The following is a 288,358-nucleotide window of genomic DNA, read 5'->3' on the forward strand; positions in this document are numbered from 1 at the left end:
ATCAGTAGTTATCAATAAGCAGTTTGGTGTACCGATACTGCTCTGCGTCATTTAATCACTTCTCTAAATCTATAGGTTCAATTAATTTTCTTTGTATTTACTTAATATTATTTTATTCAATAGCAAACCAGTCTCTTTGCCTGCTAGAGAGCCATCGATGTTTTCGTTGGTTCTTGGAAGAACTGTACTTCGACCTTATATAACTATCAGAAAGGCAAGATCTGGACTACGAATGAGTCACCTGCTAATTACACCAATGGCTGCTCCTGCCTTGACCAGTCACAGAGTATCACCCTATCTCGGTATGCTGCTCTGCTTGTCGCGTAGTAGGTCAATAAATACTTGTTTTATGAATGAATGTATGAATAAAGGGAAGTTAGTCACGTGTAAGGGTGGGTAGCCTGCAATAAATAAAGTGTAGACTAGGAGGTCTCAAAATACTTTTTGAACTAAGCCCTTAATCTTCACTACTTTGGACTAGAATGGAAATGTCACCAACGCCTTCCCAATTAATTTGCCCTGGCTGTAATGACTGAAACCAGAACTTCCCTTTACACCCATGACCTCTACAGGCATCTCTTTTTCCTCTGCTCAAGAACAGTAACTGCTCACTGCTGTGTCTACCACATGGGCCCCAGAGTAAGGGGTGATAGGTAGGGCTATAGGCTCCCGACTCCCGGCAGTGCCTCTCTCCAACCCCCACGAGGCTGGGACAGCTCCCTCCATCTCAGCAGCTGCTACCAAGCACCCGACCCACTCTCGCCCGCCTCATCCCTCGATCCCCTTCCCTCCCTCTCACAGCACTCCGCTTAAGACTACCCCAGCCTTCCGAGCCCCACCACCAGTTTTCGCACTCCGCCCGGCGCGTGAGGCCCTGGGCGGTGCAGGGGAGCGTTGACGACAGACGTGGGCCGTGACGTCGCCGCGCTCTGACGTCAAGCCGACTGGCGGCGCGGTCGCCCGGGAGACTGGGAAAGCCGTTTCACGCCCGTAGTAGTCGAAGTCGAGGTGAGGGACGATGGTTTTCCTCAGCCTGGGATGGCCCGGTCCTCCAACATGCAGTTCCGGAGTGGAGGCGTGCTCGCACCCGGGGAGAGAGCCAGAAAGCTGAGCCGCGGCGCCCCAGCGAGGGCACGAGGCCCCGGGCCTGTACTCCGCCACCACGCTCCTCTGCGGCCCCTTCTTGTTCTCTGCCAGCCCGCGGGGCCCAGGCGCGGTCCGCCTTCCTCCCAGCCCCGGGGAACGCGCGGCTCTGCTTCCTCACCCTCGCACCCTCCTCCTCCTCTTCTGGCCACGGCAGGTCCAGGGAGAATGGGGTTAGAAAGGGACAGATTTGAAAGCCGTCCCAGCAGTTTTGTCTGGCCTTGCGGTTGGTTTCTGTGTGGAAGATCCCGCCGCTTCAGGGAAGTCTTAGGACGTGAACTCCCGCCTTCACCTGCCCCTGACCTGCTCGTTGTGGGTGATTCACGCCACGGGAATGGTTCTTTACGTAAGGGCTTGAAAGCTGAACGTGAGTTAATGGCCTAACGTGACACTAGTGTGAGAAACGGAATTGGAAACGAACAAGGACGTGTCTGCATTTAAAAAATGTCTTTTCGGTGATCTTTTTAGAGAGGAGGTTCACAAACACCCACGTAGCTGCAGCCACTTCTCACTGCACCTCTTGCCAAAGTGCGGTCCACACACGTGCAATGAGAAAGAATTAAAGGGACTTGTTTGATAACACACGCAAAACTATGTAAGACTAAATTTTAAAAATTACAGATTTTCCCTGTTGCCAAAAGGGAAAGAGACCCTTCTTTTTTTCTTGAGAAACTTAGTATTTGCGAATGCTTCCTCTGTTTATTTAATATGTATGCAAATGTTTTTAAAGACCTAGGAATGCTTTTCTTGAGGACCTGGAAGCCATTTCTTTAAAATGTAAACATCAAGGAAGATAAGGCCCCAATCTCCTTGTCACTTTGGGAGTTTAACCTAGGTGCGTTATTCCTAATTGTAAACACCTGTTTCGTTATGGAGCTGTGCATTACTTAGGAGGAAAGCCGTTAGCTAACACAGGTGGTTACCCCAATTACCAGATGAATTAAAGAGTAAATATAAAAGAATGTATAGAACACTATGTTAAGGCCTCTTACATGAGGACACGTTACCAATTTTCTTGAGAATGTATGTGATGGATTGTGTCTCCTTGGCTGTATAAAAGAGTGGGATTTCCTTCTCTCTTTGTAACCTCATTAGCAGATTAGCCATGATGTGCATCAAAGTCTAGTTGAATGCCTAATTACTAATAAAATTGTTGTCTTTCTGCATTGTGGAGCATTTTCTGGGTTGGCAGGACTTTTTATTTTTAGTTTCCCCCCAATAATCAGAACCTGCCAATTCCTCCCCTTCTTATGCGAAGACCATAAAGTTGGAATAGATTCACAGACAATGAAGGCACTACACAAAAACTGTTCTACTGGTGCTTTGTTTATACTGTCATTTAGATCCGTACTCTCAGATAATTTTATGGGTGAAATTTTAAAAGGGTGTTTAGATGGTAACTTTTTGGAAAATTCTCCCAATAGAGTTGAAGTTACTATTTTATTTTACTGATGGCAAATCCACCATTAAATGACAGAAATGAGAATAATGAGCCTTCTGGGCTCTTGTCACATGATTATGACAATCTGCCAAACATCAGATTATGTTTGGGCTTATGTTGACATGGTTAATGGTACCTCCATTGCAGACTTCAGTTAACTTTATCACACCTGTCATATTATGTTTTATGTGGGAAGACATAAAGCTCATTAGTTTTTGGTTTTAAACAGCAACTCACTGAAATGAGTCTTTGTGCTAACACAGGGAACAAGGAATCTTCTCTTCCACTAGTGGTTGCACCATTTACAAAGATAATGCCACTATAGAACTTTTTGACAACTACAGTTTCCCTGCTACCTTGCTGTGTGGCCGGGGTTGCTCTCACTGATAGAGTACTTTGCTTCTCCAGTCTCTTGTCAGAATCCTGCCCTGATTGAATACAAACAACCTCAGGAAGTCTTCACTAACTCCTGCCTCTCATCTGAAACATAAGATATTTTCCTTTCTTGAACTCTTAGACTGCTTTTGTCTATAACTCATGGTCCTCAGGCCTTCTTCCCTGCTATGGAATTGTGCCTGTATCATCTGACTCAGCTGCCACTGCCCTCGCCCTTCTCCTAACTCCTTAGATATGTATAAACAGCCCTTACTCGTGAGGGAAGGATTTAAAAAAAAAAGAAAAAAAGAACCCAAAGTGCTCCTCCATTTATCCTCTGGTTTTATGAAAGTAGTGACTGACCTTTATATTGAATGGCTTTTATTAGAAAAAGAAAATCTGTTAAAAGTAAAATATCTGCATAAAATTATGTAAATGTCCATCTTAGATAAAATTGGCACTTGGCTTCTTATTTTTTGATCACTCATCTGTTCAGTGTTTGCATATCATATTTAATCTGGTATTTCTAAATGCTCTTTTTCTGTATTTCATCATTTAATCCAGCATTCATGCCACAATTGCTTTTTTCATCTGCTAAACTAAAATACTATATTTTCATACTTTTTCTAGCAGCATTTCAGAAAAATATTTGATTTTTAAAATAGACTGAAATGTGTATTTAAAATTTTAGTCATTATGTATTTGAAAAACAATTAGTAGTAAATCACAACAGAAATTATTAGACTATAAAGTTCTAACAAAAGAGAAAATATTCTTTCTAAGTTAGCAGTCTCTATAGTTCTCTCCTGTTCTATTGGCCCAATAACTAACGGAGAAAACCCTAACTGTACCTTCTAACATTGAGCTGGTGAAATAAGCATCTGTTGAAACAGTTATCACCATTCATCTCCAAATACTCCCAGGAATTTATAAAGCATCTTAATTTGAATGTTCTTTACATTATTTCTGTTCTGACTGTTGCCATCAATGTTCTTAGATTTCCTTTGGCTTCAAAGCTCTCTCACCGTATTTTGGGAAGTTATGGATCATCACATTCCCATGCATGCTTTGCCTGAAGAAATCCAAAAGGTATGATATATTGTGTTGCTACAGCCTAACAGTGGGAACATGTAGCAGTTAGATAATTCTAAAACCTAGAGGAGTGAATTCGTTAATTTTGGTCATAGGATCTGAATGAATTGGTGGAGTGGGAGAGGGAATAATTATTATCATAATGAGCAGAATTGTAGAATTCAATTCAGTATAAAGAATTTTGCTACTATGGAAGAAGACATATGTCTAATTCCAGTACAGTATTTGACCAGGTGGTTGTGGAGCCCTAGTGAAAAGCATGCATCAGAAACGTCCATGTGTGTTTTAATGGGGCTGGATTTCTAAGCCTCTATTACGGTTTGACCAACATTAATTCTCAGTACTTACTGTGTGCCAAGCACTGTTTTAAGCCCCTTTTATGCAGTTGACCCTTCAACAACATGGAACTAAATTGTGTAGGTCCACTTATATGTGGGTTTTTAAAATAAATATATTGGAAAATGTTTTGAAGATTTGGAATGGTTTGAAAAAACTCACAGGCGAACCAAGTAGCCTAGAAATATTGAAAAAATTAAGAAAAAGGCATGTCGTGAATGCATAAAATGTATGTAGACACTAGTCTATTTTATCATTTACTACCATAAAATATGCACAAGTCTATTATAAAAGGGTAAAATTTATCAAAACTTATGCACACAGACACTTAAGAAACTACATGGTGCTATTTGCAGTCAAGAGATGTAAAAAAAATAACGATGAAGTATTAAATTGTAACTACATAAAATTAACTGTAGTATATACTATAGAAATGTAATAATTTTGTAGCCACCTCCTGTTGCTTTTGCAGTGAGCTCAAGCATTGTGATTATCTCCTTAAAACACTGTGTGATAATCATGGCCATGTGAGCAGTTCTTCCCTTCAGGAAAAAGTGATCTTGAAGTTCTTGTGTATTTTTCATCATGTTTAGTGCAATTTCATAAGCTTTGGATAACATCAGAGGACACATTTAGCGTGCCACTACCTGATGCTGTAAGTACTTTCAAGAAGCAGAGAAAAGTCATGACATTACAAAGAAAAAGTTGAATTGCTTGATATATACTGTAGAATGTGGTGTGCAGCTGTGGTTGCCCACTATTTCATTATAAATGAATCCAGTGTAAGGACCATTAGATATGTATATATAAAGGAAATTTATGATGTTGTAGCTACAGCTATGCCAACAGGTGCAAAAACCATGTACTTTTTGCAAAATCTCTTATAATGGAAACACAGTTTTTATGTGGGTGCAGAATTGTTATAAGAAAGGCATACCTGTAGACTCTAATATGATTCAAGAAAAAACAAAGTCATTCCACAGAGTGAGCAGAGAGTGGTGAAAAGTCTAGGAGAGAAAAAAAATCATTATATGGCAACTTAAAAAAAAAGGTGAAAGATCTAAAGCTGGATAATTTAATGCCAGCAAAGGATGGTTTGGTAATTTTTGAAAGAGGTTTGGCATAAAAAAGAAAAAGTCAAGATAACAGGAGAAGCATCTTTTGCCGACCAAGAGGAAGCAGACAAGTTCCCAGATGTCATTAAGAAAATCATTAAGAAGAAAGGGGGTTTTTGGTTTCTTTTTTATTGTTTTGTGTTTGTTTTGTTTTTTTGCAGTAAAGAAAGTTTAATTGATATGAGGCCACTGTGGCATGTGGCAGATGGAGTTATTACTCAAATCAATCTCCGAAAATTTGCAGGCTAGGGATTTTCAAGGATAGTTTGGCAGGCGGTGGGGCTAGGGTATGGGAGCTGCTGATTGATTGGGGATGCAGTCATAGGGGTGTAGAAAATGGTCCATGTGTGAAGACCGACAGTCCAAATGGACATCAGTCATTAGAAATACAAAAGCCTGAAAAAACATCTCAAAAGGCCAATTGTAGGTTCTACAATAGTGATGTTAATTACAGGAATAATTAGGGAAGTTGCAAATCCATTGGAATAATGGCTCCTAGTCATTTACACCTACATATTAGCAGAATGCAGACCCCTCTAATTCTCTTAACCTTTTGGCTTTTATTAGTTTTACAAAGATGGCTTAGTTTAAGGGATATTATTTAAACTATAAAGTTCTCCCAAAGTTAGATTGGCCCACACCCAGGAATTGTGTATTAGTTTGTTCTCATGCTGCTAATACAGACATACCTGAGACTGGGTAATTTATAAAGGACAGAGGTTTAATTGGCTCACAGTTCCACATGGCTGGGGAGGCCTCACAATCATGGCTGAAGAGCAAGGGATGTCTTACATGGTGGCAGGCAACAGAGAACTTGTGCAAGGGCACTCCTCTTTATAAAACCATCAGATCTTGTGAGACTTACTCACTGTCATGAGAAGAGCATGATAAAGGTTCACCCTCATGATTCAATTATCTCCCACTGGGTCCCCCTCACGATGTGGGAATTGTAAGAGCTACAATTCAAGATGAGATTTGGGTGGGGGCACAGCCAAACCATATCAAATGACCAAGGGCAGTTTGGAGGTTAAAGGCAAGACTGAATTTGGTTAGGTCAGAATTTTCTCACTGTTACAATTTTTGCAAAGACAGTTTTAATCCCCCTCCTTTGGGTTTTGTCTACCTTATTTTTAATCTGTGGGTTATGGAAATGGAAAAAGGCTGACAGCCACTGTAACTTCTTCCTGCTCACAGGGGCAGATTTGGAGTGGGAGTTGCCCTCAGGGTAAGAGGAGTGAAACTGTCTTGTAATTGTTGGTATGTATTCATGTGTGCCAGGCTGAGATCCCAAGGTCTGCATGACAAAACATTGGTGCTCTTATCCACAGCTTTCATACAGCACTTAAGTGAACGGGTGGACTATAAGACAAATAATGAGCCTCAACATAAGGAGAGAAAGTCCTCACTTCAGGAATCCCTGTAGAACTGACCTGAAGCCTGAAGGGATACTGGTGAATGACCCCAAGAATCAATCAGATATGGGGTCGTTAGCAGAGACTCAAACACAGTGGATAAGGCTGGAATCTAATAACAGTTGTACTATAGTTTTTTTCTGAAACAATTTTTCTCTCTCCAGTTCCCCATTTCTACCAAACACAAATTATAGTAGGACCAATTTATTTGCAAAATAAGTTCCAGTCCCATTATATTTGGCCTGGTTATTTGCATAAAATGCAGCAAGAATAGTTATTTGCCACATAGGTTCTTTTTCTAGAAATAATTGGCTTTGCTGGAATTTATTTCATAAGGAATCTCAGATTAGACCTTTTAAAAGTCTCTAGCCCAGCCAAGGATTCATCTGTGCCTGCACATACCTGTATGAATTGGGTGAATTTCTCTCTTCTTGAGGTCCCACAATAACTTGGGATTCCTGGGTCTGTCAGAAAATGACATTATTTATTTACTATGGGTTAGGAGCCCTGTAAAGGACAAGGTATGAGACCAGTATTTCCAAGGGTCTGTTATCAGCTCTGTAAGTCAACCTCAGTTACTCAAAGCAGCCTGAAACCATGCCATTTCCAGTCAAAGCCTTGGTAAAATAATCAGTGTCTCCAGTTGTGTCCTGTTGCAAAAAACAAAGCAAAACAAAAAACATTCTTATTGAACTTATGCAAAAAAACTGTATTGCCATATGCTAAGAAGACTCATAATTAGTTTCAAAATTCTGGAGAAATCAGGTAGAGAGAAAGAAATATGCTCCAAAGTTTGCAGATAGAAATATGCTTCATTCAATTGTTAAAAGCTATAAACAGCTCAAAAGGAAAGTTGTTGTGTTTTTGACCCTGAAAAACAAAAAGGATCAGAAACATTTCAAACAAATAGTCATAGAAAGATTATTTCATTATTCTCTTAGTTCAGTCCATACAGTTAATTCCTGTTCTGTTTGATATTCATGAACACTTCAGCTCTTCCTGAGAGTCCTAGAAGTTTTTCCCTTTATATTAATGGCACAATCTTTAAAGATATCAGAAATCTGCATTCAAGAGCACCTGTTAGAGTCCCATAGCTGATTATAAAATCACCTTTTGAAAAGGATCAAAGTAAAAATAATTGTGGATGACAAGAGGCTTAGAACAGCTATGGTTTAAGATTCAATTAACAAGGAAATTTGTTTATTTTTGTGGCATACAATTTAATATAACAATTATTATTACTGATAACGTACACTAAGTCATATTGAAATTATAGGAATCTTGCACAATTCTGGAACACATACCAATAACACTTTTATATAAATACAGCCCAAAGAAAGCCGAATACCAATTCATACTTGACAGTGCTCACTCTATGATGTCAACTTGCCAAATAAGCCAGATGTCTTTTTTGGACTTCAGGGGACCTAATATTGAAAAAATTAATGAAATCCAAAGGACTGAATTTAGAACTTGAAATTTTGATTTTGGAAGGTTTGTCAAATATCAAAGGTTTAGAATACTTACTGTTACAAAATAGTATCATTGGTTATTCATTTAGCAGAAGTGATAACTCAAAAATTCCAAAAGGCAAAAACCTAAACAGCATACCCAATAAAGATAGCGTGTGGCTACCTGAATCTCTCTTTCCCCTTTTCCCCCCACCCTTTTTTTTTTTTTTGCAGTTTACTTAAAAGGCAAAAACCTTTCACTGTGGCTCAGTATTACAAAAAAACTTTGTTCAAAAGTGGAAAACCAAATTTTACCTTTGTATTAATGTACTATTAATGTTAGGCCCAATTTTTTAATAAAACCTTATAAACAAATCTATACAGTCTTAATCAGTTTGACCATAAGGTAAGATTTTCATAAACCCCCCCCCCATAGCTTTTTATAATTTATTAAAGAGCAGATCAGTGTTCTAAGAAAACCATTATTCTGACACAGGGGTCCAGATTCTGGCCTTGTAACAGTGTGCTTTTTATTTTAATGTTTTAATTTATAGAAAAACTAAATAATCTCCTTCAACTTTTGGCTACGTTGCTCACACCCACAGAGCTTCCTTTACAAGACCAATCTTTTATAAATCTTTTACAACTTGCTTAAACCTTCAGTATTGTCATATCTTTTTGGGACAATCCTCAAAAATCTCCAAACTCAACGTGATTACTTTCCTTTGAACAAAAGCCATATTTCCAAGACAAAAACACATTCTACTTCCTTTATATAACTTGTATATACACTTTCTCTAGTAGTCTCAATGTTAATATGTTAACTCTTAGCGACTTTTATTTCTGGTTAGGAACCTGGTAAGTAAGTAATTTTAACCATGTATCAGATTGCAGAGCCTAGGACAAGGACAGAGTTTCAGACAGTGTCTGACTCTTCCTAGCCTAGTCGGAGGACAGGGCTAACTCCATATGTCCCCAGATCTTACCTAAAATCTAATGGCTGAAGAATAGACAAGTCAATTTTCAAAAATATCATAGAAGTAGTTTATAACCTTAAAATGTATAGCAAAGACAGTATTCAGTCTGCCTACCTTAGACCAAATGTCTAAATTTTGAAGATGTTTTTATTTTACCAATAATCTTTAAAACTATACTTAACAAAGATTTCTAAAGTCATCTACACTAAAAGGCATTAAATTTTCTATTTTTCTGACAAAATATTTTATTTTAGGGCTCATTCTTCCCTAAACCAATTAATTAGAGTTCTTTTATATAAACATCCCACACACAACACATATAATTACATGGAAGGAAATGGATCTGGTAGTTGTAAGATTTTTTTGTTTGCCAGTTTTTAAGTTTCTTTTTCCTATTTTAGACTATCAGTTTCTTGATTACCTGTTCCCTGCCCTAAACAACTGTCAGCTAGGCAACTCTAAATTTGCATTTCTAAAGGGACAGCTCCTAGGTGAAACAGGATAGAGAATTTATATTTTAAAAGCTCAGAGCTGAGACATTAAGCCAAAACATTGTATGATAATAGTTTCTAATATACACAGGCAGACACGCTTACCAATGGGGGTTTTCTTAAATATGTAAATTTCTAAATTGGATTTGTGGCTTCAGGATGGAGCCCTACAAGGAACAGGGCCAAGAAAGCGTGCAGCTTCCAGGGCCTGACAGGCAGAGCTGTAAGATAGAACAGATCCCCAAAAATCAAGGGCTCCATTTTTACGCCTAATCCTGGGTCCCCCAAAAGAGAAACGCTATAGGATGAGATAGTGATTTTATGGTGTATTTCATTGCAAGGACATTTTCGCTGAGGCTAGTGGGCAACCCAAAGCCAATCAGCTCAATCTGTAATCAGTCCATTCCCAAATCCATACTTTCCAGGTGCCCAAGAACATGGTTTTCTTATTTGGTGTGCAAAGAACCAAGTATCACCCTGTAGTAACTCAATTGTAAGCATCTGCCATTAGCCATCCCTAAGAGTATATCTCTTACCTAGCTATTACACACCAAGGCTAAAAGTTCTCTCATAAAGCCTCTCTCATAAAGTGATTCCTTCCTTCCTTCCTTCCTTCCTTCCTTCCTTCCTTCTTCCTTCCTTCCTTCCTCCCTTCCTCCCTTCTTTCCTTCCTTCCTTCCTTCCTCCCTCCCTCCCTCCCTGCCACCCTCCCAGTCTTGCTCTGTCTCACTTTTTTTTTTTTTTTTTTTTGAGATGAGTCTCACTCTGTCACCGAGGCTGGAGTGCAGTGGTGCAATCTCGACTCACTGCAACCTTTGCCTCCTGGGTTCAAGCAATTCTTGTGCCTCAGCCTTCCGAGTAGCTGGGATTACAGGCATGTGCCACCATGCCTGGCTGATTTTTGTATTTTTAGTAGAGATGGGCTTTCGTCATGTTCAAGACTGGCCTTGATCTCCTGACCTCTGGTGGCCTCACCCACCTTGGCTTCCCAAAGTGCTGGTTCAGGCCTAAGCCACCAAGCCCAGCCAAAGCAAAGTAATTTCTGATATCCTCAAAAGTTAAAAAGGTCGGATAATGTAATGCAAAACAGAGCAGAGTCATAAATTTTGAGAAGGATTTGTCTACTTACAATTTTGTGGGTTTCATGAGGAAAACAGGTTTTTCCCTAAATAGGGCCTGTGGTACCTCCTCTGTTTCTCCTAAGGAATCCCAGGCTGGCAAAAAGAAGTAAATGGAGAAACAATTCAGCCAACCAAGAAGAAAAAAAAAAGCTTTTTCTCAAAAAAACAAGATCCAAGAAGAGAAAAAGCATAAAGACCTTTAAAATATATGTATAGTGTAAATATCAACTTTTAGTTAAGCCAACTTTTAACCATAGAGCTTCGTTAAAGAAATCCTTTTAAATCTTTTATTACTATACTCTAGCCAGGACAAACAGCCTCTGGCTTTTAAGCTTTTTTCCCCCTCAAAGGTCTTCTCCTAAGTGAAACCAGTAAGTCTTACCTAAGATTATGACTTATCCATGGATGCATGAGGTGTCTCCAAAGAGATAGCAAGCATTTTTACAATATGTAGAATAGCCCCTGAGGTAGCTCAGAGAAAAGAAAATTCAAGACAGGAAATCAGAAGCTGTCCATGGAGAAGAAAAGAATCAATAAATGGCAAAAGTCCCACAAGTATCCAACCAGAAAGGACTCATTCCCAAAGCCAGCAATTGAGCCCAGACTGCTACTATAAAAGGGTAGTCTTAGCTGCTGAGCTACAGCATGGGGCAGCTGCCATTGCTCTTCCAGGAAGGAGTCTGGGGCAGTCATTTTCAAGCTTGTAAAGGATTGTAACTGCTCGAGAGAATTTTCTGAAGCTAGTTATGACATTATTCATCCTTTTTAAAAACTTTAATTGTGGAGAATAAAAGATATCTAAAATTCCTTTTAAAAAAAAATGGTATACTCAGTTTCAGTAGTGACTTAATCTGAGTCTTTTACAAGCCCAGATGTTAATGTTTCAGGATTTTATCATATAAGCAAGAGGTATTCTTAGCGGATAGAGGAGATATCTCCATCATCCCCAAGAATTCACTCTCTCTAATGGGCTTAAGATAACAAAAGATGACAAGAGCCCTGTAGAAATGGGATCTTTTAAGACAAGACTCACTCAAAGGCATGACACATTTGGGATGAAGAATGTGCTGACTCATCTCAGACACCCGGTCCTCTCATACTGACATGAACCGAAAAATTCCTGCCCTTTGGATGGTGGAGACTGAGAGTGTACCTCCACATGGTCACAGAATCAAGCTCCCAAGGACGTAAAACAAGATGAGAGGGGAACCTCGTCCAGTTTTTGTTTCAGGGACCTGCAGCAAAGTTTGTAACCGACCAGCCCACAGGGCCAGCTTGAGCATTGGGCTTATAGGGATCCTAGGCCCTTGTTCTATCCTACGGTGCCACTCTCCATGACAGAAGACACATAAAGATAAAAACTGAGAGGAAAGGAGTGAAACAATATGAATATTCATAGCACAAAGTGCACCAGATTTGCTACAGCCTCAGACTAATCACACAAATCCTTTTTCCCATTAATCAGACTTTACAAAGGAGACAGTGATTTTTACCATCAGTTTGCGCAGAGAGAGGCCAGAAACCTGGCTGAGAAGAAATTCTTAACCTTTTGCCGGCATGCTAGCTTTCCAGGTTTCTTTTCTCTCAGCAGCTTTGGTGATGCTGCTTGCTGTACCATAGCTGTGGGGGCCATGCTGCATTACAAAAGAAAATCGTCTCTTTCTGTTTCATGGAATCATAGTCAAAGACCTCGTTTTGCAAGATGTAGCCAGGCTACATGGGGGAACCAAAATGACATTTTTTATTCCAGGCAGAGGAAAATACACATGACAAAACACAGACACCAGTCACCCCGCTTAGCATCCAAGTATTGACCTGGCAAGGCTTAAACTTGCCTCTCTTGGCCCATGTTGTCTTTGATCCACTCAAAGTGGGGTGGGATGTTCTCCAACCAGGAGTTTCAACAGGTGATCTTTAAGCAACATGGAAGAGTGGATAGTCACCCTGAGTTAGACCTGTTGAACTTTTTTCATGGCTCACAGAATGTGACCAACCAGACAAACTAGTAGAGCCTCCTGGACTTTCATCAGCAATTCTTTCAGGGAATTCTCTCCATATATACAAATACACAAAATGAGATAAAGACAAACAAAAAGGGCTTCCAAACCAGGATTCCTAACCAAAAATTTCCAGGAGTAATTCTTCTGAACTAACCTCTTATTCTCTAACTGGGGAGACATCTCCCCAAACCCAGAGTCTTCCTACTATTTTGGGAGAGCCAGCTAATACCCCCAAAGGAGCCAAACCAAGACCCTTGAAGGAGCAGAACCAAGAACCCCAGTGGAGCCAAAACAACTGGGAGAAGGAAGAAGGTTCTGGCTGTGCTTAGAATACTCAGCAGACCAGTTTAAAGATGTCTTTCTAGGAAGGATGTCTTTCTCCAGTGCAATTAGGCCCAAGCACTATGGGTCAGCAGGGCCTCACTGGGCAAGAACAGCACCAGACATGGCCTTCAGTTCCAGAGAAATAAGCAGCTGCCAGAGCTCACCTCCAATTCCATCATACTGGTGGGGGCTGACAAACTGCAGGCAGGCACCCACAAAGGCAGATCCCAGACAGACCCCCAAACTTATAATAGCCCGATGGGTTCTTCCTCCCACACAGATGAAATCAAGCCACTGAGACCATGGCATTGCAGTAGAGAAAGAGTTTAATGGAAACGAGGATGGCCATGCCACACAGGAGATGGAGTTATTACTCAAATCAATCTCCTAAATAGGTTTTTAACACAAACAAAAGTGCCCTATTCTGGAAAAAAAAATGACACAAAATGCATTAGTAAGGAAAAGTAGTGAGCACCAGGATTTAAGGAAGGAAGGGATAGGCCAACTCTATTGTTTTGTGCAAATGTAGTCAGGTTTATGATCAGGACTGCCCTTATCTATAAAACTGCTAATCTCCAGCCTTGATGGGAAAAGATAAACATCAGGTGTTAGTCTTTTGGTTGTACAACACAAAGGCTTGGACAAGGAGATTGCTTTTTCTAGACTGAGTCCATCAGTGCTTTGTCTCTGAAGTCAGGAAGTACCTCAACAGTAGTCTATGGGAAGGACTGTCAATGCTATGGAAGAGAACCCTGATAGAACATTACCAAAGTCTTGAAAGATTACACCATTGAAGATGCCATCATTGTTATAGGAAAAAGCCGTGAAAGTCATCAAGCCTGGAACAAGAAATTCCTTCTAGAGAAAACTGTCCAGACGTTGTGCATGACTTCAAAGGATTTACAATGGAGCCAATAAAGGAAATTATAAAAGAGATTGTGGATATGGCAAAAAAGGTCAGAGGGTGAAGGGTTTCAAGATACTAATCTTGGAGAAATTCAGGAGCTAATAGACATCACACAAGAGGAATTAGCAGAGGACAACTTGGAGATTATTTTTTTTTCTGAATCAGTGCAGACAATGAGAAAGAAGACATAGTAGAAGCAGTGCCAGAAAACAAATTGATGCTAGATAATATGGCAGAAGGGTTTCAGTTATTCAAGACTGCTTCTCACTTCTTTTACAACATGAACCTTCCTATGATATGGGCGCTGAAATTAAAGCAAACATTGGAAGAAGGATTGGCACTATATAGAAACATTTTTAGAGAAATGAAAAAGCAAAAAAGTTTGACAGAAGTTATGACATATTTCCTCAAAGTTACTCCAAGCGTGCCTGTCTTTTTTGCCTCCCCTTCCGCTTTCTCCACCTGTGTTATCCCTGAGACAGCAACACCAACCCCTCCTCTACCTCTTCCTCCTCAGCTTGCTCAATGTGAACATGAGGATGAAGACATTTTTGATGATCCACTTCCACTTAATGAAGATTAAATATATTTCCTCTTCCTTATGATGATTTTCTTAATAACGTTTTCTTTTCTCTAGCTTACTTTATAAAATATGCATTAATTGAATGTTTATATTATCAGCAAGGCTTCCTGTCAACAGTAGGCTATTAGTAGTTAAGTTTTTGGGGAGTCAGAAGTTGTACATGGATTTTCAACTATGTGGAGGGGAGGTTGGCACCCCTAATGTCCATGTTGTTCAAAGGTCAACTATATATCAACTCATTTAATCTAATTAACACTCAGTTCTTTAGTTTTTATGCTGTTCTCTTCCCTGTTAATTCACATCTGTACTCAGGACAAGGCATTTTCCCCATATTTAGCTTGCAATCCATACATTGTTACTAGTATATTTTTAAAAATCTCTCTTTGGAAAAGATTGACTTAAATTGTGAGTTATAACCTCCAACTTTATCATCAATCTTTCAGGTTTTTCAGTAAATCTACAGTTAACTCTTAATTAATAACGAATCTGTTACATTTTGATTAAAATTTGCAGTCAGCTCTCAGATATGCTTTTGTCCATTGTGCATGTACCTTTGGGCTGCCTGTTAGCATTAATCATGCCATTGATTTAACTTGATGCTTACTGTTGCTGCCTGCCCTTCAGATTTATGTAAACTGTAACCTAGCAGGAACAGGAAGAGAAGTCCATTTACCATAAAAGACCTTTTAAATCATTACATTCAATTATCTTCACCTTTTAAGTTAGGTGTAAAAGAGTAAGCACAGAGAGGGTTCAGCTATGCTTGTACTCACCTGAGAAATGGTGCTTATATATATTTGAAGACATGAAATATCCTTCCTCTTTCCCTGAACTAAGTCCCTTTCTTGTACTAGCCTAGGTGTGGTGGAAAATAAAAGAAAAAAAGTAAAGCAAACAAAATCTACAAGAAACAATAGCTGCACTTCAGACCCTAATCATGTCTCAGGCAGAGGATGTACAATGACATGATAAAAAATAGCTCTACAAAACAGTGTATGATTTAGTGCCATGTAAGATAGTATCTGCTGTGAGAATGAAGAAAGTAGAAAGAGGAATCCCTGCATGATGGGATGGCCAGAAGGGGAGCTTTATGCTGGTGGTGAAACTGGAGTTGCCTCCTGAAGGCCCAGTATTTCCACAGGCAGCGGGTAAGGCATCCTAGGCCAAAGGAACAGAAGCTTTCTGGTGAGAAAAGCTGGCCAAGTTAGAGAATGTTTAACAACTTCAGTGTTTTGAAAACAAAATATGTATTTATTTTGATAAGGTTTTTATGAGAGTTATAGAGGGTTTTCTCTCATGTTTGAGATACTTTACAAGTAAATTGTTTAAAAAATACTAACACCAAGCATTTCATAAATCTGCAGATAGAGTCTAAAGCAAGAATGGCAGGCAGCCATCCAGGCAGTGCAGAGAAGTGGGGACACCAAAGAGGCTCAGCTGCCCAAGGTCTTGGACAAGTGTGCTAGTCATAGACTTGGTCATGTAAAGTGCAGCTTTGCACTTTTTCAGACCTAAGTTAGATGCATTTATACAACAAGTATTTATTATGCCTATTATGTGCCAGTCCCAGTTTGGGGTGCTTGATTTTAAAGTAGCTAGAATATGTAGATACATCCCAAAGCCTATGAAAGTACCGTCTTTTAGAATAAATGTGTTACATAACTTCTTACCTATATTTGATTTATCTAGATTGTCTGTAATTTCACTTAATTTCCTAGTGACTGGGCAGTGTATTTAATCAGCTGCATGTGTTATTCTATACAGAATAATATTAGAGAGATAGATCAGGGGTCCCCAAACCCCTGGCCGCTGACTAGTACCAGTCCATAGCCTGTTAGGAACTGGGCCACACAGCCCGAGGTGAGTGGCAAGCCAGTGAGCATTACCGTCTGAGCTCTGCCTCCTGTCAGATCAGCAGCAGCATTAGATTCTCATAGGAGCAGGAACTGCATATGCAAGGGTTCTAGGTTGTGTACTGCTTATGAGAATCTAACTAATGCCTGATGACCCGAGGTGGAACAATTTCATCCCAAAATCATCCCCATCCCCCCAGTCCATGGAAAAATTGTCTTCCACGAAATCAGTCTCTGGTGCCAAAAAAATTGGGGACTGCTGATTAGATATATAGCTTATAGTGGTAACAGGAGCCATTTAGATTAGAACCATTTCATTTTAATGTGAAGAAACAAAGACTTTTTCTCATAATAGCTTGGAAATGGCTCTATTTCTCTATTGAAGAAAAAAGGACCTGAGATGGGTGGATCAGTGTGCAGTGACAGGTCTTTCAAAGGCTTTTTTTTTTTCTTTCTTGTTCTGTTAACTTTTTGTGTTACTTTTTATGCTGGCTTCTCTTTCTAGAGAAGTCCCTGCTGTTTCCTTTTTTTTCTGTGTGTAGGCAAGGAAGGTTAGTGTAGAAATCAGGGAAGAGAAGGTGAGAGCCTTTCCTATTTATTTCTTTATGTATTTTTGCTATGTGATATGGAAATAGATGGCTGGTAAATTAGAATTTGAAAATGACTATGCCACACTGTACTATTAATGCCAAAAAGAGTAGTAGTAGAAAAAGGAGAGTTGCAAAAAATGTAAAGGTGGTAGGGGAGATGGCTACCAAAGAAAAAGTGTAGAGAAGAACTATGATGATAAAAAGCTACAGTTAGAGAATCCGTTGCCTGATTAGAAGGCTAAGATTGTTAAACCATTTTCCCCTGGTCTCATCTCCTCAGGGAATTTTAGGGAAGAAGGAATAAGATAATCTTTGACTCTCATGTCCAGGTCTTTTTCCTTTTTTATCACGGTTTCTGACTGAGCATAGTATACTTGTCAGACTTCCAACTTCTTAAGTGGCAGAAAATGTAAAATCGGCCCATGGGCTAGTTAGCAAAATCACATTTGGCTCCTTTTTCTACTGCTGCACTCTACAGGTTACTTCTGTATGTATTTAGATCATATCTCTAAATCTGTTCTCTCTCCAGGCTGAGCTGACTCCTACCTGTCCCTGACCTCAGATAACCAGCAGACTTACTAGCATTTTCATCAAGTATTCTGAAAGCAGAATATACTTGAAATTATAGTACTGTTCTGGGTTTAGGATTTTATTGCCACAATTTAAGACTAAAACAATACTTACAGATCAGCAAAGTAATACTGTAATTGTATATCTCTTCCCCTCATGAATGTCAATCCATTTTAGAGACATATGGACTCCTCTTTTTAGAAAAGAGCAATGAATAATTTTCCTTTTGCTGTTTTTGCTAGGGGACATATGTGGAAATCAAAACAACAGCAACAAACTAGTGGAAAAATCAGTTTGCAAAAAGTGAAACAGATCTTTTGTTTTTTTAAAATGGTGACAAAATGAACACTTGTAAGAGGATTTTAGCTTCAGGAAATCTTTATTACCACAGGACACAAAAGTAAAAAAAAGAGACCAGAGTTGTTTATTTTGCAAAACAGAAGTAGAGATACAAGTGCTAGAGAGCGCACTGTTCTTTCAGGGATAACAATCCCTTTCCCCAGCAGTAACGGCTCATTTTGTCCTGTTTCAGTAAAGTAATTTTAGTACTTTGGAACTTTGAAATTTATTCAGAATAACAGTTTTATATTTCCAAGCACAGATTGTCATTGCCAGAAAAAATAAACTTAATTTCCAGGTTATTTTGGGCCACTGTGGCTAGGTTCAGATTTTTTGTTGAGTTGAAGTGGAAGAAAGGGAAAAAGAAAGTGGTCATACAAATGTTAGACCTAGCATCCTGGGAAAGTTGTGATGTGTGTGTGTGTGTGTGTGTGTGGACGTTTATGTGTGATGTGTTTTTAAACAATTGTAGTTTTATTAAAACCTTATGACAAAGGGAATATAAGAAGCTGTATAATTTTTGGAGAGACTATTCACTTATTTTTGTGACCCAAGGTAGTTCATTAGAAAAAGCATTTTCTTCAAAATATTATTATGAATCTTGAAAAATCTGAATTTGCCAATTTGCAGTCAAAAATACTTTTGCCAACTGACCATAGAAGGTCATCGAGTTTACTAAGGTGAGGATTCCCAGTGGAAAAATAGGTATTGGAGGAAATATACTTTGAAAGTATATATAGATAGACATAGGCGTATCATTTATAATTTACATAGGATAAAGCCAACATTTCTGATATTGCTCAATAACATGTCTTTATGGATTAATCTCTGGTATTTTAGTCCCAGATTGATTTTTTTCTATTTTTATTATTTTAAAATTAAACTTCTTATTTTGAGATAATTGTAGATTCACATGCAAGGTAAAAAATAACACCAAGAAATCCCACTTATTCATCATCTAGCTTCCCGCAGTGGTGACATCTGGCAAAACTAAAGTACAGTGTCATAACCAGGATATTGACAATTGATACAGTCAAGATACAGAACGCTTTCATCACAACAAGGATTCCTCATGTTGTCCTTTTATCACCACATTCACCTTAACTTCCCCAGTCTCTTCCCTACTCCCAGTCCATGGCCCTGGCAACCATTGGTCTGGTCTCCAATAATTTTATGTCAGGAATGTTATATAAATGGAATCATGTAGTGTGTAATCTTTTGGGATTAGCTTTTTTCAATCTGTAATTTTCTGAAGTTTCATTAGGTTGTGTGTATCAATAGTTTATTCCTTTTTATTGCTGAGTAGTATTCCATGGTATGAATGTACCAGTTTGTTTAACCATTTACCTACCCATTGAAGGGAATCTAGGTTTTTTTCCAGTTTTCAGCTGCTTTACATATAAAGCTGCTATAAACATTCATGTATGTGAACATACATTTTCATTTTCCTGGGATAAATGGCCAAGAGTTCAATTGCTATGTTATATAGTAACTACAGGTTTTTTTTTTTGTTGTTTTGTTTTTTTTAAGACACTACTAAACTGTTTTCCAGAGTGGGTATACCATTTTACATTTTTTACCTGCAGTATATGAGTGATCCAGTTTCTCTACATCTTTACCAGCATTTGATGTTGTCAGTGATGTGTAGTGAGTGATATCTCACTGTGGTTTTAATTTGCATTTTCCTAATGGCTAATGAAATGATGTTGAATATCTTTTCATGTGCTTATTTGGCATCTGAATATCCTCTTATGTGAAAGGTCTCTTCAAGTCTTTTTGTTCATTTTCTAATTAGACTTTTTTTTTCTGCTGAATTTTGGAAATTCTTTATATAATCTAGGTACTAGTAAGATAGGTGGTTTTCAAATATTTTCTCCTGGTCTGTAGCTTGTCTTTTTATACTCTTTGCAAGGTCTTTTGCAGATCAGAAGTTTTTAAATTTGATGAAATTCAGGTTATCAGATTTTCCATTTATGAATCATGCTTTTGGTATTAAATATGAGGTCTTTTCCAGTTTAGATCCTGAAGATTTTCTCCTATTATTTTCCTAAAAATATTTCTTCTAATTTTTTCTACTTTTATATTTTATATTTTTGTCCCTACTTGTAGAATATGTGAGGTTTAGGCTGAGGTTCCTTTTTAAAAAAAAAAATGTATGGATATCCAATTGTACCAGCACCATTTGTTGAAAAGGCTATCTTTCTTTCATTGAACTGCTTTTGTACCTTTGTCAAAAATCAGTTTGGCATATTTATGGAGGTCATTTTCTGTTCTGTTCCATTGATCTATGTGTCCTTCCTTCTGCCAATATCATACAATCTTGATTACTATAGCAATACAGTGTGTCTTGAAATCAGGTAGTGATTCCCCCCACTTTATTCTTCTTTTTCATCATTATTTTAGCTATTCTAATTCCTTTGGCTTTACATACAAATTTGAGAATAACTCTTTCTATATATAAAATATCTTGCTGAGATTTTGATAGAAATTGGATTATACCGATTTAGGGAGAATTGATATCTTTACTATTTTCAGTCTTCCAAACATAAACATAGTATCTCTCTCCGTTTATTTAGATCTTCAGTATATTTCATCAGCATTTTGTAGTTTTCAGCATACAAATCTTGTACATATTTTGTTATATCTACACCTGAGTAATTTTTTGGAGCAGTTGTAAATATATAGATATATATGTATTGTATTTTCAATTTCGGTGTTCAGGTGCTCACTGGGTATATATAGAAATGCAGTTGATTGTTCTGTTTGTATCTTGAAACATACAACCTTGCTGAACTTACTAGTTCTAGTTTTATTGTCGATTTCTTGGGATTTTCTATGTAGACAATTATGCCATCTCAATTAGGGAGAGTTTTATTTTTTCCTTCTAATATGTATGCCTTTTATTTCCCCTTCTTGCATTGTTGCTCTGGCTAGATATTCTAGCACTATATTGAAGAAGTGCAGTGAGGGTGGATATCCTTGCCATTTTCCCAACCTTAGGGGGAAAAACACTGAGTCTTTTAGTACTAATTATAATAAAGCTGTGGGGTTTTTTTTGTAAGTGCCCTTTACTAAATTGATTTTTAAATTGGTAAATAAGCAGGTTAACTTAATGATGAGGAAGGGTCCTAATGGCTTTATGAAGTAGTCAGGTGGTCTGTTTGACTAATGAGCTTGAAGTATATATTGCGCTATCTCAAAAACTTTCTCCTAATCTGAATGAAATTTACTAAATACTCATTGGTTTGAGTAAAGGCATCTTATTGAATGGAAAACCTCTTAGAAGGATTAATATTTCATACTGCTATCACTCTTATCTACAAAGAATAGTTTATTTCCTCCTTGTCTAAGCACAAAAAGCATCATATGGGTGGGAGAAGGAGGCACAATTGTATGTATGTATGTATGTATGTATGTATGTATGTATTTATTTATTTATTTGAAACAAGGTCTTGCTCTTTTGCCCAGGCTGGAGTGCAGCAGCACCATCTCAGCTCACTGCAGCCTCTGCCTCCTGGGCTCAAGCAACCCTCCCACCTCAGCCTCCAAGTATCTGGGACTGCCGGCACACACCACCACACCTGGCTAATTTTTTAAAAATTTTTTGTAGAAATAAGGTCTCACCATGTTGTCCAGGCTTGTCCTGGGCCCAAGAAATCCACCTACCTTGGCCTCCCAAAGTGCTGGGATTACAGGTGTAAGCTACCATGCTTGGCCAAGAGGCACAATTTTGAAATAGAGAATGCCACAATTGGGCGGCAGGAAGATACTAAGTAGTTTTTCTAGTTGAAGCACAGACAGGAGCTCTGGAAAGGATCTGAAGCCTAATTTAACCTTTTTAAAACATTTACATTATTTTTGTATTAAATAACTATAATTTTAAAAGTATGAACACTGCATTTGAGAAGTTTGTTTCATAGTTTATTTTCAAATGGTTCTACATTTGTTTAATATACTGCATTTGTTAATGTCTCCTCCAAAGTGCATCTTGTAGAACACCAGAACATCCTGTTAATGATAGACCTTTTGTCAAGAATGACAGCATGTCATTATTTTACTTTCAAAACGAGAGGATGATATAATACCAAGTTATAAGAATGAAGCACAAATTATATTTCACAAAAAGCAGATAACTTACTTCATTTGGGAACATAATTACAGTATTTTATATCTTCTCAAGTTTCACAAAAATGCCCTAAGTAATTAGCTCATATAGACACTAATAATTTGAAAGGGTTATTACATTTTTTATAGCAGTTTTGCTTACAGAACATTATTTACAATTTAATAGCATTGAAAAATTTTGTGCAATGTATTTATTTAACATTGCTCACTTAATGATTCAGGTAAAGTCAGAAGACCACTTTTGTGGACCTATAATTTTAAAATCACATTGTCTTGTTTTCTACATCATAATGAATATCATGTTTTCTCTTTCCTTCCTGAACTTCTAGAAAACCTATTCTCTAAAATGTATTGCTTCACATAAAATACATTTCAGCCTTTTCTCCCTTGACTGCTATGATGAAATAACATTCTAATAGCTTTCACAATGTGAAGTTTATAGCATTTCTGTTTTATTCATCAGGCTGCAAATCTACTCCACCCATCAAGAGTTTTCTTTAGAATAAGGATAGGACACTTTGCTAGGAGCAGGGCAAGAACTGCAATTAATAGGCAAGGATTTATGATGAAAGTGACTTACAGTAAGCAACAATTTTCAAATTGAGAAGAAGAAACTAAAATGCAAGATGGGCAAAAATTTTAAGAAAATATCCATCTGTTACTAATTAGTTCAGATTTATTGACATGGATGAATTATATTTCTGAGGGCTGATAGTGTCTTTGAATAGGATTGCGGAGCCACTCTTGGTTATGTTTGAAGACATACAGAGAGTAATAGGATAATGCGCAAATGCCATTTCATGTATACAGTGTCCATAAATTACAACCAATGAACTTAATTTCAATCCCGGACAAGATTTAGAATATATTATGAAAGGGTGATTTGTGAGGATATATTAGACAAAACAATAACCCTTGGGCCAATTTTATGTTCACTGAGAGCAAGCATGTAGGCTTTGCCATTTCATTTTATGTAGGATTACTAGATCCAGGAACCATATTAGGCATAGAATATATGGACTTTATGAAAACATTTGACAAAGTTTGTCATAATATTCCTGAAGACAGTATATAAAATAAATATAGGCTGGTGACAAAGATAATTGGATAATTTAATGATCAGATTAAGAGTTGTACCTGAAATGTGATGAATAATAGAACAGTATCAACCAATGTGATATGACATGCTGTGGAGTTCTGTCCTCAAGTTAGTCAATTCAGCATTTTAAAATCAGAGAGTGAGATACATAAAATGACTTATAAGGATCAACTTTGCAAAAGACATAATGCTTAGAATTTCCTGGATACCAATGGCAATAACTAAGGTAATAATCAAAGGCAATAACTATGTCTAAGACATATATATCTATGTTATTTATTTTTTATTGTTATACTTTAAGTTTTAGGGTATATGTGCATTCAGTTAGGAAAAGAGGAAATCAAATTGTCCCTGTTTGCAGATGACATGATTGTATATCTAGAAAACCCCATCGTCTCAGCCCAAAATCTCCTTAAGCTGATAAGCAAGTTCAGCAAAGTCTCAGGATACAAAATCAATGTGCAAAAATCACAAGCATTCTTATACACCAATAACAGACAAACAGAGACCCAAATCATGAGTGAACTCCCATTCACAGTTGCTTCAAAGAGAATAAAATACCTAGGAATCCAACTTACAAGGGATGTGAAGGACCTCTTCAAGGAGAACTACAAACCACTGCTCAATGAAATAAAAGAGGATACAAACAAAAGGAAGAACATTCCATGCTCATGGGTAGGAAGAATCAATATCGTGAAAATGGCCATACTGCCCAAGGTAATTTATAGATTCAATGTCATCCCCATCAAGCTACCAATGACTTTCTTCACAGAATTGGAAAAAACTACTTTAAAGTTCATATGGAACCAAAAAAGAGCCCACATTGCCAAGTCAATCCTAAGCCAAAAGAACAAAGCTGGAGGCATCACACTACTTGACTTCAAACTATACTACAAGGCTACAGTAACCAAAACAGCATGGTACTGGTACCAAAACAGAGATATAGACCAATTGAACAGAACAGAGCCCTCAGAAATAATGCCACATATCTACAACTATCTGATCTTTGACAAACCTGAGAAAAACAAGCAATGGGGAAAGGATTCCCTATTTAATAAATGGTGCTGGGAAAACTGGCTAGCCATATGTAGAAAGCTGAAACTGGATCCCTTCCTTGCACCTTATACAAAAATTAATTCAAGATGGATTAAAGACTTACATGTTAGACCTAAAACCATAAAAACCCTAGAAGAAAACCTAGGTAATACCATTCAGGACATAGGCATGGGCAAGGACTTCATGTCTAAAACACCAAAAACAATGGCAACAAAAGCCAAAATTGACAAATGGGATCTAATTAAACTAAAGACCTGCACAGCAAAAGAAACCACCATCACAGTGAGCAGGCAACCTACAGAATGGGAGAAAACTTTAGCAACTACTCATCTGACAAAGGGCTAATATCCAGAATCTACAATGAACTCAAACAAATTTACAAGAAAAAAACAACCCCATCAAAAAGTGGGTGAAGGATATGAACAGACACTTCTCAAAAGAAGACATTTATGCAGGCAAAAAACACATGAAAAAATGCTCATCATCACTGGCCATCAGAGAAATGCAAATATCTATGTTATATACGCAAATATATGTGAGTCTAAGATAATATAAGATATATATTTTTATATATTTTATGTATTTGTATATATTTACATTTACATCTGTAGTTCTGTACTTGGCTCTGAAAAGCCAAATGCTCACATAATAGAATGGGAAGTATTGGTTGCAAGGAATATGGAGCTTAAGGGAGAAAAGAGAAAATAGTAGAGGAAGATTGGGCATGAATTCCAAATGGCAAGTAGGGCAGCCACGACTCAAGAGGGACTGAAGTGAGGAACTGGAAGAGTTTGGGGTATAAGACAGTGGCTGGTTCCTTATTTTCTCTCTCTTTCTGGAGCTACAGTGTCCTCATCTCAGCTTCTGTCTCTGTATCTACTCATTTATGTCTCAGAATTTTAGTTATGTTAGTTACTTTGTATCTTGTGCATGATAGTTTCTGTCTTATGGCTGTGCCAAAGGTGACCTAAGTGCCTGAATCTTCAACAATTACAGGCCCAGTTGGCTCATACCAGCTTGGGCTTGGTTCTTCTGGGTCTGATGTCCAATCCTGGTTCACCAGTCAGCCATGGCTAGGGTAGATGGGTGGAGGGAGTCTTAGTCACATTGCCAAACATAGCAGCCAGGGCTGCGGAAAGTGGATTCTCTAAAACGGAAACATAGATAGAAAGGAAATAATTGGTATATTCAGTGTAATGAGACATTGGTTTGCACTGCAGTATTTTAAAAATCAGGGGTTTTATTTAACATAAAGCCAGTTATAGTATATAAAAGCAAAATATAATTGCTAAAATATTAAAAACCAATGAGATCTAAGGTTGCATTAGAATGTATTACAATGATATTAGTAATGAGATACTAGAATGAGAGAAGTTTTAGTCTTCTCTTATGCTGTTTTAGTGAGACCAGCGACACTAAACTATTGCATTTTGGGCACCATGCTTTGAAACACATGTAGAACACTGGAAAAAATTTCGAGAAATCTAGAATGAGGAAGAAATTCAGCTGAAGGAATTGTAAGTGTTGACCCAGAGAAGAGAAGACATGGAGTGTTCCTGATAGCTGTCTTCCAATATTAGAAATACCTTCATGTGAAAGGGGACTGGGGATGTCCCACATGGTTTCTAAGAGGACTGGAACTGGTGCACACTTCAGGGAGGCAGATTTGTGATGAGCCTAAGAAAGGATTTCCTGAGAGACACAACTGGCAGAAGATGGAACAGAATGCTTTAGAAAGTAGTTTCCCGTCATTTGGGATGTTAAAATAAAGAATAGGCAACAACATATTTAGGTTGAAGTAGATTAACGGAATTGAATCCATCTAGAGCTTGAACCAGATTATCTTTATGATTACTTTTATAAATCTATACATTTTATATAGTGGCAATTAGATAGTTGATATAGTCATTAATTTATATCCCACAATACTGTATTATGGTTTTTAATTTAAAATTTTTACTATTAAAGTTTAAAGGAGCCAAATTTTACTTTATAAAAATTGTTATTTTTTTCTTCCAGTTAACATTTGTGTAATGACATTGGTAGGCAGATATGGTGGCATTACTATTAGCTACAGGAACAGTTTCTATAGTTTCAAGGGAGGTTACTTTAAGAGTAAATCTTGGATAATCCAAGAGTTAATTTCAAATGTAGTGCCCTGGAGCAAGCATTTTATGAAGCCATCTCTTATCCTTTATGAATAGGAAAACAAGCAGAGGCTACTGAGAAATATTTATACCTGAAACAGAAAAAAGAACTATCTCCCTTCTGACTTGGCTAAAATTTCATTTTTCACTGGACCTATGCTGGCCAAAAGTCACACAACACTTTATCTGAAGGAAGGAAGAGGATCTATCCAATATACATGTGATAGATAAATATAATACAGATGGTTAAAGGCACAGGTGCTGGTTTTAAATAGACCTGAGTTTTAATCCCAGCTTCTCCACAAATCAGCTGGTTATTTAACTTCAGTAGTCTCAGTTTTTTTTAAAAAAATCTGTAAAATGGGTATAACCGTACCTACTAAGAACTGACTTGGGGAGAAGAGATTAGGTTCAAAGTATTTTTCCTATTTGTAGATTTATGACAGAATGTTAAATTTCTGTAAAAATCATAAAATGCTGAAACTGAACAGAAACAGAATTCATTTGGTGTAATGTCATAATTTTACAGATGAGGAAATTAAGATCTGAAAAAGCCAGGAGAACAGAGCAGTTTGCAATTAAAGAACAGTGATTTCCTCCCACTTCGTGGAAAATTCATCTTAAAACCAGAATTATAAAGATTATAAATTTTTCACTATTTTTGGTTTTATTTTATGGAAAATATTTCAAGAGTAAATCTTTCTTAGAGATACCATGGAGAAACAATTGTTCTGAAAGATCTTTTTCTAATCCCAAGATTTTGTGTCAGACTGAATATGCCAGTTTAAAATTTTTTATACAAGTGTGAGCAATGTTGTAATTATTGCTCCAAGGCATAGTATACTATATATTTACTTCATTCAACCAGCATGGCTACAATATCTTCAGTTGAACTTTTATTTTTCAGAATTAAAAAATATTTAGTAAGTGTATGTTCTGTTTCCTAGATGTTGCCTGAAGAAAAAGTTTGTAAGTACTGTGGAGTCAGCTATCTAATTCTTCATGAATTTAAGGCTATGGAAGAAAAAGTGAAAGCAATGGAAAAAGAGATGAAATTTTATCAAGGAAGTGTAGATCGTGAAAAGAGACTTCAAGAAAAACTGCATTCTCTTCGCCAAGAACTTGAACAGTACAAAATTGATAACAAATCTAAAACAGAAAGGTTGAGTATGTTTTTCTTTTCTATCATTTATTTAGTTGAATGACAGCTACAGGAAATAAATACACTTTGAATGTTTTTCTAAAATTTCTCTACATCAGGTATAGTTTATACTTTAATACATTTGTTTGTTTCTTAATTATATTAATAATTACTAAATATAATTATTATAGTTTGCTTTCTTTTGAGGCATACATTTACTATCTGAAAAATTAGAAACCAATTAATTTAGTAACCACCAGCTGAGACATTCACATTTTTTTCCCAGGTATATATCTTACGTTTTATTATTAGGAAAATTAATCTATCAAAAATCAGATTAATTTTGATGGTTTTTCATACATTTATTTTTAAATGGCTTTGGGATTTTTAGATTTGTAGAATAAGGCTTTCATGTTTTGAAAAAGATGCCAAGACATTCAAATTAGTGTGTGATTTTAAATTATTGGAATTGGAAATAAATTAAAGAATGGGTTTCTAATTTTGTAGAATCTAATCAGCAATCTAGTCTGCCTAAAGACACTTCAGTGAGCCTACACAGGAGAGTTTTTGCTGGTGTTTTATAGTTTTTCCTATGAATGAAAATTTCTTGATTTAAAGTATTGACAGTTAATGTTAAGAGACCTTGAGTTAATGAATTTAATGAATAAATTTAATGAATAACATGTCTATGTAGTGGAAACTTGCTTAAGTCTCTTTGGATTAAATGCTTTTATTAAATTTTATTATAAAATTTTATATAAAAATATATATTTGCATTAAATGCCAGTTGAGCCAGATATTTCTTAGTTTTTTACCAAAAAAAGTTGTTATAGTTTCTTTAATTTCACATCTGAATAATAAAGTATTTTATGATATTTTCATGGAAAAGCTTAAAAATTTGAAGTATTGTTTACAATTTTTAATTTGGAGGGGTTTTACCTGTCAGGGATTCTTTTGTTTGGTGTATTCACACCTTACTTTCTTTAATAAAATGTATTATACATGTAAGACATAAACACATGAAGTAAAAGAAGTATAGAGAATAAATAATAAGGCAAGAAAGTCTTTGTACCCTGCTGATTATACTATTACTGGTACCCTGCTGATTGTACTGATTGTATTCTTACTGGTACCCTGCTGATTGTACTGATTGTATTCTTACTGGAGGTAAAAATCACTTTTTTTTTTTTTTTTTTTGAGACAGAGTCTTGCTCTGTCACCAAGGCTGGAGTGCAGTGTCGTGATCTCAGCTCACTGCAGCCTCTGCCTTCCAGGTTCAAGCGATTTTCCTGCATCAGTCTCCCAAGTAGCTGGGATTACAGGTACACACCACCATGCACGGCTAATTTTTTGATATTTTTAGTAGAGACAGGGTTTCACCATGTTGGCCAGGCTGGTCTCAAACTCCTGACCTCAGGTGATCTGCCCACCTGGGCCTCCCAAAGTGTTGGCATTACAGGCGTGAGCCACTGTGCACAGCCAAAAATCACTTTTAATGATTTGGTGTATGTCTTGCTAGATCCTTTATTGTACCTTTACCTTTATTACAAATGTATTTTCTTTTCTCTTTTCTTTCTTTGTTTCTTTTTTTTTTTTTTTTTTTTTGAGACAGGGTCTTTCTCTGTTGCCCAGGCTGGTGTGAAATGGCACTATCACGGCTCACTGCAGCCTTGACTTTCTAGACTCAAGCTATCCTGTCACCTTAGCCTCCCGAGTAGCTGGGACCACAGGTGCACACCACCATGCCTGGCTAATTTTTGTATTTTGTAGTTTTTTTTTTTTTCTAGCGATGCTGTTTTGCTATGTTGCCCATGTTGGTCTCGAACTCCTGGGCTCAAGTAATCTGCCTGCCTTGGCCTCCCAAAGTGCTGGGATTATAAGCATGAGCCACTGCGCCCAGCCTTATTTTCTTAATATATGTAGTTTATATCTTTATCTTTTAATAGACTAGTTTTAACATTAGCAGTATATCAAACATATTGTTGTGCTGCTGACATTTGCCACTTAACTATATATATTGGAAATTGTTCCATGTTAATGTATGTAGATCTACCTTGTTCTTAACTGCACCAACATTTTTGTTACCAAGAATATGCTATAATTTACTTAATCAATTTTCTTTTCAACATTTATACTATTTCCAATTTTTGTTATTACATGTAGTATTTGTATTTATGTTCTTGTGAACATATGTTGTTACAAAGGATAAATTTCTAGAAGTGAAACTACTGAAAGAAAGCAAATGCCATTTTAAAATTTTGATGGGTATTATACCAAGTAGTCCTTTGAGAAAATAGCATTAACTTACATTTGGCCAATAGTTGATGAAGTGACCACTTTCCTACATTTTGTTAATATTGGGGTTGTCTTAATTTTTTTCAATCTCTTGAGTGAAAAATGTTACCTCATGGTTATTGAATTAGTATTTGTTTTTTGCCAACGAAGCTGAACATTTGTTTGTGTATTAGACATTTATATTGATTACCTATATACATATATTGACCATGTTATTGGGTTATTTGCTTATTTTTGTTTATTTGTAGGCGCTTTTAATATAATATTGGCATTATACTGTGTTTATATATGTTGTTAATATTTTCTCATGGTTGCTTGTCCTTTCACTTCATTGTATTTTTTTGCTGTATGTTTTTAAAATTTTAATAATGTCCTGTGCCAGATTCTGGTTGGTTAAGAGTTTTGTGTCAAGTTCTTTTAGTTGCAAACAATGGAAACTTATCTGACACTAACCTAAACACAAAAGAGAATTTATTGGAAGAGTATGAGGTGATAGCTCATTGGAAGAAAGGAAAAACTCAAGAACCCTGGCCTTGGAAATGGACTAGAAACAGAGCTTGTTCAGGGATCTGGGAAATCTGGGGTAAATTCACTCAACTTTTTTTTCCTTGCATCATTCCCTTCAAGATTCAAATCTCAGAAGAGTCTCACTGGCTTTATTTCTTTTATGTGACCACCCTCCAATTCCACCCCCTTAGCCTGATGAAAGGGGGAGCCTTGATTGATAGTTCTTTGAAGACTTCATACAAAGAAAGCAAAGGTAGTCACTAAAGAGAAGTTAGAGTACTGTTATCAGAAGAAGAGGGAATAGACTCACGCAAGGAGAAACAACAACATGTGTTTAAAACTTATAGTATTAGAATTAGCTTTTTAATCTATTTAGTATTAATTTTGTATATAATTTGAGGTAGATTTCCAGTTTCATGTTTGTTGTTTCTCAGATGTCTGGCTGTTGGCCCAATATCAGTTATTAAATTCTTCATCCTCTCTCCCTTGACTCGAAATGCCACCTATTAATTTTTCTTCTAGCATATTTCTGGATGCTCTGTTTTGTGTTATTGATTTATTGTCTATCATTGAGTCAGGGCCACACTTAACTACTTTAGCTTTATAATATGTTTTTGACATTTTGTATGACAAGTGTTTGGTTTGCCTTTCAGGTTACCCTGGCTTTTTAGTATATTTTCTTTTCTGGACGAACTCTAGAATCAGCTTGTCCAATTCCATAAAACATGCTGTGTTATGATTTAGACTGGGATTGCATTTACTTTCTAGAGCAGTTATATTATCTGGATAATTGACATCTTTATAATCTTAAGGCTTCTTATCCTGGAACATGGATTCCCCATTTATTCAGATGTTCTTTAAATCCTTCAATACAATTTTATAATTTTTAAATACATTGTGTATTAGTTTAATCCTTGGACATATTTTTGTTGCTTTTGGGAAAGATGTCTTTTTATTACATTTTTTTGAATGCTATTTATTTCCATAGTGAGCTTCCTCATTGAATTCTTTTATTAGTTGTTTGAATTTTTTAATTTTCTTGAATATTTGTCATATATGTTTATAACACACACATACATGTAAAACAGTCACATCATATGCAAATAGTGCCTGTCATCTTTTTATTTCCAATAGTTATACCCTTTTCCTCCTTTTTCTTGTCTTATTAAATTAGATTGGACCTGTAGAACAGTGTTGAATAATAAACTTGTAGAATGCATCTTTATATTTATTTCTAATGTAATGCAATCCTGCCTAGGATGTTTCTGTTTTAAAAAGGACATCTGCTATAGGTTTCTTAAAGATACCTTTTATCAATTTAAGGAATTCCTCCTTTTATTTCTAGTTCTTTAAGTTTATTTAAAATCATGTGACTATTGAATTTTAATAAATGCTTTTCTCTCTTCTATTGAGATGATCATATGATTTGTTTTCCTTTAATCTGTTAATATAGTAAATCATACTAATGGATTTTCTAATATGAAGCTAAACTTACATTTTTGATAGAAAGCCATTTTGGTCATGTTATGTATTTCAGGGTTCCCAAAGTCGCATGTATTTGCTTGCCTTCTTCATGATTCTTGCCACTGCTATAAGTACTTTGCACTATTCTATTTTTCTGTGAATTATCCCTTAAATATATGTATTTCTATGCATATAGTAAGTGGAAAAACACTTATCACTTGCCATAAATAGAAGATTTTAAAAATAAGTATATAGCTACAGGTTGAGTAACTTTTATCTTTGGATAAAAGCATTGGATAAAAGTACTTTGGTCCAGAAGTGTTTTGGATTTTGGAATATTTTCAAAATACATACCAGTTGAGCATCTAATCTGAAAATCCAAAATGCGAAATGCACTAATGAGTGTTTCCTTTGAAAATCATGCTGACACTCAAGAAGTTTTGGATTTGAGATAATTTCTTTATTAAAATAAAAGTGTTTTGTTTCTGTAACACTAACAAAATTGCCCATGCTAATGGTGATATGTGAAATAGTTTATGAAGAGCATTGTTCTTTTGAAATAATGCTGCTAATATTTTACATAGCTATTTGCGTCTGTGTTCACAGGTGAGGTTGGCCTATAGTTTTCTTTTCTTGTGGCATACAGACTAGGTTATACTTATCTTTTCTAATAAATTAAGAAGGCTTTCGGCTTTGGTGTGCACCAGACATCTTGAATAGCACATGAATTTTTTTGTTCTTTGAAGCTTTGGTAGATCTTCATTAAAAATGTATTTTGTAGGGGAGGGTTGGTTGAATTTTGATGACCTATTATGTTTCCTCTGTAATTATTGGTTTACTTATGGATTTTTACCTCTTTTTGAGTCAGTTTTGGAAATGTTTTCCTGGAAAATCAAGCATTTCACTTGGCATTTCAAATTTCTTGATGTTTAGTATTATATAGTATCCTCTTATTTAGAAGCTTTCCTCTGTATCTGTTATGACTCCATTTCTCTTTCCTTGGGTAGCTTTTTTGTGTTTGATTGAGAAAGAGACAAGAAAGAGACAAGAAAGAAAGGGAAGGGCAGAGGGAGAGAGAGCTTTTTTCCTAGGAAAATTTGTCTATTTTGGCCTTTTTAAAGAACCATATTTTTGTTTAAATTAATCAAATATGTTCCTTTTTAAAATTTATATTTATCAGGCCAGGCACAGTGGCTCACACTTGTAATCCCAGCACTTTGGGAGGCCGAGACAGGCAGATCACCTGAGGTCAGGAGTTTGAGACCAGCCTGGCCAACATGGTGAAACCCTGTTCTCTACTAAAAATACAAAAATTAGCTGGGTGTGGTGGAAGACATCTGTAACCCCCGCTACTTGGGAGGCTGAGGTGGGAGAATTGCTTGAACCTGGGAGGTGGAGGCTGCAGTGAGCTGAGAATCATGCCACTACACTCCAGCCTGGGTGGCACAGCGAGACCCTGTCTCAAAAAAAAAAAAAAAATCTGTTTTCTATCCTTTCTTTAATGTTTAATTTTCTTTCTACTTACTTGAGTTGAAATCTTTGGTTAATTTATTTTCAGTCTCTTTTTCTAATAAATAAATTTAAAGCTATTAAGTTTTCCTGTGGCAACAATCTTTGGCAACAACAAACTTTTTGATAATAGTATTTTATTTTCATTTACTTCTAAATAAGATGAAGTTTAGTTTTTATTTCCTTTTTAATCCAAGAAATACTTGAAGGAGTGTTTTTAAATTTCTAAATGGATAGGTTGTTTTTTGGCTATCCTTTTATCTATGTCTATTTTTATTCCAGATTGAAGAGAATATAACCTATTTGGGAGAACGTATTAAGAGTTTAATAAACAATAAGTTTTGGAAATATTCTGTAGTTACTCAAAAGGGTACATAGTCTCCTTTTAATGGATAGAACTTTCTAATAGATCCGTTAAATTACACTGGTTAATTGCAGTATTCAAATTACATATATTTTTACTTAGTTTTGTCAATTTCATTTGAAAAATCATAAGGGAATATTGAAGTCCTTCAAAATGAATATGGATTTGTTAGTTTCTGTCTATGTCAAAATTAAGTTCATGGGGGTATATAAAACCATCTTTTTAGATTTTATATGTTTTGCTGATATAGAATATCCTTCTTGACCTTAAATTTTTCTAACATGGATTTAAAAAATTATAGTTTGTATCTTTACACTTCACAAACGTTTTATACTGACTTTTTAACAAATTAATAAACTTTATTTTTTGGAGCAGTTTTAAGTTCACAGCAAAATTGAGTGGATCAGAAAGTTTTCATATAACACAGTCCCCACACTCACACAGCCTCCTCTTCACACCACAATGATACATTTTTTTATAGTTGATAAAGCTACATTGACACATCATCATCACCCCAAATATACAGTTTACATTACGTTTTACTCTTGGTATTATACATTCTAAGGGGTTTGACAAATGTATAAAGACATTATCCACCATTGCAGAATACAGAATAGTTTCATTCATACAGAATAGTTTCATTCATACAGAACAGTTTCACTACCCTAAAAATACTCTGTGTTCTGCCTATACATCCTCCTTCCCCATTAACACTTAGCAACCACTGATCTATACTGTTGGTGTTTGGCTGGAGTATGGCAAGTACTGCCAAGAATACTTTCTGTCATTCAGTCGCCCTTCCTCTACTCAGCTAGGTGGATTAAATTTTTCTTGGAGCTCTTTTTTATCTATGGCTGTTGGTGGTTCTGGGTTGGAGACTTCGACAGCACCTTGTCTGGGATATATGAGAGTCAATAAGAAAACTCAGGGATTTTATTGCCTTGGTATTTATCAAGTGCAAAGGTCCCTAGGCCATCTGCCTTCTTTCCACTTTTCAGAGTCTTTCTATGCTGCTTATGTTATGTTCGGGGTGTTTCAGTTGTAAGGAGGATTTGGGAACAATGGGACTACTCCATCTTGGTGGAAATCTTGGGTTGGTTTTTTAGTCAAATTAAATATTGTTTTGAGTAACTTAGAATATTTCTAAAGAAGGTAATTGGTTAAATTCTCACAAATATCAGTAGATTACAGAAGTCAGTAGTTACACAATAAAATGCATCTCTAAGTGGCTGTTAAACATTTCCTCTTCAGTTTCTCCTCCGCTTATGCCAAATTGAGACTGTCATATGGAGAGTTAATCCACAGTAATGTAGGCTTGTTTATGAGGGACAGCACTTAAGAGTTTGGTTGGCAATTATCTCATGTTAGGTGAGCCAGATAAGTCAGTTTAGAGCAGTCAGCCCAAGGATAGGGCTACCTAAGGTAGGTACCATAGGTCCAGAGAGCCGGACTGAGTCTACAGTTTGAGACCAAATTAATGCAGAGAGTATGTCTGAATTTACAAATGGAGAGAATTGGAGGAAATAAGTGTACCTGGCTGGAGTCGAGGGTGATGGGGCAAACAAGGCAGCTTTTGTTAGTCATTTTCCTTCCCTGCTAAACCTACCTACCTCCAACCTAGGCTGGCTGGATCAGTTAGGAATACAATCTATAGTAAGTAGCTTAAATGGACAAAGGTTTATTTCTTGAAGGAAGAACAAAGGGTATGGGCAGCTTAGTGATGTCACCAGGAACTCAATCCCTTTCTATCTCTCATTCTGTCTTCCTCAGTAAGTAGGCTTTTAGCCTCATACTGGTCTTATGATTTCATGATGGCTTCTGTATCACCAGATATCATGTTTAATTTCTAGGCAGGAATATGAAGGGGGAAGCAGTCAGGGGAAATGCTTATATTAGGAGATCAAAAACTTTTTCAGAAAGTTTCACCTTATGTGCTATTGGTCATGACTGCAGAGGAGTCTGAGGCATTGGCTGCAGGGTGTTGGCTTGTTGCTCCCTGAAACAATTATCAGGTACTGTTGTAAGGAAGAAAAGGAAACAGAACTATCAGGGCCTGCCTCACTGGGCCATTAGATTTTTCTCCAGAGTATAATGTGTATTCTTAATTTCATTCATTGAGAGGAAGAAAAATAGTATCTTGAGAAAATAAATACATCAACAACTCCCTTTGTAAAAGGTCTTATCTTTTATACATGTCTCATCCAGGCTTCTGCTTTTTGTACTTTTGCAGCACTTTTTGGTGTTTATGGAAGTAGTGTAAGGGGCACTTATGCTAAAAATGATTGGGACAACTTAATTTTGAATAATCAAGATTTGATAGAACGAATAACTGATGCAGAACTGTAGTTCTTATGGGGTGGGGCCTACTTCCTAGGGAACTATTTTCAATCTCTGGGGCCTTTTCAATCCCTCACATCTCTCTTGAGATTCTGATTTGCCCATTTTGGGGCGTGGTAAGAATTCCTACAGTAAAATGAGGACTGTTACTGATGGAAGTCTGCTCGGGCATAGGGAAATGGGAAAGGCAGGGAAAAAACGTTGAGTACCATTGTGGAAAAACATTCATTTTTGGGCCATTGAAAAATGGCTCCAGTAGACACAGGGCCATTAAAAAATAAATCTAGAAGTTCATATCACTTTTTTTGTCTAGATGTGTAGGTATGAATTTATTACATTGATGTTTGTACTATGCATTACTTGAACTTTGAGGAACCTAAACAAGCTTATTTATAACATGTAGATCTAAGATCAGCTAATCTTTTTATTATCTTTTCATTTTTCTCCCACACCAACACTAGATTGTGCTCCAGACCAAAGTCCTTAGGTATAGAACATACTATTTTCTTTTATTTGTTCTCTCCATGAACATGTGCAAACAGTAAATAGAAGTTGACAGGTGTTTTTACTATCAGTATAAATAATGTTTACCTGGGTTTCCTTGTTACTAAAACTGGCAAGTTTATGGAGATTGATACTTATTTAACAATATTGATAGACCTATGTATATGTGTATATCTTTTATTACCAGCATAACTTTGAAAGCCCTTCGTGTATAATTATGATATTGCTGTAGCAACATGGTTACCAAAATAAGGAACATTTTTTTCTGCTTTGTCTTTTTAAGATTCTTTTTCTCCCAAAGCTTTTTAATCCGCAGTTTCAGGCCCAGCCACTTATTATTTTTTCTATTCATCTTTCCACTTTGAATTTCCCTTGCTTAAAATTAGTTACTTATTATTATAACAAATAAAATATGATTTTTATTGGCATAAATATAGTGGGAATTATAAGAATGAATTCGAAGGGAGGCAGTGTATGATGTGGTATAAAGAGTACAGGCTCTGCTAATACCTAATCCTATGACTTTGCCCCTTAATCTTTCTGTGCTTTGGTTTCATCATCTGTGAAATGGACGGAGAAAGAGCTGCTTCACAGGGATGATACACACATTACTCATTGCTTGGTAGGAATTCAGTTACCTTTCACTTCCCTCACCTTCCTTTTTCCTTTTCCTATGTTTGTTAACTAAGGTTAGTAGCATACTGTTTCTCCCTATAAATATTGTCACTTTCATACCTAACTTGGATATCTAAATATTGACTAATTTCACAAAGGAAGTTCTTGAGTCTAGGAAATATCCTAATCTCAGCTCTCCCACAATTAATTCCAGTTTAATTGGTGTTTTAACCAAAGTCTAGCCCAGCTTTGGTTAAGTTCACAGCCGGTGGAGTTCCACTCAGTGGAGTAGAGATTTTATGGAAAGCATAACTGTAGAACTTAATTATTACTTTTATTTATTATATCCCCTTTCTTTGCAGAAAGGATATGCAGTGATTTAAAAGGGCATAATAAAATTAACAACATAGGAGGGAAAAGGGAGGGAGATGTTGGACAAAAAACAAGAATTTGAATATGTCGACCTCAAGGGTCAAAAGTTAAGTTTGGCTTTCCAGCAAATCCTTTTACCTGAGCTCCAGGGATTTTCATACTCATAGCCTTTTTTAGGAGTACGAATAGGACAGGGGTTGGGGAGGTGGGTTTTTTGTTTGCTTATTTAAGCAAGGCTGACTTAACACTGGAAGAAATCCCCAGGAAGTCTAAGCGAGATAATTCAGTAGCGTAATTAGGCTCTGGTGAGAACTTCTACTAGCTATGTATCTGAAGCCAGTCCTAATAGGCAATAGGTGGCCACCCCGTCTAATGCTGGACTCCATGCTGCTCTTCATCAAGGAGGCAGCAAAATTATTTTAAAGAATGCACCTCTGGCTTGTCTTTCAGTTAGCTTTTCTCTTGACCCTCATCCCTCCACCCTTCTCCTTACTGCCTCGCTTACCATAACGCCTGAACAAACAAGTCAGATCATGTTATTTTAGCTTAAGAATAGGTTAATTTTTATTTGTTGCAGGTTTGAATTAATGCACCTTCACAAAAGTGGACAATTTGAATTTTTCTCAGATTCTTTACATATTATTTACATGTTTATAACTGGGAACAGCTTTCAAATTGGAGAAAAATGAATTAACTCATTGACTAAGGTATGATCCACAACTCTTATATCCATTTTACAGATGGCTAAGCAAACACAAAGAGATTAAATAATGATGCTCACACAGCTGGTCAAATTCTTTATCTTTCTCTTTTGTATGATATCACTATTCAGGTTAGTTGAAGAAACCAAACAAATACAGCTATGGTAAGTTATGGTAGAGTGAAGAGACTGTCATTGGAGGCACCTATTTTAAAGGGACAAGGCACACCAGATCTTGAGCCTTGTCTTCTTGGACTGAAGAAACCCAGTTGTACAAAAAGCCATCCAGTGTTAGCAACTCAACCAGGGTTGGTTGAGTTGGCAGAACTGTTAGGGAAGTTGTCCCTAGAAACATTGTGAAGAACTCAACAAGAAATCTTCATGTGTTATTTGCCACATTTTAAACTAAAGTGAAGATGTAGTGAGATGGAAAATTATTTTAATCAACTAAAGTGGCTCCACATTTGAAGTCACTAATTTAGACATCCCATTCTTTGTGTGCTTCTCATTGTCCAACTTGATCAGTTTCATTGCATCCTGAAGTCTACTGATGCCTCTACCTTCTCTCTTTCTTTTTCTGTTATCACTTTCTTCCTTATCCAGCTTAGATGCCATGTTTTTTATGTCAGCCATCCTTTGACAGTATCTTCAAGTCCCATTTACATTATCCTTCCATCGTATCAGCTGGAAAAACTCCTAATGTGGATGACTCCAGTTAACCACACTCTTCATACAAGTACCCTGGCTGCCAGGAATCTGGCAGTGCCTATTATTTCCTCTTTTTAAGGTATTTTCATCTTTTCTTTCTCTACAAACTCCTTCTTTTCCAACAGTATTTCCTCAGGACTCCAAATAAACAACGAAATCTTCACTTAAACTGAGGCATCTTCCAGATACTTTCTTAGCTCCCCCTTTTCATGCCATTCTTACTGAATAAATTACCTGGACTTACTGCTTTCATTTTCTCACATCCATACATCCCTCAGTTCACTGTAATTTGGTTTCATTCATCAACATTTCAAAAAGTTCTAATTCAGATCATCATTTATTTCCATGTTACTGAATCCAAAAAGTATGCTAGTTATTTGTCTTTCTTGACTTCTTAATAGCATTTGACACAGTATTTTACCCCTTCTATCTAAAACACTCTCTTATTTTACTTTCATATCATATTCTCATTTTTTATGTGGCCTTTCATGATACCTATTGCTTCTTATTGTCCTTTTTTGGCCTCTCCACTTCCTCCTGCTATGTAAATACTGGAGACTTCCAGGGACCTGTCCACAGCTCTCTTCCATTTTTATTCTACATTCTCTCTTCAGTTTCCAGTTGCTTTTATTCAGCCCTGAAGCTTTAGTTACCCTCTCTTGAGGTAGGCTTCTGAATCACCACTTGCACTTCTAACTTTTCTTGTGAGCCCCAGACTAATCTCTTCAGCTCTTTTTTTAACATCTTCACCTGGCTGTATCACAAGCTTTAATGTGTCCCAAAGTGAACTGCTTATCCTCCTCCTACTTGTGTTCTGCCTGCTACTCTTGTGTTCCTAACTTTAGCATATGTTACCCCCATCATCACTCTGCAGCATTAAGGTAGTGTTGAGGCTGGGTTTTGAATCAGATTGCCTGGATTTGAATCCTGGCTGCACCAGTTATTAGTAGCTTGGACTTGGGCAAATTACTTAAATGCCCTTTGCCTCAGTTTTCTAGTCTGTAAAATGGGAATACTAATACTACCTTTGTCACAGAGTTACTCTGAGTATTAGATGGGGATGTGTGAGATTTGTATCTTATATAGATTTAATAAAACATATGAATGGCTTATATAATGTAATTATGATTATCATCCATCCTGGGCATTATCTTTGATTCTTCCAGTATCACCTTCCTCTTAAATATTTCTTGAATCTGTCCGTATGTTTATCAATTCATTCAACCACCATGCTAGTCCATCCTTTGTTTGCACATCTACAGTCATCCCCCTATCATCTCCCTGTTGCCCATAATCAATTCATTCTTTATTCTGCAACCTGGTGGTTGTGTCAGAATGCATATTTGATCATTGTATCTGTCATAGGTTCATGTTTTCTTTAGAATAAGGCTCAAAATCTTCTCTGTGGTCTGAGAGTCTGGGTGATCTCTCACCCTTGGTTATCCCTCCAGCCTCACTCTCTTTCAGTCACCTTACACTTTTTTTCCTGTTTTCTAAGAGATTATCTACTTCTTTTTGCTACCTCTTTCTGCTAAGAGATTATATACCTCTTTTCTCAGGGTTTAGCTGAGATGCCAGATCATCAGGAAGGCATTTGCCGACCTCTAATGGGGTTCCCATGAACATCCTTTGTTTTCCCTTTTATAATGCTCCTTGAATACAATTATTTGTTTAATGTTTGCATTCCTGGCTAAGTTCCATGAAAACCAGTCTGATTCTTTGCTTTATCTATTTCTGGCACCTAACAGTGTCTGGCACATAGTAATGCTCTGAAAATATTTGTTGAATTAATTCATTTATGAGCAGATATGAAAAACATATGCTTGCTATGTTTGAGGAATTCTCCTTTGTCTGATATTTGTAGGCAGAAGAGCTTAACTTTCTCTTTAGATGCTGGAAAGGCCAGACACTTACTTTCTAAACCTACCTTGAAATTAAGGATGACTTTCTGTGAAGGTTCTGTTCAATGAGATGTGAGTGAAAATCTGCTGGGGGGTTCTGGGAAATTTTGCACCACTTCTTTCCTTTGTTTCTTCCTTTTTCCTCTTCCTCCCCAAAATGCAGAGGACAGGCTGGAGGCAGATTGGTCTTCTTGCAATGGTGAGATTACTGTGAGGATGAGCATGACATTTTAAGAAAGACAGAAGGATTCTTAGTCGTCGATGATATCTTGGTGTCCTTGTCCCCACCCTGAAATGCCTCTCTCCAGACCTCTTACTATGTGAAAATAATTAACCACTATATCGTTAATATACTATAGTCTGGTTTCTGTTATATGTAGCCAAATGCAATCCCTGATAGGTGCATGTAGTGCTTACATAACTTATTTGGTACCTATTGATATGATGTTTTATGATTGTAAATCAGTGGGCAGATGGCTGGCTGGATGGATGAGTAGGTGGATGGGTGGATGGATAGATGGGTGAGTAGGTAGATGGATGGATGGACAGCAACCAGTAGATTATAAACTACTGGAAAATAGAGACTGTATTTTATATTTTTTGTATTCCCCTTCCCCACACCCAACTCTATGTACCCTGCATACTGTCCTTCATATAGTAAATGCCCAACAAGTGTTTCTTGATGATGATGTTGATTGAAGTTTGAAAAGGATATTTCCTTAAGAAGGGCTCTGAGTTACAGGTTTCATTTGGATTCTAAAAATGAAATCTCCTAAGAGAGCAGCCTCTGGACTTAATTTAAAGAGATACATAAACATTCGGGTCAATATTTGCTGTATCTCTGGTAATTTAGAAAATGAAATACTTTATAAAAGTCAGAATAAAGGATGTATCTTGGCAAATGGTCTTGCCAATGATGTTCAAAACAAAAGAACTATTATTAAATGAAAGGATGTCAAGTAGTATAATTCTCTGCTGAGATAGCTTATTATAAGTAAGATGACTATAAAATTTGTAGTCCAAATTGGAAACTTTTTGAGTAAAAGGAGGTGCTATCAGTAATTATTCTTGAACAATAAACTCAATCTGGAACTGTCCTAGGACTTATGATTAATTTTAAGGAAATAACTCATTTCTATATGTCAAAAAAGTCTACAATTTTGATACAGATTTGAGTTATTAGGTTGGTGCAAAGGTAACTGAGGTTTTTGCCAATAGTATGAAACTCTCTGAGGCCATTCCCTTTTCAGTATTTTGTACATGTTTTTCCCCCTGGCCAAAATGAACTACCTTTTTGATTTTTCTCTTTGTGGTTAAATTATTTTTATACTTGAAGATTCTTCTTTTTTATATTGTTACCTCCGGTTACTCCAGTCCACAATAATCTCTTTTTGATATTGGGTAGCACTTATATTTTTAAACATGCAGCAAATAGGTATATACTGTCTTATTTTGTATTTTGTGTGTGTGTTTGTGTTCTTCAGTCTCAGCTTTTAAATATGTCACTATCTTTCAGAATAGAAACTATATCTTTATCTGCCCTTGTATTACCCATAGGATCTTGCATAATGGTAGGTGCATCGTAGGTGTTAAATAATATGCTGAGTGATTGAGATACGTGAGATAAGTCATGAAGCCAAGATTTTCATACTATATTTCATTTTTATTTTACCACTGTACATAACATAGGAATATTTGTATACCTACTGGAAGGTACTGAGCTTATGTGTTGTTGTATATTGTAAATGATTTCCATGTCAAGAAAGGAGAAATGTGAACAGTGTAGCTCTTGCTGATACCTCTGTTTTCCATTAACAATAATGCATGTATGCGTATAGATAGATGGCTGTCTGCCACGAATTGCATCATTTATACTGGCTTTTAATATGCCTCCCGGGATTTCAGGTCCTGTTCTCAGCAGGCAACCTTACTCACACTGAATTCTCTAATATTTGTACTCAGATAAATGCTTAGAGAGCTGTGAAAGGCATTTCTTCCTTTGCGTCTATGTGGTTTCAGATGGTTGGAAAGTGGTTTATTCAAATATAATTTAAAAGATGAATCATAATAATTTCCTAGAATGTATATTTCATTTTTCTATTAACGGATGTGAATTTTTCTGTATTGAGTTTTGTCACCTATATATGATTACTCCCGGGCTTTGTCACTGTCTGCCCTCAGAAGATGAGGAATGTATCTTACCTACTGCCAGAGAGCAGGCACCCTGTGGAATGCCTGTGCCTGAGCTCACAAAGGGAAGCAAAGAAACAGGTAGAGGAAAAGTGAAAAATTACTAATACTTTCCTTGCACAAATTGGGGGTAGAGTGTGACAAGGAAGCAGGGAAGAAGGGAGAAGAGATGCATAGAATGTGTAATGATCAAGTCACGGTATTTGTGGTATCCATCACCTTGAGTTTTTATAATTTCTATAAATTTATAATTTCTAAGTTGGGAATATTTCAAATTATCTCTTCTAGCTACTTTAAATATATAATACATTGTTATTAACGAGAGTCACCTAACTCTGCTATCAAACATTGAAACTTATACCTTCTATCTAATGTATGTTTGTACCCATTTACCAGCCTCTTTTCACTCCCCCTCCCACCATACACCGTTCTCAGCCTCTAGTATCTATCAATTTTCTCTCTACTTCCATGAGTCAACTTTTTTTGCTACCTTCCGCATATAAGTAAGAACATGCAGCATTTAACTTTCTGTTCCTGGTTTATTTCACTTAACATAATGACCTCCAGTTCCATCCATGTTGCTGCAAATGGCATGATTTCATTCTTTTTTATGTCTGAATAGTATTTCATTGTGTATGTATATCACACATTTTCTTTATCCATTCTTCCATTGATGGACACTTAGGTTGATTCCATATCTTTGCTATTATGAGTAATTCTCCAATAAACATTCAAGTACAAGTATCCCTTTGATACACTGATTTCTTTTCCTTTGGATAAATGCCCTGTAGTGGGATTGCTAGATTGTATGGTAGTACTGTTTTTAGTGTTTTGAGAAATCTCCATACTGTTTTCTATAGTGGCTGTACTGATTTACATTCCTATCAACAATGTATAAGGGCTCCCTTTTCTCTGCATCCTCACCAGCATCTGTTATTATTTTCTCTTTTTAATAAAGTAGCTGTTCTAACTGGGGTAAGATGATATCTCATGGTTTTGATTGGTATTTCCCTGGTGATTAGTAGTGATGAACATTTTTTCATATACCTGTTATCTATTTGTATGTCTTCTTTAGAAAAATGCCTTTGCATGTCCTTTGCCCACTTTTTAATTGAATTATTTGGTATTTTACTGCTAAGGTTTTTTTTCTAATTTCTTGTATATTGTGGATATTACTCCCTTGTCAGACAAATGGATTGCAGGTATTTTCTCCCATTCAGCAGGTTGTCTCTTCATTCTGTTGATTGTTTCCTTTGCTGTGTAGAGGCTTCTTAGTTTAATATAGTCCCATTTGTCTATTTCTGTTTTTGTTTTCTGTGCTTTTGAGGTCTTAGCTATAAAGTCTCTGCCTAGATCAATGTCCTGAATTATTTTACCTATGTTTTCTAATGGTAGTTTTATAGTTTGGGGTCTTACATTTAAGTCTTTAGCCCATCCTGAGTTGATTTCTGTATATGGTGAGAGAGGGGTCCAATTTCATTCTGCTGGATGTGGATATCCAATTTTCCCGGTACCATTTATTGAAGAGGGTGTCCTTTCCTCAGTGTGTGTTCTTGGTGCCTTTGTTGAAAATCCTCTGGCTGGAAATATGTCAGTTTATTTCTGGATTTTCTATGCTGTTCTCTTGGTCTATGTGTCTGTTTTTATGCCAGTTGCATGTTGTTTTAATTACTGTAGCCTTGTAATATATTTTGAAGTCAGATGGTGCGATGCTTCCAACTTTGTTCTTTTTGCTCAGGATTGCTTTGGCTTTTTGGACTCTTTTGGTTCCACGCAAATTTTAAGATTTTTTTCTAACTCTGTGAAAAATGACATTGGTATTTGAAAGGGACTGCATTGAATCTGTAGATTGCTTTGGTCATTGCTATGGTCATTTTAATGATACTAATTTTTCTTATTCATGAGCATACAATGTCTTTTCATTTCTTTTTGTCTTCTTTATTTCATCAGTGTTTTGTTCACCTTGTAAAGATTTTTCACCTCCTTGGTTAAATTTATTTCTAGATGTTTTTTTGGAGCTATTGTAAATGCAATTGGCTTCTTGATTTCTTTTTCAGCTAATCCGTTATTGGTATATAGAAACATTACTGATTTTTGTATGTTAATTTATTTCCTGCAATTTTACTATTTTTATCAGATCTAAGAGTTTTTTTGATAGAGTCTTTAGGTTTTTCTAGATATAAGATTATATCATCAGCAAAGAGGACAATTTGACTTTTTTCCCAATTTGAATGCCTTTTATTCCTTTCTCTTGCCTGATGCTCTGGCTAGGATATACCGTACTGAGTGGAATAGGAATAGTGAAAGTGTGTATCCTTGTCTTATTCCAGTCTTAGGGGAAAGGCTTTCAGCTCTTCCCCATTCAGAATGATGTTAGCTGTGAGTTTGTCATATATGGCCTTTATTATGTTGAGATATGTTCCTTCTATGCCTAGTTGGTTGAGTTTTTATCATGAAGGGACATTGAACTTTATCAAATACTTTTTCTGCATTAATTGAGATAATCATATTTTTATGTCCTTCATTCTTTTGATGTGATATATCACATTTATTGATTTGTGTATGTTGAACTATCCTTGCATCCCTGGGATAAATTCCATTTGATTATGATGTATTTTTTTGATGTGTGGTTGGATTTGGTTTGCTACTATTTTGTTGAGAATTTTTGCATTTATGTTCATCAGGGATATTGGCTCATAATTTCATTTTTAGTTGTGTCCTTGTCTGGCTTTTTTTTTTTTATCAGGGTAATGTTGGTCTCATAGAATGAGGCAAGGAGAATTCCCTCCTCTTCAGTTTTTGAGAATATAGTTTGAGAGTATTGGTATTAGTTCTTCTTTGAAAGTTAGGTATAGTTCAGCAGTGAAACCGTCTGGTCCTGGACTTGTCTTTGTTGGGAGACTTTTTTTTTTACAGATTTAGTCTCATTGCTCATTATTGGTCTGTTCAGATTTTCCATTTCTTCCTAATTCAATTTTGGGAGGTTGTATGTGTTCAGAAATTTTTTCATTCCCTCTAGGTGTTCTAGTTTGTTGGTGTTTATAGTTGTCTTTTGTATTTCTGTGGTATCAGTTGTAACGTCTTCTTTTTCATACCTGATTTTATTTATCTGAGTTTTCTCACACTCTGTTTTGGATTAGTCTAGCAAGTGGTTTGTCAATTTTGTTTATCTTGTCAAAATCAACTTTTCATTTCTTTGATCCTTTTTATTTTATTTTATTTTTGTAGTCTCTATTTTGTTGAGTTCTGCTCCAGTCTTTACTATTTCATTCCTTCTACTTATTTTGGATTTGGTTTGCTCTTGCTTTTCTAGTTCCTTCAGATGTATAGCTAGATTATCGATTTGAAATCTGTCTACTGTTTGATATAGGTGTTTATTGCTAAAAGCTTCCCTCTTAGCACTGCTTTTGCTAAATTCCATAGGTTTTTGGAATGTTGTATTTCAAATTTTGTTTGTTTCAAAGAAGTTTTTTATTTTCTCCTTAATTTTTTCTTTAACCCAAAGTTGTTCAGGAGCGTGTTGTTTAATTTCCATGTATTTGTACAGTTTCCAAAGTTCCCTTTGTTATTGATTTTTAGTTTTATTATATTGTGTTTTGAGATAATACTTGATATAATTTTGATTTTTAAAAATTTATTGAGAATTATTTTGTGTCCTAACATATAGTCTATCCTGGAGAATATTCTATGTGCTGGTAAGTAGAATGTGTATTCTGTAGCTGTTGGAGGAAATGTTCTGTATATGTCTGTTAGGTCCCTTTAGTTTAATGTACAGCTTAAATATAATGTTTTTTTGTGAATTTTCTGTCTCATGATGAAAGTAGGGTGTTGAAGTCCTCAGTAATTAACATATTGGAGTCTGTCTCACCTTTCCAATCTAAAATTTGCTTTATCTACCTGGGTGCTCTGGTGTTGGTTTAGAATTGTTATATGCTGTTGATGAATTGATCCCTTTATCATTATATAATGACCTTTTTTGTGTCTTTTTACTGTTTTTGATTTAAAGTCTGTTTTATCTGATATAAGTATAGCTACTCCTGTTCACTTTTGGTTTCCCTTTGCATGGAATATCTTTTTCCATCTCTTTTCTTTTCATTCTATATGTCTTTACAGGTGAGATGATTTTCTGGTAAGCAGCATATAATTGTGTCATGTTTTTTAATCCATTCAGCCAGTCTATATTTTTTAAAGGGAACATTTACTCTGTTTATATTCAAAGTTATTATTGATATGCAAAGGCATATTCTTGTCATTGATTTCTGGTTGGTTTGTATGTCCTTTGTTCCCCTCTTTCTCCCTTTTTGTTTATCACTGGGGTTTGGTGATATTCTGTAGTAATCTTTGAGTTTGTATCTCTTCTTTGTTTGTGTGTTTGCTCTACCAGTGGTTTTTATATTTTGTGTGTGTTTTCATGGTGGTATTTATTGTCCTTTTAATTCTGGGTGTAGGACTCCCTTAAGCATTTCTTGTAGAACCAATCTAGTGGTGATGAATTCCCTCAGCTTTTGCATGTCTGGCAAAGACTTTATTTCTCCTACATTTATGAAAGATAACATTACTAGATACAGTATCCTTACTATATTAGTTAGGAGATTTTTCTTTCAGCACTTTTAGAATATCATCCCATTCTTTCCTGGCCCATAAAGTTTCTGCTGAGAAATCTGCTATTAGTGTGATGGGGATTCCTTTAAGTGATTAGACACTTTTCTGTTGCTATTTTTAGAATATTCTCTTAGTCTTTGACTTTGACATTTTAACTATAATCTGCTAGGGTGAAGACCTTTTTGAATTTATCTATTTGGAGATCTTTGAGCCTCCTGTATCTGGAAGTCTAAATCTCTTGCTAGACTTGGGAAGTGTTCATCTGTTATTTTGTTAAATAGGTTTTCTAATCCATTCATTTTCTGTTGCCTTCTCTTCTACTTGATCTACTCTATTATTTAAGCTTTCAAATATATTTTGCATTTCATTCAATGAATTCCTCAGTTCCAGAATTTCTGTTTTGTTCTTTTTTACAATATCTTTCTCTTTGGTAAAATTGTAATTTATATCTCAAATTGTTTTTCTGATTTCTTGGTATTGTCTTTCAGTGTTCTCTTTTTTTAAAAAAAGGATATCTATTTTCATTAGAATTATGTTATTGCTAAATGGTCATACATTTGTTTCATATGCTTATCAGTCATTTGCAGTTTGCTTTTTCATATACTACCTCTGACCATTTTTTTGGGGGGAAGCTTTTTAATAAACTAGTAGTTCTCCTTATAAAATAAAGCTATAATTTTTAACATGTGTTGCAGACATTTTTCCTTGGCTTGTTATATGTGATTTTTATAAAAAACTTTTTTTTTTCAATAGTTTTTGGAGCACAAGTGGTCTTTTGTCACATGGATAAGTTCTTTAGCGGTAATTTCTGAGATTTTAGTGTATTCATCACCTGAGCAGTATACACTGTACCCAGTGTGTAGTCTTTTATCCCTCAAGTCCCTCCCACCCTTCCCCCCAAGTTCCCAAAGTTCATTATATTATTCTTATGCCTTTGTATCATCATAGCTTAACTCCCACTTACAAGTGAGAACATACAATATTTGGTTTTCCATTTCTGAATTACTTCATTTAGAATAATGGTCTCCAACCACATCCAGGATGCTACAAATGCCATTATTTTATTCCTTTTTATGGCTGAGTCATATTCCCTGATGTATCTATACCGCATTTCATTTATCCACTTGTTGGTTGATGGGTATTTAGGCTGGTTCTATATTTTTGCAATTGTGAATTGTGCTGTGATAAACATGCATGCACAAATGTCTTTTTCATTTAATGACTTCTTTTCCTCTGGGAAGTCAGTAGTGGGATTGCTAGATCAAATGATAGTTCTATTTTTAGTTTTTTAAGGAATCTCCACACACTGTTTTCCATAGTGGTTATACTAGTTTACATTCTCATCATCTGTGTAAAAGTGATCCTTTTCACTACATCCACACCAACATCTATTATTTTTTGATTTTTTAATTACGGCCATTCTATCAGGAATAATACGGTATCGCATTGTGATTTTGATTTGTGTTTCCCTGATAATTGGTGATGTTGAGCATTTTTTTATGTTTATTGGCTATTTGTATATCTTATTTTGAGAATTGTCTATTCATGTCCTTAGCCCACTTTTTGATGGGGTTATTTGTTTTCTTGATGCTGATTTGTTTGAATTTCTTGTAGATTCTGGATATTAGTCTTTTGTTGGATGCATAGTTTATGAATATTTTCTCCCATTCTGTGGGCGGTCTGTTTACTCTGCTGATTATTTCTTTTGCTGTGCAAAAGCTTTTTAGTTTCATTAAGTCCCATCTATTTATCTTTGTTTTTGGTTGCATTCGCTTTTGGGTTCTTGGTCATGAACTTAACGACTACACCAACATCTAGAAGAGTTCCAATGTTATCTTCTAGAATTTTTATTCTTTCAGGTCTTAGATTTAAGTATTTGATCCATATTGAGTTGATTTTTGTATAAGGTAAGAAATGAGCCTGGTGTGGTGGCTCACGCCTGTAATCCCAGCACTTTGGGAGGCTGAGGTAGGTGGATCATGAGGTCAAGAGATTGAGACCCTCCTGGCTAACACGGTGAAACCCCGTCTCTACTAAAAATACAAAAAATTAGCTGGGCAAGGTGGCGGGCGCCTGTAGTCCTAGCTACTTGGGAGGCTGAGGCAGGAGAATGGCATGAACCCGGGGGGCAGAGCCTGCAGTGAGCCGAGATTGCGCCACTGCACTCCAGCCTGGGTGACAGTGAGACTCCATCTTGAAAAAAAAAAAAAAGAAATGAGGATCCAGTTTTATTCTTCTACATGTGGCTTGCCAGTTATCCTGGCACCATTTGTTGAATAGGGTGTCCTTTCCCTACTTTGGTTTTGTTTTTTATTGTTGAAAATCAGGTGGCTGTAAGTATTTGGCTTTATTTCTGGGTTTTGTCTTCTGTTCCATTGGTCTACATGCCTGTTTTTATACCAGTACCATGCTGTTTTGGTAGCCATAGCCTTGTAGTATAGTTTGAAGTTGGGTAATGTGATGTCTTCACATTTTTTCTTTTTGCCTAGACTGGCTTTGGCTATGCAAGTCTTTTTTTGGTTCCATAAGAATTTTAAGATTGTTTTTTCGAGTTCTGTGAAGGATGATGATGGTACCTTGATAGAAATTGCTTTGAATCTGTGGATTGCTTTTGGCAGTATGGTCATTTTCACAATATTGATTCATCCATGAGCATTGGGTGTGTTTCCATTTGTGTTGTCTGTGATTTCTTTCAGCAGTGTTTTGTAGTTTTCCTTGTAGAGATCTTTCACCTCCTTGGTTAGGTATATTCCTAAGTATTATATTCTTTTGTGGCTGTTGTAAAAGGGATAGAATTCTTTATTTGATTCTCAGCTTAGTCATTGTTGGTATATAGCAGTGCTACTGATTTGTTTACATTGATTTTGTATCCTGAAACTTTACTGAACTCATTTATCAGATCCAGAGCTTTTTGGATGAGTCTTTAGGGTTTTCTAGGTATATGGTCATATCATCAGCATACAGCAACAGTTTGACTTCCCCTTTACCAATTTGGATGCCTTTTATTTATTTTCCTTGTCTGACTGCACTTGCTAGGACTTCCAGTACTATGTTGAATAGAAGTGATGAAAGTAATCATCCTTGCTTTGTTCCAGTTCCCAAGGGTAATGTTTTCAGCTTTTCCCCATTCAGTATAATGTTGGCTGTCGGCTTGTCATAGATAGCTTTTATTACCTTAAGGTATATCCCTTCTATGCTAATTTTGCTGAGAATTTTAGTCATAAAAGGATGCTGGGTTTTGTCAAATGTGTTTTCTGCACCTATTGAGATGATCATGATTTTTTAAAAAATTCTATTTATGTGATCACATGTATTGACTTGTATATGTTAAACCATCCCTGTATCTCTGATATGAAACCCAATTGATCATGGTGTATTATCTCTTTGATATGCGTTGGATTTGATTAGCTATTAAATAGTATTTTTATTGAGTATTTTTGCATCTATGTCCATCAGGGATATTGGTCTATAGTTTTTCTTTTTTTTTTTAATGTTATTCCTAGTTTTGGAATTACGGAGATACTGATTTCATAGAATGATGTAGGGAGGAGTCCCTCTTTATCTTTTGGAATAGTCTTAGTAAGATTGGTATCAGTTCTTTGACTGTCTTAGAGAATTCAGCTGTGAACCCATATAGTCCTGGATGTTTTTTTTTTGTTGGCAACTTTTTTACTACTGTTTTAATCTCACTGTTTGTTATTGGTCTGTTCAGAGTTTCTATTTCTTCCTGATTTAATTTGAGAGGGTTGTCTGTTTCCAGGAATGTATCCATTTCCTGTAGATTTTCTGGATTGTGTGTGTAAAAGTGTTCATAGTAGTCTTGAATAATGTTTTGTATTTCAGTTGTATTGGTTGTAATATCTCCCATTTCATTTCTAATTGGGCTTATTTGGATCTTCTCTCTTCTTTTCTTATTTAATCTCACTAATGGCCTGTCAATTTTATCTTTTTAAAAAACATCTTTTTGTTTCCTTTATTTTTATTTATTTATTTATTTTGAGACAACGTCTCACTCTGTTGCCCCGGCTGGAGTGCAGTGGCACGATCTCAGCTCACTGCAACCTCCGCCTCCTGGATTCAAGTGATTCTCCTGCCTCAGCCTGCTTAGTAGCTGGGATTCTAGGTGTGCACCACCACGCCCGGCTAATTTTTGTATTTTTAGTAGAGATGGGGTTTTGCCATGTTGGTCAGGCTGGTCTTGAACTCCTGACCTTGTGATCTGCCCGCCTCAGCTTCCCAAAGTGTTGGGATTACAGGTGTGAGCCACCACACCGCCCAACTTCATTTATCTTTTTTACTTTTTTTTTGTTTCAATTTCATTTATTTCTGTTCTGATCTTTGTTATTTCTTTTTTTCTGCTGGGTTTGGGTTTGGTTTGTTCCTGTTTCTCTAGTTCCTTGAGGTGTGACCTTAGATTGTTTATTTATCTTCTTTCAGACTTTTTGATATAAGCATTTAATGCTATGAACTTTCCTGTTAACACTGTTTTTGCTGCATCCCAGAGGTTTTGATAAGCTATTTCATTATTATCAATCAGCTCCAAGAGTTTTTAAATTTCCCTCTTGATCTCATTGTTGACCCAAAGAACATTCAAAAGTAGATTACTTAATTTCCATGTATTTGTACAGTTTTAAGCATTCCTTTTCAAGTTAATTTCCAGTTTTATTCCACTTTGGCCTGAGAGGATACTTAATATAATTTTGATTTTCTTAAATTTATTGAGACTTGTTTTGTGACCTATCATATGGTCTATCTTGGAGAATGTTCCATGTGCTGAAGAAAAGAATATATATTCTGCGGTTGTTGGGTAGAATATTCTGTAAATATCTGTTAAGTTTATTTGTTCTAAGATATAGTTTAAGTGTGTTGTTTCTTTGTCGACTTTCTGTCTTGATGATCTGTGATATGGTTTGGCTGTGTCCCCACCCAATCTCATCTTGAATTATAGCTCCCATAATCCCCACTCATAGTGGGAGGAACTCTGTGGGAAATAATTGAATCATGGGGCCAGTTTCCCCCATATTTGTTCTCATGGTAGTGAATAAGTCTCACGAGATCTTATGGTTTTGTAAGAGGAAACCCCTTTCACTTGGCTCTCATTCTGTCTTGTCTGCTGCCATGTAAGATGTGCCTTTTGCCTTTTGCTGTGATTAAAGAGTCCATTAAACCTCTTTTTTTAATATAAATTATACAGTCTCGGGTATGTCTTTATCAGCAGCATGAAAATGGACTAATACAGTAAATTGGTACCGGTAGAGTGGGTCACTGCTGTAAAGATAACTGAAAATGTGGAAGCAACTTTGGAACTGGGTAACAGGCAGAGGTTGGAGCATTAGGAAGGCTCAGAAGAAGACAGGAAAATGTGGGAATGTTTGGAACTTCCTATAGACTTGTTGAATAGCTTTGACCAAAATCCTGATAATGATATGGACAATGAAATCCAGGCTGAGGTGGTCTCAGATGGGGATGAGGGACTTGTTGAGAACTGGAGTAAAGGTTATTCTTGCTAGTCTTAGCAAAGAGACTGGTGGTATTTTGCTCCTGCCCTAGAGATTTGTAGAACTTTGAACCTGAGGGATATGATTTAGAGTATCTGGTGGAAGAAATTTCTAAGCAGCAAAGCATTTGAGAAGTTACTTGGGTGCTGTTAAAATCATTCAGTTTTCAAAGGGAAACAGCATAAAAGTTCAGAAAAAAAGTTCAGCCTGATATATGATAGAAAAGAAAAACCCATTTTCTGAGGAGAAATTCAAGCCAGCTACATAAATTTGTATAAGTAATGAGGAACCAAATGTTAATCACCCAGACAATGGGAAAAATATCTTCAGAGGATGCCAGAGACTTTTGCAGCAGCCCCTTCCATCACAGACCTGGAGGCCTAGGAGGAAAAAATGGTTTTGCGTGCCAGTCTCAGGGGTTCTGTGCTGTGTGCATCCTAGGTACTTGGTGCCCTGTGTCCTAGACACACTAGCCATGGCTAAAAGGGGCCAAGGTACAGCTCGGGTTGTGGCTTCAGAGAGTGCAAGCCCCAAGCCTTGGCAGCTTCCACGTGGTGTTGAGTCTGCGGGTGCACAGAAGTCAAGAATTGAGGTTTGGGAACCTCTGCCTAGATTTCAGAGGATGTATAGAAACACCTGAATGTCTAGGCATAAGTTTGCTGCAGGGGCTGGGCCCTCATGGAGAACCTCTGCTAGGACAGTGAGGAAGAGAAATGTGGGATGAAGCCCCAACACAGAGTCCCCACTGGGGCACTGCCTAGTGGAGCTACGAGAAGAGGACCACTCTCCTCCAGACCTCAGAATTTTAGATCTGACAGCTTGCACTGTGCACTTGAAAAGGCTGCAGATGCTTTTCAGCCCATGAAAGCAGCCAAGAGTGGGGCTGTCCCCTGCAAAGCCACAGGGGCGGAGCTGCCCAAGGCTGTGGAGCCTACCTCTTGCATCAGCATGACCTGGATGTGAGACATGGAGTCAAAGGAGATAATTTTGGAGCTTTAAGATTTGACTGCCCCACTGGATTTCAGACTTGCATGGGGCCTGTAGCCCCTTTATTTTGGCCAATTTTCCCCATTCGGAATGAGTGTATTTACCCAAATGCCTGCACCCCCATTGTATCTGGGAAGTAACTAACTTGCTTTTGATTTTACAGGCTCATAGGCGGAAGGGACTTACCCTGTCTCAGATGAGACTTTGGAATGTGGACTTTTGAGTTAGTGCTGAAATGAGTTAAGACTTTGGGGGACTGTTGAGAAGGCATGATTGGTTTTGAAATGTGAGGACATGAGATTTGGAGGGGTCAGGGGTAGAATGATATGGTTTGGCTGTGTCCCCACCCAAATCTCATCTTGAATTGTAGCTCCCATAATTCCCACTTGTGGGAGGGACTCGGTGGGAGATAATTGACTCATGGGGGTAGTTTCCCCCATACTGTTCTCATGGTAGTGAATAAGTCTCACAAGATCTGATAGTTTTATAAGGGGAAACCGATTTTGCTTGGCTCTCATTCTCTCTTGTCTGCTGCCATGTAAGACGTGCCTTTCACCTTCCACCATGATTGTGAGGCCTCCCCAGCCATGTGGAACTGTAAATCCTAAATCTCTTTTTTTTTATAAATTACCCAGTCTCAGGTATGTCTTTTTCAGCAGCATGAAAACAGACTAATACCACCTTTCCAATGCTGTTAGTGGAGTACTGAAGTCCTCAACTATTAGTGTTGCCATCCATCTCATTTCTTAGGTCTAATAGTAATTGTTTTATGAATTTGGGAGTTCCAGTGTTAGGTACATATATATTTAGGATTGTGATATTTTCTTACTGGACTATTTTTTATCATTACATAATGTCTCTGTCTTTTTAAACTGTTGTTGCTTTAACATCAGTTTTGTCTGATATAAGAATAGCTATTCCTGCTCACTTTTAGTTTCCATTTGCCTTAAATTTATGTCAGTGCTCATGTTTTATGTGAGTCTCTTGAAGACAGCAGATACTTGGTTGGTGGATTTTCATCCATTCTGCTGTTCTGTATCTTTTAGGTGGTGCATTTAGTCCATTTAGATTCAACATTAGTACTGAGATGTGAAGCACTGTTCTATTCATCATGTTAGTTGTTGCGTTAATACCTGTTTTTTTTTCTTCTGTTGTGTTATTGCTTTATAGACCCTGTAAGATTTATCTTTTAAGGAGGTTTGATTTTGGTATATTTCAAGGTTTTGTTTCAAAATTTTGAATTCCTTTTAGCATTTCTTATAGTAATTGGCTTAATAGTGGCAAATTCTCTCAGGATTTGTTTGACTGAAAAAGACTTTCTCTGTCCTTCACTTATGAAGCCTTGTTTTCCTGACACAAAGTTCTTGGCTGACAATTATTTGGCTTCAGGAAGCTAAAGATGGGACCCCAATCCCTTCTGGCTTGTAAGGTTTCTGCTTAGAAGTCTGCTGTTAATCTGATAGGTTTTTCTTTATAGGTTATCTGATGCTTTTGTCTCATAGCTTTTAAGATTATTTCCTTCATCTTGACTTTAGATAGCCTGATGAATATGTGCCTAGGTGATGATCTTTTTGGGATAAATTTCCCAGGTGTTATTTGTGCTTTTTACATTTGGATGTCTAGATCTCTAGCAAGGCTGTGGAAGTTTTCCTCAATTATTTCCTCAAAGAAGTTTTCCGAAGTTTTTGATTTCTCTTCTTCCTCAAGAGCACCAGTTATTCTTAGGTTTGGCCATTTAACATAATCCCAAATTTCTTGGAGACTTTGTTCATTTTTTAAAATTGTTTTCTCTTTGTCTTTGTCAGATTGGGTTAATTCAAAAGCCTTGTCTTTGAGCTCTGAAGTTCTTTCTTCTACTTGTTCTAGTCTATTGTTGAAACTTTACAGGGCATTTTGTATTTCCCTAAGGTGTCTTTCATTTCCAGAAGTTGTGATTGCTTTTTCTTTATGATACCTATTTCTCTGGAGAATTTTTCATCCATATCCTGTATTTTTAAAAAAATTTCTTTATGTTGGTTTTTTACCTTTCTCTAGTATCTCCTTGAGTAGCTTAATAATCATCCTTCTGAATTTTTTATTTGGCAATTCAGAGATTTCTTCCTGGTTTGGATCCATTGCTGGGGAGCTGGTGTGATCTTTTGGGGATGTTATCAAATCCTGTTTTGTCATATTACCAGAATAACTTTTTTATTTCCTTCTTATTTGGGTAGACTGTTTCAGTGGAGAGGTCTGAAACTCAAGGCTTGCTGTTCAGATCCTCCTGTCCCATGGGATGATCCCTTGATGTGGTACTCTCCCCCTTCCCCTAGGGATGGGGCTTCCTGAGAGCTGGACTGCAGTGATTGTTATTGCTCTTCTATGCCTAGCCACCCAGCTGGACTACCACATTTGGGGCTGGTGCTGTCCTGTGATGTGATCCATCTTCTGGTCTCCCAGCCATGGATACTAGCACCTCCTCTGGTAGAGATGGCAGAGAAGTAAAGTAGACCCTATGAGAGTTCTTGATTCTAGATATGTTTAGTGTGCTGGCTTTCTTAAATGCTGGTTATGCTAGCAGTGAAGTTGTCACTTGGATACACTCAGGACCTCTGGATGGTCAGGATGTTGCAGGCAGTGGAATTAGATTGCCTTCCCTTTCCTGGGATCAGGGTTATTCTGTTGTGAGTTTCTTTAATAGCTTAAGTTGTTGGCCTACAGCCAGGCAGTGGTGCTATCAAGAGAGCACCAGCTGTGGTAGTAGTAGGGGGCTGTAAGCTTGCCCTAAGATGGCTAAGTTAAGTATTTTGGTTTCTTGGGTTATGGGTGGAGCCACATAGCTCCCAAGAGTTTCTGTGTTTTGTGTTCAGATACCAGAGCTGTAGGAAAATATCATCAGGTTGGGGCAGTTTTAGGCAGGTCTGGGTTCAGACTCTTCATGGGTGAGGCTTGCTGCAACCACTGTGGGGGAGGGGGGGTTCTCAGGCCAATGATACTATGTTTCAGAGGGGATCTTGGCTGCCTCTGATGCATAATATAGTTTGCCAGGGAAGTGGGGGATAGCCAGTAGTGAGAGACCTCACCCAGCTCCCACACAGTTGGAGAGGCTGTTCTCACTCCTGCTATGCTCCACTCAGACCTTACCCCAGGCCGTGAGCTACCTTGCTGAAAAAGCAAGCATGGCTTTCAAACCTTGCCCCTCCCCGTATGCCCACTCCATCAGTGGTGCCTCCTGGGCTCTCCTGCACTTGCTTGTGTCCATAGCAGCTCCCCCTTGTCCCCTGGACTCTGCTCAAGGAAATTTGTACCCAGTCAGAACCACTACCAATTTCAGTTGGGAGCTTCCCACTCCAATTCTGCTGGCTGCCTTCCCCAAGGGTCCCTGTCAGATACAGTCAGGGATGGCTTCACTGGGCTCAAGCAGGAGACTGGGAGTACATGCAAGGCACTTCCCACTGCTACTTCTGCTTTTATGTTTTGTGGGACTCCCTAAATCCATTTCATCTCTAGGTGAGGTTAAAACCTCCCATGACCTGGATTTTCAGATTCCCCAGTGGGGATGTGTATTTGGAAGTAGGTTTTCTCCCCTTCACACTTTGGCAACTCAGTTTTTCACCTGTTTTGCAGAGTTTGTAGCAGCGTGCTGCTTCCTTCAAAGGATCTATGCAATCAAACAAGAATTCATGTAGTAACGTGAATTTTAATCATATAGTTAATCTAATTTAGAATTATATGTGTCTTCCTGGTATGTTCTTGCAGTAGTTCTTGGAGCAAAAGATCATGGTGTGTCTCCACATGCTGTTTTGTCCATCCGTGTGGGAGCTACACATTAGCTGTGTCTCCTATCTGCCATTTTATGTTATATGTCTGTTTTTCAAATTCTCTTATAGTTCATGGAGCTTCCTTAATATCAATATTTTGAATTCCTTTAGGGATTTTGTAAATTTCTTTTTGATTGGGATCTGTTCCTGGAGAATGATTTTCTTTTGCGGGTGTCACATTTTCTTGCTTTTTTGTGTTTTTTGTTTGTCCTTATTTTTATGTTGATATCTGAGTCTCTGGTGTAACAGTTGCTCCTCCCAATTTTTTGAATTTGCTTTTGGAGATTTTCTTGTCATCTCTCTGCCTTCTTGGTGGGCCCTTGAGATGCACAGTGCAGGTGTGGAGTGAGGCAGTGAGTGTGGCTGTAAAGCCTAAGCTTGGAGCCTGGTAGGCAGAGTGTGGGGCGCACAAGAGCTACAAATTTTACATTAGTAAAAAGTAGAATTGTTTTTTCAGTGTATGTTACTTCATATTTAGAAATGTGTTCATAAATATTATGAACTGTTATGTAGATGTTTTGTGTGGCCAACAGAATGATGCTTTGAATTCTGAACACTGTTTTGAAAAATATTTTAATGATTAATTTATACATTCTGATGTACATATTGATGCAAGTTCCCTGGTAGTTGCTTAGGAGAGAGCAATCAAACAAGAATGCATATAGTAATGTGAATTTTAATCATATAGTTAATCTAATTTAGAATCATTTTTATTAGACGCTCAAAAAATTTAAAACTGAGCATAGTTTTTGTGTTACAGTTCTGGGATTGGGGTAATCTTTCTGCACCTCCCCCAACCATTTGATTAACATTTTATAAAAATTTAAGTTAGCTCACTAATTCATTCTTTTTTCTAGATGGTATATCTTGAGAAATATATTTGAATATTCACCTCTCTATATATCATTTGAATAATTATATGTGTTTTATATCATTGTTACTATTTTGACAAACTCAAGATAGTTGACCATCTATATTTTATCATTAATATGTAGATAAAATCATTATAGAGATAATCTAGTGATATATATCAGAGAATGGAAAGAATATCACCCTTTCGATATGTAATGTCTAATATGTAGCCTCAGTTCATGTAGCTTTTTAGTATCTTTAATGACACTATCCAGTTGAATGTGATTGCGTAAGAGGGCTCAAAGAAGGTAGCAGAGTAGGAGTAGGGAGAGGATTGGGTTAGGGAACAGGCAAAAAAGTAAAGTAAAGCAGTTGGTCAACACTTCGATTTAAAAGGAAATGCACAGTTGATATAAATGGTAATGTTTATGTTCAATCTTAACAGCAAAATATATTTCAGACTCATGCTTACACTGGAAGTAGAACATTGCCAGCTGAAAGAAAGAATGCCAGACCTACAACATTCTGTCACTGAGCCATACATAGGTCTGTGATTTGTTTTCCTTAGTTTTTCTTAATAACTTTGTTTTTGCAAAATAAATATTTTTTTGAAATGAAGTTAATGGATTTATTATGATATTAAGCCGGAAGATTTTGGAGAGGCACAGTGGGAGAAACACATAAAAAGACTGAAAGGGCCTGGTTAGATTTGGGAGCTGCTTCTATGAAGAAAGAGAGAGCTAATTAAGCATGCCATGTTCTCTAGCTCCTTTTATTTTGCTTATGTTTGTTTGTCTTCTCTTTCTCTAACCTTTTGCGTTTAGCCTGTCTTTATTTTTTAAGTTTTCTGTTAAAAGCAGCATTTTCTTTGAATACTTGTCATCATCATCCTTCTATGTCAGACTTTGTCCAGTGTTCTCAGGTTCTTCTCACCAGAATCACATTCCAAACACAAGCCTGTCTTTGTGTCTTTTTTAAAACTCAGTGAAAAGCAAATTAGAATATGAGCTGAAAAACAAAACATACTTTGTTAATGTCTTTGAAAAATTAACTTAAACATAACCTGTTTTGTAGCTCTTATTTTCTAAAAAGGAAAGCTTATTTTCTAGTAAATGCTAAATCATAGATTTCTTTATTAATAATCTTATTTTCTTTGGCCAGATATTGTATTCACTCATATGCTTTTATTTAGGAGAATACATTATCATTTTCTCCATTTCCTATCCTCTTTTAAAGGAAAAAAGTTGGTTACTGAAGTAAAGCTCAGAATTGTCACTGAGTTAGAAGAGAGTTATTTAGTACCTCATTTTACTCTGTAATATTTGCCTGCTGTTATATGCTGTTATGGGAGGGAGGACTGCAACTAAAAAACTTTTTAGGGTTGATAGCGAGAATTATACCAAAAAGTTATGTTTTGCATAATTGTAAGCATGTTTTGTTTGTTGTTGCTGAAAAAAAAAAACCCAGCAGCAACCACCCCTGTTCCTCTTTTTTTCTCTAATGCCTTTCTTTTGCCCAAATCTTAAATCATTTTGGAGGCAGTTAGAAGGAGATGAAAATGATTTGCTGTGGATGCTAGAATATTAAGTGGTCTGGCAAGCATTTGGATTTCTCTCTCAGAAGGAAGGGAGAAACACGCCAACTCTTTACCATGCTGAAATATAGAAACTAACTGGGGTTGATTCTGAAAACATTTTATGCCCATGAAAACAAATGTTTGTAAGAATTACCACCTAACTCTTTTCCTCTGTGAACCCCTGGGTTTTGTAAGAAGAGATTTAGAAAAACATATATTTGGGAATATGTGTAAAGTTAATCTCCTGCTTAACTTTTCTTCATGTCCATAACATTTGTGGTTTTTAGCTGCTACTAACTTCCTTTTCTTGGTAATGTCATTCCCCACTCCTCAATGCCTATGAATCCCTCTTAAGCATCTTTTAAATCAAGGCAGAATTCAAAGTACAGTGTACAAGTAAAAATCTATCTTTTAAAATGATATGCAAAGAAATAATCGAAAGGTAAAAAATCAGAGCAAAGGATAGTCTGACTATGTAACGTATTAGTAGCAAGTAAGTGTCAGGCTGCCTGAGTTCAAATCTCAGCTTGAGCACTTGCTTGTTTTGTCGCCTTGTTTGTTTGGCTTGCTTACATCTCTGCCTCTCCATTTCCTCATCTGTCAAATGATGTTGAGATGGATCTACCTAACAGCAAAATTGTGATGTTTAAATATGGTAGCTTATGTAAATTATTAAGTGCAATGCCTGGCACCTGGGAAATGCTCAATGCTCAATAGAATTTTATTTTTGTTTTGTTTTATTATTGTTATTATTTGTATAAAAGTTTTCTTAACTTTAGGAAAATGTTATTTTGAAAAACATTTTAATATCAATAAAACAGCGTATAAAGTAACATTCTGAACTAACTCATTTATTTAAATGCCAAAATGAAGAGAAATGAAATCTGAGAAGTTATAATCAACTCAATATGTATTGTATAGCTTCACAATTCAGAGTGGTTTCCTAAGAGCAATCTAAATCAGTAAATATCTAAATGATAAAATATTAATTCATTTAAGTACATATAATTGATAAAACCAAGACAACAAATTATTATGTGATTTACTACTTTGTGAATTTGCTTTAGTAAACCCCCAAACCTAATGCTATAATTTTTAATTATTTCTAAATATGAATAATTCATATTATGTATTTTTCTGAAGTTGGTAAACAGAAATTATATTAATATTTCCGATGTAAAAATGCATGCAGACTTCAGCCTAGCCTTTTGTTCCAACTATCAGAAATTCCATGTCATTGTATTTGGAATCAGTAAGTTTAATGTAACATTATATTTACCAGACAACTGAGACCTCTCTGTGTTGGTAATTGAGATCAGTGTGATCAGGTTACCCCAAAGTAATGCTTAAGCAGCATTATTTTGACAGGCCACAAATGAGAAAAGAGGCAGCAACCTTGAATGTGGCCAGTTGTTGTTTTTTTTTCTAAAAGTCATGCGTTTTTTTTTTTTTTTTTTTTGAGACGGAGTCTCACTCTGTCGCCCAGGCTGGAGTGCAGTGGCATGATCTCGGCTCACTGCAACCTCTGCCTCCTGGGTTCAAGTGATTCTCCTGCCTCAGTCTCCTGAGTAGCTGGGATTACAGGTGTGCACCACCATGCCCGGCTAATTTTTTTTTTTTTTTTTGTATTTTTAGTAGAGACGGGGTTTTGCCATGTTGGCCAGGCTGGTCTCAAAACTCCTGACCTCAGGTGATCTGCCTGCCTCGGCCTCCCAAAGTGCTGGGATTACAGGCGTGAGCCACTGTGCAGAGCTGCCATGCTTCTTTTTAACAAAGAGAACTGAAGAATTTATGGGAAACTAGAAAAGCATCTTTGTGTTTGTTTACACTGTTACATTTCAGAAGAATTTAATTTTGGAAAATACAACCCAAAGTTGCTTAAGGGTAAGAAAAAAGCATATGCATTTGCCTTTTGGGGTTATATGATTCCATAGGTAATAAATTATTAGTACTTCAGAATAGGTTCAATACTGTCTAGTTTCTAGGAGTGGAGGAATTGAAGGGCTTATTAATCTTTTTAATCTGGATGAGGGAAGTAAGGACTTAAAGAGTAAGGGAGAAATATAAGCTTATTGTTTTATGATATGCAATGGAAGGTGTCAGTGAGGATTAATCTGAGGGGCAATTTTATTATCTGAGAAAACAGTTCAAATTAATTATAGTTGTCACTTCCCATAACTCAACTGAATCTGGTTCAGTTTCTTGTGACAGGTACATAGCTTACTTGAAGGGACTGGGCCCTGAAGTTATAACTATCCTTTGGCTAGGACAGGTGTTGAGGAAAACAGCTGAAGCCTTAAGTACTATATAGGTATAGACTTCCACCACCATTCCCCCCACAACATACCTCTCAAATCTCCAAGAGATTTGATGCTTCTGGATGAGTAGTTAACAAGAAAAGTTCAAGGTGAGGTAATAATAAATTATCCCAACAGATGGCAGGGTTCATTTTGGGGAATCCACATGTCTGATCACTTAGCCAGGGACAGTTGGAGAAACTGAATTGCAAGACTGTACTCGTGGCATGAAAAGAGAATATTAGAGATCTGGTGTTACCAATAAAAGACAAGATTACAAGAAACCAAGTTATAAGCCTACTATTAAAGCCAGCCCCCCCCCCCCCCACCAAAAAAAAATCAGCAACAAGAATAAATTGATCCAGAGTTGGACAGGGGTTTTTGAATTCAGGCCTGAAGTCAGGATTCATCCCAACAATCAGGGGAGAGGGGATAAGAAGAAGAAAGGCAGGGGGGTAGGAGGTCTCTAAGTGGGGGAATCATATGGCAATAGGTGTGAGATAGAATAAACGCCACCAGACTGAGTGTAGATAATTGATGTTATATATCAATGAGAGCATCTGTAAGTTGAAGAGACAAGATTCTGAAGGAGAGGACTCAATGGGAGGACAGATTGATAGATGGGCTGGGCTCAAGTGATACAAATATTCCTGGATCAAAGTCTCGGGGCAATTTTCTTGGGTAAATTCTGGTAGATTGAGTTTCTTAAAATGAAAACATAATTCTTGCTTTAAATTCTCCAAGGGACCCATAACACTGAGGAAAAAATGCAAATTCCATAACATGGCATACATTATCTCCAGTTTGCCTTTGATTTTTGTCTTTACAGGTGAGCAACTAAGAATTAACCAGAATGTGCCATCTTCTTTTAAGCTACTGTGCTTTGGCTTAATGCCCTTCTGAAATTTCCTGCTTATTATACCCTCCTCTGCCTCACACTGACCATAACTCATTCTTTACCATTCAGCTTCCTTGACTGAGTCCTCCTCTTGTGCGTGCATAAAATTTTGTGCATACCTGTTGTTACAGTACTTACCCTTGGTGGTGGTTGACTGACCAATCAATCTTCTTATTAACTGGAGTTCTTTGATGAATGAATATGTGCATGACTAAGATGAGACTCTGAGAGGAGTGAATTATGGCTAAAATTTAGCACAGTTTGATGGTCAGCTTGTTTGAAGGGCCTCAGGCCTACTCATGATAACTTCCTGTTTGCAATGAAGGAGTCATCCAAAAACTTTCAAAAGATCAACGTTATCTGGCATGTTTCTTAATAGAGCCCTTTGTGGAATACTGGATCCTTGTAAGGTCAGGATATATAGGAAAATCTCTGTTCTTGAGGGGCTCTGGAATTATGCCTTGGCTGTCAAGGGAGGCTTCAGGTTCTGTATTTTGGAGAGTGTATTTTGAAGAAATGTGAAAGAAATAACAGTCTCTATCTTCAAGTTTCTGGTGGAGGAATGGTATTGGGGAGGACTTCTTGGGTGAGATTTTTATTCATGATTCTTGAAGTTCATCGTGTGGGCTATTTAGCAGATATCTGGAGGTCAGATAAGTCAGACTTTAGATTTCACGATGTAAGGAGTTGTGATGTGACGGAACACTGTTAATTATTTGGATGTATCTGTGTATATTAGCCTTATTTATATTTTACAAGAAAAAATAATAGCATTCAGCTACACTAAGATTATAGGAATAGCATCTGATATAGTTTAGATGTTTGTCCCCTGCAAACCTCATGTTGAAATGTAATTCCCAGTGTTGGAGGTGGGGCCTGGTGGGAGATATTTAGGTCATGGGGGTAGATCCCTCATGACTGAATTGATTCTGTCCTCACCACAGTAAGTGAGTTCTTCTGATCTAATTGTTTAAAAGTGTGTGGCATCCCTCCCCCTTGCCTCTGCTCTTGCTGTATGAGATGCCTGCTCCCCCTTTGCTTTCTGCCTTAGTTTCTTGATGCCCTTACCAGAAGTAGATGCTGAAACCATGCTCGTACAGCCTGTAGAACTGTGAACCAATTAAACCTCTTTTCTTTATAAATTACTCAGCCTCAGCAATGCAAAAATGGCATAATATAGCATCTCCAGGTATAGGACTGTCTATCTTCTCCCATAGTCAAAGAAACTATCTAGATCTGGGGCAGAAAATTGGTCTTGGGGTAATGGACATGGCCCAACTACCCCTTCCAAGTTGGGAACAGGATGGGACACATTGGCCTGCTGAAGAGTCTTCCAATTCTAAAGCAGTGGGCCAAGGGTGAACTTAGAGGTTGAAGTGAAGAGTCAGGAGTTGGAAAGCAGTTTGATGGTGAAGAAAGTTTATGGGCAAGTACCAAAAGCAATCACCTGAAACAGTGTGTAGGAGAAGGAAAGTCTTTAATGGAGCAGACTTCATCTTGGTCAGGAGTACCCTCTGAAAGGGACAGCTCCTCTGGACAGATAAAGCCTCTTTGGGACTCACCAGGAAAAGAGTAATGTCTCTTTTTAGATGGGGTACTTGTTATCCATTTGACTTTCCTTCTTTTGCTGATACTTTCTGATACCCTATTGAAGTGAACAACACTTTAAATAAAAGTGATCACATACAATAATTATAAAATTAATACTAAAAAATAAAGCATTGCTCCTCAAGGTGTGTTCCGAGGGATTCCTAAGAAATATTATTGAAAAAGTTATCTGTGATTAAATTTATGTTTGGAAAATATTCTGCATCTATTCTTGGTGACTCATTCTGCATATTAGCATAGTGCTATAGTCTGAATGGTTGTGTCCTTAAATTTTTATGTAGTGATGTTTTTCAAAGAATTAGAAAAAACTATTCTAAAATTCATGTGGAACCACAAAAGAGCCCAAATAGTCAAAACCAATTCTAAGCAAAAAGAGTAAAGCCAAAGGCATCACACTACCCATCTGCAAACTATACTACAAGGCTACAGTAATCAAAACAGCATGCATGGTACTGGTACAGAAACAGATACATAAACCAATAGAACAGGAAAGAGAACCCAGAAATAAAGCCACAAACCTACAACCATCTGATCTTTGACAAAGTTTACTAAAACAAGCAATGGGGAAAGGACTCCCTATTCAATAAATGCTATTGGAATAACTGGCTATACATAAGTGTAAGATTGAAACTGGACCCTTTGCTTTCACCATATACAAAAATTAACTGAAAATGAATTAAAGACTTACATGTAAAACCCAAAACAAAACCCTAGAAGAAAATTGAGGCAATACCATTCAGGACATAGGCATGGGCAAAGATTTCATGATGAAAACACCAAAAGCAATTGCAACAAAATAAAAATTTGATAAATGGAGTCCAGTTAAAGCAAAAGAAACAAAATAAACCAGTGAACTATCATCACAGTGAACCTACAGTCAGCCACAGAATGGGAGAGAATTTTTGCAATCTATTCATCTGACAAAGGTCTAATATCCAGAGTCTACAAGGAACTTAAACAAATTTACAAGAAAAAACAACCCCATTAAAAGTAGGCAAAGGACATGAACAGACGTTTCTCAAAGGAAGACATTCATGCAGCCAACAAACATATGAAAAAAAGCTCAACATCACTGATCATTAGAGAAATGCAAATCAAAACCACAATGAGGCTGGTGCAGTGGCTCACACCTTTAATCCCAGCATTTTGGGAGACCAAGGTGGGTGGATCACCTGAGCTCAGGAGTTCAAGACCAGCCTAAGCAACATGGCAGAAACCCCATCTCTACAAACAATACAAAAATTAGGCATGGTGGCTCATGCCTATAGTCCCAGATGCTTGGGAGGCTGAAGCAGAGGGATCACTTGAGCCCAGGAAGCAGAGGTTGCAATGAGCTGAGATTGCACCACTGCACTCCAGCCTGGACGACAGAGGGAGACCTTGTCTCAAAAAAAAACAAAAACAAAAAACAAATAAACACCACAATGAGATACCATCTCATGCCAGTCAGAATGGCAATTATTATAAAGTCAAGAAACAACAGATGCTGGCAAAATTGCAGAGAAAAAGGAATGCTTTTACACTGGGGTGGGAATGTAAATTAGTTCAACCATTGTGGAAGACAGTGCGCTGATTCCTCAAAGTTCTAGAAGGAGAAATACCATTGACCCAGCAATCCCATTACTGAGTATATATCCAGAGGAATATAAATCATTCTATTATAAAGACACATGCACTCATATGTTCATTGCAGCACTATTCACAATAGCAAAGATACGGAATCAACCCAAATGCTCATCAATGATAGATTGGATAAAGCAAATGTGGTACAGGTACACCGTGGAATACTATGCAACCATAAAAAAGAACAAGATCATGTCCTTTGCAGGGACATAGATGGAGCTGAAGTCATTATCCTCAGCAAACTAATGCAGGACTAGAAAACCAGGCACCACGTGTTCTCACTTGTAAGTGGGAGCTGAACAATGAGAACACATGGGGGGAAACAACACACACTGGGGCCTGTCAGGGGGCATGGTGAGGGGAAAGCATCAGGAAAAATAGCTAATGGATGCCGGGCATAATATCTAGGTGATGGGTTGATCTGTGTAGCAAACCACCATGGCACATGTTTACCTATATAACAAACCTGCACATCCTGCACATGTACCATGGAACTTAAAAGTTGATGGAAAAAATAATAATAAATAAAATGGGCAAAGGACATTAACAGATGGATATCTTCTCAAAAGCAGATATACATGTGGCCAACAAGCATATGAAAAAATGTCCAACATCACTATTCATTAGAGAAATGCAAATCAACACCACAATGAGACACCATCTCACACCGGTCAGATTGGTGATTACTTAAGTCAAGAAATAACAGAGGCTGATGAGGTTGCAAAGGAAAGGGAACGCTTATACACTGCTGTAGAAATGTAAATTGGTTCAGCCACTGTGGACAGTAGTTTGGAGATTTCTTAAAGAACTTAGAACTACCATTCAAGCCAGCAATGCTGTTATATATACCCAAAGGAATATAAATCGTTCTACCATTTATACATACATATGCATGCATATGTCCATTGCAGCACCATTCACAACGGCAAAGACATGGAATCAAGCTAAATGCCCATCAGCAGTGGAATGCATAAAGAAAATGTAGTATGTTATACACCATGGAATACTACACAGCCATAAAAAAGAACAAAATCATGTCCTTTGCAGCAACATGGATGAAGCTGGAGGCCATTATCCTAAGCAAATTAATGTAGGAACAGAAAGCCAAGTACCACATGTTCTCATTTATAAGTGGGAGCTAAACATTGAGTACACATGGACACAAAGAAGGGAACAATAGACACTGGGGCCTACTTGAGGATAGAGGGTGGGAGGAAGGAGAAGATCAAAAAACTACCTATTGGGTACTATGCTTATTACCTGGGTGATGAAATAATTTGCACACCAAACCCTGTGACACACAATTAACCCATATAACAAACTTGTATATGTAACTTAAAAGTTGGAAAGAAAAAATTCATGTGTTGGAATCCTACCCCAAGATGATGGTATTCGGAGATGGGGCCTTTGCGGGGAGATTATGTCGTAGGGCTCCACCTTCATAAATGGTATTAGTGTGTCCATGAAAAGGGTCAAACTCTGTAAGATTTTGAAGAGATTTATTCTGAGTCAAATGTGAGTGCCCATGGCCCGTGACACAGCCCTCAGGAGGTCCTGAGAACATGTGCTCAAGGTGGTTGGGGTGCAGCTTGGTTTTATACATTTTAGGGAGGCATGAGACATCAATCAAATACATTTAAGAAATACACTGGGTTGGTCCAGAAAGGCAGGACAACTCAAAGTGGTGGGGGCGGGGGGAGGCTTCCAGGCTATAAGTAAATTTAAACATTTTCTGGTTGATAATTGGTTGAGTTTGTCTATAGACCTGGGATTGTTAGAAAGGAAATGTCCAGGTTAACATAAAAGATTGTAGAAACTGGGGCCTGGTGTGGTGGCTCACGCCTGTAATCCCAGCACTTTGGGAGGCCAAGGCAGGTGGATCACCTGAGGTCAGGAGTTTGAGACCAGCCTGGCCAACATGGCAAAACCCCATCTTTACTAAAACTACAAAAATTAGCTGGGCGTGGTGGCAGGTGCCTGTAATTCCAGTTACTCGGGAGGCTAAGGCAGGAGAATTGCTTGAGTCTGGGAGGCAGAGGTTACAGTGAGCTGAGATTGTGCCACTGCACTCCAGCCTGGGTGACAAAGCAAGACTCTGTCTCAAAAAAAAAAAAAAAATTGTGGAGACCAGGGTTCCTTTGAAGTCTTATAATGGCTGCCTTTGGAGACAATAGGTGACAAATGTTTACTATTCAGATCTTTAAAAAGTGCTAGACTCTTAGATAATCTCTTTAGGATTAGGAAGACTTGGAAAAAAAAGATCTAGCTATGTTAATAGGGATTCTTTACAGATGCAATTTTCCCCCACAAAGGACAGCTTTGCAGGGCCATTTCAAGTTATGGCAAATAAACATGTTTTGGGGTAAAATATTTTGATTTTTTCCTTCTCTAGTAATGTTATGCCAGAGTCGGGTTGGAAAATAAGTCACAACATATAGGGTTAAATAAAACCCATCTGATGAGAATTTATGGTTTGTAGGGCATGACTCCCCGGAACCCTTAGATAGGAATTTGGGCAAGATAAAAAAAGAAAAAAAAATCAGAGCTTAGTCCTCAAATGCATTTATTAAAGAATTCCCGGAGAGAGCCCTTGCCATGTGAGGTTACAGTGAGAAAAAGACCATCTGTGAACCAGGAAGCAGGCCCTCACCAGACACCGGACCTGCCGGCACCTTGATCTTGGACTTCTCAGTCTCTGGAACTGTGAGAAATTTCTGTTGTTTGTAAACCATCCAATCTATGCTATTTTTGTTACAGCCACCCAGATGGACTAAGGTGCATAATAAAAGCTCTTAGAAGCATTACAGGAAAAAAAAAACCTAAAACTATTATTTCCAGTCTTAGTTTACTGTGAAACCGTTTTTGGAATGCAATGGGGAGCTTACTGTAGAACACACATTGACCACACTAAAATATGGGTTTAAAATGTTAGTAAAGCATTTGCTATGGCAAAGAAACTGCTAAAACAAAACAAACAAACAAACAAAAAAATGGGATGAAATTCTTTTATCCGAAGCAAAAGGAAATTGAGAAGCTTGAGCTAGGATTCCCCAAAAGATTTAAATGAAAAACCATCTATAAAACATGTTGCATAGAGCCTTTCACATAGTTGATGCTGAATCTCTTGTTGCTGCTGTTGCTGTTGCTGTTGCTTTGTTGTTTAATGGGAAAGGAGACAACAAAGAGCTATTCTTGCCAGCTGTGTGAAAGACAGGTTGCTGTCAGTGGGGTAGACATCAGCTAATTTATTCCTCAACTAAGGAACCACTATAATTTTGGAGCAGTCATGGTTTCTTCTTGCTTTCAGGTTTTCATATCTTGGTAATTGTCAGTACAAATTCGAACTTTCCCCTATGGTTTTCACCATTCTCTGTTCCTATCTCTGTCTATATACATATATATGTATATATATGTACATATGTATATATGTATATGTGCGTGTGTGTGTATTTAGGTGTGCAAATAAAAATAGAATTTATTCTAAAGAATTCCTTAAGTAAATGGCAGGCAGTTACCCTTTGCAATTTGCAGAGAAAAATATTTGGGATAGCTAAATGGGCTTTAAAAGGATTATAAAACATCTAAAATCCAGCTAGCAAATTTTTGAATTAGGTAGTGTGGCAAACTCAAATACCTAGGAGGTATCTAGAATAAATGAGTAAAACCGACCGGTGGGGGGAACTATACTAAACCAAAAAAATGCATGCTCATTAAAGATAGCAGCTGCTCCAGGAGACTGGTTTTGTGGGAAGAATGTGGGTCCATTGTTTTTGAATCACTTGACTTTTAGAGAGGTGGGGAATCTAGATTCTTACGTAAAATCTCTCCAAGTTTAAATATTTGTGCTTATAAAAAACAACACTCTGCAAGACAGATAAAACATGTTCAAAGACCAGTTTGTGACTTCTGAATTAGGCAAATATCAGACTGCATGTATTGTAACCTAGGCAAATCTTCATACCAACTCAGTTCTAAGTTCTTTTTATCACAGAACCCTTTACAAAGGAACTAGTGTAGTGATGCTCTTAGCCAGTCTTATAACTAAGGTGATTTTTGTGAATCTCATAACTATCCGCTTAAAATTAGCTTGAGATCACAGTGCTATTATTTGATGATCTAAAAAAAAATCACTTTACATTTCCTAATGGTATTACCAGTAGGCATGAAACTTTCAATGCAAAGATGTAGGACTTGAGTTAGAAAATATTTAGTGAAACACTGATAGTAGAAAAACTGGCCAAAAGTGAAATAAGTTTCCTAATTGTTTGCTAGAGTATTTGGCTTATTATATTTTTATGTGATTTGATCACTTACAGTTGAAGAGAATTTTCCTCAGAGTATGGCAGGCAGTAATTTGAATTTTGAATAAATACTATACTGTTTTTTTTTTTATTTTTTAATGGTGAAGTGAAGAGCATACAATATCTTGTTGAATGATTCGGCATTTATAAATGTATAATTGGGCATTATTAACGAAACTCTTTGAATGATCTTTGTTTTGGAAGTAGCCATAATAACTCACACCTTTTTTTGGTTATTTTAAATTTTTTTGAATTATTAAAATTTTTTAAAGAGATGGGATCTTGCTGTGTTGCCCAGCCTGGTCTTAAACTCCTGGCCTAAAGTGATTGTCCCACTGCAGCCTCCCCATCCCCAGTAGCTGGGATTATAGGTATGATCCACTGTGCCTAGCTTGATTATTAAATATTTTGAGAAGAAAATAAGTCTTTCTAACAAATTTTCTTTTCTTCCCTTCGTTACTGCAGACAACCTCCTTTTTTTTTTTTCCTTACTTCTCTTCTTGTCTGCTTTCAGCAGTACTAGTGATGCAAGCATATTCTCTAATTGGCAAGTTCTTCATACTTTCCAGGACACACAAAGAAGCAGCTGGGTACTTGCCTCTCTTTGTTGCCTCTTTTACCATATTTATCACAATATAACTGTCTTATTTTTTACACTCTTCATACCTAACCATGAGCCACTTAAGAACAGGTGCCATTCCTTTTTTTCTAAGTGCTTAATTATGCCAGTTATGGTATCATGTACATAGTGGGCTTGTAATTCATATTTTTGAGTGAATGATTTTTAGTTTTCCTTTTTCTCTCTAATGCAATTACAATTTTATCAAAAGATGAAAATAATAATCCAGAGGTGTTGCATATTCTCTTTTCCTCGTATTGAACCAGTTGCTTCAAATCTAAAAATGGAAGAATGGAAAATCTCAAATATTAATGATTCGTTTTGTTTTGTTTTGTTTTGTTTTGTTTTGAGACGGAGTCTCACTCTGTCGCCCAGGCTGGAGTGCAGTGACGTGGTCTCAGCTCACTGCAACCTCTGCCTCCTGGGTTCAAGTGATTCTCCTACCTCAGCCTCCCAAATAGCTGGGACTACAGGCGCCCGCCACCACACCCAGCTAATTTTTGTATTTTTAGTAGAGACAGGGTTTCACTATGTTGGCCAGCCTGGTCTTGAACTCCTGACCTTGTGATCCACATGCCTTGGCCTCCTAAAGTGCTGGGATTACAGGTGTGAGTCACCACACCCGGCCTGTGATTCTTTTCTTATAGTTCTCTGCCTTTATTTCCGGAAGCTCACATATAATTTTCTTGAACGTTTTCAAAGAAAAACAAACCAGGGTTTAAAACAACAAATGTAATCTAGTGATATTTTGGGGTGCATTAATAAATGGGTTTTGTATTGTTTCAAGTGCACTCACTCTTTTCATAGTTTCAAACATGAATTTTTTATTGATTTGCTGATCTATTTCCTATTCCTTGAAAAAAAATCTTGTTTTCACTGTGCACATTATGGAATACTTGGAAAATAGAAATAGACGAAGATTACCCTTAATATCACTTCATAAAATAACATATTAATTTTTAGGAATCAGTCTCTTCTTTTAAAATGGGGTCATTATATTGCCCAGTGAATGTCAGAAATTATTTTTTAAAGTATATTTCAGTGAGAAAAATATTTAAAAGCTGAGTTTCACAATCAAAATATGTTATGTTTTCTGTAATAATTTTAATAAAATTTTTAATCTTTTATAGACATTTTATTATTCAGGGTATTTAGCTGAGGGACAAACATATATCTAAAGATCACTGAAGACATCCTGGACATCATGTAAAACTACTAAAATTTGATTTCTAGAAATTGTTATACATTTCATAACCACCAACAGTAAAGAAAGGAGGCAAGGCCAGCTCCTTAAATGGAGTAGCTATGTGTTCCTATAATTGGTGAACAACTCTTTTCCTTCACTTAAGGTGTTATTTCCTGGTAGAAATCAACTTTCACTAATAGCATTCCTCAGAATACAAATCATGTTTCCTGTTAACCTACTGAATACTATCTAGCTTATATTATAAAAGCTTTCATAGAGAAATGCTTGATTTATTTTTATAATATATAGTTTTAAGAACATTTAATTATACAGTTTAATATCCTGATTTTTTAAAAAAGCACCATAATGTAAGCATTTTTCTGTTATTTTATACCTACTATAAACATTATTTTTAATGACAAATATTACATTGAGTAAATAATTTTCTTACTGAACCATTTATAGTACTCTGAGATTTTTTTGCTACTGCAAATTATTGCAGTGATTAGCTTTCTTCAAAACCAAAGCAAACAAAAATGTTTTCTATATTTAGATCTATTTCTTTAGGCTAGATTCCCAGCAGTAGAATTCCTGGGTTAAAGAATTTGAGCATTTTTATGCTGCAAATCGTCTATAAAAATGAATATTCCCACAAATGATGTTAGAAAATGCCTTTCCATTGTAATTTGACAATATTGGTTATACTCACTTTTGATATGTCTTTGTTAATTAGTTAGATTAAAATATTGTTTTAATTTCCATTTCTCTGACTTTTAGTGATTTTTTGTTTTTTACTTAGAATAATTATTTCCCTTAATTCCATATTTATTTTTATTTCCTTATTTAACTGTATACTTCCCATTTTTAAGGATCGGTAGAAGCATCCAGTCTTCAAACCAACCTCTTATAAGTTAATTTTAAGGTTGTTATATGATAGATCCTGGGCCATACACTATTAGTTACGACTCTTGGTTGTGACTAAAATTTACCTTGAACTAGCTTAGGCAAAAAGTGTTTAATGGATGATAGGTTTCAAGGAAAAAATGAACTCTGGGAAGGGCCTATGTAGCTAGACCTTAGGAATAACCTTAACAAAGGATATTACTACCCTTAAGATTTTCCTTTTGTATTTCATCTCTGCTTCTCTAGAAGGTCAACTTTATTCTCTTAAACAGCAAATCAACTTTCTCATAGAAGGAAAAGTGGTTGTCCACAGTTCCTAAGTTTTACTTCTTACATCTACTGCTACCTGAAAGGGATTGCCTATTGTTTTCTCTAGTCCCAAGGAAAGAATCCTACAGAAGAGCTCTGATTGACTCAGTGTTGGGGAGATGTTTTATCCACTTAGCCAGTTGGGTTGTGTAATAGAACATGGAAACTTCTGTGGCAGTCTTATGATTGGTTGAAGCTAGAAGAGGGAGTGGAAAGAAACAGTTCCTTGAATAAAGGGTTAATTCCCCACAGAAAGGTAATCATATTGGGTGGCCAAACAGTGGTTACCCACTGCATGAGAAAGACTATCCAAGGATTTCATATGCTTTTCTATCCTTTAGAATTAATCAATAGAAGAATATTTACCAACGCCTACTGGGCATTGTTACCAGAGCTGGGAGAGAGCAGTAAGGGCAGTAAGAAATATTCTTGCACTAAAGAATAAATAATGTGATTTTATTAAGGATACTTTAAAATGATGATAGCAGTATTTAAGACAATGTTTTATATAAACAACATGATTTTATTAAGAACACTTTAATATGATGGAGATTTTAGTTTTTCTAAAAACTCTCTTATATCCCCTTACCCTCAAGAAAAATACACTAAACTCTTTTGCCTCCTTTTTGTGAAATTATATATAAGCTCTATAATACAGAATCATGTGTTTTTTTTTACTTTTTAAAATATTTTTATTTTTTATTTTTAGAGACAGAGTCTCACACTGTGTCCCTCATATTTATTCCCAGGCTGGAGTACGATGGCATGATCATAGCTCACTGCAGCCTTGAACGCTTGGGCTCAAGCAATACTGCTGTCTCAACCTCTGGAGTAACTGGACTGCAGACACGCCATACTACACCCAGCTAGATATATATATGACAGGATCTATCGTATAGCAAATATATATATATATATATATATATTTGGAGAGAGAGGGTCTCGCTATGTTGCCCAGGCTGGTCCCGAACTCCTGGCCTTAAGCACTCCTCTTCCTTGTCCTCCCAAAGTGCTACGATTATAGGCATGAGCCACTGTGCCCAGCCTATGTATGTGTGTGTGTATTTATTTATTTTTATTAAGTCAGGGTTAAGATTTTTAACTTCTGTTTCTGCCCCAGGAAAACTTAAGAGTACCATATTCAGTCAAAGGAAGATCTATTATTTTAACAGACTATCTAAATATTAAAGAAACAGGAAAATAAATGAAGAATCAAAGACCAAATAGAGCTCAAATTAGATTAATTAAATGAGGTTCATTTAAAAACCTATATTGAGTCAGTGCAGTGCAGGTACTTTTTTCCTGCCTTTTTGGGAGAGGTGGGGAGAGAGAGATAGAGGGGTGAGGGAATAAATATGAATGTATGGTATCAAAGTCAAGCCAATATTTTTAGAAGATAATGTTGTTGGAATATTGAACTCCCTTACCTGTTAGCAAAGGTAAATATTTCTGATCCTTAACTCAATAGGGCAAGCACCCTTAAGAAGGAGTCAAGCTATAAAGGAGTAAATTTGTTATCAATGTACAGATTGTACTAAAAGTACATTGATATTATACAGGATAATGATTCTTCAGTATAAAATTAAGACTATCTTAACAGAAGGATACATTTGAGTAACTAAATTAGAATTCACAGGAAGATATAAATGGGTGTCATGTTAATTTTCTAAATAAAAGCAGTATAATACCACTGAAGAGGAAATTAAGTAATTGTATTCCCAAATAATTTGGTTTTAAACATTGCTACTGTTCTATACACTTCTATAGAACAGTGACATTTCTGGTCTTGTGCATTCTCTTGTTGACATTTTTGAAGTTGCCATAGCTCCTGAGAATGGGTACAGTGATTTAGTTTCTGCCTGAAGGGTTTCACAAAGTGCTTATAAGTTCTCTGCAAAATAAGAGTTCTTTCTGATTGTATTAAATACTAAGTGATTTATCTATCTATAATAGTTGGATCCCCCCATTCCCTGCTTCCTTAAAAGGTAGTTTAATTTTCTGAATGGATTTAGGTAGTGGTTAATTTCAAAGGAGCAGGTATAGAAGCCACTTCTCATAATTGGCAGTCGTATGTCAATTTCTGAACTGTTTCCCAAGAACTCCTGAAGTAATACCTTGTTTTGATTGATTTCTTTGTTGCAGTTCTAATTTTCCCCTTGATATTTGGATACCTTTGCCTGTCCGACCTTAGTAGGATGTAATCCTGAAAATCCCCCACTTCACTTTTTCAGACCCGGAACTTCCACCTGTCATCTTTGATTGCTGCAAAATCAGTTTGAGGGAAAGACTGCGAATAAATTAATCTTTAGAACCAGGAGCTTGACAAAAAAGAGTGCAGATTACAGGTGGTAAAATCCTCGATGATGTGGCCGCTTTCTTGTGTTTTCTAAAGTGTTTCATTATAGAGTGGAGGGAAGTTAAAAGGGAGTTTTAAAAGTATTTCATTTTAGAATATTTTCATTATGTGTAATATTAATTGATAATCCACATGAAAATAATTAAGAAGGGACTATGATATCTTTCTCTAATTTGTTTTACAACTCAGTGATTCTCACATTATCCATTTTAATTATGTTAACTAAGAAAAACTGAGAAATACTGAAGGATAATAAATGTACTTGTTCTCGTGGTTGCATTGGCAAGAGGATTATAATGCAAGTCATCTAACTCCCAGTGCAGGACTCTCTCCACTAGAACATGCTGTTAGTACCCACTATTTTCAGGAACACCCTCTGAGTAGACAACATTATGTCCTTACATCAACATAGTTTCACATTCTGTGCCGAATTGTGACTGTTAGAGAAAACTGTGTGCTAGCACAGTACATACTGTATTGTAGTATTTCATGAATTATTTCATAAAGCTGATGTGTATGGTAAAAGTAAACATTTGTGCTTTTCCAGTAATGTCATTTTTAACCATATCATTTTGATATGAAAGAAGAAAAGTAGACTAGTATAGCCAAGTCAGAGTGAACTAATGTGACCACACATCTCAGAAAGTTTAGTTAGATGGCTTGAGAAGCTATTTGTATGTAACATTCATTTGGATAAATATATACTAAAGAAGTGACCTTGGAAAGTGTTTCAATGTGCATGTTTTTTAAAAGTATAAAAAGAAAACATTGTATAAAAATGGACTGAGAATTATTTTCTGAGTGAATGTTAATAGCTGTAATGGGCTTCTATTAAGGAATGTTTAATACATATGTTTAATCTTATAATTTAGCAGTGTACTATATAAACTTAAATATCTACTATTTTTACATTTTTTCCATTTATAAACCTGAGATATTTTTACAGACATGTAATGAGACTGTCTGGGTTTTTTAAAACAATCTTTTTAGATTTTTAAGTAACACATAGATACATCTTCATTGTAAATAATCTAAATAATGTAGGAAAGAAAACTAAAGTTCCCATGACCAGCCTTCTCAATCCTGATTCTCTCTGTAGAGATCACCCTGCTTTAACATTGATGAAGATCATTTCTATTCTTTTTCTAAAGTTTTAAAGACATATATGTACATATAGAACTATCATGAATATATATGGTTTCATGTCATATTTGTTCATCTGTGAATTACAGCTTGCATTTTTCCCTATTGATAAATCCTGGCATTCTTTCCATGCTACGACATACAAATCTACTTTATTATGTTTTTATTTTTTGTATAGTATTCCATAGAACCATAGGTTATTTAACTGTTCCTCTAATACTGACCATTATTGGCATATACTGACCATGAAGACTGTTTCCTTTTTTGCTATTAAAATAATATTTCATAACTTCCAAAATTTAAAATGTACCCATTCTTTCATACCACAGTTTGTACTAGAGATACATTTGACACTTATAGATTACTCATTGTACGTGCCCAAATCATTCTTTTCAAAAAATAAGTTTAGATTTATATAAAGTTCCAAAAATAGTACAGATAGTTTTCAGATACACAACTTCCTACAATATTAGCACTTTGCATAACTGGGGTACAATTATAAAAACTAAGGAATTAACATTGTTATAATACTGTTAACTAATCTACAGAATTTATTTTGGTTTTATCATATTTTTTCAATAATATCTTTTTTTTCCAGTCCAGAATTCAATCTGGAATTCCACATTGCAGTTAGAGTTCATATCTTCTTATTAGACTTCTTTGATCTGTGACAGTTCCTCAATCTTTCTTTGTCTTTCATGGTCTTGAGGCTTTTAAATACTGGTCATTTATTTTGTAGAATATCCCTCAATTTGGGTTTGTCTGATGTTTACTAATTATTATGATGAGATTATTCATTTTTGGCAAGAATACCACAAAAATGATGTGCCCTTCTCAGTGCATCATATCAGGGTGTGTGTCATGATGTCAGTATCTTATTACTGGTGAAGTTAACCTTAATCACATGGCTAAACTGGTATTTGCTAGGTTCCTTCACTGTATAGTTATTATTTTTCCCTTTGTAATTAATAAATATCTTGTGGTAGATATTTTGAGACTCTCCAAATATTCTGTTTCTTCTCAACCTTTTACCTGTTTTTTCAGTAGTATCAGTAGAGTTTACCTGCAGTGGCTATTATTGTACAGTTTTAATGGTGATTTTCTCATTCACTCGTTCCTTCTACATGTATTAATTGGAAGTTTTCTGTGTAATAAAAGAGCTGTCTTTTATTACTCATTTGTTCATTCAGTTATTTATATCAGTGTGGACTCATTCACTTTAATTTTGTGGGTTATAATCCAATACTATCATTATTTTATTGCTTGATTCTTCTTGTTTTGGACATTAGTAGCTCGCTTAGGTCAACGTGTGCCCTTTTAACCTGCCTCTGTCCTCTGTTGAGCTCTTCTTTACTTTCTGGCATCACAAAATGTTCTAGGCTTACCTTGAAGTTTTCTTGCCTCAGCACTGGAATCAACCAGTTTTCTAAAATGCCCTGATTTCTTTAATTGGAGAATGATATTTAGAAACCAGCATCTGGGGATTGGGTATGTTCATTGTTACTTTGCTTCTGAGCATTCATTGGTTTTGTCATTTATACCCTTCTCTTGGGTCATAACACTAAGAATATTCATTATTTGTTCTTTAATAAATGAATTTAAGGCTATACATTTACATCTTGGTACTTGATATGGTTTGGCTGTGTGTCCCCTCCCAAATCTCATCTTGAATTGTAGCTCCCATAATTCCCACATGTTGTGGGAGGGACCCAGTGGGAGATAACTGAATCATGAATCATGGGGGCGGTTTCGCCCATACTGTTCTTGTGGTATTGAATAAGTCTCATGAGAGCTGATGGTTTTACAAGGGGAAAACCACTTTCACATGGTTCTCATTCTCTCGTTGCCAGCCACCATGTAAGATATCCCTTTGCTCTGCCTTCATCTTCCACTATGATTGTGAGGCCTCCACAGCCATGTGGATCTGTGAGTCAATTAAACCTCTTTCTTTTGTGAATTACGCAGTCTTGAGTATGTCTTTATCAGCAGAGTGAAAATGGACTAATACAGTACTTTTATATGTAGTGCTTCCATTATCCTTTATTTCTAAATAGCTTGTAATTTCCGTTTTTATTTTCTCTTTGGCCCAAGGATTATTAGATGTATGTTTAAATTTTCATTGCAGGTGGTTCATGCCTGCAATCCCAGTACGTTGGGAGGCCAAGGGGGGCTGATCACGAGGTCAGGAGATGGAGATCATCCTGGCTAACACGGTGAAACCCCATCTCTACTAAAAATACAAAAAATTAGCTGGATGTGGTGGCATGTGCCTGCAGTCCCAGCTACTCAGGAGGCTGAGGCAAGAGAATCGTTTGAACCTGGGAGGCCGAGGTTACAGTGAGCCGAGATCGCGCCACTGCACTCCAGCCTGGGAGAGGTGACAGAGTGAAAGTCTGTCTCAAAAAAAAAAAAAAAAAAAAATCTTCAGTATCTTTACCTATTTTTGTGTTATTGTGATCCTTTCCATTTCTGTGAGAAAAGTATGAATACATCCCATTATGATTAGTAATTTGTTTTCATTGGATTTTTTAACAGATTTTTTTAATATATTTTGGAGCTATGTTATTTTTCTTGGTGCATTGGGCTTTTTATAAAGATGAAAATTTCTTTGTTCCACTTAATGCTTTTGCTAGTTTTTAACACTAACATATATATGTTATCATTTTAAAAAGCATTTTTCTGGACTATACTTTTATAGCTCTTTATTTTCTACCTTCCTTTGTCAAGTTTTTAAAGATGTGAATCCTAAAAACAATGTTTGGTTAACTCCTTTCTCTTAGTATGCTAAGAGAAGTAAGAGAAGTCCTTGCCAAGGTATTAAGTGGGGATGAAAAAAGAGGATTCCTTAAAAATCTATTCTTTTCCCAATTAGGCAGAGGTTTTATTGTTATTACTATTTTAGATTCAGGGGGTACATGTGCAGGCTTGTTACATGGGTGTATTGCGTGATGCTAAGCTTTGGGGTATGAATAATTCTGTCATCCAGGTAGTGAGCATAGTACCTAATAGTTTGTCAGGCCATACTGCTCTCCTTCCCTCCTTTCTCTAGCAGTCTCCAGTGGCTATTGTCCCATGCATATTTAATCTTTAGCTCTCACTTGTAAGTGAGAACATGTGATATTTGATTTTCAGTTCTTGTATTAATTTGCTTAGGATAATGGTTTCCACAACAGTAGACACTGTGGGAGATAATTGAATCATGGAGGGATTACTAGGGATTGGGCTGAAAAACTAACTGTTGGGTACTGTGGTCAGCACCTGAGTAATGGGATCATTTGTACCCAAAACCTCAGCATCACCCATATGTCCAGGTGACAAACCTGCACATATATGCCTTGCATCTAAAATAAAAGTTGGGAGGGAAAATGATAATGGACTCCAGCTGCATCCATGTTGCTGCAAAGGACATGACTTCATTCTTTCTTATGGCTACATAGTATTCCATATATTCCATAGTGTATGTGTACCACATTTCTTTATCTGGGCCATCACTGATGAACACCTAGGTTGATTCTGTGTCTTTGCTATTGTGAATTAGTGCTGTGATGAACATGTCTTTTTAGTAAAACAATTTATTTTCCTTTGGGTATATACCCACTAGTGTGGTTGCTGGGTTGAATACTAGTTCTGTTCTAAGTTATTTGAGAAATCTCCAAACTGCTTTCCACAGTGGCTGAACTAATTTACATTACCACCAACAATGTATAAGCATCCCCTTTCCTCTGCAGCCCAGCCAGCATCTGTTATTTTTTGACTTTTTAATAATAGCCATTCTGATTGCTGTGAATTGGTATCTTATTGTGGTTTTGATTTACATTCCTCTAATGACTAGAGATGTTAAACATTTTTTCATATGTTTGTTGGCTGCTTGTACGTCTTCTTTTGAGAAATATTTTTTATGTCCTTTGTCCACTTTCTAATGCAGTTATTTGTATTTTTCTTGTTGAATTGTTTAAATTCCTTATAGATTCTGGATATTTGACTTGTTGGATGCATAGTTTGCGAACGTTTTCTCCCATTCTCTATGCTGTCTGTTTACTCTGTTGATAGTTTCTTTTGCTGTGCAGAAGCTCTTTAGTTTAGTTAGGTCCCATTTGTCAATATTTGTTTTTCTTTCAGTTACTTTGAAGAGTTAGCTGTAAATTCTTTGGAAAAACTGATGTTGAGAAGGCTATTTCCTAGGGTTTTTTTCTAGGATTTTTATAGTTTGAGGTCTTACATTTAAATCTTTAATCCATCTTGAGTTAATTTTTGTATATGGTGAGAGGTAGGGGTCCAGTTTCTTTCTTCTGCATATGGCTAGCCAGTTATCTCAGCACTATTTGTTAAGTAGGGAGTTCTTTCCCAATTGCTTGTTTTTGTCGACTTTGTCAAAGATCAGATGATTGTAGGTGTGAGGCTTTATTTCTGGGTTCTCTATTCTGTTCCATTGGTCTATGTGTCTGTTTTCATACCAATACTATGCTGTTTTAGTTACTGTAGCCTTATGGTATAGTTTGAAGTCAGATAATGTGACGCCTTTGGCTTTGTTCTTTTTGCTAGTATTGCTTGGGCTATTAGGGCCTTTTTTTATTCCATGTAAATTTTAGGATTTTTTTCTTTTTCATTTTTTGATACATTGATATATTTTGTTAAATTGCTTTTCTGAAATGTACCAATTTATACTCAGTATTTTCTCAGGAGCCTAGAGTATAATCATTGTAATTTCTTTCAAAAATTTTTTTTATTTCAATAGCTTTTGGGATACAAGTGGCTTTGGGTTACATAAATAAATTGTATAATAATGAAGTCTGAGATTTTAGTATACCTATCACCTGAGTAGTATACATTGTACCCAATATGTAGTGTTTTATCCTGTGCCCCTCTCCCAGCTTCCTCCTTCTGAGTCTCCAGTGGTTTTCTAGCCACTGGGATAATATTCCAGGAAGGAGTGTAGCTGCCTCTGCTGCACAGTAGAGTTCGCATAAGGAGTGGGGAGTAGCAGGTGGCAGTATGTCTCACCCAGCTCCCATGCACTGGGCAAGGCAGGTTTCTCACTTGCAGTATTCACTTACAGTAGCTAGTTAAATTCCAGGCAGCCTATGCTCAGAACTCAAAACTGTCCCAGTCCCTCCCTATCTGCTGTCAAAGTCCAGGCACCCAGCTCCTGTGCCTGTGGCTACTGCACACTTCCCACTCCTGCGTTCTGGCCAAGGGAGTTCATCCCCACTTGAGGATTGTATTGTGAATTTCAGTTGGTAGCTTCTTTCAACCTGCCACCACTGTTTGAATTAATTGGCAGACTTTCACAAGGTTCCCTTTTTATATAGAATCAGGCATGGCTTCCCTTGGTCCATACTAGAGACTGGGAATGTGCACAAGGCTCTTCATTGTGCTACTCTTACTTTTATATGTCCCACCACTCACTATATCAGTTCCAGTGCTGTGTAGGGTTAAGGGTACACAGGTTCCCTGGTATGAGTTTATATCCTGGAGGCAGACTCCCCTACCTCACACTCTGAGGACTTAGAGTTTTTCACCTGGCTCATAGTGTAGGCTGCAGCCTACTGCTTCTTTCAAAGGGCCTGTGATTTCCTTCCATTTTCCTGTTAAGGTCCTGCATTGCTTCTTGGAAAAAAGTTCACAGTGTGACTCTCTACTCACTATTTTGACTTTGCAAGTGGAAGAGGCATTCTAACACTGCTTCCAGTTTGCCATCTTGGAAAATAAAATAGAATAGTTTTTTTTCTATTTCTGTGAAAAATGACATTGATAGTTTGATAGGGATAGCACTGAATCTATAAGTTTCTTTTTGCAGTATGGCTATTTTAACAATATTGACTTTTTTCAATCCATGAGCATGGAATATTTTTTCATTTATTTGTGTCATGTCTGATTTCTTTCAGCAGTGTGTTGTAGTTCTTGCAGAGATCTTTCACCTCCTTGATTAGATGTATTCCTAGGTATTTCCTTTTTCTGTGGCTATTGTAAATGGGATTGTGTTCTTAATTTGGCTTTCCACTAGAATATTATTACTGTGTAGAAATGCTACTAATTTTTAATTTTTTAAAGGTGTATTTAGCCTTCTAGATCTTCTTTCCCACCTGACCTGCTCAAAACATATAATTAACTTTCCCTGACAGAATTCTGGATGTTGTATCTCTGATCTCAGTGGTACTAGCTGTAGCTAAGGATAGAGAGTGGTAAAAGGGAGGTGGTGAAATGAAAATAAAGAAATTAAGTAAAAGTTGACTTTTGGAATAATGGCATCATATCCCCTGAAATGGCACAAATGCTTTCCCTTAATTCCCAGAACTTCGTCAAGAGATTGGGAGAATGTCTGGTAAAGAGGAAATATCCAGAGATTTTATCAAAATAACTATTTGCTCACCTGATCATCCCAGAATAAATCTTGTCATTTAACAATTTCTGCACACACACAGAAGCTTATAGGCAGCATTTCAGTCCTTTGTTTTTAATTTTTTAGGAGAAAATGATAAAATAAATACTCATTTACACGGATTTTAAAATTATCAAGATTTTATTAGGTTTATTTTATAATTTCTTTTCTTTACTGAAGTATTTTAAGGCAAATCCTAGTCTCCTAGTCTATGTGCTATTTTATCTTTATTTACTTCACTGCGATGCGACTTTTTAAAAACATGATCACAATATTATCATTCCAAAATTAGCAACAGTTCCTTGGTATTCTCTAATTCCCAGTCCATAATTAAATTTTCTCAATTCTTTAAAAAAAATTTTTACTGTCATTTAAAAAAATATTTTAAGTTCTGGGATACATGTGCAGAACGTGCAGGTTTGTTACATAAGTATACACATGCCATGGTGGTTTGCTGCACCCATCAACCCATCATCTACATTAGGTATTTCTCCTAATGCTATCCCTCCTCTAGTTCCCCCACCCCCAACAGGCCCTGGTGTGTGATGTTCCCCTCCCCGTTTCCATATATTCTCGTTATTTGTCTCCCACTTATGAGTGAGAACATGAGGTGTTTGGTTTTCTGTTCCTGTGTTAGTTTGCTGAGAATGATAGTTTCCAGCTTCATCCATGTCCCTGCAAAGGACATGAACTCATCCTTTTTTGTGGCTGCATAGTATTCCATGGTGTATATGTGCCACATTTTCTTTATCCAGTCTATCACTGATGGGCATTTGGGTTGGTTCCAAGTCTTTGCTATTGTGAACAGTGCTGCAAAGCCATTGTCAATTTGTTTTAATTGAGTTTCATACAAGGTCCATATGTCATATTTAGTTATTAAATTTCTTGCTTCTCTTTTATCTATAAAGGCCTGCCTCTCTTCCTTTTTTCCCTTTGTCTTAATTAGCTTGTTGTAGAAACCAGTCCAGTTGTGCTGCTAGTGCCTCATTTTTTTAAATTACACTTTTATTTTAGGTTTGGGGTACATGTACAGGTTTGTTATATAGGTAAACTTGTGTATGGGGGTTTGTTGTACAGATTACTTCGTCACCTAAGTACTAGGCCTAGTATCCAACAGATATTTTTTCTTATCTTTCCCCCTTCCACCCTCCACTCTCAAGTAGGCCCCAGTGTCTATTGTTCCCCTCTTTGTGTCTATCCATCCTCATCATTTAGCTCCCACTTATAAGTGAGAACATGTGGTATTTGCTTTTCTATTGCTGTGTTAGCTTGCTAAGGATAATGGCCTCCAAGCCCATCCATGTTCCTGCAAAGGACATGATCTCATTCTTTTTTTTATGGCTGTATCCAATCTGTCATTAATGGGCATTTAGGTTGATTTTGTGTCTTTGATATTGTAAGTAGTGCTGCAGTGAACATACACATGCAAATGTCTTTATGGTAGAATAATTTATATTTGTTTGGGTTTATACTCAGTAATGGGATTGCTGGGTTGAATGGTAGGTCTGTTTTTAGGTCTTTGAGGAATTGCTACACTGCTTTACAATATGGTTGAACTAATTTACACTCCTACCAAGAGTGTATAAGCATTTCCTTTTCTACATAACCTTGCCAGCATCTGTTATTTTTTTTTTTGACTTTTTAATGATAGCCATTCTGACTGGTGTGAGATGATATCTCATTGGTGTTTTGATTTGGTTGGTTTCTCTAATGATCAATGATACTGAGGTTTTTTTCATATGCTTATTGGCCACATGTATGTCTTCTTTTGAGAAGTGTCTGTTCATGTCTTTTGCCCACTTTTTAACGGGGTTGTTTGTTTTTTTTTTTCTTGTAAATTTGAGTTCCTTATACATGCTGCATATCAGACCTTTTTTAGATGTGTAGTTTGTAAATTTTGTCTTCCATTCTGTAGGTTGTCTGTTTACTCTGTTGATAGTTTCTTTTGGTGTGCAGAAGCTTTTAAGTTTACTTAGATCAAATTTGTCAATTTTGGCTCTTGTTGTGATTGCTTTTGATATCATTGTCAAGAAATCTTTACCTATTCCTATGTCCAGAATGGTATTGCCTAGGTTGTCTTCCAGGTTTTTTATAGTTTTGGGTTTTACATTTAAGTCTTTAATCCGTCTTGAGTTAATTTTTGTATACGGCGTATGGAAGGGGTTTAGTTTCAGTCTTCTGCATGTGGCTAGCCAGTTACCCTAGCACCATTTATTGAATAGGGAGTCTTTTCCCCATTGCTTGTTTTTGTCAGGTTTGTCAAAGATCAGATGGTTTAGGTGTGTGTTCTAATTTCCGAGCTCTCTCTTCTGTTTCATTGATCTATCTGTCTGTTTTTTGTGCCAGTACTATGCTGTTTTGCTTACTGTAGCCCCGTAGTATAGTTTGAAGTTGGATAGTGTGATGCTTTTGGCTTTGTTCCTTTTGCTTAGAATTGCTTTGTCTATTTGGGCTCTTTTTTTGTTCCGTATGTATTTTAAAATAGTTTTTTTCTAGTTCTGTGAAGAATATCATTGTTAGACAGGAATAGTATTGAATCTCTAAATTGCTTTGGGTGGTATGGACATTTTAATGATACTGATTCTTCCTATCCATGAGCATGTGATGTTTTTCCATTTGTTCATGTCAGCTCTGCTTTCTTTGACCAGTTTTTTATAATTCTCATTGTAGAGATTTTTTACCTCCCTGGTTAACTGTTTTCCTGTACTCTTCGTTTTGTGGTGATTATGAATGAGATTGCATTCCTGATTGGCTCTTGGCTTGGCTGTCGTTGGTGTATAGGAATAGTAGTGATTTTTGTATGTTGATTTTGTATCCTGAAACTTTGCTAAAGCTGTTTATCAGCTGAAGGAGCTTTTGGGCTGAGACTATGGAGTTTTCCAGATATAGAATCATGTCATCTGCAAACAGGGATAGTTTGACTTCCTCTCTTCCTATTTGGATGTGCTTCATTTCTTTCTCTTGCCTGATTACACTGGTCAGAACTTTCAATAATATGTTGAATAAGAGTAATGAGAGAGGGCATCCTTGTCTTGTTCTTGTTTTCAAGAGGAATGCTTCCAGCCTTTGCCTATTCAGCATGATGTTGGTTGTGAGAGTACTTCATTCTTGATTATGAACAGACAACAAAGGATAATCAGCCTTCTGAGCAGAGCCTCAAACATGAAAGTCAAAAAGCAAAACAAAGTGTCTCAAAGAGAAACAGAAGCAATGCAGCAAACTGAAGAAAACTTCAAAAACACACTAGAATTGATATCCTCAAAGAAATACAAATTGTGTTCATGGGACAAGAAAAGGGGCAATTAAAAAAGGCCTTTTGGAGAATAAGAAAGAAATTGTGGTAGTTAGAATGTGATAGCAGAAGTTAAAACTTTAATAGGATGGAAGATAATGAAAGAACAGAAAGTTAAAAGTGGTAAAATTGTAGAGAAAGGATAAGAAAGCTAAGAGATCTGTTCAGGAAATTCCACATCTAAAATAATAGAAAGATGTTTCAGACAGAAACAGAAAATTGACAGGAAAGCATCATTCTCCCTAGGGTAAATTTCTGAAAACTAAAGAAATCAGTTTCTAAAGCAGGTACTCACCAAGTGCCCAACAGAGAATGACAAAAGATTAACATGATGATACATTGTGATCAAATTGAAGAATCCCAAGTGAAAAGTAAAAAACTTTCTTTCAGAAAAAGCTTCTGAAGCAGGGGGGAAGGGTGGGGGGCCCACCATATATCACACAAAGAAATAGAAATGGGAATGTCATTGGATTTCTCAGCAGCATCACTGGAAATTAGGAAACAATGGAATGGTGTCCTAATTTTCTGCTGAATATTTTTCAAATATATGATTTTGTATTCAGCCAAACTGTTCCATCTGAGATAAAATAACATGTTCAGACATCCAGAGTCTCAAATTTACTGCCAATGCACAGGACATTTCTGGACGATTTGCTCCTAGGAGTAAACCAAGAAGGAATAAAACTTTGGAACCAGGGTATAGGAGAATTGACATGAAAGAGAGATGAGGACAGTTCCTGAAGTGATGAAGGGAAGTCTTATGATGACAGCTGTGTAGTCAAACCAGAGCATAAACCAGACTGCAGCAGGGGAATGGAAAGCTCCAGGAAGGCTACCTACTGGTAAAGAAATGATTTGGAAAGATTATCTGCTGTGTCTGAAGGTGTCGGGAGAAGAATTACCTCTCCGTCAAAGATGGAAGAAGAATAAATGATCGTATCCAGAAAACTACGGAAGAAGAAAAGGAGACAATTTTTAATTCCAGAGACAACAAAAAGTTATACAAGAAAGAAATATAATCATGGCATTATATGTTGCTTACAAGTGAATAACAATGTAAATACTAAATATAATTTAATAAAAAGTGCTGATTTAACTATATTGGGAGGATTAAGAGAAGAGTACGTAGATATGTATAGGAGGGTCAATTCTTATTAGCTACCTACCCCAACATCCATTTTGCCTTCTAAGTAAAAGAATATATCTTGGGGCTAATCTTTAAAGGACGACACCTTCCATCTTCATGTGCAGCTAAGTATGGCCATGTATCTAAGTTCAGTAGAAGTATTCAGTGGTACTTTAAGGAAATTGACTTAAAACGGATGGAGTAGGCTGTTATTCTCCTGTTCCTGGCCTGGAATGGGAATGTAATGATTGAAGCTTTCACCACCATCATGGACTATGAGAATAAAGTACAGATACCAAAGATGGTAGACCAGAGAGTTGGAAGGATATGAGGCCCTATATGATATTAGCACTGAACTGATTACCAATGCATTTGTTTTATGTGGGATTATATATATATTTATGCCATCATATTCAGGTGGCAGTTATATGTAGCATAACTAGATCTTAACTGGTATGTATCACTAAATAATATATAAAATTAAATATTAGGAAATATCAGTGTAAACATGTTACTTAATAATATGGAGGTAAATATTAGGAGAAACAGGAAAAAAACATTAAAAGTAGTTGCCTTTGGCAGAGGGAATTGGGGTAGAGGCACATGGTTACTATTTTTTTTATAACCCTTTTAGTCATTGTTACAGTTTGGATGTGGTTCGTCTTCACCAAAACTCACGATGAAATTTGAGCCTCAAGGCAGCATTGTTGGGAGGTACGGCCTCATCGGAGGTGTTTGGGTCATAGGGGTAGATTCCTCATGAATAGATTAATCCCCTCCCTTGTGAGTGAATGGAGTTTTTGCTCTGGCAAGAATGGATTAGTTCCCAAGATAGCAGGTTGTTAAAATACAGAGAGAGAGGTGCATGGCCACCGGCTTTCAGCCCATTGTCCTTATTCTTTGGCTTGCAAATCGAGAGTACCCGCCAAATCACTTGACTTTCCTTTTCTCAGAGTTGTAGCTCTCCAGAGATGTCCCCAGATGCTCCACATTAAAGATACATCCTTTCATTGCTTTTCCCCCCAGCAATTATGAAGTGTTTACGGGAGAGCTAATTCACATTGTCATGGCTGGAAATATTCTCTGATGCTGAACTCCCCTAATCTATAGATTGAATTGGTTTAAGGTCTACTTTGTATTACGAGCATTGTTGTTCCTACTGATGGTGACTCTGTTCTTGATTCAGGTGGACAGCTACTATGCTGCCATTAAAAACCAACTAGGTGGGAGCTTATTCCTCTGCTGAATTGTGCGGTGACTGGTCTCACCCAAGACTTTCATGTGAGAAGAAGCACCTTCTTTTTATCAGGAAATTTCTAGTATTTCCTGTTATTCACAGCTGAATGTAATGCCTCAGTTCATTTTCAATTGTTTGATTATATGTGATAAAAAATGTGTTTTCTTGGCAACCAATATTTCTGTACATTTATATTAGAAATAGATTAATAACTGTTTATAGCAACTGCATGCTAACAAATCTTATTGTCTTTTTAATTAATTAAGCTAAACATCCCATTGCCATGATGTGTTAGATCAAGTTTATAATGTTACCATGTTATTCTTTGGACGTTGTGAGTTAGTGTTACCATGCGGATAAAATGTCAGGCATCTTTTTCCTCATGTAAATTTTACTTTTCATGTTTATATACTTACAGTTTCAATTTTGATCCGAAGTTTTCATTCATTCATTATGCCAAAAGTTAACTCATGTTCTTCCAAGTGACTTCTTACCGAAAGCCACACACAAAAAAAGAGTTTGGCTTCCTTGATTTTTTTCTCTCTTGCTTCCTCTCTCATCATATGATCCCTTTGCACATGCCCCCTTCCACTCTCTGCCATAAGTGGAAGCAACATGAGGCCCTCGCCAGATGCAGCTATCCAATCTTGAATTTTCCAGTCACCAGAATCATGAGCAAAGTAAACCTTTCTTTCTTTATAAATTACCCAGCCTCAAGTATTCTTTTATAGCAACACAAAATGGACTAAGGCAGTAATATTTGACATTTTAAATTTGAACATGTATTACTTTAAATGAAATTAAATTAATATTTCTAGTTGTGATTAATATTTATGTTCATTGTAAACAGTTGAACAATACAAAAGAATATGGATAAAAAGTTCTGCCTCTCTTCAATATTCTTTACTTTTTCCCCCTGCCCATAAATTCCACTCTCCTCCCCAGGATTTGGTGCCCAAGATTTGGTCTCTCCATATTTTTTCTGTAGATTCATAAAGCATATATAAGAGACATAGTTTCTTCTTCTACTCCTTTTTATTAAAAGTAAGTATATTTAAATGTTAACTTGAAAATTGTACATATGAGAGAATACTTAAGGATTTTTTTTATATTTTTAGAATTTACGATGTAGGCATGCAGTTAAAAAGTCAACAAAATGAATTTCAGAAAGTAAAGAAACAACTGAGTCATTTGCAAGATGGGCTAAAAATTAAATATAGACAATCATACATCTTCAGGTAAGATTAAAGAACTGAAAATTATAAAGATTGAAAATATATGCTTAATACTAACTTTGTAAATAGCCAAACACATTTTAGTAATATGGTTTCTATATCTAGTGTGATTGAGAAAAGTGAAACAGCATTACGTTTTCTTTTTTCTTTTTTAAACCATTATCTCAATGAATAGTGTTGCTGATTAAATTTAAATTAGGCATTTACCTTGTTCTATTAGTGCTTTGTTACTGTTCTTATTTTGTGATGGCATTTAGAATGAAAGCACGGTAACTAATTTCCCTCTTCACCAATATTTCTTGGTGTATTTGATCCTCTGAGTGATAGTCCAGTGACAAGAAAAGTAATAGAATAAGAAAACTTCCTAAATAATATTAACATACTCCTTAAATTCAGAAATATCTAGCGTAAAGCATGTTAATTCTGCTTTTATATAATCTTTGGAGGGTTTATAATACCTAAAGATAAAATCCAGCATTCTAAAGAAACTAGGAAGTACATTTTCTTTCCTAAAATTTGAATTGAATACATTGAGAATGTTTATGAGAAAGAATAATTCCTTTTTGAATTGAATAACTTTTAGCGCTTAGAAAAGGGAAGGCAATAAGTTAATTCAACATGGCAAATGACACAGGTTCTGGATGACTAAAAAAGTATGCTGGGTGAGTGTTTTGAATGATAAGTTTTTGTTTTTTATCTAAGAATTATTACCAGGAATATTCTGAATAAATTTCTGTGGGCTAATAATTTTTAATTCATTTTCTGATAATATCCTGTTGAACATCTACCTTTTACAAATGCCTTGCACATAACTGATGCTCAATACATAATTTTTGAATGAATCCATGAATGAAATCCACTCACAAAACAAGTGACCATTTTTATCATCAGAAATCCCCTTGATCTTTTCCTAGAAATCTGATGTTGAACCAACAGGATAATGCCATCCAGGTGACCCCAACTTTTGTATTTTAGTCAGGACTATCAGTATTCATTTTTGGCTTCTGTAATGGCTTTGGCCAATATCTGCCGCAGAAGGCTCATCTGATTTATCCACCAAAGCCTTCATGGATGGTAAGATTGACCTTTAAAGGCTGGACTGGGACTAGACCAAATAATTATTGCTGCTTCAGGATATTATGGGACTGATACACTTGATCCTAATTATTTTCATTTTTGCATGTTATCTTCAGTATTTCAAATTTTTGAAGAAACATAGACATACAAATGGAAGTGTTATTTTTATTCTGTATTCTAATTTTGTCATCATTTTGAGTTATACTTTTAACAGCTTATTTTGTTCACATGTTTCCATAGATCTGTGATTTTTGCTCATTTTTAGCTAAAAGATCACAAATTAGGAGTCTGGGATCTGATTTATGTAAAAATAGTACATACTAAAAACAATTTTGGAAGTAACTAGTCAACTAGACACTTAGTACAAATTACAGTTTATAATAGATGAATAGAAATAATTATTGTTTTTATACTCTCACTGGTAGATATAATGCATTCCATAGAAAAAGGTATACTGTTAAAAATAAAATCAAACCAAATTTCTAGAATTCAGTGACTTTTGTTGCGTTACTAAAAGCTGATTTTAAGCTAGATTATTGATTATTTTTAAAATATTAGGCCATAAAACTTAGTTGCTCTTGATAAAGAAAAGGAGCTTATAATCTTCTGTCTTGAAGAGGTAAAGGATTCATTGGCCAAAACGTGGGATGAAAAAAAAAAAAGAGTTAAGGGAAAGAAACATGAGCTTTTTATTCATATATAGTCATCTTTATTTATGGAGCCTAAAAGGAACTTTCAGTAGATCAGTGAACTATGTTTTGGGGTCCGTTGCTGTTTTTAATTTCTTCTCTCATTTGTTTAATTACAACTGGGCTTAATCACTAGCCTCCAGCAAAGTATTCTTTCATGTTCTGTGTTTTCCCTGACATCATTTCCAGCCTGTGTCTTGCAAGGGCTAAGCATATTAGTTGGCACATTGGTTGGCTCAGCACATCTGCTACTCAGAATAAAGTGTCTTTTGAAAATGCAAATTAATTGTAGAAGGCCTATAAAATAGATATTAAAAACCTGAATGAAATATAGATATATTTCACCTCACAAAGTTGTGTTTAAGTTCAATATTCCAAATCAGACCATATTTGACATATTCTAGCAGTATTTACTTTCAGAGGATTACTATTGTGAATCTTTTATAAATTATTTGAAATAAAGAGTACTTAGCCTTTAATTTTTCTTATTTGTAAAGCTAGACCTTGTCATCTCTAAAATTTTCAATGTCAACTCCAAAAATTTCTCTTGCAGCTCTCTCTCAGTTTCACTTCACTTCTTCAGTTTAATTAAGGATGCTAATATTTTTTCTTAATTTCCCAACCATATTTTGGCTTTACTTTGTTTTCTATCCTTGATCCCATAGTTTATTACCCCATATCTTTTTAAAAACATCCTCATTGAGATATAATTTGCATACTACAAAATTCACCTATCTTAAGGAGACAATTTAATTATTTTTAATAAACCTACAGAGTTGTGCCACCAAATATTAGCTGTTAGATTGGCAACCACATCCAATATTAGAACACTTGACTAATTCCAGAAAAGACCCTCCAGACCCTCATGCCATCTTCAGTCAATCTCTGTGCTCACCTTCAGCTCACCAGGCAACTAACATTTCTCTTTCTATAGATTTATACTTTTCTGGACATTTCAGATATATGGAATCATACAATATGTTGTCTTTACATCTGGCTTTTACTAATTATCTTTTTGAGGTTCATTCATTTTGTGGCACTTATCCATACTTTTGTTCCTTTTTATTGCGGAACAGTATTCCACTGTATGGATATACCACATTTTATTTATCCATTTACCAGTTGATGGATATTTGGATTGTTTCCACTTGTTGGTGCTTATGAATAATGCTGCTGTAAACATTCATATACAAGTCTTTGTGTGGACATATGTTTTCAATTCTTTGGAGTAGATACCTAAGTGTGGAATCACTAGGTCATATGATTAATGTATATTTAATTATTTTTTTTTTTTTGAGATGGAGTTCCGCTCTATCGCCCAGGCTGGAGTGCAGTGGCATGATCTTGGCTCACTGCAACCTCCGCCTTCCGGGTTCACGCCATTCTCCTGCCTCAGCCTCCCAAGTAGCTGGGACTACAGATGCCTGCTGCCATGGCTGGCTAATTTTTTGTATTTTTAGTAGAGATGGGATTTCACCGTGTTAGCCAGGATGGTCTCAATCTCTTGACCTCATGATCTGCCTACCTCAGCCTCCCAAAGTGCTGGGATTACAGGCATGAGCTACCGCACCCTGCCAATCAATATTCAATTTTTTAACTGCCAACCTGTTTTCCAAAGGGGCTGCACATTTTACGTTCCCACACCATGAATGAGGATTCTAGTTTCTCCATGTTTTTGTCAACACTTACTATTGTCTGCCTGTTTTGTTGTAGTCATTCTAGTGGGTGTAAAATAGTATCTCATTGTAGCTTTGATTTGTGTTTCCCAAGTTACTAATAATGTTGAGCGTCTTTTCATTTGTTTGTTAATCATTTGTGTATCTTACTAGTGAAACATCTCAAATATTTTGCCAATTTTTAATTGGTTTATTTTCTTATTATGTGATTGTAAGAGTTCTTTCTATATTCTGGGTATAAGGCCTTTTTTTGAAATATGATTTGCAAATATTTTCTCCCTGTGGCTTATCTTTTTATTTTCTTAATAATGTCTTTTGAAAAGCAAAGGTTGTTATTTTTGATGAAATGTAATTTATCTGTTTTGTAGATTGTGCTTTTGCTGGTGTATGTAAGAACTCTGTCTAAGCCTGTCAGGAGGATTTTCTCCTGTATTTTCTTCTAAGAGTTTTATAGTTTTAGCTCTTCTTTAGATCTATGATCTATTTCAGCTAACTTTTGTGTATGATATGAGGTAAGGATCTAAATTCATCCTGTTTCACGTGGATATTCAATTGTTCCAGTGCTGTTTGTTAGAGGCCAATTTTTCCTTATTGAATTGCCTTGGCATCTTTGCCTAAAATAAATTCACCATAAATATAAAGGATTATTTTTGGATTTTCTATTCTGTTCCATTAATCTATATGTCTTATGTCAGTGCCACACTTTCTTAAGTACTATAGTTTTTAATAAATTTTAAAATCAAGAAATATAATTCCTCTAACTTCCTTCTTTGTTTTCAAAATTGTTTTTGCTATTCTGGGCCCTCCATGATGAATTTTAGGATCAGCTTGTGAATTTCTGCAAAGTAACCTGCTGGGATTTTGATAGGTATAATATTGAATCTATAGATCAATTTGAGGAGAATTTCTACCTTAAAATTTTTGTATCTTTCAATTCATGAATGTGATATGTTTTTCCATGGAGATCTTTAGCCCTCTTAGAAATGTTTTGTTTTCTTGAACTTCTTTTATTACAATTTATTTCTAAGTGTTTTATTCTTTTTATGTTGTTATGAATTGGGACTGTTAATTTTATCTTGGGGATAGGTCATTGTTAATACACGGAAATAAAATTGATTTTTGTATATGTATCACGTATCCTGTGACCTTGATGAATTTATTAATTCTAGTATGTGTGTGTGTGTGTGTGTGTCTTCTTTAGAATTTTCTACATATAGGAGTTTGCCAACACTCCAAGTCCTTTTACCTCTACTCATTTAGTTGTATTTACCCTTAAATCCTTTGGTCTTCATACCTACTTCCAGGTTGTTAAACACTAATTCCTTAGTGAGGAATCCTCAATATTTTGCTTAGCCTCCTTGGTGTTATTCATCTCTTAGCAACTGTTTTTCTTGCCTCTTATTTCACAGAGAAGGTTAAGGTTACCAATAGAGGCAAATTTATTGTGAACCAGATGATGCTTAAGTTTCAGAGTCTCTCACTTAGGACTTCCTTCCAAGGTTCTGGGAGGGCTCCTGGTGAAAGTGAGATGAATGGGTTGTAATTTGGTTAAAAATTCTCTTTCTACTCAGGTTTTTCCTCTCTCTCACTTTTTAAAAAAATTAATTATTAATTTTTTGTGATTCTCACTTCTGTTGTCAGTATATCATTGGAGTAGTCACAGGCATTTGGAGGATCTGAGTAAGGGAAAGTTGACTTGGAAGTATACCATTATAATTGCCATTTGGTAAGATATTTTAGAATGCTTTAATGAAACAAGCAAGAAATGACATTAATTTGGATGTATATAATTTTTTAAAATTAATGAAATAAAAGCATTTATAAGCAAATTAGGCAATAGAAATTATTGTGGCCTAAAGAAGCAAATCATAATAACTTTTTTGATTACATCAAAGCAAATTTATTAATAGAAAGATAAATTTTTTAAAGTTCTTGGGTTATTTGATAATCTAATGAAAGGGAGTTAATTATTCTGATACATTGGAGAAAGATTTAAGTTTTCACTGATTTCACAAATATGAATAACATCATTGAATGTAACATACAAATCATAATATACTACTTCAGGGAGACAATCTAAGATAAACTGGCCCATGAGTTTCATTGTTTCAAAGACAATTTAATCACTTTCCAAGAAAACCTGAAATGACAAAATCTTATGTATAAGAAAAGTTTAATAAGAATTTCCCCAAATTCGACAATGCTAAGAATTTGTGTGGCATTACTGATTACCAAATTACTAATTACTAATTACCAAAGGCCTCCCAGATAAAATGGACCCTATTCAGCCTTTTTCTGCAGACTTAAACACTGATCACAACGTTTTTCTTAAAATTTCCATATCCCCTGGCTTTTCTGACATTATTCTTTTGGCTTGTCTTCTTACTCACTGATGAGTTCCCCCTAGTCTCCTTTGAGGGATTCTTTTTAGTTTCAGTCCCTTAAATGTTCGTGTTGTCCAATGTGTTATCCCTAGCACTTCTCACTTTTCCATTTCTCCAACTGAGGAGGAATCTATTTTATTTACTCTTTCATTCAATATTTGTTGAGCACATATTATGCAGTAGGCACTGTGCTAGATGCTAGAGAGACTGTGATGAGCAAGATAGATATAACCTCTGCCTTATAGATCTTAGTCTACTCAGGGATGTAAATATTGACAAAATAATTATACTCTCATGGCTTCAGTCATCACCTTTTTGCTGCTCTCAAATCTGTGTCTGTATTTTATTTGATTATTAAGATAATTAAAACCAGAATAAAATCACTGAGATGACAAAAATGTGATTTCTTTGAGCTGTCGGATTTTATGAAGCAAATGCACTGGATCAGTCACTTTGAATTGTTTTATTATTACCCCAGATTTTTCACTACCTATATAACCATGGTGTGCAGGACAAACGCTGTATAAGACTTTAAGATTCTCATTTAGGATCTAAGACTAAATTTCTCTGACCTAATTTTCTTCACTAAATGTTTACGGTTGAATAAAAAAAGATTGATAGAACAGATGTATATGAAGGTAGTTAGCTATCTTTCTTTGTAGTTAAAATAATGGCAAAATGGAAATGAGTTATAGTGACCATACACTTCAGTCTATCTGAGATATTCCTAGTTTGTGTTTTGTCTCAGCATGATATGAATACCACCTTCTTTTGGTTTCAAAATTGTCTCCAATTAGACAGTAGATGATATGGTCACTCTAAAACTATTTTTGAAGAAATGTTTGTTATGCTTACTATTTTTTAAAATCCTATTTTTTTTTACTTTGCAGTCAAAGATTGTCAGAGTACAAATATTTCTGGAATAAGACTCTTTCATTACTTACTTTTACTAAAAGGGAGCTAACCAGTATTAAAAATGAAGTATATGATAATTACCAAAACTGGACTTCATTGAAAGGAGAAGTTTTTCTACAAATTAAATCTATAAGTGAAACAGCCTTGGCAGGTTTGTTACATATATTTAGAATATAATTGTCCCTTTTTGGTAAATGGTACATCATAAGTAATAAAATAATGATATTTCATTTTATTTGATGGGAATTAGGATTAACTTTGTTATCACTTGTTAGAGTAGATGACCATTAAGATCTATTTCAACTCTGAAATTTAATTATTATAGGTTTATCTAAGATAATCTATGATACATCTATCTTGAACTGTGGCCAGAAGTCTGTTCATTACTGTTAAAAGTACTAATCTATGTTTTTAAAACTCCTCTTCTCTTAATGACTGAGTAGCTCATATTAGGTCAGCCTTCTTATAGATAACAACTTTAATTCTAGAAAAATAGCTACCCAAAGACAATAAAGAGTGACCCAAAGCAAACACATAATGGAGGGAGTATCAAAAATTAAAAGAAGGCATACTAAGTGAAAGATGCCAATTTGAAAGGGCTACATACTATATTATTCCAACTATACGACATTCCGGAAAAGACAAAACTATGGAACAGTAAAACGATCAGTGGTTGCCATGAGTTCCAGGCAGAGGATAAATGAGAAGAGCAAAGAAGATTTTTAGGGAGGTGAAACTAATATGTACAATACTACAATAGTGGAGACATGTCATTATACATTTGTCAAAGTTCATAGAATGTACAACATGAAGAATGAACCCTAATGTAAACTATAAATTTTGGGTAGTAATAATAATGTTGATTCATCAATTGTAACAAGTACTACTCTCCTGCAGGGGTCCATAGTGGGGGAGGTTTTGCATGTGTGGAGAGAGGGGGATATGGGAATTATCTGTACTTTCTGCTCAATTTTCCTGTGAACCTAAAACTGTTCTAAAAAATAGTCCATTAAAGGTTTTTTTTAATGTTGAAAAATGCATGGCAGTGAGTGAATTTTTTTCTTTTTAAGGATATTGGACTGAGAGCAGGGTACAGTTTGCTCCATGCAAAGAAGCTAAAAATCTGGTAGAAAACTGTAGACTAGAGGATAGAGATCAAGGCAACCTCAGCCTCTGAGAAGTAAGGGGATATGCCAGAGGAGTGAAAGCCAGAGAAAGAGAGCTCAAATTTTGCATATAAACTCTTTCCAAATCTCAGGCTTATCCCTGAAATACATGTGCTCAATGAAGATGCTAAATAGTCCATCTAAAACTAAAGTAATTGATATTTTAGCTGTCACCTACCCTATGGGAAACAGATTTAACACTTTAAGTTTAACCAGATTAAGTTCTTGTTAAAACAATACAAGAAAAAAATAAATACTCTTTGGCAGAACATAATAAGAATCCAGAGTCTCTATAACATAACACCCACAATGTTCAGTGTACGATCCAAAATTACTCATATCCAAAAGAATAGAAACCGGTTGACTCAGATGATGTAATTAGTTAACCAGGATTTCAAATTAGCTATCATAACAATGCTCAAGGATATAAAGGAGAATATGCTAGTAATGAATAAAAAGAAAATCTGAGTAAGCAACTATTAAAAAATGAGAAATTCAAGAATTGAAAAATATGGTGTCTGAAATAAAATTTCACTGGATGGGCTTTTTTTTTTAAGTCAAGAACTTATTTTATCTTATTTTAAAATAAACATTGAAGATCCCCCATTTCTCACCACCCTACCAAACTTTTGAATGTGGAATGTTCAACAGCCTATCCATTTTGGTAGGTTACAAAACCAGCAAAAACTCCAGTTGTCTAATGATGAATGTTTGAGAATAGTTTTGTTTTTAAATAGCTGAGCACCTACTGGAAAAATTGCTGGGCTAAATGCTGAAAATAAAATTTAATTTCTGCACAGAAAATACCATTAACTTAGTAGCCTTTGCTTAAAGGTGGGATTAATTCTCCATGAAGTCAGAATGAGACAATAAGCAGCATTAAGTTCATAGGCACACAGAACTAGTGCTCAAACTGCTAACACAAATTCCAACGGGATGCCGCAAATGAACACTCAGCAAGTGAATTAATCTGATTCACAGGATTATGTTTAATCACCGAAAACACACTGGCCAGTGTACCATAATATGTTACCAAAAGAGTTATTATCTATTTGTTCTCCCTTTCAGAACACGTATTGTAAAAGGACTGTTTTCATCCCATAAAGACAGGACTACAATTGTCAGCTTTCTATTACCTGGATATGGAAGGAAACTATTTTTACTCTGCATGTTCTGTCCTAAGCGTCATCTTGAGCCTTGCACATGATACTCAGATTCCTCACCCTTGCTTAGGAGTAAAACAATGTACTTTACAGGGTGATAATAATTTCCATAGTTATTTGAAGTGGCTTGAAAAAGGCAAGATTGACTTTTTTGACATTGGATAAAATCTACAAATCAGCCCTCGAGTTATTCAATGATAACTGACAAACTAAAATATTTCCCTAGAAAGGAAGATGAAAGGAGTGAAGTGTGGTTTGGCAGAACAACTGCATTTCACAGCTTTTCCAGTTAAATTGGAGCACTGAACGTTCAGATGCATACCAAATTATGCATGGGTCCTAATCACACATATAAGGCTGGATGGACTTTTATAGCACATTGCATTTACAGAAAAAAGAATCAGTGAATTTTAAGATAAATCAATAGAAATTATTCAATTTGAAGAAGAAAGATAAACATTGAAAAAAAAAATGAATGGAGCCCCAGCATCCTCAGGAAAGAATAAAATGCACCATAAGTGACAAATATGAGTAAATATAAAAGACTCCTTTTCCTTTAAAATTTTTTTAAAAACTCACATGCTTGTTTAAAGCAAGCGTTATTATTTTGTGGGGCTTATAAAGTATGTCAATGTAACATGACAACTAGAGTCTAAAGGATGGAGAGGTGGATAAATGGATTCATTTTGTTGCACTATATTTGTATTTTATGTGACATGGTAGAATATTTTATTTAAACCAATAAATTAAGTATGTATATTATAATTTCTAGAGCAACTGCTAAAAAATTAAATACAGAAACATGTAGCTAAAAAGCTAATACATAATTTAAAAGATAACTCTTTAAAAAGTGTTCAAACAATCCAAAAGATGGCATTTTAAACATCATCTAAGATTTATACAGTAATCAAATCAGTATAGTGCTGGCATATGGATCAACAAAGATGAATAGAACAAGATAGCCTGGTAAATGACCCTACTTATATAATCAATTGACTTCTGACAAAAGCACCAAAACAATCCAATGGGAAAAAGAAAGTCTTTCAACAAATTGTGCTGGAACAACTGAATACCTATGTAGAAAAATATACCTCAACTTCTGCCTCACACCATACATGAGAATTAATTTAGGATAAATCATAAACCTAAATGCAAAGGATAAAATTATAAAACTACTAGAAGAAACATAGCAAAATATCTTTATGACTTGATGATAAATGAAGATTTCATGGATAGGACATAGAAGTAAGAACTATAAAAGAATGAAAATTGGTGGATTAGACTTTATCAAAATTAAAACATCTGTTCATCAGAAGCTATCAGTATGAAAATGAATAGTTAAATCACAGAGAAAATATTTACAAAATGTGTGACAAAGAACTGTTGTCCCAGTTACATAAAGAATGCCTACAAGTCAATAATAAAAGTATTCAATCAAAAATGACCAAAAGATCTGAACAGACACTTTACACAGGAAGATACATAAATGGCCAATAAAGATATAAAAATGTTCTCAACATTATTAGCTTGTCTGATTGACTAAAATGAAACAGTCTGATGGCAGCAGATGTTACTGAGGAAGTAGAATACTGGAATCCTTTTACAAATTGGTTAGAATGTAAAATGCTACAGCCACTTAGAGAAAATATCTGACAGTTTCTCATTAAACTAAATATACATCTATCCGAAGACCCTGAAATTCCACCCTTTGGTATTTACCCAAGAAACGTGAAAATGTATGTCCACAAGATACTTATATGAGAATATTCAGCAACTTTATTCAAGCTTAATTCAAAATATCCTAAAACTGCAAAAAGCTCAGGAGTACATCAGTAGTAGAATGGGTTCTCTAAAAGAAAACAATTGAACATATTCAGTGGGATATATAATGAACTTCAGATAATGTAGTAGCATGGATAATCCTCAAAAATATTATGCTACTTGAAAATAGCCTGACACAAATAATACATATTATATTATTTCATTTATACGATGTTCTAGAAACAGGCAAAACTAATCTACACTGGGGAAAAATGGTTGCCATGGAGGGTAGGATTGACTGGAAAAGCACAAAGGCACTTTCTTTGATGATAGTAATTCTTTATGTTTTGGTAGGGGTTTGCATTACACAGTGGATGCATTTGCCAAAACTCATCTATCAGTGCACTTGAGATTTGTACAATTCTGTAGGTAAATTTACTCAAAAATAAAAAGAAATATATGCAAATGTTGAACTCTGTCTGTCTGATGAAATGTTTAGGAGAGAAGTGTATTTATGTCTGCAACTTACCTTGATATTCACAGGATGGATTGATGGATGTATAAAGCGTTTGATAGGTATATAGTTACATGACAAAGCAAATATAGTAAAATATTAATTGTAGAATCTAAGTAGTGTGTATATTTGTGTCCAGTATACAATTATTTTAACTTCTCTATGTTTTAAAACTTTCATAGTTAAATATTGGAAAAAAATCACGTTAAACCATGAAACTTTAATTTCACTTACTAACAATTTTGTTAAATAATATGTGCATTCAGAAATGCATTTTTATATGACAATATGCTTTTAAATTTGAAATTTAACTTTAATAATTAAATTTAGGCAAATAGAGGAATATTATAACAAACATGTAAAAAGTATATCTATATTAGGCCGTGTGTGGTGGCTCATGCCTAGCACTATGGGAGACTGAGGCAAGTCAATAGCTTGAGCTCAAGAGTTTGAGACCAGCCTGGGCAACATGGCAAAGCCCTGTCTCTACTAAAAATACAAAAATTAGCCAGGTGTGGTGGTGCGCACCTGTAACTCCAGCTACTTGGGAGGCTGAGGCATGAGAATTGCTTGAACCTGGGAAGTGGAGGTTGCAGTGAATATGTCACTGCACTCCAGCCTGGGCAACAGAGTGAGACTCTGTCTCAAAAAAAAAAAAAAAAAAAGGATATCTATATTATTAAATAGAGCAGGTGGGCGTGGTGGCTCACGCCTGTAATCCCAGCACTTTGGGAGGCCGAGACGGGTGGATCCCGAGGTCAGGAAATCGAGACCATCCTGGCTAACACAATGAAACCCCGTTTCTACTAAAAATACAAAAAATTAGCCAGGCATGGTGGTGGGCACCTGTAGTCCCAGCTGCTTGGGAGGCTGAGGCAGCAGAATGGCATGAACCCGGGAGGCAGAGCTTGCAGTGAGCAGAGATCGCACCACTACACTCCAGCCTGGGTGACAGAGTGAGACTCCGTCTCAAAAAAACAAACAAAAAAAATGGAGCAGACACTGAGAGTGCGCTAGTCACTAGTCATATTCTTTGGACCTTTAGTGTTCTACTGACTTTTAACTTCCAGGATCTGCATATCTGTGCCAGAGGAATCTTGCTTCTGCCACAGTTAATAATACAGATATACTTTACATAATTATATTTCATTTTGTAAATATACTGTATATTATGCATCATTTCCATTATTTAAACATTCATATATGTCTTTTTTTGGATATATGTTTTTGTTATTTTTTGGGTAAATACCTAGGAGTGGAATGGCTGAATTGTGTAGTAGAGTATATTCAACATTTTAAGAAACTACCCAAGACTTTTCCAAAGTGGTTGTTCCTTTCACATTTTTACCAGCAGTGTATGAGACCTCTAGTTGCCGCATATCTTTGCCAACACTTAGTATTGTCAGTCTCTTTAATTTTATTCTTTGTAATGAGGTATTCATATAAAAGATATGAATGTACATGTAAAATAGTCATCTTGGTAATTTTCTCATTTGTGAGTGTCTTATCACATCTTATAGAATATGGGTGCAGCACACCAGCATGACACATGTATACATATGTAACTAACCTGCACATTGTGCACATGTACCCTAAAACTTAAAGTATAATAATAATAATTAAAAAAAGAATATTTACCTCATAATATCAATAATTGTGAATTCAATCATACTAGAATTGGAGAGACATCAACTCTAATGTTTTTGTTTACATTAGTGTTGCATTATTAATATTTTCTGTAATCCATGTTTTCTTTTTCAGGAAACTTTTAAGCCAACTATCCATTTTAGGACTGTTAATTAAACCACATAGCTGGGAACAGTTATATCGGTTATATAGTGCAGTGTATCACAATCTTAGAAAAATAACAAACAAGGAGACACTGACATCTCCTCTGTGTAGAGGAACAACCCTCCTCCCTCAGAAAGCTTTACTCACTTTATTCTCCCTGAATGTGACCTGTGGCCATGACTGTACAATATGTGAAAAGAGGGAGGCCCTTCAGATTCATGCAGGTGAAATTGGCTAAGGGTCTCCCAAACAAGTAGCTGTCCCTTCTTGTAATTGAAAGTCTCAGCTCAAATGTCACCTCCTCAAAAACATCTTTGCTGACTGCCCTAGTTAAAGTTGTCTTCCTTTATAGTCCTTGTCTATCCTGATTTTCTCTTTCAATTTTAATAATATTTACTACTACCAGAAATATTCATTTATTGATTTATGTGTTTACTGCCAGTCTCCTCCTACTGGTTGTAATCTCAGTGAAAACAGGAATTTTGATTGTTTTGCTGAATGCTGTATTACTAGTGTTTTAAGAGAATTGAACCTATCACATAGTAGGTGCTCAGTGAACTTTGTGGAATTGAAATGGAAGTAAAAGTACACCGACATTTTCATAGTCAGATTCCTGATAATATTTATATTAGGTTTTGGAACCTCTGAATATTCTCTAACGTTTCTTAGTAATGCTTACATGTTCTGTAATCTGGAAAGGGAGGAGAGGCTTCATTCATTAGCTACACTTTTTTGAAAACCAAGAGCAAATTTAATGTAGGCTATTATCAGTAGTACAATTCCAAATTGGATTTTAAAAATCACTTTGAAAGTTTTTTATTGAATTTATAAGAGGAAAATATAAACACTTAATTAGTTTTTCCCAAATTCAAAAGGCTTTAAGGATTGTTGGAATCATAAACATAAAACAACCTCAATATAAAAACATAGAAAATCCAGAAAAGGGGCAAAAAAAAGAAAAATTGACATAAATCATCTGTAATATCATGAGACAGAGATAACTGCTGTTAACATTTTGATATAGAGCTTTCTAAACTTTCTTTTCTGTGCATATATATATATACGTACATATACACTTAAAATATATCATGAAAATATAGTCATGCCAATTAACTATGTTGACAGTATTTTATTATAGGTGTGTATCTTACTTAACTAATTTTCTATTCATGAACATGTAGGTTGATCATAGTCTGGCTATTGTAAATAAGGCATCACTGAACATCTTTATACATGCATCTTTATGATTTTATCCTGTTTTTTTTCTTTAACGTAGTTAATTCCTAGAAGTGGAATTGCAGAATCAAAGTATATGCCCATTTTGCTTTTCATTTGCAAGTGTTACATTTTATATTTTATCAAACACGAAGAAATAGGAGTTAGTTTTCAACCCTTGACTTTTATATTTACCATTATTGTATATCACTTTTGCCTCAGAAGCTGAAGGACCTTGTCTAGAAGTTACACAGTGGTGATGACAGAAGCTCAAAGGTGGAAATGCACACATGAGGACAGTATATTCAATTCCCAAGCAAGAGCTTGGTGAACACAACAGATGGGGTGTGTCAAACTGAAGCTATATTATTATAAGAGCTTTTTTCACCTTTTAAAAAACTTTCTTCTTAGTGCTATCAGAGCAATCAAATTTCCTGGGCATGGATGTACAAACGTGCAAATATGTGTAAAACTTGAAAGGTGCTGATGCTTGCCTTTAACAGTTTCTTTGATCAATTTGAACACATTTTAAATTTAACAGCAATCCTAGTAGCTATATAAACATGCCAATTTCGTAGCATAGAATTTTAAGCAAATAACCTATATCTTAAATTTAAGTATAGAAAAAATAAATTGAATGTAATGTTTTTAAAGGATAATTCTAGTAAAAGTTGAGGAACTATCCCACTTACATGAAAAGATGACCAGGAGCCTAAGAAGCATGCAGACCTTCACTTTCCCATAGGTTAGCCACCAACCACATGGGGCTATTGAGCACTAGAAATGTGGATATAGCGTTTTGTTGAAATAACATTTTGGATATGTGGAATGAAATAAAATACACTATTAAAATTAATTTTGTGTGTTTCTTCTTCTATTTTTAATATGGCTGCTGGAAATTTAAAATTACATGTGTGGTTTGCATTATACATATTTCTATTGGATATGACTAGTACGGATAAATAGTGAAATGAACATTTTAACATATAAAATTTGTAAATGTTATAATTTATTTGATATTCACAAAAATGATGAGGATGATGTGAATTATAGCTGAGGAACACTTTACAGTCACTCTTAATACTAACCTGTTAATGTGTATTTCTAGTTGTCTTTATTGTTTAATTCATCTTTTACTTAAATTTATTAAACAAGCATTCTTATACACTAACAACAGACAAACAGAGAGCCAAATCATGAGTGAACTCCCATTCACGATTGCTTCAAAGAGAATAAAATACCTAGGAATCCAACTTACAAGGGATGTGAAGGACCTCTTCAAGGAGAACTACAAACCACTGCTCAAGGAAATAAAAGAGGATACAAACAAATGGAAGAACATTCCATGCTCATGGGTAGGAAGAATCAATATCATGAAAATGGCCATACTGCCCCAGGTAATTTACAGATTCAATGCCATCCCCATCAAGCTACCAATGACTTTCTTCACAGAATTGGAAAAAACTACTTTAAAGTTCATATGGAACCAAAAAAGAGCCTGCATCACCAAGTCAATCCTAAGCCAAAAGAACAAAGCTGGAGGCATCACACTACCTGACTTCAAACTATACTACAAGGCTACAGTAACCAAAACAGCATGGTACTGGTACTGAAACAGAGATATAGACTAATTGAACAGAACAGAGCCCTCAGAAATAACGCTGCATATCTACAACTATCTGATCTTTGACAAACCTGAGAAAAACAAGCAATGGGAAAGGATTCCCTATTTAATAAATGGTGCTGGGAAAACTGGCTAGCCATATGTAGAAAGCTGAAACTGGATCCCTTCCTTACACTTTATACAAAAATTAATTCAAGATGGATTAAAGACTTAAACATTAGACCTAAAACCATAAAAACCCTAGAAGAAAACCTAGGCAATACCATTCAGGACATAGGCATGGGCAAGGACTTCATGTCTAAAACACCAAAAGCAATGGCAACAAAAGCCAAAATTGACAAATGGGATCTAATTAACCTAAAGAGCTTCTGCACAGCAAAAGAAACCACCATCAGAGTGAACAGGCAACCTACAAAATGGGAGAAAATTTTCGCAGCCTTCTCATCTGACTAAGGGCTAATATCCAGAATCTACAATGAACTCAAACAAATTTACAAGAAAAAAACAAACAACCCCATCAAAAAGTGGGCAAAGGATATGAACAGACACTTCTCAAAAGAAGACATTTATGCAGCCAAAAAACACATGAAAAAATGCTCACCGTCACTAGCCATCAGAGAAATGCAAATCAAAACCACAATGAGATACCATCTCACACCAGTTAGAATGGCAATCATTAAAAAGTCAGGAAACAACAGGTGCTGGAGAGGATGTGGAGAAATAGGAACACTTTTACACTGTTGGGACTGTAAACTAGTTCAACCATTGTGGAAGTCAGTGTGGCAATTCCTCAGGGATCTAGAACTAGAAATACCATTTGACCCAGCCATCCCATTACTGGGTATATACCCAAAGGACTATAAATCATGCTGCTATAAAGACACATGCACATGTATGTTTATTGCAGCATTATTCACAATAGCAAAGACTTGGAACCAACCCAGATGTCCAACAATGATAGACTGGATTAAGAAAATGTGGCACATATACACCATGGAATACTATGCAGCCATAAAAAATGATGAGTTCATGTCCTTTGTAGGGACATGGATGAAATTGGAAATCATCATTCTCAGTAAACTATCGCAAGAACAAAAAACCAAACACCGCATATTCTCACTCATAGGTGGGAATTGAACAATGAGAACACATGGACACAGGAAGGGGAACATCACACTCTGGGGACTGTTGTGGGGTGGGGGAAGGGGGGAGGCATAGCATTGGGAGATATACCTAATGCTAGATGATGAGTTAGTGGGTGCAGCGCACCAGCATGGCACATGTATACATATGTAACTAACCTGCACATTGCGCACATGTACCCTAAAACCTAAAGTATAATAACAGTAAATAAATAAATAAATAAATAAATAAGTTTTTAAAAAAGAAGTAATGAGGAGTCAACAAGATAAAAAAAAAGAAATGTAGTCCACATTTTTCACAAAATTTATGAATTTAGGGATAGAATTGATCAGTTATTTTATTCAATTAAAAATGTTTCTTTTGGATATGTGTTTTAACTGCCTATCCTACTATGACATTTAGAAATGTGGGGCTCAAAATGCCTGCCTCTGAAATGAAGGCTGAGATAAACACATATTCAGGATCTTCAACTAGTGGTAAATTAAAAACAATTTAGAAGCTTTGCTCAGCAATGCCTTTACTAATTTATTAGGTATTTATTGAGCTCTTGTTAATCATAAGACATCATGGTAGAAATTATGGGGAAATAGAAATGAATAAGATACTATCTATGGCCTGAAATAACTTATAGTCCAATAGTAGGTCACATGTATGCATGTGATCAGTGCAATACAAATGATGTAAATTGCTGTGAGTTCCAGGAAGATGATCACATCCAGATCAGGTCCAAAAAGATTTCTGCACAGAGGTAACATTTGAGCCATGATAGCTGAATATATGAGGATAGGAGGACCTTCTTCATGGGATGGTGCTGAGACAGGAAAGGTTCAAGGTGGATACAATGACCAGTATAGGTTGACCTTGTGGGGATCTTAATTTCTGAACCCCAAATCGGGACACATGTCTTACAAGTATGGAATTGTATAATGGCAAGGGTAGAATTGAATCTTTGACACCAGGATTGCCATAGGCAAAGGAGTGTTTATTTTGCAAAAGGTAAGTTAATTCATCTCCATTGAGTTTACTTTTTCCTAACTCCATGTTAGCAATGTTATAGCTTCTGTTAGTTTTGAAATCTTAATGTACTTTTCCATGTCTTAGAATATATTTTACAAATAAATTTGTATTGCAGATTTTTACTCTTTAAATGTCAGATAGAAAGTCACATTGACATGAGTAGTTATTTTAGAGTATAGTGTATGCTAACAGAGCCTGCTAACCTAAGCAGTGTCATTTTGGCAAGTGATAAATAGGTGACACCATGTGTGTGGTGCTGTGCAGTGTCATTTTGACTTAAACATAGATATCGTTTTGGTATGTTATAGTTTATTCAGCCTTAAGAAGCCACCTTTTTGGCTACAGAAATACCCAGAAAGACTTTTTAGGTACGTAGGGAAACTGTAACCTTATTTTCTTTAACTCCATTCTTTTAAAAATTTTATGTACTGTGTGTTAGTAGTTTTCCTCACACAAATTGGTGCATAGTCATAAGTTTTTAGCATCATATAGCTATTTTGAGGAAAAAAAATTCCCACATAAAATAATCATTGGACTATATTAGAATCCCACTTATTTGGTTCCTGCAATTTATTTCTCTAGGTTTTCCATTTTGAGCAGAAACTAAACATAGAGAAGGTGCCAGACCGCTTGTGCTTATTCCCCAGGTCTATCACAAAGGCCGCTTTTTCTCCCAGACATGCTTTCTACCCATGGAAATACATTTTGCTTTTCTCTCCTTGTACTACATTCCTGATCCTCCTCATCACGATCCCTTAAAACATGCTCTTCTTCCTGTGCTCTGTTCTAGCTCTCTGCTTTACTTCTCCTGTAACCATTTGCTGGCCAAATTACCTCTACTGCATGTCTATCCTATGTATCTCTGCTTGTGGTCTTCACTGGCCCATATGGTTGCTGTTTCTGCTGTGGTGGCACCAAGAGCAATAAACGATGTCAACCACTTTTGACATCTCGTCACATGTTGAACCTATCACATAGTCCAGGATGGGCTAACCAAAGAAGGGAATTCCAAGTGAAATGTCTGAAAAAGCAGACTGTCCAAATTTTCATCTAAATCACATGCTCATCAATTCAATTAATTGTGGTTGTACAAATTTCATAGCATTTATTTTATCTTTGTTGAGTGTGTGTTCATGTGTTTTAATAATAGTTGAAGGCAATAGTGCAGAAAAGACTGATGAACAGGGAGCTTATTAATTATTCTGAAGGATAATATGCTCCATGCATTTCTCATGAAATTGTATAAAATTAGCGTATTTAAATCTAAGTAGAGCTATAAAGACATTTTTATTAAACAATCTAAATAGAATAATGACATGATTATTATGAATTCTGGTCTTATTGGGGGGGACAGAGTACTATTAAAATCATTAAGATATTATTAACTAATGCTTTCTTCCCATAAATTTATTAGTTTCAGACACTACATCCTTCTGTCCACTCTACTGCTAAAATCTTTCTTCATAATTTGTAGAGAATGTATTCTAGTTAACCCCTTAGAAATGCCACCCAACCAGCTCATGCTATAACATTTAAATTTACTTTTCTGAATCATGTTGCCTAAAAAAAAAATCATTTCAATAAAACCTATAACATTACACAGATCTTATTCGTTTATATAAGTATTTAAAAAGCAGGCTGTATTACCACTTAATACAATTTAAAAGCTAAAAAAATACTGTTAAAAGATTTCATGCATCATGTAGCAATAAAACTTTTTTATCTTTTTCAGACTGACTACTGAATTTAAATTTAACTTTTTAGTTAGATGTCATTATAATCTCAGAAATGTCATCTTACCTTTCAACTATTAATTTTCTAAAAGAAACTAATCAATCTTTAGAGAAATGTTTTATGATTCAATTATTGGCTATTTGTAAACTTTGAATTCTTTTTACAGAAATAGACATACTGAATAAAAGTTTGACAGTGTCCCAGAGAAATAAAGTATGCCTTGAAAAGGAAATGAAAAATCTGAAATTGTTGTCAGATGCAGCCATATTGAGATCTCAGCAGATTCAGACATCTAGACAACAGGAAGTAAACTTGCAAACCAGATGCTATGATTTGCAAAAAGAAGTACTAGGTAAAGAAAAGTCGTTTGCTGTTTTTGGTGACTAGTTATATAACTACAGGAATAAATGTTTACATTTTTACTTATAATTACAACAAAATCTTGTTTTAATTATTTTGAGTTGCAAATATGCCTAATTATTAGTATCACTATGGTGATAACTGTGTCTGTGGTCAATACTTGCTGTCATCATTTCCAGTTTTGCCATTTAGTGTGGAAAGACTTAAGTGGATATATAAAAGACATTTCAACAGCAACGTAAGATTTCAGAAAAATAAAGTGAAATTTACTTTGGTATATCTGTGCTCTTCTATGTTTCCTTGTAAAGGTGAATCTAGAATTGTAGGCAATCCTTCATTTTTCCAAATGAAAAAATTTAAAGTGTTTGAAGCATCTTGGGCAAGGTTTTAAAATTTGTCTCCACCTCAGAGGAATGAGTGTCTTGACAGTAAATGTAAAGAGTTTGTAATTTTCCCTGAAGATAGTAAGGGATCAATAAAATAGATAATCAGAAGAAAGATATCACAAAAGCAGAGTTTTAGAAAAATTAATCCGTTAGTAATGAATAGAGGTATTTCAAACATCAAGACACTGGAGTCAAGTAGCCATTTTGAAAATATCTTTGCCAGTATCCCAATCCCAAGAGTAACCATAAGAAGCTGAAGTAGGGAAGGGAACTCACATTTTTTTAAGTCCTAAGTGTGCTGGACACTTTATGTGAATTATTTCTATCTGTTCTCATAGCGACCATGAAAAGCAGGTATAATTATCCTATCTTACAGGGGAGAGAACCAAGGCCCACAAAGTATCGTGACTGGTGCTATGTTCCTAGTAAATAGCAGAGAGTAAAAGCAAAACTGGTTGGACTTCAATGCTTATGCTTGTCCCACTGTGTCTATTTAGGCTTCTCTGTGGCCCAGTGGGAAGGGTGAGATAGAATCAGGGTTGAGGTGACTACCCAAGACCAGGGAGATGAACATCTGTCTGAGTAAACACGGAAGAGAAGGAAGTCAGAAAGGGCTCTGAACCTCCTGTGTTTGGGAGTCTTTAATGATGGGAGCATACCATAGACTACAGAAATCTGGAGAGAAGCTAGTGTTGGAAGAGAAGATAACAAGTCATCATATTAACTTTATAGCAGTATGCAACAGATAAAAATTTTAAAATCAGATAAAATTTAAAATAATCATATATTTTTATTTTCTTTCCTGAGAACTACCTATTCATAGATTCTGGAAATTTTCTATTACATTATTGGAATTTTTCTCGATAATTTTATAGCAAATTTTATACAGTATAAATATTATATTCTACATTCAATTTTTTTCAAATGAATAATTTATCTATTGACTTTTTACAGTAAATTTTACCATATCGAAGTTTTTCATTTTGGTATAATCAACAATTATCTTTTATTATTTCTGGGTAATCTTATTAAAGTAGTCCCATTCCTAGATAGTACATACAGTATCCTGGGTTTTGTTTCCCAAGTGAGTCATTAATACATATAGAATTTATTTTGATTTTATTTAAAAAATTTAGTCAGCTATTTGAAATTTTTTGTTTTTAATTTTTGTGGGTACATAGTAGGGGTATATATTTATAGGATACATGAGATATTTTGGTACAGGCATACAATGTATAATAATCATGTCAGGGTAAATGAGGTGTCCTGCCTCAAGCATTTGTCCTGTCTTTGTTTTACATACAATTAATTTATACTCTTTTAGTTATTTTTAAATGTACAATATTATCGTTGACTGTGGTTACCCTGTTGTGTTATCAAATACTAGCTTTTATTCATCCTATCTAACTATGTATTTGTACCCATTAACCATCCCCACTTTCCATCCCCCCAACCTTGCCCCATCACCCTTCCCAGACTCTGGTAACCACCATTCTATTCTCTATTGCCAGAAGTTCAACTGTTTTAATTTTTTGTAGTTTCTACAAATAAATATGCAAAATTTGTCTTTCTCTGGCTGGCTTATTTCATTTAACATAATGACCTCCAGTTTCATCTGTATTGTTGCAAATGACTGTATCTCATTCTTTTTATGGCTGAATAGTACTCCATTGTGTATATTTACCCCATTTTCTTTATCTGTTCATTTGTTGATGGACATTTGGGTTACTTCCAAATCTTCGCTATTGTGAATAGTGCTGCAATAAACATGGGAGTGTAGATATCTCTTCAATATACCGATTTCCTTTCTTTCAGTATTATAACTACCAGTGAGATTCCTGGACCATATGGTAGTTCTACGTCTAGTTTTTTTGAGGAACCTCCAAACTGTTCTCCATATTGATTATACTAATTTATATTACCACCAACAGTGTTCAAGGGTTCCCTTTTCTCCATAACTTTGCCAGAATTTCTGTTGCCTGTCATTTGGATAAAAACCATTTTAACTGAGGTGAGATTATATCTCAGTATAGTTTTGATTTGCATTTCTCTGATGATCAGTGATGTTGAACACCTTTCCATATACCTGTTTGCCATTTGTTTGTCTTCTTTTGAGAAATGTCTATTTAGATCTTTTGCCCATTTGTTTAAATCAGGTTATTAAATTTTTTCCTATAGAGTTGTTTGAGCTGCTTGTGTATTCTGGTTATTAATCGCTTGTCAGATGGATAGTTTGCAAATATTTTCTCCCATTCTGTGGGTTGTCTCTTGACTTTGTTGATGGTTTCCTTTGCTGTGCAGGAGGTTTTTAACTTGATGTGATCCCTGCAGAATGTTTTTAACTTGATGTGATCCCATTTGTCCATTTTTGCTTTGGCTGCCTGTGCTTGTAGGGTATTACTCAAGAAACTTTTGCCTAGTCCAACGTCCTGGAGGGTTTCCCTAATGTTTTCTTTTAGTAGTTTCATAGTTTGAGGACTTAGATTTAAATATTTAATCCATTGTGATTTGATTTTTGTATATGGTGAGAGATAGGGATCTAGTTTTATTCATCTGCATGTGGATATCCTGTTTTCCCAGGAGCATTTACTGAAGAGACTGTCCTCCCCCAACCTATGTTCTTGTCACTTTTGTCAAAAATTAGTTCACTGTAGATGCATGAAATTATTTCTATGTTTTCTGTTCTGTTCCATTGGTCTCTGTGTCTGTTTTTATGTCAGTACCCAGTTGTTTTGTTTACTATAGCTCTGTAGTATAATTTGAAGTCAGGTAATGTGATTTCTCCAGTTTTGTTATTTTTGTTGAGAATAGCTTTGACTATTCTGGGTCTTTTGTGATTCCATCTACATTTTAGGATTATTTTTGTTATTTCTGTGAAGAATGACATTGATATTTTGATAGTGATTGCATTGTATCTGTAGATTGCTTTGGGTAGTATGGGAATTTTAATAATATTGATTTTTCCAATCTATGAACTTGGAATATCTTTCCATTTTTTTGGTTTCCTTTTCAATTTCTTTCATCGATGTTTTCATTTTGGAGAACTTTTACTTCTTTGGTTAGGTTTATTCCTAGATATTTTATTTTATTTGTAGCTATTGTAAATAGGATGATTTTCTTGATTTCTTTTTCAGATTGTTCACTGTCATCATATAGAAATGCTACTGATTTTTGTATGTTGATTCTGTATCCTGCAACTTTACTGAATTAGTTTATCAGTTCTAATAGTTTTTATGGAGTCTTTAGGTTTTTCTAAATATAAGATTATATCATCTGCAAACAAGGATAATTTGACTTCTTCCTTTCTAATTTGGATGCCTTTTATTTCCTTATCTTGTCTGATTGCTCTAGCTAGGATTTTCAGCACTGTGTTGAATAATGATGGTGAAAGTGGGCATCCTTATTGTGTTCCAGACTTAGAGGAAAGGATTTTAATTTTTCCCTGTTCAGTATGATATTAAATGTGGACCTCTTATATATGGCTTTTATTATGTTGAGATATGTTCCTTCTATACCCAGTTTTTTTAGGGTTCTTATCACGATGGCATGTTGAATTATATCAAATGTTTTTTCAGAATCAACTGAAATGATCCTATGGTTTTTGTCCTTCATTCTGATAATATAATGTATCACACTGATTTACATATGTTGAACCATCCTTGCTTCCCTTTTATTATTGGCCTGTTCAGGTTTTGGATTTCTTCATTGATCAATCTTGGTAGATTGTATATATCTAGGAATTTATTCATTTCTTCTAGGTTTTCCAATTTATTGGCATATAGTTGCTCATAGTAGCCTCTAGTGATCCTTTGAATTTCTGCAGTATCGGTTATAATGTCTCCTTTTTCATGTCTGATTGTATTTATCTGAGTCTTCTCTTTTTTTTTCTTTATTAGTTGGGTTAAAGGTTTGTTAATTTTGTTTATCTTTTCAAGAGACCAACTTTTCATTTTGTTGATCTTTTGTATTGTTTTCTTCAGTCTCAATTTCATTTATTTTTGCTCTGATCTTTATTTCTTTTCTTCTAATTTTGGACTTGGTTTTCTCTTGCTTTAAGATGCATTGTTATGTTGATTTGAAGCTTTCTACTTTTTTGATGTAAGTGCTTATTGCTATAGACTTTCTTCTTGTACTGCTTTTGCTGGATCCCATAGGTTTTGCTATGTTGTGTTTACATTTTAATTTGTTTCAAGAAATTTTAAAATTTACTTCCTTATTTCTTCATTGACCCACTGGCTATTCAGGAACATATTGTTTAATTTTTCACTTTTGTATGGTTTCTAAAATACCTCTTGTTCCTGTCTAGTTTTATTCCATTTTGGTCAGAGAAGATACTTGATATTGTTTCAATTGTTTTGAATGTTTTAAGACTTTTTTTGAGGCGTTACATGGTCTATCCTTGAAAATGATTCATGTGCTGAGAAGAATGTGTGTTCTGTAGCCATTGGATGAAATGTTTGTTAAAATTCTATTAGGTCCATTTGTTCTATACTTCAGATTAACTCTGATGTTTCTTTGCTGAGTTTCTATCTGGGAGACCTGTGCAGTGCTGAAAGTGGGGTGTTGAAGTCTCCAGCTATTGTTGTATTAGAGTCTATCTCCCTTTTTAGCTCTAGTAATATTTGCTTTATATATGTGGGTACTCCAGTCTTGGGTGCATACATATTTACAATTATTACATCCTTGTGCTGAATCAACCCCTTTTTCATTATGTAACGACTTCTTTGTCTCTTCTTATAGTTTTTGTTTTGAAATCTATTTTGTATGGTATAAATATAGTTTTTTGTGCAGTTTTTTTTGTTTGTGTCCATTTGCATGGAATTTTTTTCCATCCCTTTACTTTCAGTTTATTGTGTCTTTATAGGCAAGTGTGTTTCTTGTAGACAACAAATCATGGGGTCTTATTTTTTAATTCATTTAGTTATTCTGTCTTTCAATTGAGGGTTTAGTCTGTTTACATTCAATGTTATTATTGATAAGTAAGGACTTACTCCTGCCACTTTATTTGTTTTCTCGTCTTCTCTCTTTACCTTCCTTCCTTTATCTCTTCCTTTTGGTGAAGGTGATTTCCTCAGGTGGTATGTTAATTTCTTGCTTTTTATTTTTTGTGTATCTGTTGTATGTTTTTTGGTTTGAGGTTTACCATGAAGCTTGCAAATAATATCTTATAACCCATTCTGTCTTCTGCTTGATCAATTCTGCTGTTAGTAGACTCTGATGAATTCTTTAGTATGTCAAATGCATTTTTAACTAAAGAATTTCTACTTGATTCTCTTTAGTTATTTCAGTCTCTTTGTTAAATTTTATCTGATAGAATCCTGAATTCGTTCTCTCTTATCTTCGATTTTATTGAGCTGCCTCAAAACAGCTATTTTGAATTATCTGTCTGAAAGGTCATATACCTCTGTCTTTCCAGGATTGATTCCTGGTGCTTTATTTAGTTCATTTGGTGAGGTCATGTTTTCCTGGATGATCTTGATATATGTTGGTGTCTGGGTATTGGAGTTAGGTATTTATTGTAGCCTTCACAGTGTGGCCTTGTTTGTATCCATATTTCTTAGTAAGACTTTCTAGGTATTTGAAGATACTTGGGTGTTATGATCTAAGTCTTTGGTCATTGCAGCCATACCTGCTTTAGAGGGCACCACCTGCCCAGTAATATTGTGGCTCTTGCAGACTTGTAGATATACCACCTTGGTCTTGGGTAAGATCCAATAATTCCTGGGATTGCCTGACAGAGACTCTTGTTCTCTTTCCTTACCTTCCCCCAAACAGAGTGTTTCTGTCTGTGCTAAGCTTCCTGGAGCTGGGAAGGGGGTGATTCGAGTACCCCTGTGGCTACCACCACTGGAATTGTGCTGGGTCAGACCCAAAGCCAGCATAGCACTTCATTTGGGTCTCTCTCAAGGCCTACAGTGACCACTGCCTGGCTACTGCTGATGTTCACTGAAGACCCCAGGGCTCTATAATCAGCAGATGGCTAATTCAGTCAGATTTATGCTCTTCCCTTTAGGGCAGTGAGTTCCCTCTGGCCCTTGGGCAGGTCTGGGATGCTGTACAGGAGCCAGGACCTGGAGTCAGGAAGCTTAGGAATCTACCTGGTGTTCTATCCTACTATAGCTGAGCTGACATCCAAGCCACAAGACTAAGTCCTTTCCACTCTTCCTTCTCCTTTCCTCAAGAAGAGGAATGTCTCCCCATGGCCACCACTGCCCCGGCCACAACAAGTACTGCCTGGCTACCCTCACTGTTCACTCAAGGCCCAAGGGCTCTTCATTCAGCTTGTGGTGAATGCTGCCAGTCCTCAGTCTCTCCCTTCAGGGCCATGGGCTCTTCTCTAGCACAGAGAGGGTCCAGAAATTCTATTCAGGAGCTAAGGCCTGGAATCAGGAACCTCAGAAGCTTGCTTGGTGCTCTACACCACTGTGGCCAAGCTGGTACTCTAGCTAAAAAATAAGGTACCCTTTCTCTTCTCTTCCCTCTCTTTTCCTCAAGCAGGAATGGTCTCTTCCCATAGCCACCAACGCTGGAAATGTGCTGCATCACACCTGAAACTAGCATAGTTCTGAGTCTCACCCAAGGCCTGTGTCAAGTACTGTATGGTTACCACTGTATTGCTACCATGGCTGACTATTCAGTTCTTAGTCAGCAGGTGATGAATTCTGCCAGAAATGGTTCCTTCCCTTCAAGGCACCATGTTCCCTTCTGGCCCAGGGTGTGTTTAGAAATGTTGTCCAGGAGCTAGAGCCTAAAAAGGGGGTCTTGGGATTCTGCCTTGTGCCCTATTCTACTGTGGCTGAGCTAGTATCAAAGTTGCAAGACAAAGTCCTGTTTACTCTCCTCTCTCCTCTCCTCAAGCAGAGTAAAGGAGTCTCTTCCAGAGCTGTGAGCTGCACTGCCTAGGTTTGGGGGAGGGGTGATACAAGAACTCCCTTAGATGCCTCAGCTCACTAGGTCATATGCACCCCAAGTTCACTGGCTGCAAGTCCAGCACAGCACCAGGACTTGCCCAGGAATTGCAGTTCCTGTGTCCCAGACTGCCTTTCCAGTTTACTTAGGACCTCAGAGCACTTTAGCCAGTAGTGGTGGAGCCTGCTGTAACTCAGGTACCTGTCACAGGGATGGACAATTTGCCTCTGGCTAGGGCTGGTCCAAATGCTCCCTCTGTGAACACTGTCTGAATTCTCCCCCTGGTTGCTTTCTGCTATGACAGAGCAGCACTGAGTTACAATGAAAAGTCCCACAGTCACTGCACTCTTCCTCCCCAAAAGACACAGATTCTCTCTGTGCCACAGGTCTGCTGCCAAAGGATGGGGGGAGGGGTGGCACTGGAAATTCAAGACTGTCTTTCCTACCCTCTTCAGGGTATTATGATTGCTGATCTGATTTTGCTTCTTATGAAGGTGCCTTTTGTGTGTGGATAGCTGTTCAATTTTGTTGTTCCTGCAGGGCGGATGATTGCTGGAGGCTTCTCTTTGGCCTTCTTGCTCCCCCTCCCCTCTAGAATTTATCTTTAATATGGTGCAAGATATAGTGGTCCAGATTTACTCTTTTCCAGTTGTATCAGTATTATATATTAAATAATTTTTCCTTTTCTCACTACATAGAACTACTATCTGTTATATGTTAAAATTTTAATATGTACAGATGCTCCTTTACTTACAGTGGGGTTATGTCCCAATAAACCCATCCTAACTTGAAAATATTGTAAGTAAAAAAATGCATTTAATGCTGGCAACACAGCAGACGATCCCACCTTACCATGATTCAACTTACAAATTTTTGACTTTACTGTGGCGTTAAAGCAATATGCATTCAATAGAAACCAGAACCCCATCGTAATTGGTAAGGAGCCTCTCAACTTATGATGGGGTTACATCCTGACAAACTCATCATAAAGTCAAAAAATCATATTGAACCATAAGTCAGGAACTGTCTGTACTAGCAACTATTACTATATTCTGTCTTCTGTTCCACTAATTTATTTGATGCACCATTAATGTTACATTGATTTGAATATGACTTATTAGCATATTCTTTTAGGTGCTAAGCCCTTTCTGTCTCCACCGTTCTTACTTTTTAAATACATATTTGCAGACAGTTAGTCTTTCATTTTAACTTTAATATAATTTTATTTACCTCTAATACACAGGCTCCAAGAATTACCTAGTAAAATTTTTCTCTCTCTACTCATTACATCTTTCCTACGTATTCAAAGGAAGTTATTCTTCCACATAAACTTTAAGATGATTTCATTCACCTCTAATGCCAACAAGGATTCTAATTCGAATTGCATTATATTTATAAACTAAATTTTAGAGAATTAAAAATTTTGGTAATATTGTCTTTTGAATATTGTAAGTCTTTTCATTCAAAAATATGGTATGCTGTTTCATTTTTAATGCTATTATATGTTCTTTAATAAGATGTAATAGTTTTACTTAAATATGTTTCTTTGCCATTCTTGTTAAATTTGTTACTGTCAGTTTTGTCTCTACCATAAATAGACTATTTTTCCTGTTTCGATTTTTGTTGATAGACAAAAGCTATTTATTTTTATATATTTGTTTTATATCCATCCACCTCACAAAATTCTCATATTAATTCTACAGTAGATATTTTTTATTAGTGACTCTTGGGCCTACAACTTCCCAAAAGAGTTCATCTATTTTTTCCCAGTGTTTATATCTGTTATTTTATTTTCTTGTCTTCTTCGTATCTTATTAAATTCATCTGAAGCTCTGACAGTCTGTTAAATAATAATGCTGACAGTGAATGTTCAATCTGTCATTGATGGGCACTTAGGTTGATTCCATGTCTTTACTATTGTGAATAGTGCTGCTATGAACATTTGCATGCATGTGCCTTTGTGGTAGAATGCTTTATATTCCTCTGGGTATATACCCAATTATGGGATTACTGGGTCCAATGGTAGTTCTGCTTTTAGCTCCTTGAGGAATTGCCATATGGCTTTCCACAATGTTGAACTAATTTACACTCCCAGCAACAGTGTATAAGTGTGTCCTTTTCTCTGCAACCTCACCAGCATCTGTTATTTTTTGACTTTTTAATAATAGCCACTCTGACTGGTGTGAGGTGATATCTCACTGGCACTTGATTTGCATTTCTCTAATAATCAGTGAAAGTGAACTTATTTTCCTATTTGGCCACATGTATGTCTTCTTTTGAGAAGTGTCTGTTCATGATCTTTGCCCACTTTTTAATGGGCTTGTTTGGGGTTTTTTCTTGTAAATTTAGGGTCCTTATAGATGCTTGATAATAGACCTTTGTCTGCTGCATAGTTTGCAAATTTTGTCTCCCATTCTGTAAGTTGTCAGTTTACTCTGTCTATAGTTTCTTTTGGTGTGCAGAAGTTCTTAAGTTTAATTAGATCCCATTTGTCAGTTTTTGCCTTTGTTGCAATTGCTCATGGCATCTTTATTATGATATCTTTGCCCATTCCTATGTCCAGAATGGTAATTCCCTAGTTGTCTTCCAGGGTTTTTATAGTTTTGGGTTTTACATTTAAGTCTTTAATACATCTTGAGTTGATTTCTATATATGGTATAAGGAAGGGGTCTAGTTTCAGTATTCTGCATATGGCTAGCCAGTTATCCCAGCACCATTTACTGAATAGGGAGTCTTTTCCCATTGCTTGTTTTTGTCAGCTTTATCAAAGATCAGATTGTTGTAGGTTTGCGTTTTTATTTCTGTGCTCTCTATTCTGGTCCATTGGTCTGTGTGCCTGTTTTCGTACCAGTACCATGCTGTTCTTTTGGCTTCAATATTTACTAGCTGTGTTATTTTGGATACATTACTTTAACTTCTCTGGGCCTTAGTTTCTTTATTTACAGAATGGGTATAATAACAGCCCCTACCTTCTAGGGTTTTCACAAGGATTTTACAAGAATTCTCAAGTAGAGAATTGTATTTTACTTCATATTTCAAAGGAACATTTAATAAGACTTGATCACATACTCAGCATAAAGAAAAGCTGTTTGTTTCAATTTACTCACATTTAGTTAAAAAGTGCTACATCAGTTTTCATAATAGAAACAGGCCTTTATTTCTTTATTTTAATATCTTTGTCAGATTGTGGTTACAGGTCACTGTGGCCTTGTAGAATGAGTTGAGAAATATACTTTAATTTTTGGTACTTTCTAAAACATTGTATAAAATTAAGATTCTCTGTTTCTTGAAAGTTTGATAGAATTTGCTTAGAAAACCATCTGACCATATCTTTGTGGGAAGACACTGCTTCAATTTGTTTAATAGTTACAGAACCTTTTGATTTTGTTGAGTCAATCTTAGTAAAATATATTTTTGTATTAATATGTCCATTTCACCCAAGATTTCAAAGCTGTTGGCATGAGGTTGTTCAGAGCATTTTTTTCTTATTATTTCTTATTCTTTATTTGTAGTTACTGCCCCTTTTTCATTTCTTATATTGTTTTGATTACTACAGCCTGGTAGTATAGTTTGAAGTTGGATAATGTGATGCCTGCAGCTTTGTTCTTTTTGCTTAGGATTTCCTTGGCTATTCTGGCTCTTTTTTGATTCCATATGAATTTTTAAATAATTTTTTCTAGTTTTATGAAAAATGTCATTGATAGTTTTATAGGAATAGCATTGAATCTGTAAATTGCTTTGGGCAGTATGGCCATTTTACTGATACTGATTCTTCCAATCCATGAGCATGGGATGTTCTTCTATTTCTTTTTGTCATCTCTAATTTCTTTGGGCAGTTTGTAATTCTCATTGTAGACACCTTTCATCTTCCTAGTTAGCTGTATTCCTATGTATTTTATTCCTAGGAATTGTGTGTGTGTGTGTGTGTGTGTGTGAATTGTAAATGGGATTGTGTTCCTGATATGGTTTTTGGCTTGGCTGTTGTTGGTGTATAGGAATGCTAGTGATTGTACATTGATTTTGTATCCTGAAACTTTGCTAAAGCTGTTTATCAGCTGAAGGAACTTTTGTGTCAAGACTAAGGAGTTTTCTGGATATAGAAACATCTCATCTGCAAACAGAGATGGTTTGACTTCTTCTTATCCTATTTGAATGCCTTTTATTTCTTTCTCTTGCCTGATTGCTCTGGCTAGGACTTCCAATACTATATCGAGTAGGAGTGGTGAAAGAGGGCATCCTTGTCTTGTTTTGGTTTTCAAGGGAATACGTCCAACATTTGCCCATTCAATATGATGTCGGTTGTGGGTTTGGCATAGACAGCTCTTATTTTGAGGTCTATTCCTTCAATACCTAGTTTATTGAAAGTTTTTCACATAAAGGGAGGTTGAATTTTATCAAAAGCCTTTTCTGTATCTATTGAGATAATCATGCGGTTTTTTTCTTTAGTTCTATTTATGTGATTAATCACATTTATTGATTTGCATATGTTGAACCAACCTTGCATCACAAGGATGAAGGCTACTTTATCACGACGTGTTAGCTTCTTGATGTGCTGCTGAATTTGGTTTGCAAGTATTTTGTTAAGGATTTTTGCATTGATGTTCATCATGGATATTGGCCTGAATTTTTGTGTGTGTGTGTCTCTGCCAGGTCTTGGTATCAGGATGATGCTGACTTCATAAAATGAGTTGGGAAGTTCTTCCTCCTCAATTCTTTGGAATAGTTTCACTATGAATGGTTCCAGTTCTTCTTTGTACATCTGGTAGAATTCAGCTGTGAATCCATCAGCTCCTGGGGTTTTTTTTGGTTGGTAGACTATTTATTACTGATTTAATTTCTGATGTTGTTATTGGTCTGTTCTGGGAATCAATTTTTTCCTGGTTCAGTATTAGGAGGGTGTATGTGTCCAGGAATGTATGCATCTCTTCTAGGTTTTCTAGTTTGTGTGCATAGAGGTGTTTGTAGTAGTTTCTGATGGTTGTTTTTATTTCTATGGGGTTAGTGGTAACGTTTCCTTCTTAATTTCTAATTGTGTTTATTTGGATCTTCTCTCTTCTTTATTAGTCTAGCTAGTGGCCTATCTTATTAACTTTTTCAAAAAACCTACTTCTGGATTCATTGATCTTTTGAATGTTTTTGTGTGTCTTTATTTCCTTCCATTCAGCTCTGATTTTGGTTATTTCTTGTATTTTGCTAGCTTTGGGGTTGATTTGTTCTTTAATAGCTTAGAATTGCGAGATTCTAATGCTTCAAATAATTTTTTACTATTGGGTATAGTATAAGGAGTGAACAAATCAATTTTTCATCTTCGAGTGTATGAAAGTTGTATTCAAATGAATTACTTATACTTGTCACTTGAAATAGTCAAAATGGTATATACGGTTTTGATTTTATGAACTAGAAAAAGTAGGGAATTGATGTGGCAAGCTCTATTTAAAGATACACTCTTGCATTCTTGAGAAAACTGAAATTCTTCTCATATATCCTAGATTTTCCTCTTGACCTGGAATAGCTGCTTACGGGTTGGCCCCAGGAGTTGTAGATTCCTGGAGACTTTTTAGAACTAGAAGCTATTTTTAGCTAAATGGAGGCACATCGAAAACATGTAAGAGTAGTAGCAACAAAAATGCATTTTTGGAATTTATTACACCAGGAGCTGTTTATGCTGACAATATAAATACTTGTGAAATTCTTTAATGTATGAATAATAGATCCTCATGGCAACTGTGAAGTTTTGGAGTTTAGCTTTGATCTTTTTTCCTTCAAAACCACTGTCAAAGCTAAATATTTCAAATATTTATAAGATCAATAAAAAACAAAACTACTAAGATAGTGATTTTCATGTATCAGATTAACAAAACCCAAAAGTATGATAGCAGATTGGGTTGGTGAGGCACTCATACATTTCTGGGTGGACTATAAATTGGTACAATTACTATAGAGACTAGTTTTCAATATTTGTCTGAAATACAAATGAATCCCCCTCCTTTGACCCTGGACTTCCTTTTCCAGGAATTAACATGTAGATATGCCTTCTTATAAATGAAGTAACAGATTTACAAAGTTATTCTTTGAAGCATAGTAATACCAAAAGACTGCAAACAACCTAAAACATCATGATAGGTGACTGGTTAAATAAATTGTGCAGTATTCAAACAGTAGAGTCCATATAGCCATAGAGAGAGAGAAAGAGAGAGACAGAGAAAGTTCCTTGTTTGTTGATGTGTAGAGAGCTCCAAACTATATTGTCAAGCAAAGAAAGGAAGATACATAACATTGCATATGCACTGTGGTATAATTTGTATCCAAAATATGAAGTGAAATATATGTGTATTATTATTTACTTGTACTCTGTATAAATTTTTAAAATCTTTGGAGATATATATACAAGAAACTAACAACAGTATTTATTATTTGGAGGCAATCAGAATTAGGTGAATGAGAGATGAATGAAGGAAGTCTTTTTTAAAAATAAAAAGCTTTATTTTTTACAGCAGTTTGAGATTTACTGAAAAAAATGAAAAGATAATATAGAGCATTCTCATATACCACTCCCCCCAACACACAGTTTCCCCTATGTTTAACATTGTACACTAGTTTAGTACATTTGTTACAATTCATGAATGAATATTGACATATTATTATTTTTTCCCTCAATTTGTATTTTAAGTTCTGGGGTACACATGCAGGATGTGCAGGTTTGTTACACAGGTAAATGTGTGCCATAGTAGTTTGCTTCACAAATCTCATCCTATCACCTAGGTATTAAGCCCAGCATCCCTTAGTTATTCTTCCTGAAGCTCTTCCTCCCTTCACCCCCGCAGTTGACAGGCTCTAGTGTGTGTTGTTTTCCCCATGTGTCCATATGTTCCTATCATTCAGCTCCCACTTACAAGTGAGAACACTTGTTTGTGGTTTTTGGTGTTTGGTTTTCTGTTCCTGCATTAGTTTGCTGAGGATAACAGCTTCCAGATCCATCCATGTCTCTTCAGAGGACATGATCTCATTCCTTTTTATGGCTGCATAGTATTCCATGGTGTATGTGTACTACATTTTCTTTATTTTATCTATCATTGATGGACATTTAGGTGGATTCCATGTCTTTGCTATTGTGAATAGTGCTGCAATGAACATATGCATGCATGTATTTTTATAATAGAATTATTTATATTCCTCTGGGTATATACTCAGTAATGGGATTGCTGGGTCAAATCGTATTTCTGCCTCTAGATCTTTGAGAAATCATGACATTGTCTTCCACAAAGGTTAAACTAATTTCTACTCCCACCAACAGTGTAAAAGCTCCTTTTTCTCACAACCTTGCCAGCATCTGTTGTTTCTTGACTTTTTAATAATCACTATTCTGACTGGTGTGAGATGGTATCTTATTGTGGTTTTAATTTGCATTTCTCTAATGATCATGATGATGAGCTTTTTTTCATGTTTGTTGGCTGCATGTATGTCTTCTTTTGAAAACTGTCTGTTCATGTTCTTTGCCTACTTTTTAATGGGGTTGTTTGTTTTTTCCTTGTACATTTTTTTAAGTTCCTTGTAGACTCTGGATATTACACTTTTGCCAAATGGATAGATTGCAAAAATTTTCTTCCATTCTTTAGGTTGTCTGTTCACCTATTAATAGTTTCTTTTGCTGTGCAGCTCTTTAATTAGATCTCATTTGTCAATTATTGATTTTGTTGCTATTGCTTTTAACATTTTCATCATGAAATCTCTGCCTGTACCTATGTCCTGAATGATATTGCCTAGATTTTCTTCTAGGGTTTTTATAGCTTTGGGTTTTACATTTAAGCCTTTAATCCATCTTGAGTTGATTTTTGTATACAGCGTAAGAAAGGGGTCCAGTTTCAGTTTTCCACACATGGCTAGCCAGTTCTCCCAGCACCATTTATTAAATAGGGAATCCTTTCCCCATTGCTTGCTTTTGTCAAGTTTGTCAAATATCAGAGGTTGTAGGTGTGCTGTCTTATTTCTGAGTTCTTTATTCTTTTCTATTGTTCTGTATGTCTGTTTTTGTACTGGTACCATGTGTTTTGGTTACTATAGCCTTGCAGTATAGCTTGAAGTTGGGTAGCATGATGCCTCCAGCTTTGTTCTTTTTGATTAGGATTGCCTTGGCTAGTCAGGCTCTTTTAAGTTCCATATGAATTTTAAAATAGTTTTTTCTAGTTGTGTGAAGAATGTCAATTGTAGTTTAATGGGAATAGCATTGAATCTATAAATTACTTTGGGCAGTATGGCCATTTAAATAATGTTGATTCTTCCTATCCATGAGCATGGAATGTTTTTCCATTTGTTTGTGTCCTCTCTGATTTCCTTGAGCAGTCATTTGTAGTTCTCCTTGAAAAGGTTTTTCATTTCCCTTGTTAGCTGTATTCTTAGGTTTTTAAAATTGTTTTTTTATAGTAGTTGTGAATGGGAGTTCATTCAGTGTTTGGCTCTTGGCTCACCTGTTGTTGATGTATAGGAATGTTTTTGCATATTTATTTTGTATCCTGAGACTGCTGAAATTGCTTATCACCTTAAGAAGCTTTTGGGCTGAGACAGGTTTCTAGGTGTAGGATCATATTATGTGCAAATAAAGGTAATTTGACTTCTTATTTTCCTATTTGGATATCCTTTATTTCTTTCACTTGCCTGATTGCTCCGGCCAGAACTTTCAATACTATGTTTTATAGGAGTGGTGAGAAAGGGCATCTTTGTTTATGCCAGTTTTCCAGGGAAATGCTTCTAGCTTTTGCACATTCAGTATAATATTGGCTGTGCATTTGTCATATATGGCTCTTATTATTTTGAAGTATGTTCCCTTAACGCATAGTTTATTGAGAGGTTTTAACATAAAGGGATGTTGAATTTTATCAAAGGCCTTTTCACCATTTATTGAGATCACCATGTGGTTTTTGTCTTTAGTTCTGTTTATGTGATGAATCACATTTATTGATTTGCATATGTTTAACCAAGCTTGCATCCTAGGGATGAAGCCAACTTGATTATGGTGGATAAGCTTTTTGATGTGCTGCTGGATTCAGTTTGCCAGTATTTAATGAGGATTTTTGCATCGATGTTCATCAGGGATATACTGGCCTGAAGTTTTCTTTTCTTTCTTTTTTTTTTTTGTTACATCTCTGCCAGGTTTGGCTATTAGGATGATGCTGGTTCTTATGACCAGACAAGTTCAGCACTAGCTTAAAAATAATAAGAAGAAATGTGGGAAAAAGGATGTTCATACTGTAGAATAGTTAAAAAAAAAAAAAAAGTAAGTAGCTTACATTTTCAAAAAGAACAGCATTTGTGAATTTTTTTAGTTAGTCACAATCAGCCAAAACTAACTTTAATTCAAACAGTAAAGTAATTTATTGAAAGGATATTAGATATTCAGAATATCTAAGAGGGTGGAAGAACCAGGCTGAGAAAGTGGTTAGGAACCCAGTAAAGGGAGGCTGCTAGACTCACAGCCAAAATCATTCCACAAGAACTCTCTGGTGAGGATGCAGCTTCTGTGTCCCTAAGACATTGGACACTTACCTCACTTGCTTTCTCCTCTGGTCCTGAACAACAGTTGATCCCTCTACTCCTTCAGTTTCTTGGCATCAGTTGCTCTTGGATCAGATCTTGGGAAAAATATATTTTTAAAAGCCTGGAAATGAAAAGCCATGTTTGGCCACCTAGCCCTAGCATATTTAAACTGTTTTTATAAGGATGTTCTGCTGCTGCGAAAATGGCAGTATATATCTTTAGAACAGTGTAGCAAATCCAGAAGTAGAATCAGATTTTAATGTAGGCATCATTAACAATGGGGGAAAAGCAAAATTATATAATAAGTGCTATAGAGATAACCAAAGGAAATAAACATTACATCAAAATAAGCCTCAAGGCAAACTAGCACACAGTAAAAATACACAGAATGTATCCTAATTATGGAGGGATAAAGCAGCACCTTAAAAATTACAAAGAGTAAGACTGACAGAATATGTCTATTAAAAAGGTAGAATTTTTTAGTTCAAATCTGCCAAACAACCTAAAAACAGCAGACTGACAAAAAAGTATTTGTTTCATATATGATATACAAAGTGTTAAAATCCACACCATGTAAAGGATTTATTCAACTGTGTAAGAGAACTCCAAGACCCCAAGCAAATGGGTGAAAGACAGAAACAGACCATTAACACAGGAAAAACACATAATAAACACAAAATGTTCAATTACTAATAACTAACTAAATAAAATGCTACTTTTTAAATTAGTACAAAGACTTTAATGATAAAGTTTTCCTTCATTTGGTGACATAAATTATTACTGTATTTTTTTCAGCCCACAGAAATGTTTGTAGTTATCACCTTTTTGATAATTTATACTTAGAAAACAATCAGAAGAGGAAAATTATTTTTGTGGAAAGATCACATTTATAATAGTGAATAATTAGAACTAATTTATGCCCAACACTAATGATAGGAGTAATACATTATCCCACGCCAACATTTAGGACATTATGCAGACTTTTTAAATGACAATATGACCACTGGGCATCAACATAAAAACATGCTTATGATTATGTTACAGTGTAAAAAGAATCCACAAAATTATATGTGTAATATAATTACAGTTACATCACAATAGGTGTATTTGTGAACAGAAACCAGAAAGGACCATGGAAATATGAAAATAAATTTTAGGTGATGGAAAGGGGTAATTTTTTTTCTCTTTTAAATTTTTTTCTGATGGTGTTTTAGCAATAAACTTTTTTCAAAAAAAGAAAAAAATCACCCAACACATCTTTCAAGATTTAGCTCACATTCTGCCTCCTACAGTGAAAAAAAAAAACGGACTCCTCAAAACAATACAGTGCTATAATTAGCCACAGTTTTTATACTCATTAAGATTTTACCTTTATTAAGTCCAGTCTATATCCAAAGCAAACGTACAGTGTAGGTCAGTGTTCTCTGTACTTTTCGGATGTTTTCGGTCTTCATATATAAGTTATGGAGTTGTAGATAGAATATAGACTCTTCTAAAAGGCAGTATAATTGCAGAGCAAAGAGCTATTTTTATTTATTTATTTATTTCCTTTCTTTCTTTCTCTGTCTCTCCTTTTACAGACAGGGTCTTGTTCTGTCACCCAGCCTGGAATACATGATCATAGGTCACTGTAACCTCAAACTCCTGGCCTCAAGCATGAGCCACCGTGCCTGACCCCACATAATTTCAAGACTAAATTAGGGTTTCATTTTTGCTGCTGGTGTTGAATAGATTCACACCATGGATAACACCCAAACTGTGATAACAGAGAAAACATTTTTGAAAGGCTGTTACATTTCTCTTGCTTGAAATCATTTAAAATTAATAGTCAGAAGTGGACAGGATTATTAGCCCTATTCTCAACTAGCGATGACAAATACCACTTTACTACGTACCTATCTGTGAAGGGTACCAGGTTGGTTTTTTTGTTTTGTTTTGTTTTGTTTTAACAACCAACAATCTTACTCATTCTCATATCAGGGTCCCCATTTAGAAATTGTCAAAACATTTAGAAACATGTTCACAAGTGTACTTCTTGCTTTATCCACAAATATCTTTCTGGTGAACTGATTATACCAACATATTTTTCTTCCCAATTCATTTGGCAAAAGTATTTACAGTGGTTTAGAAAGACTATAGAACTACAAGTTCAGGAAAGGCAGCAAAGTTTCCATCTCAGATTTTGCAGTGTTTTATTGCAAAGTAATTATAACTTTCTTCTTGTCTCTAGGGTCCATGAGGGACTTTCCTGATTTTCCCACCTCCAGTGCCCCAAGCCTGCCCCTTTGCTCCCTTCCTACCACCTATTTCCTACTTGTTATAACCTGATTTTATCTCTGCCTACTGTCTATTAACCTATTCGCTAGCTTCTAACCACAATAGATGTTCCCATCTATTGACCTTGGGCTGACCATGTCCTGGAACTGATTTCATTTTTTCAGCAAGTATTTATTGGACATCTTCCACACACCAGCCAATGGGCCTTCTCTTCACCTTGACTTCTAGTATGCAGGTGTCCTTCAACTCTTCATGGGTCTTCAGAAGACTTCTCGCCTCCTAGCTTCACACTGGTTTTATATACGGGTACTTTGAACTTTAGTGATTCTCAACAAGGTATTTTTTTTGTCCCCTGTAAATTTTTCTAGTTCCAATTATGTTCCCATTCAAATCGTTTTGTTTGGCTTTACTTTCTCTACCATCTTATGACATTTACTTTCATCATTTCAATGAACTTCAGCCATCTTCTTAATCTGCTTTCTTTTAAGTGCATGCCTAACTTTTGTTATTAGCTGACTTACGTCTGTAAGATTTTGTTATCTTGATAAGCACCATTCATAGCTTTTCCAGCTTATTAAAGTCTTTTCAGATATCATGTTAAGCTTTTGAGAAAAGGAAAAACCAATACATTACAGTGAATATCTTTTCCCCAGATAAATCATCAGGTTAATATAATGGACATAGTATTTTAGATTTTCTTTGGGCACATCAAATAAGGGCAGACTGATACACCACTCATCTCTTCTTTCTTTTGTCCTGTTTTTAAGAAAATAATTGTTTGTTTAAAGAATATATTAGAAATCACTTAAATTCACTTTTTGTTATGAACTTTCTAAATGGCTTATTTTAATTAATAATCATAAGTTCAATTCTAAGCATTTGCATTGTTTATATACTCCTTCCTGTAAGCCATTTTACCAGCTTCTCTGCAGTTGTAGAACTAGCTTTAGGTGCTAAGTATCACAATAAGGCTTCTTTTGTAGTACTAATTGAACATCTTCCTTTCTGTATTCCTGGCCTAATCCTCTGCCCCACCTTCTATCCCACCACTCTGCCTTTTTTTATTCAGAGAATTCAGACTCTATACTGTCCATTTCCCCTGAATATTGCAATCCCTTCATTCATTTCACTTGAATTTCTATACTGTGGCCTTTTATTATCCATGCCTTTAGTTATTCCTTATTCTTTCTTAGGTTATCTCTCCTAATCAATGAGTTAACATTTTATCCTTTTTTTAACTAACATGAAATATATATTTCATACCTGAATTTTTTAACGTCTGCTGAATATTATGTCACTATTGTGCTTCCTTATATTTTAAAAACTGTTCTAATATTTTATAGTCCCATATTTCTTACTTTTGAATTCACTTTTAGAATAAACTTTATCTTTCTTTGTTTCAAACTATGTAAATATCTCTCTGCTGCACCTTTCATCCCCCCACCCATGTTCCCTACCAATGTGGTATTAATTGAAAGCATGCTAAACGAAGAATCAGAACATGATGACCCTCTCACACATTAGGCAGGTGACTCTGACATGCCATTTATCCTTAATGAATATGTGTCCACACCTAGGCAATGAATGGATAGAACTAAGACCTTGAAAGGCCCTTTGGGCTCTGATATGCTATGATTCTGATTCTAACTCTGATGCCATTTTCTTGTTTCCAAAGTTAAATAAATGCTCATATTTTTCACATTTCATTACTTTTTTCCTTGTAAATCACTATTGAAAGGTTTCAGCTTTGATTCAAGTATATGGTTTTTGTTTGTTTGGTTGGTTGGTTTTGTTTTGAGATGGAGTCTCACTCTGTTGCCCAGACTGGAGTGCAGTGGCGCGATCTCGGCTCACTGCAACCTCCACCTCCCGGATTCAAGTGATTCTCGTGCCTCAGCCTCTGGAGTAGCTGGGATTACAGACATGCGCCACCAAGCCTGGCTAATTATTGTATTTTTAGTAGAGACGGGGTTTCACCATGTTGGCCAGGCTGGTCTCAAACTCCTGACCTCAGGTGATCTGCCCTTCTAGGCCTCTCAAAGTGCTGGGATTACAGGTGTGAGCCCCCATGCCTGGCCCAAGCATACAGTTTTTATGATCATTACTTTTCTACATGAAAAACTTTTAACTTTGTTTTCCCCACATTTTTTCCCTTTATTTCTGTCTTGAAATAGAGATGCTCAAAAATTTAAATACATGTGTTAATTCTGGTGCATATAGTTTAATAGTGGTTTAGGAGTAAATAATGGGCTATCAATAGCAACGTAACTCTTAATGCCAAAATTTGATATTTTCATAGAAAAGCCAACATATAAATTAAAAATTTGAAGACCAAATTTTTTGTTTCCTTTTAAAGATTTATTTACCTAAGTTCTGTAATTTTATGTTTAGCTCACACTAATAACTTCCAAAATGCACAATTTATCTCAATTGATATAATCCTCTCAGAGGTCATTGTGACCCACAGTCAGTCTACTTAAATGATTTTCCTTCCACCTGCTAGAATAAAATGTCCTTTACTTTTTGTCAGCAGTCACAAATATTGGAAGACAGAGTTCAAATAAGTCACTTCAGCATTCAGCTTATTTTTAATATCCTTCCTTAAATTTATTTTACCAACTTTCAAATTTATTCCAAGTGAAAAAACTTTTGACTTTTTTATTTTAGTAAGCTGTTCAGTATAGTAAATAACACAAATAATTTAAAAAATGATTTTGCATATAACATTTTAACATCCTAATTGAATTTTTTAAAACAGCTTTATAGAGACGAAATTCACAAATTACAAAATTCACCCACTTTAAGTGTACAATTCAGTGGTTTTTAGGACATTTGCAGAGTTGTGTGACCATCAGCAAAGTCGAATTTTGGGAGATTTCTTTCACACCAAAAAGAAACTTTGTGACCATCAACAGCCGCTCCCCTTACACTCCTGCCCCTTTCCAACAATCCTTAACCTACTTTCTATCTCTATAGAGTTACCTATCCTGGACATTTTATACAAATAGAACCATACAATATGCGGTCTTTTGTGTGTGGCATCTTTCACTTAGGATAATGTTTGTGAGTTTCATCCATGTTGTAGCATGTGTAAGTACTGCATTCCTTAATTAGTAGCTTGTTTAGTAGCTTGTGATTCAAGTCACAAAATGAGTGACGTCGTTCAGTTGGAAAAAATACTGAGCTGGGATCCAAACAGTTTTGCTTTCTGGTACTGTTTAGACCTTTTATAGGCCCTTTGAATAAGTTATTAATTTCTTTGACTCAGTTACTTCATCTGTAAATTGGGAATATGGTAGCTTTTCTTACCTACCTTAATACATTAGAATAGGCAAGATAAAATGTAGGATCATATAAAGAACTATATATTCAAATGTATTTCAAAGTAACTTTCCTGATGTGATAGCAAACCAAATGATTATATTTAGTATACAAGCATTCAAATTTCTTTAAATACTACTTCAATTTCAGAAGAAAACTATACATTTTAATTTCTCTTTGCCCAAAGGTCTATTCACCTCGACTTGTTTATTTTCTAGTCAGCCCTGATTAGCTGTAACAGTAGTCTGCCTGCTCTTAGAAAACGTTACTGAAGAAGGGAGTGCCTATGTTTAATTCAGGAGTCATCCATCTGTATGGCAGATAGAGATCTATGAACACAGATCCACAAGGACCTTACCTGCAAGGTCTGATTTTCAGAGAGCATTCACTGTGGTGACTTGACCAGCCTTTATGATTCCTTTTGAACTGTTGGACTTTAGTTGGAATAATGTGACCTTGGCTTCAAATAAAAGGGGAAAGTGCTGATTTTACAAACACAAAACCAAGGAAGTTTGTAATTATTTTTAGTTGTATTAAATCCAACAGCCCTTAAAAGAGACCAGCTTGATAATGGACCACTGTGGGCTGCTTCTGTGTCCAAAAGTAGATGGACAAAAAGTTTAGCCTGATCTCTAGACAAATTGCAAGCCAGGCAGTACTAACTAAAATTCTAAGAAATCTTTTTTAGAACCTGATCACCATTGAAATGTGAGTCTTATAAAAGGATCTCCTGTGGAAGCCATGTGATCTTTGATCACTGGAGTCATCTAAGATTCTTTGTTTTCTTGCCTTTTCATTTGCTCCCAACATTGAGCTTCCATCTAAAGATTACCACTGTTTTATGTATCATCTCTATTTTATTAATGTTTGAATCATAGAGGAATTTTCTATAATGATCATAGGCATCTACTCCTTATAATGGATGTCATTCATCTGAGACTCCTTTCTCTCCTTTGAGATAGCTGTAATTCTGGTTCATTCTCTAGTCATTTTTCATTTGTGCCATTGCAAACTTCTCTCCTTGTTCTTTACCTCCAACATCATTTTCTTATTCTAAGGCTAGATTTTAGCCCTACCACTTTCTTTGCCTTTTCTTTAACTGTACCATAGGACCTTGGGAATAAATTTTAGACTTCATTTTTTAAATTCTATGGCTTCTGACCTTTGCCTGATTTCCTAAGTTCACCCCTCTCAGATAGTTTGCCCTTGCATTCTTTCTCCCATTATATATACTTGTAGCCTGAGGTGTCTACATCATCCCATCCCAATGTTGTCTCCTCCTGCTCATTCAGATACCAGTTTCCAATTTATTTAGTCATTCAGCAATATTTATTAGGCACCTAAGATGAGCACTAGGCTTGATCAGGCACAACTATGATAGATGTTCTGTCTTCTCTCTCATACACGGCTTCTATACTAAGCATGATTCATCCTCAGGGAAACCTCAGCTAAGCAGTGAATAGAAAGGAGCTTTAATCTGTTCCTTCCCTAACACCTACATGGGCACACTCCTCCCTACACACACAGACACTTTTACACATGGACTCACCCAGGCACAGATATACCGGCTGCTCATAGACATTTACAGCTCATCCACATTTATGGGCTGACAGCATATGAATAATAGTGACACTGTCTAAATGAGGAATTAATGATCTTTCCCCATACTCCCACCCTCTTGCCCAATGTCTCTTACCTCTTGGCAGCATCTCTAACATCTCTCTCCTACTAGCTAATCACTGGTACTATCTTAACATCTTTAAAAAAGTCATTCCTGTGAGTTCAGCTAGATTTCCTACTATAATCTAAATAGCAGCTGACATTCACATACCACTTGCCATATGTCAGCCATAGGTACCCCCTTACTATCACCCTCCTGGGTTAAGCACTTTTATTATCTCCAGTTTACAAACTAAATTACTAAGGCCTAGAGGAATTCAGTCATTTGCCCAGGACTGCACAGCTACTAATCAGCAGAACCGGAACCTGATTCCAGAACTTTACTACCAGATTTCCACTGCCTAGGAGCACCAAAGCATATACATTGTTATCATTAATGTATGCTTCAGAGTGAGCTACTGTATCAGGCCACTTCCAGCCTGGTTGATAGTAAACATAAGCTTTTATGTGGGGAAGGCAGAAGAGGTCTAGAGGAAAGTGGATACCTGATGATGGCTTACAAGAACCATCCATGGCTTACAAGATGAGTTATAAGGTGGGTATGAGTATGTTATATAGTTTAGTATTAGGCTACTTTAATATGATGGTTTTTTGTTTTCCCTTACCAAAATAAGTCATGTTCACTATTGATTAGGAAATTCCAACTTTCAGATAGAATTATAAACATTTGATGTGGATCCTTCTAGACTTTATTGTTTGAATATATATTTGTATAAAATTAGGATAAAAGAGTTTTATTACTCCTAACCTTCCCCCCTCCTATTTTCTTTATTATGAAATCCTTCCATGTCAAAAATATTCATAGTATTCTGTTGTTTGGATTAATCATAATTTATTTGATCTTACCCTATTATTAGATAGTTGTTCTCACTCTTTTTTATTAAAATATTATGATAAACATCCTCATAATTAAATTTTTATATATCTCTGAGGATTGCCTTAGAATTCCTTTAGTCTTAAAACTGTAAAACATGTTTGTGTTGTTTTGTTGCTTTTTACTTTTATATTATGTAATTGTGTGGTAGAATTAATTCTTAAAGTGCAATTAGTTCAGAGTAGTTTCGTAGCATGAAAAGACTCTTTAGAAGACAAGGAGAAAACTCCTTGTCTTTTGCCTCTTTTACTGCCATCCTAGCACAGAGAAAAAGTGTGCAGAAAGAAGAGTCAGTACTCGGTGGCTGAATATACACTCCATCTCCTTCAGTTTTGCACAGAATTAGCCCTGCATACAGGACTCTCTGTAAGCATGATCTCTGACTATGAAATACACTGATTCATTAAAAGAAGTTGATGTTTATGTAGTTATGTAACACTACTGGAAAATGTCCTAAATATTTTTAGATCTAAACTTCTCTTTTATTTATTAACTTACTTTATTATTGAAGACAATTATGGAGTTGAAGAGCAACTCCAAGACACATAATTGTCAGATTCACCAAAGTTGAAATGAAGGAAAAAATGTTAAGGGCAGCCAGAGAGAAAGGTCGGGTTACCCTCAAAGGGAAGCCCATCAGACTAACAGCTGATCTCTCGGCAGAAACTCTACAAGCCAGAAGAGAGTCAGGGCCAATATTCGACATTCTTAAAGAAAAGAATTTTCAACCCAGAATTTCATATCCAGCCACACTAAGCTTCATAAGTGAAGGAGAAATAAAATCTTTTACAGACAAGCAAATGCTGAGAGATTTTGTCAACACCAAGCCTGCCGTAAAAGAGCTCCTGAAGGAAGCACTAAACATGGAAAGGAACAACCGGTACCAGCCACTGCAAAAACATGCCAAATTGTAAAGATCATCGAGGCTAGGAAGAAACTGCATCAACTAATGAGCAAAATAACCAGCTAACATCATAATGACAGGATCAGTTTCACACAAAACAATATTAAGTTTAAATGTAAATGGGCTAAATGCTCCAATTAAAAGACACAGACTGGCAAATTGAATAAAGACTCAAGACCCATCAGTGTGCTGTATTCAGGAAACCCATCTCACGTGCAGAGACACACATAGGCTCAAAATAAAGGGATGGAGGAAGATCTACCAAGCAAATGGAAAACAAAAAAAGGCAGGGGTTGCAATCCTAGTCTCTGATAAAACAAACTTTAAACCAACAAAGATCAAAAGAGACAAAGAAGGCCATTACATAATGGTAAAGGGATCAATTCAACAAGAAGAACTAACTATCCTAAATACATATGCACCCAATACCAGAGCACCCAGATTCATAAAGCAAGTCCTTAGAGATCTAAAAGGAGACTTAGACTCCCCCACAATAATAATGGGAGACTTTAACACCCCACTGTCAACATTAGACAGATCAACGAGACAAAGTTAACAAGGATATCCAGGAATTGAACTCAGCTCTGCACCAAGTGCACCTAATAGACATCTACAGAACTCACCACCCCAAATCAACAGAATATACATTCTTCTCAGTCAGCACTACACCGCACTTATTCCAAAATTGACCACATAGTTGGAATTAAAGCACTCCTCAGCAAATGTAAAAGAACAGAAATTATAACAAACTGCCTCTCAGACCACAGTGCAATCAAACTAGAACTCAGGATTAAGAAACTCACTCAAAACTGCTCAACTACATGGAAACTGAACAACCTACTCCTGAATGACCACTGGGTACATAATGAAATGAAGGCAGAAATAAAGATGTTCTTTGAAACCAATGAGAACAAAGACACAACATACCAGAATCTCTGGGACACATTTAAAGCAGTGTGTAGAGGGAAATTTATAGCACTAAATGCCCACAAGAGAAAGCAAGAAAGATCTAAAATTGGCACCCTAACATCACAATTAAAAGAACTAGAGAAGCAACAGCAGACACATTCAAAAGCTAGCAGAAGGCAAGAAATAGATCAGAGCAGAACTGAAGGAAATAGAGACACAAAAAACCCTTCAAAAAATCAATGAATCCAGGAGCTGGTTTTCTGAAAAGATCAACAAAATTGATAGACCACTAGCAAGACTAATAAAGAAGAAAAGACAGAAGAATCAAATAGACGCAATAAAAAATGGTAAAGGAGATATCACCACCGATCCCACAGAAATACAAACTACCATCAGAGAATACTATAAACACCTCTACGCAAATAAACTAGAAAATCTAGAAGAAATGGATAAATTCCTCAACACATACACCCTCCCAAGACTAAACCAGGAAGAAGTTGAATCTCTGAATAGACCAATAACAGGCTATGAAATTGAGGCAATAATTATTAGCTTACCAACCGAAAAAAGTCCAGGACCAGATGGATTCACAGCCGAATTCTACCAGAGGTACAAGGAGGAGCTGTTACCATTCCTTCTGAAAATATTCCCATCAACAGCAAAAGAGGGAATCCTCCCTAACTCATTTTATGAGGCCAGCATCATCCTGATACCAAAGCCTGGCAGAGACCCAATGAAAAAAGAGAATTTTAGACCAATATCCCTGATGAACATCGATGCAAAAATCCTCAATAAAATACTGGAAAACCAAATCCAGCAGCACATCAAAAAGCTTATCCACCATGATCAAGTGGGCTACATCCCTGGGATGCAAGGCTGGTTCAACATACGCAAATCAATAAACGTAATCCAGCATATAAACAGAACCAATGACAAAAACAGTGTGATTATCTCAATAGATGCAGCAAAGGCCTTTGCCAAAATTAAACAACCTTCATGCTAAAAACTCTCAATAAATTAGGTATTGATGGGACATATCTCAAAATAATAAGAGCTATCTATTACAAACCCACAGCCAATATCATGCTGAATGGGCAAAAACTGGAAGCATTCCCTTTGAAAACTGGCACAAGACAGGAATACCCTCTCTCACCACTCCTATTCAACATAATGTTGGAAGTTCTGGCCAGGGCAATCAGGCAGGAGAGGGAAATAAAGGGTATTCAATCAGGAAAAGAGGAAGTCAAATTGTCCCTGTTTGCAGATGACGTGATTGTGTATCTAGAAAACCCCATCGTCTCAGCCCAAAATCTCCTTAAGCTGATAAGCAAGTTCAGCAAAGTCTCAGGATACAAAATCAATGTGCAAAAATCACAAGCATTCTTATACACCAATAACAGACAAACAGAGAGCCAAATCATAAGTGAACTCCCATTCACAATTGCTTCAAAGAGAATAAAATACCTAGGAATCCAACTTACAAGGGATGTGAAGGACCTCTTCAAGGAGAACTACAAACCACTGCTCAATGAAATAAAAGAGGATACAAATGGAAGAACATTCCATGCTCATGGGTAGGAAGAATCAATATCGTGAAAATGGCCATACTGCCCAAGGTAATTTATAGATTCAATGTCATCCCCATCAAGCTACCAATGACTTTCTTCACAGAATTGGAAAAAACTACTTTAAAGTTCATATGGAATCAAAAAAGAGCCCGCATCGCCAAGTCAATCCTAAGCCAAAAGAACAAAGCTGGAGGCATCATGCTACCTGACTTCAAACTATACTACAAGGCTACAGTAACCAAAACAGCATGGTACTGGTACTGAAACAGAGATATAGACTAATGGAACAGAACAGAGCCCTCAGAAATAATGCCGCATGTCTACAACCATCTGATCTTTGACAAACCTGAGAAAAACAAGCAATAGGGAAAGGATTCCCTATTTAATAAATGGTGCTGGGAAAACTGGCTAGCCGTATGTAGAAAGCTGAAACTGGATCCCTTCCTTACACCTTATGCAAAAATTAATTCAAGATGGATTAAAGACTTAAATGTTGGACCTGAAACCATAAAAACCCTAGAAGAAAACATAGGCAATACAATTCAGGACATAGGCATGGGCAAGGACTTCATGTCTAAAACACCAACAGCAATGGCAACAAAAGGCAAAACTGACAAATTGGTTCTAATTGAACTAAAGAGCTTCTGCACAGCAAAAGAAACTAGCATCAGAGTGAACAGGCAACCTACAGAATGGGAGAAAATCTTTGCAATCTACTCATCTGACAAAAGGCTAATATCCAGAATCTACAATGAACTCAAACAAATTTGCAAGAAAAAAACAAACAACCCCATCAAAAAGTGGGCGAAGGATATGAACAGACACTTCTCAAAAGAAGACATTTATGCAGCCAAAAGACACGTGAAAAAATGTTCATCATCACTGGCCATCAGAGAAACGCAAATCAAAACCACAATGAGATACCATCTCACACCAGTTAGAATGGCAATCATTAAAAAGTCAGGAAACAACAGGTGCTGGGGAGGATGTGGAGAAATAGGAACACTTTTACACTGTTGGTGGGACTGTAAACTAGTTCAACCATTGTGGAAGTCAGTGTGGCAATTCCTCAGGGATCTAGAACTAGAAATACCATTTGACACAGCAATCCCATTACTGGGTATATACTGAAAGGATTATAAATCATGCTGCTATAAAGACACATGCACATGTATGTTTATTGCAGCACTATTCACAATAGCAAAGACTTGGAACCAACCCAAATGTCCAACAATAATAGACTGGATTAAGAAAATATGGCACATATACACCATGGAATACTATGCATCCATAAAAAAGGATGAGTTCATGTCCTTTGTAGGGACATGGATGAAGCTGGAAACCATCATTCTCAGCGAACTATCACAAGGACAAAAAACCAAACACCGCATGTTCTCACTCATAGGTAGGAATTGAACAATGAGAACACACGGACACAGGAAGGGGAACATCACACACAGGGGCCTGTTGTGGGGTGGGAGGAGGGTGAAGGGATAGCATTAGCAGATATACCTAATGTTAAATGACGAGTTAATGGGTGCAGCACACCAACATGGCACATGTATACACATGTAACTAACCTGCATGTTGTGCACATGTACCCTAAAACTTAAAGTATAATAAAAAAAAGTGGAAAAAATAAAACAGATTTTAGTTTAAATGAGTTATTAATTTGTTATTTGAAAGATTAATTTATCATTCACCAAGGCCAAATGAGACACTTGATTGTAATTTATATAAGGACAAATATATCTTAATGATATTTGTACACTGAATCTAAGCAGATAAAATAATATTATATTTTAATAATAAAATAATTTAAATAAACTTAATTTAAATAATTTAAACAGTTAAATAATTTAAAATAGTGAAAAATAAAATAATTTAAAATAGTGAAAAAATAAGACAGGTGTTTAAATGAGTTATTAATTTGTTATTTAAAAGATTAATTTATCATTCACCAAGGCCAAATGAGGCACTTGTTATTTATATAAGGACAAATAAATATATCTTAATGATATTTGTACACTGAATCTAACTGGTATGAAACCTAGCTACAAATAGAGTAGGTGTTTAATAAGTGTCTATTGAAATAAAATAACAAATAAGAAAGTTACGTTTTAATGCCAAGACACATACCAGATAATATCAATGAAAACTGCAGAACTATTTTTTGTTTCATGTACTGTATTTTAATCTTAGGCACTTAATTCTAAACATATTTGCTGGTACTCTTATTTCTAAAGTCTGCGAAGTTTTATTCATTCTTTCAATGATTATTTTTTAATCAACTTCCATGTCTCAAGCACTATGACTATAACAGATAAGGTTCCTGTTCTCATGAAACTTACATTCTAGTAAGTTTAAATTGAAATGATTCAATGAGTGTAAAGCACTTAGGATACAGTACCTGGTACATAGTAAGTATTCCAAATTTATTAGCTATGATGATGATGATGATGGAAGACGCCCATATATAGATGCTATTCGAAGCTATGAAACTAGATGAAATTATCTTGGGAGATAATGCAGCTAGAGAAAAGGGCTAGGGACTGAGCTCCTTGTGCTTCCCAGCATTTAGAGTGAATCTAAGATTAAGAACCTGAGAAGATAGCCAGAATGTTGCCAAGAGAGAGAAAATAACTGGGTCACATGCTGCATAATGTTTGAATTTGATAAGAACAGAGAATTAAATTTTGAAATTGCCAATATAGACCATCATTCATCACCTTGAAAAGAGCTGTTTCTGTGGAGGAGTGAAAAAGAAAGCTCAATTGGAATGGATAGAAAAGAGACTGAGGAAAAGGCAAATCATAAAAGGCGAGTCATGAATGGCCAAGAAGTATAAGGTGAGGTGCTCAGCTCCAATAGGAAGCAGAGAACTCCAAGTTAAACCAAAGACACTACTTTGTATTCTTCATATTGGCAAAAATTAGAAAAATAGCTGTTTCTAATGAATATTAGCTGCTTCTCTTGAATGTTGCAAAGCAGGAGCCTTTATTCAGTGAAGTAGGAATGTAAGCTAGCACCTCCATTTTGGGAACCATTTGGCAGTATTTATGTGTATTCCTATGATCTCATACTTAATACCTAATACTGCCCTGGAGACATACTGCAGACAAACTGTCCTATAAGTACACAACAAGATGGGTAAAAAACTGTCATTGCAGGATTATTTATGGTGACAAGGTTTCAGGTAACCTAGGTTCTATCACTATGGTACTGGATAAGTAAAATGTGGTATGTGCACATGATGAAATATTATATATCAGTCAGAGCAGAGTGAATCATATCTACGTGTAGCTACATGGATGGGTCTCAAAAAACATAATGTTGACTAAAAGGAATAAGAGTCAAAATGAGACTTGTAGTTTAACTTGATTTGTGTAATTTTTAAAACACCTTCAAAATGGATAATTTTTCACATGTAAGATGCAGGTTAGAAGGTATACATTAAATTCACAAGCATAAATGCTCTCTAGAATGGATCATTCCCAAATGAAAATGAACATCTCGGTTTCACCCATATTAAAAACAAAACAAAACTGACAACCCTCCTTGTTACCATATCCACCTCCAGCTGCAATTCAGTTTTTCTGCTCCCTATTCATGGAATCAAATGGGTTGTCTTTAATTGCTGTTTCAAACGTTATCTCCTCCCCACTACACTCCAAAAAGCTTTCTTGCCCTTTTTTGTTTGTTTTCTTTTGTACCTTGGGCACATAGAACAGAGTTGATTAGACTGTGTAGTACAAAACATGCTATCATCCTTGACCCATGCCAGCAACGCCCCCCTCTAATTAATATACCTATAAATTTTTCTAACAGAAAAATAGAATAATACAACATGTGTGTGTACCCATCATCCATAGTTAACAAGTTTTAACATATTGCCATAGTTGCACTATAGATTGTTAAAGAAGAAAAAGACAATTAACACTTCCATTGTTACTCCTCCCCATACAAAGATAGCTACTGGTGACACCAGGTCCAAGTGCAAAAACAGCATGTCCTCAAGGTGAGAAGTGATGAGATTCAGGGCAGAAGTGGAAGAGTAGCCTTCATGCCACCACCCATGATAATAGCTAACGTGTGTGTTACTCCCGGTGTGCCTGCAACTATTCCCCTTCTTTACATACATTAAGTAATTTAATTATCAGAACAGTCCTGTATGATAGTGACTATTTTACAGATAATGAAACTGGAGTTAACAGTTAACAGGAAGCAGAGCCAGGATTTGAAATTAGGCAGTCTGGCACTCTAAAGAGCTCATGCATGACACCTTTAAACTATCCTGTCACAGACAAGTGTTGAGTTCTTGTTTTTCCTTGTCTTCATTTACCTCTACAACAAAAAAGTACAGCCTTCTATTTTACATTAAAAAAAAAAATTTCCCTGATCTCTGGGTACCAGTTCATCTGCCTGCTTGTTCTTCCATTATGCTACTTTAACCTGGAATCATTTTCCTACACATAGCACTTTGAACCAGATTTTTAAATGTTTTGTGTTTTCTTTATCCAGTAAGTTTTAAGCTTGAAATAACTTTATAGGTTTTAGTTACTGTTTTCTCAAACATTCTACTAACTTAATATGCCCTCCAAGTGACTATAAAGTTTTATATCAGCCTATAAAATAGCTAATTATGAATACCTTTTATATTTATAGTTTCTAGAAACCTTTAGGGATAGCAGGATTCTCTTAAATGACTGATTATCCCAAATCTGATGCCTGTGTAATGCTATCCAGCAAACAGCTGGCTTCATATGAAGAGAGGTTAAGAACTCTTTTTGTCTTGTTCATTTAAAATCATTTACTTCTTATTTAATATCTGCAAAGAACACAGTCACATCATAGTAGAATTTGCTGTTGTAAATTTTTGATTGTTGCCATGGGTTCTGCCTTACATCTGCATGGTGTTTAAAGCCAATGCTTCCTTTATTTTTGTAGGCATTTAGGGCCTTGTGCCTCATAATCCAATGTCATGCTGAGTGACAGAAAATTAAAGTCGAATTTCTTTAACTATAGAGAAGGACTGGGCAGAACAATAATACACTTATTTAACAACTCCTTGCCTCAGAAACTGAAGGAGCTGTTTTGTGCAGGTGGTTTAATCTCTCTGCAGCTTATCCTAACGGTGTTTCTTTATTTATTAAGGACAGGAACTGGGCACTCTGCTTCTAAAAACAAAAGGACCAGACTAGTCTACCAGAACCTATAATGAACTGAATGTTTATATTTCATTCAGAACAGCAAAGCTTTGAATTAGCTGCCATTTTTACTATTATTCTAGTAATTCTCAGGTAATTGAGAATTAACTGCATAAAATTACGTATCAAGTACCAGTTCTTTGAAGTTCATTTTAAGATAAGTCTTCCTTTTAATTTATAGCTGCATTTAGAAGTAATAACATAAAATTTATCATATGGGCTCAGACCTATGCTTCATCTAGTTTAGGATCATATCCTGACAAAAGCACCAGGGGCCATTTAATAGTAAGGTGTGATTGTTCTCTCTGATGAAATCTTCTCATAGAATCAGTCACAGTAACACCATAATTTTATTAATATTTTTATTAACTATAATATATATTTAAGCTTTCTAAAACTAAAATCTAAACCACCTTTTGGAGTTAGAAATTCTACCAGTTTACTGCATATTTCATTGTTAAGTAATTCTTTTCATTTGTCTTAAGTATACCTCTTTAAGGATTCTGGGAATATGGTAACAGATTTGTAGCCACACTTACCACACTTTTATGGACAATATCATATTCTCTTGCAGCTTTTATATTTCAAGAGTTTATATTTCAAGTGTGAGAGAGATAAGAACTTCAGGATCAGGCAGACCTGAGTTTGAATTATAGGATCCAACTAGCTGAGTGACCTTTGATAAGTTAATTATTCTAATCCTTAGAGTTTTCTTGGTAGTTGTGACTATACACGAAATTATATGAAATCAATAAAACCTAACAAGTACGGGTCATCTACTCTACACCATTACCTAATAACTTTTTTCAGACCCGGGAAGGCTTATTGCACGGAATACAGATGGAGCCAGGGGACCTCACAGTAAACAAGTGGAGTTCACCCGTTTGGCTGGGAATTCTTCCTCTCTGAAGTTCCCATCCTTCAACTGGAGAGCCTCTCCAGGGCTGAGCATGCCTTCTAGCCCATGATGAAAAATACTCACTCCCTTCTCTGGGCATGCAGCCCTTTGGCGTGCCACTCTCCATGCCACCAGTGATGGCAGCTGCCTTCTCCTGGCACAGAATACAGAGCCTATGGATCCTGCCTGGTGGTGGTACGGTCTGTCCCCTTTATGTACATGAGTTACCTCCAGCAGCCTCTCATTGTTTCCTTGTTGGAGGAAATGGAAAATTCAAATAGTAGCATGCAAGTACCTGTAATTGAATCATATAAGAAGCCTATACCATAGGAAAAAAAATTGAACCTGTGATCAAACCACAGAGGACAGATTATTATCCTGAAGAAATGTCACCCCCCTTAATGAACTCAGTGCCCACCCACAAGCATTGTTGCAAGAGAATCTCCCTTAGGTCATAGTGCAGCCTGGGAAGAGAGCTTTACTGATGGAATCGGTGGATAACTCAAAGGAAGCAGAGGATACACAGATGTGATTATGACATATGCAACAGAGTGTACACTAAAAGTTTCCACTTGAAATCATACAGAAGAACACACACAGGAGATAAACCCTACAAATGTACATGGGATGGATGCATATGGAAGTTTGCTCTGTCTGATAAATAAGACATTTCTGAAAACATACTGGAGTCAAATCTTTTTAGTGCCTGGACTGTAACCACAGCTTCTGTTCTGACCATCTTGCCTTCTACAGGAAATGCCACATGCTAGTCTGAATGTCTTTGTCTCCCACCTCAAGGTGACTCCCTACTCACCTGGCTCTTTCTCTATCCTCCCACCATTATCTATCACACTTTTTACATGTACATTTTAATTTTGATTCAGCTGGTCTGATCCTCTGAATTTATATCATCCAAAACTTCCATGTGGTCAGTAGCAGATACTCTCTAATCCTCCCTCTCCTTACCATGGGTGACCTAAAAAATGAGAACTTTTTTTAGAGATGCTAAGCAAACTATTCTTAGAGATAGATATAGTTAATGTAATAAGAACAAGAAAACATGTAAACTAAGAAACAAAAATTAATGTATGTAAAAGCACTGGATAAACAAAGGTTTATACAAATGTCTGGTAAATGCTAATTAAAACATTTGTTTAGAGTGAATTTATTTTCTAATTTAAGGAACTAACTCTTTGTAAAATAAAGTTAAGAATGCAGATTTAAGGAACTAACTCTTTGTAAAATAAAGTTAAGAATGCAGATTTATATAGTTTTATGCATTTGTATGGATGCATAAAGATTTTGAAGTTTACTATTAAAATATGTCACTGAAACACCTGAACAGATGGAACATAGAAATTTTACAACTCCAGTGTTTTGAACATTTTTTTTCTGGAGAAACCAACCAGTCTATCAGTTTGTTTTCCATTATAACTTATTTTCAAAAAGCGTACCAGCAAGGGCTGTCACTGGGGCTGGGGTTCAGATCACAGTTTCCATGCACAGGACAATGGAAGGACTTAGATAATTCAAGTCATTTGTTCTTTCTGCTGTGGTTTCAGTTCTGCATTCACACACTTGTTAGACAGGGCTGCTTGAATAATCATCCTCAAATACTGCTTACATTCTCCAGTTAAAGACTCTATGGAAGCCAGTTTCCTGCTTTTATTCTCTTGGTTTTGAAAGTCACTAAAATGCCTTTTAGATGCTACCCAGAGTTAACACGTTCTTTACTATGAGCCTGGAACATGATTTGTCTGTTTTAGTTCTAGCAGGAAGACTCAGCCATGCTTCACAGTTCCAGACCACAAAAGTGAGCTCAGGCAATCAAGTGTTTTAGAAACAAGACACATGATCAGAAATTCTTATGTTTGTCAGCTACATACATTTCCTTCGAAAACATTAGTAAAATTTAGCCTATTAGCTGTTTGAAAATCAGCATGGTGGTGGGGGCAGAAAGAGGCCAACAAATTGGGCCTGTCAAAACCCATTAAGTCTGTGGGGTGTTAGGATAGGGAGGGCTGAGTAGTCAATGATAAGTTGCATATGGACATACAGGCAAAGTGGAATAAGCAGCTGCCTTATTCTTCAGGAGCTGACTAGCAACATTAAAAGAATATGGTTTACTCTATGAAAATATCTGGACACTTAAAATGTACTAATCAGATGAAATACATTGTGTCATTTCAGATTTACAATGTCTAGTAGAGGCACTTGGATTAAAACTTCAGAAGGCGGTGACAGAGATGGACAACTATAAAGAAATGCTTATGTAAGATGGAGAATATTAAACAACTTGTAAGATAACAGTGCTCTGTAGATGTGTCACGAAATGGCAAGAATTAGAAAGAAATGACAAGAATTATAAAGACCCTGGTGTGTTCTCTGTGATTCTTTTGGCAGTGATTTACTGGTGTGGGTAATAGTTTACTGCTGCTTTTCTTGCCCACTTTGCTGGCCTAGATTGTATATTGAAGAACTTGTAAATATTTTAAAATACATGGAGGATTTCTTTCTCTCAATAAGAAACTTACCTATCCATACATTAAAGCTTTCCCTGATAGTTCAAATGCAGTAACTTAATGTGAAATAGTCTTTGAACTTTTTTCTTATCTTTGTTTCTTTATTATCTCTCCACAAGAAACAATATTGAACTTGTATCTCAAAATTACTAATTTTAGCTTCAAAGAGAGAGGTGAGTAGCTTTGAAATGCTGAAGTACTTATGCTTGATATAAGTGAGAAAGAAATATTGGAAAACACATGATAAGAAAATGATGTAAAATCAAGAAAACTATTTCTTTTAAAAATTAATTTTAAGCCTGGGCAACACGGAGAAACTTTGTCTCCACAAAAAAATACAAAAATTATCCATGCGTGTTGGCACACACCTGTAGTCCCAGCTACTCGGGAGGCTGAGCTGGGAAGATCACCTAAGCCTGGAAAGTTGAGGCTACAGTGAACCATGATCATGCCACTACACTCCAGCCTGGGTGACAGAGTGAGACCCTGTCTCAAAATGAATAAATAAATAAGTAAAAATTACTTTTATTTCAGAAATTTCAAAAATTATAGCATAAACATAGTATATCTATAATTATAATACTAAAATAGTATGTATATAATCTTTGAAAAGTAAGTAGATTCTTTTACTTTATGATATATGTGGTTTTCAGTTCCTATATTTTAGAAGGATGAACCTCATAAAAACATAAATATTTAGAATGCTTAGCAACCAAATGTTTGTGTTGACCATGAACTACTCCTAAAATCAATGTGTTTAATAAAATACTGAACACAAGAAGGAACAAATTCCAAAAATACCCTATCAAATTAATGTATACTTGGATTATTTGTAACAAAATAGTTTGTTTCTGAAAAGGAAGGAAAATAAAATATTCGTACTTTATAACACTGTGGTTAATAGTACAGTAAGTATAGTAGTTCAGCTGTCTGTGTAGATGGCTGGGGTTGAAGGAATTGGTGGACGGGGGTCCTTAGAAGACCCCCTAGGCCCAGGAAGTAACTTTTTGGGAGATTTTTTTAAATCATGAAAAGAAACAAGGTGATGGTTGCTAGAAAAAAAAAATCTTTGTTGCTGTCCCTCTAATAACGCCAAGGAGGGGTTTGGCCATGTGGATGTCTCTTGTGGAGAGCAGTCTAGTCAGGTCCCAGCTACTGTGTGATGATTGCTTCTTGGAGCTCAAGAAGTGAAGAGGGCACAGTCTAGGCATAAGGAGGTGGTGTTAGCACACAACTAAGCTAAGAGGGAATTTGTGGGCATACCAAGACTTGGCATATAAAGTGGAGTCTTGGAAAGTTAGGAAAGAAGCTTAACATAGAAATGAGCATAGTGAAGAAAAGGAATAAACTTACTGGTAGTGACATGAATTGATATTTTACAGAATAAATTTGCACAGAATTCTTTGTATATTCATGTTCTGCATAATGACATTTTGGTCAGTGACAGACCATGTATACAATGATGGTCCTATAAGATTATAATACCCTATATTTACTGTACCTTTTCTATGGTCAGATATGTTTAGATATGCAAATACTTACCATTGTGTTACAATTACCTACACTATTCAATACATTAGCATTCTGTGTAGGTTTGTAGCCTAGGAACAATAGGCTATATCATATAGCCTACGTGTGTAGTAGGTTATGCCATCTTGGTTTGTGTACACTCAAGGATGTTCGCACAATGACAAAATTGCGTAATGACACATTTCTTGGAATGTATCCCTGTTGTAAAGCAATGAATGACTGTGCATGGAGCCTGCCCATTTAATATTAACACATGCTTTGTGGTATTTTTTGTTTATTATAATTTTAACATAATTTGTGCTGAGAAATGGTGAGAGTCAGGGTAGATTGGAGATGCAGGGAGAAATACACCACTAAAGTCCATCAAACTAATTATCTGTAGGAAGTTACTGTATAATTGCAGAAATGCTGATGATGTTTTATCAGTTTATAAAACTAATGTTTCCTACACATACAAGACCTTCTTAAAAATTAAAAAATGGACATGATGCCCATTTTTAGAAATGTGAATTAGGAAAGATAGAGCCACTTAAATGGTTCCAAGTGCTGGAGACCTTTCTCTATGCTGCCTGTCCCTAGCTGTTCCATCTGTACTCTATCTACTCTCCTTTACTGCTAGGATTAAGTTGAGGAGTGTGGGCATTTAAGATCAAAGCCTGGGACTGCTAAAGCCTCAGGTTGCTCAGAGGTCAGGAGGTGAGGCTAGAGTCAAATTTGTGGCTTCACCATTTTTGTAATGATAAGTTTGAAGTCAAAACAATTCATTCAAAAAATTTGACATATTAATACAATTTGTTAGTAAACTCAAGATTTCCTGTGCACACTCAAATGTCTTTGGACTTCCAGAAGTTGGAATGTGCTAAGAAATCAGGTTTCTTCTTTTAATCCTCTTCTTTCTTTCCTTTTCTTCTTTCCTTTTCTTCTTTTAATCCTCATTCTTTGTGGGGGCTGGGAATAGGAATGTTTGTCACCTATAAGTTAATTCTTTGTGTTGTTTAAAGATTTTTAAATATTTGGATATAAGTTTTGTGAATTTTGACAATAAGAGGAAGAAGCAATTTATAAATGGGTGAGCTTGGGGTTCTTTTTCCAAGATTTTTTTCCCCAAGATTTTTAAGAAAATATTTTCCAAGGTTTAAAAGAACATTGTTATGTATTTAAAAATAGAGATTTTATCAGAATGCTTTGGGATACAAGTAAAAGAGGTAGGATAATGTCAGTTTTAGTTAATAAGAGTCTCAGCAATATCCGCAAGGATCTTGATGTTCTTTCTGTCTCCATCCTGCTGCCCTCAGCACTGGCTTCAACCCAAAGCTAAGTCAGGTCCCTATAATCGCAAGATGGCTGCAGTTCCTCCACCCTAGAGGCCTCATTTGGATATGGTGCCTGCAGGCAGGAAGGGACTGGTTTTCTAGTGTCTTTTTAGAAGTGAGAAAGAAGAATTATCAGATGCCACCAAACAGCATTCTCCTTATATTTCCTTGTCTAGAACCCTTTACATATCCTCTCCTAAGTGAACCACTGGCAAGGGGAACAGGGCTGCTACAATTACCTTAGACCAAGCAAGACTTATCCTTAGAACAAATAATAATTGGGACTCTGATGGCCAGGAAATAAGCTGTAGTGAATGTTCAGAAGGTAACCAGTAGTGTTTGCTAAAGAGGTAGAGCATTAATGATGTTCTGAGAGCTTGATGAAATTTTCTACAAATTTTATTTTTAAGTACTATAATATCTAGATTAATTAAGGGAAGACCTCCCTGAAATAATGAAAAATATGAAGACTATAAAATCTAGTTCTATTGCTTTTAAACATATATGGATATAAAATATACTTTCATTACTTTCATATATATATGAATATATATGTGTGTGTGTGGATGGATAGATAGATAGAGAGATCAATAGATAGATAGATGGAAGAGCTAGAGACAGGTAGCATAGAGAAAGGTCTCCAGCACCTGAAGCCATTTAAGTGGCTCTATCTTTCCTAATTCACATTTCTAAAAATGGGCATTATGCCCATTTTTTAATTTTTAAGAAGATCTTGTATGTATAGGAAACATCAGTTTTATAAACTGATAAAACATCATCAGCATTTCTGCAATTATACAGTAACTTCCAGGATAAAGATAGATAAATAAGCCTTAAAAGAAAGACTGTCATTTATGGTGAGAAATTTCTAGGAATTCCTGAAAGGTAATACATAGAAAGGATAGTAGAAAGGGTCAACTCTAGTGAGGAATAACCCAGGCGAAGAGCAATTGAGTGGTGATGCTGTGGGCATGGGATAGACAGGACCTTCCTCGGAATTAATTAAAACACAGAGAAGGGAGTGAGACACGGTGAATCATTGAAATAGTGGTTGTCACACTCCAATATACATAAGAATCATGGGTAGCTTGCTAAAATTCTATATTAGAGTGTGGCCTCTCCCACAGACTCAGCCTCAGGACCAGATTTCTGGGTTCCTTTTCCACAGATAATCTGGTTCTATATTTATGTCTGGGATGGCTCCAAGCAATCACATTTTTAATGCACTCCCCACATGATACTGATTCAGGTGGTCCAGTGAAACCCACTCTGAGGAATTGCATATGGACCATTTAAGCCAGCTGGCCCCTCATCAATACCCTACAATCAATCATCCCTGTGTGAAGCAGCATTTGCAGAAGCATCTATACTCAGACTAACACAATGAGTATGTGGACTAGAGTCAAACAGCCTGGCAGCTACTGAATCCCAGGAGAGCCCAGGGTACCCACAGCCCAAGACAAACCTCCAGTGCCCCCACCAGGTAGCATAACCTGCCCCTTCATCACACCTCTAAAAACAATCTAGGGCAGAAATAAACAGCAAAGCAGACAAGCAAACAGAGGATCCTAAGTCTGAGGATTCAGCACAACCAAAGATTACTAGGTGTGTGAAGAAACACCTCCCCCCAAGTCCCCCCAAAAAGTGGCTATGAATTCACACAGAAAATCCTTAACACCCTAGAAAATTGTTAAATAGCAAACAGATGACATTAGAATAAGTATAATTGATATCTCCCAAAGTATGTCCAGGATTGTAACCATAAAAGAACAGACGGTTATGGCAGGCTATTAGGAATTAGGGAGATTAGAAATATCAGAAAAACGATCCCATTCATGCTAAAAATGAATACAAATGCACATACACATGCATATGGATTTAAATACATTGAATAAATGATAGGATTACAACAGTTACCTCTATAAATGAAAGTGTGGGCTGTGTGGAAATTCTTATCTCACTCTATTATATATTGCTTGAATGCTTTACACTTTGGATATATTTATTTTCATGTATGTGATAAGAACAAAATTTACTTAAAATGATTTATAATCTGTCACTAAGTATATGTCTAAGTGGTTATGTAAAATATGTTTTCTGGCGGGCGCGGTGCCTCATGCCTGTAATCTCAACACTTTGGGAGGCTGAGGCAGGTGATCACCTGAGGTCAGGAGTTCGAGACCAGCCTGACCAATATGGTGAAACCTCGCCTTTACTAAAAATACAAAAATTAGCCAGGCATGGTGGCAGGCGCCTGTGGTCCCAGCTACTCGGGAGGCTGAGACAGGAGAATTGCTTGAACCCGGGAGACAGAGGTTGCAGTGAGCCAAGATCGCGACACCGCACTCCAGCCTGGGTGACAGAGCGAGGCTTGGTCTCAAAAAAATTTAAAAAAAAAATGTTTTCTAATTTAGGAACCTCTGTAATGTACCTACACTTTAATTCCTTTTTTTTGTCTAACACAGGACTTACATTTTAATTTCATTAACAGTCACCTGCTGCTCATTTAACTGATAATTTGAACAATAGTAAACTTTCGACCATCACAAAGTACTAATTTTTAAAGCTCTTACTTGGCCTTTCAACAGCATCTGACAGTTGACCAATCTGTTCTTGGGACAGTCTCTATTATTGAGATATAAATATCAGCATTCTCCTGATTTTCCTCTCACTTTCCTGTTCACTCATGAAAATTTTTTCCTGGCAAGCAGAAGGTGGCCTGGTGGCATTCCAGTGTCAGTGTATAGATCCATTTTTCACATGGTCCTAACTTGAACAGGCTATGTTTATTTCATTTATTTATTCAATACAAAATGTTTACTGAGAGCCAGGACTATTGTGTGCAGGCACTAGATATTGGAGTAACAAGATTGGCACATTTCCCTAGAGTTACTTTTCAGACAATGCTAAGTGCCGCAAAAATATAAAATAGGCATAATAGAATGTGAGTAGTGGAGAAGGGTGGTATACTTTTGACAGAGTGGTCAGAATGGCATCCCTGAGTAGATGATCTTTAAGTTAAGATATGAATAACAGAAAGGAGCTAGCCATGATTACATCTGGGAGGAAGGAGATCAAGACAAGACCCTACGTTTCTTGGAAATCAGTTTTACAAGTTCAAAAAACATGAAGGCCAGTTGTGGTGACAGAAGAATAGCTCCCCAAAGAGTTTCATGTCCTAATCCCTGGAATCTGTATGTTCCCTTACATGGCAAAAGGGACTTTGAAAATGCAATTAAGAATTTTGAGGCCAGGCGTAGTGGCTCATACCTGTAATCCCAGCATTTTGGGAGACTGAGGCAGGTGGATCCCTTTAGGCCAGGAGTATGACTTGGCCACCATGGTAAAACCCTGTCTCTATTAAAAAATACAAAAATTAGCTGAGTGTGATGGCACACACCTGTAATTCCAGCTACTCAGGAGGCTGAGGCACAAGAATCCCTTGAAACCTGGAGGCAGGGAGGCAGAGGCAGTAGTGAGGCAAGATCGCACCACTGCACTCCAGCCTGGGCAGCAAAGCGAGACTCTGTGTCAAAAAAAAAAAAAAAAAAGAATTTTGAAATGGGGAAATTATCCTGGATTATGTGGGCAGGCCTAATGTAATCACGAGGATCCTTATAAGAGGAAGCAAGAGGGTCAAAGTCACAAAAGCAGATGTGAGGATGAAAACAGAGGTTGCAGTGATGTGATTTGATGATGGAGGAAGGGGCCACAAGACAAGAAATACAGGTGGGCTCTAGAAGCTAGAACAGGTAAGGAAATGAATTCTCCCCTGGAGCCTTCAGAAGGAACATGACCTGGTGACACCTTGATTTTAGGACTTCTGACCTCCAGAACTGTGAAATAATAAATTTGTATTGCTTTAAAACACTAAGCTTGTGGTCATTTGTTACAGCAGCAATAAGAAATTAAATTGACCAGTGTTTCCTGAAGAGTCTCTGAGGAGTTTGGATTTATAAGGAGAGCAATGGGAAGCCTGGGGAGAATTCTAAGAGAGTAATCTAATCTGTTTTTTAAAAGGTCATTCTGGTTGCTCCTTCAAGAATGGACTGGAGTAGGAGTAAAAGCAATATCAGGGAGTCTGGGTGGAAGGCTGTGCATTCATGCAAATGAGAAGTAATTATGGTTTAGCCTAAGACTGTAGCATGGAGATGGAGAGAAATATATGTCAGAGGTCAATCTGATTTACTGATAGAGAAAATGTGACTGGGGAGCAAGAAGACTGGAAGTGAAAGGAAAGAATAAAGACGGGCTTGAGCCTTTTTGCATCAGGGTAGACAGTTGAGAGGCAGCAAAGTGCAGTGACTGAGAGCTCAGACTCCAGATCCAGACTGCTGGGGTTCAAATCCCAGCACTACAACTTAGTAGTTACGTCAGCTTGGGCAAGTTTCTTTTCTCTTTCTCTTTGGTCTCAGTTCCCTAAACCATAAAATGGGAATAAGGGCTTCTTTGAGGAGTGCACAAGATACATACTGTGTTACCTATTACTATCATCATTGTGTTTGTTCCATTTATTGAAATGGGAAATTCTGTGAAAGAAACAGATAAAGGAGTGGAGGAATCAAAAACAATGCTTTTGATTTGTTAGAGTTGAGATGCCTTTGAGACTGCACAGTGGAAATATCAAGGAGTTAGTTTAAGAATGGCTGTTTCATATAAGCAAATGGAGTGGCGTATAGCATCACCTTTCAAAGTGGGGGGAAATAGCTAGCTATTGTATTGTATTGTATTGTATTGTATTGTATTGTATTGGCAGGAGCAGCAGGGATCTTTCTGAAGGTTTACTCATAGCAATTGAAGAGAAAGGATTACCACTATTTGCTAAGAGCAAAAGAAGGAATGCAATGCTTAAAGAGATGTAGGCATTCTTTCTATTCCATCCGATTTATCCATCCTAATGAAGGTGAAGATAACAATTGGGTAATGAAGGAAGGAAGGAACCATGCTGAGGGGACTTCCTAGGACGATAGGTGGCTTTAAAAAAATGCAGCCCAAATTTATTATCTACATAGTAAAATAACCACTAAAAGGAGTTCTTCTGTCCCTGCTTCTAGATTTGGGAAAGTGTACATAACAGTCTGAACATACAGTGAAAGTTGTGGTTGGGCTGCTGAATCTCAAAGGCATTGGTAAAAGAAACATTTTTATTTCAAAGCAAATGTGTAAAACTTGGAAAATACAAGGATATACAAAAAAGTCATGGTTATATTTTGATATATTTTTCTAGTCCATTTTCCTTTTTTAAGTAATTTACATTTTATTTTCTTATCATTATGAATAGTAAAGTCCACAGTTCAATTCCCAGGCAATATAAAAGTGAATGTTTTACATATAAGACACCTGCATGTAATGTGATAACATGGGACTTTGGGGTTTTTTGTTTTTTGAGGTTTTTTGAGCCACTGTGATTTACTAAACTATTTTAATTAGTCTAGTAAATCATCTATTTTAATTAGTCTAGTAGGCCATCACACAATTTAAAACCGTGCAATCATAACAAGGCAATCTTCAAGCAATTAAAAACAACAAATCGTTGAACCAACCTGGGAGATTACTGAGTAATCTGGCCTTTCAAGTAATGTCAAGTGGAAACCCTGTTTTCTCTTTCCATCTGAGGATCATTAAAAAGAAAAAACAAACCTAAACTAAACCAAAAACCACCTGTTCTGACTGAAAGTCAGGATTCAGTCCATGTGACTTAGAGACATACTCTTCAGCTGGTTGGCAGAGGCACTTTCACTCCAATATATGCAGGAGCACCAAGAGGTCTACCTCCATGCCTGCAGCCCATTGTGCAAGCTCTGGAAAGTTACCTGCTTCTCAAAGCGCTGCCGCCAACAGACAAAGGCCTCCACCACCTGCAAGTGCACATTGTGGAGATGGTTGGCCTTACAGCGGTAGACATCTGTCTGAAACAGTACCAAAGACAGCACCATGGACTTCCACTTAGGGCCCAGCCTCTGGGTCAGCTGATTAATCTGCCAGTTTGATGGGGAGCTGATGATATGCGAGGGGATCCCAGTCATCTTGTCACCTGCAGGCAGCTCAGTCATGGCTTTTTCCCTTGCTTTCTCCAGCTTCTCCCTTACCTACGAAAATTCCTGTAGCGAATCTAGGAAAGTATCAAATGCTTTAGGACCCCTGGAAAGTAGGCTATGCAGCAGCAGCATTGTTTTCTTGAGGCGTGTGGCTTGATCTTTAATTTCTTGGACATGATTTTCTGTCAAGATTCCTTCCTGGTAAAGGTACTGAAGAACCAGTCCCTCCACCAATACCTCTGCACCCAGCTGCAGGCAAAGTAAGCAAAGCATTTGTTTGTCTCTGGCCTCCATTTCTCAGTCTACAACGATGTATCTTTGATGTATCTTTGAGGGGGAGGGAACTCTAGTCCATTTTTCTAAGTAGTATGCATTTTTAACATAATTGGGAATATGCATTATGCACTGTTTTGGGTTGTTTTTGTTTTTGTTTTTTTGAGATGGAGTCTCACTGTCGCCCAGGCTGGAGTGCAATGGCGTGATCTCGGCTCACTGCAACCTCCGCCTCCCGGGTTGACTCGATTCTCCTGCCTCAGCCTCCTGAGTAGCTGAGATTACAGGTGCACACCACCACACCCGGCAAATTTTTTGTATTTTTAGTAGAGACAGGGTTTCACTTATGTTGGCCATGTTTGTCTTGAACTCTGACCTCACGATCCACCCGCCTCGGCTCCCAAAGTGCTGAGATTACAGGTGTGAGCCACCGTGCCCGGCCACTTTATCTACTGTTTTGCAAACTTTTTGCTTAGTGATATATCCTGGACATTTTTCCATGTCATTACTTTATACATTTATGGAAAATGATTAGATGGCTAAATAATATTCCAATCTATGGATGAACCATAACTTATTAACATCTTGTTTTTAGAATGTCCAAGTTTTTTATTTGTATAAGTAAGGCACTTGGAAAATTCATGTAGCTAAATCTATTCACACACAGTTATTTCTTTAGTGTAATTTTTGCTAGAATCAAACTTGAATATTTTTAAGACTTTTAATGCATAATAACTCGCTGTCCTCCAGTAAGCCTATACAGATATGTAATCTCAACAGTGTTTATAAATACTCATTTCTCTGCTTCCTGGACAATACTGGGTATTATAACTTTTAAAATTGATAAAATTTGTACCCCTGCATTTCAAGCTCCTTGTATTCTTTTCTTTGTGACTCACCTGAGCCTTTGCCCATTTTTCTAACTGTATGTTAATATTTTTCTATTTCTTCTTTTCTAATGTTTTATTTGGAAATAACTTCAAACTTACAAAAAGTTGTAAAAATAATAATAGTTCAAAGAGCACCCAGATAGTCTTTACCCATTTTCATCTAGTGTTAACATTTTAACTCATTTGCTTTCTCTCTCTCTCTCCCTCTTTACTCTCCTTCTCTTCCTCCCTCTCCCTCTCTCTCTGCACACACACAGACAGAAAGACACACACACACACACACACAAATTTTTTCCCTGAACCATTTTGAGGATAAGTTACGTGCAACATAGCCCTTTACCTCTAGATACTTCAGCCAGCCTAATCAGTGTCATAAATTTACATACAATACTTTAATCTACCATCCATATTTCAGTTTTGTCAGTTGACCTAATGATATCTTTTATAACATTTTCTCTTCTAGTACAGGATCCAATCTGGAGTTCGTCTATTCGGATATCTCTTTAGCCTCCTTTAATCTAGAATGTTTCCACATTTTGTCTTTGTCTTTTAATGACACTGAATTTTTTAAGAATGCAGAACCCCTCACACTTTTTAAAAATAAAAAATTCTTTATTTTGTATTGGTCTGATGATTCCTCTCTATTAGATTAAAGATATGTATTCTTAGCCAGAAAACCACGTAGTGGGTGATGTGTCCTCAGGGCATCACATCTGGAGGCACATGATAACAATTTGACCCCAACTGGTGATGTTAATTTTGATCACCTGATCAAGATGTTGCTCAATTTTTCTGCATAATTACTGGGGAGTTTGTTCTCTTTCAATTAATAAGAAGTCTAGAAGAGATACTTTAAATGCATGTAAATATACTGCTTTTCACCAAAATTTATCCTTAGATATAGCTTCCATTAGTGATTTTTGCCCGATCTCAGTTTTACTATAGTGATTGCTAAATGATGACTTTTTAAAATTCCAGATCGTCCTCCCCATTTATTAGTTAGGCCTTAGCATTCTACTGTAAGCAAGATCCTACCTTCATCTATTTATTTATTGTACAGACTCATCAATTCCTTTCTTTTAATGGCTTATAATTTATTACTGTACTGAATTATTTTGGTGCTCAGATTGTTCTAGGCTTAGTAACTAGAAGCCCCTTCAAACTGGCTCTTCTGACATTAGAATATTATCTCATCATCTTTTGTAAACACTTTCTTACTTTCTGGCATCACAAGATATTTCAGATATACTTACTTTGCCCCAGCCTTGAAATCAGTTATTTCTATGAGTAGTCCTGGTTCCTCTAATAGGGAATGGTGATAGAAGCCCAGATCTGGGTTCTGAATCTGCTCATGTGCTACTTGATTGTAGTGATGGCTTTGTGGGAATATAAGTATGTCAAACATATCAAATTATACACTTTAAATATGTACAGTGTGTTATATGTCAATACAATACCTTAATAGAGACATTTTTACAAAAATAGGGTAGTGGCAGGGAACCTTTATAATGGCTTTAAAATAAAAGCAAAATTAAAATATAGTGTTGAGAGATAAAACTTAGATAATAAAGCCCTAAGGAAAATCAGTGATTACAATGTTATTCATGAGAATGGTTACTTTTAGGGAGCGGGGATTTGGCTATGATTGGAACCAGGGACAAAAAGGACTTCTAGAGTAGCTGGTAAGGTTTTATTTTTTAACCTGGATGGTAATCACCAGAGTATTCTTCTTATAATAATTCATTATATTATATAATTTTTTATGCACTTTTCTGTACTTATAATTTTGTTATATTTTATAATAAAAAGATTTAAAAATCAATGAATATTGTGTATGTTCATGATGATTTTTACATTATTACTTACTAGAAATTAAAGTCATTTTGCAAGGAGGGCATTGATAATCTTACATATTTCATTGTGTAATTTACAAGCTATTTTGAGATATTTTCAGATTATGACTTAACTAGTTAATGAGTAGTCTGAATACATTTAAATTGGATATTAAATTTTTAATATATTAACCTTTTGAATATTGTTACAAAACCCAATCATATAAGATCAAGGCAAAGGTTTCTTTCAGTTTTAGATCTTTCATTTGGTTCTTTTTAATGGTTTTTATTGCCCTGCTGAGATTTCTCATCTTTTTATTAATTAGAATAGATTTTCCTTTATGTCTTTGAGCAGAGTTAATAATTGCTTCTTCAAAAATCTTTGTCTGCTCATTTCAATATCTGGGTCATCTCAGAGTCAGTTCCTATTAACTGTCTTTCTCTTTAGAATGAGTCACACTTTTCTGAATACTTTTTTACTATGTTCTGGACATTGTGAACATTATGTTATAGAGAGTCTGGATTCTGCTATATTTCTCCAAAAAATATTGTTGTTGTTGTTGTTGATAGTGGTGAAGTGATGTTGCTTCACCTCAAATGGCAATCTCTGTCCATTTGAGATTGGATAACAGCTCAATCTCAGTTCAGTTCTTTTTCTTTAACTAGGCTGCTTGGAATCTGCTTAATACACGTGTAGTTCAGGGGCAGAACTTATATGGAGTATTTGGGACTCTCTTTCTCTGGCTCTCCCCTCTTCAGCATTCTTTCTTTACTTTCCAACAGCTGTGGTTGCCCCAAATACCATGGCCTCTGGTTCTATGGGCCAGAAAGACTGAAGATTTCTATAAGAGTTTTAGTTCCCCTGCAGGGTGCTGACTTGGGGCTGCCCTCAGGCTTAAAATTATTTTTAATAGCCCAACCCCATGCTGTCACCTCATTCTAAGTATCAACTTTCCTCCAGAATCTCCCTGCTTTTAGTCACTTTCCAATACCTTCACATAGGTATTTTGGGTTTTGGTTTTGTTTATTTGTTTTTTGTTTTTTAGTGTTGTGCAGAGTTTATACTTTTTATTTACATGCAAATCAGTCTGACAGAAGCTTTGTTGGCCAGTATAGAAGTAAACTGAATGTTTATTTCTTTAAACAAATAATAATATGAAGATGTTAAGAAATTTCTTCTGTTGATGAGTAAAATAATGCTACAGAAAAACACATACTTTATTTTGAAATAATATATTTTAACTTCTTTTGTATTATTTTAGGAATAAATCTAATGAAGCTGATGACTATCAAAGAGAACTTAAAAAACTGAAGTTTGAATCCAGTATTTCTGAGTCACAGTATGCATTACCAATTTTTAAGTTTATATTTTTAATAATTGAATTTGAAACTGTATTTAAGTAACGTTTTATTTAAAAGGCACTTATCATTTTTTATTTTCTTATTGTTTACATATAAAATACCTAATTCAAGCTTATATTGTCTTGCAGTTGGTTATTGCTGTTGCCACTGCCTAGGTGGGAGAATTTTAACATTACAGAACCATTCTTTTTTTAAAATTTTTAATTTTTTAAAGTTACAGTTATAATCTATAATTTCAAATGAGCTCTTGTTACATCTTTGGTAAATATAAAATGTAGTATATAATGTATGTTGGTGGGTGTTTTTCCTATTTCTTTTTAGGCATACTATGCTGCTTAAGGAAAAAGAAGACTCTTTAATGACTTGTCAACAGATATATAAAGCATTACAGGAAGATCTGACTGCGAAAGAAAAGCAAGAAGAAGACATAAAGAGAAGAATTAACCTTGCAGAAAATGAACTGGAGATAACCAAAACTCTTCTGAATCAGACAAGGGAAGAGGTTTTAACACTGAAAAATGAAAGGTGCAGTAAACAATAATTTCTTACAAAAACATTTTATGTTTAAGTTAGTATTCCATATATATTTGAAACATCAGTGTCTGACATATTATAACAATAGTGAAATCACAGGACTAAAGATATATTTCTCCTACAAGGTCATTGCATCCCACCACCTCATTTTACAAGTGATTAGACTGAAGCTCAAGTTGGTTACATGACTTGGTAAAGTTGCAGTTGGTGAAAGTAGGAATGAAGCCCAAGTTGCATTTGGTGTCAAATTCTTATTGAAAAAAAAAAAAAAATCAGACCACGTGTGATACTTGTACTACTAAATTTCACCTGGGTCAGTGATTGGTAGATTCTATCATTTTTCCAACAGAAAACATCTTTTTATATCACTTTTTCCTTTTATTGGCTCCTACTTTTCTTCTCTCCTCCTTGTCTGTCAGCACATCTTGTTGGAGGATATGGCACAAACAAAGATACCTCCTTAGGTGGTATCGAGGATACTAAGAAGTACATTGGTCCAGGCTTCCAAGATGCTTTTGTTTAGTTAATTTGTCTTTAACCTTATCTGTAATTAATATTTCAACCTTGCTTTCTTTCTTTTTGTTTTCATTTGCCTGCTATGTCTTTGCTCATTCTTTCTGAATCCTTTTGTTTTAAATGCATATCTGATATATAGCACAAATCTTAGGGTTTTTTTTTTGTTTCTTTCATTGATTTAAAAATCTGGGCTTCTTTAAGAGATTATTTCATTTACATTTACTGATATAATTATTATATTAACTAAAAACACAAGTTTCATAAGGGCAGGAATTTTTGTTTTGTATCATTTTCTGTGCACAGAAGGCACATGATAGGTTATTTGTTTTTCATTCTTCCTATCATTTTATATTTTAGTTTATATTTTATATTTTAGTTTATATTTTATTTTATGAATATAATTTAGAAGAGTTACAATCTTTTTTTTTTTTAGTTCTCCTTTGCAAGCCTGTTTGCTGAGTCTGGGGGTGGGCCCAGGGGAGTGGGTAGCAGTTATCTTAGAATTAGATTTTTTTGTCTCAGAACTCTTCCTTGTCAACACTGTTCCCTTGGCACCATATCTGTTTCTACACCAGGCAAGCAGGAAGTCTGTGTAGTTCATAGGGTCTCTCGTCCGTCCTGGGGTGATTTTATAATTACTTATATTTCATTGAATAAGATTAGCAACTGCAGAGCTGATATCCCCCCACCATTTATTCTTCACCCTTCAACACCGAAAGTGTACCCTCTACTTACCTGACTATTCCACCCCACCTCCTCTGCCATTTATTAGAAGCTGCAATTTTATAACAATGAAATGTATAAGAGCCAGGCTTATTAATAAAAAAAGGAATGATAGTTGAAAGATTCAGCATGTGTAAGCAGAGATAAAACCTACATATGCTAACGTATATAGTCAGAAAGATTAAAATCAGTTATGTATTCTATACAAAAGACACACATCATACATCTTTGAAAAGACACCATGGAATAAATAAAAATTTTCAAAGTATTTGGTTTAGAACTTTGGTTATCTGAGCAGTTCCTATATTACCCAGAATATCATATTTCCAATGGTGCCAGATTAATTAGGCTTAATTGTTTAGTCAGATGAATGCTGTCTCCTTCACTGAAGTCATTGAGAAGAACCTGTCTTTGTCTAATTGTTTCTGGAACTCTTCTCCAAGGACTGGCTTAAGCGCATGTTTTAGACTCTCGTCAGTATGACAGATCTTTATCCTTTAGGAATACATTGAATATTTGAAACAGTCTCAGATAGGTCCAGTGAAAATAAGTCCAGTGAATATGATGGGATCAACCAGGGAAATACTATTGGGGATCAAAAATAAAGTAAATTTTTCCCCTTTTTCTATGCTTAATAAATTATCTCTGACTGCAGTTTGAAGAAGGGAGTTTTATGAATGCTTTGAGGATTAGTAACCTCAGTAGAATATATATATAGCTTTCTTGGGGAATTGCTTTGAAATAGCATACACTTGGATGTATATGTTTCGCCATGTTTTTAAAAAGATTATTATGACTATAATCTTACCCGCTAAATGCTGAGTGAGAAGGACAGTTTCTATCAGCTTTCAGAGAATAGTGACATCACTGACCTAACTCCTGTTCTTCTTCTTTTCGTTTCTTTCTTTCTTGTATTATTGCCCTTGTACCTTCTTTATTCTCTCTGTTTTAGTCTATCCAGAATATACATTTACTTAGTAATTGGTGACACTAAGTTTACAGACATGATGTCTGTCACATAATAAAAATGACAGACACGGTGGCTCACACCTGTAAGCCCAGCATTTTGGGAGGCCAAGGCAGGCAGATCACTTGAGGCCAGCAGTTTAAGACTAGCCTGGCCAAAATGGTGAAACCGCATCTCTACTAAAACTACCAAAATTAGCCGGGCATGGTGGCTCATGCCTATAATCCCAGCTACTCAGGAGGCTGAGGCACAAGAATCACTTGAACCTGGGAGGCAAAGATTGCAGTCAGCTGAGATCATGCCGCTGTCCAGCCTGGGCAACAGAGTGAGACTCTGTCTCAAAATAAATAAATAAATAAATTTTAAAAAAATGTCCTTGTAGACCAGTAGGTTATCATGTAATCACAGGGTTACTCCTAAACATAAGCATTGCCTTTTTCTTTTTTCTAGGCTACTTTCAGATTTTGTCTGCCTTGTCCTCTAACTGCCCAGAGGCTGCCACACATATCCACTCAATAAATATTTGTTGAGTGAGTGAATGAATGAATGGATCACTTTGGGTAATTCAGCCAGTCTGTCAATTATTTGTTGGGCATTTATTATATGCCAGGTACTATGTACCCTGGGTACATAGCTTATATTTTAAGGGTAGAGACAAACAGTAAAACAAAAAAGTAGAGAACTGACTAGAATAATTATAAATTGTGATAATGGATATGAAGTAGTAGAAACTGATAGAAGAGGTGCCTGCTTTGGCTAGGATGGTCGTAAAAGTGACTTCGAAGATGATACTCTGCCCGTTTCCTAAAGGAAGACAAGTGGAAGTTACCAGACCAAGAGCCAGGGAGGAACTTTACAAGCAAAAGACAAGTTGGTGAGTTCTGGGAAAGGACAGCAGGGTAGCGTGGCTGGTGGCATAGTAAGTGTGAGTGACGCAGGCAGGGTCACATCATGCAGGGCCTTGCAGGCCTTTGGGAGTTTGGGTGCTGTTTTCAGTGCAATGAAGAGAAACCATTGAAGGTATTTAAGCAGAAGAGTGACACTGTAGAAAAATCATTCTGGATGCTGGACGGAGAAGGTATTGGCAATGGGAGCAAGTCAGGACATTTACTGTTTTGATAAAGGATTTTATAGCTAGTGAAGCCTAAGAGATATGAGAAATATGATAATCTCCAGCTCCTACCCCCTGTCAGTTTCTGTTGGGTTAAGTGTCTATGTCAAGTGGGTAATAGTAAAATAGCCACTGCTTACTCCATGGTGAGCCTAAGGGTTAAAAAGATCTTCTCAGCCGGGCATGGTGGCTCATGCCTGTGATTCCAGCACTCTGGGAGGCCGAGGTGGATGGATCATCTAAAGTCAGTGGTTCGCGAACAGCCTGGCCAACATAGTGAAACCCCGTCTCTTCTAAAAATACAAAAATTAGCTGAGCGTGGTGGTGGACGCCTGTAATCCCAGTTACTTGGGAGGATGAGGCAGGAGAATCGTCTGAACCTGGGAGGCAGAGGTTGCAGTGAGCCGAGACCGCACCATTGCACTCCAGCCTGGGCAACAAAAGCAAAACTTCATTAAAAAAAAAAAAAAAAGATATTCTGAAGAACAAATGACCTTCAGAAGCTTTTGACATTACTGTCCTAACTTGTCTTGAAATGGTGGTCTTTTGGCTCCGGGGTAACCTGTTATTCGGTCTCTTTTCTAGCTCTGTTTTGGTTCTTTCTCCTTCCCTCTTGTGATCACCTGATTGCAGACATTCCTTAAAATTCACACTTGAACTTGACTTTCCTCTTTCCATTTTTTTCCTTCAGTAAACTGACCCTGTCTCAGCTTAGCAAGTTTGCTCTTGAAGCTTTGATTTGAAGCACCAATGGGACTTTTAAATAAGAAATTTCCTTAAGCAGTTGGAGGTGTGAACGTCCCTCCAAAAGAAGCAGCTGGGCTCAGGAAACACTTTTAATATAGAGATGCTTGATAATACCCTAGGAGATTCTGGTTCAGTAGGTCTGGGTAGTGCCTAGGAATCTGCCACTTGGTAAAGTACCAAACCACTGCTATGGAAGCATTAGAACCAACCAGGCTACCAGATGTGCTCACCAAAGGCCAGAGCCCCATTCACTCCCACTGACTGTGTGTGCTTTCATAAATCCAAGCAGTGTCAGATACACACCAACCTTCCTCCCTGACCCCTCAGGAGAGCAGAGCCCTTGCTGAGGTCACAAATTGTGCATTTAGAAGCTGTGTAGTTTCAGAAGAGGAGAAAACGATGTAAAAACCCAGAGGTGATCCTAGAAAAAAACTAGCAGAACTTCTGAATTTGGAGAAATAAGGGAGTTAGTAACTAGGAAATAGTTCATTGATTAGTACAAATCTATTTATTTGGGCATTGCTTTCTTCCCCATACTCAGCTGAGGAAGTGAAAGGTAGAGAAGAATCTTCAATGAAAGGAAAACAAGTAGGTCTTCTCGAATCATGGGATTCTGCAGGTGAAGACAGTCTGGCCAGCTTGGTCACGGACACACTAGGACTGGTGAAAGGGATTTCCTTTATGATGGAGAGAGATGCAGCAAGGCATAAGGATGATGTCAGAGAAAAGTGTGGCCATTTTTTAAGTTCTTGTAAAGACAGCCCTCAGCTCCCATCCTACTGGGACACAAGGTCTTGGTGGCCAAGGCTAGAACTCTGCCCAGAACTGTGAATGTGCAACACTCCTTCAGGCATATTATGGGTTAAAAAGTGTCCTGTGGGCTGACGGGGGCGCCTAATTCCATCCTTAGGGAAAACTATTTCTGTAGTAAAATATGTCCTAAATTCTCTATAACAAATGTACAAATATATTTTATAAGGACATATGTGTTTAAGCTTGAAGACTGCCTACATATATCACTTGGAGAAATTCGCTTACACCAGCATGTGGCCTACAACCATACAGCCAGAACACACACTGTTTATAATAGCTCTCATACCCTTTGCATTCTTAGATGCTGTATTGTCTTTATCTTGGTAAACTCCAAGAAAAAATACAGAAAAAGATTTATTGTGGTCAATTTGCCCATAACATGATGGGAATAATGAAGAGTGTTGTTAGAGGAAAAGCTTAGTCGTAATTAAAGTTAGGTGCAAGTTGCTTATGTGCAAATTATTCTGAGATATAAATAATATACATCTGCATCTGTTTGGCTCTGTATTAAGATACTTATGTATCTTAAATGCAGTTTACTAAATTGTCCCCATTTCCCCATAAAGCATAATTTTTAGGCTACAGGGAAGGGTTTTATCCACTTCCCTCACCCTCACCTGCATTACATTAACTTCTCTTTTGGCCTCTCCTCTCTCCTTCATCTTTTTCTTTTTAGTTGAAAGCTATGAACCCTCACTGATATGGTTTGGCTGTGTCCCCACCCAAATTTCATCTTGAATTGTAGTTCCCATAATCCCCATGTGTCATGGGAGGTACCCAGTAGTGGTGATTGAATCATGGGGGCAGTTACTCCTATGCCGTTCTCGTGATAGTGAGTGAGTTCTCACGAGATCTGATGGTTTTATAAGGGGCTTTTCCCCCTTTGCCCGGCACTCACTCCATCCTGCCGCCCTGTGAAGAAGGTGTCTGCTTCTCCTTTGCCTTACTCCATGATTGTAAGTTTCCTGAGGCCTCCCCAGCAATGCGGAACTGTGAGTCAATTAAACCTCTTTCCTTTATAAATTACCCAGTCTCGAGCAGTTCTTTATAGCAGCATGAGAACAGACAGAGAATACACTCACTTCAGAAAAGTATACACAAAACCCAGCACATTATTACAAGAGGTTCGTAGTCTCCTGTTCTCAAATATATGGCAGGACCTCATGATTAAACATACCTGCTTTCTCATTTTCTCTTTATCCCTCCTCCTGTCTCCTCTTTCTTTCCCTCCCTTTTTCTCCCCTCCCGTTTTTCCTTTCTCTTTCTCAAGCTCTTTTACCTATCCGCAGGTTTCACAATGAGGAGCCCTCTAAGTGCTTCTGTAGACATTATCTTATCTTGCCTTCACGGCACCCTGTGCACAATGCCATGCACCATTTTGTGAGGCTCAGTGGAAGGGCTGAGGGGGACAGGAGGCCAGCCTGGGCTCTGCCATCATAGCTACTTGCCGGAGGAAAGGGTTCACTTTTCTTGCATAAGTTTACGATCTCTCCTTACCAAGCCCTGTGTCCACAGGTCTTCCCTCAGACCGAGGGAGCACTTTTTCTAATTCACCAACCCAGAAGAGAAGCCATTTCCAAATTTGCACAAGGGCACTGGCTAGCAGAGCTGTGGCCTGCCACACCTGCCTCACTGGTGAAGCAGGTGTCATTTTGCACATTTTGGAGATGAGGACATTAATGTTAATTTAACTGAGGCTAAATTTCTTGCTCAGGGTGACATCATTGACAAAGACAGAAATCAAGCTCTGTTGGGTCTGACCTTATAACTCATGTTCTCTTCTCTACTGTTTGCACAATTTCCTAAGTATTTGTCTTGAAGGGCTAAGTTTTGTCATCCTTTCTCAGTGTGACATCTTTCTGAACCATGTTGTAACACTGAGTCTTTAGGAGACTCACGGCCCTGCAGAAAGCAATGTTCTTTTTGTGTCCCTTCTCCTCTCCTCTCAATTTCTTGTTCACCCCCAACCCCCTCAGTATTCTTCTCTTCACTCAATAAATATGAGATGGTGTCCTCTGCTTTCTAGTGCCTTGGTAGAATAAGAAGTAAAGCTATATCTTCAGATGGAAAATAGAATAAAAATAATTCACAACTACATCCTAAAAATGTAAACTAAGTGTTACTTATTTCATTGAGGCTTGTTATATTTTCATAAATTCTAGAAGCAATGACTAGTGATTAGCTATATCTAGTATTAGATATGAAAAAGGATTAAGAAGTGATGCAAGATAAAGTCCATTCTTAATTTAAAAAGAATGGACTTTAGAATTAGGTAAACATAGAGTAAATCCCAACTTGACCACTGTTAAGCTTGGGCAATTAGGGCTTCTTTTCCCTATCTGTAACGTGGGCATTTTAATAATAGCTATCTTCTTAAGAATTTTAAAATATTGTGCCTAGTAGGTTGTAGGTACTCAGAAAGTATTAGTTTCCTCTCTTTCATCTTTCTTTAGATTGCTAACCCCTTAAAGCACCATGTCTTATTAATTTTTATTCCCTGTACTGGCCATGTAAGATATTCAGTAAATATCTGTTGAATTCATTATTATCTGCTTTACTCATACAGTTGTAAAGATTAATCCTTGGAGTGATTCCATTTGGATGCTGATATGGTTAGGCTTTGTGTCCCCACCCAAATCTCATCTTGAATTGTAATTCCCATAATCTCCACGTGTCAAGGGAGAGAATAGGTGGAGGTAATTGAATTGTGGGGGCAGTTTCCCCCATGCTGTTCTTGTAATAGTGAGTGAGTTCTCATGACATCTAACGGTTTTATAAGGGGCTCTTCCCCCCTTTTCTTGGCACGTCTCCTTCCTGCTACATTGTAAAGAATGTGCCTTGCTTCCTCTTCGTCTTCTGCCATGATTTGCCATAAGTTTCCTGAGGCCTCCCCTAGCCATGCTGAACTTTGAGTCAATTAAACCTCTTCCCTTCATAAATTACCCGGTCTCAGGTATGTCTTTATAGCAGTGTTAAAACATACTAATACAGATGCTAATCTGTTAGTTTAAAGCATTATGAAATGTTCTAAGTAATAATTGAAACAATAAATCTTATCAGGTTTTTTCTCCAAGACTCACCTCTTTCTCTGATTTCCTATCCATCAACAGCTCTCAGAACAAGAGGCTTGCCAAGCTTCTTATGTTATCACACGCTCACTTCTTTTAACAGAGGCAGGAGTTGTGGCAAAATCAAAATTATCTCTTTGATTGACAATGTGAAGACATCTCTAAAAGAACAACTTGTGAAACAGAATTTAAAACTGTCATTCTGGCATTATGGTTTGACATTTGTTTGCAGTTATGTTTTTAACTGCAATTAAGAGAATCTGGATTCGCATGTACATAAGAAATTAGATTCTCATTTTCCTTTTGGTCCAATAATTTAATAAAGTTTTTAAAATAAATACTCTTAATTGTGAATAAGTCCTAATTGTGGCAACTCCAAAAATTTTAATTTTAAAGCTATTTGGTGAAATTGCAGGGTAGAATGTCAATAGCCACACCTCCATCTGAGATATGCAAAGCAAAGACAGCATGACATACTGCTGGCTGGCATAAGCTTGAGCTAGCTTTGTCACTTGTGAATCATGTCACCTCAGATAGTCATTTATCACTCAGGTCTTCATTTCTTCTAAAACTGAGGGAGTTGTATTAACATATTTCTAAGGAATGAAAAGAAAGAACCACTATATTCCCAGAGAATAAAACAGTGCCAGACACATAGTCAGCACTCAATATTTGCTGTAGGGATGGATGCATGCATGGATGGGAATGAATTTAATTTCTATCAAACAACTGATCATGGAGTTTAAAACCGGGAAGCTCCAGTTTTTCTTTCAGGCCAGAGAGCTTTTGACTTTCAAAAATCAGACCTAGGAGTACAATGAGAAGTCCTGGATTCTAGTGGCAATCTTCTTTATTAGATTCTTAGTAAAATTTAAATTTAGGATCTAAATCTATGTCGTTTCCTATAATTCTAAAACATCAACATCTCTTGAACTGGTTCTAGAAAAAGAAGTCAAATACCTAAATAGGTATACATTTTCAGCTACTTATAACATGGAAAAATATGTACTATGCCTTTACAATAAATATTTTATTTCTTATAATTCCTCTAAATTTCTAGCAAAAAGTCCTACTTGAGTCAGAGTTGGTTCTTCATAGTTTTTTTTCAACACAAGATTGTTTTCTCTTTATCAATGTCCTAAGATTGTTTTATGATCTTGAACAATGTGTGAGCAGCCCCATGGTTGTACTGTACAAGTGTGATTTTTATTTTTGGAATCTAGATTATCTTTTACACACATATAATCATTCCTGTATACGTTACTCACTGCCCATTCCATTCTAATCAAGAACAATGAGTGCATATAACATCATGTATAATTATTCTTTCTGCTTTATCCCATCAAAGAGTCTCACTGAAGATTTCTTAGAGTCAGTAAAGGGGGCTCAGCAGGGAATCAAAGAGGTATAAAAGCCTTTCTCATTTCTGTAACCATAATATCAAGCAAAATTACCATCACAGATACAAATTTATATTTTTATAACAATTTACTCATAACACCATATACTTTGTTAGAAATGTCATAAAGAACTTCATAATTCCTTGAAAATTCAGTGAATAATTATCACTTCATTAACATTGTTTGCATCCTAGCTTACTATATTTTAGCTGCTATAATCTACTAGACTTAGTAGATTAAGTTTTTCTTCCAAAAGGTTACATTTAACATGAGTTCCATGTACTGAGTCCATCAGAGGAATGCATTTGGAATGGATTCTACTTTTTATGGTATCAAAATTATAACTATATCCAGGGAGACTGAAATTCAAGCATCTCAAATATTCAGTGCCATCTACTTTATAGTAAAGGTAGCTTCTAATGTATTCACAGGCACTATCAGGAGATGCTCATTTGGATTTTCTAATCAGTAAGACTTCTTTTCCAACAAGAAACCTAATTTAAGAAATTAAGTGGATCAAATTGTTAGGATCTCTGGATACTTCTAACAAGCACGTGACTAGACACATTTATTCTATGATCCTGGCATTTTGAAAACCAGGTGAAGTGCTACTTTATTTCCATTGACAGCTGCTCCTTAGCTTGATCAAGTTACTATCATGATATTCTCATATTATTGCTGAAGCTGTACAATACCACTTATAGGAAGACCATTTTATTAGTTTCCTATTGCTGCTGTAACAAATGACCACAAATTTAGTGGCTTAAAATAACACAGATTTATTGTCTTACAGTTCTGGAGATCAGAAGTTCAAATGAATCTTAAGGGGCTAAAATCAAGGTGTCAGCAGGGCTGGTTGCCTCTGCAGGATCCAGAGAAGACCTTCCTTACATCTTCCATATGTTACAAGTTGTCAGCATTCCTTAGCTCCTGGCCACATGAATCCAATCTCTGCTTTCATTGTCATATAACCTTCCCCCACACTAACCCTCTGGCCCATCCAGATAATTCAAAATAATCTCCTCACCTCAAGATCCTTAACTTTATCACATCTACAAAATCCGTTTTCCCATATAAGGAAACATACTCACAGATTCAGATATGGACATCTTTGGAGGCAATTATTCAGCCTATCACAACTGCGATAAGCTAAGAATGTCTATTATCAACCCTATAGCAACCACTAAAATAAAACTAAACAAAGAGTTATAGCTAATAAGCCAACAAAAAAGATAAAATTGAATCATAAAACATGCAAAATCCAAAGGAAAACAGAAAGAAGGGAAAGGGAAGAAAAAACAGATGGGAAAAATAGGAAAGAAATGGCAAAATGGTAGATTTAAGCCTAACTATATCAATGATTAAATTAAATGTAAATTGTCTAAACATTCTAATTAAAATGCAGAGATTATCAGGTTGTATAAGAAAGTAAGATTTAGATATATGCTGCCTGCAGGAAACATATTTTAAATATAAAGACATACGAGGTCAAAAATAAAAGAATGGGAAAAAACATAACACACTGACCCCAATCAGAAAGCTATAATGGGTTTACAAAGTAGATTTCGGAACAAAAAAATATTACCAGAAGTAAAGAAGTTCATTTTATAATGATAAGTAGGTCAGCTCATCAGGAGGATATAACACTTCTAAATATTTGCACATCTAATAACAGACCTTAAAAATACAGGAAGCAAAAACTGGATGGAATTCCAAGAAGTAGGCAAATTCACAATTATTGTTAAAGATGTCAATACCCCCTCTTAATAGCTGATAAAACAAGTAATAGGACAATCAGTAGGCTATAGAAGACTTGAACTTTGTAATCAATTAACATAATTGACATTTATACAACATTTCACCCAACAATAGCAGAATACACATTTTCCCCCCGTGGTTATACAGATTACTCACTGAGACAGACTGTATGATTGGGACATGAAATAAAACCAAAGAAATTTTAAAGGATTTAAATAATACAGAGTACTGTATGTTCTCTGGTCACAGTGTAATTAACGTAGAAATCAAATACAGAAGATTATCTTGACAGTCCCCTAAATATTTGTAAATTATGTAACAATTCTAAATAAGACAGTGGTCAAATAAAATATCAAAAGGGAAATTAGAAAGTATTTTGAACTAAATGAAAATGAAAACATCAAAATTTATGAGACGTCACCAAAGAAAAACTTAGGGACAAATGTCTATGTGAAAAAAGAAAATAAGTTTCCAGCTTCCACTTTAGGAAATTAGAAAAAGAGGCGAGGAAAAAAATTCCCAAGATAGACAGAAGAAAGTAAAAAATATCAGAGTTGTAATCAATGGAAAACAGAAAAACAATAGACAATATCAGTGAAACAAAAATTTGTTTCTTTGAGATCAGTAAAATTAATAAACCTCAAGGTAGACTAATCAGGAATAAAAAAGAGAAGTCAGAAATTACTAATATCAGAAATAAGAGGGATGATACTACAGATCCCTCAGATATTAAGATGATAATACAGAAATATTATGAACAGCTTTATAATAAATATTATGAACAGCTTTATGTCATTAATTTTGACAACTCTGATGAAATGGACAAAATTTTTAAAGCAGACTACCAAAGCTCACTAAAGAAGAAATGGATAACATGAATAGTTCTGTATCTTTTAAAGAAATGGAATTTGTAATTTAAAATCTCACAAAGAAAACTTCCAGCCCAGAGGTTTTACTGGTGAATTTTACCAAGCATTTAAGGAAAAAATAATCCTGTTTATACTCAAACTCTTCCTGAAAATTGAATAAGAAAGAACAGTTCCCATCTTAATTTATGAAGCCAGTATTACTCTGAAAACAAAACCTGACAAAGACATAACAAGAAAATTAACAGACCAACATTCCTAATGAGCATTGATACAAAAATTCTAAACAAAATTTTAGCAAATTGAAGGGGCTAAAATCAAGATAACATATAAAAAGGAAATAAATCATGAATAAGTGGAGTTTATCATAAGAATATAGGATTAGTTTAACATAAAAATCAGTGACATTCAACAGATAAAAGAGATAAATTCAACTTCATCAAAACTAAAAATGTGTTCTTCAAAAGACACTTTAAGAGAATGAAAATAAAAACCACAGACTGGAATAATATATTTGCAAATGATCTATATAATAAAGGAGTTTTCGTATAATATACAATGATATTTAGAAACTCAGTTATATGAACATAAACATCCCAATAAAAAATGAACAAAAGACTTAAATAGACAACACCAAATATATACAAATGACTAATAAAATAAGCACATAAAGTGATGCTCAGTATCATTACTCATTAGGGAAATGCAAACTAAAACCACAATGAGATACTACTGTACATTTTTAGAATATGTAAAAACTTAAAACCTGAAAGTATCAAGTGTTTACAAAGATATGGAGGAACTTGAACTCTTATAATCTACTGGTAGGCATGTCAAATAGTACAACTTATTAGAAAAACAGTTTGGACGTTTCTTTAAAAGTTAAATATATACCTACCTTGTTACCCAGCCATTTCATGCCTATGTATTTACCCAGGACAAATGAAACCATGTATCAATACAAAAACTTGTACACAGGTATTGACAGCAGCTTAATTTCTAATAGCCAAAATATATACAACAACCTAAATGTTAACCAACAGATGAATGGATGAACAGATTGTAGTGTATCTGTACAATGAAACACTACTCAGCAATAAAATGAACGAACTGTCCATAAGGTACAACCTGGATGAATCTAAAATAATTATGCTGAGTAAAAGATGCCAGACCAAAAAAGAATATACTGTATGACTTCAGAATCATATATATATAGTGTATTTTCAGAATATACAGTATTTCAGAATATATCTACATATCCCAAAAATGCAGACTAATCTATAGTGACAGAAACCAAAGCACTGATTGCCTGGAGGAGAGGGGCAGGGGTGATGGATTACAAAGAGGCAGCTGGGCGCGGCGGCTCACGCCTGTAATCCCAGCACTTTGGGAGGCTGAGGTGGGCGGATCATGAGGTCAGGAGCGAGACCATCCTGGCTAACACGATGAAACCCCGTCTCTACTAAAAAAAATACAAAAAAAATTAACCAGGCGTGGTGGCGGGCGCCTGTAGTCCCAGCTACTCGGGAGGCTGAGGCAGGAGAATGGCGTGAACCCGGGAGGCGGAGTTTGCAGTGAGCCGAGATCGCGCCACTGCACTCCAGCCTGGGCCACAGAGCGAGACTCTGTCTCAAAAATAATAATAATAAATAAATAAACAAACAAACAAAGAGGCAACCCCCTTAACCACCCACCATCTACAGACCATAAGGAAGCTGAGAAAGCTGTTGGTGTCCCAAGGGCAAAACCTAATAGCTTCTTCAGATGTGGCCAAGCCAGATAATGAAAAAGAGGCCCATTTCAGAGAAGAAAGCTAGAAGCTGTGGCAAAAATTGAACTTAGAAATTACTGCCAGTAAAAAGAATCACAGTCCAAGCAAGAAATGTTCCCCTCCTTTAGGGTAGGCTTCCCGTGGGATTTCAGAGTTGTGATGGAGTCCATTGGTGCCAGTGAGGTGACTTACAGTGCACCTCCCAGTGAGAGGACTGTGCTATCCTCACCTGATTGCTATCAGACTTGGTCAATTGATTTGTTCTGCCAATGAAACGTGAGAGAAGTGATATATACCAATTCTAAGCAGAAGCTTTAAGAGATTCTGTGTTTTGGCTTTGTTTTGTTTTGTTTCTTGCCGCAATAACAGCATTCTCAAGTAAGAGCTGCTCCCTGGGCTGTATCCTGGTACAAAATGTGGAGCAAGGAAGCAGATAAAACATAATCCAAGAAAAATAAACTTTGATATTGTAAGCCGCTGAGAGTATATACATGTTAAACTTAAGATGTTTCTAAAATAAAGTAAAACAGTCAGGTGGAGAGTTGGATACATGACTCAGATACTCAGGAACAGATCTGAACTGGAGATAAAATTTGGGAGTTGTCAGCAGCTAGATTGCATTAGAGGAAGATGACTCTGCAAAGGAGACAGGAATGGCCAGATATTTGGAAGAAAGCCCTGAGTAAAATTTTTGATGTAATCTCACTTTTGCTGTCCTCATTCTTTATTCCTTTTTCTTTACTTCCATTTTTCCAGCCTAAAGACTAATGTGCAAGCATCAAGCCTGCTGGGTCTGCCTCACACGTTAATAGATCTCCCTTTTACATTTGCTGGATTTTGAGCACAATTTGAACAGTGACTCTCCCTTCCTAATTCACCTCTGTATCTCCAGGGCTGGATGACACTGCCTTGTTCAGAGAGGACAGCAAACCCCATCACACAGGAGAGTGACGTACAAGTCACCTGCACATTTCTTCACCTTGGTTTTTACCTTGAATTCTCTTTCTTCCACATACACATTCTACTCTGTCCTCTGGCTGTATCAATAATTATTTTTTTTAATAAATTTTGAGTAGATACATTGAAGGTTTATACAGGTATCAAATATAAAGAGCTTCAATACAGTGAACATCTGTGTATCAACCACTCAGTTTAGGAAAAAGAAGCTTACCATTATCTTTGAAGTTTTCTTTTGCTTCTCCCCAATTCCATCTCATTCTCTCCTTCCTCAGAGAAAACCACCAGCCTGCATTTTGTGGCTCTCAACAAATGTGGAATAGAAGGAAACTTCCTAAAACTGATAAACAGCATCTACAAAAACCTACAGATAACATCTATTGTGTCCATGTTTCTCTCTATAATTTTACCAAGCATGTTTGTATTCCTAAAAAATGTTAGATTTTGCATGTATTTTATCTTCACATAAATAAAATCATTCCATATGTATCATTCTAATTTGTTCTTTGCATTCAATATTATGTTTCTGAGATTTGTTTATAAAGTTTTATGTAGCTGAGGATTATTCATTTCTTCATCTATATTGTATGCTAAGGTATACCACAATTTATCTATTCTGCTGTAGCCTTATTCCATTCGTTTTGATAGTAATTAATAATTTCATTATTGTTCAGTTCGAAGTATTTTCAAATACCAATTGTGATTTTTATTTGACTCATGAGCTATTCAAAAGTACATTTAAAAATTTTAAAAATACTTGAAGCTATTTATCTTTTGTTACGGACATTTCTTTGTTTTCATGGAATACACATTATCACAGTGCTATTCTATAGAAGTATTATGTTATACTTCTACATATGTAATTTTACAATGCTTAGTTGCCACATTAAAGAATAAAAATAAACAAGTAAAATCAATTTTAATAATGTATTTAACTCAAACTATCCAAAATATTATTTAAATATGTAATTGTCTTAAAATGTTATCACAGGTATTTTAGATATTTTGTACTAAATTTTCAAATTGTTAGTATTCTACATTTATAGCACATCTTAACGTGAACTGGCCACATTTTAACTGCTCAATAATTACATGAAGCTAGTGGCTACCATATTGAACAATGCAGGTTACAGTATAACAATTGTTTGAAATTAGCTAAAACTTACTTTTTGTCCTAGAAGTGGTCAGTTCCATATGAGCTGGAAAATAATGATGTATTTATCCACTAATTGTGTACAAGGTTCTAGATGTGAACCTTAAATCTATCTTATGAACCTTAAGTCTCCTATATCTTTAATTAACTATTTATTTGCTTTACCCTGGATTGCTACATTATACAACTATAGCAAAGACATTCACCATAACAGTCTGGAGTTGTGCAGTTTATACTTCCATTGACATATGTGGTGGTCCTGGGCTGATTTGTCTATAACTGAGAAATCTGTGGTAGAGTCTACCACTAAGGTGTGGATTTAAGAATTTCTTTGTACAATTATATCAAGTTTTGCTCTATATATTTTGAGGCTATTTTAATAGGCACATGTAAGTTTAGAACATTCATAGTAAATTAAACTTACCATAATTATCAACTATTCATGTTATCTATTTCTTCTTTAGTGAGCTTTGGTAGTTTGTTTAAAAATTTTGTCCATTTCATCAGAGTTGTCAAAATTAATGACATAAAACTGTTCATAATATTTATTATAAAGCTGCTCATAATATTTCTGTGTTATCATCTTAATATCTGAGGGATCTGTAGTAGTATCATCCCTCTTATTTCTGATATTAGTAATTTCTGACTTCTCTTTTTTATTCCTGATTAGTCTACCTTGAGGTTTATTAATTTTATTGATCTCAAAGAAACAAATTTTTGTTTCACTGATATTGTCTATTGTTTTTCTGTTTTCCGTGATTACAACTCTGATATTTTTTACTTTCTTCTGCCTATCTTGGGTCTTGGTATTAGGAAAGGAGGAAATAGTTTGAGGTACCCCAAAGAAGTAGACTATATAGAACTTGCTACTGCATGGTTGTTGTAAAAGAGAGAGAAGGAAATGTCAGAGATGATTCAAACCTTCAGAAATGACCCTTGAAGGTTTTCAGAAGTCAGGAGGAAAGGAAAGATTGTAGGAGATGATGTTTATTTTGGTTTTTGATGTATAAAATTTTTGGTGTTGATGGATCATTAGGGTGGAGGTGTTGAACATGCAATTATAAATGAAAGTCACAGGTTTTTGCAGAAGGGTCAGAGCTAAAAGGAAGAGAGTGATGATGAAAAACAAAAGGATTAGAAGAACGAATGAGCAATAGAGAAAAATCACATACATAGAACATGAGAAGAGTCATAGTGATCATACAAGGAGGAAGGATCCCTGATCAATAAGCATACTTTTGCTGCTACTGTTGATTTTTTATCTTAATTTCAGTGCCCCTGTGAAATTCTCTCTTTAATTTCCTCCTGTCCTTACTTCCATCCAGAAGATCACAAGCTAAGCATTAAGATCTGCTTATGTGGATTAAGATAATAAAGTGATCTTTATGTTTTCTAATTTCTAATATGTTTTATGCTATATTGCATCCCTGACATCACACATCTCTCTACTTAATTTGGTTTGTTCCTATCAATATTTAAGATAAGTAAAAGAAAAGAAAATTTCACAGGAACTGCTAACATGTATTGGCTTAATGGCATATCCCAACATATTTTCCTTTTTTAAAGAAACCAAATATTGTCTGGTGCTATTTTAGAATTTAGTCTTATACTTTTTGAACCACAACTTATAACATTTTATTTTATTTTTTGCACACATGAACAGCCAGAAGACATTTTATTGTATTTGTGACTCTGCATATGTAGTTAGTGTTTATTGCCAAAATAATATCTTATTGCTTATTAAGCAAAAATTAAGCCTGGGAAAAATACCATATATGCAGCACTTGCAAATTGCTGTTAATAGTTAAAATGATATGTAGTAGCAGCATATATACTGCTAAAGAAAATAAACAGACTATGTTTTGAAGTAATATCTTCTGACCCAGGAACTACAACTTAGGAATTGTGTTAGGGGTAAGTATTGACTCATTTGTCGGGTTTATGATTTTCAGGGAATTGATGCTGATTTCACATCAGAAAAGCATCGAGCAGCTGCAAGAAACCCTTAAACAGAAGCTGCTGAGTGATGATAACTGGAAGGAGAAGGTAATGGTAGCGTGGCTTTCATCAGCATGCAACCTATTTGCGTTTTAAAAATTCTGACCATTTGTCAGAAGACTCTTCCAGATAGATTTATTTGCTTCTATGCACACTTTTGATTCCATCTGGAATTTCCTAGACCAGACATGCTTATGGAATGTGTCTTTTCCAAAATATTAGACAACATAATGGAGAATAAAAAATTATAACACATTTTGGAATCTTGTAAGATAGCTCTTGGTTCTCATGCAAAAGCATTTTTTTTTTTTTTGCTTTTAAATATTTTCTTATTTCCTCATCAACTGTCACAATCTACATTTGATCATATTCTTAAAACCAGGGAAATAATTCTTACAACTTCTCTTCTTCTCCTATAAGAAGATAAAAGAATGGAAAATGTCTTAGAATTATTTGGTTTTGGACTTTTGACATATATACCCTGACAAAGTAAAATGAATAAGCATTTAGCTTGCTATTATTTACAGAGAAATATTTGCTGTTAGAGAACAAAAAAAATTGCCTTGGTTTTGGTCTTTGGACTTTTTTATAGTTTTCAGAGTTTCAACAATGAATAGGTATTACTTTCATAATTTTAAATAATAAAAGTAATATTTTAAAAATTGTTAGTCCGTACCTTCTCAGACCATCTACAGCTCTAGTCATTGAGTTAAAAGCAGTCATCTTTCTGCCATAAACTTCCAGTACTCCTTGATTGATCCCTGGGCCCTATTCTACACACTGACCTAAAGCATTCCCAGCTCATTCTCTTTCGTGACTGGTGTCTATGCCTAGCACTGGCCTTCTGCCTTAGTTTTCTTATTATGTCTTAAATTTTCCTCTAGAAATGGAGCTGGTCGCCAAAATTCAGATTGTTTGACTGAAGTCCTGACAACTTGTTTGGATTTATCAGATTCTTCTCCTTGGGGATTGGACCCCATAACTTGTAACCTCAGCAACAAGCAGTGGCCTCCTTCAAACTAACATCTCTACCAGGAATCCCTGACTCTGCCATCCAGCATACTGAAACCCTTTAGGTATTCTTGCTGCCTCAGACAATTTTAAATTTGTCACTTGCGTTTCCAATCTTCAAACAGTTGGCCATACTCAGCCAATAGTAGCCCTCTAAAAATAAGTACCCCTTCCCTTGTCCATCAGGGTACACAGTCACGAAATAATAAAAATGATCACTGTAACAATAGTACCACATGGACCAAAACAAAATTGGAGAATATGGACTAATGTTGCTATTTGTGTCTCATTCTTATTTTGTTTTATTTTGTAGTATAGGCCTTTTCTTTTCCTTCTTCTCTAAGGCCCAGCTTCTTTAATTCTTTCTCATTTTTATTAGCCTCAGGGTATTCAACTGACTGGTCTGCACTTATTCACTTTCCTTATTCTTACCAATCTATGTTTAAAAATTGAAAATGAAGATTATCAACCCTATTTTGTATAATCCAAAGTATTCAAATTAGAACAATGAAAGATTGTTTATCCATCCAACTGATAGAATAGTTTAACACTGTGGTTAAGATCTAGTGAGATCGTCTCTCATACCTACTCTTTAAGGGACTACAAATTAAAGCAACATTTTTGGAAAGCAATTTGTCAATATGTACCAAGAGATATTGTAAACTTCCCGTCTTTTGACTCAGAAATTTTACTAATGGAATTAACATGGATAGAGATTCAGAGAGTCATTCCTCTTCTCAAACTCCTGAGGTCCTTCTCTTAGTATGATGGAGTAAACTTGCCTGCTTTTGCTTTTGTAGAAATTTCCCACCTCCATATTCACACCCCACTAGGGGTTTTCAGATACACTTCACTGGAGAAAAGGTCTCTGTTTATGATCCCCTCTAGTAGTTCTGTTCACTGTACCCTGTCCTTGAGGTGCTAACACAGAGTAAAACAAGTTAGTGTTAGCATCTGACATATAAAAGCATTTATGTTCTTGCTTTATGCTATTAAGTTAATTTGGTGGTAAAAATGATTCTATATAATATTCTATAAGTTCTTGCTAGGACCATGATATCTTTCTAATGAATTAATTATATTGCAGAGGTGTTTTGGCATGTATAATTTTCTATAGTATAAATGGACATTTCATTTGGTTGAAAGGGCATGACTTCTTGTTAATAAATGTTATCATTTAGCTAACAGTAAATCAAGATCCAGACCAGAAAAGCAAAGGACTAATAATTATGCCTTGGCTGTGTTAGCTATTGAGACTATGAATAAAAAGTTCTCTAAAAGTCTTCTCATGAGAAAGGAGAATCATTAATATGACATTGTCATCTCCTTCTTGGGTCACTGTGCCTTTGCCAAAGAATGAAATGTTCTTTTTACAAATATATAATACACATATAAAAATAAACTTCATAGCTTAAATGGTTTTAACATGCAAAAAAGTAGATAGCAATTTGTGTCTGTGCTTAATTATTTTAGAGTATGTAAAAAGCACATAATAAGATCAATAGTTGCTATGCAACAAGGATGGCACATTTTAAAATAACTACATATTTACTAATTGTCATGGATTTTTATTTATTTCAAGTATTACTACTTGAAGAAAGCAAATTAATGTGGATGCTGAACCTTTAAAATTGGCTTTAAATGTACAATATTGTTACTATTTAGTTAAAATTTTGTAATTAAAAAATCCTATAGCCACACTGCTTACATGATCAACTCGCATTATTTAATCACTATCACTTTTTAGTGCAATAAGCAAATTCTAAGCAAATATTTTCTTAGATTATCATCAAGACGTCACGCTTAAGAACGTTTTAGAATTGCACTAATGACTTCATTTAAAATAGTACATAGTGCTTTTGAGAAACCAGTAGTTAAACAAACAAACAAAACCTTATTTCTTGGCTGAAGCGACTAGATTGAGAGTGAAAATGCAGGTGAGAAAAGTTTACTTCAAGAAATAGTCAATTTCAATTTTGAAGGGAGGCAAAAAAAAAAAATCTCAAATTAGTTTTCAAAATTAAAGAACCAAATGACCTAATAATTCCTAATGTGTTTTAGTATGCTATTATTAAAATTAAAAGGGATAATTTCTGACATACAAAATGTGACACAGATAATGTTGTTATCTATAAAATATCAATTTTAATTTATGCATAATAAACATGGATAAAAGGAATATTGAGGACATGCTTTAATTTTTATATTTTTAAAAATGCAGTTTTAGAAATTGAATTAATAAAATCTGAAAATTTTAGATCAGGAGTGGCCTATGGAGATCATCTCATAAACCACTAATCTAGATAACAAAAATTATGTCCATTAATAATGTAATTTTCATTATTATCACATTATTATTTCCATTTTGCACATTAATAAAAAGACTTACAGAAGTTAGGTAATTTGCCAAAGCTATAAAGGCAGGAAATAAGCTGAGAATCAACCTCCATCTATCTAAATACAAAGTTCCATATTTCTGCATTTGGCCAAGATGGAGTAACAGGGACCAAATTTACCCTCCTACCTAAAACAAATAAAACAGTGAGGAAACGATAGAAAACAATGGTTTCAAGACATTGGACATCAGGCAATGAAAGACAGTGATTCTTGGAAACAGAAGACAAACAAGGTGAGCCCTGTGATTGCCATAACTTAGTGCCCTGAAAGAAATTTCAGGTCATGGTACAGGGAGTGGGAATCTAGTTTGAGCTTGTCAGATTCTTTGAGTTGAGGAAACCTTGCAGCGTCCTGGGAGATCATGGTGGCTAAAGTTCACAGATAGTGTTCACAGGAGAGAGCTGCACAGAGGAAGAACACTGGTGATCTACAAAAAGTCCGCCTTGCATATGTTTATGATCAATGTGTACATGTGGGAAAATGACATAAAGCCAGGGACAGACCGAGCCAGAGAGAGTATTGAATACTCGCACATGGCCAGTAATTTGCATTTCCATCAGCCAGACTGGAAAACCTGTAATTTATAAGGCCCTGGATAAAGTGCTCAAAAGGGTCTTGCATCACAAGTTGAGAATACTTAGCCCTAGATGAAATGCTGATTTGATTCTGCCTAATACATTTTAAAAGGAAGACCTAAAATAATCAAGCTGATTTCAAGAAACTGAACTGCATCCTAGGACACAGCTCAAGAATATTCATAGGAATACAAAAATGTCTAGCACCAAACAAGGTAAGTTAACAATGTCTGGCATCCAGTGAAAAATTGCCATCCATGGAAATATACAAGAAAATAGGGCTCAAAATGAAAAGAAAAATCAATAAATAAAAACTGACCCAGAAAGGCACAGAAGTGAGAATTAGCAGAAAAGACATTAAAACAAATATGATAACTGTATTCCATATACCCAGAAGCTAAAGAAAAAATTGACCATGTTAAGTAGAGAAATGGAAGATATAAAAAAGACCAGTTACTGAGTTTTGAGAGACAAAAACTAGATTATCTGAAATTAAAAGTACACTGGATTGGATTGATGGCAGATTAGACATTCCAGAAGAAAAGCTTAGTGAACTTGAAGACACAGCAATAGAAAAACTTTTTAAATAAAACAAGATAGAATAGACTCCAAAACAAAAACAAACAAACAAAAACCTCAGAAAGAACATCAGTGAGCCATGAGACAGATTCAAGAGGCCCGATATATGTATAATTGAAATTCCTGAAGGACAAGAGACAGAAGAGGGAACAAAAAAAATTGAAGAAATAATGACTGAAAGTTTTACAAATTTAATGAAAACTAAACACCCACAGTTTTAAGAAGCTCAGTAAGCCTCAGGCACAAGAAACCAAGTGCACCAAGGGAAATTATAATCCAGTTGTCCAAAACAGTAATAAAAAGAAATATTTTAAAGCAACTGGATTTTTTTAAAGACCTTATATAGAGAGGGAAAAAGACAGCAGATTTTTTTTTTAAATCAGAAACAATGCAGGCAAAAAGATAGTAGGATTGAAAGTACTAAAAGAAAGTTAGGGGGGCAATGAGGAAAGCTGTCAACCTAGAATTCATACCAAGTGAAAATATCTTTCAAATATGAGAGTAAAACGGAGGCTTCTTCATAAAGCACTGAAAAAATGTATTACCAATAGACCCACGCTATAAAAAATGTTAAAAGAAGTCCTTTAGTCAGAAGGAAAGCTATACCAGATGGAAATATGGATCTACACAGAGGAATGTAGAAAACCAGAAATAGTAACACTGTGGGTAAAGATATGGGGTGTTTTTTCATTATTTAAATTTTTAAAAATATAATTGATGAGATTTATAACATAGAAGCAAAATATATGACAATAATAACACAATGGCTGAGAGGGTAGAAGTGGAAATATATTACTGTGAGATTCTTATACAATACACGTAGTGATATGTCATTAGAAAGTAGACTGTATTGAATTACAGATATATTCTCCAAACCCTAAAATTATAGATAATAAGCCAATAAAGGAGACAAAACTGAATTTTAAAATAGCAATCCTAAAGAAGACAGGAAAATAAGGGAAAGAGAAAAAAGATGAGATGGGCCAAATGGAAAACATAGCAAGATAGTAGATTTAAAGTTAATTATATCAATAATCACATTAAATGGAAATGATCTAAACCAGAGATCAGCAAACTTTTTCTATAAAGGACCAGTTAGTTAATATTTTTGGTTTTGTGTGACATACAGTCTCTGTCACAACCATTCAACCCTGCCATTGTAACATATAAAAGCAACCATAGACAATATACAAATGAATGGGCATGGCTGAATTTAGTCTGTGGGCCATAGTTGGCTAAGCTCTGGTCTAAATATTTTATTTAAAAGGCAGAGATGTTTATCTTGGATAAAAATGTAACACCTTACTGTATGTTGCCTGTAAGAAATGTACTTTAGGATGTGAGGGAGACCTGGCTGTGACATCTGTCACTCTGTTGATTACCAGGGTTGATTTGGCTGATCTGGCTGACTAAGCAGGTGTCCCCATCCTCCCTTACTGCTCTATATGTGACCCTCTTGAAGCTGCACGTGTTCTGGTGGAAGAGGATGACCTTCCTTGATAGAGGAGAACCACATTCTTCTGTAAAGGGTATACGAGTAGCTGTGCTCCTCCCCTGCTAGAACTTCTAAATAAGCTCTCAAGAAATGCACTTTAATATAAAAACACAATAGATTAAAAGTAAAGAATGGAAACACAGAAGAAAGCTGGAGGCCAGGTGCGGTGGCTCACGTCTGTAATCCCAGCACTTTGGGAGGCCGAGGCGGGTGGATCACGAGGTCAGGAGATGGAGACCGTCCTGGCTAACACAGTGAAACCCCATCTCTACTAAAAATACAAAAAAAAAATTAGCCTGGTGTGGTGGCAGGCACCTGTAGTCCCAGCTACTTGGGAGGCTGAGACAGGAGAATAGTGGTGTGAACCCAGGAGGCCGAGCTTGCAGTGAGCCAAGATCAGGCCACTGCACTCCAGCCTGGGCCACAGAGTGAGACTCCGTCTCAAAAAAAAAGAAAGCTAGAGTAGCTATATTACTATCAGCAAAGTAGATTTCACAGCAAAGAAATCAGAATACTTAATATTTTGCTAGGATTAAAGGAAGATATTTAATAATGACAAAGGGGTCAGTTCACCAGGAGGACATAATAACCCTAAACATTCATTCACCTAAAAACAGAGCTTACAATTACATGAAGCAAAAACTGATAGAACTGTGAGGAGAAGTAAATTCACTAATTAGAGCCTAAGATATCAATTCCTTCTCTCAATAATTGATAGAAAAATAGCCAGACAATCAGTAAGGATTTATACAGTGTAAAATGGTATAAATTTATTAACAGATATATTGAACGATATTGTTAACAAACTTGACCTAAATTGTATTTATAGAATTCTCAATTTTACAGCAGAATACACATTCTTCTCAAGTGCACATGAACCTTTTACCAAAATCGACCATATTTTGGCTTATAAATAAGTCTCAATAGGTTTAAAAGGATTCACGTCATACAAAGTATTTTTCCTGACCACAATGAAATAAAATTAGAAATCGTTAGCAGCAAGTTATCTGGACAATCCTTAAATATTTTGAAACTAAATAAATACCAAGTCCATGCCCTGAGCCCACTATGCTGTATAGATGTAGGGGTGGGGGGGACAGGTTACATGAAAAAGAGAGTAAACACACTGAGCTACAGAGTTCACCTGCAACACCTGAGTATACACATTGTTTCCACCTTGTAGTTGCTCTATGATCTTGGTGAAGTTACTTACTTCTCTGAGCCTATTTCTTAATCTAGACAGTGGGAGTAATACTTCTATTATTCTATGTTATTCTCAGAGTTGTAAGAATTAAAAGAGTTAATATATAGAAAGTGTCCTATACCATACCGCCCTAGCTTGTATTTATTTACTCAGTGAACATTCTCTCCTTCCATCCTAAGTTCACATAGTTCTTGACAGGATTTGACCTGCAGCCTACATATTCTGATTCCTTAGCATTCATTTTTTAACTGCAAATTCTGTTTCAAATAATCATCTGCTTTTATTATTTATTCAGTAGCTATTTCAGAAATAAAGTACTGTAATTTGCAATCAGTGTTCATTTTTAATTTTTGTAAAATAGTACAATATTTTAGGAGCTATATCTTTAAAAATTATCTATGCATATCAAATATAAGCAAATTATTTGATTCCTACTTTGGCATCTAAAATTCCCATTGGTTTTAAAGGTATCATTGAGTAATAAAAGGTCATATTATAACATGGTGTTGGGCTCCATGTTCAATAAGAAAAATGATAATAACAAAGTCAACCACAAAGTCCTCGCTTGGAAATAGTGAAAAGGCAGTATTTTGCATATTGGTATTCAATACAGATTTTATAAAATAATAATTATGCATTTCAACAACAAATACAAAAGAAATTTAAAAACAATGCTCTGAATGCTCTGGAGTCATACGGAGGCCTTCACCAAGGAGATGGAGTTTGAGCTAGAAGGGGATATAGATAAATAAAAACCAAAAATAATTAAAACCTGGGATGTGTACAAAGATAATAATTGATTTTACTTTGTGTAATTCTTAAGTTAATATTATTCATGCTTTTTTTAGAAATCATAATTTTCCCCTTATCAAAATGACTATTAGTTATTGTATAAAGTGGTTCGTGCTTTATATGTACCCCATCAACAAATTTATTTGTTTTGCTCAAACGTAACTCCTGTCATCTAAAGTATTTTAAATTATCAGCTCCTATCAACATTTAAAAATAAAAACATGGCAATTTGGCATGAATGCACCTACTCAAAGGCAATAAATGTACCCCTTAAGCAAATCATTGTGTTTATGGGCTTATAATTTTGTTCAAACTAATCAGATCATGAAGGAACCAGTAATCTCATTTCTCTGTGCTAACACGTCAACACATTCAGATGGCTCTTAGCATCCCACTGCAGCTTTCCTAAATGTTTGAAATCCCATGTGAAAACTCATCACTTTGCTTCTTTTTCTCAGATTGTGCAAATTAAAAACAAAGCTAATAATAGTCAATCATTCTTCTCCCTTTTGTCTACAGTGCTTGTTCTTTCCCACTGTCCATATATTTATTCCTTCCTTGTTTTCTCTCTTTACCTACAGTAGTTCAAAGAATAGTTCAGGGGCAAGAAGATCTTGCTTTCTAACTCGAGTAAAACAGAACATTCAGCTCATTCAAGCCATCAGCTATCACCTTTTCTTCCCTGAATACTTTGTTTCAACTTCATCAAAGGGACCCTGCTGATTTTCTAATTGACCTAATCTCCATAATAATTTTTGAAAACTTTTTTTGAAGGTTCTCCTAAAGTCCTTCAGTCATCTAATTTTTGTCTTGTTCCACCAAGTTTGCATATATTCTCACTGTCTTAATTTGAGCAATCAATCCATATTTGGAAAGATGTCGTTTTGTCCTAAAATAGCTATTGGGCTCTACTAATTAACCATACAAGATTTTTAAAAATACTTGATACCTTAGCACCTCAATACACATTTTTCTTGAGCTTCTCAAAATAGTTTGTTGCTTTTTTATTAATAGTGCCAGATCATCTTATGAACTATTAATGTTTATATTATTCACTTATTGATTACTATTAACAATTAAGAACTATGTGACTATTAATTATTAATAATTAATTAATAATGGAATGTTATTGATTATTAACTTTTATATTAATATTATACCTTCCAATTTTTCCAAATGTTTTACATTTGGTTTCTCCTTTCATATATTCTTGACTTATCTATGCCAGTGTGGCCAAAGCACAGTGATCAAGTGAGAAAAGTAGTGGAAGTCAGACTGGAGGAATCCAGGACTGCCACCATACACAGTGTTTCAGTTGCACCCTGCAACAGGCCAAGGCAGCAGAGGGAGCTGGAATCTAGCCTGTACTCTGCTCATCAAGTCCTGTGACTGGCATTAGACTGTTTTCATCTAAGGAAGGGGTGCTTTTTCAGTTTACACAAAGGTGTCATATGGGCTAGTAGTCGCCCCGTTAAAGGTCATATACAGGAGTTTTGATATATTAATGCATTGAGAAACCACGAAGAAGGAATAAAAAAATCTAATTTATACTTTGTAAAGAATACTGTGCTGTGTGTAGTAGCATGGGTTGGAGTGAAGCAGGAGTGTAAGTAAGGAGGCTGGTCAGGTAGTGATGGTGGCCAGAACTAGGTGATCAGGAAGTGCTGATGAAAGTTGAGACATAGAGAAATGGATGCAAAGCATCTTTTGAAGGTAAAATGAATAGGATTTTGTGTTGGATTGGGTGGGGAGGGTAAAGGAGAGAGGTATGAAAGATGATGTTCCAGTCACTAACTTGAGTAACTAGATGGATGGTAGAGCTGTGTCCTGAAATAAGAGGGAGAAACAGGCTTTGGGAAGAGTGTTGTTACAAGATTTCTGGGCCATACAATTCATTGGAGGCACCTCTGAATTATCTAAATGGCTACCAGGAGGCAAAGTAGATTTAAGTACCTGAAATTCAGAGGAATATCTTCTTTTTTTCTGAGTGCCCCCTGAGACTTCCTTTGTCTTCAGCAGTCTGAGAGCAGCCCATCTGAATAATTCCGTAATTCTGTAATGTTGCTAAAAGATCATCAGTAGCCTATTATCCCAAACAATCCAGAAGTTTATTTTGAAAGAGCCAAAATAACTCTTTGCATTCAGTACTGTATAAACACAATTACATTCCCTTAAGGCAGGTGCTTAGTCCTATACCCAGTACAATAAAACCAATTGACCCCACACTGGGGCTAGTCTTCCATCTAGTATTTTATTTAATGTAAAGGGCTTCATTTTAACTTTCTTAGCAACATTTGTGTCCTTGTACCCTGGCTTCATTGTTCTCTTGAGAAATTTAGGTTGATCTCTTTCCTTGTCTTGGTGGACTGAATCACACAGTCACCATCAGTTGTGAGTTTTTCTCCCAATTTACCTGGCTTTACCCTTTCTTAGAGTTTATAATCCTGGCACAGTATAAATCTAGAGCCAGACTGTCACTGGCATTGCCTTTTCCAATCTCTCTAGATGAACTTCCAGGAGTAAATGACTCCAGTTCTCATAGATTTCTTCTCTTTCTTGTTTCAGTAGGCAGAGCCAAAACCAATGGTTAAAAACCACATGGAGAGAGATGTTGGCTCAACTACAGGAAAAACTGCCTAATGCTTAGTGCTCTCTGAAAATGGAAATGCCTTCTGGGGAAGGAGTGAGTTATGGTTTCTGGAGGTGTGAGGCACCCAGCAGTCAGTCATTTAGTATGGAGTCAGTAGTAGAGACTGAAGGGTCAGAGTGTGGAAGTACTCTCCACTGACTATTAAATTCCAACTCATGTTAGAGCTTTACACAGAAGCTTTGCCTCTTTAATCCTCATTATAACCCCTAAGGGAACTAGTTATAACCCTACCAGGAAGCGTTACAGTCACAAACTTAAGATCACTCAGTTAGGAAGTAGCACAGCCAGGATTAAGAGCCAGGATTTAAACTCAACTTCATCTGCATCCAGAGTTCTTGCTTATTCTTTCCACAATTCATGGAAACATGAGAGATTGAATTAGGGGATTTCTAAGGTCCCTTCTAGCATTGTGATTCTGTCTGAGTCAAAGTATGGACACAGATGCTCTTCACCTTTCAGTGGGGTTACATCCTGATAAACCCATCATAAACTGAAGATATTGTAAGTCAAAAATGGGTAATCTGTAGACATGATGGAATGTGAAAACACAATATCTAAAAACTACTGGCAACACAGTACATACACTGTACAGTGTCAGCTGTTTGCCCTCATGATCACATGGCTGACTGGGAGCTGCGGCCCACTGACACTGCCTAACATCCCAAGAGAGTATCATACTTCATATCAACGGCCCAGGAAAAGATCAGAATTCAAAAGTTGAAGTATAGTCTCTACTGAAAATGCATATTGCTTTCTCACCATTATAAAATCGAAAAATCATAAGTCGAACCATTGTAAGTTGGGGACCATCTGTACGGACATTACTGACTCTTTTCCTTTAATCATCCTTCCCACTTTAGTCACATTAAAATGACAATCTGTGACTTCAAAACTTTCTATGACCTCCATCAAGAAAGGGCCACTTGAAAAATCAACAGTTGTACTTCGTATTCCCTCTGAGTTTTAAGCAGAACTTAGTTTAAGTCCCTCAAAATCTGCTTAAAAACAAAAATTTCAATTTTCTGGGTTGCTGGCAAGGACTGAGTTCACAGTATAAATGAGCAAGTAATTAAGCTTTTAGTATTTCTGAAAACTGTCATATAGTTCTAACTCCTCTACTAATTTTTCAGGTCTTAGAAGGTGGTGGAATATTTGGCACAAGGTCAATTTTTCTGGCCCAAGTTCTAAGTCACACTTTTTTTTGAACACTAGAATTTTTTAAATAGTTTAATTAAAAATTTAATGTCAGGACATTTTAAAACTTAGAGTTTGAAAATAAGCTTAATGTACTTATTTTAAGGTAAAATAGTTTTACATGTGTTTAAATGCCATTTCTAGATTGAAGCAGAACTTGCCAAGGAAAGGGCCCAACACTTGGTTGAATTTGAAGAGCAAGCTCTTCTCTTTAAGGAAGAAACAAAATTGCAACTTGATATTGAAAAAGAAAAACACCAAGATGTAATCCAAAAGTATAAGAAAGAACAAGAGGAACTACAAATGAAGGTCTGTAATTATGACGTTCATCATTATTTAATAGATTTGAAACTGCAGATGTTGTATATTGCACCTTAGAACACTATAGTATTTATAATTCCAGTAGCTTTCACTCATAGTCACTGTGTCTTGGTTTTAGCTATGCAGGTAAGATGCTTTGGCTAATTCTCCAGAATGGATAACTGAGATAAGTTATACAAGCATGTAATCCAGCTATGTATGGATTTTTTCTACTGGAATAAACTTATTTTTTAAACATCGTAAATTATATGACTAAAAATTAGTATGGCTAGATATTTCAACATCTCAAATATCCAACATCGAAAGATAATGAGGTGTTTTATATAATTAAAATTTTCCCAACAACTAAAGCATATACCCTTTAATTGCAAATATTTTTCATTCTCAACATTTCTGAATGAAGAGAAATATTTTTAAAATGTAATTACACCTCCCTAAATTTCTTAAACAGTATGTTCTAAATGCTAAAGGTTTTGTTAAGGTTTTCCTGTTTTTATAGGACTTGAGTGTAGAGTGTGTATGCGTGTGTATGTGTGTATGTGTATTAATCAAGACCTAGTAGGGAAATAACATTTTGAATACATGCATTAAGAGTCTGTGTTAATTAAGCATCAGACAAGACCTAATGGCTTCTACATTTGTATACAGGAGGTATGGTACATCCATTTCAGTAGTCCATTGTGAACAACAGGCAGCACCAGCTACATGTGTACAACCAGTGCAATAGCACATGGTCCCACACTCAGAAAGGCCTCATGCTTTGGATTTATTGCTCTGCAGATACTACCTTGAAATTCTTAATAATCTAACTGGGCATGGTGGCTCATGCCTATAATCCTAGCACTTTGAGAGGCCCAGGCAAGAGGATCACTTGAGGCCAGGCATTCAAGACCAGCCTGGAAAACATAGCAAGACTCTGTCTCTATTAAAAAAAAAAAACGACTTAATTAGCCTAGTGTGATGGTTCATACCTGTAGTATGTTCATACCAGTTAATACCCTGACTACTTGGGAGGCTGATACAGGAGGTTCACTTGAACCCAGGAGTTCAAGGCTTCTGTGAGCTATGATCACACCATTACACTCCAGACTGGGCAACAGAGTGAGACCCCTTCTCTAAAAGAAAAAAAAAATTCTAAGTGATTTTATCTTTGAACTTGTGTTTTGTAAGTGAAATCCTACTGTGGCAATGGAGCATGTGCCACAAGCTTAGAGCCTTGGCTCCCCCAAGGTTCTGCCTCCCCTAGAGGGTTCTCACCTCTTTCTTTCTGGCTCCTGATGCCCCAGGCTCCACCAAGTCTCCCCCTTTCTTCTTCCTCTCACTCTGTGACTGCTGTTGCAGCCCTGGGTGGTTCAGGATCCCATCAGCAGGAGAATGCAGACAGGCAAGCTGGAACTTGCCAGATGTTACAGTTTCTCAAGAGAAGTCATAAATCCACATTTTGTAAGTGAAACCTCCTGATCTTTAAATGTTGACTGCCTTTTAAAAAATAAAAACATATTTGTGGTTATGTGAACCTCCTCTCCCTAAGATACTTTCAGTGTCAGCTCTCCTCTGGGTGATGGAAACCACTGTGCAGACCTGACAGTGGCCTTCTTCCCTCTTGGATTAATTGAAGATAATAGAATATTAATTTATAAAATTATGAACTATGGTGAAGAGACTTCTCACACAAGTTATTCTTTCTGTAAATTTAACATTTGAAACAAATTTTGGATACACAACTCTTTTTATGTAATAGTTCACAAAGTCCTTGGAACCTTGGTCTGTGAATGTTTTCCAGATTCTTAGCGGGCTAGTTTCTTGTTCTGCTAATATTTATAACATGACAATAATTGAGCATAAGTAATAAGGATATGTTTCATTAGAAGCAGCTCTTGTTTCGTTGTTTTGTTTCTTAAGGAGAAAGAAAACAAGAGGACTTTTCCCTTCTAAAGACTTTCCTGCTATGAGGAAAAGCTTCTCCAAGTTATTCTCTCATTCATTTATCTGAAGGAACCACCTTGAGAAGCAGTACATTTTCAGAATATTCAGGTGTTTTCTACAACTGTGCTGTCTGTCATAATAGCCACATGTGGCTACAGAAGTTTCCATTAAATTAATTAAAATTAAATACAATTTAAATTCAGTTCCTTGGTCACATTAGTCATATTTCAGGTGCTCAATAGTCAATACTCTTTTTTGAGAGCTATGGTTAGAGTATTTACACCACGGAAATTAGATACAAATCTTGCTTTTTTTTTTTTTTTTTATTTGAGAGTCAGTTGTTAAACATTTACCAGCACTGTCAGTAGTCACATGTGGCTAGTGACTACCATATTGGATAGCATAGAATATCCCTAACACCACAGAAAGCTCTGTTGGGCAGTACTGTTCTGGAAGGCATAGTATCTGGAGTTCCTCCAGCCATTATATACAAAAAAGAAAAAAAATTATGTTAAAGAAAAATTTATTGGTATAGTTAGGGTAAAGTATAACTCTAGTGCTCTCCTCCTTGCATTCCCCAAAAATCAGGCATTTTGAGATCCCAAAGCCAACCTAGTTAGGTCCAGACAGTCGCCTGATCTTGTCAAGACTTGAGCTGAGGCTGGGCACAGTGGCTCACACCTGTAATCCCAGCACTTTGGGAGGCTGAGGCAGGAGGATTGCTTGAGCCCAGGAGTTTAAGACCAGCCTTGGCAACATAGAGAGACACCATCTCTACAAAAAATAAAAAATTAGCCAGGCGTGGTGGCATGAGTCTGTGATCCAGCTACCGGAGAGGCTGAATTGGTAGGATCGTTTGAGTGCAGGAGGTCAAGGCTGCTGAGAGCCATGATCACACCACTGCACCACTGCGCTCCAGCCTTGGCAACAGAGCAAGACCCTGTCTCAAAAAAAAAGACTTGTGCTATCCTTTGTAGCTTAATATAGTCACAGAAATTTATATATTTCCAAAAGTGCCCAAGTGACTAATGTGATACTGTTTTAAGTAGAAAAATAAATGTTTTAGTCTTTTAAAAGGAAAATCTTGAAGGTCTGCATGTCATGGGTTTGATTTCATCTGATCAAGTGAGTACACTGATTAATGAAAATAAACCTCTTAAAAACCATAAGAATTCTGTGGTTACCTAGAAACTATTGCCTACAAGCTAATATGAAATTTATCTTACAGATATCTGACTTAATCACAGGCGCTACAAGAGATCTAAGGCAGGAAGTGACTGCTCTTAAAGAAAAACTTCACAAATCCCATATTCAGTACACTGAAGAATCTAAGTCAAAGGAAAAAGAAATTGAAAATCTTAAAAATTTGGTTGCAGAATTTGAATCTCGCTTGAAAAAGGAAATTGACAGTAATGATTCAGTTTCAGAAGACTTGAGGAAGGAAATGAAACAGAAGTCAGATGAACTGAAAAGAGTAATGCTGGCTCAAACACAACTGCTAGAGCAATTTAACCAGTCCCAGGAAGAGGTAGGAAGCAGATAGTGGTAACTTTGCAATTAATCAAAGAGCACATGTTCTTTCAACAAACAAACAAAAACGTGAAAGGCAGCTTAGTTTCATGGAAAGAGTCCTGGAATGTTAGTCTGACCTAAATCACATCTTGGTGCTCTGTCCTTAACTTTAGGCAGTCACTTAGCCTCTCCAGACCTGGCTTTCCCGTGAACTACATAATCTCTAAAAGTTTCCTTAGCACCTAGTTCTTTCTTGCAAATAACTATTTTAAGCCTCTAAGACTAGGAATCTTTATATGTTTATGTCTTATTTGTTTTAACATTAAATCTTTGCCAAATAAACTTTTAGAGAACTTTCTGCATACATTTAAAAAAAATTAGACTATGTCTTTTAAATACAATTTTACCTTAGGTTTTTACTTCCTATCAATGTAAACTAATGAGGTAATATGCATACGTCAATTTTCTTTCTTATGTATATATGATTATTTCAGTGATGTTTTTCATTCAAACTAGAGTAGACCCATTTTGATTTGAAAACATTTTTGAAAGTATTATGTCTGAACTGCTGAACAGTTTAGAAATAGTGAAACAATTCATCTGTTCTCTAATCACCAATATCATATCACATTACAATATTTGATCCCTTTGATGACAGTATAGCAAATAAAGGCAAATGGAGGAAGATTCTGAATGTTGGTGAGAAGTAATATTTTTGTTGGTTTGATTGGCATCAATAAAGGCATAAAAGGAAAGTGCTAATAGCAGTATCGATTATTAACAATTAAATATGCCATGGTCTTGCTATATTTAAATTATCAGCCAAAATAGAAAGTTTACATAATCATTGTAATTATGTAATTATGAAGTGAACCTACTACAAAGAAGTTATAAATATAAGATAAAATATGGAATAGATAGAATACTAGATCAAGAATAATGCCTAAAACAGCTCTATAAGTAGAAATTATTTACATGTTACAAATGAGGAAGAGACTGAAGAAGGTTGAATAATTTCCATAAGGTCAGACAGTTTGGTGGAGCTAAGATTCAAATTCGAATCTCTATGATATGATGCTTCCTCTTTTGGGAAACCTAGTTCTTATTATTCTGCTTCTGTATTTCACAGAAATACAGACTTAGCAGTTATCATCTCCAGGGACTCAAATTTCTTTTGGTATTATAATTAAGACAAAAAGATGATTAAGTTCTCTTGTTGTTACACAGCAGCACAGTCCCCCCAGTGAAGGAAACCGCACCCCCAGTTCAGGCAGGAGTAAGGTGGGAGAGCACACGTGGACTTAGCTCTGCTGGAGAAACCCTGAGAAAGAGAGAGGTGATGCTGATTTGCCTCAAATGAGACAGCAGTAGTGAATCTCTAGAGGAGGGAAGCAGGGTAAAGGACAGAAAGGTCGAGGCAACTAGACTAGCAGGTTTTCTAACTATTCATTCACAAAAGAAATGGCAATATAGAAAATGAGGAGTAACTTATAAACTAGGACAAGTAGAAAAAGATGGAAGGGCCAAATTCAGTAAACGTATGTTAGCATCTGCATTACTCTGTTCTTGCCTTACTCTAAAGGAATATGTGAGACTGGATAATTTTTAAAGAAAAGAGGTTTAGTTGGCTCATGGTTCTGCAGGCTGAACAGGAAGCATAGTTCTGGCAAGGACCTTAGGAAGTTTACAATCATGGCGGAAGGTGAAGGAGAAGCCAGTGCATCACATGGTGAGAGAGAGGTGGGGGGAGGTGCCACATTATTTTAAACAACCAAATCTCGCATGAACACAGCAAGAACTCATTCATCAGCAAGGGGATGGTGCTAAGCAATTCATGAGGGATCTGCTGCCATGATTCAAATACCTCCCACTAGGCCCCACCTCCAACATTGAGGATTACATTTCAACATGAGATTTGGAGTTGACAAACTTCTATACCCTATAACAGCATCTATCTGGGTGCCAGGCACGTGTTAGGTAGGTACTGATGATGTAATTATGAATAAGACTGACAACTGCCACTTCCTGCTCTCAAAGAAGAATTTAAAGAAAACTTTGCATGAGTAATTAAATTAATATCCAAAGGAAAGAATGATCTAAACAGAATTTATCATAAAAACAACATAGACTGAAAGCTAGAACATTTGCATGAAGAGCCTGCATAAGTTATCTATTGCTACGTGACAAATTACCCCCAAGTTTAGCAGCTTCAAACAACAAACATTTATTATCTCATAGCTTCTGTAGGTCAGGAATCTGAGCATGGCTTAGCTGAGTGTCTCTGGTTTAGAGGCTCAAGTTCTCTTATGAGGTTGGTGTCAGGGTATCCACTGGGCCGCAGTCTCATCTAGAGGCTCAACTAGGATGGGATTGGCTTTCAGGCTTACTTATATGGTTGTTGGCAGGATGTATTTGGCCAGAGGCTTCCCTCAGTTCCTTGTCACATGGACCTCTCCATAGAACAGCTCAGTGTGTCAGCTGACTTCCCTCAGGGCAAGCAAGTGAGTGAGAATGAGAGAGAAAAGGTGCCAAGACAGAAGCCACAGTCTTTTTGCAACCTAATCTCAGAAGAGACATACCAATGCTTCTGCTGTATTCCATTTATTACAAATGAATCAATAAGTCCAACCCACACTCAAGGTGAAATCATTGCACAAAGATATGAATATCAGGAGGGTAAGGATCATTAGGGCGCGTTTTAAAGGCTTCCAATCACAGGGCTTCTGGAGGTAATTTTGGCAAGAGAAAATAGACTAAAAGTGAAGAGTGGATTTCTTCATCAACAAAAGGAGCTGCAGTTGGAACTCTTCCTGCTCATTAGTTTTTAAAAGAAGCCACTTAGGAATAAAGCTTTTTTTAAAAATGTAGACTGAAAGAATAAGACATTGGGTTGGTATGTAAATGATCATAGATCATTGCTAGAGAGGAGAAAAGGATCATCCCAAAGGTAAAGAAAACCAATTAAGGGTATACTTAGTGGGGCAATTTCCTTTTGTGGGAGCAGGGAGGGTAGACTAGATTTTCCTTTAGAAGTTACCAAAATATCACCTCAAAGTTAACTAATTCGAACTGAACTGTAAGAGTAAATAATTAAGGCTGCTTCTCTGACTAAGCATGCCAGAGTCCAAAATATGCTTATAAAAATAGGAAATGAGGCAATAAAAGGGATAGGATTTATGAGTCAAAAAGAATAGAGGCCATAGCATGTAAAGTGAAAAGCACCACTTTTTTTGAAAATGCATTCCAGACACTTGAAATTTCTCAGATTCTGGAGAAATAAAGCTGCATTTAAGTGGAAAACAAATTCCCATTAGAATGAAAATAAATTAATGGTCTAATAAGGAGGCTAATTAAGAGGAGGAAAGCCCTGTTCTCTTTCAAGAGGCCAAATAATGGGTAGACTTTGTTTTTAATTGTATGAAGAAACTTCTCAAGGATAAGAGGAAAGCCAAAGCCTCTAAAGGGCAAAATGGGCCTTCCTAAGTGGAGCAGGGATTATTGGAACTCATCCCGAGAAATAGCAAGGGTCGCAAAGCAGAGCAACAAAGGGTACAGGTCAATAAAAAGAGAAAATGGAAAATAAAACTGCGCTAGAAATGTAAATGTGAACAAGGAGTCCCTGAAAAGATACATTAAAAGATTGGAAAGGAGGGAGGGAGGGAGGGAGAGAGAGTGAGCGAGAGAGAGAGCGAGCGAGAGAGAGAGAAAGTTAATATGTTAGAGAATAACACTTATCAATAAAACCAAGTCAAAATGGGTCATGTGCTTCTTGATGCTCATTTTCCTTCCTGCTGGTTCCATGTGAGTACAGTCAAGACAGTGTGACCCCACTGTTACGGACCTTGTTGTGATCCAGAGGAAGAATGTGGTAAATCAAATAAACAGCTCACATACAATCACTGAAGGACAATCAGTACAGATAGTTCAATATTTTTGTTGTTTGAAGACCACACATAAGGGAGCCAAAAGAACAGTAGTTTTAAATGCTATAGTTCTTGTAGTCATACAATGAAGATGAGTGATACTCAAAAATAGAAAATAATGCTCTTGGTTAAACATGGAGAATTGAATACGTATGTTTATCTCTACTTCATTCCATTGCCACTAAAATGGCAATCAATTAATAAAAAGTGAATAAATCCATTAGGACAAAGAACAGGAGAGGAGTTAGCACTTGATAAAAAAGATATTGACCAAAGCTTACAAAAATGGAAAGCAAGTGTCTAAGAGATCAGTGACTTATCAGACTATAGAATATTGAAACCTAATGCCTGTGAGGATTGGGGATGGGAGGATCCAAAATGGAGAAAATCTAGTTATGTGACACAACACTGGAGAGGCTCAGGAACTGGAGAAACTAGAAGCAGGCATAACTTGTTTTATTGCATGTCACTTTATTGTGCTCCACAGATACTGTGGGTTTTTTTTTTTTTTTCACAAATTGAGGGTTTGTGGCAACCCCTATGTTGAGAAAGTCTCTCAGTGTCATTTTTTCAACTGCATGTGCTCACTTTATGTCTTTGTGTCACAGTTTGGTAATTCTTGCAATATTTTAAACTTTTTCATTATTATTATATCTGTTATGGCCACGCAACCAGTGATCTTTGATGTTACTATTACACTTGTTTGTGGGTGCCAAGAATGGTGCCTATGTAAGACAGCAAACTTAATAGATAAATGTTGTGTGTGTTCGGACTAATCCACTGACTGGCCAGTCCCCCGTCTCTCTTCTGCTCAGGCCTCCCTATTTGCTGAGGCAAAATATTGAAATTAGGCCAATTAACAACCCTACGATGGCTCCTAAGCATTCAAGTGAAAGGAAGAATTACACATCTCTCACTTTAAGTCAAAAGGCAGAAATGATTAAGTTTAGCAAGGAAAGCAAATCAAAAGTTGAGATAAGCCAGAAGCTAAGCCTCTTGTTCCAGTTAGCCAAGTTGTGAATGCAAAGGAAAAGTTCTTGAAGGCAATAAAAGTGCTACCTCAGTGAATACATGAATGATAAGAAAATAAAACAGCCTTCTTGCTGATATAGAGAAAGTTTGAGTGGTCTAGGTAGAAGATCAAACCAGTCATAATATTCCCTTAAGCCAAAGCCTAATCCAGAGCAAGACCCTAACTCTCTCCAATTGTATGAAGACTGAAAGAGATGAGGAAGCTGCAGAAGAAAAGTTGGAAGCTAGCAGTGGTAGGTTTATGAGGTTCAAGACAAGAAGCCATTTCCAGAACATAAAAGTACAAGGTAAGATAGCAAGTGCTCATGTCGAAGCTGCGGTGAGTTATCCAGATATAGCTAAGATCATTTATGAGGTGGCTACATTAAACAACAGATTTTCATTGTAGATGGAACAACCTTCTATTGGAAGAAAGTACCATCTAGGGCTTTCATAGCTGTAATACAGAAGCTTTGAAGCCAAACTTCAAGAATTAGCCTTCAAAGGACAGGCTAATTCTCTCATTAGGATATAATGCAGCTAGTGACTTTAAGTTGAAGCCAATGCTTATTTACCATTCCAAAAATCCTAAGACCCTTAAGAATTATGCTAAATCTACTCTACTCTGTGCTTTATAAGTGGGACAACAAAGCCTGGATGACAGGACATCTTTTTGCAGCATGGCTTACTGAATATGTTAAGCCTGTTGATACCTACTGTTCAGAAAAAAAAATCCCTTTCAAAATATTGCTTCTCATTGACAATGCATCTGGTCACCCAAGAGCTCTGATGGAGATGTACAAGGGGATTAATGTTTTCATGCCTACAAACACAACATCCATTCTGCAGCGCATGGATCAAGGAACAGTTTTGACTTTCAAGTCTTATTATTTAAGAAATATATTTCATAAGATGATAGCTGTCATAGTTATTGATTCCTCTGGTGGATCTGGGCTAAGTAAATTCAAAACCTTCTGGAAAGGATTCACCATTCTAGATGCCATTCAGAACATTCCTAATTCATGGGAGGAGGATAAAATATCGATCATTACAAAAGTTTGGAAGAAGTTGATTCCAGCTCTCATGGATGACTTTGAAGGTTTAAAACTTCAGTGGAGGAAGTGGCAGAAATAGCAAGAGAACTAGAATTAGAAGTGGAGTCTGAAGATGTGGCTGAACTGCTGCAAACTTGAACATATAAAAAGTTACTTCTTATAGATGAGCAAAGAAAGCCATTTGTTGAAATGGAATCTACTCCTGTGAAGATGCTGTGAAAAATATTGAAATTACAACAAAGGATTTGGAATGTTATATAAAATTAGTTGATAAAGCAGTGACAGGGTTTGAGAGGATTGACTCCAATTTTGAAAGAAGTTCTACTGCGGGTAAAATGCTGTCAAACAGCATAACATGCTACAGAGAAATCTTTCATAAATGGAAGAGTTCATTGATGTGGCAAACATCATTGTTGTCTTTTTTTTTTATTTTTATTTTCTTTCTGAGACAGAGTTTCACTCTGTTGCCCAGGCTGGAGTGCAGTGGCGCAATCTCAGCTCACTGCAACTTCTGCCTCCCAGCTTCAAGTGATTTCTGTGCTGTTGTCTTCTTTTAAGAAATTGCTACTGCCATTGCAACCTTCAGCAACTTCCACCTTGATCAGTCAGTAGCCATCAACATTGAAGCAAGATCCTCCACCAGCAGAAGATACAACTTGCTGAAGGCTCAGATGATTGATAGCATTTTTTAGCAGTAAAATATTTTTAAATTAAGGTATGTACATTTTTTAGACTTAATGCTATTGCACACTTAACTACAGTATGGTGTCAACATAATTTTTATATGCAGTGGGAAACCAAAAAATTCATGTGACTTTCTTTATTGCAATATTTGCTTTATTTTGGTCTAGAACCAAACCCACAATATCTCTGTATGCCTATGCCTCTGAAAGAGGGATGTAAGGGTGGAATTGAAAACAAGACTATTCGAAAGATTATAAAAGGACCAAACAGATCATCAGAGATGCCCTCCCACTTCCCAAGAAGCCCCTGCCCACCATCCTGGCAGAATACCAGGGGTTTACTCTCTAGCAAAACTGAATGAGAAAAGGCACTGAACCTGAGGACAAAAGAGGTAAAGCAAGAGTATATTAAGTATGGAGACTTCCCAGTACCCTTCACATGCTCATGTTTCAGAACACAAGTAACCAGGCTTATGTATTAATAGCCATAAAAAAAGAAAGTGGAAGAGCCCTCTCTGGAGAAATGAGCTGCCTCAAAAGATAAGACCAGCCTGGCAGAGTGGCTCACACATAATCCCAGCACTTTGGGAGGCCAAGGCAGGCAGATCACATGAGGCCAGGGGTTTGAGACCAGCCTGGCCAACATGGTGAAACTCCGTCTCTACTGAAAATACGAAAATTAGCCTTGGTGGTGCACATCTGTAATGCCAGCTACTTGGGAGGCTGAGGCACAAGAATCACTTGAACCTGGAAGGTGGAGGTTGCAGTAAGCGGAGATCACACCACTGCACTCCAGCCTGGGTGACAGCAAGACTCTGTCTCAAAAATAAAAAAAAAAAAAAGATAAGACCCATTGATACTGACAGTTGGGATATCCCAATGAAATGGCTATATCCATGTTCAATCTACCGACTTAGAAGGATATCAGCCAATAAACTGTACACAAGTGCACTGAGCTTAAGGTAACATTTTGGGGACCCATTTTTAAACACGAACATCCAAGGATCACCAATTATTTGAGAAACATCTCTAATGTGAAGAACAGAAACAATAAGCAAAAAAGAACTTCACAGAAAAAAATACAAAACAATACAGGGAGCAAAAGAGAGCTTAAAAATATATAATTAATATCCTCAGAGAGAAAAGAGATGATATTGTATTCATTAAACATAAACAGCCAGCTATGAAAAAAGAACAAGAGTGAATATTAAAATATAAGGACTGAAATTTTAAAAAAATCAATATTTGGGTTAGATGATAAAGATGTGAAATCTCCTAGAAAGTAGAAGAAAAAAGCAAAAGGATGGAGAAAAGAAAATTCGAGGAAATAAGAAATAGAAGACAGTGCCTTCCAAATTCCAAAGGAAAATTATGCCCAACCTAGAATTCTATATCCTGCCAAAACAATCCATCAAGTATCAAACACAGATATTTTCAGACTTAAGAGTTCTCAAAAATGATACTACCCTGGCAGCCTTTTTCAGGAAGCTGTTAGAAGATATATGACAGCACAATGATGGAACAAGTAATAAAGGAGGAAATATAGGAATCAGGAAATAAGGAATCCAACACAGGAGAGAGATGGAGGGAATCCCAGGATAATGGTGGGAAGAAATGCTAGGATTACAGCAGTGCATCAGATTGAAAGAACAACCAGACCAAAAGAATGGAAGTTTCTTAGAATGTTGAGCAGAAGAATAGTGGGTTCTTAGAAGTATGTCTCCAAGAACAAAGAGAAGCTGATAGCTTACATGGGGTGTTTGAACATGTTGAGAGGATATTTACACTTCTGTAAGTTTGGTGAAAAATTAATATCAACACCCAGAAAATGAAGCAGAAAAATTATGAGACAATAACTCTGGATGGAAGCTGTGCAAGGAAGAAAATGTCTTCATAGTACATAACATGGCCCAGATGTGCATATGTTTATATACTATAATCATATAAAAACGAATATAGATTAAGCTAAAAATTGTGACAGAAATATGAGGATAGGAGGAGGAGCAGCATCTGCTGGGAATTGATATAGGAAGCTGAACCTTCATCTTCCATTCCATGCAGTCAATAGATATGTTCCAAACTGAAAAACAAAGAGATAGAAGTATAATGATGTTATTTTGAAGTACTGAGGGTAACTATCAGAAGAAATAGTTTAAAGATCTGAAAATGGTTATTCCTGGGAGGCAGGACTTGGAAATGTGAAGAAATGCTTTTTTCATTGTGAGTTTTAGTATTATTTTACTTTTTAGCTATATGTAATCCATTAATTTTTAAAAATTAAAAATAATAGAAAGGAATAAAGTATAAAAAGACCTAGTAGAGAAGGTGGCAGAGACAAGTATAAAGGTCAAGCAAGGAATATTGAAGAAAAATCAGGAAAGTTACAAGTAAAACAAAAGCAACAGAATATAAACCCTAATGAGATTTTCTTTTCAGATTATGAGATATGAAAAAATTAAGACAAAGCAGATTCTAGCTTAAACTTTAGTAACAGGTGCCTAGTACACTTCTGTTTATTCCCCAAGTCTAAGTGCAAGGAGAACCCCTCCATGAAGCCACAAAATCCCAGAGGCAAAATTAGCTATACACCTGTGTGCCTACTGCAGTTGCTTATTTATGCATTCATTTAACAGGTAAAGAGTTTTGTTGTTTTTATAGATGCTAAGAAAAAAATAAATCAGGGTAAAAGGGATACTTTCTGAAGGAGGGGTGCCATATTAGATGGGGTGGTAAGAGGACTATGAGGAAATAATGAGGCAAAGAACATTCCAGGGAAAAAACACTCCAGGCAAAGGTAATAGATAGACCCTGCAGCAAGGAGCATACTGGGAACCTTAAAAAAGCCACAAGGAAGTCAGCAAGCACTGCTGGAGCTTAGTGAGCAAGGATGGTGATAGAAACCAAGGTTGAAGGGCCAGTTCACGTGGAGTCTTTGCAGGCTATGATAAGGTCTTTGGATACTTTGCTAAGTGTGATAGAAAGCCACCTAGGAATTTTGAACAAGAGATTGACGTGATCTGACTTATTTTTAGAGGATAACTGACTTCTGTGTAGAAAATAGGTTGAAGAGGGCAAAAAAGAGAGCAAGGTTGTGAAGGAGGTGACCAATCACTAGATAAGGGATATATTTTAGGGGTGAAGGCAATAGAGGTCGCTGATTGATTGGATGATGTGAAAGCATAAAAAGGAGTCAAGGATAACTCCAAAGCTTGGAATCTCAGCAACTGAGAGAGTGCTGAGATGGGAAATGCTAGAAAAGAAATACAATTGGGGAGGAATATCAAGAATTTTATTTGGGACATGTTGATCTTAATATGCCTATTAGATACCCAAGTGGAGATGTTGACTAGGCAATATGTCCACAGGGAAGGCAAGCTGGAGATGTCGATTTTGGACAATTCCACATGCAGCTGATACTTAACCCTTGGGGCTGAATGAGATCACCCAGAGGATGAGGTAATAGAGAAAGGGTTGAGAACAGCCACTCTTAACTTTTAGAGGCTGGGAAGAGGAGTAGAATCTAGCAATGGTGACAGAAAAGGAACGTCTGGTGAGGTAGGAAGAAAACCGGAAGAGAACACTATCAAGGACTCTAAAGAAAGACTGTATTTAAAGAAGGGTACATGCAATATAGACAGGCCCACAGTCCCTTATCTGAAAACTTTGGGCTCAGATATAAAATTATTTTGAATTTTAGCAAGTTAGTAAGTACAGTGTATCCTCATAGATGTAGGGCAGCCTCCCCATGCAATGACATTAATACTTCTGCAGTGAAACATCTGAATATTCACACGAAATGGAATAAAGACTGTAATTAGCCTCCTATCAGTTCAGTCAGATTTTATCACTAACTGTGATGAGCTACGGCATTTTTTTCTTTTCAGAGCTTTTTGGATGTCAAATGTAAGGCTAAAGGACTATAGATCTGTATTGGCTTTCATTAAAACAGCCGTTTTTATTGTTTATTGCCCAAAAATCTCCTAGCATCTTGAATCTGTTTTGTTTAAAAAACAAAGGAAAGTACATGTGTATCTCTACAGGGCTACCAAGATGATAGGAAAAAATCAAGGATTTGCTTCCTATTAACAGTGGTTACCTTAGAAGTGTAGGAAGAGATAGACAGGGGTTTTACTTCTTACACACTTTTTAAAAATATTGGCATCATGGGTTATTTTTAACATTTTGGTGTTTTGAAAACATGTTTCCAATGTAAACTCTATTTTTTAAAAAATAGAGTTTTTTTGGGGAGCTCAAGGCGGAAGGATTGCTTGAGCTTGGAGTTCAAGACCAGCCTGGGAAATATAGGGAGACCCTGTCTCCACAGAAAATACAAAAATTAGCTAGGCATGGTGGCACATGCCTGTAGTCCCAGCTACTTGGGAGGCTGAGGAAGGAGGACTGCTTGAGCCTGGGGGATTGAGGCCATAATGAGCAGTGATCGTGCTTCTGTACTCGAGCCTGGGCAACAACCTGAAACCTTGTCTCAAAAAAGGAAAAGAAAAAAGTTTATTAACAAATCTAGCAAAGACGGATTTATGTAAACTCAAAGATTAAATTTTAATAATACATGGTATTTGCAAGCACAAATAGTTTATTTGCAAGAGGGACTTGCTTAGTTTTAGGGTAAGCATTTATTACATTTGCATGTTTAATCAATATACAGAATATGGCACACACTTCTCTGGTAATTCCATCTATGAGAATGGAGAAGCCAAAGTACCAGCAAGTAAATTACCAAAAAGTAGTTCTCAGTTTGGGGACATAATAAAATTAGAATATTTACGTCTTTTTTAAAGAGTAAGAGGGTAAAGGGAGGTTCTCCAACCTCCAGCAGGAAACATAGGGACTATACCTAGGCTTGGTTGGTAGGGAGGATGAGTGAACTGAGAATCTGAGAACCTTAGCCTTGGGCCGTGGGGCAGAAGGGGGCTCAGACTGGGAGTCTCTGTGGTGAGGAAGATAGCAGAAAGTTGACAGAATGAGAAGATATATTGAGAAATGTTTGTACATTTAATTAGTGCTAGTTAAATTTTGTATGTTTAATTAGTGCTAATTAAATCTAAATTAAGTTGGATTATTGACTTAGAAAAGTAAATGTTGAGTACTTTGTCATCATGGGCTCTTCCTCTCTGTCCTGAAAATCTGCCTCTGAGGCATATCAGTCTGAGGGATTATTGCCCTCTGTTGCTACAACTTTTGTTTGGATATGTCTACTGCAGTTCGTTTTATTATGTTTGTAAGCAGGGAAATATAATTTTGAAAACAACCAGCCTGACATCCATCTTACTTGTTTCCTGGAAATCTTTTCAGATTCTCATTCTTGTCTTACCAAAAGGCCATTTCCACTAACTTTTGGCAGTGTCTTGGACTGATCAGATTAGTTGAACAGAAGCCTAGAAGCCTTTGAATGGAAGCTGGGAACATCCTTTGCTAACTCCCACTCATCTTTCTGGTTTCCACACTTTTCCACAGAATTTCCTTTTACCTCAGCTCCCCACCCACCTGGCTAGCCACCCACTCACCTTGGGATATATCCAGTTAAGTCTGGTGGAAACTGTAATCTAATCATTCCATGACTGATTCAGATCTTACTGGGTCTAAAGCATGAACAAAGCCATCTATCTGTGATTGTTCTTCACTGAAGAGGACTTGCTTTCCTGGCATGTTCCTCCCAAAATTGTGCCAAATACAGCTGATTCCCGTTGCAGACGGGAGTCTTACCTTCAGAACAATCAAGTTACACAGTAAAGCCTTCTCTCCCTTCTTCCACTGTTTTTGGAATTGAAAGCAACCCAGCTGTCTCTAAGAATAAAAAGGAAAACAAATATAAAAATAAACCACTCTTATATTGCAAGGAGTAGGGGAAATTGGCCACTTTTTAATATTAGAAATTTCAAACATATGGTGAACTAATTTATATTTTCATTTTGACATTTTCCTTCTCAGGGGGAGGGCAATTAAGCCATATTTTAAGCCCATTCAAAGTGGTCTTATTCTGAAAATGTTACAGTGATATCTATAGATCATGCTCACCACCAATCAGCAGAACTTAAGGATGCAGGAATGCCTAGTTCTCCCCTGCCTAGACCACCTGACCCAAGGGGCACTTGAGATAAGGACTTCCTCCATGAAAACTTGGGGCTCCTACTGTCCTCCCTGGCTCCCATCTTGCTCAACTTCAGGCTGTTTTCCACAAAGCTGGGAAAGGGATCTTCCTTTCATGCAGATTTGATCATGCCAGCCATCTGCTTGAAATAAACTTTCAATGACTCCATATGAGCCTCAGAATTAAGTCAAAACCCTAGTATTAGCACACTAATAAATTTTCTCTTGATCTGACCCTGCTCACTCTTCCCTATAACAGTCCTGGTCTCTCCTCCCCGTGTGCACCTGCCTGAGTCATATTAAGCCATATTTCATCCCAAGGTGTGCCTCTCCTTCTCTCACTGCCCACTCTGCCTTGAAAACCTCATTGCCCCTTCGTCACCTGGCTCATGCCTTCCTTTCCATTTTGACTTCCAGTCTAGTTACAATCCAATGATTCTATTTTTGCCATGTTAAAATATGGCCAAAGATAATTTTATCTAAAACATAGACTACTATGCATGATTTTCAGTCTTACTGAACATATTTCATCTTGCACATTTGTCCTTGTTGCTCAGTGAAAACACATTAAAATTCTGCAACAATCCAACCTTCATCTTGACTAAATTGCTGAAAACTAACCATCAGCAGATGATTCTTTTCACGTATGATGGAATTTTCCACTAATGTGTCTACTTACTCTAGGCACATCCACATATCCTCTAGTCATGCCTTATCAGACTACACCCCTGAAATAGCAATCCCCTATATTTCCATTGTTTTATTTTCATTTTTTAATCCCATAATGGAATAGATTATAAATCTGAATTGCCTATTGAACAAAACAGAGTTATAATCTCAGTTTTAGAGGAGGAGGTAATGGAGGCAGATGATATGAAGATATTGTGAGGTTCACCTAACATTTCATAATGTTTTGGCACAGAAAAGAATAGAAGTATCAATTTTGGATCCTATTTTCAATTCAGCGGTCCTCCTGGTTTGGGAACTAATAGAAGAAAGGAATTAATTCTTTGTCTTGCAAGCTAATGACCTTGAAGGAAGATGAGTTGCAGAGCAGTGGGCCCCAGACGGTCAGCAGCTATTCCCCCACCCCGGTGGCTGGCCCCATTCACTTACTTTGGAATATGTCTAGTCAGTGTTGGTGGAAACTGTGTAATCTGATCCTTCCATGACTGATTCAGACTTCACTGGGTATAAAGCATGGCTACACAGTTCAGCTTGGAGTCTGCCAGGACTTTGCTCCCATTGAACTTGCCAGGAGGACATCTTTTGGCTCACTCTACCTTTTCATGTTCTCCTTAGTGGAATGTCACTTGCCTGAAATAGCTTTTATGTGACTTGCTTTTTGGTTGTTTTCTCCAGATCACTACTCCTTTCCTTTGAGACTTGAATTTAATCTTAGTAAATTGATTGAATTTTATTTTTCTTTTAAGGAGAGCTCTTGTCATCACATCTTCCATCACTTTATCATTCCATATTGTTGTGCCTGTTATTCATGTCAGTGGTATGTTGGCCTCATTTTTCATTGCTTTTTTTCTCTCACATATTCAAATAAAATTAACTCTTTCTCATTGCTTTCTTAATTAGTGATATTTTTATACTAATTTATTGAAAACCAAGCCACTTGATATGGTTTGGATCTGTGTCCCCACCCAAATCTCATGTCAAATTGTAATCCCCAGTGTTGGAGGTGGGGCCTGGTGGGAGGTGTTTGGATCATAGGGGCAGTTTCTCATGAATGGTTTAGCACCATCCTGTTGGTGCTGTTCTTGTGATACTGAATGAGTTCTCATGAGATCTGGTTGTTTAAAGTGTGTAGCGCCTCCCCCCAACTCTTTTGCTCCTGCTCCCGCCATGTGAGATGCATCACTATCCCTTTGCCTTCCACCATGACTAAAAGCTTCCTGAGGCCTCCCTAGAAGCAGAAGTTGCTAAGCTTCCTGTGCAGGCTGCAGAATCATGAGCCAATTAAATCTCTTTTCTTTATAAATTGCCCAGTCTCAGGTATTTCTTTATAGCAATGCAAGAGTGGACTAATACACCACTTTAATAACTCCAACACGTTGCCAGCTTACTCTACTAGTGGACAAAAAATATAATGGATTGGGTCTTTCCCCCACTTTAAAAGAAGAAACTTTGATTAATAGAACTTAGAAAACCTGGGCAAAACCAGATGAAAATGTCCTGCTGTGTGTGTGTGTGTGTGTTTTTTTTTTTTTCAGTGTCCTGGGAACAAAATGGTCTCTGCGTGTTTGACGTAATGAATTAGACAACTAATTTAGGCATAGGCAGCATGGAGCAGGGCTCTGAAGGTGAGCAGGGCTCTACTACTTCAGAGTGGAGTTACTCTCAGCAAGTTAGGTAACAGTGTGAGCTTCAGTGTCTTTATTCGTCAGATATAATTGTTGGGAGCAGGAAATAAGATGACACCTAACATGGTACCTTGTTAATCTTCCTCTCTAGTCCCTCCTCCCCTGCCTTTTCCACAACTGTTTCCACTAGAGTTAATGAGAACTAGGTGATAAAGCCACAAACATCATCCTTGCTCTCTCCAATTCCTCCAAAAAATAAAAATAACTGGAAGCAAGTGATTAACCCATGATTTTTTTAAAATGTGTGTCATGTAGTAAATAAATCGTATATGTAAATGATGAGTATTTGTTTGACCCAGGAATGCAGCTTTTATAGAAAATTACTGTGCAATTGGCTAATCTGGAATTGCTCCATATTTTTCCATTTTGATTACCAAATTTGGAATTGAATAGAGTTCTGTCTATAATCATGAGAAACTCAAAAACAGGAAGATACTACTTTCCCTGGTGCTTTGTTATTTAGTTCTACTGACAGCAGATTAGTCAGTCAACCCTTAGGGAGGATGTTTTCCACTAAGAAGCAGACTTGGGAATGCCTTGGCTGTTTTTACAAACAAGCTAACCCAATGGAAATTCATTTTTGAGTTGATGAATCCTATAGCACACTCATTTTACTTGTGTTTACTTACTAGGATACTGCTTTGAATTATTTACTTTTCGGCCTCATTTTTGACATCATAAAGACATGAATGTCAGGACACTGCAGAGATCCAAGACTTAATTCTTACCATGGGACTTGAAATAATTTTGATGAATTCCATAGACGAAACATAGGTAACGCCTCAACTAGAAATGCAGAATTTCAGAATTTCAAAGAGACTTAATTATCTCTAGTCCAGTCACACATTTGAAGCTTAAATTTGCTTCAGTACATCCCTGTCAAGTGAGATTCAACCCTTCAGTGTCCTCCACATAAATCTATTAAAAAGTTCTTCCTTATTTTAATCCCCACAGCTTTCACCTTGGGTCTAGATTCTATTATGGACATAAAAGGCAGTTCTGCTCAAACCTACGAAGGTACAAACTTCTTGAGAGCAGGGACTGTATTCATTACAGCTTCTAGTAACTTGGTAAATGATTGCTGAATGAATGGAATTAATAGCAGAAGATCTTCTCTATTTTGGGATATTATCTTACAGAATGGCAAATGAGCATCTTATTTAAGTTCCACTGAGAAAGCATCATATGAGAACTGATTTTATTGTTTCAACGCTATAGCTGATTTTTTTATTCTTTCAATCTTATACTTCAAGCACTCTTACCTGTTTATGTTATTATAGTATACCTTTACTATAAAAAATATATTTAATGACTCTGTAGCTATTAACTATTGAGTATTACATGTGCAGAGCATACTGTCTGCGACTTGAGGCAGAGAAGTTGAAACCCCACTAAAGTTAGGTATTGGAAGTCCTGGGTTCTAACACCAGCCGCACCACTAACATCTGAGTAACCCTGGACAGGTCACTCAATCTCTGCAGTTCTTGACTCCTCATCTGCAAACTGCAAGGGTTGAACCAAATACTTTCTTCAACTTCTTTCCACCATCACAGATTATTTCTGTTCTTGACTTGTCTGTCCCATGAGGTAGAGTGTCGTAGAGACAAAGAATACAGACCTCTGATTTCCAGTTCAGTTCTCAAATTGTATTGTCAGTAACTATCTACTTATGTACATTATTTAAAGCTAAGTCTGCTTTCTTTTCCCCTCTCTCTTTTCAGAATACTTTTCTTCAAGAGACAGTGCGTAGAGAATGTGAAGAACGCTTTGAACTGACAGAGGCTTTGCGTCAAGCCAGAGAACAGCTCCTGGAGCTCAGTAAGCTTCGTGGAAGTTTACCATTCTCACCGTGTTCCCTCAGCAAGGGCAGCGTAACCTCCCCTGCCGCAGCAGTCAGTAATCACGGAGAGAGAAGCCTTGCAAGACTGAACTCTGAAAAAGGAATCCAAATTCCCAGCCTGCGCGGGGTGTCAAAACCCACCACTTTCCCAACCTCAGATAAGCCGAAGAGGGTTAGCTCAGGCGTGCCCATTCTCCCCCAGCCACATCCTCCCAGGGGTGGAGCATCTTCAGCAAATGAGACTAGACAGAGACTGGCTGCCATTCTTAGGAGAAGGCGGAGTCAGCAATGATCCAAAATGATGAGCAGGAAGCTCCCCACAGCGTGCACGCTCTTTCAGAGAGTGCCAGGAATTCACTGTAACTGAGAATGACAAAGATAAAATTATTTTCACAGATCAGGAAGGCATACCTATAGATATATTTAACAAAAGACTGTAAAAAGCTGGAAAATTGTGAAGCCTTATTTTTCAAGAGGGTTTTGATAGAGTAACAGATCATTAAGTTGTTGGTATTCCAGAGGTCTGATTTCTATATTTATGTTGGAATGTGCTCTATGAACATAGCCTTTTAGAGATCACAGGTAAAATTTTTCACCCATAACATCTTTTCCATTTCTTGCGCCACTACAAGCAGATATATTTCCACAAAAAAAAATAGATTGTTTGAGTTTTGTTGGTATGTGTTCATTTGTTTGTTGAGCTGAATAGATTAAATCGATGTAATAAGTATTCCAAACAGAAAAAAAAGTACTTTATCTAATTAAAATTAGATAATCTCCAAAATGCTTAGTTCAGGTAGTTGCAGAGCTCATCATCATAATCAAAAGCGTCTTTTCCTCACCTTACAATCTAATTGGTTAATCTAATTTCTCTTTAGGCTAGCTCAGAGTTAATGATAGATAACCTTCAGGAAGACAGTCTTCTCTGAGTGGCTGGGGACCTTCTAGAAAAAGAGATGGTAATGTCAATTCAAGGAAATGGTAGTTTATTTATCAAATTATGTAGATTATTTTAGTAAACAAAGAACCTGACCATATTGATAGATATTTTCTACGATGAGTGCTTTTTGGTACTTAGAGTTAGGTCTTTATTTGACCTTGTATTCTCGAACCATTGGGAAAAGAACTAATTCAAGACAGTTTAGTAAAGTTATACAGAGCTAATTTGGGATTCAAATTTTATTACCCCTGAAAATGGGTAACTGGTTAACATGTTTTCTATTTTCAGAGTGAAAAAGTAAAACCAGAAGCCAGATCATCTATTTTATTTTAAACCTGCAGACACTTCCTGTTTCTTAAAACACAACTCTTTGCCTTAGTCTAGTGTTCATCTATGTTTTTCTCCATCTAATAGAAGTGTATTTTCCTTCAAAAACTAACTTTACTTAAATACTCCATCTGACTGCATCATGAACATCCAGCCTTCCTATTCCCATATTAGAATAATAGTAACACATTTAAAATATGCTACATAAAATTCTCTGCTATTTGACCATCTTATTGATCAGATAATTCAAAGGTATTTGGGATCTCTTCCATGTGCAAAAGATGTAAAGTTACTAAACAAAATCAAGTTTATTTCCAGTCTTCCAAAACATTAGTCTATTAATAGAGTATCTCAACCTCAAAAAAATTCCACATTAGGTCCACTGATTTGCCTGACTAGTTTAAGTATGGCCTCTTGTGTTAAGAGTTGAATGCTTACTTTTGTTTTGCAGAGATTGGCATCCCTTGTAATGGCCTTTGACAAGAGAGCACAACATCATTGAAGAATGGCACTGGGTGAATCTTAGAAGTCACCCCAACCGTAATTTTACAGATAAGGAATAGATGCCCAAAGGGATTGTGACTTGGCTAAGGTAGTACAGCTAGTTAGTAACAACTAGAACCAGAACCACAATCACCTGACCCCAGATTTTCCACCTCACTGGAGCTTCCCAAACCTCCATCATGACCTTTGTCAATAGCACCTACACTGTATGTAGTTTATATTTTTCCTTAAATGCACTTACTTTTTAACCGGAAATTTATGTAAAAAGTAAATTTGACTCAAGGAGAAGTAGCTATAATGAGTTTGATTCACTGTTTTTTTCTTATACACTTTGAAATAAATGTGTATCTAAGAAATCTTCGCTGGGCACGGTGGCTCCACGCTTATAATCCCAGCACTTAGAAAGACCAAGACAGGAGGATTGCTTGAGCCCAGGAGTTCGAGATCAGCCTGGGCAACATAAGGAGACCTTGACTCTACAAAAAATAATAATGAAAATTAGCCAGGCATAGTGGTGCTTGCCTGTAGTCCTAGCCACTTGGGAGGGTAAGCTGGGAGGATCCCTGGAGCCCAGGAGGTCAAGTTTGTAGTGAGCCATGATTGTGCCACTGCCATCCAGCCTGGGCAACAGAGTGAGACCCTGTCTCAAAACAACAACAACAACAACAAAAAGTGTTAGTCGGTTCACCCTCTAAAATCATCTTGTATAATGCCAACAGGTGACCACTACACTGGACCTTAGGGTCTCTGATCTGTTGTTTGCATGTTTAAATTACGAGTACTCATGACATAAGGAAAATGGCAAAATCTGGTGAAAATTTTAGTGAAAACACAAGAGATTATTGTGTGCAACAGTCTTTGTTATAGGGTTATACATGCTTTTTACAGTCTTGCAATTTCAGCTCATGGAGATACAGTGGGTCTGTATCTTCAGGAACCATGGGGATAAAGTAGGTTTCTTCATTTTTTCTAAATTACGAACATATTTAAATTTGTACTTTAGAAATAAGCTTTTCTAATGGTGATGTAGACTATTACTGCAAAACCTGATTTCTCAGTTTGCTATTACATTTTTGCCTTATGAGTACTTCTATAAATAATCACTCTGAGAATAGAATCATGATCTGCAATGAGGTTGTATTATACTCCACAAATATATCAGAGAAGTAATTCCATGAATAAACAGAAAGGTCATATTAACATTTATTTCACCTTAGACCATTTGAATGGTGAAGACTAAGCTATGTTGCCTTTAAAGAAAGACATCTTTAACAACAAAAAAAATAGCATTATAGTATGTAACCTACAGGTTAGGAACACATTCAAACTTTTCTTGATTTTCTCACTGATAAATAAGTTCCTGGCATGAGACAGTTATAAGGAATCTTAGGAAAGTAGTGAGTAGGATGAAAAAATAAAGCTCCAAGTGCATATAATGGATATTTAGTCTAATACTTTTAATGTCTCCATGGATTGATATTTGCCATGACTTGCCATGGAAGGATTTATAGGTGTTAAGAGAAAAGATATCAAAGAAAATATTCCTTAGAGAAGTATAACCCTCTGGTTTTCTTCTTAAACTGGTATTCATCGACAAAGATGGAGAATTCTTCTAAGTTAACATAGAATTCTCAAACAATTTTTAAAAGTCTTATTGAATTAAATTACTATATTTGTAGTTGGTCAGAACTACTTAAAAGTCACATTTTCTGGTAAGGGAATTGACTGGACGACATTAACACAAAATTATGTAAGACTAAGATATTTTAATGTTCTGTTAGTCTGAAAGTTTTTGTCATATTTAAGATCAATTATTGCTAATTTATTTGACTATGGAGCTAGCTTTCTCAAGTTTTATCTTTTTAAATTCTTATGACTCTTACACTATTGCACTAGTAGATCAACCTAGTATCCTAAAAGAGGTAACACACTACAGCTGAAAATGTTTAACCATTGCGTTGTGGCTTATGGAGCACAGGAAATCAATTCATTATGTGCTCAAAATTCACAAATGCTATCGTCACTATAGATTATTAAACTTTTTTATTTTCATATTTTAGGAAAATAATGTAGACCATCTCCTGCAAAGGACACCTTTAATGGTCCCCAAAACATGATAGACAATTATGGTATCATTGCTAAGGTGGTATCAATGGTATTTTGAGGAAGAATTTGACTTTTCCGCTTGAAAATATTAACCCTATGTAATAACACGTTGTGAAGCCAATACTATTGTGTTGCATTTTTAGAATATTAAATATAAATTATATCATCTTTGTATTTTCTGAATTTTACATATAGAATTTTCTTAAGAACATAATAGATGAATCTGAGATACACTTTTCTATGACAATATTTACCATGATCTAGTAAGTCAAAAGATATCCCTCTGTTCCAACATTTATATAGCATAGTGCTTTATATTCATTAGGTAAAAAAAATTTACTAAACATCCCTTACTCCATAAGAAACTATGTGGGAATACTGAGTCACAGTGATTAAGTAATTTGCCCAAAATAATAATAGATTAATAAATAATTTTAAACTTCTGCAGTTTCTGAACATCTTGATCCATAGATTAATACTGAATCTGTATTATTCATTCACTCATTTCTTCAACAGACATGAGGAACTGAAAAAGTACTGTAAGAGCTACAAAGAAAATTAAAGCATCATACAGATTCCCAGGAATTATACAGTAGAGGGCAGGGAGAGAGCATATATAGAAATTAGAATATACATCAGAGGATATTGGGTAAAAAGAGAATTGACAGCAAGGTGTTATGTGAATTCACCTTTTTGCTAGAAGAATCAGGGAATACTTTAAGCAAGAATTGGCATTTATAATGGATCTTGAAGAAGATAGGATTTATGGAAGAAGGTATACAAGGTAGAAGAAATGTATAAAAAGAGTCACAAATTCTGTTTCTGGGAAATGTAGAAAACATTTGGCGAAGGGAAGTAGTGGGAACCTGAAAAAAGTAGGTTGACCTCATTGCACGAAGGTGTTGAATAAGGACCCACTGCAGGCTTTCAGCTGGAAGTGACATGGTGTGCATTGTTGAAATTTGGAAACATTGCTGTAGCAGGGGTGTATTGGAGTAATTGTGAGATGGAAAGGCTGGAGATGGGATACTAGTTGGTGGACTAACACAGTAGTTCAGGCAAGAGTTAATGAAATTCTGAATAAAGATATTGATATTGGGGATAAACAAGAGGCAACTGACTCAAATTCTATTCAGAGAAGGGAAAGGATTTGTTCCCTGTTAAATGCTATTTAAAACCACTACCAGCCATTGCCGCCTTAGCAGGAGTGCGTTTTTTGAGACTGGCTCCAATTAAAGGATCAGCCCCTATTTAAGAATATTACAGCTTCTCTGAAACGTGAAATATTAGAAACTACATTTTTATTTAGGCAACAAATAACCCCACAGACTCCATATTCATTTTAAAAATCTCCTTAAAGTTAAAGGAAAATACTAATCTCAATAAATGTCCTAAGAATTATGGAGAAAGACTGGAAATTGACCTTAAAAAGAAATAACTATCTTGGCTTAAAGAATGCAAAGTGCAACTAAATGGGAAGCTTTGGGAGTAACACAGCACAATAAAACTTCTTTTTATTTTCAATAACCATTTATGAGGGAAAATAAAGAAGACAGCAGCTAACATAAAAATAAGAGTTATCTTAAAAATTTATAATTTTATAGTTCTGAAGGGCCTGATGCATCACCTGGTCCAAACCTGTAATTTTACTGTAGACAATGGGGCCCTCAGACGGCCCTATCTAGTCACTTAGTGACTAGAATCTGATTTTTAATAACATCCTTAGGTGATTCATATACTCACTGAAGTTTAAAAAGCACTGCTTATGATGTTACCACTGGCCCTGGCATATTCCACTTTTGAGAGCTGTGTATTAGTATTGAACAGAAATAGCCTTGCTGTACTCAGTTCCCTTATGTTTAACTGAAACCTGTGGTACACTGAGACCCACCCGCATATAATGAACTATTTAACACTCTGACTCCTAGCATGTGCAAATTCTACTTCTTTACTCACTGACTCTGAATCTATAACTCTCCAGGGAAAACTAGTGAATTAAAGAAAATAAATATTCATTCATAAAAACTTTAAATATTTTATACCAACACCCAAAGCCCTGAGTCTGTAAAGAACTTACTGTTTAAAAAAAAAAAGTTATTAAAAAAAATCCAGTAGAAGCATTTTGGTTTTGATCATAAGCAACTGAATAATCCTAAAATCTAATCTCCTAACAGCATGTGCTTGGAGATCTGATTCCCAAAAGAAAATTGGTAGTGCTGGTTGTCTTTTGAGGCTTGTGAGACATAGAATGCTTAGATAACTTACTAAAATTATGAAGAAAATATGACAGTACCATTATTCTGCCTGACAGTAGTTCTAAATGACTTAAATATAACACTGTAACTTGCAGTATTACACATAGATGGATTTATTTCAAAGGTATAACTAACAATGACTGAATGAGAATCCATTTAGATTCTCAATTTCAAAATCTATATTTAACACAATGAGGCATTATGCTCACTTGTCTGTAAGGATTAAGTCAGCTCATCTCATGACACCACAGGGTGGCCATCTTCTTTAAATTTTTGAATTTAGAAATAATGAAAAAGATTTATTTTGTTTGCCATTAAAAAGTTTTTGAATACCTCTTATTAGCATATTTAGTGCTAATATTTAGCTTGTATGGTTATTTGTTAATACCATTAATAATTCTCATAGTTAATAATTCAAACCAAGAATTAGATAGATATATAATTTAGAATATTGAAGTATTTTTAAGTAGAGCCTTTCACAGGACATTTGTGTAAAAAAACTTAGCACTGGAAATATATTTGCTACAAAACATGAACGTCTGGCTTTGCATCGTGCCCCATTGCCAGATTTATCTACTTTTCTCCCAAGGGAACTTGATATGGCCTAACACATTAATCTAAAGAGATACCTTCTGTCTTCTGTCTTCCTTAAAGTGAGTGAGTTCTACAGTTGTCATTTTCTATCCAGAACCTTAAATTTCTAGGGAATTAAGGTTTCTGCTAAGATTCAAGTGACTACTTTTTTTCACTGATTTAAAGCAGAATTTCTTAAAACCCAGCACAGCCAAGTTTTCATTCACTATTACAAGACTTTTTTAATGGTAGAGTTGAGGTTTAAGCTGGTAAACTATAAAATCTTTTTATTTTTCCAAGTAGTACACAGTGTTCACTATAGCAACTGAGAAATGTATTTTTGGTGAGGTTAGGAAGAAAAGAATCTACGACCTTATTTATAGCAGTGATTGGCCCGATCACACAAGGACTTACTCTACGTGTCCCATGCTCCAGAATTATAAATCAATATTTTTCTAATGTACCCTGCAAAATTTTTTAAACTATGTAACTTTTGCACATTTTTAGGTTGATATCTGAAATAGTTCGTTCTAAGTTTAAATAGCTACAAAGAATATTGTAAAGATAACCAGCATGTTATAAATATTGGCATTTACAAAATAAATTTATTAAGATATTTTCATGGTTGTAAAACTTTTATTGATCTCTTAAATTACTATGAAAACGTGCATAACTTTATAGAGTTATTCTAGATTGTAACACAAATGTTACAAATTTTGATAAATATTAGGCAAAGGTTAAATTGTATTAACAATGAATTTCTTGATGAGATGAATCAATATCTGACATTTTGTTTACATTGAATGGAAAAGAATGGTAGATGCAGACAAAAAGAATTGGTCTGTACATAGAATCTTATTTACTTTTTATTAATAGTTAAAAAGTAAACATCTTTAGATGAGGATTTTACTGTTTTGAACATTTCAAACAGTGTCTAATAAAATTATATTAACTACTTCATTAAATAATAAGTGCCAAGGGAAAAGACCTCAAAGAACTTTTATCCAGTATATCTTCATAGACTAGATAAAAATACATCTTCATATTTTAATCAAATAAAATGTATTTGATTAAAATTTTATTTATAAATGTTGAGTTTAAGAAAACATTGGGTTTTTTTGTTTTTTTTTATTATTCTTACACTTTAAGTTTTAGGGTACATGTGCACAATGTGCAGGTTAGTTACATATGTATACATGTGCCATGCTGGAGTGCTGCACACATTAACTCATCATTATCATTAGGTATATCTCCCAATGCTATCCCTCCCCCCTCCCCCCACCCCACAACAGTCCCCAGAGTGTGATGTTCCCCTTCCTGTGTCCATGTGTTCTCACTGTTCAATTCCCACCTATGAGTGAGAACATGCAGTGTTTGGTTTTTTGTCCTTGCGATAGTTTACTGAGAATGATGATTTCCAATTTCATCCATGTCCCTACAAAGGACATGAACTCATCGTTTTTTATGGCTGCATAGTATTCCATGGTGTATATGTGCCACATTTTCTTAATCCAGTCTATCATTGTTGGACATTTGGGTTGGTTCCAAGTCTTTGCTATTGTGAATAGTGCTGCAATAAACATACGTGTGCATGTGTCTTTATAGCAGCATGATTTATAGTCCTTTGGGTATATACCCAGTAATGGGATGGCTGGGTCAAATGGTATTTCTAGTTCTAGATCCCTGAGGAATCACCACACTGACTTCCACAATGGTTGAACTAGTTTACAGTCCCACCAACAGTGTAAAAGTATTCCTATTTCTCCACATCCTGTCCAGCACCTGTTGTTTCCGGACTTTTTAATGATTGCCATTCTAACTGGTGTGAGATGGTATCTCATTGTGGTTTTGATTTGCGTTTCTCTGATGGCCAGTGATGATGAACATTTTTTCACGTGTCTTTTGGTTGCATAAATGTCTTCTTTTGAGAAGTGTCTGTTCATATCCTTCACCCACTTTTTGATGGGGTTGTTTATTTTTTTCTTGTAAATTTGTTTGAGTTCATTGTAGATTCTGGATATTAGCCCTTTGTCAGATGAGTAGGTTGCAAAAATTTTCTTCCATTCTGTAGGTTGCCTGTTCACTCTGATGGTAGTTTCTTTTGCTGTGCAGAAGCTCTTTAGTTTAATTAGATCCCATTTGTCAATTTTGGCTTCTGTTGCCATTGCTTTTGGTGTTTTAGACATGAAGTCCTTGCCCATGCCTATGTCCTGAATGGTAATGCCTAGGTTTTCTTCGAGGGTTTTTATGGTTTTAGGTCTAACATTTAAGTCTTTAATCCGTCTTGAAAGGAAGGGATCCAGTTTCAGCTTTCTACATATGGCTAGCCAGTTTTCCCAGCACCATTTATTAAATAGGGAATCCTTTCCCCATTGCTTGTTTTTCTCAGATTTGTCTAAAATCAGATAGTTGTAGATATGCAGCGTTATTTCTGAGGGCTCTGTTCTGTTCCATTGATCTATATCTCTGTTTTGGTACCAGTACCATGCTGTTTTGGTTACTGTAGCCTTGTAGTATAGTTTGAAGTCAGGTAGCGTGATGCCTCCAGCTTTCCCTCTCTCACCACTCCTATTCAACATAGTGTTGGAAGTTCTGGCCAGGGCAATTAGGCAGGAGAAGGAAATAAAAGGTATTCAATTAGGAAAAGAGGAAGTCAAATTGTCCCTGTTTGCAGACAACATGATTGTATATCTAGAAAACCCCATTGTCTCAGCCCAAAATCTCCTTAAGCTGATAAGCAAAGTCTCAGGATACAAAATCAATGTACAAAAATCACAAGCATTCTTATACACCAATAACAGACAAACAGAGAGCCAAATCATGAGTGAACTCCCATTCACAATTGCTTCAAAGAGAATAAAATACTTAGGAATCCAACTTACAAGGGACGTGAAGGACCTCTTCAAGGAGAACTACAAGCCACTGCTCAATGAAATAAAAAAGGATACAAACAAATGGAAGAACATTCCATGCTCATGGGTAGGAAGAATCAATATCGTGAAAATGGCCATACTGCCCAAGGTAATTTATAGATTCAATGCCATCCCCATCAAGCTACCAATGATTTTCTTCACAGAATCGGAAAAAACTACTTTAAAGTTCATATGGAACCAAAAAAGAGCCCACATCGCCAAGTCCATCCTAAGCCAAAAGAAAACATTGTTAATTACATTTAAAAGAATTAGTGACACTAACCTATACTTCTTTGGCTATTTAAGATTTTTTTTCCAGCTAATGATGTGTCCTAGGAATTAATATCAAGAAGAAGTGAAAAGAGCTGCTTATATTTAAATGCATTGCCAGAGGGGGCATTTGCAACAATAAACATTTTTTGCTAATGTTGTTTTTGGCTTGCTTTCATGACACTGTCCCTCAGATGCATACTTTAATAAAGCCAGGGCATAGAAAAGGAGAATCATTAGTCCAAAATTGTCTATTCCCATCACTCCACTCTACCTTGTATCCGGACTGAGAAAATTTCAGTGTATACTAAAATATCATGTTTTTAGCACTACAGTTAAACAAGAATATCTATGTCAGGGAAATACCAGAAGCCCTATAAACTAACAATCATCAACTCCTTCAAGTACTCCTAGGGTACACAGACTCCATGTTAAATAAAAACCACTCTTCAACATTCTCAAGTCAGGTAAACCAGAATCCTGTTTGCATCAGAGCATTAGACTTTCTGGCAAAATCCAGTAGAGTACCTCAGGTCCAGGAGTTGGGCCCTAGACCTCAGATCCAAGGCAGAAGCTATGCTCCCTTCCCTCAGCCTGCCTCCACCTAGGTGGCTCTATTTGATGAAAAGAGAACTTTTTTCCATGTTTTAATGTTGTTATTGATGATTCAGATATAGTCATACAACTTAATGTTAGAGTTTGTTTTGATTATGTAGTGAAGGCCTTTGAAAATGCCTTCATCTGTAATTTGTACTTTGATGCTTTAAACTGGTCATGTGTATATGTATAGAGTCTATGTTGCTGTTCTTAATTTAGTTACTGATGTCCTAAATGTTTCTTAGGCTAACTTCATAGGCACACTCTTAATCGTCCATGGTCCCCATATACCCAGGGCTCCTAGAGTCATCCCCACCCCTCCCAGGAACTAGAACAGCTATTGAAAGGGCACAGAGAAGAGTGTCCAACTAGGTCTAAGGGCACATGCCCTGATTGAGTGTATGGTCCTGACTGCTTTTCAATCACAAAATCTTTATGAACTGTTCATTGTTTTATTATTTATGCCTTTTCTGGCCTGATTAATATAAAAGCAGCTAAACTTTCAATGACGAGAAATGTGTATTCATATACTATTGAAATTCAACCGTTAAATGTTGAACATAAACCTTTTTTCTAAACCTAATACCATGGGTTTCAGCATACAGATCTTCTCATAAACGTTCTGAATTTTCCTGGACAAATGGTAAGGATATTGTCTCAGCGGTATTTAGATGTAGTCTTAGCCCTCCTGAGAGGATAATTTAGCCCCAAATCTAACATCTAAATACATGTAAAAATGGGGCAATTATACTGCCTTAGCCAACTCACATTAGGGTCAAGGTCTCACTGCAGGTCACTGAGAGGCTTTCCTTCATTACCAAAAAGACTTCCTCCTTGCTTGTTGAAAGGACTGCCTTCACAGGCATCAGGCCTTCTCCCACAGTTTGTGTTCCCACTTTAAAAGTAGTAAATAGACTTCCAGTATAAGATGGCATGACATCTGGCTAACAAGCCTTGAGGCAGCCCCTTCCAATATCCCATTAAAAGCCCTGTGATGGGTCAGGTGTGGTGGCTCATGCCTGTAATCCCAGCACTTTGGGAGGCTGAGGCTGGAGGATCACTTGAGGCCAGGGCAACATAGCAAGACCCCCATCTCTATTTAAAAAAAAAAAAAAAAGGCCCTGTGATGAAAAAAGATCAAAGACTCACAGCCCAAAGGCAACAGAGTATCAACAAGAACCTCAGCTGGGCTTGGTGGCTCATGCCTGCAATCCCAGCATTTTGGGAGGCCAAGATGGGTGGATCACTTGACGTCAAGACTTCGAGACCAGCCTGGCCAACATGGTGAAGCCGCGTCTCTAATACAAAAATGAACTGAGCGTGCTGGCACAAGCCTGTAGTCCCAGGTACTCAGAGGCTGAGGCAGGAGAATCGCTTGAACCCGGGAGGCGGAGGTTGCAGTGAGCCGAGATCACGCCGTTGCGCTCAAGCCTGGGTGACAGAGTGAGACTTCATGTCAAAAAACAAAACAAACAAATAATAATAATAAAAAGAAACTGGACCTTCATTGCTGTGCCAACTGGGTGCTGCCCCTCAAGGCACCGAAGGCCACTTTGCTGGGAACATTCTAAGATGGCAAATCTGAAAAAAAGGCTAAAAAAGTTTGTGTGAGTGGTGGTGGGGAAGGAGAGATGAGCAGTGGTGTTAGATCCTGGGACGTGGAATTCTGTCCGTGCAGCAATGATGTCAGAAGACCAAGCAGCATGTATAGAGAAGTTGGCTATGTCGGAAGATTCCGCGTACACGACAGTAGTAGCAGCAGCAGCAGTATAGTAACAATAACATTATAGGAGCTGATAGGCATTATTTATGATGGGCAATGTATGGTGCTCAGGGCTTTAAACACTTTTAAACCTCAAAGAGCCATGTGGTGTTGGTATGTTTACTGGTTTCCTTTTACAGATAAGAAAACAGACCTATAGAAAGGTTAGCAACTCACTCAAACTGACACAGATAAGAAGTGGCAAAGCCTGGATTAGGCAAATAGGCACAAATAAACTGGGAACTGGACTAGAGGCTATGCACATCATCTTGCCCTCCAGTTGTGCCTCTGAGAAGGAATATGCTGCTGAACCCTGAGCAAATTTGAAGACATCTCTGTGTCCTTTTGGTGACCAAACAAACAAACAAAGAACTCAGAAACTATGGCAAAAAGCATTACAGAACAAAATAAAGAAGTAGCACGTAGGACGAAGAAAAAAAAACCCCATGCAAAGGATCCACTGTGGAATCTTATAAGGACCCTTTAGGAAGCTATTTAGCATCCTGTAGAAGGACGATATTATAGACCACATTCCTTTTTTAAAATATCACTTTCTATATTAAGTCTTGAGGTCTTGAACTTTCTGATTCATTTCTTTAAAAAAAAATGGTATTCCATATCTAGCCTTAAAAATACCAGGTCCTCCTAAATACAAAGGAGAAAAAGTATTAATATAGGAGTGAAAGGAGAAGGAGAACTAACAAACAACACAGCAGTTCACAAGATAAAATTCTCCAGATAAAGTCAAAGGCCAAATTTTACAAGAATAAAAACATGTTCTAAATCTAGTAACCATAAGAGTGCTCTTGAAAACTGTCTATAAACGTCCATTTTTGAGAGACAGGCCTTCAAAAGTTTAAAGCTTCTTTTATGGAATAAAGCCTTTTATTCTCAAAGGACATCTACGCTACTTGTTCACTGTTAGTAGCAGTATGAAATTAACACTCATGATTTTAGAGTGTGTATAAAATTCCATTGTTTTGTTATCATGCAGAGGATCTTAAAACTCTATCTTTGTTCTTCTTGCTTTGATTTATTTCTGCCTTCTTATGTGCTTTCTATTTTTCTAGCTTTCTGCCCTGTCTCTTGCCATCTTTTTTGTTTTCTTATTTTGTTTATTCCTCTCCCCACCTCCTCTACCTTCTGCTTCTTTGGAAGCAATTATCTCTATTTTAATTTTAGGAGTTACTGTAGACATATTAATGTGCTTGCTTAAAGTTAATTTCTTGATGCTCTACCCAAACAATGCAGGAACCATAGAATACTTTATAATTTTTCATCTTCTTCCATTTTGTATTATACTTTGGCTAGTATTTGAATTCTATATTGTTTTTTAATCTCACAAATTAGATATTATTTTTACATGTAGCCAATGTTTGTTTAGATTTACCCAACGTATTTTTCGATTTATTTGTTCACAATTTTTTCTCACATCTCAGACCTTCCTGCATCTGTTCTCATAATCTTACTGCCTAAAGCAATTATTTCTTTCCAAAAGCTTTATTCGATTTTCTTCAATGTGCTAGATTTTATAAAAACTATTATTCCTTGCTTGTAAACTTTTCATTTCTTTAAACACATCAAACTTGCTATTTTATATTCTGAGTCTAATAATTTTTATGGATCTGATTTTACTGCTTATTGTTTTTGATGGTTCTCATTCATGGTGCTTTGTTTTCCCATGCTCATCCTCAAGGCGGGCTAGATCTTTCTCAAGGAAAGGTGACTATGTGTATATGTATTTCAATGTGAAATTGTGTCCCTTGGAACCTTATCTATAAGAATTCTTTGAGACCCAATTGAGATTGCATTTTTCCAGAGAAGATTTGCATTTGTCCCTCCCAGTTAATTATACAAACATTGTGAGACCACTTCAATTAAAATTCTTTTTTGATTTGTCATATGTGGGGGATATACATTCATACAAAAAGCCAGGTGAGGGTCAGGTTGTAGTTACAGATTCTGAAGTGAGATTTCCTACTACAGTCAGCCCTCTGTATCTGTGGGTTCCACATCATGGATTCAACCAACCAGTGATTAAAAGAAATAAAAATAAAAAATTAACAATGCATTAATTTTTAAAAGATATAGTTTTTAAATGCAGTATAACAAGTATTCACATAGCATTTACATTGTATTAGGTATCTTAAGTAAATCTGGAGATGATTTAAAATACAGCAGTAAGTATGTACATTATATGCAGATTCTATGCCATTTTACATAAGGGACTTCAACATGGTATCTGTGAGAGTCTTGGAACCAATCTCTCGAGGATACCAAGGGACAACTGTATAAATTTCAAGTGAGATTGTGTTTACCGTCGCCACTGGCCAAGGACATGCAGTGCCTCTCCACTCTGTTCTTCCCCTTCAGTGCACATGGCAAAGGCCTAGAAACGTTATAAGTTGGGCTGGGAGTGAGTGGTAGTGAAACTCTCCCTACTGTATCTCAGTCTGTGACTGTTTAGCATATATTCCTCATTCAAAGTAAATTTCAAGTTAGTTTTGTACAGAAACACCTTTTGAAGTTGCTGGGAAAATATGGCAGAGCCAAGAAAGTTGACATCTTTATTGTCTTCTGTTTGACATTGGGATCAAACACTGTATTTGTCATCTGCAGAACAACAGTATTTTGACCTTTATCTCTCTATACAGCATTTAGGCAAAAAAATGGACTATGTAAAGATTTTTTTTATTATACTCTGCTGAGCAGGACAGTTATGTTATGACATCAGTTTTACAATTGTTCTTTAATCTTTGTGTCAATAATATATTCAAACATATTGAATCTCCTAAAGTAGTTAGCATTTACTAAGTTCCATACCTAATGCCTAAGTAACTACCTAGGGTATGTTTTAAGAAAACAACTCTGAACTTCCTGCATCTGCTGCTTTGTCATGCCTGGGAGAAACAGACTCTCCTATATTAATCTATGAACAATTTTAAAAGAATGAAAACCCGAGTTTATCAAGTTCATGTTACTATCTTTATGTATTGACATTTGGAAATGTCTCTAGTCATTGTTTTTCATTATTGCTATGGCTTTTAAAGCCTCCAATATAGTCATTTTGGCAAATGAGTGAACACCAGCAACTGTGTGAAAACAATGAGCCTCACTTTGTGATGCGACATGAGGAAGATATTTTTTAATTTTCTAGCAGGTGCTGGGCCATGAGTCTGACTCATAAAGGTAGTAATTATACCTCTTTTCTGAAGTGAAGCATCAGAGAAAGAACATACTAAAATTAATGGAGAAAGCAAGACTTGGGTAGTTCATTCTCTGTATCTGGAGAATCCGTGATCTCTAGAGACTTTTTTTTTTAAGTGAACCAGGATAGCACAGGCATAGATATTTGTCTTTGTGTCAAAAGCATGGACCCTTAGCAAATTGAATCTCCTCCTATCTTTAGACAATTCAAGAAAGATAAAAATCTTGAGGTTTTTATAGTGTTGCACACAGAGAAATCCTTCTTACAGATTGGAACAAAATTTTTAATGTGCTTGAAACAGCGAAGAAAATGTATTTCAGAAATGATTTTCACATGAAAAAAACTTTTAAATTAGAAGACTACATACAGGCAGGGTGGTGATTGTGTAAACATGCCACATTATGTGAAAATGAGAGCTGATAGATTCATGTAGAGCATGCACTAGTGATACCATGAATCAGAACAAGAAATGTTCTCTCATTCCTTAAGTGTTGAAACTAAGGTGGAAGGAGAAGTGGGGAGAGGGCTGGTTTGATAGTGAGATAGTGTGACAAAGACCAGCTGAAAACAAGAAGCAAAAATTGCAAGATAGGTGCATTTTAATTTGAATTGCAAGGGGCAAATATGTGACCTTGAATATTTGCTCTATGCCTCTTCCAGCAACCATAGATATAGGCATAAAATAGCCCTAAGCCAATAGAAGATTATCTTCTATCTCTCCCTCCCCCTATTTTTATAATATAACATAAAACAAAAAGAACAAACTGATTAAAAAGGAAATTACTAGGAATTAATTTGAGAAGGAAAATGTTGAAGAATAGTTTCCATCACTCTGGCATTACTGCATGTCCTTAAACCATCCTCTGATTGCTTGTAGCAACTTCTTTCCCAAACCACTTCATTGTTCTTTAGCCACAGTAAAGGATGGTGTTGCGATTAAAGAACACTCTCTTGTACACAAGTGACCTATTGTGCATTACTTTGCAATCAATACTGTTTTGTGGGTTGACGATGATACTAAAGACTTGTTTGAGGTTTCCTTGGGCATCAAACAATCAAACAAACAAAACCTACATGCAATCAGATCTTGTTATTGGCTGTGGAGAAAGGCAAGTTGTCACAGACTTCTATTACCTAGGTAGGTCATTATTTTAAAGGGATATGAGAGCAACAACAGTATAATCCTGGAACTTATGACCAGGACAGTGTTTATGGATAAAATTTTGATCACTGTGTTCATTATTTCTTTTCCCTGATACCTACAAGTACAGGAATGCAAACAATAACTAAGAATTTACTGTGTCCCTTCATGTTATGGACTGAATTGTGTTCCCCTAAAATTCGTATGTTGAAGGTCTACCCGCGATATGACTATATTTAGAGATAAGGTTTTTAAAGAGGTAATTAAAGTTAAATAAGGTCATAAGGGTAGGACCCTAATGCAACACAATTGATGTCCTTATGAGAAGAAGGGACGCCAGATGAGTGCACACAGACAGAAGGCCATGTAAGGACACAGTGAGAAGGTGGCTGTGTTCAAGCCAAGCAGAGAGGTCTCAGGAGAAATGAAACCTGCTGACCCCCTGAGCCTGGACTTCCAGCCTCCAGAACTGTGAAAAAATAAATGTCTGTTGTTTAATCCACCCAGTCTTTGGTATTTGGTATGCCAGCCCTAGAAAACTAAGACCGTTGGGATGGTTTACAGGTGTAATGCCATCCCATTGTGATATCAAGTTGCAGCCCAGAAACCTGAAGATAGACAAAATCCCATGAGAGCCTGACATACACACTAGATTTGGCTTCTCTATCAACTTTTTTTCTCCCATGTGCACTATGCTATAGTAACAGGAACAGAGGGACCATCAATTAGATTGAATGTGCTGACACCGCATGAAAAACTAGGCAGTGCATGTGAGACATTTCTCAAAAGAAGAAACAAGTGGCCAACAAACACATGAAAAAAAAGTTTTAATTTGCAGAGAAATGCAAATTTAAAACACACTGAGATATCATCTTACACCAGTCAGAAGGGCTATTATTAAAAACAAAAACAACAGATGTTGTTACGGATGCAGAGAAAGGGGAATGTCTATACACTGCTGGTGGGAATGTAAATTACTTAAACCTCTATGAAAAGCAGTTTGGAGATTTCTCAAAGAATTAAAAATAGAACTACCATTCAACCCAGCAATCCCACTACTGGGTATTAACCCAAAGAAAAAGAAATCATTATATAAAAAAGACACCTGCACATGGTGTGTATATATATGTATATATATGTATGTATATATACACGATGTGCATATATATGTGTATATATACACATATATGTATATATACACATATATGTATATATACAGATATATACACATATATGGATATATACACATATATACACAATACATATATGTGTGTACATATACACACATATATGTATATATACACACACCATGTGCAGGTGTGTATATCTATATATACACACACACACACACACACACACGCATACCATGGAGTACTACACAGCCATAAAAAAATAATGAAATCTTGTCCTTTGTATCAACATGGATGGAACTGTAGTCCATTATTCTAAGTGAACTAACTCAGAAATAGAAAATCAAATATCACATGTTTTCATAAGTGGGAGCTAAACAATGGGTACACATGGACATAAAGATGAAAATAATAGACACTGAGGACTCCAAAGAGGGTGGGAGGGGATTGGGGGTTTGAAAAATTATCTATCGAGTACAATGTTCACTATTTGGGTAACACACTAGCCCAACCCCCACCCTTATGCAATATATCCGTGTAACAAGCATGTATATGTATCTCCTGAATCTAAAATAAAATAAAACTTTTTTAGAAGGAATCAGTGTGCTGGACACTGCTAAGTGCTCTGAGAATACAAAATGATTTAGAGTTGTTTCCCTTAAGGGACTCATCATCTCCTGGAGAAAGAAAGATGAGCCAATACTCCGATAAAGGGTGTAAAGAGAAACTTTTGGAGCTAAGAGTGATTGATTTGAATTTTGGGCTGGGGATTCTGGGAAGGGCAGGAAGGATCAGTGAAGGTTTCACAAAGAGGGAGAAGTTCGAGTAGGACTGTTTTGATATCTATTGATCTCTAGCAATACAACTATGGAAAAACATAAAGAAGCTCATTCACTATCTCAAGGCAAGCTATGTGCCTGGACCTGAGCTAAGAATTAGAGCTATAACCTTAAGCAAGACAGAGTTCCTGCCTTCAAAGAGTGTATAGCCTGCTAACCCACTCATGATCACACCACCAAGAGTTAACCACTGCTGATATGTTGGTGCGGTCCTTCCCAATTTGAAAGAAAAAAAAAAGTTGAGATTACCCTGTGTGTACAGTTTTGTGTCTTGGTTTGTTTTTTCTCTCCTGGTACACAGATATTGTGAGAATTTTCCTCACAGCATTAAATAATCTATAAAATCATGATTTTGAATTGATACATCACACACTGTCATATGAATATATCATTGTTTACTTGAGCGATTCTCTGTTGCTGGGAAATGTTTTCTGGTTTTTGCTACTACAAAATAACACTGTAACAAATATACTTAATCTTTATGCTTCTCTCACAATTTTCTTCGGTTAAGTTCCCAAACTAGTTAAATAACTAGTTCAAAAAGAAAGAACATTTTAGAAGCTCTTGCTGATAGTTTTTCTAATGTGGCTTATAGAAATGTTGTCCAGGTTTGTGTTTCCCTAGCAGGTATCTGAGTGTCTTCTGCCTGAAGACTGTCAAGCGGCAGACCATGAGGAAAGCAAGCCTGGTCCCAGGAATGGGGTGGGGAGTTTTGGCCACGTGTGACATGAACTAAAAAATGCTGAAAGAAACCAAAAGACAGGCTACAAACTACAATCAATGAATAGCCAGCATGAACTTGGCAATTAAGGAGATAAATTGTAGGAAATGATTACAACACAGTCCAAGTCAACACAAAGATTTTATTTGCTTCTAGCACCATTTTAGGGCACCATTCTGAAACCTGTGTGTGACTAAAGGGATTCTGAGAAACAAAGGTTCATTGTGGGTGTAGTTAGAGCTCCTTGAGTAGCAAGCAACAGAAACTGACCTTGGCTAATCTAAATCAAAAGGGAATTTACTGGAAAAACAGCTGATCTTTCAATAGCTCAACTGGAAATCAGGTCCAGAAACCAGGAAAGAACAAACAGGAACCGGGGTGACGCCATAGGCAAGAAGCAGCACAGAATCAAGACCTAGGACCTCCTCATTGGGGTCGCTTGGCTACACCACTGTGCATCACAAATGAGCTCCAGTTGGTTTCCGTCTTTTGATGACTTTGTTCAAATATCAGATTCCAAAGAAGGAGGATCTGACTGACCTCTAATGGTTCACATGCATTACCCCAGGCCAGAGAGGGGCAGACATCTTGACTAATAACTTTCCATATGTAGAATAAGTAACTCTTAGAGGTAGGTCAGGGCACAGCCAGCCAAAACCAAAACTGTTTACCATACCATGTTACCTGGCAGGTGAGGTACACTAAGATTTAACCATTGTTAATCCCTGAGCCCAAATTAATTTCCCACATCGAACTCCTGCCTCCCCACCCCACCCCACCCCACCGAAGTAGAATTCTGTGAAAGTGAAGAGACCCAGGAACTGTTAAGCTTTGATCAGACACGACTGAGAAATTCTAAATACCAGCCATCGTGTATGTGGCACCGTGCTGGAAGTTGGTATGAATAAATAATTAAAATAAATAATCCTGCTTTAACTTGAACTGAGGTTTAGCCTTTCTCCCTCCCCACTTCTTTTTCATCTGGAGCTCTGGGCTTTGACTGATTAAAAGCAACAAGGGAGCAAGTGAACTGGAAGGAGTCTTGACTGAGAGCCAAAGCCAGACTCCTGCTGCCTTCTGCTGGGCCAGAGTCCCCTCCTCCATCTGATGAGCCTAGTGCAGAAAAGAGAGCCCAAAAGATATTGCCTGGCTTTGTTTGAGAGGAATACTAAAACCAGATTAGTACAGGGGGCAATTTTGGGAAGCTGGCTCTCCCCAAGAGGTATCTCCCTTGAGACAATATCTCCCAGGCTTGTCTTTCTCTCCTGGCTTGTAGGAATCATGCCTCATCCCAGTGGCTATAACTGAAGCCATTGGCCCTGCGTGTGCTGCTTCTGGTACTCGCGAACAGAAAGAAGAGACCCAGTTCCCCTCAGGGACCCTCATCATTCAGCCAGGCAGTGATAGGATGAAAAGGGGAACTGATAACTTTCAGGAACAGAAGCAAAGTAACACAAACCTCATGGCACTGTGGCACATGACAAGTCACAGGATCAGGGCGGGGGTTCATGCAGGAATGTAACACGGGAGATGAGCTGCCCTTGAGGACAGGAAGGTGATCAGGAAATGGCAGACTCCACTCTTTCTGAAAAGAGGCCAGGAGTCCTGGTCTCAGGTCCTCGGGTGCCGCAGAGCAGACGTCGTTAGACATTCCCTTTGAGTAATCAGGACTGCAGGTAATGAATTACTCCCTTGGGAAGTGGGTTTGGGGCTGCAAAGTGGGGACAGTGATCCTACACTGATCCCCAGAGTCAACTCAGTCTTCAAGAGTACATTCTAGAAAGAATTTGGGATATTTACATCCACAGAGCCAAGGCAAGATCCCAAGAGCTCTGGAGAATGCTCTTCCAGAGTCCCAGAGGAGTGGAGAAATGACCATTTGGTCAAGGACACTTGCTGATTTGGGAAGGGGCAGCCTTGCCAGTCTGTGGAGCCACGGTCTGAGTAGAATCATCACAGAGTCCTCTGCCCAAAAAGAGTTACGGTGGCCCCACCACATGCAGAATTTAGAAACTGCCATGCCATACAACACTAGTAAAAATATTAACAGGGTTCCAGTTTTCCCCATGATAAACACTTCAATATTTTCTTCTAAAATATCAAATCATTTCCATTTTTTCTCATTTTCTAGGGCTTTGTTTGCCTAGTCTGCTTCAGGTAATGATGTGCTAGGCATGGCCCCAGGAGGCTCCACCAGACTTTGTTAACTGGGAAGAGGCTGCTTTTGTGCATCACAGCAGGAAGAAAGTCTACATGTGAAAAGCTTCCTGCTTGGAACATGGGGGTCAAGAGGACTTGCTCCTAAGGAGGAGAATATTTGTCTTGAGCAGGCTCTGTTCTCTGCCACAGGGCTTGTCTGGGTGGGCCCCTCAGCCCCATCTGCAGAGCGGAGGCTGAAGGACCAAGAGCAGGTCATGTGGGTCTGAGGGCACCTGGGATGAACTGTCACCCTGAGAACCATCTGTTGAATGCAGCCTCCTCTTCAGTGACACTTAGTCCCAATCTAAGGGTCTCTGGCATGGAGCGTGTCAACTCAGTATGCAAGCTCTGCTGCAGCAGCCATCCCTCTTCCACAGATGCTCTTGCCTGCCTTTCCCTGTACTCGATCCCACCCTCGCTCTGTGTCCATCTCTAAACCCACTGCAGCTGGAAGTCCATTTCTCTCCTACTATGGGGCACTTACATTCTTCTGAGCTTTCACCTGTGTTGCCTATACTTAGCTTTTCCTTTTAACTTTTAATCTGTTTTGGGCTCATATCTAAAGTCTATCATATGCTCCAGAAGGCCAGGGTGGTTTTTTTTCTATTCTCTGTGTGTCCTGCACAGTCCCTAACACATAATAGGTGCTCCTCTGTGTCCCTTTCTCCTCAAAAAGCTTGCTGATAATAGCTCAATTACAGGACACATACATCACTTTCACACATTACCTAGAACAGTGGCCCTTAACCTCTTAAGAGTGACTATATTCTTAAGAATATAGTGAAAGCTACAAACCCCTCCTCAGAAAGATGCATATGTCCATTGCTTCATGCAAATTTCAGGATTTTACAGCCCCTCTGCAACCTGTTCAGCCATTGACTCTAAGCTAAGAAACACTGTTTAAACCGGTTCTTTTAACTGCACTGCAAGGTGGCTGCCACAGACATTGTGGCCTGTGTTTAACAGGTGGGAAAAACTGAGGGTTGGAGATGGGGAGAAAGTCCTCCAGACTGCTCTGTATGGTTGATTGGTGTGGCTCTTGCCCAGCGCCCACATCTCCTTTGATATCTATTTTGCAGATTCGCCCTGAGAAGTGCAAAATCAACACAGAAATATCTCTTCCATCAGTACCTGTGCATCAGGGCAGAAACTGTAATTCTTGTCATTCTTGCCCTTGCTATGACGTTTGGCATCTGATGAAACAGTGCCTCACAAAGTCCAGCTGCAATTCTTGCCAGGGCTGAAACGAGTTCCTCTCCTGGTGTCAGAGGACAGCTTGCTTGTTGTTGTAAATTTTTTATTTTCTCATCAGAGGCTCCCAGCTGTCTCTCCAAATCTGAATACAAGAAGTCAAATGTGAGAGCAGCCAGGTGGAGTTATTAGCATTGCAGCAGACCTTCTCATCTCAGCAGCTGCATCAGTTATTCTCGTGTGCTGGCTCAAGATGCTCTGCACCAAACCATGGGCCCTTTACTCAATCGACCCCATGATTCGGAAGGTCCCGGCATCTAGGCAGACAAATGACGTGATGAGGAAGGAGTCATGGAAGGGCATTGAGCCAGCACCTTACACAGCAGCTTCGGTTTCCACTGTCAGTGTGTGATATGTGAATGAAAATCCCTGCATAGTCATTAATGCATAATGCCTCAGTCACTGCCTCAAAAATTAATCTTTTACTGCCTCAACGAGGAAAAAAAAACAATCCCACTGCTCTCCCAGGCCCTGTAGTGTGAGTCTATCATGGCCACTTGGGCATCACTTGGGCTCAGCTCCCTGACATGACAGAGTGTCATAGCTTCATAAAAAAGCAAGGGTGGTGGTTTTTTCAAACACCATTTGCTGTGTTTGAACAAATGTTCTTCATCACAGCTCCGCCTGCCTGTGGGCTGCTCTGTAGCTGACAGATAGCCCCAGCCTAACGAAGCCAAGGTAAGGATACATGAAGTTCACCTTCCTGCACACTAAAAATATTCAAATCATCTCTAACCACAGCCACAGGGCTTGTGCCAAATAGGTGTGCCCCTTCCTTGAATTTGTATGTGTGAGTATTTCAAGCAGTGATGGCCCTCTGTACCTTCTAAGGAAAAATATGTCTCTCAAATCAGCTGTTGTTGTTACTTTTTGCCCTTGTGGTTTCCCGGTATGACCCCAGGCACCTGTTAGTAGCTGTTGTGCTCCAAGACCACAACCTCCTAAACAAAGGTATTTATGTTTCAAAGGGGATGAGGTCTTATTCAGTTCCTTCCTTCCCCACCTCCTTTAAAAAAATTCCAGCATTTGGGCTGGGCGTGGTAGCTCACTCCTGTAGTCCCAGCACTTTGGGAGGCCGAGATGGGTGGATCTCTTGAGGACAGGAGTTCGAGACCAGCCTGGCCAACATGATGAAACCCCATCTCTACTAAAAACACAAAAATTAACCGGGCATGATGGTACATGCCTGTAGTCCTAGCTACTCAAGAGGCTGAGGCAGGAGAATTGCTTGAACCCAGGAGGCAGAGGTTGTAGTGAGCCAAGATCTTGCCATGCACTCCAGCCTGGGCGACAGAGTGAGACTCCATCTCAAAAAAGAAAAAAAAAAATAGAAAATTCCAGTGTTTGACTAGCGTGCACTGTGATAGCCTGTCAGGGAGAAATATTTGGCCAGAGGTGTAAGTGGCTGCTGTGCACTATTGTATTAAAACGACGGTGACTCTAGGAGTCAGGACACTGTGTAGGACATCACTGAGCATCATGTCTGGTACTTCCTCTCAGCCTCCTTTGGGAATCACCTGCATCAGTGGTTCTCAACCAGGGGTAGTTCAGGAGACATTGTCAATGACTGGGGATACTGCCAGTGTTTTTGATATCATAACTTGGGAGGAAGAGGAGGAGGAGGAGTGCTACTGGCATCCACTGGGGAGAGGCCAAGGATGCTGCTCAACATCCAGCAGAGCACAGGACAGCCCCCCACAACCAAGAATTATCCAGCCCAAATGTCAATGGTGCCAAGGTTCGGAATCACTGACTACATTGACTAAGTCACTGCCACTTTTGCACTACAGTCTGTTCCAATAATCTGTGGTAGAGATACACATCTGGATAGGAAAATCGTCATCCTTCTTCAATTTATTTAAATTTCATAAAAATGTGTTGGATGTCTAACCTGTGTAAGGGCCATGGGAAGGATGACAGACAGCGTCTCTGCCTTCCAGAAACTTAAGTCCAGTGACAGAGACAGACAAGTGTGTACCAACCATGCAATGCAATATCAGGAGCGGGTGGCGAGTGCTGTCACAGCATACAAGGGGCTGGGAAACTGAGAAGCAGAGATGACTTCCAGCCGGCCCAGAGGGCAGGCGGGCTGCGCAAAGTATTCAGAAAAAAGTAGATGTGAGCTGTGGGGGCTTCAGGGATGAGGAAACCTCACACAGGTGAAGCAGGACGGGGAGCTCTGAAGACTCAGGGAAGAATGTGAGCAAAGGCAGAGACACTGCCTGGTGGGATGGTGGGAGAGGAACTAAGGGGCTGACCTCTGTGGCTTGCCCTAGGCCGCCTGGTGCACTAGGGTGGAGGAGGCTGACTTTCTTCCTTTTGTTACATTTACTATTTTGGAATAGTGGGCCACATATTTACATTTCAGACTTTTATTGTCTCTTCCTTTGTTTGCTACGGTCACATTAATATTCAGCAGAGAATCTTGCCATTTTTATGCAGTACTTAGTGGAGAAGAGACTTCTCACCTAAAAGTGAACTACAAAGTTTCTCCTGCAGAGAGTGGTAGCTCATGCCTATAATCCCAACACTTTGGGAGGCTGAGGTGAGAGGACTGCTTGAGACCAGGGATTTGGGACCACTGGCAATATAGTGAGACCCCTTCTCCACAAAAAATGAAACAATTAGCCTGGTGTGGTGGCGCATGCCTGTTGTCCCAGCTATTCCGGAGGCTAAGGTGGGAGAATCGCCTGAGATGGGAGCATTGCCTGAGCCCAGGAGGTCGAGGGTGCAGTGAGCCGTGATTGTGCCACTGCACTCCAGTCTGGGTGACAGAGCAAGACCCTGTTTCAAAAAAAAAAAGATTTCTCCTGAGGCCAGAACTAAATAAGCTGCTGTACTTGGTTCAGTCATTAGTAATTCACATGAATCACAATTTGGTTTTAGAAAAACTCATTTTTAGTGCATATATTTGAAAATATCTCAGAATCATGGATTCTAGAGATGGAAGAGATCTTGAGAAATGCTCAGGTTCAGTTTTGTCTGGTCCAACCAGTTAAGCTATTTTTGTCATCATTTCACAGATGAGACAATTAAACATCTGCACATTTTAGACAGAGAATAAGCCTATGTTAAGTGGCAGGATTTTTAAACCTGATGCATTTGCTAAGTGGTGCAGTACTCGAGATCTGGAGGTGAGAGAGTAACTATTGTCCAGACTCAATTGCCCAGAGATCAAGGAGGTAGACTTGGGGGTGGAGGGATACAGGCCCAAAGGGCAGTAGGAAGCCATCCAAGCTCAAGATTTATTGGGGGACAGCTTCTCATCTCTATACTGATTGAGTGACCCCAGCCAGCGAGATCTCCTGGAAGCAGATGTGGGGAACAGTTGTGATTGTTATAAGTCAGAGGACAAGGTTCATCTGGAGAGAGCATCTGTCCAGGGAATCTCTGGAGACTGGAGCCACTGTAGGAAATTCGGGATTTCAACAGAGAAAAAGCTTCCCTTGGGGGGGGGGGGCAGGCAGGGGATATCCCTGGGGATCCTGACCGTAAGTGACCGCCAAGATGTGCCCCAGCCCAGACTTCCCTGACTCTGGGCAGCCTGTGGACTCTCCCACCCCGGCTCAGAATCTCTGCCTTGGTTACAGTTCGAACTGAGAGGACCTCATGTTTCCCATCAAAAATGCACCCTTTTCCTCTCAACATCCCCAATATGGGGCTCACTGCCACATCATTTGCCCCACTCCAGGGCAGGGCCCACCCTGGAAAAAGTCCTGGTTTTCTTTCTGCAGACCACCCTAGTTTATAATAGCAAATAAATATGGATTATTTTTCTCAGTGCAAGTTCCTCGGTATGGGACTCAGAGAGTTGCTTTTGTCAGCTCATGAGATGGAGAAGGAAACAGTGTGGGGAAATCCCAAATCCTTGACTATCCCATTTCCTAAAGTGAGCCTTACCCCGGCATCATTAAGGGACTTTAACAGCCTTGTACTTGCAAAATGAACTAAAAAGGCAAATGTATAAAAATCAGGTCCTTTTGCGGGGATCACAGAAATGCTTTATGAGATCCTTTTATAGCTGCCAGTAATCATTTACTCACATTTTGCTCAACACAGGGGAGGTCCTCTTCTGCTCAAAAGAAAGGCAACTTCCTATAAAACAGACTTGGGTAGAATCCTTGGCAGGGAGAAGAAAGCAGTGAAATCACTTCTGGGCATGGCTTCTGGGGACTGCTGATTTCCTTGACGATAATGCCAGTCAGGCCCATAGCAGTGCCTGGCAGCTGCTTCCCTCCCACACCAAAGAAGCCCAGGCCTCCTTAGGTTTACAGGCCCCTGGCCATGGGCTCTCTGTAGGAAGCTGGTTGTGTATTTGTTCTGGAAGTGAGCCCTTGGGGCCAATGCACCAGGCTATCACTGGTAATGTCTTCTTTGGAGCAAATTCAGGTACACGACTCTGCTACATGTGGCCTTGTTAAAACAGACAGTTCTGCTCAGCACATTTCCCTGGACATTCTAACACTCATCGTTACACAGGAGTGAGTAACCAAAGGCAAAAGGCATCCGTGTTAGCACTTAAGGTCTGTTTCCACTTTGGGTTCCAGTCCCTTGGCCTAATCACGCTACTCCCCATATCCAACAGTGAGAAAATAAAATGACAATTCGAAAACACAAAGCCCACTCCCCTTCTCCGTCCTTTTCCTCAGAAACTGTGGTCTCACGGGGTACCCTCTTCCTCAAGCTGATCCTGGCAAACAGATGTGGTGCCAACTGTGACCATTGCTCCTTGGAGTTGGAGGTGCAGATTACTTGTCAGAATCTTGTGTTGTCCTGAGCGGTCTGGGATGCCCCTGCTCAGAACCACCATTTCCTGAATGTTGACTCTTGCAAGGTGTTAACATTTGTCATTTGACTTAATCCTCTCAAAGATCCTGTGCTCATTTTACAAGAAAGAGGCTCCCTCCACCCAGGCAGTGTTCACCCACATCTGGGCCAAGGAGCCTTACCCGAGGGTAAAACAAAGCTGAGGGGCAAGCAACCACACATCCCATGTTTGGTCTCAAGCACTGGCTGTCTCCTTACAAGTTTAATTTTTTTTTAGAAAGATGCTACTTGAGGCCAGGAACAGTAGCTCATGCCTGTAATTCCAGCACTTTGGGAGGCCAAGGCAGTCAAATCAGTTGAGGCCAAGAGTTAGAGACCAGCCTGGCCAACATGGCAAAACCTCATCTCTACTAAAAATACAACAATTAGCCGGGTGTGGTGGTGCACACCTGTAATCCCAGCTACCTGGGCAGCTGAAGCATAAGAATCAGTTGAACCTGGGAGGTGGAGGTTGCAGCAAGCTGAGATCACACCACTGCACTCCAGCCTGGGTGACAGAGACAGAGAAAGAGAGAGAGAAGAGAGAGGAGAGAGAGAGAGATGAGAGAGGAGAGAGAGAGAGAGAGAGAAGAGACAGAGAGAGAGAAGAGAGAGGAGAGAGAGAGAAGAGAGAGGAGAGAGAGAGAAGAGAAAGGAGAGAGAGAAGAGAGAGGAGAGAGAGGAGAGGAGAGAGAGAGAAGAGAGAGGAGAGAGAGAAGAGAGAGGAGAGAGAGAGAGAAGAGAGAGGAGAGAGACAGAGGAGAGAGAGGAGAGAGACAGAGGAGAGAGAGGAGCAAGAGAGAGAGGAGAGAGAGAGAGAAGAGAGAGGAGAGAGAGAGAGAGGAGAGAGAGAGAGAGGAGAGAGAGAGGAGAGAGAGACAGGAGAGAGAGAGGAGAGAGAGAGAGAAAGAAAGAAAGAAAAGAAAAAAGAAAGAGAAGAAGGGAGGGAGGAGGGGAAAGAAAGAAAGGAAGAAGGAAGAAAAAGAGAGAGAAAGAAAGAAACAAAGAAAAGGAGGAGGAGGAAGGAAGGAGAGAAAGAAAGAGAGAGAGAGAAAAAGAAGGAAAGAAGGAAGGAAGGAAAGAAGGAAGGAAGGAGCTACTTGAAACTCTAGGCCTCCTGGTGGGAAAGCGACACCAGGAGGTACCTTGGCTGTGGCTGGCCCAGGGTAGCAAACAGCCCAGGAGTGGGCACAGTGGGCCGTAGAAAACCCCAACCAGTTGTGCTATGAATTCTGCTTTTATTTTTCTGAAAGAAACTGAAAATCCTGGGTTTTTGTTTTGGTTTGGGGTTTTTTGTTTTTGTTTTTGAGACAGGGTCTCACTCTCTCACCCAGGCTGGAGTGCAGTGGTGCAATCATGGCTCACTGCAGCCTTGAACTCTTGGGCTCAAACGATCCTCCCACCTCAGCCTCCCAAGTGGCTGAGACTACAGGTGTGCACCACACCTGGCTCAGGGTTTGTTTAATGGGAAAATCTTACAGTTTTAAATGTTGGCAATTTATTTAAAAAACAAACAAAACAAAGCTTGCTTAACACTCTGCAGATGAAACAACACACTTGTGGACTGGTTTGCAATTTCTAGGTTAGGCTTTCCCTCTAGACATAAAAATTCAAACACGGATAGAATAGGATCAAATCTTGCATTCCCTTGTTTTTTCCTGAAATATATTTTTTATTACAATGTATTAAAATTCTCAAATTTTAGAACAAAGTTCTAAAAAATATAAATGCTTAAGTGTTTTTGTCACTAAGTTTATTTTTCATATGAATAATACCGCTTTCTATTCATTGACAGTTCACATGGTGATTTGAGATCTACGTGTTATTTATTGCTCACAAGGCAGCCGTTGAGGTGGGTGCTGTGACTTCTGCAGGCATTCATAGAGAAACTGAGGCTGAGAGAAGTTCACTCATGCTCACATGACCACACGTTTGAAAGAGCCTAAAACCCAGCCAGGCGTCCAGACTCTGATAGATCTTTTCATTCAATAAACCGTGGTTTCTAGTTTCTCCCACTAATACTACTGTATCGATGATTATTCTTTGCTCCAGGCCACATGATTTTTTTTCTGAGTTGCCTCTGGTGATTAAATAAAAGAGAAGTCATGGGCCGGGCACGGTGGCTCATGTCTGTAATCCCAGCACTTTGGGAGTCCAAGGCGGGTGGATCACGAGGTCAGGAGATCAAGACCATCCTTGCTAACATGGTGAAACCCCGTCTCTACTAAAAATACAAAAAAAAAAAAAAAAAAAAATTAGCCAGGCATGGTGGTGGGCACCTGTAGTCCCAGCTACTTGGGAGGCTGAGGCAGGAGAATGGCATGAACCCGGGAGGCCGAGCTTGCAGTGAACCAAGATCGCGCCACTGCACTCCAGCCTAGGCGACAGAGCGATACTCCGTCTCAAAACAAAACAAAACAAAACAAAAACAAAAAATAAAAGAGAACTCATAAAATGTCCTTTAAGCTAGGACTTAATTTTTTTTCTTTTTGTTTTGTTTTGTTTTGGTTTTGGTTTTTGAGGGAGGCCAATAAGGGAAATGCGGATGGTTTTTAACCTGGAATTCAGGGACCTAAGAGTGAGTTGAAGGGAGCCTGGGAGAGGGGCTGAACCCCTGGTAATTATTTGAAACATTTTGTAGGGAGGTGTATTGGGGTATGTTTTGGAGAAGGAGATCTGTAGCTCTTTCCAGAGTGTGTGTGACTTCCTCAGGGTAGGCAGGATCCATGCAGGCTGGACTCCAGCCCTTGATCTTTATCGATACTGGAACATAACTTCGGCAACATTCCTGAATCTGCAAATTGATTTCTCCTCCGTGGCTTTATTCTGTTAAAAAGATGTAATGCATGCATGCCACCTAGCATCTGGAATTAGTCACCACCAGTGGCTTTGCTTGAATCCCTTGTTTATTATGCCTCATTACCATGCAACCAGATTGTGTTCCTGCAGGACAGGCCTCTGCAGTTTTCACAACCTCCATCAACCCTCTGACTCTGATTGGTTCCTTCTTAAAAGATGCAAACCCTTTTTTCCTATAAGGAACATTGCAAAATGCCTTTTAATAAAATATAAGTTTTCATGAGCCAATAATCTACTCATGCTAACAATTACATGTCAAGAATATGTAAAAAATGAGAATGACATTGGGGCATTTATTTTGTTACAAAGGCTTTTGGGGTAGTGCAAGAACCTTTCAGGAGCAGGTTTTCACTTAATGGTAGAAACTGCATCTGGGCCCTAGAGATTCTCCTTTATAATTCTTTATAGGACACAATATGTGGGGAATTTTTATAATGGGGACATGAGGATCACCAAAGACTACATCAAGGGTAACCACAGAGCAGGTGTGGCATCAGGTGGCCTGGACTTGATATCCAGCCTTGCAGCGACTCACAGTGTAACTGAGGACAAGGCATTTTACTTTTCCAGGCTCTGAGCTTTTCATCTCTTAGATTACAAATGCTCAGAAGGGAAAGGCAAGGTGAGAATAGCATCCATTGAGAACCCACCAGGTTGCCAGGTTCCATTCTTGGCGTTACTACATGCACCCTCCTGCTTATGCTCATAATAGGACATTTGGATTCATGCCCAAGGACACACAACTTGTAGGTGGCATGGCCAGAATCCAAAGCTGGCTCTCTGGACTCCAAAATTAAGCTTTTTCCATGACCCAGTTCAGTGTTCCTCAAGCTCTGTCAATAAAGCACCCTCAGCAAGAGAAGAGAATGGCCACGTGTATTAGTTTGCCAGAACTGTCATCACAAAGTACCACAAACTGAGTACCTTAAAACAAGAGAAATTTATTGTCTCACAGTTCTGGGGGCCAAAAGTCTAAAATTCGGGGCTGTGAGAGAAGGATCTGTTCCAGGCCTCTTACCTAACTGGTGGTTTTCTGGCACTCTTCTGCATTCCTTGTCGGGCAGAAGCATCACCCTGATCTCTGCCTCCATCTTCCCATAGTGTTCTCCCTGTGCACATGGCTGTGTCCAAATTTCCCCTTTTCATAAGGGCACCAGTCATATTGAACTAGAGCCAACCCTACTTCGGCGTAACCTCTTCTAAACTTAACTAATTTCAACTGCAATCACCCTATTCCCAAATAAGTTCACATTCCGAAGTACTGGGGGATAGGATTAGTACTTCAACATATTCTGGGAGGACACAATTCGACTCATAATTCTACCCACTTCAGGAGTCTGAGGGGATCACTTATGGCACCTGTTATAAGCATTAAATATTTTCAATGCATTGAACATTATCTTTAAAATTCATGCAAATTAAGCACTCAACTCCATTATTACACCACCACTTAATATAAAAACAACATTTCCCAAAAGTTTATCAGTAGAATTACTGATCCAGAAAGCTGCTCCATGCTGATCCTTGGGGTTCAAAACCCCATTGTCAAATCCCTGACCTGCATCTTTTCATGTCCTCAGAAGATGCGGAGACACCTTTAAGGAGGCACATTTAACTTAAATGAGTGTGAAGAATGTTGACCTATATAGGGCTGAACAAAAAGCAATGCAAATTAAATGCAAACAGAAAATCTGAACATCCCTGACCAAAATCAGTGACAAAACACACCAGTATGGAAACAACACTTGCAGAGAGCTCTGTTGGAACTGCACGGCTTCATTTCATTCTCCTCTATTTCGTTTTTAGAGGAAATCAGCATTAGACAAGCACAGTTTGTCCTGTTTCCCCAACAACAATGGCTTTTGAAGAACATGCTTTTGAAGTACAGGATCGTGGTGTTTGGGGACAACGATGATGGTTGTGGTAGTAACAGACCTCCTAACACACTGATCAGATTCGTATTTTTCTATTACAGTAACTGTGTGTCAAGTAATAGAACTTACCAGCAAAACTAACCATGGCCATACTGTTCTTTTATTTCCTAAGAAATAACATTTTCAAAAGTGACAAAGGACTCTCTGACAAAGGCCCAGCAATGGATGTGAGAATGACTCAAGGGGAGAAAAGGGCCTCTCCGTGTGGTTAGCTTAATGCCCCACTTGGTTCGTTGACACAAAAACAGGTCCAGCCAATGCATTTCCACATCCTGAGGATCTGCTGCCAGCCCAGCAGAGATGTGCTCTGGCCAGGACCCAAAAGATGGGCAGGGCTCAAAAGACAGAACCAGGCACCCAGACAGCATAGAAAAAGAGATGGCTTTCCGCTTTTCACTTTCCTTGGTTGAAAACATGGAGACCACAATGTTCCTTTCTTTTTCCTGCCTCTCTATTGGGAGAAATACGAACTTTCCAAAGGCGTTCACCATCCACTTAGCAGAAACATCTGTCAGCTTTAGCTACAATCAAAGAGAAAACATCTCCAGAGAAGGAATATCCCACAGGGTAAAGCAAGGGACAAACCTAGAGAACACTCGTGACCGGTTGCTCTAGCTCAGGGGCAGCAAAGAGGCTGCAGCTCTGTTCAGAAGAAAGCCCTGCTGATCTCTAGGTTCTGGGAGCTTTGCTAAACAAACCTAGAATGCAGGAGATCATTCACCGAGTTAGCAAATGCAGGTGAACAGACGCTTGAAATTAAAAAAAAGAAAAAAAATAAAAGGCATATAGGTCAGGCATGGTGGCTCACGTCTGTAATTCCAGCACTTTGGGAGGCTGAGGTGGGCAGATCACTTGAGGTCAGGAGTTCGAGACCAGCTTGGCCAACATGGTGAACCCCCCCATCTCTACTGAAAATACAAAAAAAAAGAGAAAAAGAAAAAAATTGCCAGGCATGGTGGTGTGTGCCTGTAATCCCAGCTACTCAGGAGGCTGAGGCAGGAGAATCTCTTGAATCCAGGAGGCAGAAGTTGCAGTGAGCCGAGATCGCACCACTGTACTCCAGCCTGGGTGACAGAGCGAGACTCTGTCCAAAATAATAAATAAATGAACAGGGCCTGTGATGACAGAGTGTGATGACAAAGAAGGGTGGTCTACAAGGGAGGAAGGGCTGGGGGATCTGCAGAACCAGTGCCTGGGCCTGGGAGGAACAGCCCCTTTCAGCCAGAGAGCAGCTCCCCCTCAGGGCAGAAGTGACTGTGCCCATCTCTAGGGAGATGAGCTCCGCACAGAAGCAGAGCATTTTCATCAGGCTTTCCCACAGCCTGGCGAGAATAGCTCCTGAAATCACCCAACGCCCTCTGTCCTGACTCCACCTCTGCCACAGCTACTACAGTTCTTCAGTCATCCTGATAACCGAAGGCCACTCTGGAAAGGTGTCCACCGGAAACAACTGGCACTCTGCCTTGGGACACCAACATTCACTGAAGCAGACACCGCAAATTATTTCTAAAGATCGTGCACATCTTTAAGCTCTCACTCTTCTCTTAAATCCCAGCTTTTTCTCTGCCCCACCCTCTCCTGGCCACAGAGGTCATCCCCTTGGCAGCTGAGACAGAAAGGGCCAGACACCAGGGCCAGGGCTGGGGCCTGCTGGCCTGGGGCCCTACGTGCACTCTGGGCCACATTTCATGCTGCTTGCCCACGTTCCAACTCCGGGTGAGGGCTCTGGGGATATGCATTTTAAAGCAATACTGTAATAGTCTGGTGTGCAGCCCAGTGTCTGGTGAGTCCAGTTTTGGTGAATTATTGCTCCCAGTGGCTTACTAATTCATAGGGAAAAGAAAAAAAAATCTAGTTCCCAGATCAGCAAAATGGAGAAGCAGAGTCCTAAACACAGTATCCTCATGAGGGCAGTGTCCGGGCCCTGGGACAGCAAAGCAGCCCGCTGGTGCCTCTCCCAGCAAGTCATCATGTGCCCGTCAGAGCTTCCAGAAAGCTATTCCTAAAACAAGATGGGATCAAGCCACAGAAAGCAGGTCCAACCTAGTGGTAATGGTGAAAAAAAAATAGCCCCTAAGGGGAGGAAAAGGGCAAAGTGGTGAAATGCTGTATAATTTAAATGCATTTGGAAGACTCTCCTCTCCCAATTGTCAGAGCAGAACACCATGCTGCTTTCATTTTTAAAAAAAAAAACCAAAAACCTCCAAAGAGAAGAAGAACACCTAGTTATGACCATCATTTCCTTTCCTCCATGGCTTCCCTCTTCCACCTTTATCCCTTAAAGCAGTAGCTCTCAACCAGGGGCTTTGCTCCCCCACCCCACCCTAGGGACTTCTGGCAATGTCTAAAAATGGTGGGGCATGCTACTGGCATCTATGGGTAGAGACCAGAAATGCTGCAAAATGTCCAGCAACGCTCACGACAGCCCCCACGACAGAATTATCCAACCCAAGATGTCAACATGCTGCTGTTAAGAAACCTGGCCTTTAGAAGCAGTCTTCTAATCTTATTTTCTAAGAATAAGAAAATATTATTCTTAGTTTAGCCTGCAGCTAAACAAAATGTATAGGGGAAGATTCACAATGAGGAAGGGGGCAATGGTGACTAAGAACTTCACAAAGTCCTGAACCATTTAACCTTCATTCTGAGAGGATGGACAATCAGCTTTAGTGATTCACTTCTCTGATTATAAGTATCATCTTCTGAAGTCCATTAAGTGTTTAGTCATGCCCTGTGTTTTTGTCAAGCGGTAGACAAAGGGAGTTAAGTGGAACCTCAGTCCCCTAAGAGTTTATCATCTAAGATGGGTAACAATGACTAGGCAGAGATATAAAGGTGAGATGGACAAATAACCAAACTACAGAGTAAGGCCAAACCAATTGCAGAAGCTGGGAGCTGAGCATAGTGTGAGGAATGGGGAGGGCAAGTTATCCAAGTGAGTAGGTGGCATTAAAGAGAAGAACTAGGGACAGCATCAATCTGCACCTCCATTTATCCATTTGCTTTCACTAAAATATGTACCACATGCTTCTGGGAATGCAGAGGTACATTTCACACTCCAAGCACTTGCAATCAAGCCAGTGTGATAAGATTCACACACAAATAAGCAAAACACAAAAATTCCATTCTGAGAGGTATAGCAAGTACATGTCATGGTGCTTAGAGAAAGAACTAATGTCTGCATGTGGTGGAACTGGCATTTGGCTGGACCTCGGAGTGTGGGGGCTACTGGGGAGCAGAGCCTGCCTGAGAACCTAGGGCAGGGTGGCAGCAGGGGTGTTCGCTGTCCTACAGACAAGAATCTCCAAAAATGGAATTCTGGCTTAAGGTGTTTGTCCTGGCTTATCTTTTGGCCACTCAACAAAACTTTCTGTGCCTCATTTTCTCTCTTCTTCCCATTTCCAAGCAACAAAACCATGTCCATCTACTCTTATTAAGAATCTCCAAGAGTGGTGGCTCATGCCTGTAATCGCAGCACTTTGGGAGGCTGAGGCTGGAAGATTGCTTGAGGCTAAGAGTTCAAGACCAGCCTGGACAACATAAGGAAACCCTTGTTTCCAAACAAATAAAAATTAAAAAAAAATTTTTTGTGGGTGTGGCAGCACGCACCCATAGTCCCAGCTGCTCAGGAGCCCAGGAGTTCAAGGCTGCAGTGAACCATGATTGCGCCACTGCACTCCAGCCTGGACAGAGCAAGACTCCAGCTCAAAAAAAAAAAAAAAAGAACCACAACATACCAAGTGAAGCCTTATGGAGCTTCATGCAAGATGATCAACATGCACCAGGTTCAAGGGAGATGCTAGCAGTTATAGCTCACAGGCTACCTCACGTTTTTCTCTTTCACATGCTTCTGGCCTTACCCAGTAACAGCAACTCTGAACACTATCCAAGCAAAATGTCATATGCTTTGAAGATGCACTAGTATTTCAACAGGCTAAACATTTTCCAGGAACAAAATCTTTACCAAAGCTGCTAACAAGCAGTCAGATAGACTGCCCTGTGAGCCTTCTCCTCCAACAATGAACCAGCAGAAAGGTCAGCAGCCGGACACAGAAAGAGGAGAAGGGTCCTAAATAAACACAGTTTAATCAACCGTGAAGAAACCTAAAAGTTGCCCGAAAGTGCTTTGTTAATGGGAGAAGCAAGGCCCCTGCCCTCAGAGAAAGGCAAGGAAGGTTGAAGGTCACTTCAGCTGACCAGAGGATGCCATGGCGGCAGCGACATTCCCTGGTGGGAATCTCAATGGAAGACGCAAACACAGAAGAGAAGGAAGGGAGAGGAGAAGCCGACAGGTGGACCTTTTCCAAGGACCTGGCAAGCAAATGTTCCCTAGAAAGAAGATGAAAATTTAGGTCAATAGGAAGGAAAGACACTGTTTTTAGAACCACTATGACGACTTCAGAGTTGGTTCTCCTTCAGGCTTTTGTCCATCAAGTCTGTCATGTCAGATTCCAGACTCCTCAGGATATTTGAAAGAAACTAATTTATTTGAATTACATCAATGTCCTTTACTTGCATCTAAAAAATCAAGGTCAAGCTATGCTGATATGTGAGAGAGAATTGAGATGAATGAGGGCTGACTCCCAGTCTCTGCCCCTGTAATTACTTTCTTTGTAAGCCTGAATACCCAATCAGATGGACGCCTTCTGAACACATTTTTTCATATTTATGAAATACCTTTGAACAATGAAATCTGGAAACTCTGGCAATATCTGAGTCCAAATATATCCAAGCGTGTTTATGTTTTTAATTGAAGATCAAACAATTTTAGATGAACTCATCTATGGTATCACAGAAACTGCATATTTTTAGGTAATTCTTGAGAGCATTTTGCAAACTATTAAAGTAACTTGATATCATGCTATATTTTTAAAAGATATTTCTCAGCTGTGAATACTATTGGAATGAAATCGGGCCTTTTCAAAAAAGTCTGCAGCATGAAAAGGTTTGCATATGAATCCTGATTCCATTAGAAAACCATTTCTTTTAGGACTGTTTTATCATTCTCTATTGGTTCATGTAATATGATTGGTTTGTTCTTATTCTAATTAAAGATGCAATTTATTAAAGAGTCTTTAACTTCACTAAGGCAAAGTTTAAAAAGCTTCTAATCAGATATTCTTGGTAGGCAGGAGAACTATAACCTTCAAACTCTCTGATGTCGTATGAAGCAGCTCTCACCTCTACACAAAGATTTTCACTTCTGTGATCTGGCCTGGTAAAACATTTATTCCTTTATACTCAGTCCTAGTTTGTTTTAGATCTAGGCCTCTGGGCCCACTAATTTGTATAGGATGATAATTTGTATAGGAAGACAGGTGTGCTGTTTTTCTTCAATCCTTGAGGATATTAGGAAAAACTTTAACCAATTAAGGGATCCCATCACCTGACGTTTCTTTGGGGAAAATGACTTTTGAAGGCATGTGGGGATTATCAAGGAAATAATTTTCCCTTTAAATTACATGTTTGTAGGTAAGAGGACTGTTGAGCAGGATATCAAGAGGCAGTGGTCACTCATGGCACTATTTTCAAAGTTAGTTAAACAAGGAAACCAACTCACATTTCCCCAGTTTAGCTTTTCATTTTTAAAAGTTGCTGAATTCAGGTACATCTCGATTGCTCGTGGTAATAAAGGAGACATTAGGCGTGGATAACAAGACCGCAAATGGTGAGTAAAGCAAGACACCAGGGATCGTTTCTTTCCTGTTTATTAACATTCACTCCAGGCTGTATACTTTGGTTACCATGGTCGCGTGGTGTCTGATGTCACAGGCCAAACCATATAAAATCACAGAGGCCACAACAGGCAGGAGGAGCGGCCTGGCTTTGTCTGAGTCAGGCAGCCCAGCGTGTGGGATGCCAGGCTGGATGTGCTGGGCCTGACCAGCCGCCCGCTTTCCTCTTCTCTTGCCTCTGCCTGCCCCCTGGTGGACAGTCGGGGTAAAGCATGGGAGTGCACCTTTGGGGTCTCGGTGGGGCTGAAATACGACTCCTCCCCTAGGACAGCCTGCCTCCCCCAGCCTTGTTCTCTGGCAAAGTCAATTTCCTGGAGAATCGAGGCTCTGCCTCAGATGTTCGGAGCCTCCGCAGGATGAACACCTCCATTTCAATTCCAGGGGCCTTGATCAACCTGTGCCTCCCTTGATGCCCAACTTATGGGCACCTTCCCTTAAGCAGTGCCCCCACGAGGTACACCTTTCCCGGGAAACAAAAATCATTCCTTCTTTGGGTCCTGCAAGCTGTAAAGAACCAATACAGTACTGAGATATTGAACATGTTGCCACTATAAAAGCCCCTTGTGTTTCGAAGAGTACATCTCTATAGCCATTCTTTTATTCATCAGAAACCAGCTAGAATCCAGGCCCTGTGCTGGACGCTGGAGACATGGAAGAAACTGGGCTGAGGCTCCCGCCTTGAAGAGCTTGTGGCCCAGGGAAGGGACAGTTCCTTCCCTGTCCCTTCAATGGGACAAGGGCAATCTGTCATTGATTGCCACGTGACAGTGTCTATGATGCTAAAAAGATGCCAGTTTTGTGCTGCAGGAGCAAAGGCCGTGGAGGAAGAGGCTTTGGCTTTGTTGCGAGTTCTTGCCAGAGTGAGGCAAAGCCAGTCACCGCTTTGTTCAGATGACTCAGGTAAATAAATGAGGCCGCACAGGCTGTCCTGACACCACACACCTCTAGAATACCCTGGCTGTGCTGGGAGCTATTGGTGTCAGCTGAGTATTTTCATCCCTGTCCAAGTCACAATGATCTGACTGTACCAGCCTGTGTGGATGTTGCTAAGAGGAGGCAGACAGCACCATGAGCTCCCTTAGATGACGATCGGCATGATGATCCTGCTGTGGCAGCGCTCAGCTCTTGCCAGTGCTCTTCTCTGCTTTGCTCACTTTAAGCCTCCCTTAATTTTTTTGAAGCCCAGTTTCCACATTGCTGATTCACAGATATGCAAGACTCAGGCAGGAAAAAAAAAGGTAATTATTTCAAATGACTCAGGCGCCCTCCTTGACTCTGGGATCTCTGTACAGACTTGCACTTTAAAAGCTGAGGGTAATGATGTTGTCATTTGTGTAGGAAAGGCTGGAAGAAAAACACATTAGTGTTCTTCCAAACTCTTGACTTTTGGAAAAAATTAGCATAGAGAGGATGGATGCTCAGCCGTGGCCTGACATCGAATGCCTAATCCAGAGGTGAAGACACCTGCACAGTCCCATGCACTGGCGAGCTTCCTGGGGACAAGGGCAGTGCCTTGATCACCTCTCTTCCTCATGCAGTAAATGTTTGTTGGATGAATGGTTGTCAACTCTAGTCCTGTCAGTCCTCCCTGAGCCCTGAAAGAAACAGAAATTAGGAAATAAAAACAATTAGCAGTTCCTATACTCCTAGATTTAAGACTTTCGAACAAATAAGGGAAAATTATTTGCCTGCTACAAAACTGCTAAGAGAGATGACAATGAAGGAAGGGTGGGAATCATCTAAGGGAAAGAAGAGGGGAATCAATTGCTCCACCAGTGGCTTGCTGAAAAGCTTTCCATACTTGTAGAAAAAAAAAATCCCCCACCGACAAGAGTAGAGGCCCCAGAAAGGGTAGTCACAGCAATGGTGGCCGTCAGGTGCCCTGTGCAGCAGAGGGGAGCCATGGGCAGCAAGCAGATCATGCCTGGGATAAAGGCTGTGGGGGCTGTGCTAGGGGTGGCAGTAACACATGGAGACTCTCAGTAAGGGGGCCTGAGGTGTCATCCACCCTCAACTCAACCATTCCTCCCCTCCCCAGAGGAGAGCCAGCATCAGCATCTAAGGGAGGGAGGGCTAGTGTGGCTGGATGGGGTGGCAGGGGTAGGAGGCGCAGCCAAAGGCTCTGGAAATCAGCTTGAAATCTTAGGTTTTCCCTGAGGCTGCTGTAGCTTGGGGGAATGGAGTTACATCTAACTGTAAATGTTGTTCACACTCAGTCTAAAGAAAGTCCAAAAGTCATTTTAGGATGGTGGTATACTTCAAATTACTTTTCTATGCCCCAGCTTTGGGTTCCATTAAATTCTCATTCTTCCCGCATTTCTGTTTTTCCTCTAGGTACCCTCAAAGAGCACCCATAATTAATTAATTCATTCATTCATTCACTTATTCAACAAATACTGATTGAATCCCTGCTCTTTACCAGGTTATGCTAGGTACCAAGAATATAGGGTCAGCAAAGGCAGGCATGGTCCCTGCCTTCAAAAGGAGAGGACCTTGATCAAACACCCACACAAATTTACATCATTGCAATGAGTGGGGTCCTGGGTATATAATGAGGGGATTTGGTTAATAAGGGACGTCAGGGAAATCTCTGAGGAAATGATGAGTGAAATAAAGTCTGAAGGAACAATAAGATTAACTAAGCCCGGTGGGTCCTGGGCATCTCCTAGAGTGGGGCTGCACATGTGTATTCAAGGCCATGAAAGATGGCAAGTGTGACATGAGTGCAGACAGCAAGGAGGTGAGATTCTCAATCAGGCTGGGGAAGGCCATGCACGGGGAGCCACTGAAGTGTTGAAGTGGACAGGCGATGTGATCCAATGTGCATTTCAGAAAGAGTTTGATCTCCCTGTGGAGAACAACTTGGAAAACGTCATAACTAAATGTCATCAGACCAGTTAGGAAGCTATTTGCTGCAGGCAAGTTGGGGTCCAGGAGAGGAACAATGGAGGGGAAAATGATGATGGGCTAGATAGGCTTACAACATATTCCACTCCTGAAAGATCTTCCAACAGCCTTGCCCTGCAATGAGCCCCTCCCTTCATGGGCTAGATCACCATCTGAGAGAAAAGCACAACCTTCCTTTCTTTCAGCTTTGTCCCAAAGGATGTCCCTTTAACTTGTCCCTTGGGATGCCTTCATGGTTTCTTTCTAGCTTGCTCTAAAAATGAAGTAAAGCATGTCCATGATACCTGGGACATATCAACTTCAAGGTCATGGATTGAAATGATGATAACTCAAATTATAGGACTGTCAACTTTCAAGCCCCCTGACCTTAAATGATGGATCATGGGGCTGGGATCAGATCAAGAGAGCTTCAAACCACTGCTGGCTGCTGGAGCATTTAATCTGCTGACTGGATGCTTAATATAATATAATATATAATATAATATTGGAATATATATTTATGTGTGTGTGTGTATAATATATATAGTCCAATTACCCAAAGTGGTCTTCTTCCAAACATTTCGAGGATGCTGTAATAAGATCCCTGCATCAGGTGAGAGTGGAACTAGTTACCAGATGTTCTCTTCTGCCTGGAATCCCTGCTCCTGCAAGACGTTCCAAGAATGATGTTTTACCACGGTGCTGTGCTAGGCACTAGGGATTGAAAGACGAAGAAACATTTCCTGTGCTCCTGGAGCTGCAGCCTAGCAGGCCTACAAATAAGGACAGTGCCATGGGATATGCTGCAGCACAGGCAGAACCAAAGCGCTGTGGAGACCCCAAGGCCAGATGTGGGTGCTCTGCCTGGCTGAGTTAGGAAGGTTCTCCAGAGGTCACATCTGATCCAGGTGTCAAGGGATGAGCAGGAATTTATCTTGTGAAGAAGAGGTGGCTGGTTGTTTCAGCAAAAGAAATAGCTCCTAAAAAGATACCTAAGAGTAAGATGTGCCCCAGAAGTGTCCCCAGGGATGACAGAGAGGCTGTAGCAGGAGGTGAGTCTGGAGACAGAACTCTGGTGGGGTTACTGGAGCAGGAGGGTCTGTCTGCTTTAGGGAATATACTGTGTTAGTTTTCTATTGCTGCATAGCAAATTACCCCAAAACTGAGACGCTTAAAAGAGTCAACATGTGTTATCGTATAGTTTTCATGGGTCAGGAACACAATTGTAACTTAGCAGTCCTCTGGCTCAGGGTCTCACAGGCTGTAATCAAGATGTCAGCTAGGACCAAAGTCAACTCAAAGTTCTACCAAAGGAGGGTGAACTTCCAGGTTCACTCCTGTGGCTGCTGGCTGGAGACATCAGTTCCTTGCCACATAGGCATCTCCGTGGGGCAGGTCCCAACGCGGCAGTTGGCTTAGAAAGAGAGAGGACATTTTGTAATCCAATCTTGAAAGTGACATCCCATCACTTTTGCTGTATTCAATTTGTTTAAAGCCAAGCACCAGGTCCATCCAGCCCACACTGAAGAAGAGGTTACGTGAGACAGAGAATACCAGGAAGTGATGATTATTGGGGCCTGTTTTAGAGACTGCCTACAGCATATACCAAGAGCTATTTATGGCCTCATTGCAGCATTATCCCACTCTGCATAAATTATAGAGAAAGACATATAATTTTATTGCATATTAGTTTTTGTTGATGGGTACATTCTGGTCCCTAGGAGCCCTGAAGAACAATGTGCTTCATTTCACAGCTCTCCCTAAGGATTTTATACAACCCACTTGGCACTCACACTGTTATTATTAAATGGATTCAGCCAAAAGCTGCCTGTGGGGGTAGAGATCGGTAGGAAGGTAGGGTGGCAGAGAAAGGAAGTGTTCAGGACCCCAAATTGAATAAAGAAAAAGGTCACATGCCAACTGCAAGTTAGAAATGAATCTGAGTGAAAGGAAGTATCCTGGTTGACAGCTCACACACGATGCCAACTTGCCACAGCTTGGCAGTGCCTTTGGTTTTCCCACATGCAACTGAAAATAGCTAGCATTCATCCTGAGGGAGTGCTACTAAAATAAGCAACTACTTGGAGCTATACCTCACTGCTCATTCAAGCTGGAAGCAGTCTGCAATTATTTTGCTGAAATTAGATACAAATTAAATTGCCACTTCCGGAACTCTTTCTCCTGTGCTATATTACGAAAAAGAAAGTGATTTTTGAACTCGGACAGCTTAGATGTTGCTTCTTAAAAATAAGTATGATCTCTGACAGAATATCTAAAAAGACAGATTATTGATTTTAATCTCTCGGGAGACCTAACCTCTTCACGATCCAGGTTTCCTGATTTTCAGACCTGAGTTAAGTTGCTATGGATACAGAGTGACAGGCCAGGGAAGGAAACTGGGGACAGGGAGTGGCCTGCCCACAGGTGAGATACACTGTCTTTAAACTTGTCAGGGATAGAAAAGGGGGCTAGCCTAGAATTGTCCTCTGGGATGTAAGGGAATGGTCCTGCTCCCACTTTTTAAATAGTGGTTTGAAAGTTTTCTCAGAGTGTGCATACATTTGGACGTACAAGTTCTGCTATGTTTTAAAAAGCAAAACAGAATAAACAAACATATATGAAAACAAACAATAATAATGATAATTTGGGCCTTTCCTCAAACTTGGCTGGAAGTTACTGGCACATAAATAAGTAGAGGTGTTTGGGGGTTTTCTGCTATGAAGGAGTCCTTGATTTGTACTGTCTCAATAAAGCAACACCTTCTTTTGACCTGCCTTTGGAAGAAGTAGGTGAATTTCTAAGAGCCCGGCTGTGCTGGACCCTAGGAGGCTGTCATGACTCCCAGGGTAGGAATGTTTCTCCACAACTTTGAATTTCAATTTCCCTTTACAAAAGGCAAAATTTGTTTTATTCCCCGTTGTTGGAGACATTAGTCATGGATGAAACACATTTAAAACTCCCCCTATGCCCCACTTCTTGCCCACCCCACACATGCCTACTCTATATCCTCATTCCAATCTAGCGAATCTTAGAAATGACACATCGAATGAAGAGCTTTCCAGGTAAACTTCCCTTCTTGGTGAAGCTCCCTTTTTGCGGGGTTTTGGGGTGTGTGTGTGTGTGTGTGTGTTTGTAGTTCCATAATTCTCAAATGAAAAATTGCTAAAAGGTCATCTATGCAAATCCTTAAGATGGTGAATCTCTACAACCTTACTTTAATTTTAGGAGATATTTCATTTCATGCCTTAAGTTTTGCAATTATTTTCAGTGTCTCCTTTTCCAGACTTCTTAGGACTTGGAAAGAAAATGAAATGACGTTGAATGAAATCAAAGTAAATTGAGTGATCTGAAACGATTTGATGTCAGCAAGAATTCCCCATACAGCTCACAGCCCTCTCCCCAGCACGCCTCCCTCTTGGGTATGGTGAGTTCAGCTCCAAATTTATTCTGACAAGAAAGCACAGGCAATGGCTCCAGTGGGTCTAAATCAGGTGAAAATTCAAAGCAACCACCCTTCCTGGACAACCTTCTGCTTTCCCAGTGCTTATCATGGTCTGAAAATTCCTATTTAAAGAAGCAGAGCTTTCTTTTAAGTCCTAACAGAACAAAGTCACACTCAACAGTGCACAGGCACACGCCGGGCTCGAGAATGCATTTTTGGCAGAAAGACTCCTCTTTTCTCTGTCTCCTCCAGCTCTCTGCAGACCCAAACCTTGCAGAAGCCATTCCATGTTCCCTGAGCAGGAAAAGACAAACTCAGACCGACAACCTTGGACTTCAAAAGACGGCACACAAGGGGAGGAAGGACTGAGAGTACCAAGGCGTGAAAATTCAGAATGCTGCTATCTCATTTATTTTTACCATTTAGGAACCGTTTTGATCTGCATTCTTTTCCCTCCCCTGATTTCAAAAAATAAAAATAAAAATGCTTCGGTTCTGAGGAGTAACTCTCCAGATGGAAGGGGAAGATCAGGGGATGAATGGGGGAGGGCTGCTTGCGTCCTCTCCCCTGCCACACACACGCTCCCTGTTTCAGCCAGTGTAAAAATAGCCGCCCAGGTTTATGTATTCATCCCTCAGCTGCAATGAAGCGCCTGCCTCCCGGCCAGAGTCCGCTGCCTTTTAGTAGCTTATAACATCAGGTGACGCCTCCAGCCCTCCCATTCCCCGCCCCAGCCCGGATAAACATCCTCCGTGACCTTAGAAGTTTTCAGTTTAATCAGCGGTATCGTTTTTGAGAGGAAAATCCTCCCAGCTTTGCGGGCTGGCAGGGCTCTGGGGCCCTCCCCTGCCTCCCAGCCCAGGCCGCAGAGCGAGAGCGTTTCCATCTGTGCTGCGAGCGGGAAGAGCCTCTCTGTGCTCCCCGGCACGTCCAGCGCGCGGGCGGGAACACGCTCTCTTGTGGGGGGCAGCTTTCCCAGGGACCTTGCCTAACGAGGGCCAGGCGGCTCCCCCGTGGGCCCCGAATGGCTCCTGGCAGGCAGACTCCTATCCCTGTCGAGAGCACTGATTTCCCCAGCATCGGGGGAGGCAGCCGCGCCCGCCTGGAGCCAGGCAATCCAGCGGTCAGGCGGCGGCGAGGGCCTGCGCGTGCGCAGAAAAGAGCTGCCTCCTCGCCAGGCTGGGGCCCGAGGGCGGAGGATGGAGGGCGAGGGCGCATGCGTCAGCCGTGCCGCTGAGGCCGCGTAGGAGAACTGAGCTGCTGGGTCCTGCCGTCAGTGCAGTTTCTTGGCAGCACGTTGGGGACACTGCGCCATTAGAAGAGAGCCACAGAATGTTAAAGGTACAGCCTCCTTCGAGGGCATTTGCATAATGCCTCCCGTTTACAGATGAGGAAATTGAGGCCCAAAGAGGTGATGGGAAAGGCAAAGCTGCATTTCTGGATTCTGGCAGCTGGGACCAGATCCAGCTCTTATTGACATGGTTTAAGCACTTCTTCAATGAGCACTTATCAGAAGCCTAGATACTGTGTACTCAGTGTCTTCAGTGGCAGCGAAAGATAACCACGAATACGTCAGAAGCAGTGTAGCCACGGCTGCCCTGGATTTGGGCATAGAATCAGACAGACCTGGGTTTGATATGATGATTTCCAGGACCACACTACTAGTTGGATGGCCTTAGTGAAGCAGTTAACCGCTCCATGCCCTACTTTTCTGGTCTGCAAAACGGAGATAAAAATAGGCTAGGGTCGTGGGATTTAAATGAGATAAGGTGCACATTGCTTAGCACAGTGCCTGCGCATGGAAGGCTCTCAAATAAATATTCGTGCAATGTTTTGAGAAGTAGAAAGTGCTAGGCACGTAGGCGTTCAGGAGACAGTCACGGTACTCGTTTCCAGACAGAAGTCATGAGGAACAAGAGGGAAGGTGCTTTCCCGTGTGCAGCGCTTGGGGAGACTCACACAGACAGAGGATCTGGCATGACAGGGAAAGGAGGAAATGGCTTCTGTTAATCTCTCCTTCAGCTTCTCCCGCTCTTCCTATGCACCCTTTCTGTTTCCCTTTCCAATTCTCACGGTGACTCAAGGTAGGTGGCTGCAGAGAGACATTGGGACCTCTTATCAGGGAAAATATGTTTTGCAAGCTGGCATAATTGAAGTTTTAAGTCCCATTTTATCATAGGGGTTCCCCTCCCCTTTACCTAGGTGTGATAAGCACAAGAAAAAGGAATGGAGTTAAGTGGATAAGTGACTAAGGTGTCAAATTGGAGTAGTGTGGATCATAGATCTCAGAGCTGAAGATCATCTAGGTGGGCCCCCTCATATTAAAGAAGAAGCAGTGAAAAACTGCAAAAGGCAAAATGACATCAAGTTTCAGACTCAAGTTGGAGCCATGGTGTTCTGTAGCACCATAGCTCATTCATCCACTCACACACACTACTCTGGGTGGATATCTGATATACCGCCAGGTACAAGGTTCTGCCTCGGTAGGCAGGGAAAGGGGAAAGGAAATAGAAATCCGGGAGGATTCTCGGGTTCTTTGCACAGCTTCATGGATGTTGATACCATTTACTGTGATTGCAAGTAGAGGAACAGAAATTGACCTGAGAGGAAGATGGCATGTTTTGAACATGGGTTTGATGTGGCTGTAGGACATCCAGGTGAAGACCTCCAGGAAGAGTTAGGAACATGAGTTCCAAGCACAGGAGAGAGGCCTGGAGGTGCCCACTGGGGAACAGACAACTTAAAGATGGTCACTGAAGCCAGGGCAGGGCTGGGATGGCCCAGAAGAGCAGGCAGAATGAAAAGATTATGAAAGCATGAAACCCAAACCTGACAGATACCAGCTCCTAAGGATCAAATAAGAGATCCTGAGGAACAGATGGAGAAATGGAAAGAAAACCAGAAAAAAGTGGCATCAAGCAGTTCACATCAAGACTCCCCAGGATGAAGAAGTGGTCAGGAGTGGGAAATGCCACAGAGATGTCAAGCAAATGAGCACCGGAATGTGTCTGTTGTATTTGACAATGAGGAAGTCATTGATTACTTGTGAGACATTGGTTTTAGTGGGGATGTGAGGGCAGAAACCAAATCACACTAGGTTAGAAGCAAAATGGAGTCAAAGAAGAGAAGAGGCAGGGGTAGTGGGTATAAACCACTGCTTCAAGAGAGTTGGTTAGGCAGGGAGGAGGAAGTTACAGCTAAAAGGGGAGGCAGGAAGAGTTTCCTTTATTCATTGTTGTTTTGTTTTATTTGTTGTGTTTTGTTTTTGCAACTATGGGAAACTGGAACAAGCTTATAGGAAAGGGGAAGCAGGAGGCGTCAGCAAGGAGAAATAACTTGGAGTCTCAGTACAACTCCCAGCACCACCACAGGGTGAGTGGCAGAAGAGGGGATTCTGGCCCCAGATAACCCAAAGGAAGGGATCCTCTTCCTTGATTCTTTTTTTCTACCACTGGAAAGGAAGAAATGTACATGGGAGGTTTAGAAATGGACTTGGGGAGCTCTTTAAGCAAGTTTTATCTGTGTCAGGATCTAACCGTGGCAGTAATCTTACCATTAAATGCATTTAATCAGCCCCATTTGCGTGTGGAGCTGTGCCCAGTGCTATTCAAATAATGTGAAATGGATACTGTTATTACCATGTCAGTCAGGACTATGGGTAGCAAGTGACTGAAACCCAGCTCTAACCACAGGATCCACGGGTTTGCTAAAAACTGGGTAGACTGGCTTTAGGCCCAGTTAGATTTCAGGTGCTTTACAGGTGTTGTCATGTATGATAGGCATAATGTTTTGAAATTATCAATGTACTTTTCTCTTTTGCCTTTCAAAGCATATGAACTTAGTCTACTCAAGGCATTTATCTGCCTAGGAAGAGATGAAAGTTCCTTCCAGAAAGTATGCAAAGAGAAAGAAAACATAACACTTAGCTTCTGGCATTCAAAAATAAATTTTGTAGCAAGGCAATAGCCATGTAATTCAAGCCCTTACCTTGAGAAAATATCCTGTACATTCCATTACCTTCCTCTTCAGAGAGTCAAGAACTGAGCTTGGTAGACTAAACCTTAGGGTTTTATATTCGAAAGGTCTAGACCAGGAGAAAGTGGGGATTATCAGAGGACAGAAGCAGCAGAATAAACAAGAGGCCTGAGCGGAGAGATTGTATTGGAAAAGTACAGCTTAACCACAAAGGCAGAGGGAGATCGTTCCCCCATGCCCCCTCCAGAATTATGAGAGGAAGAGCCCAGTGTTGGTCGGGTGGCAGCAGGCCCTGCTATGGACTTTTCAAGCTGTGTCAGGTCCCTATGAAGCCTAGATTCTACCCAGACATAGCAGCAAGCCTGTAGCCAGCTTGCCAGAGGTGATCATTGTAGTGAGGTGACTCAGTGGTTTGGGCTGCCGAGGAGACCCCTGGGACCAGGGTTGATAGGAAGTCATGGACAGAAGTCAGAGTCTGTAGCAGCAGGAAAAGCAGAGAAGGAGCTAGGCCAGTCAGGGAACACCTTTGGGAGCACTGCCTCAGATCACCCCAGATGGACACAAGCTCCCCATCCACAGACCCCCACATCAGAGGCTTGCAGTGCACCCAGGACAGACAAAAAGTGGATGTTGTCTCAAAATAATCACATACAAGACAGCTATGCTCAAGGACCAGTATAAGAACAAGAGTTCCCTTCCTCTCAACACCATGAGGACACAGAAAAGACACACACCACCATACTACCTCCACCCCAGCACACCCTACATGGATGATGATCAAAACATTTAAAAATCCTTACAGGCTCAGGCGCTGAGGAGTAAAAATGGAGGTGTCTTACTATGTCCAGAGTTAACCCTTTAGCTGATGGATTATGAGGAGCAGGGACTTCAGGGCAGAACCTGTTTACCAACTGCTCCATGCATATTTTAGTATTTTATCAATGAGGGCAGCCATAATGCCATGTACCTGTTGAATATTGGCCATGCATCCAGATGGCATCTTTATGGGAGGAGAAGGAGAAAGAGGAAGACATCTGAGAAAGCGAGCACGTTCTCAATGGGGATATTGAATTATTGGATTGAATCAAGATTTAAACCCTAACTAGTGAAGGACCAGACTGGTTATGGACAAACTAGAGAAATTATATTTTATTGGCACATCCAAGTTGCGGTATGAGTTGAATTTACCATCTGTCTGCTTTCTTTGTGTTAGTTTCACTCTCAGGCAGAAGCTCCAAGCATCAGCATACCAAAGGGCAAAGAATCTCTTTCTTAATAGTGCCTGCAAAATCCCAGTCAGGCTCACACTGGCTTAGCTTTGGTAATGTACCCATCTCTGAACCAAGCCCTGATTGTCCAAGCCCAGGTCACATGACTATTCGTAGCGTCATGAACTGAAAGTGGAGTGAGAGGTGGCTCCCCTAAAGAAAATCAAAAGGCTGTGAGCAGAAAAATGGGGTAATGAATGTCGGGTAGGCAAGCACAACAGATAGAACCACTATTGCCTTCTGGAGTTTAACTCTCTAAAACTCAGAAAGCACGGTATCTCCATGGCAGGAAATGAATTGGCACCTGAGCACTTATTCATACATCGATCAGTGTAGAAAACTAACTTTGAAAATCATAAAGCAGATTTATTTTTCCCTCTTAAATTGTCTTCCCACACTGATTAATTTTAATAATTAGAGTTGGGAAATATAATCAACTAAATATCTAGTATAGTTTAAAGCTTGGTATAAGCTATAACTAGTTCCACTTAGGAAATGCTCAGTCTCCCTTTTTATTGATGTGAAGACAACAACTGTTTTACTTTTTCTCTGTGTATTATTTTCTCTTTTTTAAGAATCACCTTCTTGTTGGGCATGGTGGCTCACACCTGAAATCCCAGCTACTTGAGAGGCTGAGGCAGGAGGATTGCTTGAGCCCAGGAGTTAGGGGCTGCAGTGAGCTATGATTGCACCACTGCAGTCCAGTGACAGAGAAAGACTCTGTCTCTACAAAAAGAAAGAAAAAAAACCATAGAATCAACTTCTCCTAAATCCAAGATGAACTGCACAATTAATTTATTGCCTATTTTTAAAAAAGGTTTTTATAATAAACAAAAGTTAATTATTCCAGATACAAAGAGAAAGTAAAGGCAGCATCAGCTTTTCTTCACAGACTCTTATTTTCAATGTCACAAAACACTTCCACATAAATTTTTAAATCCACATGATTTTAAAATCAGCCCTAAGTAAAAGGAGATATTTAAAGTCTAGAAAAAGGAAACATAGTCATCAATTTTACTCCAAAATTTATGCTGTCTTTTGGAAAGAGTATTATTTCATAGAGGATATCTTGATATTTACAATATATAAAACTTAAATCTCAGAATTGATTTAAGTTTTATATATTGTAAATATTACTTGCACATTGCGCACATGTACCATAAAACGTAAAGTATAATAATAATAATAATAATAATAAAGAAATAAAAAAAAGAAAAAAAAATCTCAGAATTGAAAAACTCTTTGGGAAAAAAAGTATTAATCATAATAAAGGAAATAAACTCATCATCCCCTAGTTCCTGAGTCACATAATTAATTCAGAAGGGGCTGGCTTTCTCTGCATGTGGGATCCCAGGTATTCATTTAAGCATCAAATATTTATCACACCCTTCATAGCTTCTCCGCACTGTGCTGGGCACTGGGTATGTGAAGATGAGTAAGACAGGCTCATGTCTGGGAAGAATGGAGACAGATGGAGAACACAGAGCTGTATGCTGGGGGTATAAGGGCATAATGAGGGCTTGAAAGAGGAACAGTTCGTTTTCCAGGGGATGATGGCTCAGAGACGAGTTGGGGTGCTAAGCTGCCTGAAGGGTTTGCATTTCCCATGGTGCCCAGTGCAGTGCCGAGAATGAACTTGTAGACCATTTATTGCTGTGGCTAAGATGGAGGAAGTTTGGAAATCTTTGACAGCTGAGCTCTGTGACAGAAGAGAACAAGAATTCCTGGTCTCCCAACACCTCAGTATGTGTACTCTGGTGCTGATGTTCAAGGTCATGGTCATTCCAGTCATGCATTCAGCAGTCAGTCACTGGGCACCTACCAGACACTGCTCAAGCAAAGCAGACTCAAACCTCAAGGAGCTTACTCCTGAAGTAAGCTATACATTTTGATATATATTGTGTATCAAAATGCTGATTAATGCTATGGAGAGAAAGGAAACAGGAAATGGGAAAGCAGGGATTGTAGGTTGAGGGTTATGTAATATGAAATGGGGTCTTTAAGAAGTCTAAACTGAAGATAGCTCCCTCAGTTACCTGAGCACCAACAACTGTGGCTGGTGACGCATTAGGAGCCCTGCAAAGAAAGTGGCCAGCCACCTAATCCCAGAGTTTCCTGGAAGTGGCCAGTTGGAGCCAAGACAGGGTGGTGTGCATCCTCCTTCATACCCCAAGAGTTTTATTATGTGGTGAGTGGAGCTGGTACAGCCAGAGTCTGAAGCAGTTGAGAGGGCATGCCTGGGAAGGTAACAGTCCTTTGTTCTGGAAATGATGGGAAGGTTTGTTTAGATGTAGTCAGGTCCCCAGGCAATGTCTTCTGGGGAAGAAGAGCATCCAGCTCCCTAAAGGAAAGATTTGGCAAGGCCAAGAGAGAAGGTCAAGGCCCTGACCAAGAGAATCAGAATGGAGCGTAGATGCCACATCGCTGGAATGGGCTAGGAGGAGTGAGCACATGGGGTGCAGGCCCCATCTTTTGTGGGCATCAGGCTACAGCTGGGAGGAGAGCAAAGAGAACTTAGGGTCACGTGTAGACCTTTAGGCTGGAACAGAGGGTTGGTATAGGATGACCAGGTTGCAGGGGCTTTGGAATCAAGTCAAGGAATATGTGTTTTTCTCAGATCTACTAACACTGGCTCAGGTGTATCTTTGCAGTAGCCAGGACTTGCTTGTTCTGTCATCTGTGTAAGCACCACAGTTCTTTTCCTTTTTTTTTTTTTTTTTTTTTTTAGAGGGATGGAGTCTCGCTCTGTCCCCCAGGCTGGAATGCAGTGGCATGATCTCCGCTCACTGCAACTTCCAACTCCCTGGTTCAAGCGATTCTTCTGGCTCAGCCTCCCGAGTAGTTGGGACTACAGGCGTGCGCCACCACACCTGGCTAATTTTTGTATTTTTAGTAAAGATGGGGTTTCACCATATTGGCCAGGCTAGTCTTGAACTCCAGACCTTGTGATCCGCCCTCCCCAGCCTCCCAAAGTTCTGGGATTATAGGCATGAGCCACCGTGCCTGGCCCCACCACAGTTCTTTTAACCATAAACCAAGTAACAATGAAATAAACTGTAAGTTCACTGGGAGGGCAGCTAGGAATGGGAAGGAAGGTGAAATGGCAAGGAATCCCCGTTTTTCGTGCCCAGAGTATAATTCTCAGTGGAAACCAAGCAGAAAGAGACTTAAATAAACCCCTGGGGAGGAGAAAAGTATGTCTAGTAAAGAGTGGCCAGCACAGTCTGCCTTCCTGTATGAATACCAGCGTCGGAACAATGTGTCATGTTGCCACTTTGATCGCAGGATTTTGGTCAGAAAGAACGTGGGATTTGGACTTTGCTCTGAGTTTGGCTCTTGACTGTCACCTGTTCAGTGTGTGACCTTGGGTAAGTTTCTTTACCCTCTGAGCCTTCGTTTCCTCATCTGTATAGTGGTAATGTGCAATCTGGAGTCTGTGCTAGGATTCCGTCACATCTAGTGGACTAGTGGGGAAACCCTACAGGGATCTGGGAAAACTCCCTTCTTGAGGAAATGCAGGGAGCCGCGCACAGTGGGCGCACCAAGAGGCGAAGCATCATACTGGAGGAAGGAGTAGTTTTGAGTACACTGTAGTAACAGGGGTGGAACCCCATCCTTCACCCTACCCCATATCAGACCCATGTCTGATTCCTGGGCAGAGTTGTCACTAAAAGCTAAAGGGACTATTTGTTAGTGCTTCATAAGACACTGGAGTACAGGGTCACTGAGATGAAACTCCTATAAATGAACATAAGAGAGAAAAAGGCATCTTTTCCACTTGCCAATCCACAGAGCAACTTTACCAGAGTGAGATGGCAGAGCAGAGAAAGGGACAGTGCCTGGGCATTGATTTACTGATGAGCACATATAAGACCTCCTGCCCCAGGAACTCCCCAAAAGTGCAGGGTAGAAGGTGCTTTGCAGGGAGCTAGGTTCAAAGTGAGAAATGGTGGTAACAAACTAACATTTGGATTATTAGTCTTGATGTGACTTTATTTGTGCATGCGTAGTGTATCACACGGGGTTCTCTAGAGAAACGGAACCAATAGGACATATACATATATGTAGAAGGGGATCTATTACGGGAATTGGCTCATGCAATTGGCTCGAGAAATTCCATGATATGCAGTCTGCAAGCTGGAGAACCAGGACAGCTGGGGGTATAATTCAGTCTGATACTGAAAGCCTCAGAACCAGGGGAGCCGATGTTGTAACTCCCAGTCAGAGGCCCAAGGTCTGAGAACGCAGGTGACAGCTTATGTAGAGAACGCAGCTTATGCAAGTCCCAGAGTTGGAAGGCCCAAGAACCTCGAATTCTGGTGTTGGAGGCGAAAGAAGATAATGTCCTGGCTCCAGAAGGGAGAGCAAATTCACCTTTCCTCCACCTCTTTGTGGAGGCTGAGGGCTAGTTGGATGCTGCCCACCTGCATTGGTGGGGGTGATCTCCTATACTTAGTCCACTGATTCAAATGCTAATCTCTTCCAGAAACACCCTCACAGACAACCCAGAAATATTGTTTTATCATCTATCTGGATGCCCCTTAACCCATTGTGGTCGACACAAAATTAACCATCACACCTGGTGGGGGAAACTTGGCTAATACCTACCTCATGGGAATCAAACAAACGGGGTGTTCCCAAGCATGAGCCTGGACATGGCAAATACACAGTAAATGGCAAATTCCCTCACAAACCACCCAGGGAACCCACTGGAACCATTGCAGAATTCTCAGAACGTCTCCTGGTGTGTTTGGGGATTGGACAACATTCTTGTAGCAAATATCTTTAATCAAAAAGTAACTTAACACATATCTTTGAGCATGTATATGTTCCAGTAAAGTATACATGCTAAGAGAGGTTTGAAATTGTCTTTTCTTCTCAGCACTTTACAGTTTACAAAATACTTCAATGTGAATTTTAGCCACGTTAGCACTTGCAACAACTTAATAATGTAGGATCCCCATATATAAATCAGAAGATTGCATTTCAAAGAGGTGAAGTGACTTGTCCTTAATAACCCAGCTAATAAGGGGTGCAGCTGGACTCAAACCTGGTCTCTTTCCATTAAAGTCTGGTAGAAAACTAAGACCAAAACAAATACAATAATGACAGAAAAAAAAAAAAAAAAAAAACACAGCAAATACAAAAACCTGTGGTTCTGACTCAAAGTGCTGGAGACAAAGACAAATGTCTGTGGCTGGACATCCAGGAGTCAGCTGGGACCTGAGCCGATCTAACTAGAAAATGAAAGGGTGCTGCTGAGGACAGGGAGGCAGGGATGGAGGAAGCAGGTTTCCAGTGGGACCTCACCTGGCACCCCTTGAGCTGGCACCCAGCTTTTCACATTTCACAGAGCATTTCTACTGACCTTTCCAAAGGGCACTGCACCTCACTGCTCCCAAATCTCTGAAAGTCAAAACGGAGGCTTTGCTCCTGCATCACTGTCTGGACCATGCAAATCACCTCTTGTGACTTTGGCAACTGCTGGTCTCAGGGTTTGTATCCCAGTCATTTCTACTTGTTGGAGAATTATTTATGACATTCTAAAAGTATGGAAAGCCATCTACTGAAATGTGTCAACATTAAAACATTAGTTAGCTAGAAATGATGCTCATTTAAGTTACAGAAAAAAACAAGAGACAGGAAAAGACATGAGCATTTATGAGACAGCCTCTGTACTACCATCTCTCACACTCATGATCTCTTGTTATATTCACTGCAATATAATTTGGGAAATGGTATAATTCCCACTTTGATAGGTGAGGAAATGGACACTCAGAGAGGCTAAGTAACTTGGCTAAAGTCACACAATTAATAAGCAGCAAATCTAGGATGTGAATCCACGTCTGACTTCAGGGTATTTTGCAATATACCACAGTTTATGGCCTGTGGAATTCAAATGGAATTAAGAGATGACCAGTAAACATAGTTTCATTGCCAATAAAATTCTTGACTTTGCTTTTTTGTTAATTCATATTTACTAACAATGCAATTTCCAAATTACCAGCTTTGGAAGAGTTCTTAAATCATTGAAGTACTCAGGATTCATGGAGTCCTAACAATTAGGATTAGACACTGAGAGAGATGCCACCAGAGGACCCACATGGAGCTGAATGACTCTAATGTGAACTTTCCTTTTTGACAGTTCTCTGTAAAAATGTGGCCTATCTTGCACTGGATGGAAGACGAGGAAGAGATTCTCAGTCAAAGCTGCCTGGTTTCCTCAAACTCTGTTTAATACAAATGCCATAGTTTGACACATTCTAACCACTTTTCTTTCTTTGGCAACTCCAACTTTGACAAGAGAGTAAGAATGTCTCCTCCTTGACAGGAACAACGTGTGAAATGAAAGACCTCAGGTGCTGTATTGGCTCTTGACAGCTCTTCAGAAGAAAGCACCTCCTGCCTGTTCTGTTCAGTCCTGGTGCAGGTGAGTCACTCCCTTGCCAGCCAGGCAAGTATTTTAAGAAACAAAATCTAAGCCGGAACCAGCAGAGAAAGACGAGGGATGGATTAGCGCCATTAGCTTTGATGGTGTCCTGTTGTCATGGTGCTAGGAAAATCACTATCATTTAGAGTCCCACTCACCAGCTGTTTTGCTGGAATTTTTGACATGAGAGGCTGGTGGCCACCCTAACACAGGCGTGGAACATGGGTGTGCACACACACGTACACCTGCAGCAGACACCCACTCTAGAGGGCTCACGTTGGTTGTCTGGGACGTGATTCAAAGGCTGTACCCATGTGTATGACAATCCTGTTTCCCGTACATCAGCTTGCAGGAAGCCAAATGACCCACCGGCTTACCCACATCGCAGGAAGCTTTGGAGCAGAGTCAGTGACTATGTGAACCTGCCTCAACCTCTGCTCCCTGATTCAGCATTTGGCTTGGGAAAAATGCCACTATTTCCTGTCTCTTAAACATTATTTCAAGGCGCAGGTCTTCCACCATTCTGAGGGGCAGGGGGATCTTTGAGTTCTGCCAGGAGCTGGGGGTTAGGGGTAGGGGAATGCTGCCCAAGAGAAATGACTAGAATCTTTGTCAGGCTGTGGAACACAGGCATTTCTGGGGAGGCGGCCTCCCCTTTGGCCTCTCCTGGCATCTACACTGCAAAGTCCCCTGTATCTACTGAAAGGGGTGAGGGTGGGGGCATTCATTGGTACTGGGAGGCAAGCTTTGAGTGGAAAAGAGCTTCTCTCGTGGCCCTCCGGTGAGCCACACTAGAGGAGGCCCCAGATGCACGGCGCTCCCTGCTCAGACTCACACTTGCCTGACTCCCTCCCTCGTGCTCTTCTTTCGGCTGCCCTTACCTGGGGGGCTACAGTGGCTGTGGGGGTGCAGTGGGAGTTGGGGGAGTGGCATACCTCACTACCTGCCTTTTCCCAAGTCCCTTTAATTAAGCCAAATCTTTGTATGAATGTAAAACACAAGTAGGCTTTATCCCTGGGCCCTGTGCTCCTCTGCCCCAGATTCTGACTCAAGGGCTTGGAGCAGACTTATTTTTATTAAAAGCCCAAGTGATTCGATTGCAGGTGGTCCTGGACAACACTTTGAAAAATGCTGGGGCAGAAACAAGCCAGCAAGCATATGGGATTCATCTGCTGTGAGTGATAATTTATCTAGTTTCTAAATATAGTGTTATAGGCTGGACTGTGTCCCCTTCGCCTCCCCCCCGCCGCCATGCATATATTGACGCCCTAACCCCTAGCACCTCAGAATGTGACTGTATTTGGAAACAGGGCCTTTAAAGAAGTAATTAAGTTAAAATGAGGTCATTAGGGTGGGCTCTAATGCAGTATAACTGGTGTCCTTATAAGAAGAGATTAGGACACAGATGCACACAGAGGGAAGACCATATGAACACAGAGGGAGAAGACAGCCACCTGCAAGCCACAGAGAGAGCCCTTCAAAGAAACCAACCCTGCAGACAATTTGATCTCAGGTTTCTGGCCTCCAGAATTATGAGAAAATAAATTTCTGTTGTTTAAGTCACCCAGTCTGTGGTATTTTGTTATGGCAGCGAAGCTAACGAACACAAACAGAAGGCTGATTTCACTTAATAATCATCTCAGAAGGCAGAGATTGCTTCAAACTATTGTATAAACAAGGCTGGTTTGTGAACCAAAGGACATGAGCCCCAAACCTGGAGTCGCAGAGGCAGCATGACACGCACAGGCAGCACAGCTTCTGGTGTCAGGCATTCCTGCACTCAAAGTCTCAAAGAACCTTCCTCCCTAGCCTTCCACCTGAGTTACTTTAGACAAGACAGCTATTGTTATTTTATTTAACAAATATGTATACAGTGCTTACTATGTGCCAGGTAATAGTCTATGCACTGTACAAATACTAAGTCATTTAATCCTCATTATAACCCTGTGATAGATAAACTGAAGAGCCACAGTCCCTTATTCAAACCCTTGCTGGGGACCAGCAGTGCTTGGCATGTCAGAACTTGGGGATTTGAGAAAGATATACAGTATATGTACCATAGGCTTTATAACACCTCATGGCATCTGCAACAGCATCCTGTTATGAAACATACTAATGGTTCTAGTTTCTGTAGTGACACATATATATGTTGCATAAGTAAAGACTGTAAGTACCCTTGCGTCAACTCAAGACACAAGGATACTTTTAGTCAATGTGCTTGTTTCAGGTCAGGTTTTGCTGCCAAATGAGTTATAAATACATTTTTTCATATTTTGGAGCTTTTAACATTTCAAAATTGTGGGCCTGTGTTATCCCCATCTTACAGATGAAGAAACTGAGGCACAAGGAGGTTAAACAACCTACCCACATTCATTAGCTCATGGGAGGTGGGACTGGGCTACCAACCTCCGAGGGTTTGCAGCCTTGCCGTGAGGACCCAATACAAGGTAGACTTCTGGGTTGAATTGTGTCCTCCAGAATTCATATGTTGAGGTCTTAACCTTAGTACCTCAGAATAGAACCTTATATAGAAATAGAGTCATTGCAGATATAATTAGTTAAGATGAAGTCATTAGGGTGGACCCTAATCCCAAGTGACTGGTGTCCTTATAACAAGGAGAAATTTGGACGCAGAGGCAGGCATGCACACAGGGAGAGCACCACGTGAAGATGAAGGCAGAGCTCAGGGTGACACTTCTACAAGCTCAACATGCCAAAGGTTGTTAGCAAACTGCTAGAAGCTGGGAGGGAGGGGCATGGAACAGATCCTTCCCTGCCAGCCCTCAGAAGGAGCCAACCCTGCCGACACCTTGATCTTGAACATGTGAGACAATACATTTCTGTTGTTTAAGCCACCCAGTTTGCAGTGCTTTGTTACAGCAGCCCTGGCAAACCATTACATGATCCTTACCCAGTGCTGGATTCTGAGTAGGAGATCAGTAAGTGGTAGCTAGTCATACTTACTATCAGTATGACTGAGGCCTCAGACTGTTCATTGAAACATAAAGTCAGTAAATTATTTCTAAGACCTCTTTCAAGTTCTGGGTCTAATTTTTTATGTTTATAACATGAAGATAATTCAACTTCACTTGTACCCCCAATGGCCTGGCTCTTATAGCATTTCTTTGTTGTTTCAAAGATGGGAGCCAACCCAAATGCCCATCAATGATAGAGTGTATAAAGAAAATGTGGCCCATATACACCATGGAATACTATGCAGCCATAAAAAAGAATGAGTTCATGTTCTTTGCAGGGACATGGATGAAGCTGGAAACCATCATTCTCAGCAAACTAACACAGGAACAGAAAACCAAACATCGCATGTTTTCACTCATAAGTGGGAGCTGAACCATGAGAACACATGGACACAGGGCAGGAACATCACACACCGGGGCCTGTCAGGGGGTGGAGGACAAGGGGAGGGAGACCATTAGGACCAGTACCTAATACATGTGGGACTTACAATCTAGATGAAGGGTTAATAGGTGCAGCAAACAACCATGGCACATGTATACCTATGTAACAAACCTGCACATTCTGCACATGTATCCCAGAACTTAAAGTAAAATTAAAAAACAACAACAAAAAGAGATGGGCTAAGCTGGACACAGTGGTACACACCTGTAATCCCAGCTACTTGGGAGGCTGAAGTGGAAGGATCCCTTGATCCCAGAAGTTTGAGACCAGCTTGGGCAACATAGCAAGACTGAACAATAGATGGGCTAATGTAAATGTGGTCTTAGAAAGCAAAACAACAAGCCAGGCTCAGTGGCACATACCTGTAGTCCCAGCTATTCAGGAGGCTGAGGCAAGAGGACTGCTTGAGCCTAGGAGCTCAAGGCTGCAGTGAGCTATGATCAAGCCACTGCACTCTAACCTGGGCAACAGAGCAGTATGCCATCTGTAAAGAAAAATGCAAAACAAAACAAAGAACATTAAAACCGAAACCATGTGGGCCCTAATTTGCCTGCTGATGTTTCTGCTTGCATTGTGAATTCACTCAGTCCTTGGCTTTTCTGAGTCTCTTCTGCTTTTGTCTTCAGGCCTGTGGAGTTAAAATCAGTGTGTTCAGGCTACAGATTCTGCAAAGGAAAGCAGAAATCTAAGTTAGAGGTTGTTTTCTGTGAGTTAAGAGTGTGTTGCTAGAATCCTATTTGGGCTTGGAACATTTTGATTCTTCATGTGGAAATTTGTCCCAAAACTGCCACTTCACTGAGGAGATAAAAGCTGCTTTAAGAGAGCGGCTTGAATACTTTTTCTTTTCATAGGACAGGCATGATTGGACCCAGTCTAGGGAAAGAGGTAAAATGATAAAAAGTTTTTTTTGAGATTTAGTGACAGGAATGCCCATTGTCAAGCTAGCTTGGAGCTTTAAGCCTCTGCCCTTAAGATTCTACCACATCAATTCAGAAAAAGATTTGCTATGGGTGGGGTGTGGTCCCAAACTGTCATCTGTGGAAACAGGACCTCAATGACTTTGTGTGTTCAAAGAATGGACTTTGGGTTTCCTTCCAGCATCTGATTGTGGCATGTAGTTGTTCTTGGGGCTGCCTCTCTGACTCCCTGTCAGTCCCTCAGCCTTCGTCCAGGAAGCGGCTCCCAGCTTCTTTCCTGGAAGCACTTTTGCACCAAGTCAAGGGGCCTCTCTCATCTCCCCGCAGCCCAAGCCCCTCCCAGAGCCAGGGGTGGTTTTAGCATTTGCTTATGGTTTTTCATCTTTGCTCCTTGTTCCTGGATACCCTCTCCTAATTTTAGAAGTGTGTCTTCTCCTATCAGTGGATGCAGCCCAGTGGAATTCCGTGGGGATACAAAAATAGTTGCAGGATGGGGGGTGTCACTTTTTGGTTGGTGATTCTGTGCAATACCAAATGAGAAATTTAAATAAGCAAAAAAACAGCCTAATCAATTGAACTGCTGGGGAGTAGAGATCACGTGTTCTCATTTTTGAATCCCAGGTGCAAAGTACGTGCTCAGCACATTATTTGTTGAATGAATCCATCTTAGTTGTCTTCCTTCTTCAGAGAGGTGCTCTGACATGCATTAAGTTTAAACATGGTTGCGCAAACAAAGTTGGAAGAAGTTTCTGCTTCATAATAGCTGTCATGAGTCATGTCCAATAAAAAGGTCCTGGGATCAGGAGGAAAAGGACACACAGTCCAGATCCAGCTCAGCCATCACCCAGGCAGCCCCAGGGTCTTCGGCCTCCCTGTGCCTCAGTGTCCTCCACTGCAACAAGAAGGTCATAATTTCTGTTCTGCCTCCCTCACAGCTGGTTATGAGAATGTGGCAAGAGCAGACGTGAAGAGATCATACTGGAGGTCCTACTTTTATTATCATTATTATTACTACATGTAATTGTAGAGTTGAAGTGCTCATAATTATTTTTGACTACCTCAATCTCTTTTCTTCTCCATGAGCCTTCAAGGACCAAAGCCAGGTTTACCTCCTACCTCAGCTGAAGAAATGTCCATCCTGGTGAGGACTTCTTGCAGCTCAACCATCTGCTTGGTCAGCAAACATTTTCTGCATCACAGGTGGAGACTGAAAAGTTAAGTTGTGGAAGACTAGCTAAAAAACAGTCGTTTGCTGACACAGTTCCTGTGCTTGAAGCTACTCAGAGCAGAAACAGTAGGGTCTTCTCACCCAGAGACTATGCTCCCCAACAGAATCCTTGAACCACCTAGAGAGCTCTCAGCCCCAGTTCTGCCCAGAACAGGCCCAGGAGGTGAGGAGATTTGTTAGGGGCAGCCAGCCAGTGGCCAGCAGAGAGGCCAGGAACTGAAGCCTCCTGATTCCAGGCCGGTTTTTACTTTACTCCCCACGCCTCTCAGTGGGGGCATTGGTTGGTGGTGCTTTGCTTCCTCTTGTGTCTCGGTGCAGATGCTGTTGCTAAGGTAACTGGGTAAGCATAAAACAGAAACAGCCCATGGGGTCTTGCTGCCTCCACCTGTGTGTCCAGACAGTTTCCCATCCCGGCCAGAAAGACACAGTCAGGCTTATTGATCCAGGCTGAGCATGTGTGTTGGAGCCTGGAGAGAAACGCCTGATCTGTGTAGCAGCCTGTATTCTCTGAACACTCTTTCTGGGCATGGTTTTAGACAAGATGTTAAAGATGGAGACAGATGATGAGGAATTGAAATTGCTTTAGTATACCAGTTGTCAGTGTGACATGGCTAAAATTGTCCAGGGCCTGAGTTCTTGACATATCCTTGGTTTATTCAGGGCATCTGTAGAATAAGAGGGCTGATAGTATGGCCTCAACTCTGAATTCTGTGTCTAGCTTTCCTGTTGTACCCCAAGATGGAACCCTCCAACTTTCAGACAAGGGACTTTCTTAAAGAGCTATGTGATACCGTGTGGCTGATTTTCTCTTGTTCCTGGGAAGGGTTAGCTAATTAGTGTGTTAACCAGGGTCTTCTTTACCTCTTTTTCTTAACGCTTCCCTTAGCAGGCCCACCAGAGTTGGTCCCAAAGGAGAGAGGAAAGAACATAAATGAGCCAGTTTGGCTGCAGTGACAGCTCACAAGATGGTCAGATCATGGAGAGGGACTGAAACTCAGTCTAAGCTGCAGAAAAGGAGGAGAAGCGGGTACAATTCCTGCATTTCCAACTTTAAGTGGCCCCTGGAAGAAGCAAAGCATGTCCACATTAAGGCTGGACCTCACTTAGGGACTCCTTGGCTTAGAATCTCACTGTGACTACATCCCCAGTTTCTTTGGGGTGCACGTTGGAGGAGGCAGTTCGGTCCTGGTAGCTGGTCATAGAACGGTGGCCTTTTGAGGTCTGAGAGAAGCGTGAGATGCTGCAGGGGGCTAGAAACTCAAACCTTGAAATATGAAATCTGCCACCCTTACAGGTGACCACACACACTAACTCAGCCCCTCTCAACAGACACACAAACTTACCACCCACTTTCCAGGCAAATGCAACAGCCAGCTGCTCCCTACATGTCCTTTGCTTTTCTACCACTGTCCTTTGCCACCTCTCTCCACTTAGCAACATCTGTCTTAGACAGGATACATTGGTTGCAAGTTCAGAACCCAACTCATATGAGCTAGGGAAAAGGAGGGCACAGCTGATATTTGGGAATATCTGGAGTCAGGGGCTCAGAGTTCACGACAACTCTCCCACTCCCACTCTCACCTCTTCTCTCCACTTCTCTCCAGGTGCCTATTTCATTCTCTGTCATGGCGTACTGATTTCATCCACATTGCAGGAAACACGGCTGCCCAAATCCCTCCCTGCCACACCCGCATACACGAACCTCCTGAATTTAACCTCTTTAGGCTTTCACTAAAGATATTGCCAGCTTTAAATCTGAAAATCCCAGGTAAGACTAATGAGTGGCTGGCCGTGGTCAGGCGCCCACCACCAGACTGTCAGGCGAAGCAGGGTGAGGGTAAGCTCATAGCACGCAGTTCCTGTGGGCTTTGGGGAGAGGATACTTTCATATGAGAGAAGAGTGGTAGGCAGACAGCCCCACAGACATCCACAGCAAGGCCTCCCTCCAACTTTAAGGCCCAATTCAACAAAGAGTTCTCCAGAATCCTCTTCAGCTCCACCTGGACTGGAAATAGGCTTCTCCTCCTCTCCACCCTTCCAGTGTGTTCACCTGTACCTCCTCGTGCACTGAATACCTGTTGACCACGTACTCACCATTTGAATAACTTTTACTATATAAATACTAATGTGTGTCACTGAAGAAAAAAATTGGAAACATAAATAAATAAAGAGAATAAAATAAAAACCACTCATAACTCTGCCATCTGGATATAATCACTTAGCATTTGGGGGTGTTAGCAGTTGTTAGATTGATGTCTTTTTTTCTCTGCCTACATTCAGCCCTTCAACATCTCACCTCTCTGTGCTCCCCCAGAATCACCACAGTGCATCCCATTCAGCGTGGGCTCCCTTTGAGCATGTTAAATAAGCAGTGAATAAAGGAATAAACAAACGGATGAGTAAATAGAAAGTCGGAGAAAAAGTTCTCCTGCCCAAAAGTTGCCCCAGAGAAGGTATCAGGAAGGCAAAAGAAAGGTACGTGTCCTCAGGGGGCACAGACACCCCACCCTCCCCATTCCTTCCCAGCCTTCTCTGCTCCTATTGGAGCAGAATCAGTGCCAGAAAGTGAGTGGTGCATAGTGAACAGGCCAGGCCTGGGCCATAAACGTTAGTGAAAATACTGTCAGGGACGGAAGCCCTATCCCTGCCATGTGACTTAGAAATGTTGCCCATGGCTTCAGGGAAAAGAGGATTCATGGAAACAACCAAGTCAAGGTCGCCACATGGATGCAGTATTTTAGCCCCAGCAAGCAATGTGGCATATTCAAAGCTTCTCATGAATGTGTTCCAAGAAATCTGATTTTTAGCAGTGCTGTTGACACAGGAGTTGCAACAGCAACCCCCATGACTTGCCCCTCACTGGGTTGAAGATTATCATTGATTTATCTGGAGCAGAAACAGCAGGATTCCACATCACGCCTTGGAAGGCAGCCTGGGCAAAGGCAGAGAATTAACAGATCTTTGTTATTAATTCCAATACCACAACTCCCCGTGGGTCCGTGCAGTAAAATCACAGGCTCTCCTGACAGGAGTTTCTCCATATTTAAGAGGGCTAGTGTTTGTTTTGTTTTGTTTTGTTTTATGGGGCAGGTCCTTACTCTTAATTACAAAGACAATCCCAAATCACAAATATTCATTAATCACACACCAGCTCAAAACATGTTAGGTGCTACAGGAGGTGCAAAATAAGTAGCACAATCTCTATATTTCATTCATTTGAGCATCAAACATTTATTGAGGCTGTTCTATGTGCCAAACATTGTGCTAGTCACTGGACTTTACAGCACGGTTATTTTCCCTTTTAAAAGTGAAAAGATGAGGTTCAGGGAGGTTAAGCAACTTACCGAGCTTGCCTATAGTCACACGGTTTGTAAGAGACTTGGGATGAGAATAAAGGGAAAGAATCTGACAGTTTGTTATTATTTTTATTATCATTGTAGTGCCATTCATGTAGCCTTAGAAAAACTCAACCTCATGCATTTGCATGAGCCTCCTTTTCACTAACACACAACAAGCCACAATTCATGTTGGGGAGTAGGAAAGTGGTTTGTGCCCATTTACTCTTCCTCCGGTGAACCTCCCAGGAGCAGCTGATGTGTGCAAAACCAAGTGTCCATGGCCCTTGCTCTGTTCTTATGCACAGTGGTCTGTTGATAGCTGCCCTCCAAACAGCCCTGGCACAGGGGTCAATCACAGGCCCACAGCCAGCACAGATGAGCAGAAGGTATGCAAGTTTTGGTCTCCCAGCAGTGCTTTGCTTCTGACCCCTATGTTTTTCCTTCTTGACCTGGAAGCAGCATTTGGGTGCTAAAGGAAAGGACCTTGAATGCTGGAGTCTTGCAGGCCAGGGTTTAAATCTCAGCTCAACCTCTTGGAAGTTGTGTGAACTTGGGCAGAGCTCTTAGCCTCTCTGAGACTTCATTTTCTCCCCACTGAATGAAGGCAATACCCACCCTGCAGAGACGTTTAATGGAGGCAATACCTACCCTGCAGAGAGGTTCAATTGGGTAACATATGCACGATGTGTGGCATACACTAGTTGCTCAATCAATAGTAGCTATTATTATTGTCCAAACTAGATTTCACCCAAGAAGTGGAGTCACAATTATTAAGCCATAAACTAATATGCATTTATTAAAGATCTGTTTTTAAGTAGGATTGATAATAGTTGTGAGAAAAACCTTGCCCACCCCCTTCAGCAGTTAGGGACCCAGACAGGGAGTAAATAAAACCCATGGCAATGAACAAGTCACCAACAACTCAAGCATCTAAGATACAAGAAGCGAGAGATAAAATTCTCCTAGGTGTCTGCAACTTTGGAGATAAGCGCAGTGGGTGTGGGCAGATGGAGGCCCCAGGGAACCCCCTGTCTAGGTACCCCTGCACTACATCACAGGTACCCTTCACAGGCCTAGTATCCATGCACTGTTCTTTTCCCCCCTTCTCCAGAGTTTGCTTTTTAGCTCATTCAGGTATTTTCCTTTCTGAGAGCCACTGGGGACTCAGAGCATCCTCAGGTTATCTGTCCTCAGGCCTAGCCGGCTCCTTGCTGGGTTCTGACCTCACCTCTGGCGTCAGTCTTATCAGGTGTGGACAGAATCGTCTCCCCAGCTCCTGGAGCTGCAAGCCCAGTATTCTCCCCACACCCAGGCCTCATCCGGTATGATGGAGGAGGGCCAGGCACCTCTGGGACTAAACACAGTGGTCACCTGCCAAATCAAAATGACCACGGGTCTGCAAGCGAAGCCATGAGGCCCAGAATCAGGGAGGAAGGGTGGGGTTTACTTAAGTGTTGACAAAGAAGAGAGCAGATGCCATGCTCCGCCAAGCAGGAAAGAGGGAGGAGGATGCTGAGGAGAAACAGCAACCCTCTGCAGCCCAGGTCTTCACAGGGACACTAGCAAAGGGACAACAGGTCATGATGGGGATTTAGTGTCCTCTGGGAACTTTTTTCCTCCCAGGGAGCATGAAGATCCAGCTGAGCTCAGTCTTAAGAAATAAGTCTTAGGGTGACTGAATAGGAAGCGAGTGATCTCACTGGGAACCAGAGAGGTAGACGTATTGGGTACCTGGGCAGAGGTACCAGCTGCTCTGTGTAAACTCATATTCCATAATCAGAAAGCACACTTCATTTCTTTTCTTTCTTCTTTTCTTTTTCTTTTTCTTTTTTTTTTTTTTTTTTTGAGACAGAGCTTCGCTCTTGTCGCCCAGGCTGGAGTGCAATGGTGTGATCTCGGCTCACTTCAACCTCCGCCTCCTGGATTCAAGCGATTCTCCTGCCTCAGCCTCCCAAAGTAGCTGGGATTGCAGGCTCCTGCCACCACGCCCAGCTAATTTTTTTGTATTTTTAGTACATACGCGGTTTCACCATGTTGGCCAGGCTGGTCTTGAACTCCTGACCTCAGGCGAACCACCGGCCTCAGCCTCCCAAAGTGCTGGGATTACAGGCATGAGCCACTGCACCCGGCCAGTACATTTCATTTCTACAGCACTTCTGGTTTGTTTAAATTTGTCGGCTGGCTTAAGTACTCCTTGGGGTTAATGGCTTGGGTGGGATGGGAGTGGGTGAGTATTTAATTAGAATTCATTCCATAGGGGCCTCTTTGTCCAGTTAGGGTCAGCTCCAACCACTTGTTTCTCTGCACCGGGACTGCTGCCTTTATTGGACTTGTCAGTGTCTGTCAGTAAATGATAACTCATTTGAACTGTCTCCAGAATCACAGTGGTGCAGGGCGCAGAAGCTTCTCACATTGGTGTTTCACATTCTAGGGCTTAGAAGGGAGGCAGGGGTCAGGCCACTCCTCCAAACCATGGAGACTGCAAGCCAGAGAGCTGGCAGGCACCCAAGGAGCCAGGCCTCATCCTGGGGTGACAGAGAACCAAGGGAGCTGCAGACCCCCAAGGGGGCAAGCCTGGGACTGGCACCCTGTTAGCGACAAACAAGTAGGGAACTGTGGGAATAGGCAGGTGGACAGCTGGGGTCCACAGAAATGGAAAGCCAGAGGAACAGAAAGCATTTCCTTCCCTGCAGGCTACATTCCACGCGCAGCCCCACTGTACTCGGACCTGTGAGCCACAGCCACGAATCTAGCCTTCAGAAATACTCATATCTGTGCAGAATGACAGGGTGCCACTTTGTTCATTGTACCATTGCTTGAAATAGCAGAAGACTAGTATCAATCTAAATCTCATCAATAAAAGTCTGATTAAATAATTTACAGTCTGTGCAGACAGTGGCATACTTCAAACGAAGTGCCTCACACTCTGATGGCGGATGACCTCCGAAATACATTGCTACATCAAACAAATACAACTAGGTTCAGAACTGTGTATTATCACTTGTTATTTCTTAAAAGGAGGCAGGTAGAGTGGGGAAGGGAAGAGAATATATATTTATGCACTTGTTTATGCATAAACTATCTTTGGAAGGATTCCCAGACTGGTAATATGGTAATATTTTATTCCTCCAGGAAGGAGGGTGCCAGGATTGGGTGTGAGAGGTGGGAGGGGGCTATATCCCAGCCCAGCCCAAATTCAGTAGCTTAAAGCAACCCCCATTCATCCAGCTCAATCTCTGTGGTTTGGCTGTGGTGGCTGGGGCCTCTCTGCACATGAGGACCAGGAGGCTGGTCCTGCCTTCTTCACAAGGCAGCGTCAGAGTTCCCAGGAGCCTGAGACTCCTGAGCAGAGCAAGCCCAGCGCACAAACACTTTCAGACTCTTATTTGCATGACGTTTGCTAACATCCTTTCGGCCAAAGCAATTCACATGACCAAGCCCAAATTCAAGGCAGAGAAATAGACTCCATTTCTTAATGGGAGGAGCCACCAAACATTATGGTCACTTGTTTAAATCTACCTCACGGTAGGGCAGGGATGATGAGGGAGGGAGAGGCTTTTCTCTTTTTAGCCTTTTGAACTTCTTGAATTTGAGTCATGTCAATATTACCTAATCAAAAATAACTAAAAGCTTAAAATTTAAAATAGATTCCCTGAGATTAGCTTCAAAATAATTCAGCTGTTGAAGGAGATGAGGCAGGGAGAGGGGAGGGTTGAGACATAGGCAAAATGAGATTGGCAGTGAGTTGGGAACTGCTGAAGCTGGGTGATGAACACAGGAAGGCTTGTAATAATCTACTTTGTGGATGCTCAAATTTCTTGCAGCAGGAATTTTTTTAAATAATAAAAAAGAAAGAACTAATAGCAAAAACTCACACTTAACTAGACTTACATGATAAGTGCATTGCCTGCGTCATCCCCTACAAGGTGGTCAGGACTCTTGTGGCCTTAACAACAGCTTTATCGAGTGGCAGCTGCAGAGTGAGGCCACAGGGCAGCCTAGAGCAGAGAGGAGAGCAGGGAAGAAAGGAACGTAGGAAGCTGCCTGCCAGTGTGGGCAGGACTAGTAGCTGAAAATCCAGTGATTGGGATGGTATTTGGTGGTGGCATGGAAGGTGAAAAATACTTGATTGTCTCAGAAACACACACAGAGCTTATGAGGGCTGGAAACAAGACGGGAGCCTTTCCAAGGATTCCAGACAAACACTATGGGGCATGTGAGCACATTTGAAGGAAAATGACTCAGTAGGAAATTTTCTCAGTAGGTGCATTTTCTTGCCTGTTATCACTCAAAATGGCCACATGTGTGACCCTGGGCCTCCAGTCACCCACATGGCCTGGGCCTGGTGCCGAAAGGCTGGTCATGGAGCAGCTCTGAGAATGCTCTTCTGTGGCAGAGGAGGAAATCCTTCACCATATCTCCTGAGTCCCTGGCCTCCCTAGCTAACCCTTAGAACTCTCTCCCTGTTCCAAATGTCTGCTAAGAGTTTTCCCAGAGGCTGTGCCCTCTGAAGCCATGTTCAGCCTCTCTGGAAAGCTCAGCTTTTAGATGTGTTCCTGTGAATGCCAGTGCGTGCACCTGCGGATGCTCCTCTTGTGGCGGCTACAAGGTGGACACCTCTGTAGGGGAAGTGACTGTGGCACTTTCTAGGAATTTAAGGGTGTCCCCCACCCCAACTCTAGGCTAGGGTAGGTAACTCCTACACCATGCCCTATGCCTGTCTTTATTGCTGAATCTCCACATTGTTTAAAATTGTTCATCACTATTCAAAGACTTAGTATTAAAGAATTACTATTAAGTTTTTAGGTGTGATACTGGTATTGTTAAATTTTGCTTCATCCTTTTATTAAGGTATAATGTATATACTGAAAAGTGAACAAATTATATGTGTACAGCTGAAGAGATTTTTAAAAGAGAAAATGCCTGTATTGCCAGCCCGCAAGTCAAAAAAAGAGATCATTGCAAGCAGGATATTCATGTTCATTAAAAAAAAGCTCTGTAGTAATATGTTCTTAAGGATCTACTGAGGAAATATTGATGTCTTGGGTTTGCTTCAAAATAACCTGGAGTTGAGGGAAGGCACAGACTAAATAACATTGCTCACAAATTGATAACTATTGAAGCTGCTAAGATTTCCATAGGCCTTCTATGTATTCTCTGTCTTGCTCTCTGTCTCACATATTTAAAATTTCTCTGATAAGATTTTTAAAACAATCATTAGGAGCCTTGGCTTTAACTCAACCAGAGGTGGCTCTGAGGCATGAGGTAAAAGCTAAGAGGTGAAATTAAAATGTCCCTTTAGGATATTACTTGGTAATTAAGAATCTTTGAGTTTAATGATTAGATATGTAAATAATCTATCTTTTTAAGTGGGTTTTTATGTGCCTGTCTCCTCTGTGTCACTGAGAGCTCCCTGCAGGTGCTGGGTTTTATTCCTATCTGTATCCCTGATGCTTATGTAGTACTGTTCTTAGCACACAGGAGGTGCTCAGAAGTGCTTGCTGAGCAAATGAATGCTTGAATTTTATATCATATCCTACGACAAGGTCTAACAGAGCACCAAGGTGGCATAGGTACCCAAAATTGCTATATCACTTAAATTGAAATCAACACCACCAACTTATTTTCTCTTTTGTAGTTGCTTCCAAACAATAAGTTGCTTAAATCCTAAAATATCAGAATTGAGAGGGACTTAAAGGTCACTTTGTATAACTTGCTTATATTATAGATGAGGAAACCAAGGTCCAGAGAACTAAGTGACATTTTCAAGGTCACACAGCTGGTAGGGACAGAGCCAGAGCTAGAGCTCAGCCTTGTTGAGCCCCATCGGGCCTGTTTTTATTATATCATCCAGCTCCATGGCTGTTAATTTGACTCACCCAAAATCCTATTTTCACAGGTAAAGAAAGAGAACTTCAAAGAGGTGAATATAATTTTCCCAAGGTCTTGGGTCATCGTGACTCCATAGCTCTATCAAAAACACTGTTTGCCACCTTGGGTTATGTCCTTTAAGAAAATTTAAAATTCAGAAACTTTAATTTTAAGAACAAAGAGGTGATTATTCTCATTAGAAAGGACTTTGATGCATATTTTTATTCAAGAAGTGAATTCTTTCAAATGTCTTTGAAATATGGGCAGATTTTTTAAACTTCCATCTGCATCTAACTTCTTAGGAACAAAGCAACTGTATAAAATCAGGCACAGCCCAAGCCATGTCCTGTCCTGTCAAGTGTCACAAGGGTGCTTTCAACATTCCCAAGCCAAAAAATAAACCCATCAAAGATAACACACCAAGACTGGAAATAAAAGAAAAACCCCCAAAACAAAAGTCAACCATTTCATAACATGGCATCTTTTTTAAAAAACATATTCATTTAAAAAAAGTTGTTAAATTAAAATGTTAGGATAACCGTGCCTTATAATTTAATTTTGTTGTCTCTCAAAGCAGCATAACTACAGTGGTCTTTTGTGCTGTTCATGTCCTGGGCTTTTTCCATGCAAAAGTATGTTTCAGCTTTGTCCAGTGCCTTTTTCAAGCATCTTGTGACATTTCCATCCCCCTACCTAATGGAGTGGCCGGATTTCTTTGCTGTTAAGAGGATTACTGAGACGTTCCCCTTTATATAACTCAGAAGACTCAGTAAATAACAAGAAAGAGCAAACAAGAGATGTCAAGGAGAGAGGTTACAAGCAAGGGCTGCATTTCAGAGAAGCTGGCTAAGCAAAAAGAGGTCAAAGAACTTTGTTAATTGACACTGATAAAGCTGGGGCTTGAGAAGCAGTGTCCTGGGCGCCATTTTCATAGGCAAGCAGAGGGGTTAGCTTACATTCATCCATCAAGGGTTAAGCTTTAAACCCAAGAACTTCGGGTGAGTCAGGGCCAATGACTGGTAAAGGAATGAGACACCTTATCTCTAATCAACCCTGCCTCAAAATAGCTCTCTTCCCTTGGGCAGAGACTCCCAGCACACTATAGTTCAGGGAAGTGCCTGAGCCACACTTAGTCAGAAAGTCAATGAGTACGCTTTGTGCACAAAGTTAAGTTAGACCTCTCTGCGTGGAGCAAGGCATAATTTAACAAGCCTCACTGTGGCTTGCATCAAATCAGAATGTTCCAGCCAGGAAGGACCTTACAATTTACCTGGACCAACTCCTCATTTTACAGATGAATAAACTGAGGCCCAGGGAGATGCATGATTTGCAAAAGAACACCAAGGGAGTCAGTGGCTGGGCTGAGGGCTGAAACCCTGCGCTAGAGCAGACATTCTCTTTCTCTTGGCAATTCTGCTATACTCATCTGAAAAATGAATGAAACACTCATGCCCCTGGTCAATTTTCCTTCCGTTGTTAAGGAAATCATTGCCAATGCTCCAATAGTTTCTAAGTCAACACATTTACAGGCAGTTCTTGTTAAACCCTTTCATTGTGAGTCTCCCAAACTTCCTCTTCTATCTTCATACTTCAGAGAGCTTTACTTTTGAGGTTCACTGTGTGGGCTGCCACTGTTGTTTCTTTCTCCGCTGCTGGGAGAATGTTACAAATGGGTAATTGAGGTACTTGGGGTGTTGCTCTTAGGATGGGATCAGACAAAAATTGACACCAGCCTCATCAGCTGTTCACCGCTACCAAGGGTTGTGACTCACAGCTCAGGACTGCTGTTTCAGAGATGATCTGTGACATGGCACAGCTCAAACATTCCTGCCTCAACGCTTCCTACACCGCCATTTGCATACTGTGTCCCCTTTGTGCATCCGCCACACAGTATGGGCTCTGTCCAGAGCTATCAGAGGCACATGAGGCCTAAATAGGAGTGGGGGAAAGCCTGGAGCTTGCAAAAGACTGCTGAAAACTGGGCAAAATAATAAGAATTTAGGACATGGACAGACAAAGTTCTGGAATGTGCTGTTAGAAAAATGCCTGGCCTTATCTAACTTGAAGGAGTTTTGTGTCATGTTATTACTATCCAAGACTTTGTGCCAGAGACTGAAGAGAAATAAAGCACTAAGGGACAGGACATTCAATTTTGACCCCCCTTCATTTCTCCATGATTGTCATTTCTTAAATGTTCCACTTATTTCCTCCGTGAGTCAACTGGGCTGGACTTATTGCAGCTCTGAGGTGGCAACTGGTCCTAGTTGTTCTTCATGCATGAGATTTATCTCTTCTAGCTAGACTCCAAGTTACTCTACAAAAGTCTCAGGGCTTTATAATTCCCATAAGGTTTCCTACTGAGGGCTAGACATACAGGAGGTGCTTAATAAGTGTTAAATAACCATGTCCTGCTTGGTCAGCATCATAGTTTTAAACTCACTTCATGCTAAAGTCAGGTCATGCTATTCAGGTGCTCATTGCATTCATGAGAAGGCACAAGGGCAAAGAAGAATGATCACCCAAGGTTTATACCCAGTGAATGACAGAGCCAAGCCTCAATCCCAGGTCTTCTGAAATCAAATCCAGTTCTCACTAACTCTTCTGTCTATCATGGGAAGGATAAAGAAAATAGGCTAAAGACATTTAAGTTGAAGCTGGTGAAAAGTGAAATCATTCATTGCTGGGAGCGGAGGGTGGGGCAGGTCTTAAAATTTTTAAAGGACAATTTAACTGCTATATCCTTAGCTTATTACATAAGTTACACAAAGACTTCCATACATTTATGTAATTGTAACAGTGTAACTTTTTTCTTGCAAGAGTTCCATCATAATCAATTGGTTTAGCAGAATAAAAATAGGTTTCTTTTTAGCTGAACAACTAAAAATAGGAGGCAAATTAATATTCAGCAAATGAGATGAATCTCTATGAGGTATGGCTTTATTGTTCTGATGAACATCAACTCAGTGTGGTGTTCAAAATGTCTCAGTAACACGCATATTCATGTTCAAAGATGATGTCACCAAGGAACATCCACAAGCATTCACTGAGTGCACAGCATGGTTCTGGATGGCTTTCCAGAACCATCAGCTAGCTATAGGACCTTAGGTACATACTAAAGGACCCAACATTTTTTAACACCAACCATGTTCCAGAAACCTTGAAAAACACTTCACATGTTATTACATTTAACCCTTGTGACAACTTTATGATTTAAAATGAGGACCCTGAGCAGAAGAGTAGTCACTAATTTACTCAAAATGACATGGCCAATAAATGGCAAAGCTGGGACCTGTATCAGATATTAGTAACTCCAAAGCCCATATTTTTCCCGCTGTACCAGAGCTTCTCAATCCTAATTCATATTAGTATCATCCGAGGTGCTTTCATATTGTAATGATGCCCGGGTCTCACCTCAGACCAATTACATCAGAATATCCGAGGATCTATCCTGGATGTTTTTTTCTGGATGTCTTGTCATCACCCTAAGTGATTATACTATGCAACCAGAGTTAACAACCACTGAACTAGGTGTGCTGAGACTCAGTGCCTTCAACTGTAAAGTAGATGGAGATCTCTACTTTCTACTTCTGTAGTCACCAGAAGGCTAATTACCCTGGGGCCAATAGCTGCCTGAGAAGCCCCAATTTGCACCTAGAGTAAGCACTTGTCACCCATACTGTCAGATATTCTCCCAACTTTCTACTTAAGTGTGGGCTATGAGTACAGCTGTTTAAACTTCCAGGAATGGGACTCTAAAACATACAATTATTTCATATATTCATATATATGTGAACCCCAAATATCTGAGACAGATCTCAGTTAATTTAGAAAGTTTATTCTGCCAAGGTTGAGGATGCATGCCCGTGACACAGCATCAGGAGGTCCTGATGACATGTGTCCAAGTTGGTCAGAGCACAGCTTGGTTTTATACATTTTAGGAAGACATGAGACGTCAATCAATATATATAAGCTGTACATTGGTTCTGTCTGGAAAGGCGGGGCAACTTGAAGCTGGGAGGGAGCTTCAAACGGTTCATTCTTGTGAGTTTCTGATTAGCCTTTCCAAAGGAGGCAATCAGATAGCATTTATCTCAGTGAGCAGAGGGGTGACTTTGAATAGAATGGGAAGCAGGTTTGCCTTAAGCAGTTCCCAGCTTGATTATTCCCTTAGTGATTTGGGGGCCCGAAGATTTATTTTCCTTTCATATATATATATATATATACATTTTTTTAAATCAGAACAAGGCCCTAAAACTCTAGAAAGATTCCCATGCCATTATTTTTTCTGTCTTTCTTTCCAGATAGCAATCATAGCTATTTTGGTGAAATCCCTATTGCTCCAAACTATTTTAGTGCTGCCTCTCTGCCATCATGACAACAAAGGTCTTTTGAAAAATGTTCATAACCTTTGACCCAGAATTCTTTTAAGGAGGTAAACCAAAAACAAGGAAAAAAAGACAAAAAAAGCTTTGGGAAGAAAGATGTTCACTGCAGTATTATTTATTATAGTGAAAAACTGGAGAAAAAACTCTTATGTGTAACAGTAGGAAAACAATTTAATAAAATATGAGGTAGCCTACTAAATGGAAAAATGCTTATTGCAAATGGTTTTTACATAGAGAGTTAATATGGAAGAATATTAATATTAATTCATGTTAAAATGCTGAATGAATGCAGGTACAAAATTACATAGTGATCTATGAGTTACATTACATAGTGTCATATCAACTATGTATGTCTTTTCATACACAGAAAAAAGAGGAAAAAATTATATTATTCCAAGCTTAAAATATCTAAAATTTAGAATATTTAGAATTGGGTTAAAGTACCTGAAATTGTTTTCACTATCAACCCAATTCTATATGTTTGAAGAACAGCATGTGAAGGTGGTTATGGAGCAGGCCCTGTCCAGAGAAATTTTATATCTGGCCCTGGGATCTCTAGGCCTGTATACACAGATAGAGGACTTACAAACAGCAGAGTTGAAACATGAGTGAATCTGAAAGAGCCAACCCCTCAAGATGAATCCTGAGCGGCTACATAAATTTAATATAGAGCC

At 37.9% G+C, this 288,358-nt stretch overlaps 1 protein-coding gene, 1 long non-coding RNA gene and 2 pseudogenes across 5 annotated transcripts; 3 read left to right on the top strand and 1 right to left on the bottom strand.

Annotated features, from left to right (window-relative positions):
• The first annotated feature begins 407 nt into the window (after window positions 1-407).
• On the top strand, window positions 408-214,984 carry LEKR1 (leucine, glutamate and lysine rich 1). Of its 4 annotated transcripts, none has more exons than XM_054483977.2 (13): window positions 408-1,510; window positions 3,957-4,048; window positions 27,495-27,709; window positions 90,862-90,981; window positions 97,695-97,870; window positions 111,014-111,199; window positions 147,862-147,943; window positions 161,332-161,409; window positions 161,753-161,956; window positions 179,768-179,861; window positions 191,855-192,019; window positions 195,186-195,485; window positions 212,340-214,984. In XM_054483977.2, exons 1-13 carry the CDS (start codon window positions 1,039-1,041, stop codon window positions 212,748-212,750), a joined length of 2,595 nt encoding a protein of 864 aa, XP_054339952.1. In that variant the 5' UTR covers window positions 408-1,038; the 3' UTR covers window positions 212,751-214,984. The 4 variants fall into 4 exon arrangements, with proteins under 4 accessions (XP_054339952.1, XP_054339955.1, XP_054339954.1 ...); XM_054483980.2 differs by having other exon boundaries at window positions 408-1,008; XM_054483979.2 differs by lacking the exon at window positions 195,186-195,485.
• On the top strand, window positions 142,398-146,446 carry LOC129034201 (Krueppel-like factor 3; annotated as a pseudogene).
• LOC129034277 (death domain-containing protein CRADD-like) lies at window positions 156,773-157,368 on the bottom strand (annotated as a pseudogene).
• Window positions 214,985-250,591: 35,607 nt separating the features above from the next.
• Window positions 250,592-270,090, top strand: LOC129034278 (uncharacterized). Its single transcript, XR_008501794.2, has 4 exons — window positions 250,592-251,765; window positions 256,682-258,196; window positions 268,430-268,528; window positions 268,874-270,090. It is a non-coding gene; the product is annotated as an uncharacterized LOC129034278 (long non-coding RNA).
• The last annotated feature ends 18,268 nt before the right edge of the window (window positions 270,091-288,358 follow it).

Source organism: Pongo pygmaeus, chromosome 2 (assembly GCF_028885625.2).
Source record: "Pongo pygmaeus isolate AG05252 chromosome 2, NHGRI_mPonPyg2-v2.0_pri, whole genome shotgun sequence".
In the NCBI taxonomy this organism is placed as follows: domain Eukaryota; kingdom Metazoa; phylum Chordata; class Mammalia; order Primates; family Hominidae; genus Pongo; species Pongo pygmaeus.

Bases quoted from the DNA above. Each gene is read 5' to 3' on its own strand.
- LEKR1 (XM_054483977.2), top strand. From the start codon at position 1,039: ATGGCCCGGTCCTCCAACATGCAGTTCCGGAGTGGAGGCGTGCTCGCA. The intron at 4,049-27,494 runs GTATGATATATT...TCTGTTTCCTAG, and splicing joins TGCCTGAAGAAATCCAAAAG to ATGTTGCCTGAAGAAAAAGT. The intron at 97,871-111,013 runs GTTTGTTACATA...TTCTTTTTACAG, and splicing joins AAGTGAAACAGCCTTGGCAG to AAATAGACATACTGAATAAA.